The sequence below is a fragment of the Melospiza georgiana genome, chromosome 8 (assembly GCF_028018845.1).
Source record: "Melospiza georgiana isolate bMelGeo1 chromosome 8, bMelGeo1.pri, whole genome shotgun sequence".
NCBI lineage: Eukaryota > Metazoa > Chordata > Aves > Passeriformes > Passerellidae > Melospiza > Melospiza georgiana.
Window position 1 is genome coordinate 7,975,677 of NC_080437.1, and position 242,596 is coordinate 8,218,272.

General features: G+C 42.6%; 3 protein-coding genes across 8 annotated transcripts; 1 reads left to right on the plus strand and 2 right to left on the minus strand.

Annotated features, from left to right (window-relative positions):
* Positions 1-363: 363 nt before the first annotated feature.
* On the minus strand, positions 364-17,652 carry ZNF365 (zinc finger protein 365). The gene is made up of 4 exons (XM_058029658.1): positions 16,786-17,652; positions 7,195-7,375; positions 5,251-5,288; positions 364-2,791 (listed from the first exon to the last, which is right to left on the minus strand). The coding sequence occupies exons 1-4, from the start codon at positions 17,508-17,510 to the stop codon at positions 2,545-2,547; spliced, it is 1,191 nt and encodes a 396-aa protein (XP_057885641.1). The 5' UTR covers positions 17,511-17,652; the 3' UTR covers positions 364-2,544.
* Positions 16,901-65,866, plus strand: RTKN2 (rhotekin 2). Of its 4 annotated transcripts, none has more exons than XM_058029654.1 (13): positions 16,901-16,977; positions 29,982-30,088; positions 36,948-37,120; positions 38,841-38,899; positions 42,465-42,518; positions 43,414-43,531; positions 44,881-45,081; positions 49,628-49,722; positions 51,221-51,327; positions 52,344-52,475; positions 58,889-59,054; positions 60,903-61,010; positions 62,918-65,866. In XM_058029654.1, exons 3-13 carry the CDS (start codon positions 36,969-36,971, stop codon positions 63,457-63,459), a joined length of 1,734 nt encoding a protein of 577 aa, XP_057885637.1. In that variant the 5' UTR covers positions 16,901-16,977; positions 29,982-30,088; positions 36,948-36,968; the 3' UTR covers positions 63,460-65,866. The 4 variants fall into 4 exon arrangements, with proteins under 4 accessions (XP_057885637.1, XP_057885638.1, XP_057885639.1 ...); XM_058029655.1 differs by having other exon boundaries at positions 29,982-30,076; XM_058029656.1 differs by lacking the exon at positions 44,881-45,081.
* Positions 65,867-90,141: 24,275 nt separating this feature from the next.
* ARID5B (AT-rich interaction domain 5B) lies at positions 90,142-204,438 on the minus strand. Of its 3 annotated transcripts, XM_058029261.1 has the most exons (10): positions 204,374-204,438; positions 203,941-204,201; positions 190,630-190,855; positions 157,125-157,355; positions 126,467-126,579; positions 120,100-120,304; positions 117,703-117,755; positions 110,735-110,832; positions 98,295-98,493; positions 90,142-94,380 (listed from the first exon to the last, which is right to left on the minus strand). In XM_058029261.1, the coding sequence occupies exons 1-10, from the start codon at positions 204,392-204,394 to the stop codon at positions 92,230-92,232; spliced, it is 3,558 nt and encodes a 1,185-aa protein (XP_057885244.1). In that variant the 5' UTR covers positions 204,395-204,438; the 3' UTR covers positions 90,142-92,229. The 3 variants fall into 3 exon arrangements, with proteins under 3 accessions (XP_057885244.1, XP_057885245.1, XP_057885243.1); XM_058029262.1 differs by lacking the exon at positions 204,374-204,438 and having other exon boundaries at positions 117,703-117,731; positions 203,941-204,254; XM_058029260.1 differs by lacking the exon at positions 204,374-204,438 and having other exon boundaries at positions 203,941-204,254.
* Positions 204,439-242,596: the final 38,158 nt, after the last annotated feature.

Consider the following 242,596-nt stretch of genomic DNA (forward strand, 5'->3'; position numbering starts at 1 on the left):
TGAGCAGACATCATTACTGCCATTCCCTGGGAGCCCCTCTGCCCTCAATGTGCCTGACCCTTCCCTCTATTCCCCCTGCCTCTGCTTTGGGCAGGTTATCTGACCCTGTGGGTCACCTGCAGAATGATTTTAAGCAGCATTGCAGTAGGAGAGCAGCAGGTGACACCTGTGAGCTGAGCAGGCAGGATGGAGCAGCTGCCTGCAGGTTCATTGCTGGGAAGGGTCACAACCCCCCACTTCACTGCCATGCTTCATCTCAGGGATAAAGCAAAGTCCAAGCTGCTGCTGCTTGGCTTTTTCTGTGCTGCTTCAGAGGCTTTTGGAAGAAACAATGTATTTGACAAAGTTAAATGACACAGTAACTGAGAAATATATCTTTATTATTAGAATGTTTATATTCTAAAAACTTTGATCTGGGATTACAGTACATACCAATTTCTTTCTAATTAACTAAACTGGCATTTGTTTAGCAAGTAAGTGTAAATTAGGCTTTGAAAAGTTTAAAAACATGCAACTTCTCTTACTGTTTTCCTCTTCCTCTCCCAAAAGGAAAACTTACAGTCAAGATTTTGGCATGATAAATAATAAAATAAACATCTCATTTGTGAACTAGTAGTTGCACTTAACTTTGGTGACTAACAGAGTAGATAGGCATTTAAAAATAAAAATATTCTTTCAGTGTCAAGAGGCTAAAGAAATGAATTAATATATTTTACTTTATTATCTTTCTAATGTTCACCTTTGTTCAAAGAAGGTCCTTTTTTCAGGTTTGTGGAAGGATGTGGGAAGTAATAGAAAAAACTGGTTCCATTTTAGCTTGCCTATAAAAGTTGTTGTAACACACAATCTGACCCAAGTCCATGCAACACAATGAACCTTTTCACCACACACAATGCCTAGCATGAAGCCAAGTGTGGCCTTGTGACATAGTTAAATAAATATTGAAATATCATTACAACCTAAATACCTGAATTGGTTTTACACTGTGACTTTCTACTGAAACAGTGTTGAGAAACTTTTAAACATACATCTGATTGTTCCATATACACTATTTAAAATAAAAGTGAGGAATAATACTCTTTCTTCTCTCTGCTACTTTCTGGGAGCTCTGTACACTGACAAATGTATGACATCTGTAGTTACCTGATCCTAGCTGACTGATTGGTCATCTTCTGCTTTAAAAATATTGCAACTCAGGTGCTTATTGCAGCAGTAATCATAGTGATACACTGTCTTTTTATACTCAGTTCTGCTTACAGACACAGTTATAAAAAATGAAAAACATTTTTCACAAATCTTTGTACACATACTGTAAAAATCACCTTCCACATAAACAATTTACATCTGTTATGAGCATTTAAAAAATAAATCACATAGACCTGTGTCACCTATCCTTTCTCTTTCTTGAGAAAACAAATCTCATCAGTAACATCATCAGGATGTTTATATCTGTAAACATGGCATGAGGATTCATGTCACCAAAATACTATACACACAAAAAAGTCATCTTGATAAATAAATTCTCTAATAAATAAGGATCCTTTTAATTGGCACAAACCAGTGTAAACACACACATTTGTGTTCTGCAGTCATCTCCAACTGCCTTGCACTTGGGTTCTTAGTGCAAAGTCAGTGATCTCTCAGCCCTGTAAAGATTCTTCAGAGATAAAAATGTGAAGGATTTGGGTTATAAATCATGGTTATTTGGGCCTCTCATGCCTGGGACCAAGCACAGACATTGAACACAATGGCAGGCAGTACCACACTGCTTTAGCCTGTACTTGCTGCACCACAGCTGATCACCTGCTGCTGGCATTGGCACTGAAACTCCTCCTCTGGCCCAGTCTGGCCTGTGAGCATCAGGGCAGCTCCTGCTCTCCTTGCTGAGGGACACCTCAGAGGAGCCCAAACTTGGACCAAAGAGACAACATGGCTGCTGGCAGCATCAAGGAGTTTGATGTATTTAATAAAAGATGGAAATGTGCTTAGAGCCAAAAACCCAGGGTAGCAATCTAGTGCTGCAAACAGCCTTCAAGGGACTTTGAGTAGGCCTTTTGCATCTGAGTATGTCTGTTAGTCACTGATCTCACACCTACCTAAGCTGGAAGATTGAATATTTTGGTGCCGATTAAATGGATTCCTCTGAGCTTCAGGAATAACACAGATGGAAAATAATTTACCAGTTGGTTAGAGCATGCTGCCACTAAAATAATTAAACATACAGCCACAGTACTGCCCAGCAAGATAACTGCAGTCATTTAAAATAAGCTCTATAAATGACTAAATAAATAAATAAATACATGAATAAATAGAAAAACCTCCATGTAAACTGAATAAAATGTCACTTCTTTTATAGCGCCGAAAGAGGCAATGGCATAACTAAATAATATAAAACTTCCATATGTATATATTTCTATATATTATATCTGATATGTTTTGGCATGGCCAGATGGATAGGAAAAAAGTAGGATGATTAACTTCATTCAATATTTGCTGTGTTGAAGCCAAGTTCCTGCCTGTGCTGCTGTACACTGCTCACCGTTCCTATAGTGGCTTGGCCTTCTTACCCATCTTTGATTTTGCACTCACTTTCCTGGCAGAGCAGACTGGCTCACCCTTCTTTTGTGCTCTCCATATTTCTCTTGGGCAATCAACAGGTTCATAGAAGCATTTCACTGGCTGCAAGCTGGCTTTTTCATCCTTTGCTTTTTTCAACAAGATCCTTCCTTTTTGAAAGGAATGAGGCTTTGCATCAGGGATGTTGTATGAAGTGTGTTGACTTCCTCGGCTCCTGAAATTAATAATAGTGATTATTAATAATTATTATTCAGTCTTGCAGACTGACAGGTCCCCAAAATATCCCAAACCCTTACATTTTTAAAAACAAAAATAGTCTTGTTTTACAGAATGAGGCTGCATGTTAAAAACAGAGCTGTAAGATTAATTACATTCAAAAGCATTCCTTACTAAAACAACCCCTAGGTGTGTTACTGGTGCACTCTTCATGTGTGTTCCTCTGCACTTTGATTCTGATCAGCATTCTGCTAATTTTGGAGTGCTGGGACCTTACTGAGGTCTATACTTGGTGATCTGCAGCGATTTTAAAGATGCACATGTTCACATTCTGCAAAGAATGAACATCCCTTGGTCTTTGGAAGACCACACAGCACCAGTAAGAGTAGAAAGAAGGTGCAGGAACTGTAGGGACTTTGTGGAATCTCAGTGTTGCCCTGGACTGCACCCAGGCCCCAGGGAGCTGCTGCTACAAATGGCCAATAGCCCAGGAAACTCCATGCTCTGCCTTTGTGCTGACCACACATCCAGGGAAACTTCAGCTTCCCTTTTAGGCTTTGATTTGAAACAGGAGAAGAAGAAAGGGGAATACAAAAACTGGTGGGAAGAAGGGTATAAAAGCTTAAAGGCCAAAGTAAGCTGAATCCTTTGTTGTCTCTGTGTTGGCTCAAACCCAGCAAGATTTGCAGAAATTGTTGAGCTCAGGTGGAGTGACAGTTAAGTGCCCAGTGCTGCAAAGGCTGAACCATGCACTCTGAAATATTACATCAAAACTGCAGTTCCACAGTTTAGCTAAGATCATTATAGTCCCTTTTAACATAATCTTGAAATGTTTTACAGCAGATACATTAGTGTAACAGCAGAAGTATGAATGTAAGGCTCATATCTACCCAGCTCCTGTGACTGAAGCAAAGAGCAGATGTGCTGATGTACAAGCTGATCTCTTAAGGGATCCCACAGTTATTTCTGAAAACCATGTATGTGTAGCATTATTTCTTCTAGGAGTTAAATCATATTGCATGCTTGACAAAGCCAGTTGTGGGAAAAGCTGTGGTGACTCATGTGTGTACAGTGTAAACTCTCCTGCTCTTTAGGAAGATGAGAAGTGTGTCATGGAAGTCTGTATTTGTTGGGAGGAGGCAGTGAGGGCCACCTGTCATTGTAGGAACTGAGCCTTCCCCAGGTAACAGCATTACCTGCTCGGCAGCTTTGCTAAGCAGATTTCACTGGGGGAGGTTTAGGGGGTGAAATGCTGTGCAGGTCCAAGCTGGAGCTTGCAGGCACTGTGTCATCCTGGCCTGTGCAGGCCTGGGCTCTGACCACTTGCTGGGGTTTAGGAATGACCTGTGTAAATTGGAGCAGCCACTCCAGTTCACCATCAATTCTTGGGAACTGTTTTTTCCAGTCCATTACTCAGTTGTTGTTTAAAGATGCAGTATTCTGTTTTTCTCAGATGTTGTTATGGTGAAGAAGCAACATCATTTATTCCCAAAGCATACACAGGCATTATTGCAGGTGATGTTAGGCAGTCCTCTGCTGCACTGAATGAAGCTACTAAAACCAGAAGGTCAAGGTCAGTATCATCTCAGGGGCTACCTAAAGGGGCTAAACTGTACTTAAATTGAACTTTATGGTAGAGAAGATGGGTGTCTGTCCCCAGTTCACAGTCAGGGTAAGAAAGTACCCAAGATGGAGGAAGATGCATGTGAAATGCAAAGCTGCCAACTCCAGATGCAGGAAATGCTTTTTCACTGAAAGCAGCAGCTCTGCAACATAAGTGACTGTAGAGAGTCTGAACTTCTCCTCACACATATTCCTGATCTGTTGTGTTATGGACAAGGACTCGTGGTGATGCAATGGGAAAAAGTCCTGAACTTGTGTCCCCACAAGGAAAGGCTGCCCTGAAGAGGTGTGCAGTGCTGGCTGCCACTTGGCCAAGCAGCACCTGGTGCTCCAAACCACCTGCTGGGACTCATGACCAAGTCACAAAGACATGGGAGACCAACCCCAATTAGTTCTGCTGCTCCCAGGACAGCTGCTTGAGTAACCTGAGATTGTCAGTGCCCATGCTTGGTCAGGGCACTTGTTTGGTGATATGATTGTTACTGTCAGTTAGGAAATGACAACTGTCTCTCTCCTACATACAGAATGTTAAAGATATTTTCAACTTCAACTTCATTTGTGTGAGCCAAAGAGATTCAACTCCTGCAGCTTTGCAAAAGGCTATTATAGTCAGCAGGAAGGAGTAATTTGTTTAACAGAAAATTAGCATTCTTTATTTTCTTTAGAGAATATCTGATTTTAGTTTAGTTTCAGCAGAAATCTGGTTTTCCTCAATTACATGACATAAATAGAGACCATATGCAGGTCCCAACCTATAAGGTAAAATGTGAAAACAGAAATGCAAGCACGTCAACTTATTGCATTTAAGTTAAAAAAAAAAGGAGATATACATACAGGCATCTGGGTTTCTTATTTAATGAAATATCTGTAAACTGCAATGAAAACAAAACCAGGTTATTACTATTACATTTTCAAGTAATGAAAGTACAAGGATAAAATATACACAATCTTTAAAATTGTATTTCCATTCTCACATGTTGAATAGAACATTTAGGGAACAAACCAAAAAAGTCACCTCTTTTACAGATTATTACTCTTCCATCTTATGAACGTGCTTTTAAAATTCATAATGTGTGAGTTGCTAGTGGTTGGATTTTTCCCATTATTTTTATTGTAACTATAATCAAAGTAAATTGCTAAAGAAGTGTGGGCTAACAGAGATCTTTCACATTAGATTAAACAGTATGGATACAATGAGAAGTAATTATTGTGTTCAAGATAATTAATAAAGGCCAGTGGCTGAATAAGCTGTATGAAATTAACTTTCTCTCAGATCCTTTAATTTTTCAGTGATACATTTCCTTTACACAAGTGGCTAGGAAACTCCAGCTACAAGCCCTTGGCTCTGCCAGACTTGCACTAAAGGGTGGAGGTTGAGGACACAAACATTTCTCTCCCCCTGCTGCAAATCCTGAGACCAGCTAAGGACAGCATAGCTTCAATGCCAGGCCAAATTTGCATGACTTCATTTTTTCAGCAGTTTGGTTCACAGTGTGGAAACACTCTGTCTAGTCCCTCTTTTGGTGGGGGTCAGAAAAGGAGGTGTTTAATGCCAGCTCAGCTGAAATAGATTTTTTTTTTTTTTTTAGTACTAAATAGGTTCTTTGTATTGAGCTCTCATCAGAGCTGCTACACTGAGCCTTTGAATATCATTTAATGAAGTCACTGAGACAAGCAGGTCAGATTTGGCATCTGAAAATGATTATGTTCTTGTAAATGTTCCTTCTGTCCCTGGTATTGTCCACACTTTGCAGATGGATTTTTGCCCAGCCTGACTTTGCTTGTCATGTGTCTTGGTTGGTGTCTGGAGCCATCTCATGGTGTACTTTCCTGTACCCCCTGAAGGTCAGGATGGTCAATATTTGGATGGATGGCCTTAGAGGAATGCTGAAGTCACCCAGAAATCAGGGCAGGTGCCTTAAAAATCAGAGCCCTCCCCAAGGGACACTGCTGAGCCTGGCATTATGATAAACACATCCAGAGCAAGAGAGATGATTTAATATTGAGGCCCATCTTTACAGTGCCCCATAATCTTCTCACAGATACTGTCTGAGATGCCTGCACTGCATTTCAGCTCATCTTACCTAAAGCTTGTTGTCTTCCAAGTAGCTCTGGGAACATTTCCCTTCCACCACTGCATACCTGTTCAGTGCTGGGCATGATCAAATGCCTTCTTCTCACATCCCAGGGTGAGCAACTACTTAGCACAGGCAGCACGGGGTATTCAATTAAACTGAAATGTTCCTTCAAGTCCTGGGCCTAAAACTTGGCATATAAATGTGATGCATTGTAGGAAAATACTGAGTTTAGGTATTAAAAATGAGGGCTTTAAGAGAAATAATGTATTTTAAAAAGTAATGTTCTTGGATTTCTAATCCATGAGATACAGGCCTGTGGGAATCCATTCACCATTTCTGAGAGTCCCATGATAGGTAACTAGCAGAGGCAAGATGATTTGCCAGCAAGCTGATGTGTCACCTATAGGGATCTATGTCTTTCCTGAAAATCTTCAGGCATCCCAAAAAGACTGCCAAGTCACATTTAAAAAGTGTTCATGGCAAAGGCAACAGCAGCAATAGCCAAAGCTGGAAAATTTTTAAATATCTATCAAACATTTCATTACTCTCTGCTCTCCCTTTATCATCTTTGGCTGTTGCTGCTTTCACAAATGCACATCTGCCTGCAGCAGTGCTTAGCCTGAGCCACTGAGCCCACCCATAACCCAACTCTGGCTGCAGGGGGAGGCTGATGGCAAAGGGAAGGGCTGTGCTGGCTTACCACGTGCTCGCTGATGTCAGTGTGGTTGCACACCATCTGCTGGCTTTGGTAATATTCCAGCTGCCTCTCTGCCAGATCCACGCGCTGCAACAGGTTCTCGATGAAGTGCTGCAGCCTGGCTTTCCCCCGCACTTCTTTTTCTGCTGCTTCTTCCAGGAAGTGGTTGAAAGTAACAACTTCTCTGCAAGATGGAAACATTGCAAAGAGGCCACGTTTAGATAACAGCAGCTGACTGGTCTCACCAATGTCAAAAATGACTGGTGCTTCTCCAGTTTGTCATGGCATGGCTAATTACTGTCCTCCACTATTATCAAAAGATTTCAACTTTATTGTGGACTAAGTGAAGATCTGGAAGCCTGAATGCTGAATTTAGGTTTATGGGCAGTGGGTTTGGGGTGAGGTTTTTTCACTTCATTTGGTCTCTTGGAATTAGTCTTTAGTGGCCCACAGAGCAGAAATATGATTAAGCATCACATCTCAAAGTATCTGGAGACAGCTGTATCTGCTTTCTCTTTTTTACTTAACTATGAGAATATTAGCTCTGAAACGTGAAGAGAAACAGATGAACTCCCAAATTAATCTTTTCATTTCATCACAATCTAACAATGGTCACTTAATGTTGCTGCTGGGGTGGTTTCTAACTCAAAAGAACTTCTGTGGCCATTAAATTTAATTTTGACTGCATTACTACAAGAATGTCCAAGTGTGGTGTTATGACCTGGAGCCAGAGGGAGCATGGGAGATTAACAGATAATCTACAGATTATAGAGCAGGGAGCACATGTGTGGGAAGAACAAGTTTTAGGTAAGGAGTTTAGGAATGTGTCTTGTCTGGTAACCCAAGTGGAAGAAACAGAGAGCACCAGTGACTGTGAAAGCTCTCAGCTGAGCCACTGCTCATTTCTAAGTTCTCTGCATACTTACTATCAGTAATCAGGACACCACTTGGACCTCCAATATCAAAGGATTATTTGGGTGGAAGAAGTTTGGTTGTAGACTGAAGCATGTATTACAAAAGAAGACAAATCTGAACATGTAGCAGTTCCCTGTTTAATAAATGCCTGGATAAATATTTTTTACTCTGCCAGTGAAACCATGTTAATTTTTGCTTTGTACAAAAAGGGTGGGAGTTGAGGGAACTTGCCAAATGAGAAAGGGCATGATTGCTCAGTAGAAATACATTGCCTGAGGAAAAAGCATTTTAAGTAGAAACTATGAAACAGTTTGTGGCAGAAATAACCTTTCAAAGCTTAGATTGTTTATAACAAATCCAAAGTTTCTCTTCATTTTGTTGTTTTAACTCAGCATAGTTGTAGTTAATTGGTTTAATGGAGTATAGTTGTTTCAACAGTGAGCTGCTTTGTACTAAGAGTCAAGCATGAGTGGTCAGCCCTGGAAATTCACCACCTAGGATTCAGGCTGTGCCTGCCTGCTCCATACTCCAGCAGAGTTCTGTTTGCATGGCTGATCTAATGGCAGGAATCAGGTAAAAACAAGCACGTATTGTTTGGATGAAGAATGTGGATGAGTAATAGTCTATACTAACTCACCCATAAAATCTGGCTTAAGAAACAGAGAGGTAACTTGTTTGTTAAACTCAGCTAATCCATTGATTGCAAGGCTCTGAACAGTTTAGTGATTATTAGCCTGCCCAGAACAACCTGATACTAGAGAGCCACTAAGGAATGCTTAGGGAGAAGCCAACCTAAACTCATTAAAGTAGATTTTAGGGCTTTATTGTCACCACACTGCAACTTCTTTGACTTCATAACTTGTGATTAACTTCACTTCATTAGTCAGTTCATATAATTTTGGGTAACTGTAGGAGCAACTGAAGTCCTTGCTGTTTTCATCAGGGTCCTCTTTTACAGGGGACAGGGAACTCAAAAGGACAGCAGCTCAGCAGGTTGGCTCCAAATCCCTCTCCTTTTGGGTAAGGAAGAGCTGTGCACAGCCTGGCAGGCTGCTGACCATCCAGTGGGAAGGTGGGAGAGTGGGGAGCTGCCAGCCTGGGACACCATGAGGATGTCCCTCCCAGGGACAGCTTCTGAGTTTGGCTGCAGCAGGAGGCCACAAGCATGAGTAGCTGGCATTTTTTTAAAAGAGCGATAGTTTCAAGAATGCTAACATTTGTATTTATCTCAGCAAAGGTAATTAGTAAGAATTCATTAGTTGCCTGTTCTATGGCACAAATAATCACCAAGGGATTTGCCTTTCCTACAAATGTCTCATTAATATACCATAAGGAGGCCAGGGGGGACAGAGTTTTCAGGAAGATCTAGATGACTGTCAGGAGGAGAAGAGACTCATAATGTCAATAAACTCCCTGGTATTGTCCTTGCTTTCTAGACTAAAGATAGCTTGGCATCCTACATGCCATTATTTGTAAGAACTGTTATTAACAGCAATAGTAGCATACCCATAACTTCTCTCTGTTTAGCTGCCTTTGTACAGCCTATGAACCTACCTTTAATAACTTTAATCTGCAAGTTTTCCTTTAGGCTGAAATGCACTCTGTAAATTCCCTTTGGAAAGCCAGGAGCCAGAACACACCCACACACCAGGGCTCTGTCACACACCTTGCACTGATAAGCAGCACTTGTGTTAGTTCAGCTACTTTCTTTGTTTCCACTTCATTCTCATCTCTCAGAAGAACAAGATCAAGCCCTGAGGAGTGACTGCTAATAAGTCTCTCTACTTGCTCCAACACTTCTTCCTCAGAGAGCTCACTCCTTGCCCAGCTATGCCTTGGTTACCTGAAGGGAGTTCCCAGAAGAATTTTTAGCCTCCTCCCACTGTGAACAATAGGGAAATGGTTCAAAGAACTCCTGTAGCTTCCTGCAGCTGCTGTTTATCTGTCTAATTGCCCTTCTTGTCTCTTGTAGTTTGCCCAGACTTTTTCTTAACCATAATGAGGACCCTTTCCCTTCAATTTTATTTCTGGATATCTGTGATGAATTTTTTTTTTTTTTTGCTTATACTCTTTTACTTTCAATTTATTTCTCCAGACCTCTGCCAAATATTTGAGGATTATATGACAGGATTCTTGTCCTTCACTCTCTACTCTCATGCTTGTGGAAAGAATGGTGTTCACAGAGGTCTGACACTGCTCTTCATGAAGTCAGGGGGAAGCTGAAGCCATGAATATTGTGGGGCCCACGTGGTAGAGGCATAAACCAGAGCACAGCAGCATGGGCCCACTGGGCTCTGTGTCCTGACAGCACAGCCTTGTGAGCAGCATTCACCTGAAACACGAACAACTTTGGTAAAGTGGCTCACACCTGAGGTGTTGCCCTTTTCACAAGAGGTCTCTCTGCTACCCTGCACTGACTATTCCCCATCTGGAGCACTTCTGTTATATTGAGGAAAGACTACATGGAGTTATTAACTCCCCCTGAGAGCTCCTCTGCTCTCAGCATCATCCCTTTACTGCTCTGCTCCTCTGCCCAGCAGATTCCTGCCCCCTTCCCCCAGCTCTGCACCCTGGCACTTGCTTACAGGGGTGAGTAACAGCTCCTGATACTGTATGTTCTGAGTGGTGTAGATGATGCTCAATGCACCCTAGATCTCTTACACTTCTGTAATCTCATCTGTTTATAGTTTTACTACACCAACACTAAGGTATATTGTATGTAAAATGTTTACAGGGCTGTGACTGGGCAGCAGGGAGAAAACTGGATTTCTTGCTTTGTCCTGGGGGATGCTCTGTCAGATGAAACCTTTAGGAAGAGGGAATTGCTCCTGCTGCCTGGAGAGCAGGGATTGTATTGAGCTGCCAGCAGCAGGATGAGACAAGTGAGAGGGAAAGACAAGGGGGATGCAACCTGGGAGGTGTCCAAGAGGAGCAGGAGATGCCTGTACTGCCAGAGTGTCAGAAAGGAGTTCTTTGACAGCCAGAGGAGTCCAGGGGAAATTTACTGTAGTACAGCAGGCACCTCAGAGGTGTTCAGCTGAAAAAACAAGTGCAGGGAGAAGAACTCACTGTAAGTAAGGCTTGCTGCCAAAGCTTTTATTTTACTTTGACTCTGCCAGGCAGTTCACCTGTTACAGTTAACTAGACTTAAGTAGTTTGGCATTTTGCATCCCAACTGCAGCCCAGCCCAAAAAACTTCTTTATGGAGGCTGTTACCATGAAACAACTTGAGATGTGGTAAATAAAGTTATAAATCATAGGCTGACTAGGTGACATTTATTCTTGTGCCTTTACCACTGGATTATTCAGCGCTCCTTTAGGATGAGCGAGCTGCAGTTCTTGTTTACTGGAGCAGTTGGCAGCACAGGGATCCTGGGAGATGCTCAGTGTTTTTATGACTTTCAGCAGCTAAGAGTGACATACACTGACTAAATGCAGAGGGTGGGACAGCTCCAGCTCCTTAACACCTGACAAGAAGGGCTAATGAGTTCTCACATTGCAAGCAAGCCCTCCCACGGATGCACAGCACTGGCCCCAGTGTGCACAGCCACACTGACACCTGCAGCTGCTCTGGAGGTGGAGATAAGCACAAGGCTCCATGCAGGTTTTGCATCCAATATCAAATCACTTTAGACAATCACATTTAGCATGAGTCTGTCTAAAATCAATAGAAAACCAAACCATTGTTTTACCTGAAGGTGGGAAAATTCCTATCACAGTAAGTAGTAAAGTGATTTACTTCTCAAAATATTTAATATGTATATTCATTAAGTATTAATGCCACTGACCTTATCCATCACCCAACTGGTGTTTTTGCCTGAAGGCTGCTGTTATTCATTAGGTTGTGGTTTCACATTACCACACCACTAAAAGCACATTTGATTTAAGAGATTCACACCTCCTCCCTCAGAAAGTTATTGTACCCATTCAGTGGGCTGTGTTCTAGACAGAGCCCTGAATTGACTGGGTGACACTAAAGATTTTAAGCTTTATTTCACAGAGCCATTCTGTGGGACAGTCATGCTAGGCTTAAACCTGTGCAGCTGCATGGGGGGGGAGTAATCTCTTGAGTAGGAAGATGAAAGAAAACAGGAAAGAGGGAGCAGGATTACCTAAAACTGAGGGTGGAAGAACAATGTGTAATTGCAGTTGTACTCTGCCTAAAGCAAATCAAAACTGTTTTGTGGTATAATTGAAACCCCTTTTTAAGGGAAAGCCGTTTTAAAGCACAAATGGCAGTGATGTCTAAAAGCCAGATCTTAATGCCACTGTCAAGATGTTATCTGCACAGATAATTTCATTAATTGCAAACTTAAGGCGAAGCCACTGGCAAGAATAACTACTGCCCACAACAGCTATTCTGAATTAATCCTTGCATTCCAGGCTATGTCAAAGCAGAGGCATGGCCAGTCTCAAAACAAATGCATTAGACTGGTTAGAGAAATGACTGTCAGAGATATGGCAAGGTACAACATTAATGATCTTACTCTGTGATTAGGAGACAAAGTGAAGCTGTTTAAATTTACCATCAAAGGTAGATTCCAGCCAAAGACCATCCCTTCTTACCCTGTTCAAACTTACTGAAAATCAAACTCTACCAGTTTCAATTTTCTTACATTACATCCAGAAACAAGCCTCTCAGTGTCATCTAGCAGTTAAGTTCATAGCTGGTTTTTGTTTCAATGGCTTTCTTGATATCTTATTCAACCAAGTCTTATGCCCTTTGGGCATGCTTCCGTGTTATCTTTAAGATCACAGCGCTCACTGTGAGTTGCATTCTCCTTCATCAAACATGGAATAATTCCTTTCAGGGCACATTTTCTAATTAAATAATTCCTTTGTTCAGCAGCTCTGTGCTTAGAGTAATACTATTTCAGCTATGTATTAATATAGTTAGTGTTGTACCTCCTACAGTCAGCTGTCCTACCCCTCATCAGAGTTCACCTCCACGAGGGCCTCACACCAGTATCAGCACATACCTGCATGCATATTGGCACTACAGTTTTTGTAAGGGAACAAAGAAAATTTAACTAAAATGGTATCTTCACTTCATTGCTGTCTTTGTTGGACTGCTAAAAGCCTTATTTAAAACAAACAAAAAATACTCAACTGACAAGTCTAAAGAAATAACCCCACTGATCCTACAAGTGCTTCAAATAGGCAGCCCTGTTCCAGCTGATGGTCTAAACCAACATTCAGATGTTTCAGGGAAGGTGTTTTCTTTTTTCTGCTGCTAGGAGGAAAAGATTTTTAGCTACACTAGCTCAATACCAATGCTAATTTTAGGAAAAAGTTATCCATATTCACAAGATTGCTTATGGAAAAAAAAAATCCAAAGAAACTGATGAAAGCATTTATTTCTGAAGGTCAGCAAGTATCAAAGCAGTCCCTAAGGGATGCCTCTGACTTTCCACAATCTGCAGTGAGAACTGCTTCTGCAATTTCCATTATGCAGTCTTGTTTGGCTTTCTGATCATCTGGATCTCTTCCAGAAATCAAAGCCAAAGTTGAGATCCTAATTTTTGAAGGACAATGTCTTCTCAGCACACCAAGTAAGTTTTGAACTCGCAAAGGATTGAATACATAGGCAGGTCTCAGAGTTTACCAACAGCCCATGAGAAAGCCAGACAAGTGTCACTGTTGTTACCAAAGTCATGAACTTTTTCTCTACTAGAGCCCATCACCCAGTGCCTCCCTGCTGCTGGAGTAAAGCTAACTGTCCCAGGCATTTTAGAGAATCAGCTCTGAAAAGCTGCTCTAGAACTACCAGTCCTGCTCTTACAAAGTATTTTTTATACCTACCTTCCTTTTCAATTTGCTAATTATACAATGACCTTTCAATTGGAAAGACAACCAGTGCGTTTTTCTATGGCACTATGCCTTGTTATCCCCCAAGATGGGAAATGCAGGAATCATCTAAATGCGAAAAAAACCCAACACACTTCCAGTTTTTCCTAAGTGAATTCAACCTATTCTTTTACCCTGCCTACCCTCCCAGTGTCCTCAGAGTAACCTCAGAGGCAATGCTGTGGGGCTGGGCACAGACACAGGCAATAACAAATTCTGACTGCCCTCTTCCCCCTGGTACTCAGGGCTGCTGTTCTTCCATCCTAGGCACTGCCATGCATTACACATTTATCTGTAGAAGTTAACACTGCTGTGTAAGAGCTGTTCTCTCATTCCTATTGCTGCACTTGCTTTCAAGGCCTTTTGTTGAAAGTGGAAGCAAAACCCTAAAGAGCAACACTCTGTGAAGTATTCTGTGAGTACTCTGTAAAGTCTCTTGTGCAGCTGCTCTTTTGGTTCATGTTTCTAGCCAAGTAACCTTCAGCCTTCCCTGTAACATCAACTTAGGAGCTACCTCATCATTTGTTTACTAACAGCAGTGATCTGAGCTCCTGCCCCTTTCCTGATCCTGGCAATGTCCTAGTGTGAAGGGCAATGTTTTCCCACTTCTCATTCTGTGTTCAGTCTCTTCTGGCCTCAGAACACCATCCTGACAGTGCTGCTGGTAAGTAATCTGCCAAAGAGCATGTGGCCTCTTCCTTGTTCTTTTTCCTAATACAGTTAAAAATCACAACTTCAGCTTCTTCTTCCCAAAGATCAGTGTCCTTTGCCATCCTCCCAGATCATACCCATTCTTTCTACCCAGATGACTCAACTGCCCCTTTCCTCTTTTCCCACAAGATCTTTTCTTCTTCTACAGCATTGCAGAACTTTAGGTTTGTTTCACTGAATAGTTTCTTTCTCCCAAGAGTAATTTTTTTCCTTTTGGGATCTAAGTCTGATTTTTAAAAACACAATCTGCCTTTAGTTTGGGGTAAGATTCATGCCACTCAACTTGAGATATCTGAAATTCTGCACCTAGCCTAAGACAGCTGCTTACCTGAGGTCTCCTGGTAGTCTGCAGAGGGAAGAAGAACCTTCACAGAGCAATCCCTCCTGCTCTAAGATACTTTTCTAGAGGAAATAGGATGACTTACTGTGAAAGAGCCCAGGAGGGCAGTCTGGCTAGATGGGAATACCAAAACTGCTTGAAACTATGTTATCTTCATGGCTTCCCTCCAGCATATTTTCAAATCTGCCTCAGTTACACTATTCAGCTTCACCTTAAGTCTTTCAGTCTTCTCTTCCATGAGGATCACCTCATACTTTAAAATTAGAGGTTCTGTTGAATATCCCTTCAAGGCAGATCTGAGAGGCTCAAATCCCACCACCTTTATGTATCCCCTTGTTGTAGTGTATTTCATATTTCTCGAGTCCCATACTATTGTTATGACATTCTTAAAGTCCATACCTTCATGGCTGATTTTCTACCATGCAGCTCCTCATGGCTTCACAGGGGTTCCTCCTGGGCTCTCAACCCACCCCTTTTTATCCCAGTTATCTTTGCAAGCCACAGCTGCTGCCCAACTAAGGACTTCACAGCTGTGGCTCATTTAGAGCAACAGGACCCACCTATCCAATACATAGGACTCTCACTACATATAGATATTCACAAGGACTCCTACTATACTTCACTTGTTGTATTCTTGTTGTTATAACAATACATATATTCAGGCCCCCACATCCCCTCATCTGGAAAATCTCTAGCTCTGCTTCAAGATAGATGGCTACAACTGATCCTCATCTTTTCTTTCCTGTCCTTAGACTACAGGAAGGAATGATGAAAGCCCTCCAAACTTCCTACACTGAACTCCTACACCACCTTCCTTATTTCTTGTAAGATCAGTGTCATGGCAACTACCACTTCTCATCTTCCTTTTGTAAGCTGATGAATTGGCTTAGAGGCATACCCATTACCAAGGCTCTTTATTTCCATTTCTCTAAAATAAGTTGTGTTGCTCTGAAAAGCCTGAAAGGTTTCAGCAAGTGCTGAATAAACTAAGTAGTTCATGTATAAATTATATATCAGCTATCGCTACATTTTTAATGGATGCATCATGAATGTATTTTTAGATGGCTTAGGTTAGTCAGAACTCTGGCATCTGCTTCCCAATGCAATAAAAGTGATTCCTGTTCCACAGTTCTGTGTCCATCTAAAACACTGGACATGGCCTTTTCAACACTGTCTCCAGTAAAGCTTCATTGATGCACAGGAGACTGTGCACTCCACAGGCTGACCATGGTGAGCAGGCTTAAGGGAAAAGGTGCTATTAGGTATTCTTGCACACTTCATCCAGACTTACCCACCCATCCCTTCTTAAAAAGACAATGCATTAAAGGTGGCAGTGTAAATCACATTACATGCTGATGAGAGCTTCTACTTGTCCCTACCCCCATGAAACCAGAGGCGCAACACAGGCATTAGAAAGTGTAGAAGTTAGTCACTGGGGAGCCAAGCACGAAAGTAACCTGCTCAGGGAGCTGTCCCCTGCCCTGTTAGTCACTGGGGAGCCAAGCACGAAAGTAACCTGCTCAGGGAGCTGTCCCCTGCCCTGTTAGTCACTGGGGAGCCAAGCTGAAAGCCACCTGCTCAGGGAGCTGTCCACTGCCTTGCAGGGGACACGGTCACATGGCTGTAACTCCAGCAATATAGTGAGCTGAAGCGGTGAGCTCCAGGCCCTTTCACAATCAGCAAGCAACTGAGCCATTCCCTCTCTTCTCCCCCAAAGGCTGTCACTCACGCAGGAGCTGGCCAGCCCTCGCCAAGCCATCGGCACTCGCCTCCCCACTTACTCCTCTTTGCGGTGAAGCTCCTCCTCGGACTCGCTGAGCCGCTGCTTCAGGGCTGCGATCATCTCCACCGCCACATCCACCTGCCTGCTCAGGGCCCGCTCTCGCCGCTGCACCTCCTGCTTCTTCTGGGACAGCTGCACGAACGCTGCCCGCACCTCCAGCAGCTCCGCCGTCTTCTGGGACAGCTCTTTGGTAAGCTTGTCGATCCGCTTCTCGATCGTTTTGTCCACGGCCTCTACCATCCTGTTAAACTTTTCTCTGACGTGTGCCTCGAAGGAGGCTTTGGAATCAGCGGCCGAGAGGCCGGGTTTGGAAAGCTCGCTGGGAGACTCGGCCGACACATAGTTGGCCAGGAAGGAGCCGGGCCGCTCGGCCGCCAGCTCCCGCGGCTGCTCGCCCTTGCCGCTCCCGCAGGACGCGCCGCCCAAGTTCAGGTAGGGCCCCGCGGGCTCCGCGGCAACGCCGCCGGGGCTGCCCGGGCTGCCCTGCGCTGCGGGCTCCGGCGGAGACACCGGCTCCGCGTCCTTCAGCGGGGAGAACAGGCTGCTCCTGGCCAGGAGGCTGCTCTCCTGGAAGCTGTGGCTGTACTCCAGGTGCACCCGCAGCGAGGACAGGCTCCGGAACCTGGTGTGGTCGCCGCATCGCGGGCAGCGGAAGGGGAGGCTGACGCCGCCGAGCGGCTCCGGCCAGGGGTGCCCGCCTTCATCCCGGGCTGTCTGTTGCATTCCTCGCCGGAGGGAACGGCCCGCGTCCGCGCCCCACGGGAAACTTGGGAAACTTTCCCGGCGATTCCTCAGGGGTACCGCGCCATCTCCGCCCGGGGACGCGCCCACCCTGCCCGGCGCTCCGGCCGCACGGCCCCGCCGGCTGCGCTCGCTCGGCGCGGCTCCGCTCGCCTCGGCCGCCGCCCGGGCCTTGCCGGAGCGGAGCGGCGCCGGGCCTCGGCCGCCCGCAAGGTCGCCGCACTCACCCGACTTGTTGCTGGTGGCGGCAGCGGGGCGGCGTTTTCAGCAGAGCCGTAAATCAGCCCGCGGGGCGGGGCGGGCGGGGCGAGGATGCGGAGCGGCGAGCGGCGGGGACGCGGAGGGGATGCGGAGGGGCGGGGATGCCCGGCGGGGGGTGCTGCGGGCGGCCGTGGGTGGGTGTCAGCAGCCCACGGGGGCGCGATCCCGGGGCCGGAGTCGCTCCCCTCGCCGGAGCGACCTCCTCCGGACCCGCCTGCCGTGAGCACCTGGCCGGGGGCGTTCGCGGGGCTTTGCGGGGTCCTGTCAGCACAGCAAAGCAGTGAGTGAGCTGCGCGGGGTGTGCTGGGGTGATGCTGAGGGATAACGCAATCTAAAGCACCTAAGCATCAAGACAGGACTGGCACATGCAAATAAGTACAATCTGGCCTTGGCTTTTAGGGGTATTCAGGGCTTTCTGGATATTTAATAGCCACTAAGTTTTGTAGGGTTTTTCGTTTGTTCACTTAAGGGTTTTTTTAATATGACCCCAATTTAGCAATTTAGTCTCAATATTTAGGGAGGGGAAGCAGTAATTGTAGTATTCCCATTTGGAGTATGACAAATGCATGTCACAGACACATAGAATGGTTTGGGTTGACCTTCAAAGGCCTTCTACTCCAATCCTCCTGCAATAAGCAGAAATATCTTCAACTAGATCAGGTTGCTCAGAGCCCTGTCCAATGTGACCTTGAATGTTTCCAAGGATGGGGCATCCACAACATCTCTTGAAACCTGTCCCAGTGTTTCACTGCTCTAATTGCACAAAATTTCTTCCTTAGATCTAGTCTAAATCTACTCTGGGTCTAAACCCATGTGATTGATGTTAGAGAACCCTGCCAATAAGCCCTCTGAATAGGGAGATGTGCTTCTTAACAGTTTTTATGCCACAGATGTGTGTCTATTTTACAAATTTTTGGAAACATGAGCAAGGCTGATTGTAGAGTGGCAGCCTTTTTGAAGTAATAGTGAAATATTGCTCTTCCTAAACCTAGTCCTTGAGGCCATACTGGTAATATGCTGCAGATTTTTTTTTATTACTGTGGGAGTACTGCAGTAAAGTTTAATTCTGTACTATTATGTCTGTTCCTTGAGCACAATATACAGGCAGAGTCTTAAACACTGAGAAAATCTGAGCACATTGATAGATACCTTTGATGTGATTAAGACATTCCCAGTAAATTATTCACCAGATGGTACATCAAAGGAAGTTACTCAAATTGCTTTTCAGAGCTTCAGCTAATCTCTGAAGTGTGTGGGCTACCATCCAGGCTGCAGCATTTTGCATGAGTTGGTTGTCCTTTATTACCTTGCCTAAATGTGGTGATTTGCCCTTCTCTTGTCATCAAGCAGTACCAAAGCCTAGAAAGGAGGTGAGGAGGGAATAGCTTTGAACAATGTTTGCTGCCAGATTTGGGACTCCTCATTTTTTCTTTGTAGGAGGCCAACACTGACAGGATATAACCATGTTTTGGTTCCCACTTTCTTGGCTGTTGCCCTCTACTGTCTAATCTCTCTCTGTTGTGCCCATTGCCTTCCTGGCTCCTCCATGTCACAGGTACTTGGTGCTGATGCTCCAAGGTGCAGATGAATGCTCTACAAGATGGTGAGCTCAGCATGATGGGATGCTACCTGAGGCTTCATCCACATGTAGAAGAGGTGACACCCACCTGCCCTCTCCATCTGACAGTAGTAAGAAGGAACATGGTCTTAAGGAACAGAAAATGTTGATGACTTTGAAGGAGCCCATTGTTCTGCAGCCTAAGCTATATGGGTTTGGCCCATTAGATCTGAAATCAGGCAACCATTTAGCCCCAGGAATTCTTCTTTCAAGATTTCTTAGGGTTCACTTGCACTCCAAGTATTTGTTTTGCTGGATTGGGATCCAGCTCCTCATGTCTTCAGTTTTCAATTCCTGATGCTGCCATTTATGAATGCTGAATGCTGTCCAATTCAGTCATTCTCTCAGCATTTGGATAGGAGCAGACTCCCTTTAATAGACAGTAACTGTGCAGAGAATGTGCATCAGCCATTAGATGTCTGAGCTTTATCCTCTCTGATTTAAATCTGGAGTGGGTAGAATCCACCCCTATCACTTAGACAAAGCCCAAATTGACACAGCCGTGATGTAGGACTCTGTGAAATTCTGCCAACTGCTGGGGAGGCATTATCCTGTTTATTTGTATACATCACTCTCTTTCAAGATCTTTTTAAACACTTTGCAGTATAATTTCCAGAAGGATAAAAGTTATTTAAATGAAAACAGCATGTACCAACCTGTTTGGTGCTGCAAGGAAGGTTGAATATTAAAAGTATTCAGCCTTTTTTCAGGTAGTAGTCTGCAGCTGTTGTACAGGGTCCCATCTGACCTTAAAATAGGTTAAAGTTTCCTTAAAGCTGATGATTCCACTTTACTGAAGGTAGATAGAAAAAGGAATATTATCAAACTGGTTTTCTTTTTACATGTTACTGTACTTGTTTATCTTATGATGTTTTATTTTTCTTATTCTAAATGAGGAACATAGGTGAGTCAGTTTTGTTTTCACTTGCCCTTCAATGCTGACATGTTTGTGGGAGCCTTTTTTATGTGGTGTAGAACTGGATTCACTGTGATGACTTTGGCTACATTCAGCAGCCTCTGATTTCCTTGTTTGTGTACTGGTTTGCTTTGAAAAGGTGTGTCAGAAATTTTTGTCTCTCCTCTTCACGCCCACGCTCCCCACACAGATCTGCATTGCATGATCTAGCCAGTTTATAGGAGACATGAATTTGCATGGAATTACTTTTGGGGAAGTTTGCCTGAACTATATATGGTTTTATAAAAACCCACAGCTGCACATCCGTTGCCACTGCATACAGATGGGATTGGGAGTTTGGCTCAGTCCCCTCATTCTGTAAAGCTGTGCCCGAAATAGGTGTGCCTATTCAGCTCACTTAATTTGTATGCTGGGAAGGGCTGTGTTTTTCTCAGTGCTTGAGTGTGAACTACAGATGCACATAACTTGAGCAGCTGAAATTTACCTGCATTTAATACTTGCTGTCTTCCTGTTTATTGAGAGGAAGTAAGAAGTGGCTAGTAAAATCTAAGGAAAGACCTTAGAAACTTGAAAGAAGTATTTGAGTGATTCATGTGGCAGTGGTGCCTTAGATGAGGATTCATATTATCTTTACATGCAGATATATTCAGGAATCATCAAAGATACAACAATGTTCATTTTGCTGCCACTGGCACTCATACCCACACAGTAGGAAGGAGGCTTTTGGTGGTGCATTTTAGCATACTGATTGAATGGCACTGCTTGCAGGGAGAGTGAACAGGAGGGAGGAGAACATGAATGTATGTGTTGAGTTTGTGACTCTTGGTTCTGGTTAGTTGTTGCCTTCTCCTCCTTTTGAGGGGCACTCCAGTCTGAATATCAGTCTTCCATGTTTTGAAATCATACATGAAGTCAAGTCTGTGTTTTCAAAAGAGTTGCCACAGAATCAAGAGAGGCACCAAGCTGCAAGACTGCCCTTGGTCCTGCAGCAGCTTATCCTGCCTGGTTTGCAGTCAGCTTCCAGCCTTCCTTCAGGCTCTCCAAACTCATTATTATCCTGATGGGAAACCCCTGGCTGGAGCTGACTTCAGAATGTTGTTGAGCCTTCTTCTTCTCTACCCATACTGTTGCATGCTCTTATGGGAAAATAGAGACTAAAGGGTTCTCTTATGGGTTGATTTGCACCATTTAGTCCATACATGGTGAGAGTTTTCAGGTGTCAAATGGCTGTGAGCATATTTTCCCAGAGACAGGAGAAGATGGGCTGTGGGGAGGAGTGTCAGCAGGAGATATGGCTGGAACTTCAGCATTTTGAATTTTCTTCCAAAAGAGTGACTTCAGTTAGTTAGGAGGATAAAGAAAATATAACTACAACCTCTTGAGAGGAAAAGCTGGGAGGATTTACCTGCCAGCCAAGTGACTCTTTACTGTGCTTATTTTGAATGGGAAGAGGAACATACTGAGTTTCCAGTGCCTCTTCTTCAGAGGTCAGAAGTCTAAGCTCTGAGTTGTAACATTCCTGAGAATAAACTGGAACCTTTTAACAAAGCCATTTCACTCCTGCTCCTCATGTGAGCAGCCACAGTGTAGCAGCACCTCTGTCTACAGCCTTGGGGCTGTCAGGATGAGGATTCCATAGCTTTAAGATCAAAATACATTGCAGATGGTAATTTAGTGTTTAAGATATTTCTGGGGGGAGCACTTTCTAACATGGCTGATAGTAAAGCCCAAGTAATGGAAGAGAAGAATCCAGAGCTCATCCTGTTTCAGTTTTAGTTTATTTGAAAACGTTGCTTGTTCCCATGTTCTGGCCCGGTAATGCTGTCACATAATCCAAAATTGATTTGGGATCAAAAGGAAGGGACAGCACAAGCAGAGAAGTTTCCACACAACATCTGGCCATATAAACAAATCAATTGCACAAGGCTCACAGTCCTTCCGTCACTGGTCTTTCTGGAAATTAAAATATCAATATGAGTGATGATAGGTTTTTGCAAAATCATGTGTCCACTGAAGTTTCAATTAGCAGAACAATTGCCAAGTGCTGGTTGGAATGAAGCATTGGAAAGACAGAACCTCGGAAGGTATTTATGGTCCTTTCAACTCAAATTCAATTTCATTTCAAATTGCAATTCAATTTCAAATGTCCTTTAGGCATTTTCTGTATTCAGATAAGAATTTTTAAATCATGAAGAAATTACCATTACATTTCCTATGTAGTATCCATACTAATATAACTTGGAATTATTTCATTTTCTTAAGTAAAATCTCAATTCATGTCAGTTCCTATAGCCAGGGACTTCAATGCACACTCAAAGAGAATTTGCTATGTTGCTTCTGGTTCCTACTGGCATGGGCTGCTTGGTCTTTGCTGTCACATATCAACAATCTTAACATATGATTTGTAAGGACCACTACATTTGGGCCACTTACCTACATATGATAATGCAATAACTCAGAAGGAACACAAAGGAAGAGTATACTGAAAAATATCCAAACTGTGGAGCATACAGTACACAGCAGTTCTTTCAAAAGGAGGAAAACCAAAACAAGAGGAAGGGAATAAAATGTCACTTTGGGCAATAAAAGGTATTTTATTCTCTGTTTACTATTACACAGTGGTAATAAATTCAAACCAACAGGGAAACCTTAGCTTGGATTCAGAAGAATACTGACAAAACTTAGTAGAATGCTACAAACTTTTCTGTAGCTTGAGTGTAGTCATTTCTATTCCCTGAGAAAATTTGGCTCTGCAGCTTTTCACATTGATGTCATATATTAAATGATTCCATATATTAAATTCCCTTCTGCTCAGGGTACCTGCATCCCAAGTATCACACAGGGACACAGAAGACAGTTCAGACTTGTGTCTTTAATGTCATCTGAAAGTATATTGATTTTATTGGGTGCTTAGGGACAATTCTATTCCTTCACACTCTTTCCTCGTTCACTTTGGTGTTTGCATTACATGTAAAGGTCTGGGGGATCAGCTATTGCTGTCCTGGGAGAATGACTGAGGCTGGAGGCTTCTGCTGGGCAGGACTCTGAATGGGGGGTATGAATGAGGCTTTCAAAGTTACTGGAGAGGGGCTCACTTAAGCCAACAGCCTTTCTATATGATAAAGAGAAGCCACAATCTACAGGAAAGGGACAAACTTAGAAGAAAAGTACAGAGCACTCATTAGTTCCTACATGGTAGTGAGATGAAAGAGCCTGGTTTTCTCCAGTGTTTTAGCTTTGCTGGTAACATGCAGTTTTCAGATTGCAGCCAAGCAATGCTCAAACTGGGAAGGAAAAATGATATTTTTCTGCACAGGCTGCACAGCTCTTCTGGAGTCCTTTGCCTCTTCTGCAGCAGATTGCATGTGACAAGGACAGATATCTGTTAGATGGGGTGAAAATCACCTGAGCATGAAAGCAAGGCAATTGTTTGTCTCTTGTTGCAGCCCTGCTCTTCTCTAAATGGTACTCACTATGGAAGTGTTAGGCAGTGTCTTGCTGCAGAAATGGGCCTCTGTTTACATATGTTGTTTTGTGCCAAATGGTCTGTGTTAAAGCAATGTCTTGTGTAGTGCAAGCTGAGGTGAGTTTGTTCTTCGAGGGACTATTTAATTTCTGTTGTTATAATGAATGCTACCCTTTGCAGTTGCTAAATCTGCAGTGTTCAGAGCAAGGTGCTGGACTGTCTTTAATACCACTTTGAAGGCCCTGCCTGTGAGCATGCAAGAAGGTTCTGTCAAATAGTTTTATGCACAAAGGAGCTTCTTCTCAAAAGAAGGCTCTGAAGTCAATGACATGTTCTTATTCACTGGAGCTAAAAAGTGCAGTGAACTAAAGATATGTGTGCAGGTAGCAAACAAATAAACAAGCTGTGCTCTAGAAAATGTAACAGATACATATCCTTGGAAAAATTGGATAAATAAAAGGCACAGTCCTTGGGAAATACTGTGCTCCTGCCACTGCCACATGTGCAGTGAAACATAGATATATTTACAATTTGAAAGATAGGTAAGAGTCAATATGTAAAAAATTCCTGAAAACAGAGGTTTTCACATCCACATCTATCTCTCAGGCAGTAGGTCTTGAAGGCTGTGTGACCAGACACTTCTAGCTCCATCTGAGGCTGGGAGCTGAAAGAACATGTGTTCACCCAAGGAGAAAAATGTACTGGGCCATGGTGTTTTCTGTCTTTTCCTCAATTTTTTTTGCCCCCAGATGGCTGCTAACTTTATATCATTTGCAGCCAAGGATCCTCCCACAAGGAGCAGGAACAGAGCCCAAACAGATCTCATCCAAATGGGGCTTGGTTCTATCTCCAAACTGATTCATGCCTATGCTAAACTCAGGTGAGCCTTCCCAACATGCAAAATTCCCCATGCAGTTTCTCTCCAAGGCTTTAATGAAGGCTGCAGTGCTACCTGTGATTAAAGTCCCTTTGAAACATTTTATCCCAACTCAGGCCATTTGGTTAGATCAGTAAATTTAGTTTAGAAATGCTCAGAGGTGAAACCATTAGTAAGTAACAAGAGAATGATTCATTCCTTACAAAAATCTGATGCCTCAGAGGCATAGCCTGGAGAAGTTGTTTGCCATGGATGACTTTCTAGCCAGCTATTGAGATGACTGCCAATAAAGTACACTTGGTGGCATGTAATGGATTGTAGAAGAATAAGAGATGGTGCTGAAGGCAATCTCACCCCTGAGGAGTTGCAGCTGTACTAATTACCAAGGATTAGGAACAGGCCTGCCTTTAATAGGCCACAGCTGTGTCCAATTAAGGCTTACCTTTAATAGGGCACAGCTGTGTCCAATAAGGATGGGTGTTAGAGAAGGGTGGGTTAGCTGCTCCAGAGGGGAGTTGGAGAATGTGCTGGGAAGAGGAAGGGTCAGGTGGTTGTGTGAGGGGCAGTAGGGGTGAGTATTTCCCATGAGGGACAGTAGGGGTCAGGTGGTCATGCAGAAGAAAGACAAAAGGAGTCAGCGTTGTGAGGAGCTGCCCATGAGGACTCCCAGAGAAGGTATGAAGGTTTTACAGTAAGGTAACAATCCATTATGGTGCCAAAGAGGTATGAAACTTATTACCTCTAAAATTGTCTGAGAAGTTCTCCACCAACCTAGCAATGTCATGCCATAAGATATTTTGAAAGGAATGCCTAAAAAATTGTGTGACTAAGGTGGTAATGAGAAAAACCTGTTCAGATTAGTAATGTGTGTACTGCCTGTGTGAAAGCTCCCAGTGAAGTTCTGGGTGCTTCAGTGCCTGGTGGTGCCAAGTGGCTGTTTAAATCCATTCAGCAAGAGTGTGTTCTTGTCTGTGTAGCCACACATGTGTGTGAAAGAGCCTGTCCCTCACAAAAGTGTGAGAGAGATGGACTTTTGGAGAGAGACTTTAGGCAAAGGGCAGATGAGGAGCAACAGCCCACTTGCATCTTTCAAAGCTCCCTCCTGGAGCTTCCACTACAGATGGAAGTTAATACACTTCTGCTGTATGGCAGAGTAGGGGTATTATCAAAAAAATAAGACTCAGTTGTGAGTGTCCATGCTATGAACTAAACTAAGAAAAAGTGGTCTTCCTTTTAGGTAGTGGCTTGCTTTTGCTGGTGTTTTCTCTCACAAAACATAATGCCTTGTCCATGTAAGCAGGTAAGGCATTATATTATACATATCTATGTCATGCAGAGATTGTTTATGGACAGGGAAGACATTCCTGAACAGAGAAGGAATAAAAGAGAGCAGAGATTTTAACTTGTTGGTTAAAACAGACTTGGTGAACAAACACTGTTAGTAAAAAAGTATTTGGGGATTATCTTGAACAGGTGTCCCTCTGTACCAGATTTGTATAACTTCCCCTCTGGATCTGCATTTGCTTCTTAAAGAACCTGTTATAAAATGCACTTGCTGTTTGTTGGTTTTTCTTTAAACATCCTGATTGCTTTTTGATGACACTGTACAAACACACAGTTAGAATCAAGTGCTAGAAATAGCTTCCTAGAACTCAAATTGATTTTTAGATAAGAAAGTAAACATGTGCATGTGTGCAAGTCATGCATGCATCCAGGCAGAACTAGTTATTTTTATTCTTCTAGATGAAATTTTCTGTAAAAACATGAGGTGCTATTTATTGTTACCATAATTTTAATTTAAAATTCTAACAGTGACATGAAGTGTTGTCTCAGCTCATTTAACAGGCTGTGAAATGGTTAGAGGGATGATAGAAATGTCTGACAAACCAACCTCAGGTAAAATGTAGTTACTCATATTTGCTACTCAACCCCTGATTTTCCATAATGATGACTAAAAATGGGTCATTTTGTTAGGCAAAAAATATTATTAGCAAGAAGTGTTTCCATCTCACATTGAGGAGAACACATGCACAGCCCAGTTTCATTCCTTTCCCATGGTTTGACTTTGAGGGCAACTGGAGCAGGGGACTAAAAACAGCTGGGCTGGCTTCCTTCAGTGCAGCTGGGGTAAGCTTGAAGAGAGGGTGTGCTGCCCATCAGCTCAGCCACGGGGTGTTCTTTGCAGCAAACTTCTGCCCCTGGATCCTTCTACCCTATGGAATGATATCCTAGTCCCTCCTACCTGTGAATGGACAATTTCCATCCAACACCACAGTGATCCCATAAAAAAGCATCACCTGTATAAAAGATGTGGTCTGGCTCTGGGCTGACATCCCTGCTGGGGTCCCAGTATTGGCTGTGATGTGACAAGTACTTCTTGTTGCATTATGGCTCTTTTGAGGTTTCAAGGAGGCAAGTTATTCCACAGTGGTATTGCCCTCTGAGGGCCAGAGGATTTAGGGAGAAGTGGGGTAGAGGCAGAGCAACTAGGGATGCTGAGAATAGAAATGTTATCTGGCAGTTCTAAAAACTTCAATCCTTTTATTCCTATGGATATATTTTTTTAATCTAAGCCCTTGAGTGGATGAACTGTTCAATATTTATTCAGTATCTATTTCTGTAAGAAACAGGACATAATTTGCAAGCCAGATTTTCCTTAAGGACCAGAGGCTTAAAACCTCTGATAGAAATTTCCAGCTAGTAATCGTTATTATGTTGCACATATCAATAAATATATTGAAAGTAATAAGATTTTTTTCCTGTGCTGTTTTAATAAAATAATATTGACGTTAATATTTCTTGCTTTGGCTCACTCTTTCTTGGCCTGATCTGTGTGACAAATGCCCATTTATGCAGCTGGGACCAAACTCAGGACAGAAAAATGCAGAAAAACTACAGCTTTGTGGCAAGGCAGGAAAAACTAAGTAGCTGCAGATGGTTGTAGCCCCAACTGTGACTGGGAAAATTACTGAGAAAAACCAATCTTGTATGAATGAGAAACATTTCTTATGGTTAAGTGAGAGTTTGCAGGAAGTACAGATCCCTGTCCGTGCTCCTTTGAATATCCTCCCTGAGACTGAATCCAAATAGTGTGTGAAATGCAAAGTTAATTTATACTGGGCTACTGTGCCTCAGTTAGTGTGCCAGCTGTCACCTCAAGATGTGCAGTGGTAAGGGTGAGTCACTGTTTACTTCTGCTGCAGTGCAGGGGGAACTGGAGTGCAGGTGCCTGCACAGAGGGCAGCTGATGTTGCTTGGTCTCCAGAGCACATTGCTTTGTTGCTTTTCTCTCCTTAGATACCTATATTCAGGTACTTGGAAAAATCAGACCCAACTACAAACCCACTTCAGATGGAGATTGTTTCCAAGTACTGTGTTCTGCAGAGATATTCTGCGTTGTTTGGGAAAAACAGAGACCATCTGTAAATACTTGGCCTGGATCTACCTTCAGGAAAAAAAAAAGGAAGCCAGTCCCAAGAAGAGCTAACTGGAGAACTGCTCCTTTTACCTGGGTGGCTGCTATCAGAAGTGGGTTTACACCTGCTCTCACAGCAATAGGTGGAAGTCCTCTGTGTCTCAAAAGGAAGATGATTTTCTGGCATTATTTTCTCATATAGGAGTTTATCGTTAGATTTTTTATATTCTCAGTGCATGTAATCACCTTTTCAGGTTCAAAGTGGCAATCCTGTGACTTCTCACTTGCCTCTGCAAGATCAATTGAGAAAAATCCTAACAGGCCTAACCCTGGAACCAGCACACAGAGTGCCCAGTTAGATTGTCCCAGGACACAAACTGAATTCACCAGCACACTGCCTAGCAAACATTTGGATGCAGCTGTCTCAGATGGGCATTTTATACACCAAATGCTACCTGCAGTAAATGCCCAAGAAATCAAACCAGGACTCTGTAACCAACAGAGGAATCCTGGTAAAAGGCATGGTAAGGAAGTGTAGAATCTCCAGGATACCCTCCTTGTATGGAATGTCCCCATAATATGGAGCTGAAAGCACCTCTCTGGGTTTAAGCAGCAGTGTTATTTTTGTGTATAAATTTCCCTCTATAAGCAATGGAGTCAAGCAGCCAATTTTGATCACCTTTGATTTTGAAAGGAATTAAAGATGACCTCATTCTTTCAACTGCTGTAAACATAAAAAGTGGAATAGAAAAGACAGACCATGTAGATTTCTAAACTTAGGGAAAGGCTGCAAAACTTGTGCCTTGTTAGACCCTGTGTGTCCACATTGTCTTCTCAGCTGGAGAAAGGCTTCTAGTGAAGCTCTCAGCCACCTGGGAGGATCCTTGTCCAACAGGATACTTCTGATGGGCTTGAATCTGTGCCTGTGTGGGAGCCACATGTGAATTGGCTTCAAAACCAATGTCCCTGGTCTCCCAAGCAGAATGTGTGTGACTGGTGTACCTTGGTTAGTCACTCACCCACTGTCTCGGGTTTGGGAAACTTGAGGATGTAGAGGATGCTCAAACTGCAGTTTCAAGTCATGCAATGTTTAGTTTGATTGTTTTCAGGTTTGATCTCAGGAACTGTTTTCCGAATTAACATAGGGATGGATTTTATGTAACTTACTATTTCTGTTATAAAATGTATTTTGAGTGCATTTATCTCTCATGGTGATTCAAAAAGGCTACATTAATTTAATCTGAAGGCATTTCAATATAGGATTGACCTCAGAAATACTGGGAGGAGTCAGTTTCTGGCATCTGGAAAAAGGAAAAATAATTCCTTGTGTGTTCTCAAGCTTTACAGTTTCTTTTAGAAATTCTACAGGAACATGAAATGATCAACAAAATAGTTTATTGAAGCACCTTGGTATCCATGTTTAGTTGATGGCATCATACAGAGATGTGATCCTGGTGCCATTGGGAGCATTATAGCAGTTGGAGGAGAGCTGCAGAACATTAAAAAAAAAAAAAAAAACTTGAGCAGAAGATGAAGAAGCTCTCAGGATAAAATTAATCTGAGAACACCTGAAATAGCAAGTTTATTCTCAGCTGTTCTGGCTGCTCTGTCTAATTATGGCAGGAAGATAAGGGTGGTACATCCTAGCTGACTTGGGCACCTGCATGTTATGGGATGACATCTTCAACAACTGGGTCCATGACTACCTTAGAGAAGGAACCTATTTCACACTGCTCAGCTAAGAAAGAGCCTATAAAGTTTTCTCTTACCATAACTTTCACCATGATAGGGTTAAGCTTTAGCTCATTGTCAGACAGATGATTAATTTTCACCTCAACCAATCAAAACTGAGCCTGAAGTGCATTACAATAAGGTAGTTACCCATATTTTTGTTTTGTAGGATTACATGTTGCCTTTCTGCCCAGCCAAGAGATGGAGAGACTTTCAACTGACCTCTCAGTAGGCTGAAATGAAGAAATGAGTCACTGAGCTCCAGTAAGTGGTCAGGTAAACAGCCTAAATTCCAGTCTCTGCCCATTTCACCAATCTATAGTGGTCACACACCATGCAATTAAAGCCAGTGGCAATCAATGGAAACAGTTTGCTCTTCAGCTTAAAATTAAATAAGTAGTCAGTTATAAAAAGCCTTTGCAATTCTTTCCCACGTGTCCAGTACAAATCTTCATAGATTTCTATTTAGGATGAATCTGAAGAGGAATTGAATGCATTTCTACTGGCACACTCTGAATTCAAGGAGTAGGTGTAGCAAGCTGTGGGAACTAAGAAATTAAGAAAAATACTGCAGTGCTGTCAAGAGTAGGTGTAGACATTTTGTACCTGCTAAACCAAAATGATGGGCCTAACATTTAAAATAATATGCTGATCTAACACTTGAGCAGAACAGTGATTTAGATAGACAATGATCTTTTCTCTGCTATCCAGTTTCCCTAATACTAGAAGGAAGCCAAATGCTTTGCAATGCAAATCAAATGCCAAATAAAAGGATGGTGTGATTCATCTGAAAAAAATGTTTCACTTAAGAAACCCCAGAAGGCAGGATATAGATCCCCTGTTTAATTCACCCTACCTCCTTCTGACTTCTCTGCACTAGCAGCAGTGACTGTGCAGGATTTTCCTTGTTTTGTAGGTTGTGCCTTTGGGTTTCTCTGCCATTCAGTGGAGGTTTGTCTGGTGAAAAAAACATGGTTACAATGCTTCCTTTTTTTGTTGCTGTCTACTGCATTCACCCTTCAGTTAGGGAGCAAGCAGAATAGTAAGTTACTAGTTGAATCCCAAATCTCTGGATAATGCAGATGGCATAAAGCCTTCTTCATTTCAAGTTAGTTTATGTGCTGTAACAGCAGCAGAACAGCTTTGTTGGAGCTAGACATAAAGTGTGGAAAGAACATCTCACCTCATTCTAAACCTGTAGAAATGCCTTTTAAAGCCTCAGTCTCATGTTCCTTTAAAAGCTAATACTGGAAGTGTGGTGAAATGTTTAATTTTTTAATTAAGCATCTGAATGAATTAGATCTACTGAATTATGAGGCCTGATTTTATAATGAAAAAACCTAACATCTCTAGAAAGTGAATGCAATGGAGGACCAAAACAGAAACAGGTGCAAGAATGTGAGAAGCCAGACTTTGCAGAAGCATGTTCCTAATGTAGTGGAAAAGTGAACATTTGAACCAGCTGAAGAGCAGGTATGCACTGAGCTTGAGAGGATTCCACTCATGTTTCTTAGGGCTGAGTCCTACACATGTAACTGCCACTGGTTTCTTAAGGGCTCCAACTCAAGTCAGTGTCTGTAGGAGCATGTAAGGGCTGCAGGCATGGGCTCTTTATGCTACTAGCAGTCACATTTTGGGACTTTATTAAGACTCAGATTTGCTGAACAGACTGTACTGTAAAACCATGCTAATTAGCATCTAAAATTCTTGGAAAACTGCCACAGATTCCTGGGAGCTGTCTACACCACTAGCAAAATGGTTTTAGAGTTGCTGATTGCCTGAAATAATTTGGGGCATAACTTGTCCTTTTGCAGTGATTTTTATTGTTTCCATGTAGTCATCCTGGCTTTTGACAAACCCTGCAGGTGTGTTCCTGAGAGCTGTTCTCTGGGGTCTTGTGGCAGGGCTTCTGCAAAGATTGAACCAGTGGCTTTCTTCTAGAGTCTAGCCTGAACTGCTTGGGATGATGCTGGATAGGAAGTGTGTCAGTGTATCTCTTTCACAGGTTGTATCATTTTTCTGTGCTAGGGCCCTATTTGGTGAGTTGGTGAAGGGATGAGTTACAGTAATTAATTCCTTATTTGTTTATCTCTGCAGTAAGGTTATAATTTCCAGCTGCTCCCACAGTTTACATCAAACTCATCAAAGAGTTTCAGCCATTCAGTCAAGGCTCTATGGGTCACCTTGGGTCAAGCAGTGATTCAATGATAATATGGTTCAGTCAACCTGAGACTTTCACCTGTTTGGTTCAATTCCACTCCATGACATCTTACTGTTTCTAGTTTACTTCTGTAGCTTAGAAAATGACCTGTAGATTTTTGAGGCTCAAATCCCATCCCTGAGTGATTCAGGAGAGGCCAGACCCCCCTTTAAGAGACATGCCCTACTGTAAAGCAAAAGGGCACTCTGATCTGTCATCTCATGTTCTCCCCTCATTTGGTGGATTGCTTTTGCTGTATCCAAAACCCTGACCTCTGCAGCAGAGACAGGAGCCCAGGGCTTATCCTGGGTGCATGAAAGCACCAGGATTAGGTAGAGACTTCCCTTTAAACCTCCCTTAAGCTCACTCTTAGCTATATTGGCTGTCCATATGCAGCTCTAAGTATCATACCTTGATTAAGCAAAAGCCTTTTGGCTCCCTGATGGGATTTCTCCTCTGAATGAACTGGACAAAGACTTTTTGGAAAAGTCACAGTACCTAAAGATATATAACCTGGGGTAGTGTAATGAAGCAAAGCAATGCAGACTCCCCAGGCAGGTGCAAGAGAGCCCTTTATTGCAAAAACCAGGCCTTTTAAAGCAGTTAGGCCTTTATCAGTTACATTCTAATTAAGCACAACAAATGTAATCCAACCAACCACCATAAACCACAATATGAACACATAATGGTTATATAATTTGTTTTTCTACCTCTAATTCAGCTGAGTCACTTTCTCATAGTCCTTTTCTGTTCAGCTGAAGTAACAGGCCTGAGCCATGATTTTACAAGGGTAACAAGGCCCTTCCTTATTTTGTAAGGTTTTGCCTATATGCAACAGGGTAGGGCTTCCCAGTTGTGGCAGCTGCCCTGCCAATGGTATGCAGAGGATTTCACGATGGCATGAAGGTATTTAATGAATATTTGAAAGCCTCTCCTTGCCCTAAGAAACATGACCCAAGATGGAGACAGGAACTCCAGAACAGCTGCCTCTGCCATGTCTGCCTCCAGGTGAAATGAGCACTCTGGAGAGAAGCAGAGCTCCCTGTCCCCTGCCTTGCCCCAAGGAATACATAGTTTTGGTCCAGAAGTTCATGATTTTCCTCAAAGGCTAGCCCACTGTGTTTGTGCCCCAGTTGTAAATGTCAGGGGTCCAGCTGAACTGCTGAGCACCTATGTGAAATCCTGAAGAAGCAATGAGGCTTTAAAAATTTTCCCTTCCTAACTGCATTTTCTTATATTTTTAAATAAGCATATGTTAGCCTGGAGACTTCTGTCTTCTGTAGAAAGCTGTTAGCAACACTGTATATCTCACTCATTCCAGCACATTTTACTTCCCACAAATGTTGACAACCCTGTGCAAAGCAATGAGGATCTGTGCTTCTGACCATCACCTGTCAAGGAGGAATTCAGAGAGGAAAGCCAAGAAATCAGGGATGAGGAATGGATGGGAGACACTATTTGGCTCATTTATTTCATCTGCTGAAGACAAACAGAGCTGCAAAACTGGCAGCAGAAGAGAGATGTTACTCCCATTCCTCTCCAGTCAATCTAGTGAATAATTAATGCACTTTTACTCAGTATATAATAGTATACTTTTAGCAACGCGTGCTACTACTGCAGCTATTGAAGTACCATAATATTAAAGATGCATAATTAGATGAACTGCAGGAACCCAAGAACACGGTTAAAAATTCATGGCATGCTTCGGGGCAGCAGTGATTGCTGCCATGAGCCGTTCCCCGTAAGGGCACTCAGCAGAAAGAGGCGGCACCGGCCTGTTTTAGGAAAGTAAATTAACGGGGAAGAAGGAAGCCAAGACGGGCACTGTCCTGGCCTTTATTTCTGGCACTGTTGTGGCTAAACTCGAGGGGGTTAGCGCTGCCGTCAGCTGCAGCCGGCAGCCCTGCGGCTTTCCCAGCCAGCCGGGCCGGCCGCTGTGCCGCGGGGCGCTGCTGGGCCCGGGGGCGGGGCGGCCGCGGCCGTTGTGGGGCGGGAGGTTTGAACGGCGGCGCCGCCGAGGAGGCTGAGGATGATGAGGCGGCGGCAGCAGCAGCCCGGCGGGCCGGGCGCCGCGGGGCCGGTGAGTGCCGGGGCCGCCAGGGCAGGGCAGACCCGACCCGGTCCGCACTCTCGGGTGCCGCGGGGGCGGTGTGGCGGGCGGTTCCCCGTTGCGGGCGGCCCGGGGGGCGGGAGCTGCGCTGTCTCCGAGCTCGGGTCTGTGGGGGCCGCGGGCTGCCCGCGCGCCGTGAGGGCTGAGGGGGCTCTCCTGAGGGGGGATGCGGCAGAGCGGCTGCTCTGGGCCGGGCCGAGCTGGGCCCCCGCTCACCCTCCTCTCTGTAGGCTCTCGGAGCTGCTTCCTTGCACCTCTTTAATCTTCCTTGGTTTTCCGATTCATGAGGGGTTTTCTTACACCTCGAGTTGCCTTAAACCCAAATAAGTTGAGCTCGGGAGAGTCCGTGAAACTGTGGCTGTCAATTGCAGCAAATGCTCTGTTTCTAACTGCAAAATGCCCAAGCTGGTGTCTTGACTGTTTTGCCTCTGTTTTAGAAGAGTACCCACTGCCTAGCTACTTGCTTACTTTAAAAAGATATACTATACTTATGGGGTTTAGACTTGTAGCGTTTAGATGTAAACCACTGTGGCAGTAAATCAGAAGTGTACCTTGGAATAAGAATCTGAAAGCCTGTGATGAAGTTACCAATTAAATGAAGTAAAATTTCTCCCTTCAGCAGTGTCTGTATAATTTTTTTTCAGCTGTTGTTATTTTTGTTTGTTTTGTGACTTTCTAAGACTAGACATTTCTAATACTGAGTGTACTTAGGTGGGGAATACAAAGACACTTTTTAGAAGCGTTGCTGAGGTAGCTCCTGAGTGTGGGGCTGAAAACCCCACAGCTGTTGATGATCTGCTCTGGGTTGTGCTGCCGTTGGGGGAAGGATGGCCCTCACAAGGGAGCGGTGTGTCAGTAGACAGCATATGGCAACACAGTGCTGTGTCAGTCCTCCGAGTCCAGATGGTGTGCCTGTATTTTTAGACAGAATGAGGGGGAAAAAAGCTGACCAATCTCTTTTGGTAGGCACAAAGAACTTTATACATTCCCAAATCAGGCTGCTAAATCCTTCATTCAGATGAGATTTACGTAGTGTGGTTATTTAAGCTATCTTATCTATCTATCCAACAGCTATCTACTGCTAGTCCAGAATATTTTATGTGAACCTGGCTGAGATGTAGTGTGGACTGAATGCTTTGTGCAGTTCTTGAAAGCCAGTATGGGTACATGCAGATGGCCCAAATAGGAATGTTTATTTCCTCACTGTAGTTCTGTAACAGGTGATAGATGTGGAGAGGAGCCTGGGCAGTGCTGAGGCCTGCTGTCTTGGGAATTATTAGGGGGAAGTAGGATCTCATTCTTTGGAGCTTTGTAGCAGCTGATTTATTAGTTTAGGTTCAGAGAATAAGTAATTATTTCTTAGGGACAGGTGTGGGCCTTGCTTAGGTTTTCATAGCCGTGTAAAATTTGACTCAGAAGAAAAGAAGATGGATGAAAGCTATTTACTGCTCTCCTTTTTTTTTTTTTTTTTTTGTTTTCTTTTCTGGGATGAGTCCTAAGAAAAAGTGTGAATAAAGATGCAGGTGCTGAGAATGCAGAAGTGTTGTTGCCCTGCTATATCTCCTTCTGGCTGTGATTGAAACTTTAAAAAGCAAACCTGTGAGGGTTAATAATGGGATAGTCTATGGTGCCATACGGGGTCCCAGGCTTTCATATATCAGCTGTAGAGAGTACCAGCAGAACTTCAATGGAAAATGTCCCTGATGTGAGCTTTGGGATCCATTTGCCACCAAACAACCACGAACTTGTTAATTCCAGAGGTAGTAGAGGCACTCTTGTTTAGTAATGGGAAAGCATTGCTCTTCACTGGCCTGCAAAGTATTTGCAATGCAACCCTGCAATGCCATGACAGCATTCTGTCATTCACTCTGTTCTTCTCTGTCAGAAATACTCAGTTTGACCAGGGACAGCCACAACACGAGGTCGTGTATCAGCCATCAGTGGCACCTAGTGGGCCTTTGGGGGACAGCACTCTGTGGTCCTTCACCTTCCTCATTTCCTGGCCTGCTGTAGATTGACCTCTTTGAAGTCACTAGTGAGGAATAATGCAGATTTATTAATTTTCTGTGAAAGCAGGCAGGAAAAAGTTGACTTCTCAGCAGTTTTTATAAAACCTTAAAAACCTCCACTCTTTCAAAATACAGCAATGGTGAATTCCAGTGACTTGCCAGCCATGTTTAGTTTACTTCCCTGTTTCAATGAAAAGTGTGCCTGACATGATGCCTGTATAGTCCTGCAGCCACCACAGCTGTGTGATTTCTCAGTTCAGGGCCTGATGCAGTTGAGTATTGGGATCAGTCTCCTCTTTTCTTGTTCTTTTGCTGTTACCTGAGTCTCATATCAACCATAACTGAAAAAGATTTTCTTCACTTTTTTAAAGACAGTTGAAGAAGTGATGAGATTGAGTTTGTGATTTAAAATATTTCAGACATTTTCTTCCGTTTAAAATTTATTTTAGTAGAGGTCACTGTTAAAAGTGAGTTGTTAATTTATAGGCTTTGTTCAGTTAGCCCTCTCTAGGACCACATGTTATTATTCTGTGAATGACACATGGAGGCACATAAAATTTTAGTAACTTTCAGATGGTACAGTGAGTTAATCTTGGATTGGAATTTGCATGTATAATGGATATAGTAAATCTGTTTTGTCCCATGTTTTACTCGTTTGTTCCTGAAGAGAGAACCACCATTCTGCATTCAGTAACCATTGCAATTGCTGTGCATAATTAAAACTTGGAGTTCTCTCTCCCAGCTGCAGAGGATGTAAAAATTGAGAGCACTCTTAGTTAATTTTAGATTAATCCTTTGTTTTTTTTGCATCTCCAGGAATGTGACGCCCAAGAGAAGATGAACTTTGAGCTGCGCATGCGGGAGGGGATCTGCAGGCTGCTGGCCGTGAGCACGCAGAGGGAGCAGCTCCTGCACGCCGTGAAGAACCTGCTGGTGTGCAACGCTCGCATCCGGGCCTGCAGGGCACAGCTGCAGGCCCCGGGGCAGCAGTGAGTAACAGCTCCAATCCACAGCAGCAGCATCCAGCAGGCATTCCCTTACACTCTGTCTAGGAATGTGGATTGAAGCCCTTCCTTATCTCCTAAACATAAATGACTTCTGCCTTAAAGCATTACCTTATAAAATAATTCCATTATCTTCTCTTTACTTTAGAAAATTAAATACAAGTCGTATTTTCCTGGGTAGATTTTATTTTTTATATTAATTTAGTATCAAGTAACACAAATGGACATATTTTCTTGATTGTCCTTAGCATACACAAAGGTGCCTAGCCAAGTCAAAACAAAGCTATCCAAGACAGAACACAGCTATTTGTATTTTTCATGCTTCCTATGGTTATCAAGGGTCCTTTAATAATGGCCCTATCGCGGTTAATTGGTACCCTCTGCTGGCCGCTTGTGCTAACTACAGCGAAGTGATAAATGTAACAATGGGAAGAAAAGTAGCTGAAAATATTCTCACCTTATAACTCTTGAAGGAGCTAAAGTATGTGTGTTTTATTTGAATAATGTTACAAAATTTTGGTCTAAATGGAATTTATTTGGTGTGCAATGCTGAGAATCGTGGTGCAGAGACACTGTTGCTCTCAGGTTAGTAATTTATTCAAATATTATATTGCAGTTTAGTGTAGAAACTCTGTGAGTACATGCTTGGCTCCAGTTAATTGTGTCTGTAGGAGCAATTCCACTACTTTTCAGTTTCAGAAATGTTCCCTTATAGGAGAAATGTGTTGGAGGAAAGAGCAGTGTTTTCTGTCCACTATTCTGAAGCTGCTTTTGAAAACTGGCTTATGATACATGTGGTATTCTGTAATTATTGCATTTATATTGCTTTTTCTAATAAAATAAGGATTTTTGCAGTGACTCATCTTTTATTTATGTATTTAGTGATGGAATAATATCAAGTGTGTATATGTGCTGATTTACTCAACTCCTTGTCTTTGTCAGTGAGCCCAGAATGGTGGTGGCACATGTCCAGACCAGGGCAGGGACATTTGGAGATGTATCTGAACAGTTGTATTGTGTGCTTGATTTGTGACTGCCATGCATTGCTTGGATTCCTGCCTTCAGGGCTATTGAGATGTCCATGGAGGTCATTAGAGGAGATGCATGCTACAGAGTTATTTCTCCATCATTTAAATTATATCTTTGGTACTTGATAGTCCATTTTTCTTTTGGTATTTGCTTCAGACTGGAATTTGTTTAAGGTTTAATTATTGCAGAGAGAAAATTCTAGGATTTGTCATCTGTGAGTTCTGAAGATATTCTAAGTGCCTCTGGAAGTCATGATACTGCTAGCAGCTAGAAATTTTCATTTTATTAATAGAGGAGGAGGCAATTCTTTAAACAATAATAGAACCAATAAATTATAGAACCAATAAATTAAGTTGCATCCTCATTGACATGTACAGAAGGCAAAATTTGATAATATATTAGATCCTGTTGCAGCTGGAAAAGACAAGAAAGATGTGTGTGTGACTTTACTTTGGAGTAAAGTCTTCTAAGGAATTTTAAAAAATGGTGGTGTACCTTCCTCCCAGATTATGCTTAAGAAATTAATGACTCATATCTTAAACCAGAGATACCAAAATTAACTTTAAAGAAAAGCATTTGAAATGAGCTTTAATGTGAAAATCCTGACACTTCTTAGTGTTTAAAGGGTTGAGTTTTAGATATCTAAATATCTTTTTTTCTTTCTTCTTTTTTGGAGGTCTTCAGAAAGTGGGACAAAAGACCGGATGGCATGCAGAGCAAGGGTTGCTATATCAGGTAAGAGGCCAGCTAGACACTTAATTACAGAAGCTAATTAGCTGGACAGTGTCTTCTAATACAAACTATACAGAAAAGATGGTATTTTTAAAGTGTAAATGTGGTTCAGGGGCATCACTGCAAGGGGACTTGTGCTCAAGTTACACATGGGCTGTTGAAGATCCTACCCTCTATTTCCATTTTACTCACAGGGCATTGCACAGAGGGAAATACTTCTTTGCTGTTTGCCATAAACACTGAATGCATTTCAAAGCTACATCAGTGTGAGTGAGCTGAAAACTTTGTTTCTCCCCACAACAGCAGACTTTGAGGTGATAGTACAGGGGTGTCTAACAAATTGAGAGCAGAATCATAACTAGTATGCAAATGTTATTTAGGCAATGCAGATTACATTACTACAGCAAAGATGTAGTGCTATGGCTTCAATGCAGGCTAGTAACAACATTTAACATTTAACAGCCATTCCTAGTGGGCTGTTTTCTAGCCTGTTCTCAAACTTCAGCACTGTGGATTTATTGGTTTGTTTGCCTGTGACAGTAGTGGATGCTACTACATTCAGCAGTCCTGTGGCTGTTCTGCCAGCTTTGCTGACACATCTGTTTGTGCTCCCTGACCTGCTGCATTAAGATTGGAATAGTGTAGAGCAGCTCACTACTGAAGCTGTTTCAGTTAATTCTGCATATTTTGGTATATCTTTAAGCAAGTTAACTCCTAGTAGGAGAAGAGTGATGGAGCACGTGGTTCAATAATGTTTTAATGTTTTTGCCAGCACAGCTGTTTGCAGAATGTGTATCTGTCTTTCCTCCTTATGGCAGTTGGATGAAAGCATCTGTTTGCCTGTCTGTGCTGTGGTTGCACCTTTCTTCAAATTTGGAGAGCTATCTGCAGTGAAGACTTTAGGGTCATATAATACACTTCTGCTTTCTATCTTTAGAAAATCAGAATTTTTTAAGAACTCTGTTTTCAGTATGGAAAACTTGCTCAGGATATGAAAGATCTAGCTAGTTTCTTTCAATAAGACCATAGGGGGTGAAATACACCACTTTGTATTTGGTGCTGTCTGTTAATGATTCTGCACTGTTACCAACACAGTGGCTCTCAGAACTGAAGGTTGTGTCCTCAGAAGTGTGGCAGAGATCAGGGAGAAGGGGAGGAAGCACAAACTGTCTCTCTGTGCAGCCCAGCCTGGGGGTGCTGGCTGCTACCGTGCCTTGTCCCTCTTCAGATACTGGTGTCAGGAAGCCTGGCCAGGTCCAGTTTACAGCACAAAAGCCTAAATGTTGTTCTTGGCCTCTGCTGATTTATTCTTTCTATAGGTCACCTCCTGATTTTCTACCCTCAGCAATCCATCCACTGATAAATTTATTAGTGTGTCACATAGTGCATGCCAGATGATGGCTACCAAAAAAGTAGGGCAATCGTGAGCGAGTGCAGAAGTTTGGGAAGAGCTGTGCAGGACTGCTGAGGAATATGCTCCTACAGAAGGCAGCTATGTCAGATACTGTGTGGGAAGTGCATTCCTTAATCCACAGCCTTTCACACTTCTATCATTTTTACTTATCCCCCATATTTTGGAATAAATTATGTAATTTATGTTATTGTACCAATCGATTTTTTTTTTGTCAGAAGACAATACATCAAAGTTGATGAAAAAGCATGATCATAATTTAAAGTAATTTTATAAAGGGATCATTTGGTTTAAATTTGATTAATTGTAGTATTTGAATGTATCCAGTTTGCATCCAAACAGATTTACAGCTAATGGAAACTGAAATTAAGGTGTGTGAAAATTGATCTTTGTTTTTGATAAATGCCAGCTCCTTCAGTCCAAGAATGAATTGAAAACTGATTTACAAGTATCATGTTAAACTTGTTGCCGGATTGATTGTCTATACCCTGATGATTTTCTGACCAAGGTGTAAATTTTTCAGCTAGCAAGATATTGAAAGTGGCACACATAAGTAATCCTTAATCTAGTGCTCTAATTGCTAACAAGGTCTGTTGAGTGCATTAAAATTGTCATTCAGAGTTTGCTATGATTGAAGATAGAGAAAGCTTTTATTTGTAACTGTTTTCACATATGAGTGTAGATTTGAGACCTTTGTATTTTAGGAAAGAAATGTTCTGTGCTTTGTCTCTGACAAAGATGAATATATATATCTTTTAAAAGTTTAAGAGAGACTTCTGTAATGATTTTAATGAAACTATTTCTCTTTGTGTAAAACCCCCTATTTTTAGAAATGCTTGCTATGCAAATGCATCTTTAGAAGTGAAAGGCAGTTTCAGATCATGGTGATGTATTGATTTTTAGGAAGTTAGAAGTCTAAAGCAGTATGCTGGTAGTTCACTTGAAAGTTTTTCGTTTTCATGAACACTTAAAAATAGATGAATTTGAAAGTTTCAATATTGAAATAGCTTTTATAATAAGATGTCTCATAATAAAAATTAACTGAAATTTGAATTTTTCAGTTACCTTCTGAGACAGAGTAACTAAATGTGGTTTCACTTAAGTTTTGTGGGTAAACCCCTGTAGGAATAGATGACAATCTGATGCCAAAATACTGGCACCATTTTGCATCTTAGCATAATGAATGTGGATTTTTCCATCATTCTCATATGAAGACAACACTGGAGTCAGCAATGCTTCTTTATAACAATATTGAAGATTTTTGTCACAAGACAGCTGAGTTCATGCTGTTCACTGCTGCCATCATGTGTCACTTAATATATTGCATATACTTTTAAACAGCACCCTTGTACTTCAGAAATCAGGCTTGGATTGATAAAGCCCTCACAGCATTTGTCTTTTAACAGGGGACTAATAAAAAACATTGTCTTCACCTGAGTCCTCTAAGCTGGAGGAAAATGTCACTTAGTACTATGAGTTTAGTAGATAAATGGGAAAATTTAGTGAAGAAAATACTTTCCTAATATTAAAATGACAGGCATGATTTAAAATAATGGCTTTGTAATTGCCTCTCTACTGTGGTTCTGAAGTAGAAGGATATTTTTGTGTTAAAAGAAAAACTATTTCTAAACTCTTTTTGCTGACTAAGACAATTCTCACTGGGAATGTGATTACAAGTGGTATTTTCTCTATGGTTAGCAAAACAAGACTGAAGTGTTGGCAGTATAAGTATCCCAGTCTTTTCATTAAAACAGGAAGGTTTTCCTCTTGCAGTGGGATGAGTGGTTTTCAGCACCAGGCTAGCAGGATTTTGGTTTACATCTATGCATAATAATGGGCTCAGAGAATGCCTCTCAGAACTATGTTACACAGCTTCTCTGAAATGCTATTTCACGTACTTTCAAAGGAGATTTAAAATATTCTTTATTCCAGCATAATTTCTAAACAGGAATGATGCTTCAAGTTCAACTAATTATTGCATTTTCTTTTGATGTGGATAATAATCTTGGAATACTTATGCTGTTCTTTGGGTGGAAGGTCCTGTTACCACCAGAACATCAGAAAAAGCAACAACACACTTTGTGTAACTTGTTTTGATCACAGATCTGCAATATTGACTATAACTTAATCTCCCTTCCCTCTTTTTTCCCCCTTTAGATATTCGAATACCATTAATGTGGAAAGGCTCTGACCACTTCAGCAAAAAAGAAAGTATGTAAGATGTAATTAATTACTCTGATAAGCAATGCTTATGCCTGTAAATTTAAACTGGATGAGGAAGTTCATACTCATTTCAACCCCTTTTCTGACCTTTCATTAGGTCTATATTTTACTCTTTGTTGTGTAAATGATTGTAATTTGAAGTTGCTGGTTGTGGCTAGCTGAGTTAGTTCAAAGTCCTGTGGTTCTAAAGAGTCCACCTGAGGAAGAATTCCAGAGGAAGCAACAGAAGAATGTTGTATTAAATGGTTAACTGAGAAACTTCTGATTAAACACATTGTTCTATGTCTTGTCTGCACTTGAGAGAGTACATTGGAGGCTGTTTCCAATGAGAAATTTAAATGAAACTTGACTGTTGGTGTTGAGGGTATTATTGGATAGCCTTCAAGTACATGCATTTTGCTGTGTCATGGAGATTAATCCTAAATCTGTTCCAGCTGCCACCTGGCATTGATTTCACTTTGATTTTCAATAGGGTCAGAGATGCTAAGCATGGCAAAATAGCCTAATCCTATGTAGCACATTCATAAAATGATACAGACTTTGGATCAGATGTTATTTTTTGTGTAAAATCAATTTTACTACACAAAATGACATTTTTACTAATGTTTTTGAAGTTGCTAGCAGACACTATACCAGATTACTCAACTTTTTTCCCCTCCTAATAGAGGTAGGCATTTTTTCCCCTTTGTGTATATTGTTCTAGCTATACAGGTCAATTATCATAAAATCCTATGATGAAAATTTGTGGTGGGGAGAATTTGAGGGCAATTCCTCAGAGGTCTGAGTGACCATTTTGGGTAGCTTTGTTTACTGGCAGTGTCAGTTCTGTGACATGAAAGTTCTGATGGAAGTTCTGATGGAAGTTCTCTGTGACCCTCTCCAGAATCGCAGCGCTACGCCGTGTTCTGTTTGTTCAGCATGGGAGCTGAGGTTTTTGATACTGAGGTGACTCTTGTGGATGAAGCAGTCACAGATATCTGTTTTGAAAATGTAACCATATTGTGAGTATCATTTACTTCTGTTGAATGAGGTACAAATATTGCTGTTTTCTTTTGCAGGTGGATGTGATTATGAATAAGATTGGCTGAGGTCCACTAGGTTTAGCTGTGGGCAAAGGAATCAGTAGAGGCTCTGTTCATTTTAGTGGGTGGAGGATCCCCAACTCTGGAAGGCTGGTTTTGTGTACAAAATGATGCTGGTTGGAGATGTGCCAGTTGATCTGTACTTCTTTTCATTTTTGCCCTGCTGAAGCATTTTTCTTTATATAAAGAGATAAACTTACATCTCAGGGACAGCATTAAATTATTGCTAAAACCTGAAAGCATTATGACATTATAGGTGTAAATGTTACCTGTCCAGCAGGGTACAGTCTCTTTCCTCATGTAACACCTCATGTGTGTTACACCTACCTGAGTGTGTGCTTGACTCCACTCCCTGCCTTTTATATCAACAATTTAGAGTCTGTTTTCTGAGGAAGACTGACTGAAAAACTAGAACTACCAAAAACTTTAAATCAAGATCCTGAAAACTGAGTTTAAATCAAATTTTAAATTCTCTTAAATACCCATTCAAGTGAAGAGTGGGGATAAAGATTTAAATCTGCTTCTTAAAATTATGAGACTTAACCATTATAATTTTCAGTGAAGCACTGCAACAAAAGCAGAAAAGGCACCCAAACTTGCCTTGTATCCCACAAGGCATAAAAAGACTTGATAGAAAAGCTTTTGGAATGATTTCATTATGGCATGTGTGTGATGACATGATTTGGATCTTGAAGATGAGGTTAGGCTTCTGGCTTGATGACTAAGCTTGAGAGCAAGAGAATCAGTAAAACTGAAAACTGAGAAAGGTTGTGGGCCAGAGGATGCAGCAGTGGGTAGTTAAGTTGTAAAGGACAGATTTTATTAGATAGCATGTTTTCAGTAATTTGAAGGGGATGAGGTGCAGCTAGGATGTCTTTTAAACAGTCTGACTTAGGACCATAGGCAGGGATAGGTTTCCAATCATGTGATTTTTGTGTAACAGTAGAGGGCAGATTTAAGTGTGTTTGAATGTCTTGCCTGTGTATTTCCATAACGTGGGTGTTTTTTCCATTTTTAACCTAAATGTTGAATTTCCTGTTTGTAATTGTTTATGCTGCAATTATCCATCTCATGACCCCAATACCAAGTTACTACTGTGTACTCTAGTCCTTAATTCCATATTAATGTATATTTGTGCCTGAATGGTCTGGCACTGCTTCCCTTGATTAGAAATATCTTATTTGATCTATAAAGTAGCAGCAGCTTTCCTTGGCTCCACACACAGTTTGTTAACAAATGCTCTGAAATTTTCTCCTCCCCCACTTCAGTGATGAAGCAAGCCCAGATTTCCAGGTGAAGGTTGAAGTCTATAGCTGCTGTACAGAGGAGTCTTTATGTATAACAAACACTCCTAAGAAACTGGCAAAGAAACTTAAAACATCCCTCAGCAAAGCTACAGGGAAGAAACTCAAAGCTGCACTGGAAGAAGACAGCACTGAGCCCCTTTTGCCTGCTGACCCAGTCATCCAGTAAGCCACATATATTGATGTTCTGGTTTTGTAGCTTTTAAAATAGAAATAGGCCAAATATAATTGTGAATTTTTGGCAAACTGCCAAGAAACTGGTTTTTTTTTCTCAACTTGCCCAAGTGAAAAAAAATTTACATTTTAAATAGGAAATGAGAAAGTAGGTGTGAATTCCAACCATGTCGCTGAGCCCTGGGGCCTGGTTCTGATCTTGAAACACACAAGCAGCCTTTATCTGTGTGCTCCACAGGCAGCCAGCTGGTAAATCCACTGTTCTTTGCAAACTCCATAATATTTCTAGTTTGATCTCTAGGGGAAGTTGAGCTTGTACAGCCTGTGTGTGACTCTCTGTCCATCCACCTCTTCTCCTCCCCCCTTCCCTGTTTATTTCCTCCCCCATACTATTTCTGCACCCAGCCAGTGTTGCTCATAGCTGACAGTAGATATGTGTAAAAGTTCCAAGATGTGTGAAATGGCAAAAGTTGTGTATGTAGGCAGGAGAACCCACTCCTGTACCCTCTTCCCTAATTCCACTTGCCAGCTTTTCAGTGAAACTCTGCACTGCCAAAGGCTCTTTATGGTTACTTAGCAGGAGATTTCTGAATTGACTTTAGCACAGGACATTTTAAAATGACTTACTGATTTTCAGTGTTCATAGGCATAAGTGCTTTTCTCAATAATTTACCTGTTTCCTTTTAAAAATTAACTGCCTGCTAATATTTTCCAGCTACTTCAATTTCATTGGGATGTAAGCAGGCCAAATACTGAATTTGCAAATATTAATAGCATTGGTTTTTTATTGATTTATATTTTTTTAGAAATAAATTTTTTTCAAGGAATTCCTTTTTTTTTTTTTTGGCAACTGACAGTAAAGAATCAATGCTTAATTCTTGCTAGGTGTTTAGTCTTAGTCTAGTTTCATATATTTATTTGCTGGGATTTTAAAAGGAAACATTCAAGCATATTCTGTCTTTGTTGAACTGATATAACTGTAAACTGATTTTTCTGTTTGACTCAAAAATAGACATCCAAGACATCTTATCCATAGAGCAAAACAAATTTTATCACTGACTTGCCAGTGGATTGCACCTAATGACAATGCATTTTTCAATGTGCATCATGTCAGGTGGCTGTGCTTCAGCTGAGCCATGAGAACAGTTTGGATCAGATATAACCACTGCCTTCTCTGCTCCAGTCTGGATTGCCTGTCTGTTCAGGAGAAACACCAGCAGGCAATTTAAACAGCTGCCCCCTCCCCTGGGTTTTGCTTTTGGTTTCTCAATTGGATTTTCCTTCCCTCCATCTTGGAAGTTTGTTGTTTCTACTCTAGATAATCATCTCACAGTGGCTATTACTTTCTTAACACAATTAAATGAACAATGAAGTGTTAAATGATGGCCTTGCTGGGTGATTAAAATAGTTGTTTGGAAAGAAATGGGTTCTTATAGGCAGAAAATAAGTTGTCAATTTTTTTGTATGTTCCCCCAAGGATTTATATTAGTTAGACCTTGGTATGTAGCCCTTATAAAAGGGAAGAGACTGCAAGATTACAAGAGATCTTTCAAGTATTCCCAGAGAGTTTTACCAGTCCAGCAGGGGAAATTAAACTGCAACAAAAAAGTGAACTTTCTCTATTATGCGAACACCTTTTCTCTGTAGATTTCATTTGTACAAGCCTTTTTCTTTCCAATGCACACATGAGTGAAATTCTCCATTTCCCAAAAACTCTGTGATCCCTCTGTTTCAAACTTCTTGGCTTAGAAATCTCTCTGGTTAGTGAGGAAACTCTCAGACTTGGAACTTCTCAAAAAAGCTTAGTGATAAAGGGCTTGATTGGTTGCTTAATTTAGTTAATTTGGAATATACTGATATTCTCTTCTAATTATCCCTCATTTACTTTCTATACAGTCTTTTGCCTGCTTAGTTTTTCAATTCTAGCTTAATTTTTTTTCTTTTTACATTTTTTATAGAAGAATTTTTTTTTTTGCAGTTTTGCTATTAAATTGCAGTGTAACCAGGTTGTTCTTTGGATAAATCACTGGAGAGTGTCCCTCAAGTGCTGTTTACTGGCTTGCAGACCTGGCTGGGCAGGCACTGCTGCTTGTTTGATGTTTTGTCCCCCACTGGGCTGAAGGTGCAGCAGCTTCCCTGTCCTGTGTTTGATTTGGCACATCCCCAGTGAAATTTAGCTGAAGTACTCAGTCTAATCTGGTGGCCTCACTTTTATGGTTGGGTTCTTATTAGCACCTGAAGGTTATATTTGGTTTTACCCTCTATTATTTAAGATCTGATTGAATATTGAGCATATTGATTATTTGTTTTACCTCACAAGTCTTCCACTCACTCCTTCACTCACACTGAATGAGTGAACTGAGACTGGGATTTCTAACAGTGGGTTTAATATTCAGGAACAGATCCTGGAATTGAAGATGTCTGAATTAACATACATGGATGGAGTGTTACAGTTCCACCTTCCCACACCCAGGTCTGTGTGGAAACTTGGGTGCCTCTGTCTCTTGATCAGTGAACAGATTTAACAATGAGCCTTTGCCACAGGCCTGTTGTGGGGATGAGCTGCTTGGGTTTTTTTAATGAAGTTGTTACATGGAAAAATACTACAGATATGCAAAGTACTGAATGAGATGCAGCAGGCAGATTATTCTTTGTTATACAAAGAAACTGCCATTTAAGGCAGTTAGCTAATTCTCTGAAAGGCAAAGGAAAAACACAGTCAACAATCCTGATTAGCCAGTTAAATCTGAAAAATATCTGTAGATAAAACTTTCCTAAATTATATTGCAGCTGCCTGAAAGGAATGACTTGTATTTTAGAATGAAAATGTTACTGGGGAGCATATTTTAAAAGTGAAGTAGCTATTTTTTTTGGCAACGTTGTTGTGGTAATTAGTCATGCTTTAGAAAAAAAAGTAACTTTAGAATCAGCACAGCAGTTTTATCTGTGAGAAGAAACTGAACTTTTTGGTACACTTTAAATAGAATGGTAATGCATTGCTCAACTGCTTGGTCAAACATAATCAGTGGATAATCTTTTGTTAAGGAACAGTTTAGCAGGGGATATATACAAATGCTGATGGGTTTTTGTTCAGATTTCCCTCTTGAAGTGCTCCACAGCAGTGGTTTTTCACCCAGCATGTTATATTGTATTTAATTTTCTCTTTGTTCCCTGGAGACAGATATGTAACACCCCTCCCCTCCAACAAACTTCCTACTTTTCCTCCTCCTCTGTCCTTAGGGCTAGGGGGGGAGGTAGACACTCTCCTTATTTATCTGCACAGCCAAAGGTCTGAAAACTCTGTGTTCCCACTGTGCCAGTCAGAAAAATAAAATTTGAGCAATACTAAGATGGAAAAAACTATTCTTGATGAACTTAGTTCAATGGGGTCTTCTCAGCTTTTACACCACTAAGCTTTCCTATGTTCTACTGAAGTTATTTTAAGGATCTTGTGCTAGATCCTGTTGGGGAGAGTAGTGATTTGGAGGGGTTTGTTTTCTTGTGAACTTTGTTCTAACTGCCATGAGCCAGGTGGAATTCCTACTGCACTGCTGGACTATAAATCTGTTACTTGGTCCAATGAGTATTTTAGAGAAAAGGTTAAAAGTACTAAATTTATACCAGTTTATTCCAAGAACTGCATTCCACAATTGCACTGTGCTGAATTGTGAGAGTGATACTTTTTTCCCCTAGGCAAAATGCAAAACTAAGATAAAAGATTCTGAAACCTCTAAGTCCAATAAGTGAAAAGAAATCCTTTCTGCTACAAAACTGACCATAGGATTTCTGTACAGATTTCTGCCTGTGAATAATTGGATTATATAAAAAATACATATATAAACAACTGGTTTATAAAGTGTAGTCTGGATAGGCAAAGCAAAGAGCAGAGCAACATGGAGAAGCATTATAATGCCTTTTAATTTTTAACCTGTATTTTCAGATAAAGTTTGTCATCAGTTGTTCTATTAACTTTAGGAATTTTTGAACCTATTACCAAATCCAATTGCTTTAGGCCTAGGAATAAGAGCTGTAAACTCCTATTGAAAGTTACTTGGTGTCTGCCTAGAGGAGAGAGGTGCTCAGAGCATGCAGAGGGTGCAGGGGTTTGGATAGCACAGCCTGTGTGCCTGTGTTTGGCTGCTGCTGCCTCTTCAGGAAGCACAAGCCCAGCTGGAGCAGGGACCACCTGAGAGGTGTCCTGGCCTGCAGGTGCCAGAGGGGAGGCAGCAGAAAGGGTTGGAAGGAATGATGGCATTGGCCTGGAACTGGAGCTACACACAGAGGGGCAGGAGAGGAGGATCTGGGAAGGACAGGAACAGAATGTGGGACAGGGTTTACAAGGAGAGCCAGAGACACAGGAGTTGTGTGGGAAGAGGTTGGAGGTGTCCATCTGTGGTCACTGCCAGGTCCTGCCCTGCACCTTGCTGTGTCCTTGTACCCAAATGTGGTCTCTCAGCTGTGTCTAGACTCTCTTTAATGACTGCCTGAGCAGCACAAAGCAGGAATGTCCTAAACATGTCTTTTCTTTCACATTTAGTGGAGCAAAGTTCAGTTTGCTGGCATACACCACTCTGGGGCTGGAAAGTGCTGAGGACAATTTCAGGACCCACAACCTTACCATTACAGGAAATGGTAAGTACATGTGGTATCAATTTAAGGAAATAAAAAACCAGTAACATTTTGCATTAAAGTCTTGTAAACTAAAGAGCTTAAAGAGATTATTTTTCTTGATACTCAATATAGAACAACTTTAATAAAATATTTAACGGCTCTAAACCAGGCATCTGTACACAGCTGAATAAACTAAAAGTTGAGTAAAATTTCAAGTCCAGATGAAAACTTAATTCCTTTGGGAGTTTCTTCTGTCATTTGCATCTCCATCTTATGTGAGTTGGAGTTATATACAAATTATTTCCCCTTCCTCACAATCAAGGAAGGGTATCAGAATGAAGAACAGCTTGTTTCTCTGTAGTCAGAAGGAAAAAGAAAAATTGCTTCATTTTGGTGAGATTGTTTGAGGCCCAGATTTAACACAGGATGTAAGAGTGTGTGTGCTTGCAGTCTGTGCTGCCTGCTGTCCTTCAGCTTGGGGGCAGCACGAGTTGGGAGCAGCCAGCCTGGATGCTGGCACTGTGGGACTGGTTCTGCTGCAGCTGATGGTGGTGTTCTCACTTTTTGGTACTTTGTCCATTATTTTCTGCAAGGATAGCCCCTCCCAAAAGCCATCCTCCAATTGTTAACTTGAGGCATGGGACTCTCACTGTTGCTTCTGGGAATTTAAATCATTTACTGGGGTAAACTTGACCTCAGAGGGAATTTCCTTCTTTACATTTCAGTAATTCTGAATAAGTACAGATTTGAAGATTTATGGGGTATTTTTTTCTTGAAGTGTTGGATGAATAATTCTGAGTACCTTTGATATTTGTAAGCCTTTCTTTATTAGTACTTTATAACTTTCTTCTTGAAGTTCCTTTTTCTGACATTTATTTACATAATTTAGTCTGGTGAGGAAGGACATACCTGGATATTTTGGTTCATTACAAGCATTTCCAAACCTTGACCAAAGACAGTCATTGTGGAACATTGCATTACCTATTTCTAATTACAGAAGAGAAGGGCTATTGCACAGTGGAGCTGAGTGATTCCAATTCATTAGGAACTCCTTGGAACCCTAAATGCTCCTCTAGTGCTGAAGGCAAAAGTAGATACAAATTCCTTATTGAAGCCACCTGAGGCAAAGTGCTCATGTATGAAGGTAGCTGTGTGCCACAATGGGATGGTCTCAGGATCACACGAGATGAGAGCCCACTTACCTTTCAAAGAGTTTCTAGCTCTGAAATGAGCCTCATTTTATGTAAGAACAACTCTTTTTTGCAGAGCAATATTGCCATTTTTACTTGAAATTATTTTGGAATTTACTAATTTTTTCAATTAAAAAATATTTCCTGAAGACTAACAATCAGTTTTAATCTAATCCCACAGGATTAAATCTCGTTCCTTAAAATATGAAAATATGCTTATTTAGACTCAGGATCTTAATGCAAAAACAGCTGTAGAAAGCTAAACTATATGTTCAGGGCAGGTTTTCAGACCTGGGTCTTTGTCTCTTTTGCCTTTTTCTTTCCCCCAGAGGAATCCTCTTTTTGGCTGCCCCTGTATGGGAACATGTGCTGCCGTTTACTTGTGCAGCCCTCCTGCATGGCCAGGGATATGATGGCAGGATTTCTAAATCAGCAGGTAAGGAGCCCTTGCTTGTGTTTGCATCCTGGCTGTTAAAAGCTGTCACTAAGAGTCAACTGTGAGAACATTTGCTGTTACCTGAAGTGGTGTGTGGAGAACTGTTGTTCTTTACCTGTTCTGCCTAGAGCAAGGGGAAAACTCTCTCACAGCCACATTCACAAAGGTGCCTTCAGTGGCTGAGCATGGAGAAATCAATGTTTCCTTGGCATGAGTGACATAGGCTGTTAGTAAAGATCAAGTCAAACTCTTGTTTCAGAGTTGGTTTGCAGTGGTACTTGATGGCATCAGTCCTAGAGATCCCATGGCTCTCATCCTTGTACAAAGCCCTTGTTGTGCTGCCACAAGAGCTCTGTCCCAGCATGGTGAATCAGGCTGCTGAACAGAGCCACATCTAAACTCATCCCTTCAGAAATGATTCATGTGAACTCACTTCACTTCTCTATTTAGGTTTGTTGCACAACTAGGCAAATGAGAAGGTGATAGTGGAGGGCCAGAGGGTCTGGGTCATTTGTCAGGAGTGCTGAATTACAGGCTTTAAACTGGTTGTGAAACTGTTATGGTTTTATGAAAGCTGTTCAGAAAATTCATTTGAGGAAGTGGAAATTCTAGACAAATGTCTTTGCTTGACATTTGTTGAATGTACTGTGTATTTCCAAAGTGAAATACTCTTTTTATTTCTATTACTGTGCAATTGCTGTAGCTAATAAAGGTGCTTTCTTTTTTTTACACTAGACACCAGATCTAGATTTCATTCTGTGCTAACCAGCAGATTCTGTATTATTAGTGTCACATGGCAAGTCTGTGAAAACTGTAAAACACCAGAAGACATTTAAAGTACTGCTAACATTTCAGATATCAGTGATTGGAATGTTCTGTAACAGAAAGTCTTTGTTGTAGGAATGAATTTGGTGAGGCCAAGGTTTGATCACTCAGGGCTGGTCTGTGTGCACCTTGCAATATTGGTTGTGTTTTAGGTTTATGTTTGGCAATTTCTCACTACTTCTTCCCCTTAGCAAATGGTAGGAGGCCTGACAAGCTGGAGGAGGCTGTACTGTGTACTGAGAGGTGGCAAACTCCTTTGTTATTACTCACCAGAAGAAATTGAGGCTAAAGTGGAGCCAGCATTGACAGTTTCCATCAACAAGGTAAAATTGGTTGTATGGGGATTTTTTGTTTGTTTTGTTGATTAAACAAAATCAAATGGGGGGTGTGATTAAAATAAATTTTATTATTTTGGGGGATGTTCTTTTTAGTTTAAGAAATGTGCAGTCATTTGGGCCCTAACTGCTGGTATGCAGAGTGCTTTATAGGTAGAATGAGGGTGGGATGTACTTCAGTGAAATTTGCAGTCCCCCAGCAGGAGCATAACATTCCTTAGCTGTGGATGTAAATTCCTTCTATTGCATTAGACTGGTTAGCACAGAGGCAAAAAGGAGGGTGTTTTTCTATAGGAAAAGTAATAACCTTTTATATCACAGCTCTACAAGACAGCCCTTGGAAATGTATTGCTTACAATCCCCCAGCAATGCTTTGGTCGAATTTTGTCCTCAGCAAGGTGGCATTCCAACAAAAGCTTTTTTGTTGTTACGTGTTATTTGGCCACAGTCTTAATGAGAAGGAGAAATGGAAAATTTTTCAAAATATTTTAGTGCCTTAAAATAAGCTGCTTTTCTTAATGCTGGTTTTGTCCAGAGCATAATAACTTTGGAAATGCTGTTCTCTAGGATGATATTATTGCTGTTGTTCATGCTCTGATTGAAAAACCTGAGTTTGAAATGTAATTTGAAAACGTTGCTTACTATTTGGCCAAAGAAGCAGTAATTGACCTGCAGTAATATTTAAATTAGTAATGTTATGGGAAGGACCTTGCAGAATGGCAAAGTCCATTAGAGGGAACAGATGCTTTCCACAAGTGGCTGTGGGCAGGCACCAAGGGTTACTGTCCCATAAGGATGGGCAGGGGAGTTCAGTGTTTGCAGTGCCATGGCTGATGTCACAGAGGGAGCAGACCCATCTGGGAGCTGTGTTGAGCACAGGCTGCTCTGGGTTCAGGCCACAGGCTGCAGGCCCAGGCAGGGCTGGGGGCTCCAGGCAGGGCAGCTGGGGCAGCAGGAGCCTCACCCTGTTTGCCTCTCCCCAGTTCTTACCCCGCTCATTTCATGGCTGCACAAAGCCTGGGTGGTGGCAGCACGGGCTCAGCCCTGGCTGGGGACATGTGGGGGCATGGGGTGACAAAGAATGATCCTTACAGCAGCAGAATCAGCTCTGGGTGCCTTCAGGGTTCCTGCAGAGGTGACTGTGTTCTTGTTCAGAGTGACACTGCTATGGAACCCAAACATTTAAATGGGTTGGAACAATGTGACCTGTTTGTGCTAGGATGGTTTTTTTAATTGCTAAGATTTAAATTGATTCCTTAAATAAAGTTACCTGTTCTTCTAGTGTTATTTTTTCCTCCAACTGTTAATACATTTACATTAAATAAATATTTATACTGTGATATGTATTTAAGTAGGTTTACTTCTTCAGTCACTTTCAATTTCACTAAGTCAGCCTCTGCCACAAATCTGTTTTCCAGCTGTTCACAGTATCAGTTAAGAAATGGTAAACTTTAATAAATTATAGAATGACTAAATAATTCTAAAACATGACAGGAATATTTTTTAAAATTATCTAGGAATATTTTTTAAAATTATCTATCAGGTTGCCTCATGTCTTTCCTTGGGGTTCTCTGTTTTAGTCTAAATCCTGATTTTGCTTTTCCTTGTAAAGTAACCATATTGTACTAAGATATTTTGCTCCTTCAAATAACCTCTGCACCTAGAACCTAAAATCCAGCTTGATAAGCCTTTGCTGAGAGATTGCCCTTATGTTTGCAGGGTGTCCTTAAAGCTAACTTGTAAAAGGTACATGATTTATGTGTCTTACCATTTTACAAAAATATCAGGCTGCTGGAGAATGACTGTGAATCCTCCTTCAATGGAAATAAAAAAAAAAAATGCTATTGAAAACATATTTGGATCCTTTACTACTTAAACAGTTTCTGTTGAAAATAACTTAATGCCTGCAGATGTTTTCTGATTCCTTTGTTATGAAATTTCTCTTAGGGATTAAATGGAAGCAGACTAATCGTATGGGCTTGTCTGCTACATGTTGTTAAAGAAATTTCACACAGCAATTTCAAAGTGAAAGTTGAGACTGAACATCAACTCTAGACATTCTAACTAAAATCTCTTTGGGTTGCATATGTGGCATTTTCATTTGTAATGTGAAGTTGATCCTTTACATGTAATTTAAAGATACTTTCTGAGAAGTAATGAAATCATCTGGATTTATGAGAAATTCTCTGAAAAATGTTCACACCAATAGCTGTATTTGCAATTCCCTTTGAATTGAGACTTGAAGAAGCCATTAAGACCAGCAAAGTCATTACTTCAGCTTTAGATGACTTCACTGCTACTGCTGTTGAGCAAGAATGGTTCTGCAGTTCCTATTATGCAAGTGCTACTGTTATTGTTCCAGCTAAATGTGATTATAACATATTATATTGCACAACTAAGTAGGAAAAGAGAAATGATATTTTCTGTAGCAAAGAAAATTTACTGGAATCCAATTTGAAGAAATATCCTTTATAGGCCAGTTCCTGATTTTTTTTCAAGTTTTCTTTAATTTGAAATGAAAAATAAAGGCCTTGCCTACACGTGAAAGCTTATTAAATTGGTGCATGTTCCAGCAGTTCATGTTACTTGCTCAGTGTTTGGAATACATAATCTACTGTGTTTGGTTCATAGATTATAGAACTTTTTTTGTGCCATGGGTGCCTGAAGCTGTAGGGGTTCTGGGATCTTGCTTCAAATTGCTGTAGTCCCACGGTTTCCTTCCTGGCATGTTTTGCCCATGCAGTCCTGGGGCTCTCTTGTGCCCCTGCTGATGGCTGAGGAGTGAGGGTTTGCAGGCTCAGGCTCATGGGAGCACTGCTGACCAGTGCAGCAGGAGCAGAGGCACTACATCAATTACCTTGAATGACAGTCCTTGGTGGTACAGCTGTTGTGGCCAGGTCAGGTACAGGACTTTGTTGGGAAATGTGGTGATGGTTGCAGCAGTGTAACTTCAAGGGAACCATCCATATTTCTAGGGAAGCAGGGAGTTCACCCTTGGGCTGGAGCAGAGGAATATGGATGTCAGTTCTGGACCATGTGAGCTTTTAGGGAGCCAGCAGCATGAGCAATATTCACTGTTGGGGAACTCCAGCACAGGGAAATGAGATAAGCCCTGAAAATATCTGTATTCTCTGTGGTAAGGACTTTGTCCCACTGGTTGGCTTAGGAAAAGCCTTCATGGCTGTGAAAATACACTGGAAAAGCACAGGCTAGTTGAGTACCTCCCAATGTCTGGTGTCTCATATCCCAGTGCTCAGTTTAGTCTTGCAGTTGCTTGAAACAGGTTGTGGATGCAGGCAGGGGAAGCAGGTGGAACACCCAGATCCTTGTACCACACGTGCTCAAACTGAGCAGTTTGAAAGCTGCTTTATTGGCTCACTGCTGCTTCACAAAATGTTTGCTGGTCATGTATTGCTATCTCCTTTTCCATGCTTCCAGCTGCTGCATTGCTCCCAAGAACAATGGCACAGACATCCTGATATTGCTTATCCATGTCATACTGACCAGCCAGGGGCCAAGAGGATGTCACATTAGTACAAGCTCACCAAACAAGGAAGGGACAAAATATTAACTGATAGACTGAATTTGGTCTTCTGCATAAATGCGTTTGAAAGACATAATTTGAAATGTAACCATTTTCCCCTACTTGATTAAAAAAATTCATGGAAATTATTAATATTACAACAGAAAACAATGCCTGTACAGGTTATACTTGCTTCCAGTGTTGTACTGAATTTCAGTTTGTTTTATTTTTTTTGTACTAAAAACATGAAGAGAGTTTGTTATATGTGATTTGATTTGTTTAACCTTAAAATAGATACACAGACCTTGGTCTCTAGGTTATTCAATGTTTTTAAGAACTGTGATTTGTTCTGATGTCTTAAAATGGTCTTTATAACCAGTGCTTTTTAGTGTGTCAGGAATGGCTTATCGAGAAAATGTTGTACTTCAGCAGTAAAAAAGTTCTCTCTGTGTCTTCTTGTTGGCTTAAAATACAAGCTTTCCAGAGAGGTATTATCAGGCAAAGAGATTTTATTTGTGGGGAGAAATATAGAGTAAGGTTGGTATTTACAAATACCATCTATTTTTCCCTTTGAGTCTTTCCCCATCTTCAAAGAAACAATCTTTTGCATAAAGAATATAAAACTGGCTTCAGCCTCCCCAGAAGAGTCACTTGAGTTCAAGATTCAAGTGTTTTCCTGTTGCCATCCACTGATTGTTCTGCTCTTTACAATTGCTACAGCAGAGCTGGTTCAGTTTTTTTATAAGACTGGGAAAGATATTATTACAACATGGTAAATTAAAACACTTTTTGTTGTGTTTTTTTTGGGGTGGTTTTTCTGCTTGTTTTGTTTTGTTTTTAATAGCTTTTTGTTGGTTTGGGTTTTGCTTTTATGAAGTGGAACTGGGCATGTCGTGTAATTCACCCAAGGCTGACAAATTCATCAGCCCATTGCTGCAATGGCGTCTCGTACGACTGCTGAAATATTCAAGCATCAGATAAAGATTGCTGCTTGAGGATTCATCTCCTTTGAATAATACCACAGTTGTGGGATAAAACCTGCAGCAAACATCATTAAATAAACTTGTGTGTATGGTATGCTTGAAGTTCTTACCTGTCAAATGTTAATCTATTTGATTTCATTTTTTGCTGGTATCTATGGTTACCTGAGTTAATGGGATATAGAGCACTGATGGATGAATTACTTCATCTCCTATTTTTAGACAGAAGAATTTAAATGAACATATCCATCAGATATGCTACAAGCAGTTGTTGGTATTTCAAATGGTTACTTCAGTAATGCATTTAAAATCTGGGGAATGGTCTGTAGAGTAACTTTTGTTTTTCTGAGGATCGGAACTAGGCTTATCCCCATGGGATCCCGTGCGTAAACGTAATTTCTGTAGATGTATGTTTAATGTCTTTAGCAGATGTTTGACATTTGCTTGAGTTGTGTAGAAGGGAACTGGTTGTTCCATCCTCCTTGATTTTGAGGAGCCACCTTTGTGGTCAGGTTCCCTGTCCATCCAGACAGGAGATGTTTGAACACAGCCCTAGCTGTGACTGTTGGCCTCCTTCAAATCCTGGGCACTGCCCGTGCCAGGAGTGCCCCGGGGTGGCAGGGGGCAGTGCAGGCTCCTGCTGGGTGTTGGGTGTCCTCATGTCCTGCTGGGCACAGGGCTGCCCTGGCACCAGAGCTCACCACTCTGCTCTCCTGGCTGTGCCACAAATCCTCTGAGGAGCAGTGCTGTAATGGGCTGCTGCTTCTCCAGTCAGCTCAAGTTGCTCGTGCAAAGACATTCCCAGGGCTTCTCATTTGCTTCTACAAATAAAGTGATTTAGTTGTTTTAATTTGCTCATCGTGTTGTGAGGAGCAGCAATGTTGACCAGTTGCCTTCTGGAATTCTTTTAGTTGTGTTTAGCTAAACTTAAAGCTTTTAGCATTTTTCACACACACAAAAATCACTGAGTTAGGGATAAGTGGTTTGTTGTTTTTTTTTTGAATTGTAGTAATGCCATAATAAAGAAAGTAAATACTCTGAAAATACCACTGGATCTAGTCTAGAGCAATTGAACTATGTTCCTGAACAGAAGGAAAAATCTTAACAGTGCTGCTGTGTAATATGAGAGCTTTTCTAACTCTAGCTGGAGATATATATATATATATCCAAGTCTAAAAAGACTTGTGCTATACTTCTTGGATATATATATATACACACACACATTAAATTATTTCTATGAAGCTTTTTCTAATTAAGTTAAAACTAAAATGTCTATTTTAAAATGGGAAATATTTTTTTTTCTATTAGAGCAAAATCTTATTCTAGTAAAACTGTAGGGGTTACTGCTACAAATGCCCCTTTAAAGATGGCCTAGGTAAGTTTCTTTTTAATTTCCCCGCTCTATTGTATTACCCTGAATGTCCTGCTGCACTAAGATGAACATTAAAAGGATACAAGTTTCCAATGCAGTGGGTAAACAATGGCCCACAGAAGTGCAGTAGCAGGTGCAAATGGTGGCTGTAATAATGTGCTTGTCCATCTGAATCGTTTGGGGAAAAGGAGCTGCTTGCTGTTATTGTAGATTATTCACTAAACTGCTGTGGACAAGAGTGAGCACTGTGAGGTGAGCTGGTGAGGGTAGAGAGAAGGGGAACACAGAATTACAGTACATTCTGTGATTCAGACTGAACTGTAGTAATTGTGCTTTATTCCCTTATTTTTCATGCTTTATGATAAAACAATTTTATAATCAGTTCCTGACATTGGTTGTTTTTTTTTCAATTGTTATTAATCTGAAGTAGACAAAAAAGCAAATTCTGCCTTCCTTACACTGTCACTGGCCCTAAGCTGATGGCAGTGTGTAGCAGTAAGTCACCAGCACAGTTTGTTGTTCCTAGGAAACCAGGATTCGAGCTGTGGATAAGGACTCCAGCAGAAGAGCCAATAACTTCTCTGTTATCAACCCCGTGGCTGGAGAGGGTGTGACGCAACGTTTTGCTGCTGACAGTAGGGATGAACTCCATCAGTGGATGGAGGCTTTCTGGCAGCACTTTTATGATCTGAGTAAGTAAGCAGTGCTGGCAGCGTGCCCTCCGAATGGGGCATTATGTAACATCAAAGAGATCTTTGAGCAATTTGATTTGCAGTTGCCTCATAAGCCTTTGTTTGCAGCAACGAGAAGAAATATGTTCTCTGGGATAATGCTGGGTGGTGGTCGAAGTCGTTGGAAGGCAAATATTTGACTAAACCAAAGTCCATGTGTTCTTGCAGGAAATCAGAGGCAGAGTATGTCCATCAATCTCAAAAAACTTGTTCTCTCAGCAGTGTTCTTGATAATGTTCTTAAAGACTGATAAATTCTCACCATCTCTTCCTCCTTCCCACTGTAGTGGGAGGAGTCCACCTCTGCCAGTGCTGTGCTGCTTTGGTGAGATCCTGCAGTATCAAACCTGGGTGTGGAAGCCTCAGTGCCAGGTGGGGAGGATGCTGGAATCGTGTGGGGCCTTGGCTGGGATGTGGATTCAGCCAGCTCTTGGAAGCAGTCATGAGTAAACTTGGGGTCTCCTTGCTTAGCAATGTTATGGATGAATTAAATTGCAATTTGTTATAACAGGGATTGCTTGATTCTGTTGTAGTTCAAAGGTTTTGGCAGCTCTCATCACATGGGAATATGCTCACCCAGCCACACTCCATCCAGCTGGGCAAATACACACTGCTTACCTGGCTCTGGTAAAAGCTGCACCTCAGCCTTTGCAACAGGTGTTAAAGGGTTAACCTGAGCCTTTGGCAAACCTCTGCAACAGCCCTGATCTTACATGGCAGAGGGAACTCATTTATTGTGTGAAATATTATTGAAATTGTATATTGTGCTCCTTGTTTATCACCAAATCTTTATTATAAAAACTACATAGATTAATTTGCCTGTGTCTTTTTTCTCTGCTTTCTGCTTGACTCACAGATTTACTGAGAGTAGAGACTGTCAGCTTTTGTGCTGCCATTGACAAAGTACAGTTGCTTCCTGATAGGCATTTTTATCAGGTCAGAAAACAAAACCAGGTCAATTAATGAAATATCAGTCTTTAGTCAGAGACAACACCAATCAAATAATTGAACTGAGGCTGTAGAAACTCAAGAGTCATAGTTGTATTTCCAGTCATTTTTAACTTTGATTTACAATGAGAAAAAGCACTATCAATTAAAGAAACACACCAAGCAAAAACTAGGGCATCCTCTTTAAATTATCTGTAGAGTAGGGTAAAAGATCTACTTCTTATTCATTATAGATAGAATACTACCCACAGAATTTTTTGAGACATTTTCTTTAGATTCAGAAAAAAATGGGTCACTTGGCATTTAAATGCCTTTTTTCTTCCCTGGTTCTAAAATTCTCTTAAAATTAATGTGCTCAGAAAACTTGGAATGATTGGTATGAACAAAGTAATTTTACTGTGTCTTGTTTTCCTTAAGGTCAAAATCTATTAATAGAAAAAGAGATTTCCTTGTCTGCTAAGGGATAAAAGGCAAGTTATCCTCTATTAAAAACAGAATGTTCCTTTGCCATGACATTGTAACATTGCTGTATAACATCCAGCTTGCAGGATATTGGAGGTTGTTCCTGATAACTTGATGAAGCTTCCCAAACCTTAATTTTTTTTTTCTTTTTTTTTTCCCCTTGGATTTATACTGTTTGGGGATTTGAAGGCAAATTATGATCTTTAACCATCATAGTCTAACAGTAATGCTGGGATGCTTAAATTCCATCTAGGATCCTGAGCATTCCTGCTAAACAAAAGTAAATTCTCACTGTTTAGTATTACTTTGGAGATAGTTTCCTGACACAACCTAACAACTTCCATTTTTTTTCCAGGCTGATGTGTTTAAGTTCCAGTCATTGTTCTCTTTTCTCTCTCAGGCCAGTGGAAGCATTGTTGTGAGGAACTTATGAAAATTGAGATTATGTCACCACGGAAACCACCTTTGTTCTTGACAAAGGAAGCGACCTCCGTCTACCATGATATGAGTAAGTGGGATTTGCCTTTTCAAGTTGCAGAGTAACAGAAACAACATTGTCTGAATTCAGATGGCTTCTGGTGGTGGTGGTGAAACACTGAGTTTTTCAAGGACAATTCAGACAATGAAAGAGCAACATAACTGCATACCAAGGAGTTGATATTAAATCTGAATTTGTAATAGTGCAAATAATGAATACATTTTTATACCTTGAGCTAAAAAATCTGCAGTCTGCCCTGAACACACTCCAAACAGCTGTCACTAGAAATAAACACTCATGCTAGGAGTAGTATACAGCTCAGGAAATGTAAAGGTAAAATAGTCCAGCTTGCAAACCAATTGCATGAAATTAATCTGCCGTTCTTACAGCTATTTGAAGGCTCACCCAGCATAACTTACCTAATTTTTTGGTCTTTGGCAATGATGTTGAAAAATATGCTTGGAAAATCTAGCTAGAGCATATCTGGGACCTGTATTTTTGCAGAGAAAAATGGTATGCAGCAGGATTTTTTTAAATAGTTTTGTTACAGAAGTAATATTTACAGACTAGAAAAAGTAGGTCACTTTGTTTTACTGGATCCCATGCAGTATTGACTGAGAAACACTGTACAACTCTAAATGCCTGACTGCTTGCTGCTTGGGATGGAGCTGTGATGATGCTCAGAATGCCATGTGGGTCACTGAGTTACCATGCATCAGAGCACTGAACAGTCAGGTTTTATCTAAGCTGTGAATGCAGAGCAGAAATGCAGTAAATGAACCACACAGAAGCTTTACATGGTAGCATAATTCCAGGGATACACATGTACCTCAGTGAGGAGCAGAACACAAACTCCATTTCACTCTTAACACACCATTTTTTTCCTGGATTATATATAGTTTTTGTAGCACCCTGTACCCAGCACTGGTGAGGCACCTCAAATCCTGTGCTCAGCTATGGGCCCCTCACTACAAGAAAGACATTGAGGGGTTGGAGAAGGACAATGGAGCTGGGGAAGGGTCTGGAGCACACAGGAGATGAGGAGGGCCTGAGGGAGCTGGGGGTGTTCAGCCTGAAGAAGAGGAGGCTCAAGGGGAACCTTATGGCTCTCTACAAGTACCTGGAAGGTGATTGGAGCAGGAGTGATAGGACAAGAGGAAACAACCTCCAGTTGGCCCAGGGGAGGTTTAAATTGGATATTAGGAAGAATTTCTTCCCAGAAAGGGTTATCAAGCAGAGGCACGGGCTGCAGTGGTGGGGACACCATTTTGGAGGTATTTGAAAGACAGATGTGCAGATGTGGTGCTTAGGGACATGGGTTGGTGGTGGACTTGGCAGGGTTAACAGCTGGACTTGGTGACCTTGAAAGGCCTTTTCCAACCCACACTGTGCTGTGACTCTATTGAAAATCAGGTATTGCTGCTGTTTGAGGCTGGTACTACTGCAGTATACATGGAAAACTCAGTAAGAAGAATAAGAAATTGAGCAAGGCAGTCCTGAGGCACATAGAGAAAAATGATATATGTAAAGATGTCCCATTTTCTACAGGCTGGCAGCACAGGACTATTTAGTCAGACGTTCATGGGCCTCCTGTGAAACAAAATTTTCCAAGCACTGTACAACAAAATGTATTTAATAACTAATACATACAGGTTTCCCTGTAGTACTTTATTTTTTCTTTTACTTGGAAAGAAACATCAGTGCCTACCCTGCTGCCTCAATGCCAGCTGTCACAAAAATAATTCCTTCCTGTCACCTCAGTTCTCTCTTTGATAGCATATGTAACATTTTCCATTTCATCCATTAATACTCTTAGTTCAGACTTAGTGAGACAGTTAATACAGGTTTGTCTTCTGAGTAGTAATAAGAAAATAGATAGAAGTAAAATCATTGGTGGTGTTTTAATCTGGGTTAATTGCTGTCCCTTAAAATTACAGGCATTGATTCTCCAGTGAAACCTGAGGGCTTAGCTGATATCATACATAGGAAAATTGAAGAGAGTGATGGTGAGTTCCTTCTTGGCCAGCAGAAAGAGCCTGCATCTGCCCTGTGGGCGTCACTCTTTGATGGATCTCATGAGATGACTGTTCACAAAAACACACATCCGGACCCCAAAAGAGATACTACCAGTCCAAATGACAGCAGAGGAAAGAAAAGAAGAGCTCCACCTCCACCCTCTGATAAGTCACCCTACAGGGCAGAAGCCCAGGTGAACACAGAGCAGCTGGGCAAGGAAAACTGGGGGAAGCCTGACCACACACCTGCCTTTGAGTCAGTGTTAGCTACGAAGATGCAGCAGCTGCAAACCCCCATTGCTCCCCCTTGCAAAATTGGCCTTTGTGGGAAAAGTGGTTTAGCTGGCCTGGGGAATCCTGTTTCTCTGCTGAGCAAGACCAAGTCTGAAACCAAACCAGTCCCAACCCCTAGACATAAAGGCATCACAGAAATACTAGACCCCAGGTCCTGGCTGCATCCATAGGCATCGTATTTAGCTTAGAGGAGTCTTTGGAATTTAAAGTTTCTCAGCCTTCTCCTAATACCCTTCATTAAAAGTAGATTTTAGCATTTAGCTCAAGTGTTTCCTGTGAGCCAGGGCATTACTGCTAGCTGCAGTCTCAGCTGTATTCATTAGTGCTCTATCTGAATAATTGCACTAGAATGGGGGGGTGTTTCTCTGTCTGGAGTAACGGTGCTATTTCTGAAAACAATAGTTCAGTACTTTCCTCTTGAAAAACCACAGTGTTCAGGGTAAGCTCAGCTGTCCCCACAGCAGGGATGTTCCCAGTGCCTTCTACCAGTCCCTCAGCTTAGCCCATCCACAGCTCCTCAGACTACTCAAGTGGGAATTCACACATATTCAGCACAGATCTTGCAAAGCTGATTTTCTTGGGCTCCATGCTTGCTGCATCCTCTCCATGCCTTGCTGTTTAGGAAACACTGCCTATATGGTAATCGAGTATGAAAAGCTTTTGTGCTGTTCTGAATGGCTCTGTAACTCCATACAAATTTCTGAGGCAGTTCCCTCAATTTAGTGTGGGATTTCCCAAGTTCCTGCTGGTTCATGTGCAATTGGAATGGACCAGAATTATCTGTCTATGAGCAAGGATATGATCCATCACTGCTGGTTTATTTTGGGCTAAGACAAGCATTCAAAAGCAGTTGCTTGGGTATGTGCTCATCTTAGGGTTGTTTTTCCTGACAAATGTGGGTCTGTACCACAGCTCTCCTTTGTGGAGCCTCTCAGCTGTTCCTGCTGGGGAGCTGGTTTGTGAACAGGCAGTGACACTGGTAACAGGGCTTTGCACCACTTGTTCCTTCTGCAATAGCACAGAATAAGCACTTCAGGTGAAGATCCCGAACTCTGAGATTCTTTCATCAGACTGTTCACTTCTGTTTCACTTCTATAAGTATGGGTTGTTAGGGTTCCTGTGGCACCTCAAAAGCATCTACTGTATAAGAAAGAGCTGTGTTCTCTTGGATCCACAGCTTGAATACCCAGCCATTTCCTTGGTTGGTGCATTTGTCTCAGATGCTGGAACTTATCCAAGGGCAAAGGTCTGCTTGCAGTTCTCCCTCTGCAGACTTGGTGCTCAGACCTGTGTTGAGAGGGTCATATCAGTGACTGTATACATACAGTTCAATATTTATCATTTTTTTCCCCCAAAATGTGGATGGCTCTGGGAGCTTTACCATTTCTCCACGAGATACTGTGGGCATGGTTGTTTTATTTTATTTCATTTTTTGTCTTCAGCTACGCTCTTGGCTCCACAGTTGTAAAGGTATCTGCTGAATTCCCTCAGTAGTTCATTTGGGATGGGGTTGAGAGGCAGGTTTCATTTACAATTCCTTTTGCAGGATTAGAGCCCTTTGTTCTAGAATGTCCTTGTTCATTCTTCATTTAATCACGTTCCATTTTCCCTCTGAAACAACCATAATCATTCTTACAATAAATCATGCTGTTACTTAAGTGGATGGTTTGTGAATGGCTTATAAATAGGAACAGAAAAAACTGAAGAAAAACTACATGATTATGTAAATCAGACAGTCAAGTAAGTGGACTGTGCAACTCTGAACAAGAAATGGGAAAAATTGGGAGGGGGGAACGAATATTTTCCAAAATGCAGCTGCAGTTTATTTAGCTTAAAATCTAGCCTTAAATGGTTCTGTGCTCAGAAAGAAAAAAACGCATTTTCTTGGAAACCCCCTTTAATTTTGTAGCTATATTTTTAAAAAATCTCATAAATATATAAGGATAGAAGGCACCATAATGAGGATTTATTTTTACATTCAACAGACCATTGAATTTCAACAAGCTGTTTCTCTATTAAATTCAGTGGCTTTGTTTTGAACTGAACATAGGTGTTTTAACAAGGCATTTAATATTAATTTGAAGTCTTCAAGTGATGAGAATTCACTCATACCTCCTGTTGCAACACTTAATTACCCCAGGTACATTCTTCACTTGATTTTCTATTTGCATTTCTAGCTCCACCTTAAGTTATTTTGGTCTTTTTATGCATTTGATTGCTTATATTGATCTCTGTAGTATCAGCTTTTCTAATTGCCTGTGTGTAGTTATAAATCATGATTATGTCCCTTTTAACCTTTTCTCTGATGAGACTGAATTCCTTAACTTTCCTATGGCACCGGATGTTACCCAAGACTAATTAATCTTCACATTCCCTGGATTTCTCATGTACAGAAGTATTTGTAAGGGTGACATCTGCATTAGATGCCACATGTCAATAGTGATCCATCAGGACTGTACAGAGCCATAATGTGATCCTCTTGCTCTGATGAATATCTCCCTCTCTCTTCTCAAGAATTGCATCATCTTTTCTTTTTCTTTTTCTTTTTTTTTTTTTTTTTTTTTTTTTTTTTTTTTTTTTTTTTTTTTTTTTTTTTTTTTTTTTTTTTTGTGGAAGCGTTGCCTTGGATGCTGACTGTTATGGACCAATTCCTCTTCAGAGTCTTTCTCAAGAATGTGGTACATCATCCTCTTATTATCTTACCTTATATTTTCTTGGAAATACAGATAGTATTTTACCAGCATTAATATACTGCTCATGAAGTGATCCAGATTGCTCTGTGTCAGTGACCCGTCCTCATTCTTTACTACTCCAGCAGTCTGCATGTCCTTTGCAAATCTATTGCAAGTGATTTTTACAGTTTATTCCAGATCATTGATTTTTAAAATTGAATGCAAGGTAAGGTTTGTAGAGAGAGGTGATAAGTTTTTATTACATCAGTGACGTGGGAAGGGGGTGGGGAAAGCAAACAGGCAGGCCATTGAATTTCTGTCCTTTTTATTCCAGAGCTTTTAAAACTTTCAGTAAGATGGCAAACAGCTAAATTTCTTGCTGAATCCCTATTAATAGTGTATCTTGACATTATTATTGTGATATTTTAAAGAAAATTACATGTTCATCTTTTTTTCAAAAAGTTACTCAGGGTTCTTGTGGGTAACACCTCAGTGCAGGTGTCTTTGCAAGCCAAGCTTAACATATCTAAGAGTAAAATGCAACCTGTTGCTCAAGACCTATTCTCCATGAAGCTGTGTTGATGTTTTATATCTATCCTTAAATTAGACTCATGTGGGCCAGTTCATGATATTGCAGTGACCACCACTAAGCAAACAAGGGCATTCATTATTCTGTCCATCTGCTTCAGAACTACATAATCCCTGTTATGAAGAAAGAGTTGATTCAGGTTTTAGTGTTTATTGTTACTTTGCCTTCTTTCCCCTGCCCTGTTCTGTGTTGCCATTAGTGCCTTTGCATCTTCTGTGAAGCAAGTTGGTTTAACCAATAAAACCTGCAGGCTCCCAGGAAACACAGGAGAATGTAATGTTCCACCATCTTAGCAGCTGCATTCACTGAGGATGCTTTAATTGCATGGCTCACAATATCAGGGATCAGAACCCAGAAGTCATTTGGCTGATTCCTGCTGGCATGAGGCTTGGAGGACCTGTGGCTGCTCCCAGCCCTTGTGTCCCATTCCCCTGGTTCACATTTGTGTAGGCAAGCTGGAATGCTGTCACCTGGCTGGGAAGTGCATTGAGAAACACTTCTGCCAGGGTGAATGGCTCCAACAATCCAGTGTAGCACAGGGAGGACGCTGGTGGCACCTGCTGAACCACACGTGGAATTTCAGACTTCTCTGAGGAACGTGTCAGGCCTGCTCTGGAAGCTGTACCTGCTTGTTCTCTGCTGGGATTAATTAATGCTGCTTAAAGGAGAATTGAGTGATTGGATGCAGTCTTGAAGTGGGGGAGACAGAAGTCAGCCTGAACTATTCTTTTAGGAAGTACAACTTGAAATTAATTGCTAGTTCAAACTTGAATATAAATTTCACAGAACATGAACTTCTGAAATATTGACTGAACAAAGCCTTAACTTATTAACTTTTTATATTTACCTGATGTCTTCAGCTGTTCACTTGGTGTTGGAATGGTAGACGGTACTTTCTGGGTTACATTTTTACTAGAACTGTGGGGTTTTTTCCCGTGGTAATAATACTCATAGTTATTTTATGGTGGCTTGTACGTATTTGAAAATACTGTCATAGTATTCAGAGTTGATTTCTAATTAATGCAAACTGCCTTAATAGAAAAATGGAAATTTGGACACTAATGTATTGTGAAATGTTAGAACAGAAATCTTCTTATTTTGCTGCTAGCATATTGTATTTCTGTTAAAATATGCAAGTAAAATTAAAAACATTTCTAGAATAAAAGGTTTTTGGTGTAATTTCTTTCAATCTGGAACTACATTAAGCTTTACTCCAGTGTATAAGCCACGGGTGATGGCTGCTGTAAAATGAGAGTTCAGGAGTGGCTCCTTTTCCCTTGGGCCTGCCATCAATGTACCCCTGTGGGCTCATACTGACAACAGCAAACAGTGTCAGCCTCAGGTTTCTGCCCTGCATGAAGGGAGGAAAAGCCAAACTGGCTTTAATCAGTTAAATCAGTGCTCCCTGCCATTCACTGAGTCCAACAGACACCACCCTGAGTGAGCAGGTGAAGTCAGAAATGTTATGAGATGCACTCTTTTCCACAAATGTGCCAAAACAAAATACCCTGGTTTAGCTTTCATCTTACATCTCTCACAGTCACGGAGGAAAAGATGCCATGGCACAGATTTACATCTTGCTCTCTGCCTTGTAAGGTGGCTTCATAAATAAGCCACTGACATCCATTGATTAATTAATTAATCCATCCATTAATTGTTTTCCTTTCCCAGGCACCCTTGTGCTGAAGGGGAGCTCTTACCCACCTCACCAGCTAGAGCTCAGTGTGACACTGCTAATTTAGAGCTAACTGAGCTGCTCAAGTAAAGTGTTCTTTTGACCCAGTTATAAAATTACTGTAATAAATGCAAAAGGAATTGCTAGACATTTTAATTTTGGAATAAGAGTCCATGAAAAAAACCAAGTGGGATTGACAATTGCAAGGCAGGACAGTGCAGCTGAGTGATTTAATGAAAATTGTGCTGCAGCTAAAGCTGCTGCAGTTTGCTTTAAGCAATCATGGGAATATGGTATGATGCTCTCTTCATATAACCATTAGCAAATGGTTAAACTGCAATTGTTCCATATATGTTTTATATACTCACAAAAACCCCAGTTTGTGAGACATCAAAATAAATGGCTTTTTATGAGGAAAGAACAATCTTTCATGATTTTTATATCAAGATAGCTTTCTAAATGTTTTTTATGTACATCCCAAAGGGAGAAAATTTATACTAACTAGTGAAGTGTCTTTTATTCTGTTACAGTATTTCTTCACATTTCTATAAACTTCTTGCAAAACAGCTACAAAAAGACATTATTTATAATGTACCTTGTTTCACCTGAAGGGTTTTTTGCAGCTCTTGGCCGGTGTTTGGTAGTGATACAGGAATGCTTGCAGAAGAGTCATTTCATCCACAGCCTCTTCCCAGCCCTTAGTAATTACAGGCTTTTTAATATGCAGACGTGGGAAGCCTTTTAGTCTGTCAAAGTTTCACTTTATGTCTCTGTCTGGACATGAATTCAGAGTGGCAGTTGAAAGTAAAAAATTGTATTCTTTAATTTACTTAAATTTTGGCATCACTGCTGTCTTGTAGCACTTGCAGCTTGATGATATGCCACAAGAGTTTTCTTTCCAAGCTTTAAAATTTGTGTATTTTCTTTTGCTAAGAAGGAAAGGGTCAGCAAGTGTTCATCACATTCCTTTTTCCATCACTGACTATAAAAGTGGTTCCAAATACAAATATCATTGATTAAGTTTTATCACCCTAAAGGAAAATGGTCCCACTCTTTTCCATCTTTGTTTGGATTATATTTTCCATTTTCTAATTAGTGTCTATTTCAAAATCCCACATGTATTTTGATGATATCTTTCTTGAGCTGGGTGCCCAGAGCTGAACACGCACTACTTGCTCAGGGGCACTCTTGATTTACAAGAACAGAATATGTTCATTAATATTGCCTCCATTTTAGCTACTCATTGTGCATTAGCAAGAACCAAATCAAAATATTTCCATCACTCTGTGGCCAGAATGGTGTGTGCCTAAATAAAGATGTAACTTAGGCAAGGGAAGATCTCAGTGCTGTTCTAGTGAGCTTAACATCTCACCAATTTCTCAATAGCAGGAAAAATTGTTATAACTGTGTGGCTGGCACGAGTGAGCTGCTTTGTCCTCACAGCATTTTTTTTCAGATGGCAGCAGCTGCTTTACTTTCTTTGGTTTTGAGTGGTCATTACTCCTCAATCCAATGTCTGTACAAAAGGCTTGAGAGCTTTTGAAATAAACTGAGAGCAATTTAAGTGACCTTCCCTTGACGTGGATGGATCAGCTGGAGTGTCAGCTGCCAAAGCACTGAGCTGACAGATTCTTAGCCTGTATATTTGGCTGGTAAGAAAACAGAGAGCCTGTGGCAGCTTTGCCTTTCTTCTGAATCCAGACCTAGGGACTGGATGTAGAGGATGAGAATGCTCCTCATGGCTGTAGCTTTATCACACAGCATGGGACACCTGACGTGGGGCAGACCAGCTCTTCAAGCATGGAAAAAACTTTGCTCAGAATCAGTAAGAGTCTTAAATTTTACTAACTAAATGGAAAGCCTTTTATTAAGGACAGATCCTAATAATGGTATTCAACACATGGCTTCAGGTCAAACTGGATTTAATATACCGTGCCTTTTATATATCAGGATTTTTCTATTATTTTAATAAGAGTTCATTTGTGTGTCTAATAATACATCACATTTTACTCATGACCTCATTAGGAAGATTCTTAAACATTTGCTTGATCATTATCCTAAAGAAGGATAAAGGTCTGCTGTCTTGGGAACACCTCAGGTTTAACCCAGCTCGTGCAATGGCCACTTCAGCCTGCAGCCTGATGTACACTTTTCTGTTCATTCATTTAAAATATTGTATAATTCCTTGGCAAGTAAAGTTAGTGATTTCTAAGCATTAATATGTAACCTGCTATTTACATTTTTTGTAATTATAAACCAGAACACATGAGTCTTCAGCTACTCCACGGCTTACTAGAATGATTAATACAAGCTTCAGCAACAACTTGTTTACTTGCTTCTTTCTACATTTCCTTTGGCAGGGCAACTTCTGTCAACCATATCTGCAAAATAAAAAAAAAAAACACCAAAAAACAAAACAGGAAAAAAAAAACAGAAAAGGGAAAAGGAAAAGATAGAGCCAATTATTTAGTTAGGCTCTATCTGTTCCATGTTGAAGCATTAAAGAGAGCCAAGGGACTGCTGCAAAAACAATTATTAGAATCAGGGTATATATAAGTGTATAAATTCAATTTGGGCTCTCACTGATTTTAAACACGAGTCAAGGGAGGGGCCACAGTTCCTCTGCCCCTCACTTTTAAAGATGATCCATTGTGACAGAAGTTTCCATCACACTTTTTGAGGCATTAGGCCTTAGGGGTGTTTGGTTTGGCAAATAGTGCCATGTTCATGACTGACTTCAATACCACCATCCTCACAGACCCTCTGAACTTGGGGCACAAACTTGGGGAAAAGAATTCTATTTCTTCCCATTGCTAGAGAGATGATGCTAGCAAACTCTCAGCAACTTTTAATGTAAGCAGTTTGGAAAAGCTGACTGTGTTACTACTTGGATGTGACCAAAAAAAGCCCAATCAGGATGTTTTCTGAGAAGCCACCTGGGCAACTTTTTCAGCTTTTTATAGTGACATAATATTCAGAGAAAATATTGTTTAGTCCTTGTTCTTCATTTTTGAAGCCCTTTGCTATAGAGAATTTTGAATCTTTAAGCTCTCCTTCCCTTTCCAGGGTCACTGTAGGAATTAGTCTTATCTGGCAGAAACATATTTCATCTCAGCTGACTTGCAAAGCACACAAGGCCACAGCAGCTGAGAGAAGGAAGCATGGCTTGGGACTGGCCAGTGTGCTGCAGGCTGTGACTTGTCCATGGAGCAGAGGTTGGGACTGTCTCACGTGAGACACTGGTCCTCCTCATGCTGATAAAGGAGCAGCAGTCACAAAGGAGCTGGAGAGACCAGAAACCCCTTTCCAGTCCATGCCTTCAGTGCCTTCATCATGCTTTATCAGCAATCCCACAGTGCTCTAGTCCCAACAAAGTAACTCAAACTGTCCTGATGCCCTCTGGGACATTTGTCAGGAGTGAATGGCATTTCCAGCATCAAGGTGCACCAAGACAATTTTGCCCAGCCAGGTCCAGAGCTGAGATCCCCACATGCCTTGTTCTGCTTTTTACCCACTCCAGTACAATTTCCCATTGGGAGAAGGTTCTAAAGTGCTTTATAATCATTAAACTTCACAGTACCCTTTGGGTTAATTATTTGTATGGCAGGAGAAGTCATCCACAGAGGTTACACATATGAGATATCTGTGTCAGCCTTTATAGACCTGATTGTGCTCAGGTTTTTGGGCACATTTAGCAGCATCCTGATCCTACAATCAAATTATGTGTAGAAGTTGTGGTTTTGATAAACTAAACATAAAAGAACAAACAAGCAAATGAGCTTTTCTACAGCCTCCTCCTCCTCTGAGTGCAGTGTTTCAAGGTCCTCATGGAGCTCTCCCTGGAGCAGGGCTGCAGCTCACCAAGCCTCAGTCCCTCCTGGCACTCTCATTCATGCATTCTGTCAAACAACATTTTCTTTGATTTTTTATCAAGATCTTCTTGACTGAGATCTTCAAAGCAATTAATTCAGTGCTCCATGATTGCAGCTGCTGAATAATTGTTTGTTAGAGCATTTTCTTTCCCAGGCAAGAGATGTAAAGTAGTTGCTCCCCTCAATAAACAAGTTGTCAAATGTGATTAGTTAATGGACCTGTAATCATGCGATAGCATAAAGGTAAGGATATGGTAAGTGTGATGTGAAAATGCAGATTTAAATTAAAGCTATAGGGGAACATTTTCCCATAGGAACTCTTCCTATCAATGCTGAAATAGACAATTTACTATTCACAATGATTAACTGCAGATCATTAATTAAAGAAAACAAGAGATTAGTCGTCAAGCACTTCAAATTAAAGATGCATTGCTTGTTTGAGTTACTTTTAGGTCTGGCCAGGAGAGCAGGTCAGTGCCCAGGACCCCATGGCTGAGCCAGCCTTCCCACATAAACTGGCATGAAGAAGTAAAAGCCTGTTAAAATTAAGGTCAAAAATGTACCAGCCAGTATTGAGCTCTCAGAGCCTGAAATGTGATCCTAGGCTCCTATTGACCAGCCCTGTCATTTGCCACAGTGTTTCTGGTCAGACACATTAGGAGGCAGAAATGGAGAACCCAGGCTTGTGGGGAAGAGGGAATGTCATTTTTTGGCAAGTGAATGCTAAATTCCAACTTAAATGCAGTTACAGAGAGAATGTATTATAGCTAAAAAAAATCTAATTAGCTCATTTTTATCTCTAAATAATAAATCCATCCTTCTGCCTGCCCTTTAGAAGAAATCTGAGACAACCCTGCAGTGGAATCTGTGGAAAGCAGAAGCCCTGTGCAAAAGAATCTTGCAAGGCTGGGGGTTTTTCCTTCCACCCTCCCTTGGGAACTGTACATTCAATGGTATCATTTCCTAAAAGAGTTTTCCTTGACAGAAAAAGCAAATACTTTTATTTTTGTTTTTGTTAAGAGCTGTATCTATTACAGAAATTTAATTCTCCATTTGGGAATTATAAGCAGTAATACAATAATAATAGTTGTTGGTTACCACACGCTTATTTTAGACTATTCCAGGCAGCTGCCTTCTGCTTTTTGTGCAATCTCTTAGCATTAGGCTCCAATATAAAATAAATTACTCTGAACTGCCTGCCAAATTTGACTATTCTTTTAAAATCAAGTAGCTGTTACTTACATTATGTAATAGCAACAGGGATAATTTAATTACCAAGTCACGTATGAAAAACAAGACTTCAGCCTGCAACCTTCAGGAAATGAACCACCTAACTGCAATTAAAAAGATGATCAGGGTATATGATTCTGGGACAACGGACCTGTGAAGGCCACTGCAGCAGTGATGTGCTGCACAGTCAGGGGATGTGGGGTCACTGCTGCTTGTAGCCCAAATCTGCTGGGATTCTGTTTGCTTTTGGGAGGCAAAGCTTTCATAAGTGTTGACATCTCCTGTGATGTGTCCCAGGATGAGCTCCCTGCACGCTGCCAGTGGCACATGGACCCCAAGGCAGGAATTCAAGGGGGGCTGACACTCTACTGGCCCCTGGAGCTTGCCCCAGGGCTGGCTCTGGTCCCTGTGACCCCTCACAGCCTTGCCCCACCATTTGGGGTGCCCCTTTGCCATAAAAGCTTCTACAGGACTCCAGCTCCACGCTCCTTCCTCAGTGATTCTTACAAGCTGAGCATTTGCCCAGGACTACAGGCTACCACATCTGTGCTAGTGGGTTTATAAATAAAATCCCTTCAGGTTCATCTCCTTTGTGGGTTACTTCAGTTACTCCCACTCCTCTTCCCCCTGGATGGCTCCCAGTGTCACAGTGGGTTCCTCTTATTCTGCCTCCCTTCCACACCTCTCCATCTCCTGCTGTAACAACTAAGGACAACGGTTTCTTAAGAGAGTGTTTCAGGTACTGGACCTTCTAGAAGTGATCAAAGGTAGCTGGAGGATCAATCATGCACACAAAACCATGGTTGGACTGCTCAGCTGAGGATGGCATAGATGGCAAATGTCACAAAGCTCATGACAGTGTCCCCCAAGGCAGTGAGACATGGGTTAGGAGCAGGTTACTCCAGATAGCTGCACTGCTGCCAAAGAGCATCCAAGCTTTCTTGGAAGGCTACACACTGGATCAAGTGGATGCATCCCTTCTTTGGCTACACATTGCTCGAGAGACATCCTCTTGCTTGTTAGTATGCAGCTGGTGTGGTTCACTAGCTCTGCCAAGCAGAGCTTTTTAATTCTCCCTCGCTGGAGAGAGGAACTTCAGAATAAGAGAATTATTAATGGAGGGAGGAATAAAAAAAGCAAACAAAATTTAAAAAGGGATAATAAAAACCCTCAATGAAAGTGAAACGATGAAGATTTATGAGAATTCTATGAATTCCTCAGAGCCGTTCAAAGCAGGATTGCATAAGCCGCAGCACACCTCACTCGGCACATCCCTTAACGAGAACGGCCGTGTTTACGCTCTCACTGACACCGCCCCCGTGCCCGGGGCTGCGGGCGAGGCCCGTTCACACCCGCTCGGAGCAAACAGAAAGCCGGGAAGCCTGGCCGGGGTAACTCGGGACCAGCCGGAGGGTTTGGGGTGCCAGAGGTGGGGCCTGCCTGCAGCACAGCTCCGAGGGAGCGGGCAGGGCAGCAGCACCCAGCACAGGGACAGCCAGGGAGTGGGGACATTCTGTCACGTGTACCAGGGTACTACAGTGAAATCTGGGTTTTTGCAGCTCCAGGAGCACAGCAATTGGATAAATCCAAGTTTTCCAGGGAAGGTTGACCAGCTCACATTCAGCAGTGTGATGTTCAGGACTATAGTCATATAGCCCTGGCAAATATTTCCATTCCCTTCCATCTCTCAGGGAAATCAATTAAATATCTCTTATCAGGTTTTCCACTGTGGCTAGGGACAGGGGGGGTCTTCCTATGCTCCTGCAGGAGTGAGCACAAGCCAAACTGCACTGAGGGTGTCTCCAAGCTGCCTGAAATTGGACATCATTGAAAGACCTTAGCAGATCTTCTCTGGAGAGAATTCAACAGAGAAGTGCCTGAACCAGCTGTGAGACATTTGCAATGAATTGTCTCCATACTAAACACTGGATGTGAATAATATCCCTGCACACCCCATAAAGGAGTCCCTTCATTGCCAAACTCCCTTTAACACAAGGGGGTTAAACACCAAGTTAACCTGATGGCAAAACCAGGAGAATCCAGGTCACTGCAAAGCAGAGCTTTTACATGATCACCTTTGTGGGCAGCAAAGCTCCCGTTTGCCCAGGATGCATCACAGAAGCTCTGCTGTGTGATGTGTTGCAGAATAACTGCCAGAAGAGTTGGTTATAATCGGATGAGATGGGCAGAGATGGAATGTGAACATGGAATGTCTTAGCTTGCAGACAGAAATCACACCTGAGCTCCTCCAAAGTGCTGAGGTGTGCAGCACAGTCAGGGCAACTTCCCAGAGGTTGCAAACCTTTCTGAACAGGTTCAGGAGGCAGATCAAAGGAGTACAGGTCAGTATGATCTCAAAGAGAGTGTTTAAGAGCATAATTCAGAGGCTGGGGAGAGGAGGAGTGGAGAAACAGATTGCATTCATACTCTTTCCAGGTAATAATCATACCATTAACTTGAAATGTTGAAGCATTTATGCTGTCTATTGTGTGCACACATGTATATATAAGTTTTAACACTGCCAGCCACCTATTAAGGCACACACAGTGGGAGCCCAGACAGCAGGGCTTGTAAAATGTGACACCCAACTTCTGCATCTGCCCATTGCTTCTAAGCTGGCTGAATCTAAGTGACATGTTCCTTCTTTCTTCTCTTCCTCCTTTCTTAATTAGATAAGGAAAATAAATCAAAATGATACAAGCACAACTTTTCCATTTCTTATATCACCCTCTCTCTCAGTTCTACCAATGCCAAAGCAGCCATGAGGATGGCAGTGTTGATGGAGCAATACCCAAGGGCTGAGGGCCATTGGTGCCTATTTGCTGGCTGCACCTTCTGTGCTGGTCAAGTGAGGCAGTGCCCACATCTGCACAGGGCTGTCCTGTCCAGCCCTGCACCATCTGGCACAGGGTGATAACCACCAGCCTGGACAAAGCAGTGCAGCCACCATGGCATCACGTACTACATTGCAATGTTCCAGCAAACACAGCTTGCTTTCAGCAGGCCTAATTAACACAGGCAGAGTTTTGGGGGGTTTTTTTGGGTTTTTTTGTTTTTTTCGGTTTTTTTTTTAAGAAGTTGGTTTTGGAAAAAATAATGAAAACTAATAACATATCCAAACTCTGCTCCCTCAGAGAGAGAGTGACACTGAAGAGTGGTGATGGCAGCAGAGTGTAGAGCCCCCATCCAGCCCACCAGATATAGAGGGGGCCACTGGATTTCTAGTCCAGGTAACCTTGTTGCTTTGTTTGAAGTTTCCAGCATGCAGCTGTAATTTCTTTGTGCCTGATCCATAGGGAGATGTAGCCTTATTCTAACAGCATACAGCTCTTTTGGCCTTTTCTGTCCACAGCCTTATAAGGGCTCCTCTGAAAGGCCAAATTTGGACTGAGTAGGGAACTGCTGTCCCCTATCATGTGGATTTCAGTTCTTTGATCCACATAATTCTTCTGAAGGGAGGAGGGCCAATAATCAATAGGTGCTATAGACAAGCTATTTAACAGGACTTTCTCCAAAGCTGGATAAATCAAGTTTGACCTCCTTTTGGCTCCATCAGTCCTGTAGCAAAGTAGCTTAACACTGGCTTTAAATGAAGGACAGATTCTTCTTCTGAGCAGAGCTATTGTGTGCTGCTGAAGAGAGAAGGGGATAAACAAACATGCACTCCAACTGCAGCCAGAGAAAAATACAACTGGTGGCTCCACTCTTGGAGTTGTCCCTCCACCTTCATTAGCAGCTAAAAGCAGGATCTGCAGGGGAAGATGGAGAGATGGTTGGGATAATGGCTGCTTTCTCAGAGTCCTGCCATGACCTGGGCAGCTGGTGGCATGAGCCATGGTGGATGGGGACTGGTGGGGTCACTCTACTGCTGCACAGGACAGCAGTACCCTAAGGACTGAAACCTGAATGCCTTACATGTCACACTCTTGGTTATTAGGAGCAAAACCCCCTTCTCACTGATGAGCACCTTAATGAATTGGCACACACATTCTCATTCTTGCTCTGGAGGCCAGCTCCTTTGCTGCAGTTCAGACTCTTCTTGTGCACCATTTGTATGTGTTTTGTACTAATTTGGAGAAGAGACCATGTGCAACTGCCTTGTAGGAGATCTGGTTTGGTCAGCACACCTGGGCACCATGAGACACTCCCTGTCTCATTGCTTTCAGTGTTTTCACCTGCTCTTCACAGCTGTAGCCCATTAGGGATGAGGCTTGGCTGCAGCCCCACTCCCAATCACCACAAACTCTGTACCTGTAATTCCCCTTTTACTTTTTCCTTTTAAATAAATGCTATGTCTGCTGTTTCTCTACAGGACCTTTGCAGGAGAAATAGTAAACATGGTACAAGTATCTCTTTTGTAGGTTCCACTAACTCTGGAATCCATCTGTGATGACTTTGATTCACTCTCTAAACTTATGTATCATTAAAATCTGTATACTTATATTTATAGAATATTGGCAGTATCAATTGCAACATATAAGAATAAGCCAAAGGCCAAACACCAGGATAGCAACAAAATCAACAGCTATACAATTCCATTAATAGCTATAGAATTTTAACAACATCAATAATTAGACAGCTATATAACTCCAAGTTATAAACCTTTTACAATTGTTGATAAAATAACAGTGAGATTAGTATAGAATCGATAAAATGCAAGCACAACCCTTTGTCTGCATAAAATGTAAATACATTTGCAAAACTAGATCTAGTGTGGATAATGTGCAAAGACAACCAACCAGTAATAAAAACAAGAACAAATTCCAAGAGAGAACATTGGCTAAGCTACAAACAAAGCCCAGGACAATGGGAAACACCACGAAAAGCGGAGCTCAACTCCCCTGCTTGGTTGAGGGGCTCTGCCATTTCCAGAGCTGGGCTCCCTCCTGCCGTTTCCACTTCCCCAAACCACAGTGACTATCCACACACAGGCTGTGGACTCACTCCACCCAGGCACTGTGCTCTGAACTTCCCCTCTGGGAAAGCTGCAGGTAGCAGCACCTGCACTCAAAGGCAGCAGGGTCCTCTGAGCCATGGTAAGGGCTGGATTGGCTGGATGACTGCAGCTGAATATTGCTCTTTTCCATGGTGCTCCTGCTCAGGGAACAGTTCCTCCCTGCTGTGCACCAGGGGTGTTCCAATGTCCCCTGCACACACTGTACTCTGAAGTTGTGACTACCTGGGTCTTTCAAATATCCCAGTTTACAACAGAATTCAATGTAGCTACCCAGTGTAGAGTACAGCTTGGTTTAGTCAATCAATTTCAGCTCAATATTCTTTCTGTCCATATCTTCCTCTGATGCCATACAGGCCACCAGGCAAACTGGGAGGGGGGCTTGTCCACTGTCCATTGAGACAGGTGATTGTTGGAGAGCCTTTCAAGATATAGAAATTCTGGGAATTTGTATTCCACAGTATCACCTTGTTGATATTCTTGCAAGGGGAAGAACAAGAAGCTCTCCACTTTGAATAGCTGGAGGTGTGCTACATCTCCCAGCTTGTCCTCTGCATGTTGGCAGCTCTGTCCAGGCCCCATAGTCTTTCCCTACATCTTTCCAAACACTAAAAGCAGTACTTGCATCAGTCTTAAAATCTTTGCCCATGGTAAAACACTATGAAGGGCACAGTAAGTAGTCTTAATGCCTTTTCTTTTCCATAAAGCTTTCCATGCAGATAAAACACTCTGTTTATCACTTGATAAGTCCCCGTTATGTCCCCAGTGGCTCACCTGTACCCCAGGTGTCAAAACCAGTCTGGTCCAGACCAGGCAGCATCTCCCCACTGCTCTCAATGCTACCTGGGCTCTGTCCCCAGCTGTACCTCACTCTACAGCCCAGTCCCAAGTCACTTTGAGGTCACCGTGTGGCACAGCATATGTTGTAGCTGAGATGACCATGACACACAGAGCATCACCATACAATTTCAGAAAGCTTCAACCCATACACAGTAACACCTTACCACTTCAGAAGGCTTCAGGTGTCTGCTCACACAGAGTAACATCATTCCACTTCAGAAGGCTGCAAACATCTGCACTTCTTTTTCTTCAGCCCAGCCTTTCCTTACCCTCATGGTTAATGCACTGCACCTGTGTGCCCTCTGCTCCCTTTGGTGATTGGTCAGTGCCCCTGGGCACTCCCTGGCTCATTGCCTTCAATGCTGTTCACCTGCTGCTCACAGCTGTGGCCCATGGGGGATCAGGCTCAGCTGCAGCCCATTCCCAATTACCACAAACTGAGTTGTTAATATACAATGGCTCCTATAGGTATGCAAAGCCCAAATGTACAGAGAAGCTTCTACAAAATCACCCAGCCCTCACACTGCAGCAGCCCCCTAACCCTGGCTATGAATGGGCAATGGCAGCAGGCCCATCCCTGACCAAGCACCAGAATGGGATTCCAGCTTCAAGCTGGAAGAGGTGCTCAGTTTGCAGCAATGCAGCAGGGTGGAGACCGCTCATGTGTTACTCCACATGCTGGTATTCAATCCTAGGGCATGGCAAGAGCAGGAGCTGGGTGGGCTCTGTTGGCAGCTGCCCTACACAGTAACCACCTCTACCCAATCCTCCTCACCTGCCAAAACTGTACTGAAAGATCAGGGAAAATAGAGCCAAAATCTTAATTTCTGAATAGTATTGCCACAAGAAACCATCAGCAGCTCCTCATGGGAAACCACTCTGTTGCAAAACTGGCAGTGGTCCTGTTTAAGCCCACTGCTCTCATGCCAAATGCTGAGTTCTCAGTACTTCAGGGCATGCACACATGATCTCTCTCTCCCTTTCTCTGCATATAGGTATTTTATATAAATCAATATTTTCCAGTCCTTAACAACCATTTTTCTCCATCAGCAATTCAGCTCCCATCTAGCCAAAGTGGCTCAAATGGCAGGGGTGGCTGAGGGGGACCCCGACAGGAGCCGAGCCCAGCAGTGGCAGGAGAGAGCAAACACATTGGGCACGGCCATTCTGCAAGCCTGATCACCTGCAGAGGAGCTGTGCTGCAGGGCTGGTGTGTTTCTGTGGGTACCTGTGAATGCAATTTGCTCATCAATTACTTACACATACATTTGGAAACTAAGAGCAACCAAATACCCTGATAAACAATCCCAGCCACCAGGGACAGAGGAGCAGCAGGCTCAGAGGTAATTATATATTTACATTACATATTTATATCATGAAAGTATAGATAGATTATCTGTGTAAATATATTAACCTACAGAGAAAAAATATTTATACAAATATAGAAATTATTTTATTAATTTATTTATACTTTTGTCTGTATATCTACCTATATAAACGTAGATTTAGCACTTCATTATATATCTTTCTAATGATAGCTTTTCTATTGCCCACAGGCATTCTGAAGTCCTGCAGGTGGCTGGAGGGGCGAGGCAGGCAGAACCCCCATCCCAGGGAGAGCTGAAGCCCCAGGGGAAGCACCACTGGAGGGTGATGCAGAATAAACCCTCCATGAGGAGCCACCCCCAGCCCCACTGCAGCCACCTGCACCCACTGCTGCCTTTGTCTGCCATGCTCAAACCCTGGTTGTGGGATCTCAGCACCTCAGGATGGAGGTGCAGAGTGGCCAAGAACACCCTTGGGGGACTCGGGAGTCCTGGAATGTTCCAGAAGTGTCTGGTGGCTGGACTTTGATCCTACACAGGAGACGACACCTGTATGAGGATGGGAGGATTTCACTGGGTGAATGGTGAAGGGATAAGTTAATTAGAGTGCAAAACACAGGGTTTAGGATTTCTGTACAGGAGGGTCTAAAGAAGTAAGATGGAGGAATTGGGGCATGTCCTGTCCTTCTTCTTCTTCTTCTTGGCCTCCATCTTCTGTGGTGATGGTGGCACTTTGGGATTGGTTATTACTAAAAGTGCACTGGTTAATAAGAGTAGAAGGTATTGGGGAAAAATGATAAATATTGTACACGTAACTTTGGGTATAAAGATAAGTGACCGCCCCAGGGGTTGCAGAGTGTGCTCATGGCTGGCTTGCTGTGCAGACCTCTGTTGGGCTGAAAGAAAATCTTTTAGATAAACAATTAATAAACACCGAGACCAAAACAAGATCAGAAGTCTCTCCTCGTCCTTTGAAGCGCGGGCTGTCCAAGGCCACCCTGGGCCTTTCCAGGCCACCTAAACAGCCGAGAAACCGAGCAAGTGGCATCCCTGAGCTATCTCCGGTCATAAATCAGCCAGGAGAAACAGAAAATCTACACCTGGTACCTGTCAAACAGAGAGAAAAAAAATCTCTTCCCTAAAAATTCATTATCTCACTGTTTTGGATAAGCACTGAGAAAAACATCCATTTTATGTCCTCCAAGGAAGTTCTGCAGGTGAAACATTAGCCTAGCTATTTGCAGAAGGCAGAAATGCAACCCTCTGCTTTCCATTAATTTTTGGAGAGGATGGGGAGGGGAAGCAGGGATGACAGCAGAGACTAGGTGGCAGTTGGGCTGGAGCCATTTCTCCTGCATCATGAGAAATCAGAAGCATCACAGATTATTTTAGTCCCTCTTTTGTAGGTCACCTTTAATAGAAATGTTAATAAAGCTGTTATCTGTATATCTGAAATATTATATGGTAGCTCAGTAATTCACTGTCTTTATCAGCCTTCTTTAATGTATAATTTAATGCTTGTATAGCTATTTTGTTTGGGTATGACTCTCAGAATTACGACTAAAAAAAAAATCTGTGTGCTAGTTAACTACTTTTTATGGAAAGCATTTCTTTCATGTTATTTTAAAACCACGGAACCGGGGGAAGTATTTTATGGACCACGGAATCTCACAGAGTAGTTAATTTCTGTCTGAGCTGGTTTCTTTGCTATTTTAAAGGATGCCATCAAGATCATTGCTATTTCTCTTGGTTGGGAGCCAACTGACTCTTCTGCAGTTGCGACACATCCTCGTGCTGTATTAAAGATGGGGAAAATAGCAAACATGGGAGTTGGATGCTGCTGTGTGGAAGGCAGGAAGAAGGCTCTGCCACCTCAGGGCAGCCACTGCTTGAAATCAGGCACCAAGCATGCTGCACCTGATGGGTAAAAATTATTTCAGCCTGGGAATATGGGGGGAAAAAGGTGATGATAACCCATGTGCCCGCTGTCACTATTCCCTATCCCAGTGTCCAGCTGGGCACGGGGGCCAGGCAAGCTGGCATGGCCCTGTGAAAGGCACTTCCTTCCTGCAGGCAGCAAATGGGACTTGGCCATGTGCATGCCATGGGCTCAGTGGGGCATATGAGCCTTCAGTGTGTGTGCCTTTGCTTGGTGCAGGAACTCTAAAAGCAGTAATTGGGTGGTTAGCTGAGCCCTAGGCGAGCTCGGGCGATGCACTAAATATTCTGCCTTTTGTTTCATAATGAATTATTCTGTGTATCTAGAGCAAAGGGAGTTTTCTTTTTTGGTCTTTTCTCTACAGTTCGTTCCTAGCCTACTTGTGGGGGTGTGTTGAAATCTTTGCTTTTTGCTTATGAGGTCAAGTACTTTAATCAGGAGCAAAAAAAATCGCGTGCTTTAATCCTAAATTCTCTGAGTTGCTGCCAAATATAATTAGAAACAAATGGCTTTATTCTTCATTTGAGAGCTCCACAGACACTGGCAGGGGGCAGAGGGAGAGAGCTTGGTTTGCCTGGCTCTTTGGTTTTTTGGGGAGCTTGCAGACAAAACCACTGCCAAAAAACATGAGAGAGCCCTGCAGAGGATGGAGGGTTTGGGCAGAGGGGCAGGAGGCAGTGCCAGGGGAGGATGAGGCCCCTGTGTGTGCCTCCTGTGCCAGCAGCTTGGTAATTCCTCCCATTGGTACTGGACACTGGAGGGGCTGGAGCAGGGTACCAGCCCAGGGGAGCCACACGACCATCACCTGTTCATGGAACCACATGAACCTGATCATGTCAAGGTCCCAGCCACCCCAATGGGACCTGAGTGGGGAGTGGACACCCACATGCAGAGCACTCCAGGGGTTTGGCACTCCCTGGGCTTCCCTCTCCAGGCTAGCAGTGGCTGAACCCCAACTGGGTGCACACGTAGTGTTTATGTTATAGGGACTGAATTCTGCCCCGAGCAACACCAGCCAGCACCTCTCACTGCAGATATCCACTGCTCCCCTGCTTGCACACACCTGGGTTGCCTGCAAATTCAACTTACCTCTATTTAGGTGTATCCGTGAACCATCCACAGAACGACAGAGGTGCAGCAGTTTCATCCTCATGGTGAGGGTCTCCACTGTGTCCATAGTGTATCCTTTAATACTTGGGACATATGCTGGGAGTGCAGCATGGCTGCCCCTCATCTTTGCCTCCTGCTCCCCATCCCAGCACTTCCACAGCTTTGCCTGGTCATGGCACCTGCCTCATGGAAGGGACATGGCATTGCCCAATGGCACTGTAGCTACCACACCTCTGTGTGATGGCCCTGAAATAAAATGGCACTGCTGATCACCCCTCTGGTGTCTCCCATCATGAGGGGGCATTTGAGTTTGCCCAAGTCCCTGGAGGTTGTGAGACACCTATTTCAATTATCAATTCTGCCATCAAAATGGCTAAAAAGCAGCTCTCACTGACTTGTGCAAGATGGGAAGTTTTGCCGCTTGCCTAGCATACCCCCATGGCACAGCAGTGCCTCACAGCATCCCCTCATGGAATGAAAGCCCCTCACAGCATCCCTCACAGCAGGGCAGCCCCTCACGGCATGGCAGCTGCTCACGGATCACCTCACAGAATGGCAGCCGCTCATGAATCACCTCACAAAATGGCAGCCCCTCACAGCAACCCCCTCATGGCCTGGCAACCCCTCACGGCATGGAAGCTGCTCATGGATCACCTCACAGAATGGCAGCCCCTCACAGCAACCCCCTCAAAACATGGCAGCCTCTCACAACATGGCAGTCGCTCATGAATCACCTCACAAAATGGCATCCCCTCACAGCAACCCCCTCATGGCATGGCAACCCCTCATGGCACGGCAGCCGCTCATGGATCACCTCACAGAATGGCAGCCCCTCACAGCAACCCCCTCAAGGCATGGCAGCCTCCCACAGGATCACCTCATGACACTTGCAGTTCCTCAAAGCATGGCAGCCCCTCACAGCAACCCCCTGAAATGAAAACATGGCAGCCTCTTACGGCATGGCTCATGGATCACCTCATGGAATGGCACCCTCACAGCAGTCCCTCATGGCATGGCAGCCCCTCACAGGCTCACCTCATGACACTTGCAGTTCCTCACAGCATGGCAGCCCCTCACAGCATCCCCTCATGGCATGGCAGCCCCTCATGGGTTCCCTCACGGTAAGCCCTCACGGCAGCCCCCTCACAGCATGGCAGCCCCTCATGGCAGCCCCTCACAACATGGCAGCCCCTCAGAGCAGCCCCTCACAGCATGGCAGCCCCTCACAGCATCCCCTCACAGCATGGCAGCCCCTCATGGCAGCCCCTCACAACATGGCAGCCCCTCATGGCAGCCCCTCACAGCATGGCAGCCCCTCACAGGCTCACCTCATGGCATGGCAGCCCCTCATGGGTTCCCTCACGGCATGGCAGCCTCTCAGGTGATGGCGTCTCACTGCACGGCCTCACATGCCCTGGGGCATGGCCTGTGCAGAGGAGGGGATAGGGGTGCCTTTTTTTTTTCCCCTTTCTTGACTAAATTGTAGAGCAAACTGAGCAACACTTGCAAGTTCAGTGGGTTTCCCCCCTCTTTCTTCCAATAATAGAGAAGCCCCTCATGGGCCCGGCATCCTCAGCCCCCTCCTTTCCCAGCAGAGCAGCCCCCACACCCAAGGCGATTCGTTAATTGCTTTGATGCTCATCACCAAAACCAAGCAGCTGTTGAGCCGCTCTGTCCCCAGGAGCAGCACCAGGAGGAGGAGGAGGAGGAGGAGGAGGAGGGAGCTACCAGGATTTTTGTGCCCATGTGCACACCCAAGGACAGGGCACACTGCTGGCCCCGCAGGCACCCCTCACCCTTGTGAGCACGGGAGGTCTTCACAGCTGCCACCATTCACAACTTGTGGGTCTCCTGAATGTGGCCCCTTTACCCAAATCACTGCCCTTTCAGCAGCCACGAAAATCTTCATGAATTTGTTTAACCCACGTTTGAGCATATTTGTCCACAGTCTGCTGGCTCTCCTGGAGAGTCCTGTCCCTGCTGCCCCAGCCACCAGGACAGGGCACCTCTGGCCTGTGACCCGGGGGGCTCGTTCCAAAGGTGAGCACTAGATGGAGCATCTGACATCACGAATACTCTTTTTTTAATCCCGTACAGGACAAACTGAAAGGCTAAATGAAAGCACAGATTAAGCTGTATCCCTGCCTGCTGGCTGGACACGCATTCCCTGCACAGGGGGCAGCAGGGGATGCTGCCTGGCCACAGCCACGGCTTTCTCCGGCAGGAATGCAAACCCTCAGCAGCCACGGCTCCAGGCAGACTGGGGATACTTTGGGGGCCACTCCTTGTGCTTTCCTCAAGACCATCCAATCCTCCCATGTTTCTCTTCAGTGGTAGAGGCGATACACACCCATAGCACTTCAGTTGTGAGTGTGCCCAAATTTGGGAAGGCAAACATACAGGCTCTATTGTTTTTGCTTTGGGAAGAGCAAAAGGTGTATGATATTCCTGGAAAGCCTGTGGGTGAACGCTGAATTTCCAAGAGCAATTAGGGTGCCAGTGAGGATTAGCAGTGATGTCTGTGTGTGATCAGCTCCTCCCAGTAGCTGAAACTTTGCAGAAAATGTTCCTGAAATATTCTGGAGCAGACACTGCTGGTGAGGCAGAGACAGAGGAAGAGCCCCATTCCCAACAGGTTGGCATGACCATGTGATTATCACCAGCCCCAAAAAGCTGCCAGGCAATGCAGCTGCTGCTGAGCCAATTTCCCTGTGATCCATCCAGGGCAGGGGAATCCTACCCCAGGACCTCCACTAGCTTTCAGCTCTCTGTGCCCTCTGTTCCTTACCTGCTGGGGTGCAAGGCTTGGGAAAGTTCTGTGAGGTCCTCAAGGGGCGTGTGCCATGGCCCAGGAATCAGGAAACCAGGTTCAATGACATCCTTTTTTCTGACAGGAGCTCGGCACAGGGTACTGCCATGTAATTGTGGAAAAGCAAGGCAGCAAAGCAGAGGCCCAAGAGGCATCAGCTAGGGGAAGTAAACTGCAGCCAGCAACACCAGACTGTGCATCTCCACTTTTCTTCAGACCCTCAAAACTGTTAATTCCCTGCTGCTGGCAGCTGAATTGAAAAACTGCTGTGACAAGGTGACAAACTCTTTGTCTGCAGCAAGCCAGGGGTACAGCATCCCTTGTCCTCTCTCAGATCACTGGACATTTCACTCTCAAACACAGAAGCACTTTGGAGTCCCTAATAGGGGGACAAATTCTTCCTGGGTGGAGCTGTGCTCCTGCAGACCCCACCAGCCACTGGTGGGGTGCACTGTGTCCTGCAGAGGTGCCTCTGTTTCCCTGCAAATGCTTTGGGTGCTGTCAACACAGACTACTTTGCTCTGCTGCTTGCCCAGGTGTGGGTGCTCTGACCCCCAAGTGACCCCCAGCAAACTCACTGGGAAGTGCCCAGTCCAGCCAAGGGAGGATGCTGTGTCTCAGTGCCACTCACAGGCCAGGCTGGTCTGGCTATGAAAAGCTCCAGGGTGCTGCTCCTGGGGTCTTCTTCCCAGCCACACTCTGAGGAGGGGGTAAGGCAGCCCAACAGGCACCCCCCAGCACTGGAAAAACAGGCAGTGCTAGTTTACTTTAATCCACAAACTAGGAAGGGCTATAAAAAAGTAAGGAAGCAAGCATGGTGCTGGAAACCAAGTTGCCTCGGCCATGTCTGCATCTCCTGCAAGGGCCAGCATCCATATGTCCACATTTCCTCCACCTCTTTCACCAGTTGGCTGCATTTTCAACATAAAAAGAAAAAAATGCCTCAACTTGGCAAAGATAGAAGTGGATTAGGGGAAAAGGTTTGCTAGAAGGCCCTGTCTTCTCCCATGGCTTCACGTACAGCGCTGATATCAGCACCAAGCCTGAACTCAAAAGTGTTTGGACAACACTGACAGGCACAGGGTGTGACTCCTGGGGTGCCCTGCACAGGGCTAGGAGCTGGACTCGAGGATCCTGAGAAGATCCTGATGGGTCCCTTCCAACTCAGCATATTCTATGATTCTATGATTCAGCAGTGCTGCATCCTTTACACATGCCCAGTGGCTGGCTCTGCTCAAGCTGGTATTTCCCAGCACACAGAGGAGGAAATGGTTGGTTTTGAGACTGCAGAGTGTATTTGGAAGCTGGTGAAACTGGTCTGTGCTCACCTGGCCACACACCCTGCACAGGGAGAATGCATGAAGCAATTCCAGCCTCCAGGATCAGCCATGGCCTCAGCTCCTGGACTGCCCAGGGATGGGAGAGGGAAACCTCCCTGCTCCATGGCTCCAGAACCATGGAGCTAAGCAACCATGTGGAATTAGCAGGTGGCTACTGGGCATTCCCGTCCTGCTGCTGAGCTGTGCTGGACAAGGGCAGTACCCAGGCCTGACCTACACACAGCAAAGGATCTTCCCACCTATGGAGACCAGGAGTGTAACAGCACTGGCTGCTCTCAAAGGGGCCCTAGGTTTTATGGGGGGCTTTTCAGACCCACCAATGAACACAGTAAAAATTAACTTTGCTTGACGGTTGTTCAGCATCATCAGCAAAATTAGTAATTAACATCTGACTCCCAAGACTCCAGAACCTTACCCATGTTTGAGCTGGGAAGAAGATGGGGCAATTTTCAGATCCCAGCTCAAGCCTGCAGAATTGGTAGAAAAATGTTCTACTCTGAGATGCAAATGGAGCAAAATTGCTGCTGGAGCCAATGGCTAAGCATGGAAGTTATCCTCTCAAAAGCTATTCCTACAGTCAGCATGATCATAGCCACACATTAAAGCAAGTACACTGCAAAAATAGTGGAGCACTGACTGAAGATCTTGTCTCTCCCTCCTTGAGGAAATTGCAAACTTCCATTTCTTTAATCTAATCATTTGCAGGAGGAGATACTTTCTCTAGAAAAGCCAATATAAGAGGGCTGAAAGGTCGGATGGGATAATATGTAATCCAATGTGATAAGGGCTGTTTACAGAATTATTAATCAAACACAAAAGGGAACAGATAGTAACATTTTTTATTAAATATTACAGTGGATCAAAAAGTACAAAATATCTTTTGCCTGCTATGTGATTGGGAAACTATTGGCACATAATACAGTATCAAAAGCATTAATAAGTACAATTTGGAAAACATACAAAAATTGAGTGTTTATAGTTGGCTCAGCTTTATTTCTGGTAGTGTTTAAACTAATGCAAAGGTTACTCAATAACCTTTTAAATGGGAAACTATATAATATTACTGGGCCATTTTTATATATACAAATCATCACCTTACAGAGCATATAGGCTACATAACTTGAATCACAAAAAGTATACAATATTTACAACAAAAGAAAGTTAAAAAAGTATAAACAGCTAGTAGATTATGCTGCCATTATTAGAACATAATTAAACTGCGGGACTGGGGGGAGAGGGGAGGAAGAGGAAGAGAACGAGCGAAATATCAACCACATGTACAGCAAACAGCACTCATGGCAGCATTGCCAATGCCACCCGCCTCACACCAGTGCAGGAAGTCCCACTGCTCATCAAAATCAGCACGATGGCAAAACTGGCCCAGCTGTGCCCTCACTGACCACCACAAAGGAAGCGAGCAGGCGGCGGGCGCGAGGGACCCCATGCTGGTCTCTGGAGGTGGCAGCCCCACGTCTCCCCAAGTGGGGCAGAGCTGATGGCAGAGGCAGCACAGCACTTGTGCCCTGCTTGAGCTCCAGCTGCTCTCAAGCCAGTTCCTCTGCTGCTAGGACAAGCTACTTCCCAGGCTTGAACCCACTGGGCAAGCTCTTCACATCAGGCTAGCTCACAGCCACAAAAGACCTGCCACAAACTGGTGCCCTGCTCCCACCCCGCCTGGCCAGGGGCACAGTCATACTGGGAATCAGGCCCTACTTCCCATGTGCTTCACGAAGCCTGGCTCAGAGTGTGGCCAGAAGCTACACACGAGCCGTTTGCTGCCGGGCCTCTTCCTTTGGATCTCACAACCTTTAGCATCCCTAATGCATCCTGGACATAGTGCGTTTGAATTGCAACATTTCTTGGAACTGGCTCCTAGTAAATAGATTTATGACTCTATTGCCAATTAGATTCTGCAGTTTCCTTTACAAACCTACCAATAACAATGGTCTGATTGCACAAAGAAAGGCTTGTGCAATTTCATTCAATAATAAGGCCCCTTGAACTCAAACAATGCAAACAAAGCCCCATTTAAGACATTGAGGGGAAAAAAAGACTTTTCAGCCAATGAAGAATTCAATAGTCTGTTGAAAGATTTCTAAGATTTCTGTTAAAAGAGTTCTTAAACAAATAATGCTCCGCTTCTGCTGGGGGTTTATGCCACCATTTCTTTCCCTTAGCCCTGACGTTTTGGCCAGTATGAGCTTCCCCAGCCAGCAGTGGCCAGTCTCCTCAAGGGACAAGCGAGGAGCCTTCCTCCCCACTCCCTGTCCCCCAGCCCTGTGCTGCCTCAGCATGGCTCCAAAAAGCCTACCAGCAAACTCCAACAGGACATGACCAAAAGGGACGTTGGACACTTCGCGTAAACAAATGCACAGCTCCAGAACACACAACTTAACCAAAACAAGGAGAAGCATTTGCTTTGCCAAACACACAACAAGCTTCTGTTCGCGTTTGCTGTAGGTTTTCATATTCTCTACCCCCTTTTCCCCCGCCCTCCTCGCCCCCCATCCCCAAACCCCTGACTCTTACGTGATTCAGATCTAGTGCAACTTTACTAGAGATGTCCTCCACACTGCGACCTCTGCCTGGATGAGCCTGCGGTTCTGTTTCCTGTATGACTTGTGGAGCAGCAGGATACCCTGCACTGGCACATCAATGTTCCAAGTTCTACTAGTCTGTTTATCAATCAATTAAATATAGTTTTACCACAGGAATATAAAGTATTTAATTGAAGAAGCTGGATTTGTAACAGTAGACGAGTATATTATTCTGGTTTCCACCTTTGGATATTAAGTATGATACATTATATATTGTATTTGGCTTCATATCACGGGAAAATTTAATGACATGCCTAGCATGCAAAGTGTTTCTTAGTAGTTTGTTTTATCTTTTCATATCAAGTACACTGTCTTTGAACAGTAACTGAGATGGTTTGAATCACAACCAATTTTCACACTGTATAAAGCCTCCAAGTGACACTTTGCTTTATCAATGTCTGTGCTCAGCTACATAGTGGTGATGTCCTGCAAAGTGAGTATACATCCACAGGGAAGGTCTTTCATCAGGAAAATCCAGCCTCTCCATGCCATGCCTGGGCTTTCCCCCTGCAAAAGGATGTGCAGGGAGAGGCCGAGATCCCCGTGGGAGCGTGGAAGGACCATCCCAACCACTGCACAGAACCCCCTTACACACTGTGAGGCACAGAAACAACCTGTAAACCTCTGATTCAGATCCACACTGGCTCCTCTCACAACTTCTGAAATTCTCAACATTCACACAAACCACAGATCTGTTTTCTGCACTCCTTTGTCATTCAGCAGCTTGAGCCAGTGAGATTCTGTTTTCTAGACCGTTTCTCTGGTAGGCAGGAGGGTTTCACAGCCTAGGTAAGATTAAGTACAACGCTCAACAAATTCACAGACCACGATACAGGAAAGCAAAGCTCGGAGGGAAGGGAGAAGCAGCCTAGGAGCCATCGAAACAACAGGAGGAGGGTGAGAGGTGCTCAGCACCTCACAGGGGTGGGCCGTGGGGAAAGGAACCTTGTTCGCATCCTTGCACCATAACATCACCTACAGTATGTTTATAACCATTAAGATTAATCTGAACCAGTTGCTTCAGTTTGTAAACAGTAAACGTTACAACAAAAACGAAACAAAAACGCTGCTGCAAAGTATAAAGAAACTGGAAAAATTACAAACACGTAATAAAAAAAAAAATTAGGACAGCCACAGCCTTTAAAAAAGTTGCAGATAAAATGATACTGTTTAATTTAAAAAAAAATAAGAACCCAAAACAGAAAAACAAACACAAAGAGCACAGAATATACTGGACAAACGAAACTATATAAATTATTGTGACCAAATGTGACACTGGTAGTTTATGAAGTGGATATGTACAGTCAAATTAAACAGTGTTTACCATTCTGTTCTAATAGTGTTAAAATGAAAAAATCTATTGCCGTTTTACTATACATTGCATTGATTGAATCTTTAAAAGTCAGGAAAAGTTACCCAAAAAAGCACATCCACTGATTGTACAGATTCTCGGCCCACTTCTCCTTTCCAGGTTCATCTGAAGTCCTTGACTCATTTGCAACAATGCACAGCCTCTGGTCCTTGGCTCAGTGAAAGGCAAACACAGCCCTCACTGGGGCTTCAGTGAGCTCAGGACTGGGCCTGCGTTTCCACGGCTCCCTTTGAACATCTGCTCTTACCATGTTCAAGTCCTTTCAGAAAACACATACGCAAAATCCAAAAAAAATTCTTTTTTTTCTGTGTTTTTGTTTCTCTCTCTTTTTTTTTATGTGGCTTGTTTTTTTTTTGTTTTGTTGGCTTTTTTTTTTTTTTGGCTTGGTTTTCTTTTTTGCAAGGGCAGGGATAAGGGATGAGGGGCTGATGTGGGAGCCAGAATTAAAGAAGCAGTCCTGTCTCCATCCAACTCCAAGATGCTCCTCTAGGCGGGATACGACTGCATCCTGGTTGACAAAAATACAGATTGCTAAATCTGCAAGACATCGTCACAGGGGGAGGAATGTGGCTAACTGAACTTTCTCCTCAGACCTTTCTTTGTGAGCGAGGGAGGTTTACAGTTTTGTGCTGGGATGTACAGAGGATAGCTGGGAAGGTGGGAATGCAGCTTGAGGGTTTATAGCAGCTAAAGGATAAATGCTGTTATGCAAAAGGTCACCGTAGGAACTTCCTACAGGTGTTGCTGCAGCTAAGTGTCTGTACAGTTGCTGGGAGTTTGCAGGGGACGTGAGGAATTGTCTCTGCACCATGAAGGAGTGAAGAGCCAAAGGCTGCATTAGTGGGGATAGCACGGTCTGATTTTTCAAGTACTGCAGGGGATGAGAATACCCGGGTGGGAGGCGACTGTTCAGCCCCGTACACAGGCTTCCCGGATACAAGCCTGGGAAGATGGGGGCTGACAGGGGAAATTTGTGGCTTTCCAGCATGCTGCCAGAATGGAGGCCATGCACTGACTTGCTACCTTCCCCCTCTTGGTCGGGAACCTTGTCTTTCGCCGGGGTCTCCTTTGGTAAGTGAATAGGAGAGACAGCTCGGATTTTTTTTTCAGAAATAACTTTGTCCAAATCCTCCAGGCTCCTTTTCAGAGGCCGGGCAGCCCCCACGTTTTGAGGGCTCGTTCTGCGGTTGATGATAGGATGCACCATCCCCTCCATCTTCCTCAGGTTCTCCAGCCTCTGGGCCTGCTGCTTCCCAGACCTGTGGAGCAACTCGCTGTGTTTTTTTGGGGCTGTCAATGCCATAGGGGACACACGGCAAGCTTTGGGGTTACAGTCTAGGCTCACCGCCTGGCTGCCTCCAGCCTGGAACGGGGAGATCCCTTTGCATTCTTGCTGGGCTGTGGATGAGTGAGGGAGACTGGAGCCTGGAACCTTTGCAGTCTGTTTGTGTATGCTCTTTGGAAGACTCAAATCTGTTGGCTGATCATCTGAAGAGGCCTCCACTGTTGTCTTTTTTTCTTGCTGATGCAAAGACGGCCGATAATTTAAATTTAGTTTTTCTTGGTGTTTGTGTTGAGTAAAAGTAGAAATATTTTCAGACTCTCTGAACATGTCCCGGGGGAGGTACTTTGATGTCTGTTCATTATTAAGGTGGTGTTCTGTGTGCCTATAAAGGCTGTGCAGATGAGGTGATGAATAGAAATCTGCCAAGAAAGTGGGCACATGGGAGTGCTGCAGTGCCCTTTTTTCACTCATTTTATCTTTGCAGTCCTGGATATCCAACTTCGGTAGGTATGACTCGGCAAGAGAACTGAGGTGATGTTTTGAAAAATCACAGCGCTGAGGATCCGGTTTACTTAGCATGTCATGTTTAAAAACATTATTAATTGACTTCCTTTCTTCCTTGGTTTTAAAACTCTGTACATGTTGTATGACTGAGGGCCTATTAATTGCTACAGGATCAGAATTAGGGGCATGGGGACCTTGCGATACACCTGAGGACAGTTCATCTCTGCTGCTGAGTTTCTTTTTGCTGATCAAAGGTGGAGGAGAACCATAAGGATAGTTACACGAGAGCGTGGCCCCGCTGACCTGTGACAGCAGCTTCTTCTTTGCCAGGGGTGACATGATGCCTGGATTACCTTTAGAGTACAGCAATGGTGTGTAACTGAAAGTGGAGTCATCGTTCATGGACCCGGGCAGCTCCTTTTCCTTAAACATGTCGAAGTTCTGCACCACCAGGACTTTGGGTGTTTGCTTTAGTGCATTGTGGATATCTTCATTTCCCAGCTGGTCCACTTTCACCGTGCAGTTTGCGATGTAATCGGCCATCCCTGGCAGTTTCTCATCTTCCATGTCACTCTGAGTGGGCAGATGGACTGGGAAAGCTGTGAAGGGCATTTCTGGAGGTTCACTTTCCAGGCTGTCAGTAAAAGCTTTGTGTAGTTTTTGTTCAGGCTTTGTGTCTTCCAGGGCATCTGGTGAGGGGTGTAATCGTTTTGTGACAGTGGCATCCAGCACAGCGTCGTCTTCTGCAGGCACAGAAACACTCGAGAAAGAGGACGAGTGCTGAACCTCCTCCTTGGCTTTCTCACTGTTGGTGCTGTTTTCTGTCATGTCTGTCTTCTCCAGAGGCAGTGTCCGAGCTGTCTCTGGTAAAAGAGATGGAGGGCCTTGCATAGGTTGTTTCACCTCTCCCACTGCAGGATGTTCAGGGAAATTCTTCTGGTCTGCTGATTCTTGATCCTTCTCTTGTTCTGATGAAACCTAATGAAATGATTCAACAGACAATAGTAAGAATGCAGTATGTTCTGGCAGCCTGTTTGTAAGGTTATACACAGTACGCTGCTGGCTACTTTTAGAGAAGGACTTGCCAACCACCACCTTGCTGGCATGTGAAGGCTCTAACATCAGGTACTGGACTCTAAGAAACAGAAGTATCTCCAGGAAATATTAAAAAATACACCATCCCCGTCAGAGTTACAATAAAGCATTTCCAAACAGCAGATGGCTGTAACCTGATGAGAGGCACTGGTGGCTTGATCAGATAGCTAAATGCTGAGGTTATATACTCTTTTAAAATTAATTAGGCAAATGCAGAAGAGCAGATTTCATGACACAAACAATAAGGCTATAAAAATTTCTCCTACCAGCCAACTTCACCCAAGAAAACCACACTATTCCTACGCTTTTCCTTCCCTAAAGTCTCTCCCTCATAGCTATCTTAAAATTCAGTGATCACACAGGAGATCATTCACACCCAGTTCTGCATTAAAGTGTGAAAATGATAGAAATGGCATACTAGAAATCCCTATTGTAGGCAGCAAATCACTGCCACAGCTTAACTAGGACACACATTTTTTTATTAACGGATTAAAATGAAGTTGTCAACATTCAGTAAGTGTGTGTGTGCCTGCTATTACAAACATGGCTTTTATACGTTCTCGTCAATGGGACCGTGGCTCGTTCTGCTCCCCCATTAATACAGCGTGTGTGCACAATTCCCACTATTCATCCCATTATGTAGCCGCCTGAACTGTGACCCACAGAGGTCACCAGAGCATCCCATCTGCGATCCAGCTGACTGACAGCCCTTTTCAAAACTGCTGTCACTCTCCTCTGACATGTCATGGTAGAAGACAGTCATAAAACAGCAGCATTGTGCGACTCCTTTATTATTATTGTTTTCTTTCTTCCTTCATTGTAAAGATAAGACGCACTGAGAGAGTTATCATCTAAATGCTGCTTTATGGTCTGTCGCAGGAGCAGGGAACTGGAGACGGTCCTAACGAATCTAACCCTCTCAGAGATTTATTTCTTCACAGCTGCTTTTAAATATTCCTGTCTGTTTGGTTGGCCTATTAGTTACAGTGTCTGTTAGTCATCCTAACTTCTTCTTTTTAAACTCAGAGCTGACTTTTGCAGCCAAATACCATCATTAGGTCCTTTACAAAGTAACATCGCTAGTCTCTTGAGCTTATAAAATTACAGGCAAATACCAGACAGATGAGCGAAGCAAGGAGGAGAAAAAAAAAAAGAGAATCATACTTAATAACTGTACATTCTGCTCTTTGTTTCTGTTAAGCAATACTTTGATTGAAGTTTCAGCTATTGTGAGGAAATGTGCAGTCTAAGGCTAATAGCATTTTGTCTGGTGTCTTGTTACACTGACAATGTCATTGTGATGGCAGGAAAACAGTGAAGAGCACAAAGGCAAATGCAATCCTAATAAATTAAAGTTATATTCTCTCCCTGCATACTTCTAATGGTGCATGAGTTGAACATGCAATTGAGACCACCACACATCTGTAACTGGATTATGCTTTTCCAGCTCACAGTTTCCAGGCCACATGCAGAAATGGCTTAAGTGGTGGCTTGGTTGGGGACATTTATGTGGTGGCTATAGGGCTCTCCCTCAGAGCAATACCCCATCACTGCTGTGCCTGGATGAGGGCCCACGAGTGGGGCTCCACTGCCAAGGCATGGCTGCAGTGCAAGAGACAAGCAACCTTCTGCCTGGCCCCAGCACACCTGGATTTTGCTCCACCCAAAGGAGCTGAACATCTCCAGCCTGCTACCCCCGTTAAGAGCCACATCCTGGGCATGGAGCCCTCCATATGGCAAAGCACAGATGAGTTCTGGAGCCCTACACCCATCCAGGGGTGAAACATCCACCCTGCAGCCCCTTCACCGCTCGGGCTCAGTGTGATCACTGACCTGTATGGTGACTAACATGAAGGTCAAGATACTTAATAGCCTGCCTTGATCAAATAGGGGCAGGACATGTCTTCCACCCCAGTCAGGGAGGAGACATTAATTCTGCTACAAAAGATGCCATTTTACAATAGGGAACTGCCATAATTGTACATTTTTATTGTCTCGTCTAAGCTCCCTACATTTCCGATAAGCGCAGCTTAGGAACTCTTCCTGCAATCCATACAAAAATAACTTCAGTTTAAACAGCAGGAAGTTTGAGATAGGGAACAACAAAAGCAAGGAAATTCAAAGTGAAGGCTGTTGCTCTGTTGCTGACTTGTTATGCTGGGCATAGCAGCAGTGGTACTGATAGTGTGTATGTAATGTGTCTTCCTGATCCAAGACCCTCAGTAAATAATCGGGGATGAAGGAATGACAAGGGAAGGGAGCAGAAGCTTTCACTTCACTTCTCCTTGCTTTGGGCAACTTGTCTTGCAAACCTCCAGTGACTGAAGCACGCTTGTGCACACTCTTCTCTTGATGTGTTTTTTTTTTTTTTAATTTTACCCAAACAGGGCTCTCCCTACTTTAAAATTACAATGTAAGAAAAAAGAAAAAGTCTTTCTGGGGATTGCTCTTAAATTACATATTAATGGTACTGTTATTTAAAACACAAATTCTTCTTTGGATGAGAGATCAAATTGTCCTTGTAAACTTAACGAGGTAGTGGGACATGAAACCCCAAATTGTCTGTTCTCAAAACTGGGTACATGGAATCTCAGAGGCATCTGCATTTACAGGACCTGCATTGTTTTTTTAAAACAATGAAGAGGAGGATTGTTGATAGCTGACTCAATACAATTTCCAAACAAGTTTAGAACCAGGACTTCTGTACCTGCCAGACGCAGTGAAGTCAAAGGAGCAGCCATAGTCTGCCGGGCACGTCATGTGTTTCGACATTCTTTAAATACTTACTTTCACTGCAACGCCTTGAAGGCTGCTGTGATCTGGCAGACTGAGACAGGAAAAGCAACATGTTTTGCAGGGGTTGTGTGTGAGGAGCTTCACCACCTCCTTCACATGCAGTACGAGAGGGGCACAGGAGAGAGTGGGCAGATGTGCAAAGGAAGGTGCTCAAATAACACTGGAGCAAAAACCCCATTGATTTTGCATCACTTAAACACTTGAAATTTACTCTTATTTGTAGACAAATACGAGTTCTACCATCAATCTTACCCTGTGCTGTGAACACAAACGCTCTTCTACAGGGCTGTCCTATGCCTGCAAGTAACGTGGCTGTGTGTGGAAACTGGGGCCTGCCCATGTGAAGCAGAGTGCCACCACAGGAACCTATTATGTCTGAACAGGAACCTCAGCTGAAAGCCATCTACTGCTCGGGAGAGGGAAGTCGATCTCAGGGCTTGGAAGGTGGTTCCCTCAAAATGTGACCTTTCAGTTCAAAAAGAAACTTGGTATAATATAATAAAAATCCTAGGGAGCAGTATGTTTTCTCACAGTCATGTATACATCTGTGAGCACAGAAGGGCTGATCCAGAGGTTACCATTATAAAAATCAGCTGTGTCCAACAGTTACCACAGTATTATCAACAATATTAGAGGTTCCCGCACCCTATACTTAGATTAGGAAATAACTGTGGTAGTTGTGTGGTTTCCCTTTGGCAGCTGCTGATCTGTTAATGGTGACCACTGTATAATACAATGAGCAGAACTGGTACTAGTCAGATCCAGAGCTTGGTCCTCTGCCATCCCCACTGTGCAATATGGAGCAAATTGGCTGCCATTCGCAGCCCAGCAAAATCCCAGCACAGATAGTATCACAACAGCTGAATTTCCATTGCTGAGCAAACTAAAAGGCCAACTGGTTGGAATTCTCCTGTTTAAATTATATATTTTATCACTGGATTTCATGTGATTAAAGCTGTGCATTTTTAATTGAAAAACTGAAAAGCAGGGAAGCAACAGACCTCAGATGCATCTTGGGGTTTCTGTGAATTATCTTTTTCCTTCTTGTTCTTTTGGTTTTCATTTTTGATGCGTTTTGTTGCAGACACTTTTGTTTTTGCTTCACTCTCCTGGGAACTGTTATCCTGTTTTCGAGGTTTCACTGGAGGCAGTGGCTTATCTTCCTCTCCTTTAATAAATCTTTCATATGGCAGGATTAATCTAGGGGATTAAGGAACAAATAATTGATCAGGTTTTGCTGTTCTAGCAAAGAAAAAATGTATCTACTGTGAGCAGTTTACTTAATAAATCCATTTTCTTCCGTGCCATGAAAGCAACAGTTTAAACTCTACATCTATAAATCCAAGTATAAGAAATCAATTTATTTGGCAAGATTATAACGTGGAATAAATTCAGTGGAGTTAAAGAGTTGGTGTGGATTAGTTGTCAGCAACTTCACAGTGGTTTGCGTGGCTACACCAATTTGTACCAGATGAGAATATCAGCCATTATGTTTTAGACTGATTAAAAAAAAAAAAATTCCACCATTTATTTTTATTTTCCCTCCCCGACTTTAACAGCATGCAGCAAGCCCTAGGAAAACACCTACAAAGCCACAGCCAACTGGGTAACAGCTACACAATTTCCAGGCTGCTGGTTCCCCTGACTGCAAGGGCGAGTGCCAGGAACGTGGCAGGGGCCAGGAGAGCTGGGCACAGCACCCACCCAGCCTCGTCCATGCAAGGCACCCATGCAGTGACAGTCACCAGAGCCCTTCTTTAGGAAGAAGGGGAGAAGAGAAGAGTTAAATATGAAGGAATTTTACACTGTGGAGCTGTCTGCCACAAAGTGCACGAAATTGCTTTAAAAACACAAGGAAGAAACACAAACAAAAAATATCCTCCCCTGAAAGCATCAAACACACTGAGTTTTAATCTCTCTGTTTTTCCTTTGCAATTCTTGATCTGAAAGGAAAAATAACTGATATAATTAAAAGGGATGGATTGCATTACAATCTCAGTTTCAACTTCAGTGATTAAAGTTTTTATAATGCATTTTAGTATGATTAATGACTCACTGTGGGATTAATATAAGACTCAGACTTTAAAAATATGAACATTAATACAGCAAACATAATCTGTTAGAAAAAAAAGACAAGTTGACTCTGTGAAGAAAATGTATTTTGCTTATAAACAACATAGATCTACTCAAATACCAGGAATCCTTAATTATCTTTAATCTAAGACTCCAAGGCAGAAACCTCTTTGGTTCAGATATTCGTTTGTTATCCTAGAATCAGTTTCTAAGCATGCAATTTTGATTTACATACTTAGATGTTCAAACACAGTTTGGGCTTAAGAGAGCAGAATTAGATTGCTCGTGATCATAATATTTTACATTTTAATAAAATACAACATAAATTATGTTAAAATATAAACCTAATTTATGCTATATTAGAAACAAAATTCATTAACTGAGCATGCTCTGACATGGTATGTGCAAAGAGGCGTGAATAATACTTTCTAGCCCTGAATTTGGCAGGGCTCCAGTAATGAAGCTAAGCAGAGCCCACAGGGAATATTCATCTTCAGATCCCATTACAAACTGAGTTTAAACATGTTACAGCTGCTAAAACTGGAAACTGCTCCCTCTATGCAAACTTAGCAAAATAATACGTAGTTGCCAAATACCTGCTTCCCACTGTAATATTACAGGTAATGTTTATATAAAAAAAAGCATAACTAAGCAGCAGAAGAAAAAAATAATCCCGTTCATACTTGAGGCTGCTACATTTCATTTGCAAAGCACAAATATTGGTGAAAACACCGAATTCCTCCCCATGCTGCACAAAGCACTTGGACTTCACTTACAGGCAAGGTTGGGTTTCACACAGGGCAGTGCTGAGGCTCCTCTGCCATGTGTTAAGTATTTAAAATCGCTTTTAATAAAAACACATTTTATTACAGTAATTGTTAGCACTGCGAGGGGAGTGTTTGACTTTGTTTTGTTTCCATGGGAACGCATCGCCCATTAAAAATCTACATATTCCGTCCGTAAAGGTTTCAGCCGCTGTCCGGTGCCTCATGGGGGACAGAGATGCTCCCAGCCCCAGGAATGAGCCTTTCCCTGGAAGATGCTGAGGGATTAACCCAGTGGCTATGGCCGGGCCAGGAGCAAGGCCCGGGCCAACATGATTAATCACTGCTCGCGTGCTCTCCGCTGAGCCTTGTAGGGTAACGCGGGACCCAAACTCCTCCTCCTGCTCCTGCCTCTGCACCTCACCAGAACTCATTAGCTTGGGTGCTAATTAGTAACCGTGGCTTAAATTTCCTTTTCTGATCTTAAGGGTTCATGTGGGAGTACAAGGTTTTCATTTTAGTTATTTTTCACTGAGCTCAGCAGTTGGCAGGCCGACAGCAGTAAAAATACATTTCACATAGCCGGTCAGTGGCCTGGAGCCAGTGGCAGGAAATCTGGAATTAAATGTTTCGTGTATCGGGGAGGCGGCATGACTAAGGTAAAACTGAGTCAAAACACAAGGATGGCTTGTTCTAGGATTTTCCCCTCCTCGTTTCAAAGGAGTGCCGGCCGAGGTGGCTCTGGGGGGCGGCTGGCGAGGAGCCGGGCAGGAACGCGGGCTGCGAGACCCCAGGGAGCAGCACCGAGCCCAGCAACAGCAGCAATTGCCTCTTCACGTAGAGATTTCCGTCGGTTGCAATTTTCACTGAATGTTTTTTCAGTTATCCTGTCATGGTACAACACAATTACCCACAGGATATGATCTTATCATTTGATTATTAGAAGTTTTTATAGCACAGGAGTAATAAAGCTAATACAGCTCTCTCAACATGTAAGCAGCCGGCTCACATGCCATGAAAGCAGCCGGCTTAGCCAATTTAAGGTCAATATTGCCCAACACCGGAAGAATGCGATCTGCTGTTAGCCAAATAGTTTAGCAGAATGTGACATGTCTGAAACCAGCACAAGATATTTTTTTTCTTGGTCAAATATTTGCAGTGCAGGTAAGATTTAATCAATCTTTGCGCAAGGAGAGGTAAAGACAACGTCCAAAAAACTGGATCCAAATACCTCAAATGTATCGCGTGTTGGAAACAACAATTATGTTTTCAGTCGCTTTGAACTGTGGCTGTACTTCCCGACAGGGGGGGAAGTATAAAAGTATTCATAAAAAAGGAAAAGAGGGGGAATATTTTGTGGTCTAAAGAATATTTACTTGTAAAGCCTGAGAGAAGACCAAATAAAAGGGTCTTTATCATGATCAAGATTCCAATATTAACATTAATAAAATGTATTATTTATAAGTCAATTAACATAAATAGAATATGTAAGCACCAGTGTATTAAAAAAATCTTTCCACAGGCAGCAGATTTTTAGCAGCATGAGGTTTTTTTTTTTTTTCCTGGAATAATACAAGAATAACATTTTCCAGCCAAGAGCAGAAACAGTAGGGGAGTCTTTGCTATCACAGGGCTTCTTATTAAATTCAGTCACTGTGAAAAGCCAGTCTTTTTCCTTTTTTTTTCTTTTTCTTTTTTTTTTAAATAAAGGCAACTTAAAATCAATACAAGTTAGATTAACAAATCAGTACTATACTAATCCTGATTTATTACAATCGGCAATATTAAGTTTAATCACGTATAAACTGCTATTAAAAAAAGATTTTCCTTTAGTAAGTCCTGAATTAAATAATGGTGCAGTGTACCGAGTTTTTAGATCTGCATCATCTGATATTATGAAAAATTCAATGTACTTCTCTGCAGCAGATGTCAGAGGTCAGCAAATCTATTACAGTAATGTAAGTAAGCTGGCTTTCTGCCAACCTTTTTTTAAAAAACACTGAAGCAGATAATTTTATATTTACAAATTCTAAAATCCTCCAGGGACTAAATCTCTTTCCCAACAAAAAGCAGAAACTTCACATTAGAGAAATGTATTTCACAGTATATCAAACATGTCTTCATCATTAGCATTCCATAAAAGGGAAAAAAAAAAAGCCCTTAATCTTTATTAGTCAACATTTTTTTCCCAGCTACAGAACTAACAGTACAAGTTCTCATCTGAGCCAGTAACCACTACATGTATTGATTATGCAGAATGAATGACTTTTTTGGCCTGACTCTGCTTCACAGGACACATGAGAGCACATCTATTTATAGGCATGATAAAAAAAAATAGTTACAATAATGCAAAGGATCTGACCAGCCCAGAAAGAGGAAGGAAATTAAACGTTAAGGCTGCCAGTTTCCTCTTTAATTCTCCCTACTGTGTATGGATATGACAGGGCTCTGGGCTGGGGAGGAACCATATGCCCAGGACACACAGGGTGATAGAGGGAAGGAGGCAACTCAGCACAACCCCTACAAAATTTTTTTTTGTATCGCTGTTTCAGCGTTTATTTTTGTTTTCTTTCTGGCAGAATAAAATATTTCAGCATGTCTCCCATTGAGATCATTGTACTTTCTCCAGGGATCCAAGCCCAACACAAAATAGGATGCATTGGAGCCTCTCAGCCACAAGAATAATTTTGGAAGGCCTTAAATACCAAAGTCCATTCCTTGGGAGATGTTGCCCCATTCGCATCCTTGGCCAGGTTAAGGAGGCTAATTGCAACAGAAATGAAAAATGATTTAAATTTGCTCCACCAAATGAATACAGCAACCAGTTAACCCGTGGAACTCACTGCCAATGGATATCTTGGGGCCAAGGGATTAGTGAGATTATGCAAGGATTAGATGCTAATGTAAATCATGAGAACATTAAGCTGTTAGAGCTTCAAAAATGCTGAAAAGGGACAGGCAATAGGTCTCTTTAGTGGTAGGAATTTGGATAACTCTTTTCTCCTGAGCACATAAGGCTATGGCGGCTCCAACTCCTTCCTCTGCAGGCACTACCAGAGCTGGGGGCCAAGACAACCAGTTTGTTGAGTCCAAGAGGGCACCCATCTGCTCCAGGATGTCCTCACAGCAGCTGGGCAGAGCTGCCCACAGCCCCTGCAGCCACAGGGTCTGAGTGCAGGGCTGGGACAGCCCCTGTGGTGAAAATGGGCCCCTATCAGTAACCTCAGTGAGAGAAACCTGATTCTTTTCCCTTAGAAAGTCAGTGGCAAAACATTCAGCAATTTTAAGGGACCAGCAGGAATGTCTGAGCTCTGATCCCAAGAGAAGTCTTGTCTTTTTTACGCTGTTGCTTTTCAAAAGAATAATCTTCGAGCACTGGTCCAGTGCAGGCAAGGGAAACAACGTTGAAGGGAACCCTTCAGTGACAATCAGTTGGTGGGGATAACCAGGAGCAGGAGGCAGCTCTCCTGGGCACCAGTGACACATTCCCAGCAAAGAGGGGAGAGGAATAACCCAAACTTTAAGGTCCCAGCTTGTTTTCCAAAATGGGAATATAAAATACATTCAGGAAATGAAGCAGTGTGTTCCTGAAGTCTGCTTTCCCTGGACTGCATTGTACAATGCAGGGGTTATGAAAGCAAGCCTCACGTGCTTTTGTGCAGAACACAATAGCAATGGCTTTATTTGCATTTGTCTGAAGTACAAAACTGGCATGTATTATATCAGCAAAGACAAAATATGCTGGAGTTCAATTTTCTTTCCAAAGAACTTTCCTTCCTTAAAGAAATGGCTCTTTCATCCTTTCAACAACAACTTTCCTCACAGCCCACTGGGAGTGCTGGTGGGTAATGAGAATGGCTTACTGCTGAAAGGTGGGAACAGCGCTGCTCTAAGAGAATTCAAAGACACTTCGTTTTAAGTAAACTGGAAATTAGTGACATTACAAACACAGCTGTTGATTTAACTGCACAGCCCAGCGAGGCAAGCTCAGGCACTCCTGATCCTAGGGCTCAGCAGGGGAGATGAACAACTCCAGTCTTCTGCCTTTGGCACAGATTTACAGCGTGGAAAAGAGTCAAAGGAAGGGTGGTGGACACAGAGCAGCTTTCCAAGATCACTGTACCAAAACCACTACAAGACTCTGTTTTGGCCATAGTCACCATTTCTGCATCTAAAGGCAGACATACATTTTGTTTGGTAGGTCCATGGAGTCCCTGCAATGCTTGGTCCCTAGGCTCAGAACAAGCTTACAGATGCCATTTTGCATTGTCTGTGGGGTTCAGGTCTCCTGGCAGGACTCCAAAATCCTGCTGACCCTCCCTGGGAGCTCTGAATTACATCTGTATTGCAGAAAGCTGAACAAACCATGGGCATTCTCTTTCATGTTAAGAGAATCCTAAAGTACAAGGTGGAGATTCCCAGCACTGCTGGGCAGTCTGAGGGACAAGATCCTGGTGCTTACTCACCAGTGCTGCTCCTGCAAAAGAGAATGGCACACACCTCTCACTGTGCAGCACTCTCCTGGGGCTACTCAGCTCCCAGCAGGGAAAAGAGGCTTGTCAAGGAATGAGATTGCCATGGGTGACACTGACTCCAAGCTGGACTGCTGGCACCCCCAGGCTCTGGGCACCCAGTCAGTGCCAAGGCACACGTGCATGGCGGGCACGCCTGGCAAGGGCCTCTCTGCTTGGGTGACAATACCCCCAGCAGCACTGGGCAGCACTCAGCATGCCCCAGTTCTGCTGGGACAAACTCCTGGATGAAAGGAAGGATGTAGGTGGGAAAACAATTCCCCACCAGGAGAGAGATCCTCTGCTTGCAGGCACTTAAAGGCACTGCCCAACTGTCCAGCACTCTGCACTCAAGGACTCCTGCTGACTCTAGCAATGGCCACTAAAAGTTGCTGAGGCTGAAACCCCAGAAATTTTGAAAAAAAGTGCATGTTCTCAGATGTTTTAAAAGGACAGCTAGGGATCTGTTTTAATGGTAAACAATTACATTCCTCTGTCATCTGATACTTTTTAAATTTTGGGGAGGGGGGAAGCTTTCTGAATTTTCAATAGTTCCTTTGTTAAAGCATCTGTTACTCACATAATTGAAAAGATGTTTGTTCAGTGGTATGCTTGAGAGTACAGTTATTTAATCTTAATGATAAAGCCCTGAGGGCAGAAAATCATAAGTAGAAACCTCTTGTTATTTATCAAAAAGAAAAAAAAAAAAAACCCAAACCAAAAACCTGGGAAAATAAAGAGAGAACTGAGACACCTCATCTATCTTCAGGCTTAAATTTGTGCTTGATGGAAAACTATGGAGACAATTTGCAACTTGTGAAGTTTTCTGGGAGTCTGGGACCAGCTGAAGTGTGAGGGGGGCAGGGAAGTGGGGTGAAGACAAAAATAAAACAAGGAGAGAAAACTGTTGCTTGGCAAGTTTTTTTTGAGTCAAACAAAGAGCTAGTTGTAGTTTACAGCATGACATAACATTTGATTAATTTTTGCCTGGGGATGTTTTCACACTTAACAGTGTAAATCAAAACCTTCTATTAATTACAATGTGTATAAAAAGATAACCATAAGCAATTTCATGCAGATGCTACACTAGCCCCCTACTTTTTGTTCCCTCTAACGACTGGCTGTTATTTCCTGCAAAATTCCACTGAAATGCTTACACGTTATGAAAATTATCCAAACCCTTTAGAAAACCAAACAGCATTTGCATGGAGCACAGGGCTCTCCTGCATATTGAATTACTGCACAATATCCTCCGGGTAGACAGACTTTATGGCTGTTAAAGGGAAACTGTGTAAGGGACCTATTTTGACCTGCCTTGTGTTTGTGATCATATATAATTTTTATGTGATAGATTTAGAAAGAAAAATGGCAGAATAGGCTCTGAACTGTACAAGACACTGTATCTCCTGAAGTTAGCCCCCTGGCAGATGTGCAAGTACCCAGGGGCCACACTCATAGTCAGAATAAAACCCTCTGCAGGTCATTGTCCAAAGTGTGGGCACAGCCACCTGCCACCCCATTGTGAAGAAACACAACCCATCTCACTTGTCTCCTCCTCAAGTTCCAGGTGGCTGTATCTCTGCAGAATACTTTCCCACTCAGCTGCCTTAATTTAGTAAGAGCACAAGGTCTAATAAATCCCTCTCCAGCTGTGTCTGCCCAGGACAGACTGGTTTTTGAAATGCTAGTAACTTGTGAGGGCCAGCACAGGAGACATGCTGCTGAAGAGCAGGACTTGGGCCATGGGGCTCTCTAGGTCCATCTTTGCTGGAGATCCCAAGGGAGCCCAGCCTCCTGCAGCACCCAAAGAGGCCAGGAAGCCACAGGTCTGTGGTACCCTGCAGCTGCCTGCCATGATGCTTCCCAACACGTCTGTCCACCAGAGAAGCCAAGGAGAGCCACTGCATACCCTGCACAGCACAAACCCCTCATGTGTGTTTGTGTTTGTGCACAGCCTGTGCATGAGACTTGCTCTGGAGGAAACCAAGATGAATCACAGCCAGACTTGGAGACAGAAAAAGGCCCCAACAGGTAATTACAAATATTTCTGTTTTGTTCAATGTATTTTATTGGGAACTTTTTATACCTTGCCAACAAGCAGGCTGGGTTTTTTGGTTTGGTTCTTTTTTGGGGGGGAAGGGGGGAGCAGTGGTGTAGTGTTTACAAAAAAATCCCCGACAACAACGTCATCAGCACTGCAGAAAACAGCCTACTGCTCACACCAGAAAGTCAAAGCTGCCGATCATGTGTTTTGTGTAAAAGCGAAAAGAAACCTCAAACCCTGCATGTGAAAACCACATCTGCATTATTAGGGCAAGACAGCATGGGGCAGAGTGCTTCGCAGAAAAGGAGCCGTTTCTGAGGGTTTCTCGATAAGCGAGACAGAGATGCAGGGTACTGACAAGGGCTCTGAGAGGTTCAAGGGAACGCTGCAGGCTGAATCAGCTACACCAACCACACACCTCTGCCTCTCTGTGATGGTGAAAGATCATTAGAGGAACATTAATGAAGACAGTAACGACCAAAACAACAACACCTTATAAGCTCTGCACGGTCCAAGTCGTGCACAGAGCAACAGTCCCATGATGGGAAAACATTAATGCTTTTTATATTGGTAATCATCTGTAACATGAGCAATTAAGTACAGTACTAATGGACTATAGCCAAGAGCCTGGTACTAATATTAAAAACTGACAGAGATGAATAGGTTTGGAAGGAAAACTAGGCTGACAAAGACATTTTTATGAAGTGCTTGGGCCTATTTGGAATAACCCAATCAGAGGCAGGTCTAGACCAGCCATGCCTACAGTGACAATAAGGTATTCATTGGCATTATATGATGCCTGCTATGCTTTAAATAAAAACACTCATTGCTTCTACTCAGAAACCTGCACTTTCATTATTATACCCATTAATAAAACAGAAGTTGTCTAACGAATATATAATATAACACTTACTGAAACACTGGCAGCCTTGCCTTATTTTAAAATGAAAACAGTTACTGGAAACAGGAACTGTATTAATGATAAATGAATCAGCTGAAAATGCACACAAAACCTTTCTTTCCCTTTTACCAGGGAAACAAAGAAAACACCGCCCCAACTGAAGCACTCTACCTCCCTATAGCACACCAGCAGCTACCACCACAAACCCTGCTCCAAACAGCAGGGTGCAGAGCAACACATTGCCCAAAACCTTAAAATCTGGCTTTGTTCCAGCTTTTGCCATCCACTGTACCATGAATCTGCAGCCACATGGTAGCTTTGCAGAGGTTAGAAACACCTTTACAGAAAGCAGTATTTCTTCATTGGATTTGGTAGAGAGAGAGACAATTTTGCCCTCTCCAGTGCTCGTATTTTGTGTTTGGGTTTTGTTGGTTGGTTGGTTGTTGTTAATGGGGTTTTTTTTCCCCTCTCCCTCTTTTCAGCCTTTGAAATTGTGTGTGAAACTCCACCTTGCAAAGGAGAACAGGAGAGGGCAGGAAGAAGGGATGGCAATGCCTGAATTGGGACATATGTACCATGGCACTCCTCAGCATCCCAAGGATGTCACTGAAAGGTGGCTGCCACCTGAACAGTCTTGATATGCTAAAGCTGATGCACACAGCCAGTAACTCCTCCTGGGAGAGAGCTGGTTAACACAACATGGATGCCCTTGAGATCCAGTTGTAGAGATGAATGGCAAGGTTAAGTCAAACAGCAGCAGGGCCAGTGAAGTCTGGGAACTGCCTGTTCTGCCTCCAGTAAGCAAGGAAGGGCCAATGGGATTCAAAAAGGAAAAATCAGGAGATTTACTCAGCATTTGCTTTCCAGATAATTCAATTTCCAGTTTACCTGTACAGTTTCAAGTTTGAAAATGTATGTGTGTCCTGAATCATGAGCGTGTGTATTCCTGCACTACAGTTCTAGTTTTGGATTAAATGTCATCTGAGCACTTTGCCTATAAATGAGCATTGCATTTACAGGTGCTGTAGTTAGAATTACCAGCTGAAACAAACCATGACAATTTCATTTACTTTTTTTCAAGTCTGAGGCTTCATACAGCTTTCCTGTAGTGAAAGGAAAAAGAGCATCTAACACTAGAAAAGTAGAGACTGGATGAGTTACTGAGGTTTTTTGTATACGTGTTTTGGTTTTTCAGAAGGGATTTAGTGAAGAACATTTTAGGTAAGCTCAGGGCTAACCTGAAAGTCCTGAAAGATTTTTTGCTCCAAATGCCATCTTTTGATAGCCTGCCAGGGATGTGGAAAATTAGGTGCTGCCTCATATCAGACTTTATACAGAACTACATGATAGACTGGCATCCATGAACTCAGATTTGAGTTCTTCAGTGTATTAAGACCAATCTAACCATAAACTAGAAGACACTTTCCTCAGACCAGATCAAGTCAAGCAGAACTGCTTTTGGGTAGCCTGGAAAGGCTTTTCAATTTGGAAGGCATCAGGACTGTTCAGGTTTTCCAGACAGCACAATGGGTTTTGTGGCACTTCAGAACATACCCAAGTAACTGCTGAGTCAGTCACACACAAATCTCTGTGCATGGGAGTGCAATGCAAAGCTTTTACACATAAAAAACACCCAAACCACTAGCAATGAACATAGTCAGGAAAGCAGAAGAGAGAGAAAGGGGTTCATGGAGCATTTGTGAATGGCTCATTTAGTTTTCCCCAACTACAAGAGATGTGCTCTCTCAGTGACTCCAGGGCTTCAGCAAGGCTCCCTCTGCAACCCAAACCCACAGAGACCTAATGCTCATGTGTGCCTGGGTCTCCTCTGTCAAATAACATCCCTCACAGAACATCTGGCAAGGGAAAAGCCACACTGCCAGTTGGAAACCCATCAGCTGGCTTGGGTGCAAGAGGAAGCTGAGACTCTCAAGACTATAATGATGGGGGTGGAAGAGCTGAATATCCACAATCTGATGAGTCAATAAAACAATCTATAACATTTGTCTGCAACATGAAGGCAGGGAAAAACCCCATCTGACGTGCACAGCAACTCACTCACTTCACTCTGCTGCTTGGCTCAAACTCCAGAAAGCTTCTAACATTTTATAATGGCAATCATTACATGCAACTCCTCTGTGCACCCAAGGCCTTCTGCTGGAGATGTCCCCTGTAAATGAGCATGATCAAACGCCCCACCCTCCATGAGGATGGCAGTATGTCTCTTTGAGAGGCTGACACATCTGGCACTAAGATAAGGAGAGAAAGTGCCCACTGAACACAGCTCTGCTGTGCCACCTTCTGCACGGGCAAGTACAATCTCTTCCTGAGTCCAGCAAATGACTTGTTTATGCCCAGGAACAAGAGACTGAATTTTACTTATCTGAGCCGAAAATTGCTGAGTTTTATTCACATTTGCTTGTCTAAGAGAAAAAAAAAAAAAACCCTACAAGAAAAAAAGAAGAAAAAAAAAGATAAAAGAAAATAAAAAGCCCCAAGAGTTGTTTCTAAAAACCAAATCAAAACAACATTCCAGCTCCAGTATTTTATTCAATGTGTTCTGGCTTCACAAGCCCTGGAAGTTATTATCTACATGGGAAGAATAAGAATTCAACAGTTCAGACCAGCAACAATGGCTGCAGAGAAAGAGTGCTTGGCAGCAGCTCGCAGGCAGGGAGGAGGGAAGGAATGCCATGAAGAAGAGGAATGCAACGCTCGGCATGACCTACAACACTAACAGCACCCTGCACTATGGGCCACCCCATTATTTTGATCAAAACCACAATCTGCTTAATTGTTATTCCTAAAAAATGATAGAAGACAAGTGTTTTCATCAATTAGCTGCTGTTTCTTATTTTTCCTCGAGTATGTTTTTCTCAATTTTTCAGCTTCTTTAACTGAAAAGCTGTTGCAAAAATTAAGATCTATACCAAAGAAAAATCAGATGCTTTTTTTATTTCCTTAGTCATTGGAGACAGACACTCTGGTTTAAATCACAATGGATTATCTGACTAAACTCTTGGGGAGCTATTTACTAAATCTTAAGACGACTCTCTCTCCTTTTCTCTAATTCCTTATAAAATGCTTTGAAGGCTTTCCAAATTAATTTTTTCATTATTAAACAAGCATTTCAGATTTGTTATCTTACCTTTCATAATGTCTGCGAGTACATGTAGCAGCACTTGTGCTTCCAGGGTTACCACCTAATTCATCATAAATATGTTTCCATTGTCGACGGGCTGTTATCTGTAAAAATGGCAATGGAAAATTTAATCTTGCATCTTTACAGATTCTACAGCATTTGACTTCACAACAACAAATGCACATATGACACTTTCAGAACAGCATGTACTACGAGCACTATAAAAGCCCCTACAGAATATATAGAGTACACAGAGCTTTGGGTGTATTTTTTTGTTTTTGTAAGTTAACACTATGTCTATTTTCTTTCTCTCTAAAATGGAGTGATCTAACTGATTCATTATCAAGTCACAAGCAATATAGACTCACAAAAGAATCTCAATCAATACAGGGTCATTAACTATCAGAAGTTATGCAGACAAATCCCACAGTGAATTATGAAAATGAAGCTCAAACCATATTCAGCACAAATAATGATTACATAGTTATTTTAACTGAATTAGAGAAAATAAATCTGCTGCAAAACCCAAATCCACCACAGAATTCTGTAAATCCACAAAAATATAGTCCGTAACTATATGTTACAAGCTGTTTATTTTTATCCATTTATATCTGTAAAATATACAGATCAAATAGTACTGAAATCTTAACGTACTCCAATGTTAATATTTGAGCTGTGTACTTTATTGGACCGTGCTGATGAAAATAAACATCTTGTAACATATTGAATTGCATACCATGGTTCTGGGTTTTTTTTCGTACAGAAATTAGGATTACACAGAATAACAGATGGAAGACCTGGCAAAAGGATTGTTTCTGAATACCACTTCATTATTTTATATATTCTGCTATATTTAAAACAGGAAGAGAAACAGGAATAGGACAAGCACAACAGATCACCCTTGTTTGCCTGCAGCTCATAAAGAAAGCCAGTAGAAAACTGGTGGGGGCAATTTGGGGAGAATTTTGTCATTTGCTGTGGAATGCCATGGATTTTAATATATTCAGCCCTGGAGGCTTCTTTGGAGTTACCCACAGAGCAGTCAATGGCATTTACTGAGGAGCTAAAAGCAGCAATCAGAAGAGAACAAATATTACAACTTGCAATCTGAGGCCTGTAATTTTAATCTAAACAAGAAGAGATAGCTAGCATCATTAAATATTACAGGGTAAGAGATATTTCTGTTTCGCTCAATAGAAAGGGAAAATCCTTCCTTTGCAGAAATTATTCACTAAAGCCAAAAGCATGGTTGGAGTCTTATCACTTGATAACGTTACAATTTCTTCAAATTTAATGTTTGCAGAGTTCTCCAAAAAACAGCAGTAGCTTTAATTCACTATTAGCACTTAAGCACAGTTTACACCTATAGATACTTTGGGGAGAAAAAAAAAAAAAAAAAGGTGTTTCATCTTGAACCTTACATAAAGCTAAATGAACTGACTTCATTCACTAATTTTATTTCCTGTCTTTCATAATAAACCCAAAGACTACCAGCACAAGGATTCAAGCAATTCAAGGATAAATTCCACACAAGTAAGTTGTTTCAATACAAATCAAACACTTATCTGATTATAAGGTTCATACTAAGTCTGTTTTGTTTCAGTTCTGTCCCTTCCCCAGGCTACCAACCCTTATTATTATTACTACTAAAGTGCTTGAAAAACCAGAGTCCTATTGAGCCATAAAGAACATCACATCCTGAGAATATGAATGGATGCTCCTTATGCCACCCAAAAAGTCAAATGAGAGTTGGACCAGGTATCCTGCTGTGGAGGAATGCCTGGATGGGAAGCTACCTCTGGTCCTGCCTCTCACACTCCACCATTCCTCAGGACAGACAGGAGAGAGGTGTGGCCAGCCAGCCCTTGCCTTCTTGGAGCTCCCAAAAATTCACAGATCCCTTGAGGACTCCTGCAAGCAAACCTCTGACAGGATCACAGATGGGGGAAGGAAGGTGCACAAAGCTGCTCTGGGGTCTGTGCTCTGGCCCTCTGACAAGCACAACCTCACTGGGCTTGCAAGGCTGTCCAGGACCTGAAACTTTGGCTAAAAACAGTGATGCTGAGCAGAAACTTAAAATGAAACCAAGGATTAGTTAGCAGGAGGACTACTGTAAGTCCCCCTTATAATCATCTTGATGTGACTGAGAAGCACAGTTTCCATTTTCAAAAGGAGAGCTTCAGAGCCTTAGTCTCATTTATCATGAGCTGACTCAAGAGCTGATACTCAAGCTGGAACACTAGTAAACATAACTAGGGGGAAAAGTGAATCCCTTTGAAGTCCATGGATCATTTTTTGTGTCTCTTTCTTCTAAGCTACTTAGAATAATAGTATTTTCACAAACATTTGCCCAGTTCTATCCAATTCTACATCTGCAATGGACCAGAGCTCCTTGGCAATTAACTGAGTTGTGCCCTCCCACAGAGGGAGTTTAAATTTGACATTCCCTGAAACAATTGTTATTCTAACAAAGCCTGGGGTTGAGTTTTGCCCTGCTCTGGAAAGTTTATTTTTTATGCTTAATAAACTTCAAAGGACTAAAGGAACTGATTAATTACATCCTTAAACAATCTGAACAAAATGCTTCACTGAGGAAAGTGAACTCTTGTCATGCAGGACTGCTCAAGCTGGATGTTCCTACTGACCATGTGCAAACTGAGGGCCTTTCTCATACAAGTTCTTGCCAGCACCTTTGAAAACCTCTGTGAAATCTTCTCCCACCAAGAGAAATCCGAGTTAAGCAAAGAGACTGGCCCGTCTAGGGATGTAAGAGCAGATCTGATCTGGTTCCTTATAAGTACAGTATTATGCAGTGAGTGGTAGTAAAAAAAAACCCCAAAAACAACCACATATAAAGGCAATGATCTTATCTATTAAAGCAGAAGGCTGTTTACAAACATGCTTTTAATGGTGTCTTCTGCTTTGAGAAATCTTAAGGTCTTCTGCACTGCAATCCTACCTCCCAGCTCCCTTCCTTGTGAAAGGCTTCTTGCTTATTTCCTGCTGCAAACATAACGGGGGATTTTCTGGTCATGGTACATGATGTTCACAGCTCTCTTCAGAGCTCTGGGAATTAGTTCTGTATGAAACAAACCCAGTTAGCTTTGCATTCCACTGATACGCCAGTTTCATCGGGCCTGCCCAGACACAGGACTGATGTATGCGTCAATCACTAATTTTTAAAAATTAAAGCACTTCATTGTTGCTTCCAGGAGGCAGCAGCTAAATGGGATCCCACTGACCTTTGGCTGCTACATACTGAAGGTTAAGCTCCACCTAATTTTCTTTTTATCCTTTATCTTTCTAAGACATCTCCAGGTAGAGTCCATTCAGCAGCACAGCCTTCTGCAAACATGCCAAGGCACTTCTTTTATGTTGGCTCAAAAGGAAAAAATGCTACTTCATAATTTGCCAAGGACAACTCTTTAGGAAAGTCCTGGAAGTTTCCCATCTATGAACTTCTGCACCTTTTACTCACTTGACTTAGGGTGACTGAGAAAATTCCAGGCAATGTCTGTTAAATGCCACTGCAGCTGAGCCCCCTACAACATGGCATTGTCTCATATTTCATCCAGTGATTTGGGGACATTTTAAATCATTCATACTGTGAAGGTCTGCTATAGAGAGTGCTTTCCAATGCACTCTCCTATTATTAGTAACAAAGATGCTCATCTCACATATCTTTGTTTAGGAGAAATATGATTCCACCAACTACAAAGAGACAGCTTCATCTGTTAAAGTCTTAAACCAGTTTGTATGGATTGCTGTTTTTATTAAGCCTTGTTCAACAACAACTACAAGGGAGTGTGGTATTACACAGTTATAGATGACAACTAACTAAGAATTAGTAATAAAATGGAGGAGAAATGACACTCTTAAGGATTTGAAATGGAGAGCACTTAAATATGACACACGATCATGACTTGACACTATTAGATATCCTGTAGGTATATCCCATATACAAAGGTAATGCTCTCTGTCAAGCCTCCCTGGATCCATTCCCCCAGGGGGAAAGTCAGATGGCTAAGAAAGTTCTCTGCATCTCAAATCCAATTCCTGCCTGTTCTCAGTCACTTTTAGATCCTTAACTGACAGGACAGGACTCAAAAATATCACAAAAATCTTCTGTGAATCTGTGCAGAAGCCGAAAAACACCACAAATGATCCATGCTTGTTTCTCAATAATGTTTTTTAGACTGCATCAAAACACGTATATATGAACAAAGTGAACAAGGCAGTGGATAAAATTAAAAATGGGTAGACTATAACTGTTCTGCCAAATAAAAGGATGTAAAGTTTGCAACTGCTTTAACTGGGAAGGTTTCTACGCTGCTTAAAAAACTGTCATCTGACTACTTTAAGTTTCCACATGTCATTTTAAGCAATCTTTTATCTATTTCCTGCTCATAAAATGGCTGTCACATGTTGAAGTCAAATATCTACTTATAAATATAATTTTCTTCACAATACTTCCAAGAGAAAATACCTATTTCTATCTCAATGCTCAAACCAGAAACCTGTGAAATTTTAAAACCAATTAAACATGATGAAGCCCTTGTAATGGTTTGCTCAAGTCAGATGGAAGGGGCCATAGAGATAAATGCATATTAAACAGGGCAGGTTTGACAAAGCCATTGCACTCCACAACTTCTCCTCATCAATAGATGGTGGCACTGTGTATGAGAGTGCTGGATTCTGCTCAACATTGAACTAAAGCAATCACTTGAAATTTCTGCATCTAAGTAGACCTGCCTAAGATCCTAGAACTGATAACTGAGGTCCATGTCACCCCTACCATCCAGTGACTTGTGAAAAATGAAACAAATAAAACACAAAAGCTTCTCAGCAGGGTTTGCCATTATAAACTATATACAAACTAATGCAGTTGGCAAACTCAATGCATATCAACTGCCCATAAAATAATAAATCCCAGAGTGTGCACAGGTCAAAGTATTGCAACAGCTATCAATATGATACTCAGGGAATTTAAATCAAAGGCAGATCCATATCGAGGATGAGACTGTTAACAGAAGAGAATGAGGTCAGGAAACCTCATGCTCCATATACAACTTCAATTGCATCACAACAGTCCTCCCAACTTCGGCTTGCCTGCAAAGAGCACAGATGCCACTCACATCATAGAAACAGGACAGGCCCATCGTTTTAGACACAGTCACTCTCCAAAGAAAGCTGGGCTCATGGCAATGTCAGAGGGTGTGAGCTGTGCTTGCCTTGCCATTTACTGAACAGGGAGCAATTGCTTAGTTTACTCTCTATGAAGAATAAGCACTGCTGGTACAGTTTCATTCAAGGTGACAAATGCCCCTAAACAACAGAGAAGATCTGTCACTGAGAAAAGGACAGGAGCTTTGAGAGAAGTGTGGACTGAAGCTACTCTGGCTGACATCCTCATGTATGTGATCCTTCCTCTCTGATCCTGTCACCTTTCTCAAATCTGGCTCTGTGGCCTTGTGGTCACAAATTCACAATCCTGTTCTTGCTCTCCCTCAGGTATAGAGGCTCACCTGCCCCAGCTCGTCTAAATCCATCCCTCTCCCTCTGGCACTAAAACTCAGGCCTCTCCACCAAGCCACCACTTTGGCTTCCCTGCTTCTGTACTCAGTCCCCTCAAGCAAACCTGAAACATTGCTGTCAAAATTGCTTGCCTCCCTGAGCACTCTTGAACATGTCACTCTCCCTTCAATCTCCCTCCTGGCCTTCCCTGGTGCTCTGGATCAAGTTCAAGATTTCAGCCCTCATTTTCGTTGCACTTTACAACTGGAGCAATTACTGCTCATAATTGCTGTAACGATCTATCTATGGTAGCTATTCATTCATACATACCCATGAGCATGCCTACACACACCCCTGTACATAAGCATGGTATGTGCTGATTAATGAAAGATAGAGCAACAGTAAAAGCCAAATCAAGCACATATTTTTTTAAAGAATGTTAGATTTCACGTTTTACAAAATCCCAGGCACACCCATGCTAACCAGCCCAGGCTGCTGATGTACAGAGCAATGTGCTTTATTGCAAGGAAGGAAAACAGTGAGTTCTGCATTTTGGTTCAAATGACTTTCAGTTTCTTGATAGTGCATTTCTTCTTGTCATTTCTCTGCAGAACAGATATGTCCCAGATTACTTCATAAACAAAGCAAAAATAATTTCTTTCATCTAACTGTGGCAGGAACTGAACAACTTAATCTGATCATTGTGTGCGAAGAAAATATTTCCAGTGACGACATCTTCCTATGTCAATTGTTTTTTTATTACAGATGTCATCTCGATGTGCCATATTAATGCGGCTCTTTCTTCTCATTTCAAGATTTTAATCTGAGTTTGTTGCTCTAATATTTTATTGGTTCAAAATACATGCTGTAAGATCCGTGGCCATCAAATTTTCCTGTGAGCTAAAAATAAACTGCTCTCGTCAGATATGGTTAGCTGATAAAAAGTGTCAGAGACTTTTCTGAATTACTTTGATAACTTCCTGTTTATGTGATACTGACCCTTGTCTAATAAAGATCTTTTACACTTGGAATAAGAGAAGATTCTGCAGCATACTATTCCTTAATGGACAATGCTGATTACTTTTGAAAGCCTTTAATACATTTCCCATATTAGACATGAACAGATGTCAGGGATGTTGCCAAGTGAAATTTCTTTTATGCAATCTTGGCTTGTTGTACAATAATAGCCCTTTCTCAACATGGGAAAAAATTACAGACCTAACTAATTTCCTTGACAGAGAAGAGTTACATATGTTTTCCACTTGGAGTTTTTACGACAAGTTTACAATTTTGCCAGATCTGGAACTAATTGGGACCATTTCCAAAAATGGCCCAATAAACCCACAATGAGTACAGCTAGTCTAAAATGCAGCAAATGATTGTTTGCTTTCACATTTTTTTTTCTAACAGGGAAAAGTTAGATTGCACAATTATTTCATTTAAGTTACTTAAACACTTACTGTTTCATATCCTCCCAGTTTTTGAGCAGCTTGAAACATAGTCCAAAGGTTAACTGTTAGAGGGACAATAAGTATTTAGATAAGCATTGCATTAGCCAACATATTTCAAAGAAATGTAAATTAAACAGTTTTAAAAAAAAGAAAAATAGAGAAAAAAAAGCTCACAGTCCCTGAAAAAGCTCCTGCGAAACATTTTCCAAAGAGGTATTTACATAATCTGAAGAGTAAATATTAGCCCATACTATATATATTTTTAATTACATATAAGAGAACACACTTAGAAATTCCTTAACAGGACTGGAAAAATACACTGAGAAAAAGGTAATGGGCTCATTTGACTTTGCTGATAAGAAACACGGTATAATGACCATAGCATGTTTCCATAACTTTGATAATAAAAATTACTCACTGGGAAGAATGTTACTTTTAATTATTTGTTTAATACCGGTTTCATTAGCAAGCAAGCAAGCCCCACACACTGGCTCACAGAGCAGGCCTATTGATTAGACAATATCCAATATTTACTGCAGCTCAGATAATGGGCTCCATAATCAATGAACAATAAGCTGCGTTCTAGCGGGCCTGCGTGAATGAACCCAGATGGAGCCCGAATGAGCATTACTGGAATAATTGTGCTGTGGCTGGTTGTGCCTTGCCTGTGCCTGTGGGGTCAGGGCACAGAGGCAACTCAATTCAAAAGATGTCTTGGGAGAGAGTTGTTATTTCCTGCAGAACTACTCTCCTCTCACGTGCTTTTCATCCTGGCCCCCCGTCCCATGGGGTCACTGCTTGCTGGTGTCTATTTTATTTAATTTAATTTTAATTTAAATTTTTATTTTAGCTAATTTAATTGTTAGAAGAAAAATCCATGTCAGTCCTATGAAAGGTGTGTGCACAATTCCACCAACAGTGATTCCCCACAGACACACTACAAATACTTGAGGTCAGCAGTAACGCTGCAGACCACGGAGAATGGGATCTCCTTCTCCATGGGGGGATGCTCTGCTGTACTGTACGTTCTGCCTCTTCCCAACAACCTATTTATATTGGCAATGTTTGCACAAGCCTTGCTGGACAAATACAGAGCCCCATCCTGCAAACATTTCTGCTCTTCTTGGCATACTTTTGGTATTTAAGTACTTGCCGGATCAGGCCCCTCCTCATAATGAATGTCAGGCAAGTTTCAATGTATTTCAGCTAAATGTTAGCAGCAGGCCCTACCCCCAGTGGGCAACTTTAGAAATAATACTTTAGCTTGTCTTTTGAGCCCACCCTATCTCCATGTTTGATGGAATGCAGAATAATATGGGGGGGTGGGGGAGAAATAAAAAATTTCTTCAACACAAAATGTTCTGAAAGCCTCATTGAACCTTGTACAGCTTCAAAGCTATCAAGAGCTTTGCTTAGGCCTTGATTTAATCTGAATCAATGCATAATGCAACGAAGCTGTTCATAGTACATTAATTTTACTCCCATTTCAAGCAGCCAGTTTTCAGACAAACACTGTAATCATTCTGAGTTATATAAGTTTATAATGGCTGCTGGAGGCCTGTTGCAATCAGTGCCAATTGCTATTAGGTATGTAAATTGTTATGTAAAACATACAGGTTTGACATTCTTCATCAAAATAACACATGGTTTTAATCTAGGAGATAAATTAGAGTAAATAATATTTCAATCCATGGCGTTTTCCCTTTAAGGAAATAAAGCATCATTCAATCTATAGATAAGGAGGAGAAATTCCCCCATTTACAGCTTTTGTTGGAAACTGTGAAAGATCTACATTGTGCTGCAATATTTATGCAAAATTCAGTTTCAACTGTATCTTCTCCACATACAATTAATTTACAGATTGTGGCACTACAAACTGTACATGCCAAAGCAATTCTCAAGACTGTATTCTGTATTAAACAGATACAGTCTGGTTTTATTCTCCAAAGTCAGTAATTTATTAACTAGAAACACATTTTGGGGCTTAAAAATATGATCCCTTTTGTGCCTTCCTTGACCACCTTTAAATGTCTTCCTTTAATATTTGTCCTTTCATAAAGAACATCTGGGCACAATAAAGATACGTCATATTATTAACTCAGAAGAAAGGCATTACAGACGCTGCAGATTTACAAAACAGAAAACTAGAGAGTTTTCAACATGCCTATTTCTAGTCATAATCAGCGGATTTAAACCTATAAATATCCGGCAGCAACTACCCCAGAAGGAAGAGATGCAAATCTAGGCATAAGACAGAGAAATGCCTGGACTGGAAAATGTGTAGAGATAAACATGGTCCCTCCCCATCCATAAGGCTTTAAAATAGGCTTTGTGTGCAATTGCTTTCTCCAGAGAAGCCAAACCATTCTAAAATGTCAACAAAAAAGTGAGAAAAAGGATACTTACTCTGCTTAAAACCTAAATAGGGTATTCGTTCAATTGGTGTTTTCCTTTCTTTCATATATTTATAAAGAGCCACAAGGAAAGCCTGCTCATCAGCTCTGCATTCTTCACCTATGGCAATCTTTGATTTATCCTCACTTGAGCCTTTCTTACAGTTGCTGTTGTTACTCTTGGGTTTGGGCAAAGCTGACTTAGCCTCACATTTTACCTGGGAAAAGAAAAGATGTCATATCAGATCTGGGTAATCTTTAATTTTCACTTAAGGAACAAATACCCTCTCCTAGCAGAATGGATTGTTTAAAAAAATGAAGGCCAAACCATGCGACTGTATTTGAGGGGAAACAAAGGAAGCTATTTATAGAGCTAAAATGTCTTGTTCTGAATCTTAGTCACAACATTTTTAAACAGCCACATCTTTAAATCATTATAACTCACTGGTAATGCTCTCCAGATCTGCATTTTTATGACTATACATTGCTATGTCACAGCTTCTATCTCTCACATACACTTGCCATTAGCAAGTCTAATAATAACCCTTGTTCCAGGATTGACACTGAGCATTGTCAACTCCTGTAGACAACCCTTGGAGCTGAGGGTGCTCAGCCCCTTCCAGGAATGCTCAGCAGCCAGCTCTGAAATGACACATTCTTCTCTCCTTTGGCCCACCAAAATAGATGCAAACCATGGCAAGCTTTATCCAGGCAGAGCCCTCAGCACAGAGTGGAGGTTCTGCTGTAGCATGGACTCAAGTCAAGTCTATTTGAGCATCCTAAGCATTTAGCAGAGGGGAGAGGCTGGTAGCTGGACACTTTCCTGGTAGACACTGGCATCCCCAATGCCCGTGAGTCCCAGAGCTCCAGGTGTCCCACTGGACTGCCCAGCAGATGTGTGCCAGTCAGGAAATCAATAAATTGGAACCACTTCACCTCTCCTCAGTATTCATACATGAGGAAAAATACCCAGTGAGACTGGTTTAATTCTGCACTCCCTCTTGAAGATAATCCTCTCACTGAATGAAGCAAATTGCAAATCAAGTGTTCACTTAAGAACCTGATGTTTAAAAGCTGTACATCACCAAGACATTGGGACCATGGGATCAATAAATTTCCAATGAAATACTGGAAGTTCTCTGATACAAGGTAGTGGAGATGGTTACATGTATTTCGGATTTGCACTGTCCCATCAATGCTTCTGAGTGCTGTCAGGAGCCTTCCAGTAATTCCAGTAGTTCCAGCCCATCCAAGACAGGTCCTTTTGTGCTCCCAGAGGGAGCAGGGAGGCTCTATGAGCCATCACTTGGTATTTTAGGAGGATACCAGAGGAGAGTGGGGCATCCTGCTGTGCAGGAAGGCAGGAGCTCTTGCTCAAGCAACCCATGGACCCTCCTTCAGAACTGTCACTTCTAAATCAGCTGCTTTCTGGATATTGTTGACAATTTGGAAGCAACTGCTATGAAGAGCATTATGTAAGTGCTTGTAAACAAATATCACTGGAAAGACCACAACCACAATATGCTTATATTATCTTAATAAAAGATACTCTGGCATTTCAGGCTCAGGGAAAGCAAAATCTTTAAACTGCTCCAGGTATTAACTTTGCAGAGAGTACTGAGTTCAGGTGATCTGCTCCAGAGTTTTCCACAGATGCTGGACAAAGCAATGGTAGCTCCTAAGCAGAGTGGACAAGTGGTCACAATTTTCCATGGCAACTGATGTTGCTGAAAAACCTCCAATATTGCCTACTGCAGGGTACAGGCTCACTCCTCCCAGGCAATGCAGCAGGGACTGGGAAATGGGCTTCCTGTGGGGTTTTTCTTGATCACTTGCTGCTGAAGTATGTCCAGTGTACTGCTTCATACTCTCCAATTGCACAGTTCAAAGAGATGCTGTCTTCCTACAGCACAAGACACCGTCCTTTGTGTTTTAGATTAATAGATATGCTTGTTGATTAAACTTTTGTGAAGATCATTGGTTTCATCCAAAGCTCAGAGGAGCTGAACTGGTTTTTTTCCTATTAAATGAACTTTGGATTTCCTCATCCACTTTTCAGGTCAGCACTGTAATTCCTTGACTTTTTGTACTTTGGCATCTCACAAAAATTATTTAGCAGCTTCCAAAGTTTAGATTACACTGTCATACGTTTCAGTGCTTCACCAAAGACTGGGTTAACACTTCAAAAAGGAATGCATGACTTCAGTAATTCTAGGACTTTTAATTGGAGCTGCAAATTTGGAACAAATTCACTGGACCTGGGAACAATATTTCAGTTTTCTCACCCACTTGCTTGGATTGTTTTCCAAAGCAGACAATTCAGAACTATGTTTACAAAGACAACCTGGGCATGAACTCTAAGTGAAATCAAAGCTCACAGCTGTGCAAGCAAACTAATGGCAAGGGATACTACCCTGAAGGAGACAAAGGCAAAGTAATGTTAAGAAAGCTACCAGGAGTGGGAAAAACCCGTGGTACACACAACCTTCCTCTCTGTGTCTACAGAGAAGCAAGGTCAAAGCCCCTGTGGAAATCAGAGGTGTCAAAATGCAATGGGCTGACTCCAATCAGAATTAGGCTCAACAAAGCTTTGGTGAAGGCTACAATGATTCATCTGGTCAGCAATTGAGGTCCAAACCTCACTTCTGGAACCTCCCCACCATCTGACAGGCAATATGGATGAATGCCATGACCAATGATTAATGAGAACAAAAAGGGCCAAATGCCATTCTGGGCAACACCAGTGTAAATCCAGCATAAACATATCAAAATCAGTGAGAATGATACCAGATTTGCTCCAAGCACCACAAACTGCCCTTCTCTTTCAAAACACAAACCCAGTGCCACAGCTGGGTTAAGCTGGATAAGAGGGAGGTGCACTGAGATGGGGTCTGGAACATCTGACCATCTCCTGCTGTGCGTTCCATCAGAGGTGGATGATCCATGACCAAATGGTCAGTGAACACTCACAGGTACAACTGTGTGTTTGTCTTCTCCTGCCAGAGGTCACACACAACACAGACCACAGCAGATCTGCACTTTACAGTTTCTATCAGATAATGGTCGAGGCACTCGGAATAAATCTCCAGGTCTGAGAGCATGCCAGGCCACCTGTTGCCACAGGAAAAGCATATCCTGGCAACTTTTAAACTCATTTCCCAGATCCTGTCGTACAAATGAAGTGAGAGGTTTACTTCAGCAATTGCACTAGGAGTTGTAATTAATAGATCCATTTGGGGACAATTTCCATGTTTAACAAGTTAATCCCTTCAGTTCCTCAAAATGGTCAGATCAGCCATTTTTAAGAAGCATTAGAACACACTTTGAATTGGGAACATTCTCTGGGAGCATGAAGCTGGTACAATGAGGGTCATCTGCTGGAGCCCCCAAGTTCCAAAAGCCTGTCCAGTACTGATGACACATCAAGTATGAAAGCCTCCAGAGTCCTAGGAGTGTTTCAAGGGAAGATCTTGATATATCCCTCTCCAGGAGAGCTGATCCTGCTGGAGTAGATGGCCTTGTATTCCTTTCCCAGCCGTGGAGGGAACTCCCCTGGCATCTTCCCCAGGAGGCAGTGACCACCAAAGAGATACAGAGAGCAAAAGCAAGAAGTGGCACACAAAAGAGTCACCCTTCCCTGGCAGCACCTGCAGCTCCAGGACCACACTACCTGTGACCCATCACTCTATTTCTAACAAGTCACCTACACTGGAATTGACCCAGAAATGCTCCTACCCAACCAGCCACTTTTCCTTGTCAGGTTAACTGTGAAACCCTCACAACAATCTGCTGATAGCTCAAGACAAACATGCCTGATGAGAAGTTGGTTTTAAGAATTAAGCTTTCTAGTCACTGGCAGTAGAGAACATGAAATTCAGCAAGCCATGACAACTGTGCAGCTTGCATTGGTCTTGACAGGCTCAAAACCACAGCCTTTGGAATGCCCTTTCTGCCATTTCCCAACCCAAACCATTCAGCCACTGCAACTCCATCAGAGCCATCGCCCCACCAGTGAGAAATGAGGCTGCTGCAGACACTGAGTGACAGGATCTGACAATGCAAGCTGCACAACTTGTGGTCAGAAGGGATTTTATCTGCAACAAGAATATGGCCAGGACTACTAAATGCTTCAGCATCTGACTGAAGTGGATTAATCCCATTTACATGAGCAGTGTTCAATCCTGCTCTCCACAGACCCATTGTCAGCATTAGTCAGATATGGAGCACTCACAGAGGATAATCAATAGTGAACTCCAACATGGAGCTGCAGATAACCACATCCTAACAGTTTCCAGCAATGAGAAGATGGTAGGTGGATCTCTATTTCTCCCCTTCTTCAAATACCCTTTTCCTTTGTCCCCAGTAAGGTAGAGGCAGGGTCTGCACAAAGTGCAGTACATCTGCTGTGGAGGGTTTGATTCACTGTCCCCCTCTCAGGGAAGTGTATCCACAGCCCTGAGACACAGATTGATGTGAAGAGCCACACTGAAGTCAGTGTGACTACGTGCAAGGACATTATATCATGAGCATGTCTATTATTTATAATGAAATTAAGCTGGCCAAGATAATTAATGCTATTAATATCTGCACAATGATGAGCACAGTATGACTAGATAAATAGGTGGAATTACTTCTTATCTGAAATATCCTCCCATCTGACTAGTAGTGAACCCAAAGATAAACAGAGAGGATAAACAATTTGGTATGAAGTGTTATTGTTGTTTTTAATTACCTAATACCTATATATCAGGTGCTGAAGAGGCAGAGCTACTTGTGCTACAATCTGGGGTGCTTTGACAATATGGTCCATGCCACAGTGCACTGTGGATATTTTGACATGAAAAATGGCTTGGGGGGAGGGGGAATTGAGGCAAATTGAGACATTTTCACACAATGGATTTTGCGTATTCTTTCACAGAGAAAACATTCAGACAAACTCTATAGTATCTGGCAGGACCCTGCAACTCAACACACCAGGCTCCATCACCTCTTACCATGGCTGTCTAATACGATAGTACAGACTCCAGCTGAGCACAAGAGGGCCCAAAAAGAAGAGAAACAATGACTTAAGGGCAGAGTTTCATCATGAACTTCAGCCTCCTTTATCGTCATCAACAGAAGGCACAATTTTAACTGAACTCCTAGAGAGGAGGAGGAGGAGGTGGAATTTAATTTGCCTTCCTGTGAGAAACTGAGAGCAGAACACTCCTACTTGACCTCTTTAACCTCCTAATCTCCCAGGACATTCACTGTGTACAACAATACCAACGCAAATGGATCTGTAGATCCACTGTATTTCCTAAAGAGATGGTCACAACAATGCAAGTGTTTTTCAGATACACATCCATCTAATTTATTGAAACAACAGATTTGGGAGGAGTTGGTGTAAAAAGTCACTTATACTTTTAAGCTAAACAGCTAAAGAATATATGTAAATCTCTTTAGCTGTTTAGCTTAAAAGTATAAGCGACAAAGTTCTGTCTCAGATAAAAATCAACTATTGCTTTAAGTAATTTTCCATCTTTGCACCTTAGAGTTTCTAATTAAATCATCTTGAAAGGAGCCATTTGTGCTGCTCTTTTTTTTAAGAGAAAACTAAATTCCTGTCTAAAACCACTCAGACAACATACAAAATAGGATGCAATTTATACTACAGAAACTCCATTTTAAAATATTTTAAGGAAAGAACACAAACCCACAAATATCTTAGAGATTAAGTCTATAAACACTAATCAGTGATCCCATTTTTACTTGCAGTATGGGCTAAGCACTGCAGCACTGTAAATGCATGCACTATTCAGCAAACCATGGAACATGCAGCTCAGCAGTAAGTATTAAAGAAACAGTCCAGATTTTTTTTTAAGCTTTCATATTGAGTTCCTGCCTTTATCTTTTATTTTTTTTTCCAATTAAAAAATGTTGAGATCTTAACATCAGGGTAATGCCTTTTGTGTTTGCTTCTTAGAAACCATTACTGAGGCAGCTCTTGTTTCACAGTCTGTTTATCTTCAAACTTATATTTAGAAGTACATTGTAACAGGGTGAGCTGCTCCCAGGTTTATTTTTAATTCCTAGATACTGTCACACACTATGTTTGTGTGTCACAGAATGTGAAAACTAACACTAGATGCCAAGAAAGCTTAAGCACTACCAGTTACCAACAAGCTGATAGCATTAGGTTGTTAGGTGATTATAATTGCTGGTAACTTTGAACACAGGCATGATTTAAAGTGAAAAATAAAACTATTGAAAAAAATTAAGTTTACCTCCTCACGAAAATAAGTTACACTCTAAATGTGAAACCACATGCTGGGAAACAAAGGCAGGGTTGTACCTAAAACAGAGGAGAGTGCCGAAAAGAGTATTATTAAGTGATTTACCTTGGCAACAGCTTTGCTTTCAGAATTATTGTTGGAATCCTTAATGCCATTTAATGAATCTCTTCTCTGTGGGCATGGCTTCTTTTTGCGCGGTCTGCCTTTAAGATTTGGCGCTGAAAATTAATGGAGAACACTTTGAGCACATTGTCATACACACTGGATTCTTAACAGCCAAAAGCATAGTAAATAATTCCACTACAATCACTCTCAGAAATGTACACATCTGTCTACAGTAAATGCTTATTATGAGATTCCCGTCCTCTGTGGTTACATCTTGACACACTATACATTTCTATAGAATATCCCCCCAGGCTAATCTATTCTACTTTCACATAACTAATTAATATTAAGTCAAACACTGGTCTCCCAAGGAATCAGAGAAAAAGCACAAATATTTTTCTCTGGTACAAAAAAGAACAAAATTTAATATTAACAGGCAATTTTAATGACCCTGCTGCCTTTACTTCTAATCTTCAAGCAAGAGTACTAACTGCTATTTCCAACTTTGGGAAACATCTGGCACTGGAAATGCTCTGAAATATTGAAATTCCTTACAGCTCCAAGAAATGTTTATATATCCTGTCAGTCTTGTCAAAGTTTTTCTAAAAAAGTTTAAGAAAAAAATAAAAAAATTACCCCTGAGTCTTGAAAGGGATCAAAAAAACCCCTTAACAACTAGTTCTGGAAGTTGACAAGTACTGAAATAAGTGATTGATTGTTTCATAAGGGTTACATACCACACATACAAATTAATGTGAATCACTTTCAGTTTTGTCCAATTCTTAAGATAAAACACCTCTGAAATAACACAGTGACTAAATCCTAGCTGTGCTGAGCCACACGAGGAATGGGATATGGATCATCATAAAAAATATCACACTCATCTTTCAATAGTGCTATTACAACATAAATTATGATCATATATAGAAATAATAGATGAAGCAGATGTTTGCTCATTATTACATGTCCCCTCTGCTTTCAGATTTAAAAATCAGCCTTGGACTACTATGGCAACATTTAAAATGATAAACAATCATTAACTAATGACTGTACCGAAGAAGATAATTTCCTTCAAACCTTTAATTTTTAGGTAACCATTGTTTTCCTTACTTAAAGGGATGATTAGAACAATGTCAGAAATCTAAACATCACAAACCTCTTGAGTGTCTTCTAATTGTTTCTAATCTTTCATTTGTTACACAGTAAGCCAGTGGTTTCAGGACATTTTACATTTTAATTAGTTTGCAAACACAATAAAGGGTGCTAATTTGATTTTATAGTTTGAGTAGCACTTTCTTATTTGGTCTGTTCAGAGAAAAAGAAAACCTTTGGGTTTAAAATAAAAAGATCCTTTTTCTTCCCCCAACACTGGTGTAAGGTAAAAAAAATAAATCTATATGTGTATGAGTATATATATATGCGTGTGCATATGGGAGTAAGTCCATATTTGTATCTATCTAAAAATACATATATCTCCCTACAGAAATATCTCCATTTATCCCCAGTGAAGCACATTCTGCTTATTGAAAAATACTGCAGAAAGCAATTCTGAAATTGTCATCTGAGGCTAACATGCAAAATCAAACAAAGAGAGAAAGAAATGATTACCCATTCCAGCCGACAAACATCTGCCTGATTTATATCAGTACTCATGAATGCTACAGCATGTGACTGCACACCACGCCGCTGGAGTCCCGACGTGGTGTGGATGTCAGTGTGACACAAACCGAGCACCGGGTGTTTGCTCGGTGCTTACACATCCCCTCCCCCAGCCGCTCCATTACTCATCCAGACAGAGATGAGCGGCTCGGCGGGAGCGTGGGATGAGCTCCGAGGGCTCCAGCGCCGGCTGCCAGCTCTGGCCACGCCGCCCGGCCTTATTTATAAACCCCGCTCCAGCTTTGATGTCCTCCTGAAGCCTACAGGGAGTTTTCTGGCACACGACCTGGATGGGACGGACAGATCCTTAGCCACGGGCTGCCTCAGCACTCGCTGAGTTCTTTAAAAAGGTACTGAAGGGAACAGAAATGTTCTCTCAATTTACTACACTTTGGCATACGTATTAAAAGATTAACCTCTGAATGAAAGGATCCCCAGGCCTGGCCCAACCAAGGGCCAAAGAGGGATGTGGCTGAGCTACCATCAAACATATTTGCATGTGAGCTATTTGTCTTTTCTTTTGTTCCTTCATTCTGTTCTTACTTTTTAACAAATAAAGAAACTAGTTCAAGGCTCAATGTTTTTCAAACAAACTTGCTATCCTGAGTTTTGGCACTGTACTTTGCATCACACTATAAAGCACTGCTAATGTTTTGCTAAAAGCTTTAAAAGCAAGAGGGCATTTGTTCCTAAATTCCAGGTATATTGAGCTTGCATATAAACACTGTTTGAATTGGAGCTTTCCACAGCAGAACTGGCACAAACCCACTATGAAATGGGGTATTTGCATTCTCCCTGTGGCTCAGGAGCTGCAGCAGGGAAGGTTTGTCTGCAGCGCACACAAGGACCATCCCACATGCCCCACGGTATGGTTTTAAATCACCTAGAGCCACTTCACATCTGACACACAATTAACAAGAAAGCAGCAACAGGAATTATTATCAGAAGAGAAGGTCCTGGCATCTAATATCTACTCTGTAAAAGAAAACATTTGACATAGTCCCAAATCACACTTGAAACAAAGCCATTAATATTTGCTCCCTAAACCATTATAAATAAACACATTATTTGAAGATTATTGCATTTCAGTGACATTCATTTTGTTCGTGTGAGCGAGGAAATATGACTAGGACAGAAGAAATAATTTACAAGTCACATTCATGTTTCAATTTTGTCATCTTTTGTTTAATTTTTGACATATTCATGAGCATGCTGCAAGTGTCTTGAATTTGGTATTCATAATTATTTTAGAGCTATTTTATACATTTTGTGGCTTAGTCACATTCAGTTTTCCTGATGATGTTGGATGTTCAGTATGTACTGGACAGCTAAGTGAGTATCCTATGGGTTTTCTTCTGTTTTCTAGATGAGAAGGACTTCTGGCACGACTACCTAAGAATATCCAAAATGATTCACTTTCTTCATGTGTTTGTGCATATGGCTTTCAAATTCATTTTCTGAAAGCATTTGTGGCAGTGAGGCCTGATAATTTACACATTCCCAGAAGGCGAGAGCATAAGCAAAGAAAATTGAAGTAAAAAAAATGAATAAATAAGTACAGAAAAAAGTTTGCATTATTTGCTACCTCTTTGGTGTGAGTGCTTGTAACAGGAGTATGAGAGAGACAACACAGTACCAGTAAAAATAACTTTCTTTCCTGTGTAATTGACAAAGTGATTGCCTTTTGCCAATGTGTAAATTATCAGGCCCACTGCCACTGCCTAGAAGAACTCCCAGATCTGGTTTTACCCCAAGAAAGGCAAGTTCTATGCAGGGGAAAGATAAATACCCAAAAGTGAAGCTGCCAAAATCAACCATGGCCATTAACACTGTTTACAATGGAAAAACATGGGCTGCCACAACAAGACAGCACATTCACCTGCCACCTTTTTTTCCTATGCATCCAGGATGGGGAAGTAATTACAGGGCTTGCCATCTCCCTGTTATCAGGTCAGTCTCACCTGAGCTACATCCACACTGATAATGACATGAATAAGTCAAGAAATAATGACTGTTGTTTTGGGGTACCTGAATTTAGCAGGTCACTTACTGTAAAATGACCTCTTTTTTAGAGTTTGATTATCACTGGAGGTCCAGGGAGTTCAACTCTCCCAATAACACTGTTCTCTACATTCATGTATTTTGGCTGATGCAGAAGATTTGTTGTTATAGGGAGGGTGTTAAAAAAAATAGTGGCCTTCACAGAGCTGAGGTCAAGCTATGTTGGCACTTTGTCAAAATCAGTGGTGTAGCCAAGAGTTTTTAATGAGCCTGGAATGCATTACCTCATTTTTCATACCTGGATCACTTACTCATGTTGAGCCCAAAATAACCTTGGACCTTGCTGGCTGCTCAGCAAACCATGTAAGTAAACAAGTACTGTACTCATGCCTAAAACATGTATCTTTTAATTGCTTGCTCCACATTTCTTACTCTAGAGCACATCTAAGCAACTGTAATGCCTGTGATCAAAGTTCTTGCCTTTCCAGGCCTCTCTGACCTGGGTAACTATTTCCTGATACAACTTTTGATTCTGGCCTGCTGATACTCCAGGTTCTCAGATACACTTCAAAAGTAGGAGAAAAAAAGAAAAAAAAAAAAAAGGAAAAGAAGGCCATTGCCATATTTTGCTAATAGACTTACAACTTACACTGCCAACCAGATTCTTCTGGCTGCCTGCTGTTTTCTGTGGCTATGTTTTGTGAAAAGATGAAGGAAGAACAACAGCATATTTGCCAACTGCAAAAATCACTTAAAAAAAAAAACCAACTGAGCTTCTAAAAATCTCCACGGCCATTGACAAGGAAGGGCCAGCAGAAGATCTGGGTCTACATTTAGGGTGGGCTCACAGAGTCAGGTGAGCTCTAAATGCAGAGCTGGGAGTGTACCAGAGGGAAGTAATCACAAACCAAGATTTAGGTGGAGCAGTGGAAGTTGCAAGAAGTGAATGAACAGGGATGAACAGTGGTGCTGGATTCAGAAGAGACACAAGGCAGTGGCAGCACAGCTGCCAAATGCATCCAACAGCCATTCTTCCCTGAAGGACACCTTGCACAGTGCCCCCTCACAGAATCCTCCAGCACTGTGCCAGTCCTTCACAAGTCTTCTGCACAAAAGCTGTGCTACCAGAATCCTTGGCTCTAAGCTGCAAAACCATCAGTACATACAGAACAGATTAGGAGATCTCCCTTCTGAGGCAGGTGGAAATGGCAGCATGTGTCAGATCCCAGAGCTATTCATGATCCAGGTGCCAAATAGAAGCTGGAGGTGGCATATGGAGGTGCCTGGCCATCAAAGTCAAGGTGAGAAGAATGGCCCCAGATCTCCACAAAATCCATGAACTGACCATGCCTGTTAGCAGGTGGCAAACAGCTGGTTGCTGAGGACATCCCTAATGCAGCCTGGCAAAAGTCAGCTCTTGGCTGAAAAACATGGTTACAGGTTGCACCTTTTAAAACGTAATGAATAGAAAGTTAACAGGTTTAATGGCTTTAACACTTACCCCTCTAGGGGGCTTCAGGCATTCTGCAATATCTGGAAGTTTAGAAAAGCATATTGCTGTATTTAAGCATGGTCTCAAAAACTGTTCAAAGCTTAGTTAATCTTGCATATTTTGTGGAGTCCCAGCTGCTTCCTTGATTTCTCTGTCACCATCATCTCCTTATTTTATCTCCATCCCCTCATTCCCTTTTCTGCATTTGACTTCAGGCCTTCACATTTAATTTATTTTCCTTTCACCCCTGAAAGTTTATTTAAAAGCTTTTGCCTCCAGGAAACATGGCCCAAAAATGAGGGCTTGGGGCATTTATTGCCCAGGCATGCTGAGCTGATGAAGAGAAGCAGCAAGCTGTAAGTAACCTAATATTGCATCGAAAGGGTAGAAATTAAAGTGCCTGGAAGAGAAAGCAAAGTATCAGTCTACACTAAAAAACCCCCAGACCTGTGTTTAGGAAACATCACTATCAATTCCATTTGGGGAAGGTCTCAACAGCATCCTAAGCACACCTATGGAAGTCACTGGTGAGCACCTACCAACAACTCAAGCCCTCACCAAGCTGTGGAGGTCACACAGCCTCTCTGTGCACACACAGACACCCCTCATGCTTGCTCAAGCTGACATGAAACAACCCAAATATCAAAATTATTTTTACTAGGCTTTTTCCAAATGAAAACACTTGTTTATTCCTTTCTTTACAACTGAACATGCCAGGCCTGACCTGGAAACTCTAGAGAACAGCAGTGAACAACCTTACAGGAAACATTCAGGATTCATGCTGCATTCTAACCCACATGGAGAAAGAGTGGACTTGTGTAGCCATTTCTGAAAGTTTTGTTTTGGAAATGAGATATCCCTTGCTACATGTGGGGAAAATCAATTTGCTACCTCTCTAAAGAAAACATTCCCCATTTGGAAATAAGTGAAACAGACACTTTCTTGTGTGGATTAATGTGGAGACATATGACTTGCTGCAGACTGTTGTTTTGACCCCCCTCCTGACCAGACAATCTCTGAAGGAAGCAAAATGCTAGTATTTTTCATGAATTACGGTTCAGACTAGCATTCCTTTAAACTGAAAATTTAGAGGCAGTGCAAACATCAGGTTGGTGAATTTTGCCAAAAAATGAATGGTTCTTTTTTCCATAGAAGATGGAGATAAAGTTCAGGATGAGGCTTGGAGTCTCTTTTTCTTTATTTCAGCATGGTTGGATATTAAGACTTTTCCTTGATCTGGACTTCTATATGTCCCGCTGAATAATGTGGATTTTAAAAAATGGAAAAAAAGTTGTGTTTTTTTTTTTTTTTCCTGGACAAAATCTATATATGTGCTGGAAATTATGAAGTGCAGTAAATTGAAATGGAAAGCTGAAGACTTCAGAGAAAAATCTATGCTTGACAAATACATGACATTGAAGTAGACCTTAGAGGAAATTAAAATAATAGTAACAAAAAAATTCGGTGTAGGCCTATTACTGGCTACAGATGACAGGACTATTACTAATGATTCAAAAAGAGGCAGAGGTGTTTGGTAAATATTTGTTCCATACTTGCAAAGAAGCCAGATGATATGCTTGCAAAAGAATATAATTAAAGCCAGTCAATTGACTTGGTTTTACAGAAACCAGATCTTAAAACAACAGAAAAGAAAAACAAACAAAGTACCTTATTTTACACTTTGAAACTATAAGCTTGGTTAGAGAAACTAGCTGCACACTTGGAACTTACCTGCATTCAGTAAGACAGCTGATTTAATATTAGATAATACTTTGATTAAAAACCAGCACTACATAATTTTATTCAAGCGTATATTGAATGGATTAAGAACTGGCTAAATGTAGGCATCAGTGGGGAATTTCTACCAAATGAAAAGATTTCTGGTGGGATTCCACAGGGGCTGCTCCTAACCTTGTAAGTGTTACAAATTTTAATCAGTGAAATAAATATAAAGCCTGTGACAGTTACATTCACACTGACATGAGGACTGGCACAGTCCTAAGACTGACTCATACAAATGAGTAATCAGAAGGAAAACAGACCAGGAAAACACAATGCTCCTCAATACAGCTCCAGCATGAAACCTGCAAACAGGGATTACAGGTCCTATTGATCAAGCCAAGGGTGACTGTTCATAGGCCACTCCCCACTGGAAATTCAACATACACTGATAGGAAGATGCTGTGGCCAACGGAATAAGTGCCTTCAGGGAGGTTGGAAAAACTCAAACTGTGGTGGGTTTGAGCAAAAATGACAGAGCAGTCACTTTACCAGGTAACAGGAGCTCCTCAAAGGTGAGAAAAAGTTGGCACACAGGAGTGAGGAGGCATAACCAGGCATGCCCAGGCACTGCAGTCCCCATACCTGATCCAGTGCCAGAATATGGAGGCATGTGTATAACCGGCTTTCTCAAGGCTTTTGGGAAAAGCCTGCGCCAGACACAAGCTGGTGTGCACAGTGCAGGAAGAAAGAGATGAATTTGAGGGTCTGGAGGGTTGAGGTGTCAGACTGGGGCTGGGTGTCCCTGTGTCAGGCTGCTGCCAGGAGAGCCTGGCCGCTGCGGGCGGCTGCAGCAGCCCGGCTGGCTGCACCACCAGGCGTCCAGCTGTCTGGCTCTGCTCCTTGCTCAAACAGCTGTTTCCCTTCTCCTTTAGAAAAAAGGTGGTGAACTGGATGAAAGAGTTTGCCAGCAATTTTGGCTGATGAGCCACTACTTGGGGTTCATACCAGATTAGATGACTCAGTGGTTCTTCTGGTGAGAAATTGCATGAATATAGGATCAAACACAGTGAAGTACTGAGCAATGCAGGACAAGGAACATGAAGAGCTGCAGACTTGATTCAGCAAAGTTCATGCCTAACTCGTAAAGACCTGGAGCACGCAAGGACATCTGATGACCTAACTGGGGCTAGCCACAACTTTGAGCCTGTGTTCAGCACAGAACACAACCAAGCCAGCATGGCGCTCTCTTTCACTAATGGAAATGAAACATTCAAGCCCTGAACAAAGAAATCTTCCTATCTCATCACAAAACACCCTGTGCTTGGGCAGCATCACAGGATCACACATAGGTTCACAAAATCTCCCTTTCCCTCAGAAATCCTCAGTCAATCTCCAGCCCCAAGGCCCTCCATCCCCAAAGGTCACCTCCCGGGAGGCTGTGCCCAGCAGACAGGGGCTTCAGTTTCTGTTGGAGGGTCAGAGCAACACTCAGGAAGTGTAGGCCTGACTTCACAAAACAATAATAATAATTAAAAAAAAAAATTTAAAAAAGGCAAGCAAAGAAAGGAAAGTGAGCAAGCAAATGAGCAGGTTCTAACAGATTATGTAATAGCCAAGACAAAGGCAATGCAAACATGGCAGCGAGAAGTGAAAACGTGCAGCAAAGCCACGTAAGTCAGCCTGTCTGATCGAAACTCATCAGAACACTCAGGGCAGACCTTCCATTAGAGGGCTGGAGAAAATAGAAGGCAAATCTTAGGGCAGTTTTCCTCACAACGTTTCTTTTTCTCTCCAGTAAAAGGCAGCGTTTGTGTAATTGCTGTCTAGCAGAGTCAGCAGTACCCAATGGAGACATGACCTACATACCTCAGAAATACAACAGGAACGTAACCAGTCGTATCCACGCAGAGAGATGGATGAGATGGGCTAATTGACTGATGGACATTGTGCACGAATATAAGCAGGCAGAAATTCATGCCAGAAGGATAAAATGGACAGTTTCCAAGACCTTGCTTTTGGGAATAACAACGCCAGGTAGGAAACAATGATCATCAAGTTGTGCACAATGTGAAAGTGACAAATATATTATTTAAATAATCTCTTGCATTTCTGATTTGTAACTGATTATATAAGATTCTTTTTTGTGTGTAAGAATATTATAATTTCCTTTCCTTTTTTTTTTTCCTTTGCACTTGATCACTGTACTGCAAAGTAATCAAAATTTGTTAGGCATAATCAACCTGCATGAAGATATTAGTAAAGTGACAAGCAGAAACTACAGAGTAAGCTCTCCCCTTTGATGCCTACATTCAGCTGCCACCACAACAACTACACAAGGCATTAGGTGGAGGCAGGAGCAGCAGCCACAGCCTAAGCCCTGTGCTCATTCACATCTCTGGGTCATCACCAACTTCACTTGCAGCACTTGGCTTGCCAGTCACCCCTACCACAGTGCACAGAGTCAGCAAAGGGTTCAGAGGCAATTCCACTTCTGCAGAGAGCTCGGGATCAAAGCCTTGGCACCCTGGGAGATCTGGGTGACATGGGGTGTTACTGCTGAGATGCAGAGGGGATGCTGCCCAGCACTGCTGAGCACAGGAAGGAATCTGCACTTTTTCACCCACAAAACACAGAAGTGGAGCTCTGGCAATTTTGTCAGGTTGTGTATAGGCAGCTAGGGAATCTGTACAAGTCTCAAAACACCCCAAAAATGGTTTTAAAGTCCTGATTGTAAGATCACGTGCCCAGTTTAAATGAGTGCAAACCCCATAGACTTGGTGTAATCATCCCAAACATCAACACAAACAAAACTGAACCCATCTCTTCATTTTGGCCTCAGCAAATCTCTAGCACTCAGAAAAATCCAAATAAAACTGAGCTGTATTCATAAATTTATCGGAGCAGGGCAGGGTTTAAACTAAATATGCAGTCAGTTGTGCAATATTCTTCCGCAGTCAATACTGGTTCTTAGGAAATTATCCGAGTGAATTAAGTGGAAGACTATTAAACAATTTACACACTTCCTTGTGTTTCAGATATCTAATTATAGCTGTGTTTGTCTCTCCCCGCAGAACTGTTGTATACCACATGGTATGCATATTTCAGCATCCAGCATTATTAACTCATGACCGACTGTCAGTTGATCATTATCTAACACATGGGGTCTGCAAAAAAAGCCTTATTTGGGCAAGAGCAGGCTGCGGACCCGCTCCCGCTGCATTTCCCCCACAAGAACTTCACTTGGATTATTATCTGCTGTCAATGGAAACTCCGAGGTTACTGATGTGAAATCTGCAGACAGGAAAATAAATCCTCACCGAGTTTAAACAGTTGATATAAAAACCATCTCCAGCTCGGCTGGTTTAAAGAAAACTCTCAGTTGCCCTCTAGCGTCCCCCTGCTGCCACGCCAGGCAGCCTGCCCGCCACAGCCAAGGTCACACAATTCAACCTGATCTCACGACGGCAGATTTACTATTTGCCTAATATTTTGCACAAAAGGGCGAGAGGGGGATGCTTTTTCCCCCCTGGAAATTTCAGGGCTCCGGCCCAGGAAGCCCAGAGCTTGCATAATGTTTACAGCTGTAACTGAGGCGCATGACACACGGGTTTTATGAGTGAGAATCTCTGAAATCGCTCTGTGTGCTGCACTCCATAAAGTTCATTCATAACTAAAAATAGACTCATGTACAAACTGATTTAGCATTATACTGAAGCTAAGGAACATAGGGAGTCTGCAGAATTCCCTAATATGGAAGAGAAGCTGAGTTTTCAAAAGCAGCAGTTTATTTGTTTCTGAAAATGGACAACATATGTCAAAGATTTAATATAAAGAACCAGGTGTATATATAGCCTAGATCTTCATATGTGCCAATTTTCATGCTATATAAAGACTTTATACAGCCTGAAACTATAGATTTAATAATAGATTACTAAATTAAGTCTGCACAATCACTTCATAAAATAAATAATTTCCATTTAAAATACAGCTGAGGGGTTTGGACAATTTCCTGCATAATAGAGGCCCATCCCTGAAATGTAAATAACACCGGTATTAAAACAAGTCAATCAGGCACATCACGAAAAAAAAGGTACATGAAAACAAATGCATTTTCCAGTCTATTCTAAGTAAGGATGCCAAACCTCTATTTTATTTGAATGCTGCTTTGATACATTACTACTGGCTTTTTTTTTTTTTTCCCCAAATGTCCTCTTCTTCCTTAGAGGAATCCAGGGCTGACTAAGTCTTAACATTTTGAAAACAGCAAACCATCAGGGTTTTGCAACAAGAATTATTCACTGCCTTCCTGTGTACTGTCAGCATTCTTAAAATACTGTTACTATAAAATTAAACAGTGTGCTCTTCAGAAACACATGACGTTGCTTGCTCTGTTTTTTTAACTGTAATTGTGCAATTTTAAAATTCTCTTCTTTCTCAATGCCTTCTCCCCAAACAAATACCTTTGATAGTTATAAGGTTACAAAAACAGTTTAGACTTTTTTTTTTTTTTTAACTTACAGGCCACCTGTGATATTATTGACTGATTAGACAGTAAAAATGACAAACATGACTTTATTTGGTATATATCCTAAGTTAATTATAAGGCCTTCTCTCCTTAATTTGACAAGACTGAAATACCACAAGAAGTACATATGGCAATTCAGAAAATATAATCAGGGAAAAGGCGAAATGAACATTTCAGAAGACAAATGATTAGATTTGCATAAGCAGATATTTGTAAGGCTCCGCCTTTCTCTACTGCCTGAACAGCACTTTCCGTTTCTCTTGCTCTCACTTTCACAGCATAGCTCACAAGCACAGTAATTTCACTTTCCACCCCAAACTGTTGCCCCAATTGGTTAGAGGAGGTTTTTTCCAACAGCAGCCAGCGATGCTGTGGGACACTGAAGAGGTGACACTGTGCAAGGAGGTGGCAGGACCTGTGCAGGAACCCTGACCCACTGGTTCCAGCCATTTGTGCTGCTGCAGCACCCCCATTTTTCAGAGGAAGGTTGTGTCCAGACAGGTCTCTTGCTCTCTGAAATATCTTGGATTTAAGTTTTTCCTAGAAGCTTCCCCATCAGCCATGACCTGAAGCTACTTTGTTTAGGAAATCTGACAAAGTGACATGGGTGGCCAAACCTACATATCTGATTTTAAACAGATAAAAATAGCACTAAGACAAATCATCACCTCTTCTGGATTTCCAAGTACACTATTAAGTAAGACTTGGACTTCAGCTAAGGTGAATATGAAGATTCATTGTCCCAGGAGATAAATATTGACTGAGGAAAAGCAAAGGTCAAATTGGTCAATATTTATTCAAGAAACTCTAAATCTTGATGCAGTGTAACATACACTTAGAATGTCTTCATCAGCTGTCTCTGGAGATCTTTACATTACAATTAAATACTACAGAAGCATCTTCTCCCCTCCAAAATTCAAATGTAAAAAAACTTCAGAAACTCAAACATACCAACTGTAAATAGGAAGCTTCCTGTGCCAATGGCCTCAGCAAAAGGACGTGTTGATTTGCAAATGCTATCTGCCCAGTCTGCATGCCAAAACTCAGCAGCCCTGAACTCTGAAGATGTGAACAACAAAAACTTTCTGACTCATCCCACGGCAATATTTCAGACTACCACAAACAGAATTTTTTCTTTGGTGAGGACTAATGCAATCCTTTCTTCCTCTGTCTCAAGCATCTGTAAATTAGGACTGAAATTTTATCTCTGGTTTCTAGTTCACATAAAGATTTACCTTGGACAATGCTAAACAAGAGTTTTGGATGGGATATAGTCCTATTATTCACTATGGCAAGTATATTACTCCTATTATTTATCTAAGGTTTCAAGCTTACTGCCTGCCTTCTGAAGGTTTTCTACACATTATTTTTGTCTGAAGCCACAGAGCTATGGACTCTTTTCCACACAACAGCACTGTTGAAAGCAGAAATTCCAGGAAATTTGTAGAAGTTGATTTTTCTGAAGATGCATTATGAAGGAAGACACTTGCATCCTCTGGATTTTCAATGAAGTTATTCCCAGAATTCCCCTTAGCACCTTCACACAGCCACTCAGTCATTGGGAAGGTTTTAACACTCCTACTCCTATGTTCATTCAAACAGTCCAGCACAGCTGCTGAACTCCTATTTCTAACCTTTTGTCTTCACTAAACAGTCAAACGTAGCGGATTTGTTGCAATCACCATGGAGATCCGTTGGTTTCAAATCAGGCACAAACTGTTTGTTTCCTTTGCTATTTTTATTGTGTTTTGAGCCTATTATGCTCATCCCACCCTGCCCTTTCCTTATCTCACTGGCAAGTAAGAAAAACTGGCTTCACTGGGAAGTCAAATCCTAGACACAGCCACTCCTGAGCTCCATGGAGGACGGCGATGGTCTCCCCTTCTCAACTGCCTTTCCTCGCTGTTGCCAACCAGTGAGTCTGCACAAGGTCACACCACACTGATGAGACAACACAGAAGGGCCAAATGAAGTAAATGTCTGCTAACTGGAAGAAAAATGTGAGCTTTGCTTTGTGCAGCTTCATAGTTAGGCTACTAGGCTTGGAAGAATAAATACACCCACTGCAGGGCTTGGTCTCACATGTGCAGTGACATGAATGAACCACCAAGGGCTGGCAAGGGAGGAACAGCCCTGGTGTGGGCAAAGGGAAGCAGGGTGGGATGGGACCACGTGGCAGGGGGTGCAAAGGTGAGGAACTGAAGAACAGGAGGACTGAAGCAATAGGTACTAGGGAGATGTGCACTTCTGGACTGTTTGGATTACATACAGAAAGCAGCTAAATCCAGCACTCCCAAGGCAGGTGAAAGTGTCACCAAGGGACACCTGGGCTATTGCAGCCAGACTCTGTGGAGCACCCTCTCACCACGGAAAGGCTCACTGAAAGCACGAAGGAGTTGTTAATTGAGTCCCAAGTGAAGTCTCTAACAGAAATTCCTTTGGAGGCGCAAAGAAAGACACAAGGACCGATAGTGCTGAATGTAGGTTTCCCACAGCCCAAGTCAATGGGCTCCCTGTGCCAAAAAATGCAGCAGGCTGGGATCTGACAGTCCCAAAGCTGTGTAAGCCAAATGCAAGCCTTTCCCACAGCTCTGTGACAGGTACACTGCTGCCTTTAAAACAGCATCAAGTCTCCACTAAACATTTCTCTGCTTCTGGAATCATATGCGATCCATAATATGGAACTTAAGTTAAAATTCAAAGGCCAATTAAAAAAATAAAATCAATGAAATGCTTTTATGAAAGAGAAGATTGATCTGCAGCTTATAACTTCCAGTAATGTAATATTTTAGAACTTTAATAAATAATGCTTTTATCTTGATTGCAAAATAATACCCTGCCATGAAAACACAGAGCAGAGGTAGGAAACTGTTCAACAAGAATTAAAATGTCACACTTTGCACAGAATGGTGCATTACAATTATTGGTGAAACACATTTTTCAAACTTGTTAACACAAAATTAACAATTACATACATCACTTAATTCTATAAGTGTATATCTCTTGAAGTACCCATTAGCCAACCATGCCTAGTTCAGCTTTAATATACATGCAGGCTTTGCAGCACAGAGGGGATGTAACTATGCAAGCGCTGGCACAGTAAACCCTGAAATGGCAAGTGCTATTAAATTGAGATGCAATCACACTGAAAGGGAAACATTAACAAACAGCAGACAATTGAGAAGAAAATACAGGGCGCTTGTGTTCTAATACATGTGCCTCTAAACCTTATATAACTATTCATTGTCTAGTTCATCTGGCCAGGGGCCCCGTTTGCTCTGTGCTATTCTATACTAATTTTATAATAATAAACTGTTATACAAGCTTTATGCAGTCATGCATATGAAGAGGTTATGGAAGACATTACATTTGATTATGTTTCTAGCAAAGACACCATCTTGAAATTAAACATAGCCTGGTAGAAGTTTAAAATTAAAAAAAAAACCCTAGCCAAAACAAACAAAAAACCCCCCAAACAACAACAATGAAAAAGAAAGGAGAAATTAAAGGAAAAGGAAACAAATGTATGCAAACACATAATTTTAAAACCCCAAATAAACAAAAAAATCCTTTTTAATAGGTTCCTTTCCTGCCCTATCACCTCCACATTATGCATGACAGATGAATACCACTCATTCTTGCATTGTATTATATCCCATAATACAATGCAAGAATCTGCATGTTTCTGGACTATGCTCACTGGAAGACAATCAGTGATTTTTGGAAATGCATGGGTTTTTTAAAATACACTTTATTTTTGCAAAAACAAAGCAAAATGGTTTACAAAGCCAAAAGGAATGCATGAAATAGCTGGGGTTTAAAAACCACGTTATTTTTTGCTTTAGCATGAACCAACATGAACCACTGAGATGCCTTAGTTAAGATTTAGCTGTACCACAAAACATTCGTAGGACAGCAGTTGGAAAACTTGGGGATGAGAGACACAGGACACAAAAACATACACACTACAAATGAGATCCAATCCAGAAAAGTAATTTCATATTCCACATTTGTCTGTGGAATTGTCTGAGAATTTTCTGCTCAACATTACTTCCAGGTTTATCACAGCGGTTCAAAACTGGCTATATTTAGTCGCTGACCAGCGCCAGAAAGCACTACCAGACTATAGGATCATGGCATATTTTAAGTTTGATATCTCATCAACTATCAAGGCCAGAAATAAAATGCCTGTTATAATCAGGAAGAGTGAAAGCCTCAGAGCTCCAAGATACATGAGCTTTTCAGCTCAGTCATGAGATATCCTAACTCAAAAATCACATTCTGATTATCATTGTGCGTCTGATACTTCCTGACCACCCTCTACATATTTTGATTGCAACATTTTAACATCTAATCTAAAAAAATCCCATTAAAGCTAGTGAAGCAATGTTTTATGTGGGGCCCCTGAGGCACTTCCACATGCAAATACCACCACCACATACCAAAAGCAGAGTTGGCACTCAAGTGGCACTGAAGCCGATGGGTATAAGAGCAAACCCCAAAAAGCTTTAATGCCAGATTCTGATCTAAATCACAGCACTGTCAATTCAAAGGAATTGACTCCTGTGGATTTACATGAGTGGAACGGAGATCCTAATCTTGTTCTTAACCTTTACCTTTGAAGTAGAGATGATCATAAATCAGGTTTTCCTATCCAACAGGAAAATGTCAGAATTTCATAACTTTCCTCAAATCAGGCAGGCAGTCAAAAATGTTCTGAGCAACACTAACAGGCTTTTTAATTTTAACGTGTCTAATGAAAAGAAAACAACTGGAAATACTTATACAGATTAAAACTCTCATCTCAAATGGTTTTGACAAGACAGTGCATTCTGCTGAATGTGGGCTCAAAGCCCTGTGCTTGAACAGTGAGCACTGAGGTCCCTGAGCTGCAATGGTACAACCACTGTGCAACAGCACCAAAACTCATCCAGAGAAAGCGATGGGTACAGGACATGGCCACGCTAGCACCAGCTGTGACAGCGTTGGCCCTGAGAATATGTCAACCCATGATAAAAAACAATCTTCCAATCCTAGACCAAGCACTTAATTTCAACCTTTCTGATGAAAAAAAGAGAAAAACAGAAAAAAAGGGCAAAAAAAAAGACCAAAATCTAAACAGACATATAGCAGCTGTGGGCTGTTACTGTGGAAAAGATTTCAATTTCATTTAAATGGCATCTTCAAGGGCTAAAAAAGGCATGAAGGACTAGACTCAGTAGAAGCAGACAACTTTGTGTGAGGTAAAAGTTATGCAAGAATTAAAATGCAGCAACAAGTGGCAACCAGGGGCAATGAAGGGGTGGAGCCAACCAAGGGGCTTGCCTGGAGCTCAGACCCATGGCCAAATGTTCCTACCAAAGGAAGCAGGAACCTCATGCATTCTCTAGCTGCAGGAATGCAAGACAAGGTGGCAAAACTCTCTTCAGCCACTAAGGAGTGTTTGTTGACTTCCTGTAACCTATTTAACCATTGCTATCTCGCTTTGGTTGAAGCTTCTGAAACTGCAGAAGTCCATCCAACTGCAGCCTCCTGCTCCTGCTCTGGCTGCATGACCCACCTACCTCATCTCTGCCTTTGACTGATGTGCCAATTGGAGCTCGTGTTTGCTACTTTGGGACTGTCTGATTTTCAGGGCTCTGCAGCTTAGACCCAGCCAGGACAGCCCTGATGCCTTCTCCAGCTCACCTGAAATGGGAGCTGATGTTACTGCTCATTCATCTTGGCTGCCTTTGCTCTCCCGAATATTTCTGATGGTTGCTAGGCAACTATTGTTGAATACATGCATGAGGCATTAATTGTATGAGCACTTTAAAAGAGGAAAATTCTTTAAAACTGAGGACATTGCCATACCAAAAATAGGATATTTCTTTTATGAAGGGCAACACTCGTGGCTGGGAATGTTGAAGGTTTCAGTATGTCAGAGGCCAGATGAGTCACTCAGATTACTCACATGCAGCGCAGCACAAAAGCAGCATCTCAGCAGACCTGGCTTTATTATAAAGTATTATTTTAAATTAAGTGCTTCAGATCTATTTTATCTTCTGACTGCTGTCATTGGGATATCACAGTCCACATTTTCATGAAATTAATTGTGTTGGGTCCAGCTGCTGTTACAGTGTCGGAAGGTAGGGAGTGTATCAATTCAGTACCTTCTAAACCAAACATGGCACCAGCAAATACTCCTCTTTGCTACACTTCAAAGAGATGCTGCAGTCTCACTGCTGATCCTAAGTGCTCTGTGCTTCTTACCCATAAATGTGGATTTCATTTTATAGGGTCTTTTTTTCCAAAATACATTCCAATGTCATGATCAAGCTCTAAAGACAGTAAACACAGACTTCCATAAATTGACTTAAACTTCTAAACTAAGCAACTGCGAGGATTTGCAGCTAGGTAATTTTTAGGGGGGGTTGTTTTATAAAAAAACCATCTCTACCATAACTAAACATTCACAATGTACACATATTCATCTTAATTACAGGCTGCCTTTCGAAACAACCAGCACCAAAAATCCCCTGAAGAACCATCTTTTTTGGCAAATGAGTACAACGATTATGGTTCATTGCAAAATCGGGATGCTATAAAAGAATGAGGGCAACTATACTGCTAATTTTAAACACGGTATTCTGAGCTAAGAGCTGCTCAAGACCCTGGGAACAACCTTTTCCATTTTGCAAAATTGTGCTCTACCTCTGTGAAAGCTCGTAATGGGACATAGGCTTAGCTCATCACAGTTCAGCCGAGCTTTGTAAGACTTGAAGGTGAAGGGACTTGTTTAATCAGGGAAGTGAGAAGTAGAATCATCAACACCTACTTAAAGTAAACATGCCACCCCACAGCAAACAGCTGTTTTACACTGGAAGCTCAACTTCCACTACAGTTGCAAATCCAGAGGGAAACACAGGAGGGTGATGACAGAGCTGGAAGATCGCACCACGCCTCTCTGTTGAAGCAGCAGCAGTGTCTGTGAATGTCACTTATGCGAGCGGGATGATCACCATTAGCGTTTTCACATATTCTCTTACCCCTTCTCTGACCTGAAACTGCTAATTTCAAATAAATTCATTCTCTTCTACTATCCATTTGTTTCTAACACCTTCTTTTTAATTAACATCTTTTTAAAGCTATTGTGAAGTTAAGGTGACCAGAGGTGGTTGTGAAAGACCCATCGGGGAAGACTCATGAGGTAGATACTCAGATGAGCTTGCAGTGTGTTGCCACACATTTAAATGACACGCTACTGAGTTACGTTTTCCATTCTTCACCTGAGGAGACAGCCCTTTGCAGAAGTTACTAAAAGTGACCTAAAATGGACCTAAAATTCTCCCTGAGCTGATCTTCTGAAAAGAGAACAGGCCAGGGATTGATCAGGCCCCAGAAACCAGAGCAGAGGAGCACACTGCCTGATCGGTGCTCTGAGGCACTCAGCTGCTCATGGTGGATGGAGCCAGGGAAGGAGAACAAAGATGATGTAGGCTATTAACAGCCCCCTGAGTGGATCACTGAAGAGACTGATGTTTAGCTCTTAACACACCACATTTCCTCCATAACCCTGCTCCTCATTCTCCTGTCCACAGAACAGACACAAAGCTCTGCCTTGTTTAATTAAGAGCACAAGCAAATTTTTTGAAGGTTTGTTTTATTGTATAATGGACACAAGATCCAGCACAGTGTAGCCTTTACAGGTCTGGATGCTATAAACTACATTTATTAATAAAGTTACAGTTTTTGAGGCCAGAAGGAATTAGGAGGATACTAGCACCTTGTTTACCTTCTGCAGATACTGCCTATACAGCTGAATGACTACTGGATGAAGAGTACTGGACTACAGTATCTCTTCTTTGAGTAAGGATCCTGTCTTTTACAAAGCAGTCTTGATTTAAAGGATTCAAGTAAAAAAGAATCTATGCTACTCCTAGCTAAGTTGTTACCATGGTTAATTACCCCTCGCTGCTACGTAATTGTGCCTTCGTTTCATCATTAATTTATCTGCTTCCACTTTGAAGCATGGGGTCTTGCTATGTCTGCCAAATTACAGAGACCTCTACTGCCACAGGTCTCTCATGAAGTACTGACAGAATGATTGGGCCCCTTCTTAGTCTTCTCCTCTGTGCACTAACTGGAGCAACATTCTTTAGTCTTTCACTTAGAGGCAAGTCTTCTGTCCCACGAACTGCTTTTTGGGCCCTTCCTTAACCCTGTCCAGTATTTGAATATGCAAAGGAATCAGAATCAGGTACAAAGGTAAAAGTAGGGACAAACATTTCTTCCAAAACACTTCCTGCACTTCCATGTTCCTCTACAAGCCCATAGTTCAGAATAATACATTTCAGTATTAGTAGTGCAGTTATTCCATGAAATTGTACCACTCTTTTTGCAGCAAGCTATCATCATTTGACTGACTAACCAAAAATGTTAGCTCTTAGGGGGTTGATAATGATTTCCTCTAGCATTAGAGGCAGGAGCAGTAACACCTCTCTATTTTTTCTCTCTATTCCCTGCTTATTAATCCAAGAAGCAGATCTGCTCTCTTATTCCAGTCAATTGGTTATCTATCATTACCCCAAATAATTTATGCCATTAAGACCAACACAACAGCCCTGAAGCATATGGAAATGCTGCCAGATCACTAGAAGACCAAGATACACCTGTATCTAATACCAAGGAATAAACTTCAGCTGAAATGTAAACTATCAGCACTTAACTCACCTTTGGCCCATCATGGACAATATATCAACTAAAAAAAATATCACTAAAAAGTCATAATTGCCAATGATAAACCTACACAAAAAATCCACACTACTTCTTTTATTAAAATTTGCCTTCACTTTCAGGACATATATAAAAACAAGGTCCTAGGAAGAAGCTACCAGCATCCACTGGCTATGGACACATGCAAAAAGCGGTTGCTGAGGTCTCTTAAGCTATTTGTGTAAATGATAAACTAATTGCCTGTGATCCGTTTGATCAGGTTTACAAAGATGCTGACAGATAATGAGAACTTAAACAGCACTATTGTCAATAGAGAGAAAAAGCCCTACTCTGGATCCCCCTCAATGCCCTCCCTTGATTTCAGAGAGAGAAAACTATAGCAAGAATTTTAATGACCTATTTTGCCTCTTTTGCAATTTGATTTAAAAGCAAATTCACAAAATCCCAGCCACGTGGAATTTACATTCTGCAGAAGTCTCACCCACCAGCAATTACAACTGCAGTGTTTAAAATTTTAAAAGAAAACAAACCTGAACAAAACATTATTTTTCAATTAATTTTCTTACTCTGATTTCTCTCCACATTGCATCATCTCCCAATTACTATGATTTTGCTGAGTGTGCCAGTTTCTTAAATACACAGCTATAAAATGTATGGACTAATTGTTGAGCAGAACTGAAGAGCTATTAAAACTGCAATAGTACAGCACTTCCAATGGTAGTCTATTATTTCTACATGATTGGTTTTGTACAGTCCAACTCATGCAGTGAAACTCTTAGATAAATTAACTCCTTCGTTTTGACATAAACATCAAAGGGAGAATTAAAGGAGAACGAACATTATTTTCTGCTGCTATTTTAGACCTACTGTTCATAACATCCACGAACGTTCCTGGAAAGTTACAAATTATTTAAATTGAGAAAGCCATTTGCTGTTTTATCAAGTCTGTAATACACAAAATTTGGCTCCAAAATGATCTCATTTTCCCATTTCATGTTTCCCTGTCATCTACATGGTAGAGCATGTTTACAGAACTTTATAACTATAATATACAATTCAGTCATTTCTAAACAGCCCTGTAAGAGTAAGTCTGAAATGTACACATTTTAAAGATTACTTAGTGAACACCAAACCCCTTCCCAGCTGTTTTAAATTTTGAATTTCCCAATAAATGAATAACATACTAAAAAAGCAAACAAGATCTGACATTATTTAGTCTAAGTTTCTAAAATGGCATAACATCTGTGGCTAAAAACAATTCTGAATAACTATATTTAACTAGAGCAGTATTCTATTATTCATAGCTCATTTTCCTTACAGACTAAGGGATTTAATGTGGTGTTCAAGCATTTCAAACATTTCTTTTAATTGTTTAGTCCTTCCAAAAGCCAAACTGCTGCAAAAAGGGGGGAAATGTTCACTCATATCTTTTATATATATTCATGTGACCAACCCATGATCTCAGTTAAGTGCCACAACTGTTCATTAACACACATCACAGCCCCCCAGTCAGCACTGCGAGCTTTGAAACCATGCCAGAAGCAGGGGCTCAACAAATGGCACTTTGACCTTTTCACTACTAACTTCAATCTTTATTAAAATCTCTCAGACGTCAGCTCTGTCTCTCTCTTTGACCATCTTTTATGGGCTCCTGAAATACCTAATATTCATTCATTAAAGGGAAAAGTTTGTTACATTCTTACATAATGATAGATTCCCCTTTCACATGCAATCGGCTTGTGAAATGCCTTTGATTGAAAAAGAGAACGAAACACCCCCTCCCCCTGCCAAACAACTCTAAATTCAGAATGCTCACTCACTTCCAGGGAAATCAAGCATGCTGCCTAATATTAAAAAATCTCATGGCATCCAGGGCAAGTTTAGCTCCGTTTTATGTTCCCCTCATTAAATTTCACTTTAGCAACACACAAAATCCTCACCCCGCTCTTTGCTTGCTTTTCCAGTTTCATGTTTGCATCTTTACTTCCTCAGTCCAAGCATTTCAAGGGGGACAGAAACTGAATTTTTTTGTCCAGCAGTTTCAGTTCCTTACAATAGAGTCACCAAAACCAGCAATCCCATGGAGGAAAATGCAACTAGAGACAAATAGAGGCTTTGATCATTTTTATGGTGCTCAAGCATAGATTTGGGGGAGGACAGAGAGAGAAATAATGATTTTTTCTTTTCCTTTTATTTGCCTACCAGTAATTAAATAATTACACATTAAGAACAACAACAACAACAAAAAAAAGAACCACAGAGAGAGTTCTCATGAGTCATTTATGTGTTTTCATTCTTTGTGTAAACTTTCTGGCACACCCTATATGCTTCATTTCTTGCTTTAAATAAGTAAGTACTGGAAAATATGCATAGTATTTGGAACCAAGGGGAATGACACATTAATTCGAAGTTTACTTTGCTTAAGTTTGCGTTTTCCAAATTTGAAATGCAACTTCAAGGAAACCTAAAACTCACCTTCAACCTCTGATTTCTCTCCCCCTTCACCCACGGATTATGCAGAAGGTATAAGCTATTCATTTAAGCAGCACAGTGAAGTATCATCATTAGGTGGCTTAGTTGCCTGGGATACTCCTATCAGCCTGACCAGTAGGGAACCTGGGAAGCGAGAGCTCCAAAGGGGGGAAAAGTAAACAAAGTAATGAGTAACAGTTACAGCTCCTTAAAATGTGTACATTAACCTCGCTATTGGGAAACTATTTGCTTTTTAGAGGCAGCACCCTCTGATTGAAATACTGATAAATATTTTGGAAATTCCATCTGAAGTCAAAATGAAATTACCCGAGTGTACTCTCAGAGAACAAAGCTTTTTAGTATACCTTCAAATGAACTCAGGTAAGTTTACAAATGGTCTATACCTAAAAGACCATTAGCTAAAATTGCATTTGTTTTTATTGAAAGACAGCCTCAAGTGCTGACATGTAATATATGACATGGGATACATAATAATACTGTTAAACCAGTTCTGACATAATATTTCCCTAGGCATAATAACCACAAATGACTGCTTTAGTTAAGAACTAGCCAGAAAGAAAATAGATCCACGTAAAAGTAGCTTTAACCGTAAATACCTCAACAATATTTTATGTCACTTTGTAAAAAAGTTAAAGGACTCCCATAATAATTAACAACAAAAACTTCATGTTCTTTACTATTGTATAGTGGTTGTGAAAGGTTATTTCATAGTCCCACAGCTGCCAATGCTGTAAATTATGCAGGCACCAAGAAGCATTAAGGAGAAATAATAGCAATTTAAACTAAGGCTGACGTAATTCATGATAAACAGTCATTGGAAAATATTACAATGTTGTCTTTTTTGAGTGGGTTTAATCAGAAGAATGTGACCATATTCTGACACAAACCACTCCACTTTTCCATTGTACGGGAACGGGGGCCCTTCCCTGGCCATAAAGGTTTCCCTTGCTCACTGCCACTGCTGAGCCTCAACAGCTCAGGGACGCTGCTCACAGGGTGCCAGTGGGCCCAGAGCTCTGAGACACAGCTCCAGGGTCTGGGCAGGCCTGGTGGCCCAGGAGAGGCACAGAAACCAGGGGAACAGTCAAACAAGGGTGTGCTAATGAAGGCATATGAGGCAAAAGAGATGGCTCCAGACTATGATGGACATGGCTCACAACCACAACGAACACAGCCCATCTCACTTTTTGCTATGATCACAAAACATGATTTTGACAGCTGAATTGTAAAACCAGCCATCAAGGGGAAATCTTATAAAGAAGGAATTAGTAATGTACATCTACAATCATTTATTGAATGGACACTAATAAAGAGGATGCTTGTGTAGGAGATGACAAAACACACGCTATGGGTTACATTTATCAGGCACAGAAGAACAGCTCACTTGCAAACCCTCATTTGCTGGAACTACACATTAATTCTCTGCTGAACTCTTGTCTGGTAAAACGTGTAAACCCCAGAATACCATCACATAGTCACTAAGCTAAAAGATACACTGAAGTTCTGGGACACCGAGGGAATGGGCAGAAGCAGCTTTTCAAGCAGTACCTGCCCTTCCAGTCAGCATCTGCCACCTTCCCGAGGGCAGCAGGAACATACAACCCAAATAAAATCAGTGTTCTCCATCAAGGAATTTTGATTCTGTAGTGAAAACAAATCTATCTTACTATTTATCCTGGTTACAACTACGGTTGCTAGTGAAAATGCACTAAAAAACCAGAAAGGGGTGGAAGCTAACAGCATTTGCTTCCATTGAAGCTCTTGCAGACAGGAAGGTATTTTATCTTACTTTACTACATATTACTTGTGTTCACTTAACAGCTTGCTGTTAACATTGGGTGAGATTCTGTCTTTGGTTAACTGGTGAAAATCTTGAGTAACAGCCTCAGAAGTGCATAGAGTTATGCTGGATTTACGCCACTAAGGAAGGCAGAATGTGACCCCTTATCAGCGCCTTCTTGCTTTGAGTATACAAATATTTTATGCATTTCAATGAGTGACAGAATGCAAAACTTGCAAATATTTATTTTTAGCTGTATGGGGAAAAAGCAATTAGAGCTAAAAATGTTAAGAATGAAGAAATCACTTAACAGAAGCAATTATGTTGGGCACATAAACAGCTCTGCCTTCAGACATTTTATTCAAATGCAGCAGAGCACACTAGAAAATATCAATTGTTTAAAAAAACCCCTCCAAATATTTTTTCACAACTGAAAAATCAATCATTATAAACAACATCTGGGGATCATTAATATCTTGCTCTACAGTTGAATTAACAAAATAAGAAAGAAATCTGACCAGAATGCAGAACATTTCCAGATTCACTTTCTCAACCTAAAAGCTTGTGTTTGCAGAGGTGGGGTGGGAGGGAAGAGGAAATGTACATTTATCTATATTGTATATAGCACTATTATTCATTAATCACTACTTCCCCTCCAGCTATGTCCTGTTTTTGTTTTGAGAGATCTAAAATTTGAAATATTTAGCTAAGCCACCCTGCCCAAGACCTTGGAAAAAATTTGCATATTTTTCAGACTGTTGGAGATGCCACCGTAAAGCTCCATCTAAGGAGCTCCCAGTATCCATGTTAATAAAAAGTCTCCATACTCCTCCTATTGCTGTTCTAAATGTTTTAAACATTCCAGTCTTTGCAGAGGACCACTAACACCAATCCCACTCTAATATCACTTCTGTATAAAAACAAAGAAGCCCAAAGCATCTATATAGAAATTTCAGGTTTTTCTGAATTTCACTGCTATAAATTATCCTGCAGGTAGCCAAAACAGACAACAGCAATAATGCTGATACTTTATATCAGCTGAAAAACTTTAAAAAAACACCCAGTCAGCTCAAATACAATTTTTGTACTGGAGCTAGTTTAAAAAGAAAAGCCAACTTTGACTCACACAAATAAAATAAGTCACCAACAGGAAAACTGTATTTCATTTAGACTGAAAACATTCTTCCGTCCTTTTTTTTTGTTTGTTTTAAAGACTCATTCCCTGCCAAGGTTTTATTTTGTTATGTTTTTCCCCCAAACAACTGATTTTATCTGCGAGTCACAAACTTCTGTAAACTAAGATGTACACTGAGAGCAAAGACCAAATTTCAGCTATACCAAGAGCAATGGTACCACTCCATACCCTGCAGTGACCAGCTTCCATGCCATGCCACAGAATTTTTCTGGCATATAACCCATCCCTAAAAAGTCCTTTCTTCTTCACAATGCTGCTCTTCCATGGCTTCCCTGGCCAGTGACAGGGAGGGTAAGTCTTTCTGAAATTGTTGGCTCAGAAACTCCAGCAGCTGGGAGCACTGGTAAGTCACCCCTCATTCCCAACCACTCCCTGCCAGGGCTGGAAGTGAGACAAACTGCATTCTCCATTGTTTTACAGGGAGAGATGAGCTGCTGAAGGTTCTGAGGTTTGCATTTTAATGCAGATAACTTTTCCCCTAGCAAGCAATATATTGTTAAGTTTGGTTTGGGGGATGGGGAGAGATAAGAGGGACCTGCAATTCCCTTTTGCACATGGATTTTTTTCAATGAACAGTTTCCCTCTGCATTGCTCGTGTTATGGCCAAATGAAGATGGTTAATTTTTCAGAGAAAAAACCTGTATTTATACCACAGTAGGTTGTATCTCTCTCACGTTTTGGTATTAAATGTTTCATTCAAAAATTGGGTTTTACATGCAAACCCAAAACGTTCTTTTGGGCTTGAACATGTGTTTTGAGTACTCCAGGGACCAAACATATTGTTAATTGGCATATTGGACCCAGCATGCTGTAAAAATAATCCAGAATGATTTAAAATTTACCAAACAGGTTTTGAAAATTGAGAAGAAATAAGGTTTTCTCTCACACTCCTGTTTATAGAAAAGGCAAGCCCATCCTCACACAATGAAAAACATCCTTTGGATTCATCTTTAGCAGACAGGATTTATAACATTTATCTAGCAAAGTACCACGAAAAATCGTTCTGTGTGAGATTTTCACCTGGTGAAGCTGATGGAGCTGAAACTCACAATCACCCAGACCACAGCTGGATCACAGAAAGATCCCGGCTCATTGATGAGCCCTGGAAGCCACTCCATGCCATGCAGCTGGCACAAGCCTGGCAACTGAAGTCACTATTTTGGACAAGAAAACACAGAGGACATGTGCTGCTCTAGCAACAAGTGCACACTGATTTATGCCCAGTGACCTTCAGATACACCTGAACACTCACAGGCAGCTTTGCCTCCAGCTAGATCCCTTTGGTCTGTAATGAAAATTATTAGAAACCTAATTTTTTCATTCCTTCTCTCCTGCAGCACATATGACCACACAGCAGATGCCAGTAAATGATATGCATTTATGAAAGTTATTCAGTAACAGTAACCCCAGAGGCTGATAAATGAAAAAGATTTTGAAAAATGTCTTGAGTTGAAGAGAAATGAATGTTCCTTTTCATTGCTCATGTTCATGTTCATTTCATTATCTACCTGGACTGCTTCACACTGGTGAGGACCTCTAATTGCTCTTATTTCAGGAGAGGGATATGTGTGCAGTTGGACTGCAGTCATAGCCAGGAACGTGGGCTATCAAGATATCCAAGCATGGTTTATGTCTTCTGCCTTCTGAACAGAAGCAAGCCCTTGAGCCTATTTGCATTCTGGAGGGGAACCCTCCAAGGCAGTTGGATTAACTAATCAGTGGTTATATCAACAAGAATGGGAGCAGGAAGCTTCCCACTCACAGCAGCCTTCCCTCTGTAAATGCAGAGCAAGTCCTTCTGTGGCAGGCTGCAGAGAAAGACGTGCAAATGTTTGAGCCTTCCAGCTGCTGAGCCCTTTCCTCAGCAGCCTGCTCCTCCAGCAGCCTCCTAGGTGGGATGCTGTGGCACAGGGAACCAATCAGAGGAGAATTACAAGAGGACCATGCAAGAAAACAGATCCTGAATATTCCTGTCCAGAGCACTTGGGTGCATGCCATGCAGCAGTGGGCACAGAGGGCAGAGTGGTGTTGGGAGCACCTGTGGCTGGAGCTGGAGGGGAAGTTTAGCACAGCCTGAGCTCACAGAGGCTCTATGGAAACACAGAACATGCACCCAGGACTGCCCAAAGCCTTGCTGCTTCCCTCCCAGCCATACCTGGGGGAGCTCACAGATAGCAGCTACAAACATCTGCTTTAAAAAGTCCTACACCAAAACAATATTTATTGTCAACAAAACTTAATTCTTCTTCCTCATTTCCAACTTTATTTATTTTTGTTAAACCCTACAAAAGAGGGAAAAATAGGCAAGGAGTATGAGAACAAGTCAGAGCTCAACAAATTTTTTTTTTTTTGTTATAAACTTATAATGAAAGTAGAGAGAATATTTTCAGGAAAAAAATTTTGGCCTATTAAAACTGCCTAACAAGGACAATAGCTTACATGCTGGGGGTTCTTTGTAAAGTGTTTCTCTGTCTCATTTGTGACATGCTGTATCTGTTGCAGTACTCCAACATACAGAGAATGTGTAAAAATGGCCTCAAAAGCAATGCTTCTGAAGAAGACTTGGCATCCACACTGGAAACCAGTGCCCCAGTGCTTCCCCCATAAAGACATCAGGAGAATGTATTTCCCAAATTTTGTATTTGCTTTAGAGCTGGGAGAATTTAAGGTAAAAATGGTGAAATACACACTCCTATCTTGTTCCTTCTGCACACTTATTTCATTTGCAAGGTAAGAGAGGGACAAACCCTTCAAATGACATGTGTCTGGGTCTCCTTACAGACACCTTTTCAGAATTTTAGCCACCATTTTTGTCATCTGCTATCCCCTTAGATTTGACTGATAAATACCAGTGCCTTAGAGTAATCTATTTATCTACTGTACCACCCTGCCTGTGTTTAGCCTTAGCAGTCATCACCTTCCCCATGTGACATCAATCTACATGGTATCAATGTAAACTGTTTGTATAATGAAGCGTTGTACATTTTATTGTCCTGCCAGCAAAGAAAAGGATAAACTTGTACTTTGCCTGCAGTCTTCAACAAAGGTAGCATAATTGACACCATTCATTTCGCAATGCAGATATGAAACCACACACTGGCCAGTTTTTCCTTCTTTAAACAGCAGGGCTTGCAAGTTTTACATAATTATTTTCATAATAAATACTTTTAAACAGTGTTTTTTGGGGGATTTTTTTGTGACTCTTTTTTTTTAAATAGGAATTTTTAAAAAATCTGCTTCTTGAGCCAAACTAAATTTTAAATACACATTATTAATTTCTATGGCTAAGATTTCTGTGGCTCTGGTTGATAATGAGATAATTGCCTTGCAAAGGTCAAGAGAATGGCATAGTTTGCTTTTAGAGGCTGAACAAAGCACTTGCTATGGTTCACTAAGCGTAGTTTCTGCATCATTCCACATCTCTTTGATTCATCTATTACTAATATTCCATGATACACTTGCATTATGGATCCAACTATTTCAACAAACCTGTAATCAAGGAATGACCCTGAATAAAATACTCCACAGAAAGCAGATGGTAGGCTCATCAAACGCCTTCAAGCCTAAAATAACCTTTCTCACATAAAAAGGAGAGTCAATTACAACTGAACTTTATATTCTGAGCTTGAGCTCAGAGTAAATAAAAACCAACACGATACTATTGTGTCATTGGACCAAACTTCCAGGGCATTTAATTCATTTTTTTCACCACCCCCATCCCCTAAGAGCAACCAACACTTTTATTCATAGTTCATTCAAAACCTGCAATGTTTTGTGTGAGTGTGAGCAGACTTGACAGTTTGGGCCAGATTCTGAAAAATCTTGACAGCACAAAACTAAAACTACTCCCAGCAGTCATGTGCTCCAGTGACAACACCACGTGAGGAGGGATCTCCTCTGCCTTTTGGGAATGGAGGGGCAGAGCAGCACTACCTTACAAAATGCCCCAATGCCACCAGATGAGTCAGGGTTTCTCTGTTGTCACAACAATGCCTGAGCTGGGCACCAAGCTCAAAGCCAGTGTGTTCCAGTTCAGAAAAACAGGCAGATGACTCTGCCATCAGAAATATTCCCTCTCACTCTCATTATTAAATGTTTAAGGGCATCAGCAGACTTTTTTTCTCTAAGAGACTACAGGAGCTTCCTTGCAGAGATGTGGGGGTCTTGCAAGCAAAGGTGTACTCAGCACCATGCAGCCTTTGCAAGCATTAGCCACAGAACTCATCCATCTGGTGATATGGGGCATAAAACTTAATTCTGTACAGGGCTAAAGAAACTACACTGGACCCATGACTGGGTGTCTACACAACATGCATTCTGCTACATATTCAAAGCACACCTGCTGTCTTGGGATGATCTGACACCAAAAAAAACCCTGTGTGAAATCACCTGGTTGCTATCAGGTGTCAAATCTTGCAGTCCTTTCCCCCAGTTGTAAGAAGCTGCATACTCCTTTAGAGCTGCAGAGTATTCTCTATCCCTCTTGAATTAAGAGGTCACCTCCCAGAAGTATCTCTGCACTCATAAAATCAAGCTCCTAGCAGTGGCAAAGCCCATGTTGAACCAGCCCACATTCCAAGATGACCAGGAACACACCAGCTACAGCTGACACTCTTACAGTGCCTGGGGAGCACGGCTGATGAGTGCTCTGCAACAGCAATGGGGTGTGCCAGGACTCCCTCCTATTCTGCATCTTTTAGCATACTGCACCAACAATGACTTCAAAAAACTAACACACACTGTAATTCTTCTGGAAGACAGGCTACAGGTGAATGGTTAAGGTAGATGAACTTCAAACCCAGGCAAGGTATTGTTTCACTCAGACCCAGTCACTGTGCTACACTCCACCCATGTAACATGATCTTTGTGAACTCAAGTTGCAATACTGAGATCACCAGTGGCCAAAAGCCTTCAGTCTTAGAGAATAAAGAGCATATTTGGTACTGATCATTTCAATCATAAATAGCATTCATGGTTCACTTCAAAGGAATCACATCTTCCCTTTGGAAATGAGTGGATAATTAAAAGAAGAAAAATGTCTCGTGAGAAAAAGAAAACAGCTGTAATGGGACTTACCAAACTCGTCACATATACTTTCATTTTCTATTAGGGTGGGATGATCAAATGTATCCCGACAATAGAAGATTTGGGGGTTCTTGCTTGTCACTGCAATGCCTCCAAGGGCTAACACGAACTGGTCTGTCAGTATGGACGAGGGCTTGTCCTGGATGCGCTTTAGCATGGACCGGTAGCGACAGTACTGTGGGTAGCTGAGAATTAAAAGGTTTGAATCTTCATCATCCTCACCTGGAAGAACAGAAAAAAATACTCTTAGTATATCAGAAAAATACAAAACAAGAACTGTGACTCAAGTATTTCAGAACAATTTATTTTTCTGAAGTAAGTTAGTCTTTTCTCAAGACACAATTTTTATGGCACAGTGGGTCTGGAAAGAAAGGTTAAAAACCAGTAATTTAAAAAAAGTTTATTAAAATAGGTTATTTTCTGCCTTTCTGTTCAGTTTTCCCATACTTGCTTACAAGGACTACCTGGATGAGCAATAAAACACTGCTCTGCTGAAGTTGGCCAAGGGCCTTAATCAAAGCGCTCCCCATACTTTGCCAATTTGGCTGCTTCAATAGAAATATAATCTGTAATTTATACTCAGCTCCCCATACAGCTTTTCTATACTCATGTTTACATCAGTTAACATCTTTTAAAAACAATAATATACAAGGTTCAGAGCATACAGCTATTACCTCTCCTTTCCAGTCCCTGATACTGGCAACTACCAAAGGGCCTCTGGGCCAGGGAGGTGGGGTGACCCAACCTGGTCATTGCTGCTAAACCCCAAGAGGTGGAAGCAACTTTCTGCACATTAACTGCAAATGCAGCAGGACTCAATAAAACTCCTACAGAGCACAACAAGCAAATGAATTTTTGAACAGCTTGTGCTGCTGGGCTCAAAATATAAAGCAATCTAGACCTCAGAGCTTTCCATTCCTCTATGGTTTAGATGATATCACATATGAAGGTGGCAGATTTTGAAATAACATAATCAAGTGTCATCATATAACCAGAAGGAAACCTAAGAGGAAAAAAAAAACTCAACTAGGGATACAAACATGAGAAATTACTCATTTGCAGGTATGTACTCAACATCACTTTTTATGCTCATTTATCTCCTCGGGTACCTAACTGAACATGACTTTCCAGGCATGCCATGAAGACAAAGCAACAGCATTCACTTTACGTTTTCTGTTCTACTCTGATTACTGAATAACTCGGCTATTTCTTCTGCCAGAGACAAAAGGTCTACTATTTAATCCCATTACCAATACTGAAATCATTCTTACTCCTAAAGTAAAAATCACTTCAGACATTGAAAGAAAAGTCAGATCAGTTCTCCCCAACTAAATATGATGGCACAACTCATCTAGATTCAAGTGAGGCAATGAAAATGTTGACACATAAAAGGCTAAATTTTAAGAAGTCTCTGGAAGCAGATATATCACCTAGAATGTCATCACTGCAGAGGAATGCAATGCTGTAAAAAAAAAACAACTCAACACGACAGACAGACTTGCAAAGCACTGTCTTTACTAGCACAGCTCCTGAAAGCCATCACTTTTAAAAACTCAACTCTCACCAGTATCCTGACATAGGTGAGGAGATAAAACTGTTTGTGTTAAAAATAAAAAAAAAGGAAAAAATTGAAGTAAGGGTAATACATTTTGGTAAACAGCACTGGCATTTTCTAAGAAAATAAAACTGATGGCCCTAAAACCTCTTTTGGCCAATAAGGATGTGGTCATGCTTTTCTTTGTTTCAACAAGTATCCCATAAGCCTACACAACAGCACGATTGAGCCAATTGCTCCTGGGAATAAGGCTCTCTCTTCTTTATTAGGAAACTCTAAAAATCAGATCAGGAAAAGTGTTCTAGGAATTAAGAAGCACATGATCCGTCCTTTAACTCCTTCGAGAGTTGCACGTACGCCTGCCTGACGGTTATTACTACTTGATACCTTTGTGCAGATAGCGCCGAGCTGAATCTGTCGATCTGACAGCACTTTTCTTATGCCAGGATGTGGTCAGCTTTTTAAACAGGGTGTATATAAATGTATGTCCCACGTGCCTTTGTAGTAAACCATTAGTTTCTAGACAAATGTGCTGCAAGTCCCTGTGCAGAATTACACAAACTTTGTACCCCTGACAACTGACGACTTAACTCAAACCCCCTGGCATAAATTAAAACCAAGTAATTTTTACAGGATCACTTTCATACACGCTTGTGCAATTCCAATGAGTACTTTGTGATGCATTTGTTCCCTTTCCTTTTTTACTCCAGGTTCAATAGATACATCAAAGAATGAACAAAGGCTGAATAAACTGAAAATTTGCTTAGTGAAAGACAAACACACTGTTCCTGGAACAAAGATTTTTTCCTCAACCACGCCCACATGAGAAAAGAGAAATCAAAGCAGACCAATCCCTAATAAAATGCAAGCCCAAAGACGAACTATTATTTGCTTTTATCAAAATCTCACACGTGCCGTTTAATGGTGGACTTAGTGAATTTTGCAAGTATTTTTCAGAAATATGATCAGAAGAGTTTACTCCTAGGAGAAGAGAAGCTCAAAACGTGGATCATATTCCATTAAAATTAAGAAAAACAACATGACTTCTATAAACATACAACTGAGATATTAGGAAACCAAGATGCTGTATTTTCTGAGTTTCATTTTAGATTCCACAGACAGAACATGGTAAAAGATAATATCTACAGTATTCTGCTTGTGAGGCTCAACTGAAATTACTCTAATCCTATGCTTATATCATAATTGCGTGGTTTAATAACATCCTCCAACATCAACTTTTCATTTATTTTTATATTTCAGGGCTGAAAACAGAGAAACTGTAATTAGGAAGCAAAGTTCCACCCCTGCCTTCCAAGCACTGCCTATATCTGCAGAGATATAATCCAACAGTTCCCTTTGTCAGGGGTAAAGAGAGCTGGGATTTGGCACAGCCCGGCATTTATGTTGGATTACATGTTCTTCAAGTTGTCTTTGTAAGTAAGAGATGCATGAAATGCCAAACACAATGAATCTATGCAAGAACTGACTTTTCAAATCAGCACAACCATTTTTAATATGTAAGGCAAGACAATTAAAAGCCCCAAAAGAAAAAAAAAAAATAAAGCCTGTTAAAAGGACGAATTCCTAACAAATCCATCTAGAGCCAGAACTATTTACAGAGAGAGCAGAGAAAAAACCCCTGTAACACGCTTTTTGTTTGCTTGTTTCAGAAACATCAGCCTATAATGTTATTGCTAACTGCCATAATCTACCCTCAACATCAGTAAGCATTATTTCTCTTTAAAAAGACCTTCACCAGGATTTTATAGAGCTTGATGGAAAAACTATGCATGTTCCTTCCTGTACCTAATTACCTCAACTGAAAAAGCTGCCAAGTATTTTGCCCTTTAGTTCTTTTAATCGTATTAGTGCAAATGCATTTGGATGCCAACAGAAACAAACATTTTAAGATTTTTGCTCAAAAGATTCCAAATATGTATGAGGCTGGTGCTATGAAAGCACACTCCACTTCTTCCCAGAAAGCACAGAGTTATTCTTGCAGAAGAAATATGAATTTGTGCCTCTTGTAAGACTAAATGTCTAGTTTCGACCCAATTTAAGTAAAATAATGTCAATATGAACTGCTCTCACAATGATTTATGCTACCTTCTGTTACTTTATTACATTAGACATTCCTTTCTCTAAGCTTTATACTTTTTGCCGTCCTCCTAGCAACCACATAAAGGCTGAGTACCAACTTTACACGCCTGGCACCCTTCCAGGCTCGACTGTTATTGATAATTATATTGAAGTCTCAATTTAATTGCTACTCTGTTGTGACACAGAATATTTTTTGTAATTAGGCTTTTCCCATTTTCTGTCCATTCATTTTTTGCATTACTGAAAATTACTTTTTCGGCCCAATCCCCCCCTCCCCTCTGTGAAAACACAAGCAGAACAATGATACAGATAAGGGTCTGTACATCTGTTACTATCATTAACAACTCAGTAATGTGAAGGGAAGGAAAAAAAAAGGGGAAAAAAAAGCTGAATATAATTTCTCAGAAGGTAAGTTTTTTTTTCAGTTTAAGTGCTCTTTTTCTTCTTACAGTTACTCAATGATTTCCTGTTCTAATTACAAGACATTATACAGAAAGCAATTTTTAAAAAGGAAATGTACCAGCACAGGAGGCTAAACAGAAACACTTGCTTGGTATGGTTTGAAATTGCAAACTTTTACGTCTCTTATCAATTTTCTGCTCTACCTTTGTACAAAATATTATACCACACATCTACCATTTCTTCAGAGGCAGTTAACACAAATATATACATCAAAGGGCAAACAACACTTGCAGTTAAACTGCAGGCAAAGGAAAAAAAAAGAAAAAAAAAATCAATTTTTTCCTTTTCCATGTAGCTGGTAAGCTGGAGGCAAGCCAAGCCTCAGAGTGGAAAATATTAAAAAGTTAAAAAAAAAAGGCAGCAGGCTTGATTAAAGAGCAAAAGAAGAGATATTCAGTTCTAGATCTAAATGAATAACCCACAAACTATTTCATAAAAACATACTGTGACGTAAATTACACATCAGTATTGCACTGTTGTGGTTATTTTGAGAAATGGCTTGTACTGTAAGTCAGCTGGTAAAACCCCACCCTTAATGATTTTGTAATTCTCCATACAGCAATCAACTGGAGCAGTCATGAAATTGCCAAGAAGGAAAACAGACAGAGCTGCAGAGAGTTTGTAATAAAAAGATAATGTACTTTTAACATAACAGAAGTAGAAGATTGGTTTTATTAACTAAAAAAACTACTTAAAAGGTCCCAGGCTTGCCATTTGTTTTGATAAATGTTGACACAGATCTTCGTAAGATAAGCAATGGAAGTACCAGGGGAAGCAGATAAAATGGGACAGTGCTTTGGTGTGTGGGTAGCAAATTGAGCAAGGGAGCTATGTGGAATATGGAGAGAAAATGAAGGAAGTTGCAGGGTTCTGTCCATCAGGCTCCTCTCCCACGCGGTGCCCTCGCTGCTCTGCCTTCCTTCATAACCCTCTGTTACTAAGGGGGTCTCCCAGAGGATTGACATACCACAATTAGCTTATCATTGCTTCTATGCAAGGCTTTGACCATTACCATCAATATGCAGGGCATACAGAGGTAATGGAGGATGCACCTGGGTGTCTGAGGGACTGGTGAGGTGCTGAATGAACATGGCTCTGACCCCTGTGATGGAAGGTCTCCTGACTATTGCAGGGCAGTGTATTCATTCACCTCCCAACACCCTGCAGCTGTTAACACCTAGTTCTCCTCTTGTTCTACTTCTCTGGCAATGACTGCAGTATAGGCATGAGAACACAAGTGTAGATGAAGCAAAGATGTGTAGCTCACCCTTCAAAACCAGTATCCGCAGGTCAGACAGGCTCTACATATATCAGAGCTGCCTGTTCTAATAAAAACCCAAAGAAAGAGTGCACAGTTTCCAGCAGATGGAAATCAACTTACCACATAACTACCTAAAAAACCTAAATCTCTCAGAAGGTCCATAAGCAACAGAAACAGCAGAACGATGAAGGAATAACTACAAAGAGGAATAAGAAACTGGGTCTTTATGACCTCAGAATCTTTAAGAGGAGTGATGCAATGAGAACACCTTTCCATATCACAGTCCAGCTCTAACCTGCCAAACACCTCCAAACTTCCAAGATAACTGCAAGTGGCCAAGCAGCAATGACAGTCATCACCTGCACCTCTGGGGATTCCTGTGAGGGCAAGGACAGCTCTCCCAGAAAAATAACCTTAATGGGAGGACCATGCCTGGCTCCTGCCTGACCACCTCTCACACGGAATCCTTTGCACAGACACAAGGCTAGGAACCACAGTAGGAATCTGCTGTGGACTAGGAGCAACAGCTGAGGAGTTCAGGTAGCTCATCATGGTCACAAGGCATGCTCTAGCACAGCAATCCACCCTCTCTCCAGTGGTTAGGAAAGATTTCTCAAACACAGCTCTTCCAATCCACTCTGCCTTTTCATTCCCATGGTCTTTATTCGCACTAGTAGAGACGCTCAGTGTGCCTCAGCTGGCTAATTAATCACAAGACCCAAAAATATTAATCTAAGAATGGTATTTCTCTCACAGATAAATGCAAATACAGTAATGATTTAGCCACATGAGATGGGACAGGAAATCTGTGGTTTTGGTTTTAAATAAATTTGGGTAAATTATTGACACAACAGGGATACCTCTTTGTCGGCAGGACTCATGCTACTCATCCCTGCTTTGAGAACCCCCCTCTATTTGAATGCTAATGCAATCAAGAACAAAGGCAATGTGTTGCAGGATACGAACACAGTGATTACATTTATGTTTACCAGATAATGATGGTGTTAACAAGTTGCCTGTAATTCTGACATGGACGTTTGCCTGCCTGATTCTGCTTTTAAATTGATCAAAAGGCAAAAGTCATTTCTGCCAATAGTGAGAATAAAATGTACAGCCTTTCTGCATGTGTCAGATATTTCTCCCCTTTTAAGGAGAAGACAGAGCTATTTCTCAGAATTTCATGCCACTTCCCCAGCCCTCTGTTTTCTGTCACAGTGCCAGCAGAGCATCAGCCTTTCAAAGAATTCCTAAGCTTAGTTTAACATTTGAAAGAAAGAGAATACTTACAAATCTACTGGAGATTGAAACTACTGTTCAACTGAACAGCAATAGTCATTAAAAAAAAAAAGAAAAAAAGACAGTATCATCTAATACTTATTTAAAGCACATGGTTGAAAAATATTTTTCACTTGGCTATTTGGATCAGAGTTGTTCTACTTAACGGGGACAAACCCAAGTATGTTGATCAATGACTGACAGTATGTCCATATAATCAAATAGTCTATAATATTTATCTCACTAAATCACTCGAAATTCAAATCCTAAATCAAATTTTTGAAGAAGACAAAAGAAATTTAATATGAAAAAGTTTCCAACCAGGTATTCCACATCCTTTTCAGATCCTAATCCTATATTCAGCTCCTCATAACTGCAGCTCCAACCTTGCACTCCCAGAATCCTCCTGCACATTAGGAAGTGCCTCATAAACCTTATGAGGTGTTTCTAGACTCAAAAGAAGAGTGACTGACACTCGTCATTTCCAGCTTTTATATAACCCTTCCATCCACAGGCCTCAAACTGCTTTATGGAGATGAGTAAAAATTATTATCCCCATTACACAGAGAGAGAAACTGAGACAGAGAGAGCTTAAAGGATTTATTCTACAGCATCAAGCAATTTAGAGTGCAAGGGAAAGAGCAAAGAGGCCAGGCAGAAATTCTTGTTGGGAAATTTCTGGGTAAGTGGGAGATCCCTAAATTTCCTCAAAAGGGAAGTGACTGTCTCTGGTCACCCCAGCCAGCCTGCCTGCCTCCACCAGAGATGGGGGGCATGGATCAGGTGGCTCTGTGCTGAGGCTTTTCTCTTACCACAACCATCTTCCCTGTCCCACACAATTCCAGTCACTCCTTCATTCTATTCAGCTGCTGCCCAGCTGGGATTATCTCCCCCTTCAGGAAGGGTCTGTGGAGCAGCAGCTCACCCTCCTGCCCAAGGCAGGTGACTGCTGTGACAACAGCTGGAGGAACCCCAAAAAAGCAAGCTGCCACTGCAGATGTGGCTGTGAAATCGCCTCCCTGCCTCCCAAAATTTCCCTCTCCTTACTCCTCAGGACACAAGCATGGGCCAGCCCATGCCCAAACAGCCATGGACGGCTACAGAAAACCACTGATATAAAAGGTTTCTAAACTGCCCTGTTAGCTTTCTAAAGCAGATGGAGATGGGGGGAAGGGGGAGATTGATTGTACAAGGGAGCACATGCTGCCTGTCCTCTTGAATGTTCTGGGTCATGCGGACCATTCAGGTTGAATGTGCATCAGCTTTAAAACAAGTATTTATCCTGGTTGTCGTGGTTACTGATAAGCAGCTTCAATTCTGCTGATAACAAAAAGAAGAAAGAATTAAAAAGGGGAGGGGAGCTGAAAACATAATTTGGTAATATGATGAAGCCAACAAGAGGAATTAAATCACATTAAACAAGCCAATTGTACTGTAAATGGCTCTACCTCTGTATTTGCTTTTAAAGCATCTAAGGCTCTAACATGGCAGCTGCTTCAGTTTTAACAAACAAACAGTAAAAATCCCTTTTAATAACGAAAGAAAATAATGATATACTTTGCTTTAGCTGAATTCAAACATAATTTAATTTTTCCTGAGGTGAGATTTGCACAGGGAACAATCAGATAATAAGCGTTATCATTCTCACAGACAAAACTGAACCAGCACTTTGCAATTCAAAGTGCTATTTAATGCACTGTTTTCAGCAATCTCTGAACACCATCCAACATACCACTGAACTACACTCCAGTACTTGCACATAAAGCCTGATCCTGCAAATACTTGAGCATGGGGGTTGTGCTATGAACACAAGTACTACAGCTGAGGGTGAAGTCACACATTCCTTACAGCACCTTTGTGAGGGGGGGCCACATCCTCACATCCACTAACTTTCCCTACAACACCTTCTCATGCTCTGTATTATTATTACTACTATTTCTATGATCATGTGTCTTGGTCCCCCTTTCTGATGAGAAAATACTGGAGAATGAAAAACCCTACTCTGGTGGAGAAACACGCAACTAATGCCCCTGGCAAGAGAGGGGCACACATTTTTACAGCAGTGATAATTAACCATTGGAACAATGAGCTCAAAGGTGTAACAGACTCCCCAACCCAGTGCTCAGGACTGAACCTCAAGATATTCCGTGGACTGACAAATTTTATTCTCATGTCTCTGTGTTATCTGTCTCCTGTGCTGAAGAGGCCCATGACAAATTCATACTTGTGTGGCATGAAAAACTGAAAAGAAGTGGATGGAGAGTTAAACTGAGTTACTGGGTTTAATATCAGACTAACCAGGTCTTCTGTCATCTCCTCTCTCTTTCACCTCTGCACACCATTCAAACATAAATGACAGACAAAGAAACGCAAGCCCTACTTATAAGGGACTGATTCATCACCTCTTCCTTGCGGCAGAATCAACCGCCTTCATTTTCCACTGCACCCAGAAGTATGAGTCAAAAGCCTTATTTTGGTGTCTCACACGGGGCTCTTTCATTATCATTCTGAAAATTCGGAGGAACTGCGCCCTCCTCGAAATAGCAGCGGCAGAAGCCGCCGGTCCCAGAGCTGCCACACGAGGGGTGGAAGGTGGAAACGGTCCAGTGATTGAAACATTCAAGCCCTGCTTTTGACGTTTATGCCCTCTTTGAAACCCTTAATGAAGTAACAACCCCGTTAATTCTGGCAGGGTATTTAATACACATAAAAACTGCATTATCTACTATTTACAATTTACTACACACGAGCAGTATCTGGCTCTGTATAAAAATAACAAGCTCACTGTAACCCTCCCCTCCCTAACCATACTGCTGATTTCTTTGACACATGGAGAAGTGAGAATAATTACATTTTACTGAGTGCGTCTCATTACACTGATTTAAGTAAGATTTCCAAAGCTGTAAAAATATGCTTTTCAATTTCATTTGTTTCTAGCATTTCACTATGAAGACAGTTCGTAAAGCCTTCAAAAATCATCATCAATATAGACAAAAATTGTACCCTGCTCATGTGGACATTTGACAGAGGGATAATAGGGTCTAGAAACACCACAGTCAGATGTTGCTTTTCTGTTTAATGTTTCCTTCTGTGCCAAACATAATATAACAGACAAGTGTTAGAGAGACATGCAGGGGGGAGTCTGAATAGAGAGCTTTAAAAGAGGCCCTTAATAGAGAAGCTGTATGCTTAGTCTTCAACAATATTCAATAGCAATTTATTTGCAGCCATTTTCTCATGTAACCTTTCACACGGGAGCAGATAAGATAGAGCACAACACAATTTGTCAACTGCCAGATATGAACAAAAGAAACCATTTTTAATAAGCTTCAGAGGCCCCTTGTATTTGTTTTGCAACATGTTAATAACTTTTTTGGAAGCCAATCAAAGACAAGAAGAGAAAAAGAAGTCAAGCTGGGAAACAAAAACCACAGTTTAAGAATTTTACAGATAAACTCGTGTTATCATCTGCAGTGTAATAATGCTTAAACCCAGGAGTGGCACAAAATTGGAATTAGAAACACGATGCCATTTCTTTTTTCACAAAAGAGCAATTACAAAAATGCTAGTGTCATATATACTTTTCCAAGAATTTGCAGTCCTCTATCTCATCCCAATGGAGCATATACCTGCTCCCCAAAAGAACCTTACTCAGGGTTCCTCTCCTTTGCAGTGAAGAGATCACACTCAACATGAAGACTATGAGGAAAGGCCAGACAGGAATTGCCAAACTCCAGGCCACTGACCCAACTGCCCTGTACCACGCTTCCCCAGCTGCTTGGAAACCCTCATCTCCTAACTGAACTTGGGCTGCACCAAACAGCCCCCAAACTGCTGCTCATGCAGCCTTCTAACGCAGCATTAAAAGCTGTTACAGGCACATGAGTAAGTCTGTGGTTGCTCATAAGACTGTGGTTGCTCATTTAATCCTATTCTGCATCACAACAAAGTAGACTGGAGCTGAAAAGAAGGAATAGGAAAAAGGTCTAAAAGAAAAGGAAGCTAACTTACACCCTTGTCTAGGATACAAGGGCCAAAACTGAGTGATATCCAGTATAAGACAAACAAAGCAACTGTGCTGAATTTTAGCAATGCCAGGGCCTTCCTGTGTGACCAAGGTCGTATCATTATTTATTCCTGGGGCAAAGACTCATTTTGATGGAAAAAGAATTAGTTGCAGGCATGTGAGAGCTTGTGGGACAATTGCTCCTGACTCCTTTCCCTTCCTGCAGGCACAAGAGGAGAGGCAGAGAACCTCCTCAAAATGGCATCTACCGATACCTGTGCAAAAATGTTTCTGCAGGAATGAGGTTAAACACTGGGTTCAAATGCTCATATGAGCCCTCAGTCACATTCTTAAGGTAAAGGTCTCCTGGTACTGAAGAAAAATCAGAACGCACCAAAATCCCAGCAACATACGCTGAAAAAGCTGATGAAGTGTTAAGCAATTTCATTAACATTATTAAAATAGACAAAGTTCCCTTGCAAAATTTCACACAGGCTTTAACGTCTCCTTGCAAATTACTCATGGCCTGAGAGACGCGTGAGGAGCAAATGGAGAGAAATAAAGCTTCTCTCCAGGTAATTTGGACCGAGTCCTAGTCTCACTGGTAGAAAGACCAGGCATGTGGGCTTCAGTGAGAACAGGGCTGGGTTCTTTGAACTAGATTATTATGGCATCTCTAAGAGAGGTACAAAAGTATACGGTGAGAGAAGATGCAGCAGAGAACAAAAGATGACAACCCTCCTTGTTATGATGATGAAAAGACTCCCAGACTTCAGCAGACACACACCTGCAGAGTTTAGGACCCTATACCCAAAATTAGATTTTGCCTTCTAAGGACTTTGGAAAGGAGTCTGTTATCCAGTGAAGAGAAAGAATGTAAGTATTTGCTCTTCAAGAAAGAGGAATGGCTTTTTGAATAAGAAAGGGCTCCCTGTGATGGGAACATTCCAACCCAGCCCCATGCTCCTCCTGAGAACCAATACAGGATTTCTCTTCCTCTTCTGCAGGACCAGGAAAACATTCCTGGAAAAGAGGAGAAGCCGTGCTACCTGAATTGTCAGAAAAGGCCTCAGGTGGAGGCAGGGTGAGAAAGGATTTCAGGACAAGTTATGCCTATGAGCTGAGGAGAACAAGCAAGTATCCTCCCACTCTTTTCTCTAGGCAAACTCTCTTTCCAAGTTTTCAGTGTGAGCATTGAGTCTCCAGTGAACCTGCCTAGGAAGGGCTCGGCACAGCCCTGCCTATCTTCCAGAAACACCAGAGCTTGGGCTGTCGTCCCACACCCAACAGAAAGGAAGGATCCCAAGTAAGAAACAATCCTAACACACTATCTGCTAGTCTGGAACCTGCTCTAATAATAGATAGCACTGCCTATTTCAAAGCACTTAATGAACACTAATTAGTCCTCAGGGCATTCCTATGAGGCAGGTAGACAGATAAGTATTATTTCCCCTGTTTTACATATGAAATAACCTCATCAGAGATGTTCTGACTTGCTTAAGGCCACCAATGAGTCACTGAGCTCAGCACAGAGCAGGTCCTGGCTCCCAGACCTGTGCTCAGACCTCTCAGCCATACTTCTTTCATAAGTGCAAATCTTCATTTCAAACGTGGAGGCAGAAAGATCAAGGAGGGGTAATAACACTAAGAAAGAATTTTCTCTGGGAAAGGAGCTTCCAGAAGAACAACAAAACAGAGTTATGTATCTACCGAATGCTAGATACCAAATCTAGAACAAGGAAAGAGATGAAAAACACATTGATACAAAATTGTGTAAGTTTTTATTATATAATCTATTCAAGCAGTCAGAGCTATTTATTGTGGTTCATAACCACCACTAACAGCAATTTATTACCTTTACATTCCTAATTTCTCGAATGGTCAAAGCCCACAGTCCTGGCGGCACACAGATGCTCAGCACATACAGGTAAGTTACGCGCCCACACCCACAAAGTTACACTGAGATGTTGCTCCACACTGGAAACCTTTGTGACTTCAGACATCCAGGGTAGGCAGGAACATTATCAATGGAACACAACAATCACAAAACAAGGTTTTGTGTCTCTTTGGGAAAGAGCAGCAATGGTTCAGCCACCATTTGCAAACAGCCAGAGCTCACATGACACCAGATACTACATGGCATTACATTCTTCCATCACCAGGCTGCTGCATCACCCACTATTTAACTGCCCTCGACCAGCACAGACAGAGCTGGGCAGACAAAGCCCTAAAATTTTAACACTCCACATCCAGCTAACGTTTTCCACATTCCTGAATGTGCCCTTCAATGACTCCTTCCCTTTCAGCCCACAGCCCCACAATTAAGTGAAGCAGGGTCCTTGAAAGAGGGAATGCAGTGCAGCAGTCCCTCAGAACATTCACCAATTGTTTGTGCTAAAAATAATAATTTTGCTTCTATGAGATTACAGGACCAATCCCCAGGCTAGGCAAAACATTACTTCTTTTTCAGAAGAGAAAAAAAATTATTTATACAGTGCATTACAAATCTCAAATGGTGATGTTTAAACACAAGTTTGATGAACTATATGCAGCATAATACAGCTGCTTTGCATTTTGATTCCTTTATTTATAGACCACAGCAAATTAATAACTCAAAAATGTTGTTCCAGGCAAAGTAATGGACACACAATAAAACTATTCATTTCCTCAAAGGTCACTCCAGGAGAAACATACATTGTTTCGAAGCCTACCAACAATGCTATTGTTCCAAAGAAAAGTGAAAATATATAATGAGCAGTTAGTACATATATCTGCAGTGGAGACCCTGGGCTAATTTAAAGTGCAATCTTAAGGCAATCAATCATACTCTAAAATTACTTCATTTTCCAAACTGTTTACACTTTTTAAGTTACAAATCCACTTTCTGCTATTTCAACTCACGATTTACAGCTACAGATTTAGCCTGCCTTGGCTTGCTGCCAAACTCTAGTCATGAGGGAGCTAATGATCTGAACAGATCAGTGTTTTATAATGGAGAAAAGCGCATGTAAATTTCCAGCATGTCTGCAAGTAATCAAGGCATGCTGACTATAAATGAGGCGGCCTCACATTTATTTTAGGAGAAATATTTTAAAGCCCCACTTTTTATCCAGGCCAACAACAAAAAAGAAAAAAAAAAAAAAGAAAAAAAAAAAGAAAAAGAAAAAAAACCCAATCCTTTAAAAAGGTACTCCAAGATTATTCCAAATGATTCTAAATGAAACTGCTAGGCAAACAATATGTTAAAGAATAGTACAATAGCTAATTTCCTTTAGTGTTTCTATCTCTAACCAGATCATATCCTTATCATGGCAAGCTGGAACATTAAACTCTCTAGTTCATGGAATCAAAACACAAGAGTGCTTCATATTACATTATAGAAAAATGAGCCATTCCCTACAAACAAGGTCAGATTTCTGGAATGCCAAAGGTCTACATTTAAACAGAGACGGGAGGAGGGGAGGTTTTGCCCGCTCCACTTGCTAAAAAACAGTGGGAAACTAGACTAGCAATTCAAATTTGCTTTAACAGTTAAAATGGTAGAGGGAGAGTAAGAAGTCTTTTCAGAATTGATACTTAAATTAAGTATGATCTTTATTGTTTCATTACAGCGGCATAGCCAAATAATGACTTTGTGTTACTGTACAAATAATGCCGGATCCTCATTTTCTAGCGGAAATAATTACTCTATTCTATCATTTTCTGCTTATCATCAACCTACACCCCCTTCCTGTGCAGGCAATGGGTTGTGGTATGTTTGGGGCTAGACTAAAAAAGTTTCAGATTTTCTCCTGTTTATAAAGGCCATACCAAGGAGGCACATTTTGACTCAAAAGTGGCTGTAAGAATGGAGCTATAAATATTCCTGTGTTGTACTTCATGAAATTCAATCCATCATGATGGATATTTCTGTTGTAACATTATTACATGCCTAAATTCAATTGTATAATTGGATAGGGCTAGAAACAATAAGCTGGCATTGCTTTGTTTCAGCATACTACAGATTTAAAATACCTGTAATCATAAATCAACATAATTATTTGAAGTTCTGTCACGAAGCAGAACAGGAAAAGAAAAACTAAAATAAACTAGCTGCTAAAGAATTTCATTTTACCTTCTCGAGACTGAAATTTTTTACCGGCTTTGAGTCTTACCACCACTACAACTGGGAAAGTCTTTTCTCCTTTCCAGTTGCCTTGAAAGGCACCTCCTCCACAAAGATTTTGCTTTCTTACAGCTTTCCAACACAACTGGCAGAGCTCCACTGAGGAACCCCGCAATGCCACAGCAGGAAGGATGTGCCTGCAATGCAGCCAGTGGGACCAGGGTAACAGGGAGCCAGGCTGAGAGAGACAAAGCAACCTGAGCTCTCCACAGGCAGCCAAATGCCTGGTGGGACAGGGGCCATCACCAGGGCAGTCTGTCCTGCTAGAAGCTCTAGTGGGAGACAGCTGAAGTCCCTCCTTGCAGTGGAAGCAAAGCAAACTGAGCATTTCTTGTCCCACTGTGTTAGGTATTTTGCTACTTATGCACCCAAAATAATTTACTAATTCCTCCCCAACCTCTCAGTACTTCTTACCACTGTCAGAATCAAAACTAACCAACCCTTTCTTCTCTTTTTCTACCCCTAGCACACACAAGCAAGAGTTGGGGAGCAGCTTGGATGGACGGACCTGGATGTGAAGAGAGTTTGTTGCTGGTTGGTTCATTTTTAATTATTGCTAAGCAACTGCCATTGAGAGCTGGGCCTCAGGAGATCACTGCCCAGCTAAGGCAGAAGACCAAGCAGATGTGAGCACCATGTAGGAAAACACCAGGAGATGCTTTGGGATGGACTGCATTGTGTTACTGGGAGAGGAAAAGCACTGATGGTGGCTGAAGAGTTTCTTCCCTCTCCCCACCTTCAGTTATGTGACCATTTTCCAAATCTCATCTCCACCTACCTTCCAGCCATGCAGAGCTTCATGCTTACTGGAGGCACTGGGCTACAGCATGACTGAAGTCAATATTAAAACAAGGATTCCTCCTACAGCTTCCCTGCAAAAAACATTGTTGGGAGACCTCCGTCCCTGTGAATGCAATCTCCTTGTTCTGTTTTTCTTGCTGCTATTACAGTTTTTTAAGAACTCTTTTTCTTCCTCCTTTCTCTTTTCATCTTTGTAGGTCTCAAGCTATGTATTTCATTACTTCTGATACTTATGTGAAGAATGTTAAGCCTTTCAAAAATACACTCTATTGGCCAAGTGCTTTATGGGTACTGGAGCTCAGCAGCATATACAGTTGCATGTGCACACACAAAGAGGTATGTGCAGTTTCATATATGAGAGATGACCATGTAGCCATCACCACTGTCTGTGTAATCACCTTCTGTTTGTGTGTACATACAGAATAAATTACACAATTACTGTAACATGAATAAAAAACTTGCTTTCTCAAATTCTCCACTTTTACAGTGCATCATCATTGCACACTGCATCATCAAATTGGAGAAGTAGCCAAAAACAGGTAAGACCTAGATTTCCACAGTCAAAGAATACAGGGGGAAAAAATCCTTCTCTTTCAGTATATCTGAAAGAAGCAAAAAAATGGTGAACAAAAACATCTGGGGGGAAAAGGCAACTCCAGCTCAGCAAAAATTTCTAAGATAAAAAAAAATAACATAAATAAAGAAGAGGAGATATAAATAGGTGATGTGAACAATTCTTGAGAACAAAAAAGCATTTGATATCCTCTAAGTTGGTGTCACAGGGTGGTTATTAACTGGCATAAACATGCACTTTCAGTCCCACTGAGTCACCCAGAAAAGCTGGCTCTCAAATAATGAGGCTGATGGAGCCTGACATCCAGTTCTACTTTTCTTTACTCCAACTTGGAACTGTTGCACAATTACGATACAGTACGTCAGGATCTGATAAACAGAACTGAAAAAGGGAAAGAAAACAATTTTTTCCCCTACAAGTCAGGTTCAGTGCTTTTGCCTATTAAAGTAACCAAATATGTTTCTCTCTGAAATCAAAGCCAAAAGGCAGCATGCCAGACACAGTTAACAGATAAATCAATGTTCCTGAAGGGCGGGCTTTTTTGTTTTGGGGGGTTTCTGCCTGACAACAATCTTGTGGTGAGCAAACAGAACACCCACCACACATCTTGTCAATCTACTCACATGAAACAGGGAAGGAAATGCAAATACTTTTGAAGATCTAGGCACTGTTTGGAAAAACTTCATGTTCTAACCTCCCTGTCAAAGGTCATGGTTCTCATAACCATGGAGTCTGCAGCTATTGTAAAGCCCACCTCATATAACGTGTAATTGCAGCTAATTTATCACTAAGGTCACTGCACATACTATCTGGGAGTTTGTAAACAAGAATGAATCACAGATTTCATTTCTGTGTCCCTTTCAAACTGGAAGACCTAACAGTTTCCTGCTCCAACATACAAAATAGTATTGCTTCTATAAACCTACTCAGGTCACCTTGCCAGCAGTTTCCATTTAATTAAACTGACAGCAAAACAGGGCCTTTGCTAATGTGATCCAGACCAGTTTGCCTTCAATGTAAATTCTCAGGCATGAAATTACATCTGAAACAGATACAATAATCCGTCTATATCTTAGTCATGAGTTTAATCTATGCTAAAATAACATTTTCTTTGTCCCTATTGAAGTCTGTTTTGGAATTCTGTGATCTTTTCTTCTTTTCACAGTTGAAGTTCAGAGAATCATTCAACTCCCATTCACCTTACAGTCAATTCTGAATTTTCTTCTTGCCTGTAATTTACACATTCATTGTTGGTTTCTAGGTCATGGGTAGCAAAATGATCTCACATATGAGAAACCAGATTCAGGACCTACTTCAAACTTTCACTTTCTGGAAATGAAATAGACTGGTAGCACTATAAAAGTAGTTCACAGCCACTTAAAGCAGCCTGAGTTGCCTTAAGCTAACAGCCCGCCCTTTCACACAGATCCTTGATCAACTGGCTGTAAAGCTGAAAACTGATGAGATTTATAGGTACCTCCAATAAAATGGAGGTGGGGTTGTTTGTTTGTTTAATGACCCATAACATTTCACTCTCATCTAATCATTCTCATCAGTACTCAACTGCTGCAGTAATTCCTACAATATCCAGGAAGAACAGAATATGCAAAGGAACAGTTACTGCACAGTAGCCACAGTGCTCATGATGAGCAACTGAACAAACTGCAGGGAGCATTTCTACCAGATGCAAGTGAGATGGGAATTTCTGAGAGATGCCAAGCATTTTGTTCCTGGCCCATGAGCTGCCTCCTCCTGCACCAGCATGAGGACAAGCCTGAGGATGCTAAACACCCCTGGCAATTCAAGCCTACAATATAAGAAGGTTTGAAAACAGGAAGGGATGGTATTCAGAAAGCAAAATCTGGAAAAGTCACAATTAGTAGGGAAAGGGCAAATAACCAATCTTTCTCACTAAAGCCAGAGTGTGCCACAGCAAAGTCTTCAGTGTGATTATCTCTGGCAGTCAAACAATGACTGAAATAATGCTCTCCCAAACTCCCAACCTTACAGTCTAGTCTAGCAACAGCACTGGAGAAGCTGCTCTTTTTGCTGCTCTGTGGATTCCTGACACTGGAAGAGCACATCACCTGAGCTCTGCTGCACTGGGTCCCCAAGCTCAGTGGGAATTACACAGCACTTAGCCAGCAACACAGAATGATAAACCAGGACATTAATTCTGAGACACTGTGGCAGGAAGGCCTGAACTTCAGAGTGCCTAGCACTGACGGTCACCTCAACATTTTGATCCTGGAAAGAAAAAAAATCAACTCTATTACATGCAACTGCAGTTCTGATACCAGCTATCTAGGTAAACTAATTGAAAAGAAAAGCTTTGAAGCAGAATCTGAAGACAGATTCTGGCTGAAGATTTAGCACCAAACAAAACCTGAGGGTCCACTCTGGTATAAATTCAGTCTCCATGTTCAGGTTGTCACACACAAGAGGGTTTCCTGCCTTTGGAGTCAGTAATCACTGGCATGGACCTGGAGTCACTTCACCAGGTGAAAGGGAATGCTCCTCCAAGGAGCCTTGTTTCCTATTCTGATTTGGGTAACCTGGCTGGTGAACTGGAAATGGACACAGTGGGAAATTCTTGCAGAGATCTGGGGCAAAGATCTCAAGGAGGCACACACAGAATTGTCCCACATGCAATGCATACAGACATGCTCTGAGGGAAATGGAGCACAATGGACACTGGATTCCCATTTTTTCTATGACTGCCATCCCATTCTGTCATGTGTTAATAACTTTCAGTGATGAAAGCAAAGGGCCCTGCCAGCCCCACTGAGCTCAGGGCGCTCCTTGCACCACCTGTAACAAGAGCTTGTTGCCCAAGAGCTTGTGCTGCAGCTAGAGGTGCTACAACCATAAGAAAAATAAGTGATAAAACCACTGTAACAACTAGAAAAAAACTGAACCACAGTTCATTTTCCAAGTTTCTACCCACCCAAACAAACATTTGCAAAACTTTTGTTACTTGCCCAACTAAGAACATCTGCTGCTCAAGACATGTTACTTGATTAAGTAGGAAATCTGCCAGCAAGGTATCAATAATGCTTTCAGTATATTTTTACAGCCTGGACAATATAATTTCCAAGTGCTGTTGGCCCAATCTTCCTCTTCATACAAGAACTTTAGTTGCATTGTTCTCCTAAAAAGTAGAAAATTAAGTGCTTTCTTAAGAAAACCAGGCATGCACTAAGCAGTCTGATATTCTTGGGAAAAAAAAGAGAAAATTTAATTTTGCACCAGAAGACAATGGTCAGACATTAGTATGATCAGAAATCATTACAAGTCCATCTGGTAACTGCTTTTCTGTTTCACTGTTCATGAAAGTCTCTGTTTTAGAAAATTTAACAAGAGTTCTCAGAGTAAATGTACATAAAACTTTTCTTATTGGTAGACTAACTTGATCTACAAGGTGATGAGGGAAAAAGGGCCTGATAGAGGACAGCAGTCTCTCCTCATCTCTAGTTATTAAGAATTAGCTCTCTCTGCTTCCCTAAGCCACCAGAAATGGCAAAGAGGTACTGCTTTGTGCAAACAGCGTACATAACTGGCCAGAGATGAGGGAATCACTTTTCAGGTTTACTTACATGGATTTGCTGATATATCTGATCACAGTCTCTCAAATAGGCAGAGAAACTACTAATAGTTTCTTCTCAGAGGGTGAAAAATGCTCCTATTCCATTTGTGCAAATATGCTGGGCTCACATTATCAAACACATGAATTCCTGTCCACACACTCTCCATCTCCCCTGCAGACCCTGCCATCAAAACAGCAGGGAAAAAATTGGCCTCATTTCCTGTATATTTCATATAGGCCTAAACATTCTTAAGTATGTTGTCAGGGAATATATTTTAAGGCTGCTATGCTCACATCTGATCTCCTACTCCATGCTTTTAAGATATTAAATAGGCTTTACCCAATAAATCAAATGTTTTGTGCCTTAGAATCACATGGTATCTGAAGTCACCAAAGCCTAAATCCTGCACCATTCTCATTCACTATATGCAAGTCAGGGGACCCAGGTCAGGAAAAAAAGTCAAACATAAGCACAAAGCCTCCCTGCAGAGAAGGCTAACAAAAATCCCAGGGGCAAGGCAGAGAAGCTGCCCTTACTGCTGTCTCCAACCATCCTCACCCCTGCTCCTATCCAGCTCTGCACCACCTCTTTCCCACTCCATCACGAGAGCATCAAAGCTGGAAGTCATGGTGGAGTACAGCCTCATGTTCTCAGTGTCCCAGGCTGCTCTGAAACCCACAGAAACAAGCACTGACCTCCCAAAACCCAAGTGGGATGATTATCCTAGAGGCTCCTTCCTGTTGAGGGCTCTAATAGCTGGGCAGGAAAAACAAAACAACTTACTCTCCAAGTTTTTCACAAAGGCAGACAGGGCCTGATTTCCCTGCCTCTCACACTGCTGCAGGGTGTTTCTGAACACCACAGCAGCAAGCCTAAGCCGGTGCTGTGGCATGGAAGAGTTACCACAAGAAAGAGAAATGCTCTCCCTACCTGAGCTGGAAGGCTCCTCCACAGGAAGAGCAGCACAGGCAGCTGAGGGGGCTGAGCACCTCCCAAGGGACAAGCCCACTGCCTTCATCCAAACTGACCAGTCCACCAAAACACCAGGAGCCTCCCACACACCAAACTGCAGCATCTAAGCTCTGGTGTTTTACAATAGCACAAAGGCAACATGTAAAATACACTCAAGAAACACTGTGGGAAATGCGCCAGCATTTTAAGGAACGTTCCCTTTGGACATGAAGCCTTTTTTAGCCAAACCACTATGATTTTGTTTGAGTGACTCATACGAATGGATTCTGGATTAAGGTTTAAAAATGGGACATTTTCTCTTCTGCTCCTAGGTCTACCTCAAGACATGTGAATGAAAAAATAGCAGTAAGAATATTAGGCTGGACTTACATTCACCAACAGATACTAAATAGGGATCTACTAAATTTGTAGAGCTAGCTGAAGTTACAAATGCATAATTCTGAAAATGCAATTCCTTCTTAAGTCAGGCTGGGCAAGGATCATAAAAGTATAAAAAGATACATTGTCCCTAAAGACTGTAAGAAGCTAATCATTAGCCTGCTGTTTATAGTGGTTATCTTTTTATTACATTATTATGATTTTTTTTAATAGATCATTTTTCCTTGCAGGGACCTGGATCCTTATTTCTACCACAAAGGTAACAAAAAACCACCCACTGTCTCCAGGCAAAGACAAAGACACTTGCCAGATTAAAAACAAACTGACGAAGGGTACATAAATTTGTGTTTGACTACTGCTGGGCATCTGGAAAGGCACACATTTTCTTTGGAAAATTTTTCTTCCAGTTTTTCATACAAATGACAGTAAAATATGTACCCAGTAGCAAACTGAGAGAACTAAATTTAAAATGCACTTTCAGACCACTCGCACTTTTTTCTTTTTAACTTCTCTTTTCCAAGGCGAGAGGGGAGGAGGGAGCTTGTACCAATGTTTTGAAGTACTGTAAGTTCTTTTGCCTTTTAACAGAAATATGTAAACAAGGTGTATGACTGTAGGGTAATGTTCTAGTCACAAAGCATTCAAGAGCCAGAGTGAAGCTATTTAAAGAATGGAGTATTCAATTCCTGAGGCCAGATGCTAGTATAAATATGAAACTATGTTCACACTGCAGATTAAATTATTTTTAGTTTCTGCGTTTTAACTGCCAAAATTATTTGGGTTAGTTTATTTATTTTTTTTTACTGTACCACAGAACTTACAGGGCCACATTTTTATGTATCTGAACAGAGGATTAAAAACACAAGTGTAAAAGGACTTTTTAATCTATTTTCTCTGTGCAAGAAGACTGGAAGTGTATAGTGACAAACACTGTCACAAGTAAGGGTCATTCAGGCAGTAAGAAAACTAAAAATAAAGATGGAGCTGAAGCATTTGAGATTCTTGGAATAGATTTTTATAGTAACTTCTCATTTAATTTTTCATCCCACAAAGCTTTTAATTTGGAAATACTCAGTGTGAAAGAAAAGTGGAGACTGTGGTTTCACAATAATTAAAGGAAAAAGCATGCATTAGGATTGCATTACACCCTGTCAACTGGGTTTGCCACAAGAGCTCACACAGATATTGCAAACAATATCAAGTTAAAGTCACTAGTAATTAACAAAAACAAATAATCAATAATCCCATGACCATGCCATAGCAAAAACATGGTTGAATTCAAGAGAGAAAGACAATGAAATAAACAGGCAGTGAACAAAGCAAAGTGAGGCTCAGTGACTTACTGGGTGAGGACCTGTCACTGATACACCAAAGCCTACAGATCTACAAGGCTGCCAAGGACACCCCTCTTGCTGATGACCACTCCACTGCTGTCATTTTTTTGATCCTGTAATTTTCCTCTCTTTGTTTCATCAGCTGACAAGGACTGAAGGTCCAGGATATATCTCAGGGATGTGATTCATCTACTGATAGAAGGCAACTCTACCAAGACCCAAAAAGTAAAACAGGAACCACGTGGAAGGACATAAATGAACACACAGATCCTTCCCACTGTGAATACCACAAAGGCTCCCCTGGCAGGCCTGGATGTACAGCCAGGAGAGGGATGAGCAGAAAGACTGCAACTTGGGCAGTCAAGAGACTTCCAACACCAAGGAATGTGGAATTACTGAGCAGATTGCTCTGCACCACACTGAACATGTGCATTTTGCCAATGACTTATGGAAGGATGAGGTACCATGGCACAGCTGGCTGGGAGGGGAAGGGGTCCTACAGCACAGGGCTGTAACCCACCTAATACTGGGATGTGTGAATGACACAAGTACCTGCAGAGACTGTCACTGCCCCAAGTCAGCAAGGCAGTGGACACCAGCTCAGTTACAAACAGGTGACATGGGACATGCTGAAAGCTGAACTGGCTCTTGAATATCCCATCAGGTTCAGCCCCAGTTCCTAATTAACTGCCCTTATCGGGTATGGATCTGGTATCACAACAATCAAGTCTCCTTTTGGAGGACAGGCTGATGATGCCAGCCTCCCCTGGGTATTTACAACAGGCTTTCAAAATGCACTAGCCTGCACTTTAAAGAAACTGGGGGGGGGATGAAAACGTCTGGGCTTTGGTTGTTCCATTTCTCAGTAATAAAAAGTGAGAAAAATGAAGCAGCTGTGTTCCTGTGTTCAGGAACACAGCAGCAACTTTGTCATCCTCTACCTATATTCACCAGCTGTGATCACAGGAGCAGAATGGGATGTGGGGGAACTTGGAGGAGAATGAGAGTGAATGTTTCCCACCTCTTTCTTAAATGAGATATTCGTTATAGGATCCTTGAATTGTGTGGGGATCTGTTCCACTCATGACACACATGCCTAACTCCCCCTGGCACCAATGGGAACGACGAACGTGTTGTGAGAGGAGAATTGCCCCCTAAAACTGCAGGAGTGTGAACAAGGTTGTAAATATATCTCAAGGTTCTGGTAACATTAGAAACCAGCCTAGCGAATTTCTCATGGTTTATTATGATATCACCAAATCCCCTCCATGTATTTATAGCCTTGTAATTCACAATTATTCTGGGTCCATAAATGTTTTTGGCATCTGAATGTAGAACTGATACTATTATTTCACATATTATGGTACTGTCCGTGAATGCTAAATTTATTCCAGCACAGACTCCTGCAGTTCATTCATCAGATATTTTATGCTACTGTTCTTTTAATGATTCATTTATCCCTAGTAATATTTGTATTCTGAAGTGTGGCGTCTCCAGCCGACAGCACAATTCAGCTCTGCTGAATTATCTTTTTCTTTCACAGCATAACAAAGTAGAGCACAGCCAAATTGAAGATGGCCTTTAGTACACTGTCAGAACAATACTGCTTACCAAGCATATCCAGACACATTTCTCAAACCACATGTAATGCTCTGGCTGCCAACATGCTCATAAAGTCATTAACCGGCATCTTAAAATGAGGGTGTGATACATATATTTAAATGTTTAGGAAAATCAAATGTGGGCTCTCCTAGAAGCTTATTTTGAATTTCAGCTTCTACATATATCAACTATGCAGACATAAAAATTCACCTTGATTTTTCACAAGCTGCTAAAAACATACACATTACCTATCACTAACAAAAGCCTCTTTATGCCATTAACTATTTGCCCTTCACAATGTTACAGAGCAAAACAGACCCAAGCTGAAGGTTTACAGTGCTGAGGATTCACTTTTACAAGCAAATTATTATTAAGGAGGAACTTACTTTACATGTACAGATTTTACTAAATGAAGTAAATGAAGGTTATGCCACAAGGTTCTCTAATGCAAAACCTGCCGAGTAAGTTACAACTGATGCTGTTTTAATTTTTAAATATATGCTTTCCTTGTCACCCACTCCCACAAACCGCACTCCAATTTATAGACACACCAGGTTTAACCATTCCCTTCCCAAACACCCTCATCTATCAATGCTCTCATCACACAAGGATAACCAAGCCAGCAAAGACAAGCAGGACCCAAATTAACCAAAAGGGATGAAGCAGTCACAATTGATACTGAGATTCTTAAAACTCAGTCAACAAGGCAAAGCTTCCAGAACCACAGTCTTCTCCTGTGTACCCCCAGAGCCCCTCTTGGTGCTCACAGAGGTGATACACCGTGCTGGAGGAGATCCCCAGAACCACAATCTTCTCCTGTGTACCCACAGAGCCCCTCTTGGTGCTCACAGAGGTGACACACAGTGCTGGAGGAGATCCCTGGGCTGGGAAAGCACATTTGCTACTGCCCACTCAGCTGCTGTAGCAAAGTCCCTTCCCACAATCTTGTCCAACAACTTCCCTTTCTTTCTAGTGTTCCCACCTCCCACTTTCCCTTGCTTGCCCAAGCAAAGGTCCACCTTGCCAAGCTGAGGAGCCACCACTTGCTGTTGCTGATGTATCCATAAATGCTGACATGGCCATTCACTGACAGCTTTTACTCCTGCGTGCCTCTGTCCTATCAAACAATTTCTCAAAAAGGAGAAAAAAGGAATAAAAAGCAAATCTCCACCTTCAAGTTCAGATGCACAAAGGATGCTCTCTCTGACAACCTCTCATGACACAAGACAGATCATCTATAAGAAGAGGAATATTGCATCTCAGAGAGAAAGCACTGGCCTTTCTACAACAACACAACCAGAAGCAGACCAGGATACTTAGGAAAACAGATAACAAGAAACCACACACATCATACTGTGCCTGTAAACAAAGGGCCAGGTGCCTTTCTGGACACGGGAGCAAGAAAGAGCAACTCAAGAAGGCATGGAAGGGAGGTGGTAGGTAAATCTGTTCTGGCTTTTCTCCTTCTCCCTACATGGAAATGATACCTGCCCATGGTATCAAGAGCACCCACAGAAGAGCCTGAGCTTCTCAGCACAGCCATACAGGGCACAGGCCAGCATGATCCATGGGCTGCTATGGAGACAGCTCTGACTTGATTAACAGAGCACCTGGAGTCCAAGATGGTGCAGGACTCTAACCCTGGGCTCCAGCAGCACAGAATGACAGCACAGGAAAGCAGCCAGGCAGGAAAAAAGAGGATGTCCTTGGGGCCCACCCAGCTATACCACAACATTACATAGGTGTTGGGTTTACAGATCTTAGCACTCAGCGAATTTTTGGCTGGCTGTGTGGAAAGGATATAATGCAGGAAAAAGGCATCAGTGATCTATGAGGGATCACCACAGCTAACCATGGCACACAGAGACCACTGATCACCTCCCTCCATGGGGCTGGGCAAGGGAAGTGCAGCAACACAAAACAAGAGATGTCCCAAACTGGGCCCCCGTGGGACCCAGACACAATATGGGCAGGAATGGAAGGTAGAGGGAAGGCTGGGAGTAAAACAGCACCCTCCAAACCAATGATTAAAAAAAAAAAACCCAACCAAAAAAAGCATATACTGAGATAAGGTCAGATTCAGAGCACAGCAGCACTGCACCAGGACACACACGTTTCCAGTTACTGGAACAAAAACCCATGGTCAGTAAGAATTAAATGCAAGATCCAACAGTGACTAGAAGGGAAAAAATCCTGGAGAGCAGACACATGTGGGTTATTACACAGCCTGGCAAGGTCAATCCCGGTGCTAAAAGCAGACAAAAATAAAAAAAGTCATCAAACATTTTTAAAGGGACACTGTCCCACACTGGCTTCTTTGACACTGTCTGTGAATGGTCCTTTTTTTTTATCTACTTATTTTGTAATTATGTAGGCTATCCTGTTCCAGCCAGAAGCTGCAACAAAACTCTTACTGATGATGCAAACTACTGCAACTTTGACTTTAAGAGAACATGGGGCAGTTCTGTATCCTCACAGGCCAGAGAGTAAAATTTAACTCTTCCTCCTCTTGGTTTCAGCAGTGATTCTTTCTCTGATATTTCTGAATAGACCAGAACTGCAATTGCAAATGGCCAAGCTCTACATGAATGGCAAGTGCCCTATCATACCAATACATAGTTGAAAATGCTGACACAGTGACAGTGGCTATCAGCACAATTCTGATAATCACGTTAGCTCATTCCTGCTGCAGCCAGGTGAACAGCCACTGTGAGTTAGGGGCTACCAAGAGGGAAGTTAACCTGGGATTCTGTTTACATTTCTTGGCATACCCTCTAAATTTCAAAGAACAAAATACTGCATCCTCAGTTTCCAGGGCTGATGTGTTGTCATTATATTGCAAAGGTTCCATACTGCTGTCTCCTTATTGCAAGAGTTTCATAGCTCCTTTGTGTTTCTCATAGTCAGCTCCTCTAAGCACTGACTCTTTTCTTCTCACAGCAGCCAACTGACTCCAGTTCCCCTTTTAATGAACCAGCCCACTCTTTTATATCACTCTTCTTCTCATTGGCTACAGCTGTGGCCTTTTAAAGTCAGGCTCGTTCCTAATCTCTAATAATTAGCTCAGCTGCAACTCCTTAGGGGTAAGATTACTTTCTATACTACCTTTATTTTCTTATATCCTGTACCCCTACAGTGATGCTCTCACCCCTTTTTTATAAAAGCTGAAAGGCAGGTCAAAGCTTGATAAGAAATCCAAAACTCTTAGATAAAGCATGCTTGAAGTTTGAGGTGTGCAGTGTTAAAACTCCTTTCAAGAATCACAAATAGATGAGGCTCAACACAACCCAGTGGTGAGTGAAAGGCTTCCAAAGTCAGTGCATATTAAAATGTTTCCAACCTCACCCTCATCTGCTTCCTTTGCAATGAAGTAGGCTCTCCACAGGGTAAGGAAGAAAATAGCAACACTTAAAACATCCCAGCACTATTCAGGCAAACAAGTGGCTGAAAGAAGGACAGACAACCTTGGAAGGACCCCAACAACCTCCTTCCAGGGAGGTGGAGGAAGGTGCAGAGGAGAGCAGCAGTGGCTCAGGAGAGAGGGGCAACTGAGTAGGGGGAGCCCCAAAATGCTACTGAAGATAGGGTCTTCTCCAGGACTGAAATATTGGAAGTACACTGGACTTAATGACTGCATCACCTTTCAGCACTTAAGAGGCAGCCAACAACTGAAGCCAACAAGTATTTGTTAAACTAACTGGTTGACCAGTAATAAAACAAATATTTATCTCTGTCTGTCTGCTCAGCACCTCAGGTTATCTCTGATCCCAAACATGTTAACACCAAAGGTAAGCAGTAATTAAACCAAAAGAAGGTGTTGAACCAAATGAAGCCTTCCTGCTTCACACCCTCTCTGAACAGTCACCCCAACAGAGCTTCCTGCTCCACAGCCTGGTGCTCTTGTCCTGCTGCAGCAGTGCTGGCATGTGCTATAAGATGCACAAACATAGAAGAAAAGCCAGGCCACAGCCTCTTTTTTCCCCAAGGGAGTCGTCCTCCTCTATTCAGGCTCCATGGAGCACAACAGACGAGTCAGGTAATAGCCTCATCTATGGCAAAGGACTGTATCAATTGGGCTGGGTAAAATGAGTTGGAGAGGTCACTCTGACCCACAAGACAAAAAACAACCTACGGTGCACAAGGGTAGAGAGGGGAAAATGGGATAATGGGACACTTAGAGGAACTTTATCAAGATCAGAATGGCATTCAACTAGGGCAATGAGGACAGGAAGGCACAAGAAGAGGCAAAGAGCGCAGACAGAGAAGAGTGGGAGGGGAAGAGAGGCATGATTTAGGCACAAAGTATGCAGAGTGGCTGTACTCTAAATAGCTAATGATTACTTGGTCAGAAAATTATTGCATCAAGTTAAGCCAGGTGAGCCTGAACTGAGCAGCACGCGACACACAATGAAAAAGGAGAGTCAGCGTCAGACCAGAAGTCACCACAAGTGTCTGAACACGCTACAGCTGCAGATTATCAGTTCTGATAATGGCACAGTTTGACTACATTATAACTTGATAATCCTCATCTGGTGAAGTCACACCTGCTGGAAGGCCACTGGCAAGAGAAATTGGAAGGGCAGTGCAACAGCCCAGTGTGCACTGGGGCTGGGAACTGTGTGGTTGGCACCTTCCAGAGAGATAGCTCATCCCTGCTCTGCCTATCCTTCCCAACTCGCTGCAGTGTGCTGGGGACTGGCCAATTTGAGTGGCAACACAGGGTCCAGCAAGGAACTGCGATCTTCCAAGTGAAGATAGGCAAATTATGAGACTGGTAAAGATGAGAAAGTGAGAGGGTGACCCAGTCCTGCAGCACCCAGCTCTGCCAGCAAGCTTCTCTGGGGAGTTCAAAGGAGCCACTGCTGGAAAACTACAGATGAGAAAAGTATGACTGCTAGAATATACACTCAGCTAGGAGCAGTAGTTGATCCCCCTGGGTTTCACAGGGAGCAAAGATCCAGATTTTATACCCTCAAATGCATGACTGTGGGGAATGAAAGACAGGACAGAACCGATTGTTAAATTTTCTTTGGGTTTCCCCTTGCTGGACCTGAACAAACAAGAAGTAAGTGCAGCAAAACCCCTTCAGTTCACCAGAACTTGCCCATCCCATTACTAACACTGCAGTGCAGGAGCCTGCACCGCCCATTTTGGCATACACCCACAGAGGATGGATAAAAAGAGTGGCAATGCCAGCTTGGGGACCAAACCCAGAGCTGTGCCATGACAGAGCCAGAGGGCTGCAGACTGCCTGCCTGTGGCACAGCTCCCACCTCCCTGGCCCAGCACAGGCACAGTGGCCATTTGTTCCATGGCTAAACCCAGGCAGCTCTGCAGCTCAGCCTAACCCAAACCAGCAGAGCTGGCGAGCACTAAATTCAGTCATTTTCCCCTCAGTCTCTTCTCTCAATTTCAGCTCTGACTCCTCTATCTTTTATTTCTTTTTCTAAAGACACATTTAGAGATGAAACCATTCATAACTGCCTATCCACAGACAGTTTGTGGCAGCATAATTGACAATGAGTCTGCTGCAAAAATGAAAATGCTGTTTTAATAACCTTGGCCTAAAATACATTCTGTTGTATGCCTCAAAGGGTTTCAATAAAAAGTCAACCTGTAGAGACATATTTTCTTGGCTTAAACAACAATCCAAAGCATATAAATGTAGTCCAACTATAATGACATATTTATAGGCCAATAAAGCTTACACTGCAGCTTTCATACTTCACTTAAAGGAAGTCTGTAAGAAGCAATGTTATATAAAATAATTTGAATTTTTTTTTGAACTATAGCCCAAGGAATACAAATATGCAACTTTGCCATATTTAACCGATAGTGTTTACATTGCTTAGTTGTTAAACATTTCGTAAAATGAAATAATTCCTCATTTGGTGACTTCCCACTGGTTTACCAAATATGGGTATACAAGTCCATTTATTACAAAGAAAAATTCCCTAAATAATTCTAAAGACAAAAATAAATAACTAGCGGCCTCAGCAGTGAATGATTTTATCAGACCAATTCTTCTGGAAAAACAGGTTCTTATGTTCATTATGAATAATACATTCCTGAGCAACTCTATTTTTATATGCTGCATTGTTGTTGCTCTTTATTTTTCCTCAACATTTGAAAGAAATATTCAGAAAGCTATAAATAGTCTTAAGACATAAACTGCTAGCATTCAGTATTGACATATTTGTAGAAAGGGACAGACTGTATAACATAAATATCTCAACAGGCAGAAAGAAATAATTCTTAAAAATCATTTTTCAAGCTGAAATCTTGAAGCTCACACAAAAAATGCTATTGCACGATCTTTTATTTAATACAGTCCTAAGGAAAAGTTCTGCATAATTCACTAGTGATAAAAACAACAGTATTTTACAGGAAAAAAACCCAACCCAACAGTTTCTGCAGAAAAGAACAGCAAAGAGAAAAGAAAGAGGGGGAAAAGAAAAGAGAAAAGAGGGGGAAGAGAACAAAAGAGAAGAAAGAGAGAACAAAAAAAGGAGACAGATCTACCTTGTTTGAATTAGGGTTGACTTTCAGTTATAGGTTCATGGCTTCTACAGGTTGTGGATTAACCAGGTGTTGCCTTAGTTTTGGCTAAGCAAGTGCCACTGAACACATGGCACAGGGTGCACACTGCTCACACGAGGCCTCACTTTGCTTGGTTGTTGTCTGAAGCTGCCCTCCTCCCAGCAGCAGCGTGTTTAATTAAGTATGTTTGCACAGTGACACTTCTCTGGGTCTGTATCAGCCATGTTTTCATTTCATCCGGGTTATTTCACTCCCCACCACTCCTGGATAATGTGTGAAAACTGGTTTTGTTTCTTCTGTAAAGCTTTTTTGAGCTCTTTGCTAGGGATATAATTTCCTATTACATTTTAGAGCTTGATTCAAAAACATCTAGTAGGAAAAGCTACAGAATCTACTCGCTTTTATGGAATTTTTCTGTAATGGAAACATGCCATTTCATAGGAAAAAAAGGGGTCCAGGAGATCATGTTGTTTATCTGGGCCTTTTCAACACCTGGTTCAGCAACTTCCTCACCTACAGCCAGGGTTAAACACCAGCACCAAGTGAGGGACCTTTGTGTGACAGTGCACTGTGCTCCTCTTACAGCTCTATTTTAAGAGGAAAGACTACCCCATCCCATTGTGCTGGGGACCTGCTGCAGAAGTGATTGCTAATAAATCTTTTGATCACCACAGCAGAGCGCTGCTCTGTTGGCACTGAGGACTGGAAAAGGTCTGTGGGCACACGTCCCAACAGGCAGTAAAGCTGCCCTCTGACACCAGAGAAGAGACAACATCAGCAGCTCAAACACCTCAGACACCCCACATCATGCCTCTGCCTCCAGCTGGGGACATGACAACTCCCACAGCAATGTCAACCCTGACCAACCACTCAGAACAAGAGAGTAAATCCTCTTTGTCTCACCACAGATGAAACAAACACCCGAGCTCATGGATTGCCTACAGGACACCAACTAGGGCTGCTCCACCAGTTTCAAAGATCACCAACTCTTCTGAGTTTTTGTGTCAGATCCAAGAAGCAAAATAGGATTAAATTCTTGGCTCTTTCAAATGGTAAAAAAGTAATCTCAATACTAGATTTAAGAACTTAATTGATTCCCTTAATAGGCCGGATCAATTGTCTATATCAATGTATCTAGTCAGCTACAGGTCTTTGTGAACCTTTGGTTTCACTCCTGTCAACCAGTCATTATGAAGATAAAGGCAGTCATAACCAAACATTAGCCAAAATTCCCTTTTCTACAGAAAAAAAAAAACAAAAAACCCAATGCAACAATAAAGCCAGAGCCAGCAACTGAAAATGAGCAACATCAGAATGTGGGGTTATCAAAATTATACCATATAGTTTGCATTCCGTGAGCGTTTTCAGTATAACCCCTACTTTGAAAGGCTTAACATGCAACTATAAGCCTTGGGCTTAAAGATAATTTTCTCTGGCTCCTAGGGTAGATAATAGCAATTTCAAAACTTACCACAAGGAGTTTTTTGTTTGTTGAAAACAAAAACAAGAAAACATTAGCACACAAAAGTTCTGTCTGAAAAACATTAAGATTCTTCTGACACAACAAACAAATGCAAATAAATGTACTGCATAAAGATACCAGGGCAATAGCAGAGAAAATTACTGCATGTAATTATGAACTAGAAGAAACCACAGAGAAAAGCAAAGAGAGAAAGAATTGCATGGCTTAATTTTTCCCTGGACATGCAATGAAAAACAAGATCAACTTCCAATTGTACTTGAATCTTCCAACCTACACAGCTAATGGTAACATGTGAAATTGACACAATCATTTCACCATTTGATAAGATCAGAAAAATGAGATGCAGAAGATAAATCTTCCAAGATAGATCTTCAGCTTCATGTAACTTGGCTTCCATGCCAACCTAGTCATGACACTATAAAACAGAACTTGGCCCTGCACTCCTGTTCACATAGATACAAAAGCATGTCCTCAAATGCATCAGGCCTAGCTCTTACTTTCTTACCTTTTCACACATTATGGCCTAAACTTGATGCTTTTCAAACATGGAACATTTATTAAAAATTTGGCAGAAGAGAGAAATGTCCCTGGTATGCACTTCTAAGTGCCATCTCTGACAGCTGTTACACATCCAAGGCCCTAATCCCACAAACAGGCACGTTTACCAAGAGAAGACTGATCTCCCTTGGACCTGGGAAGCCACCACAGGCATTACAGGTGTGAGTGCCTGTGCAACAAAGCAGTCCCACAGCTGCAAGCCTGCCTGCAACCACCCAAAGCAGCAGAGCTACCAACTCCCTTTCTGAAAACAGACAGGGGAAGAAAGCACAGGGCTGTGTATGGAGACAGTGGGGGGCTCACAGAGCCCTGCAGCAACATAAAGCTGAGAAGGAAACACCATGGAAGGGACACATCCCTCCTGAATGTGACACAGAGCCAGCCATACAGAGTCAGGGCAAGCAGCAGGAGCACCTATGAGCTCCTGGAAGATGGGACATGAGAAGGGAAAGGCCTCTGCTCATCCCTGCCTTTCACAGGAGGCCTAGGAAGACATCAGCCTGCTCTCCCCACAGTGTTCAGCTCTGACCTGATCCCCCAGCCTGCAGAGCCCCAGGGAGAGCCTGGGACAATTATTTGTAGGCACATCTGCAGGGTTTGAGCTGCAGTGCTCGGGGCCATACAGACAGGTATCACAGTGTTACCCCACACCAGTCTGCAAGGAGCTGGAGATGAGCTCACTACCACCACTCATCCCACACAGGTATCTCATGGCCACACCTCTGCCCCAGGCTCAGACATACCTTGGGAATCTGCAGTGGCATGGCAGGATCAGGCTCATCTGTTTTCAAAAGATACTCTCCCACAGGCCCCTTCCCACAAGAGAAAGTAAGGGATACTCACCAAGGTCAGCCTTTTCCTTCAGAATATCTTTGAAGTTCAAGCCACTGTTCAGTGTGGATTGTCTGTATCTTGTCAAGGCCTCTTTCTGCCCATTTTTCCCCACATCCATGGGCTGGACCGGCTCAGCCCGGAAACCACACTTCCACTTGGAGAAATCCGACTGTGCCCATTTTGCCAAGTCCTCGAGCTTCACAGTCACTTTTTCTGAAACAGCAATAACTTCATCCTGCGAGAAGTGATCAGATGAGAATACAACATGTCACTCTGGGCTCCCTGATGACTGAGAAACCAGTAATATCATCCTGCACTGACTCCTGCAAAAGCCTGTCTTGCTGCAGGCTGAGTAATTTTTCTGTATCACAGAATAGCTAGTGCTTAATTTATTCCTCTTGCCACCTAAGTGGAAATATTAGTTGTTTACTTGAAGCAAATATACAGCATCTAAAGACAATTTCTAGAACCAGGGCAATGATCCTAAAAGGCATTTGAAATGCAGGTTGCCAAATCACATTCTGTATAACCCAAAGCCTTGAGGGAAAGATGCTTTTTAGGTGCAATTAGCTGCAAATGTAAAAATTCATGGCTGGATGACTAATGGTTATAGTTAGTCCTGAAATAAATGGACTAAGTAAATCTCAGATTCTTGGAACTCTGACTCACCAGAAAATTCCTATGTTTATGGTACATTTTCCCTTGGCTTATACACAAATATTGAATTTAACTTTTGTCCTTAAAATTAAATAAAACTGTGATGTAATCCCAAAAGAAATACTACATAAATGTGCTTCCCACCAAAAGAAACTTGCACATTCTCATGTTTCTTAAAACCTTTTTCAAGATCAGAACTGTAATTTTTTTCCCCCCTTCTAAAACATACATTCTAAGAAGAGCACTTAAACTTAGTTTAGCCTCCAGAACATACACTTAAATTAAACAGTCCTAATTGCTGGATTTTAACCTTCCAGGAAACAATCAACTCCTCTCAGTCATGATGAATAAGCAGAATATTTTACAGCTGACTCCACTGAGCAAGGTATCAAGAAAGCCTCAAAAAATAAACAAACAAACATACATATCCAGCAAGATACACTCCAGAGTTTTTTTGTTAAAACAGCAGAAATAATTTATGTTGTAACAAGAGCTGGCTGTACACCACACCTTGCCCACGACACATTTCTAACACTAAATAAGGTTTCAGGTTCTTGAAATAAATAAACCAGAATCCAATTTTTCTCTCAAATAAACATAAGTATTTGCAAAGGGGAGAGAAATTCTTTGAGTTATTAAACAAAGGGAAAAGCACGATTGATTCTCTCTGTGTGTTTTTTTTTGTCCACTGAACACATTCCTCAGGAAATAAAATGGAAATGCTCAATGGAAAAAAAAAAGAAAACAGCTTTATTGTGACAAGTCGCATACAATACAAAACCTGAAGTAATTCTAGTAAAAAACCAGATCTGATATTCCTCTCTTCCTTATATAATACAAAACTGTTTTATAAGCAGGCACCTTCATTACATTTAGTGCAATAACAAATATTTGGTCAGAAGTGAACAGCATGTTTATATGCTAAGCAAGCTTGTAATAAAATCTTTTCCTTTATCACTGCACAGCATAAGAGCCTCCACCAAACAACAAACAATAACAGTGATGCTTTAAATCTCTGTTTATGACAAACGTCAATACTTTGTAAACAAGCACTGGGTACTACAAAGTACAATTTCAATGGATGGTTTCACCCAATTTCATTACACCATCCACTTGAAATAAAAAAGCTGTAGTTGCTATGCATTTTATAGCTATTACATGGTGATTATTAAATGTCAGGATGGAAAAAAATAATACATATATATAAATATCAGGCTGCCTGCAGACAGTCTCAGCAATTTCTGGATGAAGTCCTCTCTTAGGGTGTCGAATACCATCACCAGCTACTACACAATTTCTCATATTCCATACCAGAGAAATCTACTTAGCAGCAGTTAAAAAAAAAACCTGAAAAACCAACAAAAACCTGACTTGGAGATCAGACATGCTTCTGGTTAAAATATTATTTTCCAAATTGCTCTCATGATCAAATGATTATGATTTCAATTACTAGTTTCTTCATATCCTTTCCAAGAACTGGTATGACTAATTTTGGCTGGCATACAAAGTAAGCCGAGCAGACAATTTATTAACCAAAAGAAAAGTACAATCACTATTACATCATCAATGAATAAACTTGTTTTTGAGAATGCAACCTTCGCACACACGCACATGATGCGTACACGAGAGGAAAAAGAAACTGAATTAAAAAAAAAAACAAGACAAACAAACAACAACAAAGCAAAACAAAATAAACCAAAAAATACCACAAAAATCCCCTCCAAAAGCCCTAATGTACCAAGGGTGAAACGATACTGGTGCACTCTGTCAGGCTGTCGTGGAGGGGGAACTGTAGAGGCAGGAGCAGGGGACCTTTTGGGGAGCTGGGGAAAGCACAGCCCAGCCATGAGTTTCCTGTGGCAGCAGCACATCCAGCCACGGGAATCTGAGGTGTTCAGCATCCCCACACGGATGTGAGGGGCCAGAAAAACAACGACACAGCAAAAATGCCACTCTCTGCCACCCCTCAGCCCTCTGCAAAGTGACACCAAGCATCCAAATGCAGCCACAGCGTGCAAAGGGGTGCCCAGGATGGCACCAGGGAGCAACCCAGCACAAATACAGAACACAGAAGGAGTCCACGCTGTCCCTGTGCTGTGACAAGGGCTCTGGGCTAAACCTCCCTCCACAGCTGCTGGCCCCTTGTCAGGGCCACCCGGCCACCTCCACACCAGCCTTGTCCCCAAGAACAGCTGGTCACCCTGCAGCAGCTATGTCCCAAATCCCTGTCCCCAAGGCACAAGGCTGGCCCCTAAATCTCTGTCCCCAAAGGCACCAGGCTGGCCCCAAATCCCTGTCCCCAAGGGCACCAGGCTGGCCCCCAAATCTCTGTCCCCAAAGGCACCAGGCTGGACCCAAATCCCTGTCCCCAAGGGCACCAGGCTGGCCCCAAATCCTTGTCCCCAAGGGCACCAGGCTGGCCCCCAAATCTCTGTCCCCAAGGCACGAGGCTGGCCCTAAATCCCTGTCCCCAAGGGCACCAGGCTGGCCCCAAATCCTTGTCCCCAAGGCACCAGGCTGGCCCCAAATCCTTGTCCCCAAGGCACCAGGCTGGCCCTAAATCCTTGTCCCCAAGGCACCAGGCTGGCCCTAAATCCCTGTCCTCCCTGGGTACTGCCAGGGATCCCCACAGCGGCACCAGGGAAACGCGGCCTAGTTCACTTTTAGGCGGGAAATGGAAAAATGACCTGAACCGCCTCAGAGCCTGCCTTGGGCCGCCCTGCCCGTCACACAGCAGGACTGGACAGACCTGCTCCTTCCCTCAGCACTCACTTGTGACCCAGTTCACACAGAATTGTCCACATTCTTCCCAACTCCTCAAGTGCTCCTCAAACGCTGCGGATCAGCCCGCAGGCCTCGTCTGCCAACGCAGATCTCACCCGTGTGGGACTGCATCTCCAGGGGTGCTCCTACCCCAGCGCCTCACCGTGCAAACCCTGAGCCAGCATGGCAGGGGGCTCCAGTCTCTACTTGGTCACCCAGCCAGGCATGGCAGGGGCTCCAGTCTCTGCTTTTGGGGCAGCCCGAGCCACAGGCAGCTCCAGCAGGGTTGTCTTGCCCACATCTTGGGAGTCTGCTGACACCAGAGGTCACCTGCCCTTGCACCACAGCACCCAGAGGTCACCCAACTATCTAACCAGCTCTGCAATTTCAATGTGCCTTGCCACGCTTTCGTACATTCTTCAGCAACCTTTCCAAGCACTCAATCCCAAACTGCTGCGGTGTTTGGGGGGTTTTTTAGAGCAGCAGGTGACAAAGGGGTCCTTCTCCTTTTTGGTTAAGCCCCGTGTCGCAACAAAAGTTGCTCTGGGACCTGCAGAGCTCTGCCAGCCACAGGAGCTCCTATATCCCTGTGGTATCAACCACTATCTGCTGCCACAGCCCTTCCAGAGAAAGCCCTTCAACAAGATGACAAAGGAATACAGATGTTGAAAAAATAAAAACCAGGTACACAGTGACACATGACTAACAAACCTTTAGAAGATTAAAGAAATCTGCTGTATAACCTTCATGTCATTCATAATTATATCTCTGTGTAAACATGAAAAACCACCCACATAGCAAACAGTGCATATATATCTCTATCTATACAAAATCAACTCATCATGTATTAGCTATGCTCTGAAGTGATATGTTTATGAGGTCTCCATTGCCACAGTTAAGTCTTTAATTACCATTTTTTCCTGCTACAGCAAGAAGAGAAAACAACCAGCAGAGATTTCAACTCTGCTCAGGAATAAGATTTTATCCAGTGGACCTGACCAACTGGTCAATGGCCCAATGGACCAATGGTTTCAGCCATAATGTTGTCTAAATCTCTAAATAAGCACTGACTATAGAAAGAGGCACTTTTTTAGCTGCTTCTATAAAAATGGTTATTGAGTCAGCCTGTAATTTTAGCATGTCTTGTAAGACTTCTGAGCACAGTACAATTCTTTCACCTATCAAGTAGAAAATGGGGAGATGGTTAAGAAAGATGGTCACACAAACCCTTCTCATCCATCTCTTAATTTTTTAAGAGCATACTGGATTTGCATTTCCAGAGAAGTCATCCAGGGAGAAGAGGACAGCATCTTCTCGAGAGCCATTATGCTTAAATATTATGTCACTGTTGTCTAAGCAACCATCACAGCCTCGTGAAAGCACAGAATGCTATATTGCCTGACTCAGCAGATGGCTGAAATGCTTATATTCAGGGAAACAGGTCAGGTAGTTATAATAGCTTAAAGCAGATAATTATTTTTTAGAAGAAATATTAACTCTTACAAGGCAGGGAGTCACAGGGCAGCACAGGGAGGTCATACATCTTGATTGCACACCCACATACGGTACATCACAACTCCTTACTCTTTGCCAATAACTAGAAAAGATTTATATTTTAGAGACATTGAGGCAGCCTTAAAGGAATTACAGCAACTGAGATATCTCAAAATTTTGACATGCTGAGACTGTTTTCACTCCAGTACTTCCAGAGGTCATTTAAGGAATTCTGGAGAGCATGAGTGAGTCAAACACCTGCTTGGCAGTCTCCTAACATCAAATATGTGGCCTAGAGAGAAACAGGAGATGTACTGTAAAAACTCTTGCTGATAATTACAGGAGACACTGCATGTCATTTATCTGATCAGTATGATTTGCATTAGAAAACATCTTCAAGCCTTTTCTGTGAAATCTTTAGCACAGTAGATAGCTGGGGATGCGTATTTTACAACCCAGTACATTGCTGATGAAAACACATTCATCCACAGGAGCAAAAAATACAGTGTGACTCTGACAGACTGCATTCACCAGGGATAACAGAACTGTTATTTCATTTGGGCATAAAGCCCTTATCCTGGGCTGGGTTTACACCCCACATATATTTTAGGGATTTGCAATTGAAGTGAAAAGGACCTTCCCGTACCGTGTGTATGTAACATGGCAGTTCTTGACTCAGGAATCCAGTTCCCTGCTCTAGACCCCTTTGAGGAGCAGGAGCCCATGCTGCAGACATGCAGAAGGGGAGGAGGGAGCTCACTGCCAATAAGCACCTCTCCCACAGGAAGGCTTTTACCTGGATGTTTGAGGGCAGTACCATCAGCTTTGTTTGACAGCACAGTTAAAACAAAAGGTCTCCTGATCACAGTCTTTAGTCCAGAGCTCTTCTCTGCCATCCAGACACTATCAGGGCACTGGGACAGCAGAAGAAACCAGGTCATCTCAGTTCAGCCCTAACCCACCCACCCACCCAAAGTCACTCAGGAACCTGAACCCAGGTCTCCAGAAGCATCTCCTAAAAGCAGCACTCCTTTCAGGGACCATACTCAGCTCTAAAGGGGGAAAGAGCATTTGTACAGGGCTGATTTACTCTCAGAGACTTCCCCTAGAGTAAAATGGTCCTGTCTCCTTACTGCCAGTGGTGGGCTGGGAATATGCACAAAAGTTTTTAAGACTGCAGGACCACAAACTAGCTAAAAAACTGGCTGTGTGGTGGAAAAGGCCTGGTTCTGGGGTGTGCCCTGCTCAGCCTCCCTTACAGGGCACACGAAGGACTCTCCTGCTGTAAGCATGCTGCAGACCTGGGCACAGCTCTGCCAGGTGGGAATTGCTCCTCCAGTTCCACAAGTGGGATCACTGAATGACAGGGAAGCCTCACAAGAGGCTGCAGAGCTTGGCACAGGCAGGAGCAGCTTTCTTTCCCCTGACCCTGCTCAGAGTGCCTCATTTGGGGCCATCTCCTCATGCACCCCCTAGCCCAGGGCAGACAGAGGTGTCCCAAAGGATTTGTGGAGCACAACTGACTGCTGGGGTCTGGACCTGTTCCCTGGAGGCACCTACATACAGGGACCTACAGAGACCACTGCTTTCCACCCATGAACCTATGGGGAGAGCCTTGAGAAGGGAAACATGCATAGATCAGGAATTTACCTGGCCCACTAGAGAATTTTAAAGAGGCCAAGACAGAACCTTTCATCTGTTAATCCTTTTCTAATTACTTTAAAGGGCTATAATGATCTTGTTAAACTCAGGTGACAGGTATTTCCCCAGCCTAAACACAGCTGCACAGAGCTGTCTGAAACTCACACTGATGTGTTCATCTCTTCTTCCAGGGTCCAAAACCAAGAGAAAAGACCAAATTAAAAGGACATGGCTGAAGCATGTGAAGTCCTATGGTTTTTGCTTTCCCTTGTATTAGCAAGCAGCATTTTCCACATGACTCAGTAATTCCAAAGCCAGACACGCAAAATGACCTGGGGCAGAACACCACCATGTCTCTGCAGGATGCTTTTTGGGGTCCTGGAAGTGGGGTGGAGATGGGGTGCACAGAGGGATGGCTGTGAGCAGTTAGACATGATATTTCTGCTGTGAGCCTCTGTCTTTGTGACTGGGGTGTTTTTTTCTCCCTCCTCCCACTCCCAGCCAGAGGTTCAAATTGAATTTATATCTGTCATTGCAGATAGAAGTTCTGACCAAATAGAAAATAGGCTTCAGTCAAAATGTTTTGCCGTCAGATAGCTCACAGATCTCAGAGAGCTGTTTTAGTTTAGGCAAGTTGACAAGCAATTCATTCCTAATTTTGCCTACTACAGTTACAGTATGAGAAGCTTTCCTCATAGATTACATAATTATATTTTTTCTTAACAAGGAGTACATGGCATTAGCAGGTTTAAATTATGCAAGCTTATTCTTTTGTCTTTTGTTATATTGTGTTCTATTGTGCTGGTAAAACAATATGTGCTTTAATTAGCAAATATCTGTAAATAATTTACTTGCTTTTCATACAGCAGAACAATGGAGCCAATTTTCACATACATCCACTGAGCATGTCTAGGGGGTTTCTTGCCAGAACCTTCCATTGTTCAGTATCTGTATCAATCTGCCCATCATTAGCAGCTAAGGTTCAACAACCCAGTAAGACATTAAAGTTTTGGCCCCCAGGAGTAGCCCCAAGCCCCCCAAATCCGAGGCTACGCTTTGCAAGGAAAGATTAAAATATCCAGAAAATGAAAACAAACTCTTTTATTATCTATAACCCTGGCACCTTCGCACAGAAACATGGACGCCTGCCAAGCATTAAGGTCATTGGATTAATGCCATAAAATGCCGATGTTCATCTGACCTTCTGACTGCATTTTAGTTACAAATAAAAAGCTCAACTTGATACAACACCATGAATCACGCCAGTGTCTAGGCTGTGCAGGGTTAACGCTGGGTGTGAACCCACACTGCACACGCACAAACAAACACACGCACACAAAGAAAAAAAGCTCTTAAATCAAGAGTGGATGACTGTTCAGAGACTTAAGGCATTGTTATTTTGAATGCGAATGAAAGGGCCAGAACAAGCATTGCAAGAATATTTCAATTATGTATTTCCCAGAACTACATCTCTGAGCAACTAATGCAAATATTGCTCCCACAGCAGTAGAACTTCTTCCCGAATAAAAGCATATGAGAGCTTGAATCAGAACATACTTTCTATATCATTCGCATATTGTTTGAATATTATTAAAAATGCAAAATCTATGTATGCGTTACTCTCCTGAGCAATACAGTAATTATGATTAAGGGACAAGCAGCACAAAAAGAGCCAATTTATCTTACTTGCGCTTAGGAATACTATTGTGTAACTAAGCAACTAAAGACAAAATATAGTCTAATTAATTCACTCCTATGCTTATTTAAAAGACACAATTAGAACATTTTTATTTTCCAGCCTGCACAGTATCTCAACATGCTTGAGGGTGTACCATGTGAGGCCTATTATTCTCCAAAGACAAGAGTTTAATGTTTAGTGCCACTGATCAGACTGGGAACAGCAACTCTGGAAAGCAGTGGGTGTATTTTACAGTCTGAATGCACAGGGAAGGGGAGGGAAAGAAGAAAGGAAATAAAATAAAAAGTTGGGTTTGTTTTTTTTATTTTTAAAGGAATCTGCCTTAAATGACTAGATATTCCAGATTGCTGGCTAATGGCTAGCAACATGTGGCTTCTCTGAGTAATATCATTGCCCTGTCCTTCCTTTGCCAGCATATGCTACTGGTGGCAAGAGAGATAAAAATATACAGAGTGGATATGCAATTACCAAACCCACGATATTTTATGACAAATGCCATTTCTCTAACACTGCTATTACAGTGTGCCTGATTTCCAAAGCTGAATTAATTTGAGCAAGTGTACAGTGGAGATTGATGCTATTAGCATGATTTTAAAGCACCCTTTAATAATCATAATCTGCATGTTTGAAACGTGTTGCCATTACCAGTGTTGACAGATACGAGCGTAAGGCACACACCGTGGAGGCTAAAACGAGGCTATTCTCATTTCAAATAAGAGCGTACAGATTCCTACGTCTGTAAAAAAAACCAAAATCCATTACTGTAAAAAGGGAGTAGCACATTTTTCTAGGGGGGTGGCAATAAAGCAGTGCTCTTACAAGACACCATGCCTGGGCCAGCCTATGCTACCTTTAGGCACTGGGGTAGGACCCCCACAAGTCAAGAGTCCCAACAAAATGAACCAGGCTTTCGAGGGATGCTGTCAGCATCTATCCCAAATTGAACAGAGAACAAAACCACTGATTCCCTTAACTTTCTGGAAGAATCTCTTCTGCAATTATAAATGACACACATTTATGGAGTGACTTCTTTTTTTTTCCTTTACCCCAATTAGTCTGAAAATGCAAAATACTTCTAGGGAAATAATTACAGGAAACTAGCTCTCTCCTCTCCTCTCCTCTCTATGAGCAACGCTTACTCATGTAAATTACTTGCATGAGTAAGGATTATTTGCAAGGCGAAAAGCATTGCATCAGATCCCCAGTTTGGGAGAAGAGATGAAATCAACATGAGTTCGTAGTAAACTTTGCTGCTATGAATGAACCAAAGGCAGATCCCCACTGACAGTCCAGCCTCAATGGAAGCAGCATTCACCACGATGCAGAGCAATGCAGGGAATGTCATACCATGCAAAATGAATTAGCTGCTTGTTTAGGGGTTTTTAGGAATTGTATGCATCACATCAAATACCATCCCTGGACTTAATGATATCAACTTTGAAGTGCATTTTTAAGCCTAGTCTAACCAGTGCCAACACCTTTAAGAACATGAAAGCACAAGGCACTAACAAGCATTTTGCTCTACAACTGCTTTTGCAAAGGTCAGTCATTCCACAACCCCACACCACCCCTTGGAGCACAGAACAGTAAATGAGCTGGAGGAAGGTTTGCCAAGACCTTGTGAGCTGGAGGGTGAGCCCACCTCGTTCCCCCTGAATGCCACAGGACCAGGCACGAGGGGCCTGGGCAGGCACTTTCTGACAGCACACAGCTTCTCACGCTTGGGTGCCAGCAAAGCTGGGGCCTGCTTTCCACATGCACCCCATCAAACTGTTTCAAACACAATGGGGTGCCCTTAAAGGTGCTCCCTGTGGATCTTCATAGGCCTCCAGGCAGTCGTGTTCTGACCCCTGTGTGAGGCACCTGCCGTCAAGGAGATCTTCCCTGCCCACGCGGAAGGTGACACGGGACCCCACCAGACCAGAATCAACGAGAAAATCAAGGCAAGGTGGTGACTTCCTCCACCAAAAGACCCTGTTTTGGTAATGGCTCTGTAGGAATGGAGGAGAATCACTTCTTCCCTGCTGGGGGGAAAAGAGACACTGGCTCTCTGGCCAGTGTTGCACCTGCTGCAGTGTCTGGGCTTGATAGTGAGGTGGGAAGCAGCGTGCCCAGGCTACCCAGTTTTGGAAGCAGCAACAAAGTTTTCAGTGAAGCAGCACAAAACTCTTCTAGTTCACCTAGCAGTGGCATCCCAGGCCCTGCTGCTCTTAAAAAAGTGTCTCTACCCCTGGTCTGAGCATAATGCCTGAGCTGGTCCCAGGACATGCTCTTCACGCATGTCTCCTTGGGATGCAATAACCATCAGGGTCAGAAGCACCCGTACCTGCTGCATGTGAGCAGCCCCATCCCACATTCACCATCCACTGAGAGTCCCTGGGAAACAATCTCTGTCAGCTCCTGGCATCAAAAGGGAGTTTCTCCACTGTGGTGATGGGGATGCTGAGCCTTAGGTGGAAAGAAGGGTACCGAAGCGGAAGCACACCTGGGCTTGAACCTTCCCTGGATCTGGGCAGTGCATGGAAACATCCGGTTTCAGCAGCCCTCAAGAGTTATATTTAAATCTGGATGATGAATTCAGCTAGCTATAAAAAGACTTATATTTACACTTATTGCTGATTAGCTCAAACATTTGGCAATCAGATAAAATACGCCATCAGAAATTTGTGAGTAACAGAAGCATTACATCCCTCCTTGCAGCCACTAGCTGAATATTGTCACAGTGTCAGTGCTGCTATTACTGAAAACAGGCAGCCAGCTGCTTCTATTAATCACGCCGCTAGCGCAGGTAGCTGCTGGAGACCGTGCCTAAATCTCTGGTGGGCTCAATCACAAGCCTGCAATTCAGCCACTTGCTCCCCTCCCCAACAATTCCAGTGACAGCCCCGTCACCCTTTGCCTCGGACACCACAGGTTCGCAATACACGCTTAACCACGGGCTCACTCCATCCCTACTCCCTGAATGCACAATGAGGTATTTTATCCCATCAGCAATCCCACACCACAAATAAGGTCCCCTCTGATGGCTATAAGCTGCATATGACTCGAGAGCCACATCTCCTCCTGCAGAAGGGGCCCAGGCCAGAGCTAGGAAGCCCCATGACCCCAGAGGCGGCCCTGCTGTCCCTCTGGGGACCAAGACGAGTGTCATTTACCAAAGGGACTGGGACCTTGGGGTGCCATGGGGAAACAGCTGCCCCTGTCCCCCAATGACAGCAGTTACCCCAGCCAGCCAGCACCCAGCTTTTTGTCTCTCTGCTGCCTGCACATCCCCAAGCACTGCTCGGATTATTCCAAACTATTAAAAGTCGATCATAAAAAATCATTCCTATGTCTATAAACAAGTTAATGGAGTAAGTGAAAACAAAGTACATTTCTTAATGGGAGTGTTATGTTGCCCTCTCTAGGCCCTGGCTCTCAGTGCCGGTTTCTGTAGGCTCCCTGCCAGAGAAGTATCACTCAGAGCTGTTGCTGTTGCTGCTACTCTGCTAATGAATGACTAACTTAGGCCAGAGGGGAAATGACATCACCGGGGTGTAAAACACAACTGCATTAGGAAACTTTTTACCTGCTTTACATTTGTCATAATTATTCTACACAATACGGCCGGCATTTGCATAATTTCAAGGCGTGCCATTATCTTAATTGAAAATTGTTTTCATATGGTTGAATAATGCGGAATGACATCAGTTAAGCCGCAATGAAATGCACAAGTATAATCACACGGCTAATTACTAGCGGTGTTTGCATGTAAAAATAAATAAAATCGTGCGTATTATTAGGAAGGTACATGCAGCTGAGAACTCTCGTACCGGAGCAGTGTTTTACTCGTAATGGTAGGATTAATTTTCTCTGATGTTCCTACCACAGTAACATGAGCTGATCATTAAGGCGTATTAAAATGATTTGTGTCCCTTTCCCCACCCCCCTCCCTTCCAAATATCTTTCATTTTACACACACATGAGACACGCAGAGGCACAGTTTTAAATAGTCACCACGGGCAATTTCAGAGCATCCATTGCTCACTGTCATCTCCCTGATTCTTAGGAAAAGGCTCCCTTATCTCAGCGGCACGCACAGAAAATTAAAGTGAAGAGGTGGCAGCGAGCGAAGGTGGCTCCGAGACGCGTTTCGGCTGCGTACGCGTGTGTGCGGGTACACGGCTACGCCGGCACCTAGAGCCACGCGTGCCTCCGAAACAGCTCCTGCGGACAGCCCCCCCCGCCCTTGGACCCAACCCCCGGCATCTCCAACAGAAGTTCCCCCAAAACATCTCGTCCCCCTCCCGCCTGGTCTCCAGCCCCTCTCGGGGACCCTCGCCATCCCCGCAGCCCCCTGCCTGGGTACCTCACCCGTCCCCCGCCCCAGACTGAAGCAATGAATTTGAAAAGCAGATAACGGGAGGGCTCGGGGCTGGGGCGGGGCGGTGCGGGGCTGCGCGGCCCCATCCCGGGCTGCGCGGCCGCCGGCGGAGGGTGCCGGCGCGCAGCGCGTTTGCGCCGGGAGCGCGGCGGCTCCGAAATACGCCCAGGCATATCTGCAAGTTATTTGAATGTATTATTCCCGTACCTGTCATTTATCACTTTATTCAACACGTCCCTGCCAGCAAGAGAGCGTTTGATCTCCCTCTGCCTCCATTTCGTAATTTCCGCCCTCTTAAACATATCGAATACTTAAAAAAAGCCCCGAACAATATCGAAATCCCCCCAACGTGTTTTTTTTTCCCCCCGCTTTTCCGTGTGTTTTGCTTTCGGGTTTTTTTTGTTTTGTTGGCTTTTTTGTTGTTGTTAAGCAGAAGGATAGGGCGAGCCCCGCACACACTCCGCTGCCCGCCGGGCCGGGGCCGCCCCGCACCCCGACCCCCTCCCTCCTTCCCCCCTCCCGCACAAGTTCCCGGTCAGCGCGCACCGGTGCGCCCCGACGGCGCGGCCCCTCCGCGCTGCCCCGCCACGCACGGCGGGGAGGGGGACGCGGGTGGGGGGAGCCAGGAGAGGGGGGAGCCGAGCCCGGGCATGCAGGTGGGGACGGGCGCGGGGGAAGGGGGGGCCGGCGCCGCGTTTACCACCTCGCCATGGTCACTGGTCCTGCCCTGGGGGGTGTCCTCGGGGAGAAAATAAAGTTTGGCGCTGGAGAGAAGTTGCCGGCTGGTGCGCTCCTCCCAGAGCAGCTGCAGCTCCGCGATGCAGGCGGGCTCCTCCGCGCGGCACCGCACGAAGAAGAAGTCGCCGAGGGAGAGGACCCGCGCCCGGCCGCCGCCGCGGCGCTGGAAGCGGAACGCCCTGTAGAAGACGTAGGGGCCGTGCGAGCCGCACGGGGCGCCGACCCACTGCGGGGAACAACAACACGGCAGCGGCATCAGCGCCGGCTCCGCGCCGCGCCGCGCCGCGCAGGGGCAGGAGGAGGAAGAGGGCGGCGGGAGGGGAGCGCGGGAGGGAGGGAGGGGGCTCCGCGGCGGCGGGGGGCGCGGGGCGGGGCGGGGGCGCGGGGCGGCGCGGTACCTGCAGTGCGCTGCGCTCCATCGCGGCTCCGGCGCGATTGAACTCAACATTCTCCCAAACTTGTTGGCGTGAATGGAGCCCGGCAGGTCCTGGCAGGGCGAAGCCGGCCCCGCCGCCCGCCGCCCCCCGCCGCCGCCTCCCGCCCCGCCGCGCGCGGCGACGCCCCCCCCTGCCGCCCGCCCCCCGCTCCGCCGCCCCGCCGCCGCCCCGCCGCGTCCCGCCGCCGGCGCCACCCGACGCCGGCCGGGCTCCCGACGCCCGCCCGGGCCGGGCAAAAATGCCGCGGGGCGGCTGCGGGCCTCGGGGGGGTGGCGCGGAGGCGGCGGGGCGGCGGCGGGGCCCCTGTCCGCGCTCGGCGATTTTTGGGGGGCCGAAAGGGCGGGCGGGCGCGCTGCGGATCTGACAGGACCTGCCCGTATATGTCTAATATAAAGACCATTTCCTGCGGCGCGAGGGGCGCTGCTCGTCCGCGCGCGCCCGGCGGGACCGCCCGCTCCCACCGCCCGATCCCGCTCCCACCCCCGGCAGCCGCGGAGCGCACGGCGGGGGCTGCGCCCCCCCTGCCGCCCCCCCCGGCGGCCGCGGAGGGCGGGCGGCGCGTCCCTAATTTATTTATCGCTGTTCCCCGGGAAGGGATGGAAAGTGGGTTATCGATTATATAAACACATCAATATTCATGGCGCTGCGTGGAGGGACGCGGCTCGGCCGGAACATTCAGCGCAGGGGGAGGGGGAGCGGAGCGCGGCGGCGGCGATGGGCGCGCTCTCTCCGCGGACACGGGCGCGCAGCGGCACGTGCCGGCGCTGCCGCCGCGGGCCCGGGGCGATGGCTGGGCGGGCGCGGAGGGGCGCGGGGCGGCGGACAGGTGGCTGCGCCCCCCGCCCAGAGGGGCGGCCCCTCACCTGCGCCCCGCCCGCCCCCTGCGGCGGGGAGAGAGAGCCGCCGGCTCCGCGCGTCCCGCGCACCCTCCGCTATCCCGAGGCGGGCGGCTCGGGGCGCCGCCGGGAGCCTCAGCCGCGGGGAGCCTCGGCCGGCACCGCGGGCTTCGCACTTGGTCCCGCAGCGGCGCAAGGGCCGCCCCGCAGCGCCGGGCACGGAAAGTTCCCATCGGGGCTCCGGGAGCTGCATCCCCGCAGGTAGATGCTGCTGCGGCTAGCGGGCTGCGCGGTCCCCCGCGCCCGCGGAGCCCCCATCCGCCCACCCCTGGACAAGGACGGGCGGGTCATTTTGGGGGAGCTCTGTCCTTCTCGCCCTTTTTCCCGGGGCTCCATCACCGCCCGCCAGTGCAGCCAGCCCCGGCTCCGCGGGGCAGGGGGGATGGAGCACTACAAAGCGGCTCCGCGGGGAGCATGTCCCTCCGCGCTTTCCTCAGCAGCGGCACTTTCTTCCCAATTTTTGGCTCATTCCTCTCCCAAGCCCTCTCCGCAGGCCCTGATTCCAGGGGGAGGGGGGCAAAGGCGGGCGCAGGCTCGGAGCCGCCCCGGCGGGGCGCCGTGAAACGGAAACAAATAAATAATTAAATAAGCAAATAAACAAACGAACAAATAAATAAATAAATGAATGAGATCGTTAATAATGACGCCAGCGGTGACGTCAGCGCCGCGTGCATCACGACACAGCGCGCGCCGCGGGGGGCAGCAACAAGTGCGGGCGGCGCCGCGGGCAGGGCGCCCCCTAGCGGGGACCGCTGCTGCGGTGCGGGCGGCGGGGCAGGACAGACGGACAGCGGGGCCGGACAGCGGGGCACGGCCCGTGCTCAAATCCCGCTGGGACCGAGGGGCCCTCCCCGCTGCAAGCCGTGGTGTTCGGTGGCGGGAACCCCTACGCGAGGTGCAAGGCTTGCTTGGCCCCGGGTAGCGGGAACGGAGAAGGCGCGGGAATTTGGGCAGGGTTCGCACCGGTGCCATGAAGATGAGGGATTCATCTTGACAACCTCAATACCCAAGCCTGGCTAGGATGCTTGGTGCTTCTGCAGGGGCAGGCTGATTTTCTGCTGGTTCCTCTGGAGGAATTACCAAATCCTTACAGTTTGTAAGAAGTTTCACCTTTCCCGCCCTGTATCCTTTTGAGATGCCCCAAGTGCCTGTCCGGGCTGTGGCCTCACGGCTCGTACAGCGGTGAGAACGCTGTGAGCACCGGGGGCAGGCTGGGATGCTGCTGAGGACAGCAGGAAGCCAGTGGGTACCGCTGCTTGGGCTTCCACCCAGCACCAGCACAGCTTGGATGGGCAAACCCAGGAGAACAGCTCAGGAGAGCGGCAAATAGAAGCCCTTTTGGCCAATAAAGTCCTGTCACTTTGTGCTTGGGAGCTCAGTCCCCTGGAGGATGTTTGTGAGGGGCTAGACAGGTATGAGAGGTGATGCAAGTGAGACCCACACCTCGACACATCCCTGCAAAACAGGGAGTGCTGCTCCATTTCACCCCCAGTGAATTCCTGGCCAGAATTACACACACTTCTTCTGCAATTCACCTTTGTTTTCACTGACCTTGGCATGTTTAATCAGGGTTATATTCTCACACAGATAAAACAGCCCTCAAACAATTGCTACAATATTTTGGGCACAAACAGGTTTGTATTTTTTTCTTTGTTTTCTTTATCTCAGGCAGGTAGGGCTGCTCCTTTCCCACCATATGTAATCAAGTAGCAAAGAGAACTTCCCATCTCCATTTGTGCCCAAATGCCTCTGCTTCTACCCCAGCAGCTGGGACCCAGGCACTGTTGGCAGCCTCTGTGCCAGCCCTGAACTCCTCCCCACTGCATGAACCATCACTCACAGCTCTGATAGTTGCCGGGTCCCATCCTTCCCACCAGCCACAGACTTCCTCCAAGCATCCCTCCAAATCATGGTGTTATATCCTCTATGAAAAAGGCAGTGAGGCTGAACAACCAGGTGAGAGCATGCTTTGGTCCTCTGAGCAGAGGGATGATTATCCATCCCTACAGGATGATGGGAGGCAGGGGTTATGCAGGATGGCCCAAGTCACTGCTCCATGTACTGAGCTCCTGCAGGACCCTACCTAACCTTCACCTGTAGAGGAGCTCATTGTCCATGGGGCAGGAAAAAGGGCCCAGCATGAACAAAAGGAGGGTTCACCTTCCATCCCCATGGCTCCAGCCCCCAGCCCTTGGTGTCACTTCATCCGGTGCTGCTGGCTCGTAGGACCCTCAGCATCCTGTTTAGGTTGCTAATGTTGGTAGCATTTGGAATGGGATAGCAACAGAGGCTGTGGCAGTGCAGAAGTGTACATATTCCCAGCAGTGAGGCCATGCATACTCATCATTGCTCTGACATCAGTTTTATAGGAGCCTTCCCCCTCCCCCCCAGAAAACTCTTTATACTTCAAAATAATAAATAAAAAAAATACAGAGCCTGTTTATAGCAGAAATTGAAATTCCACATATTATAAAAAGTTGGATTTTGTCCTGCAGGCACTGAATAAGTTTTTTCATATGAATATTTTGTAACTTTCTCTGGCCAAAAGAAATGTGCAAAATGTTGTAATTTTTCTGTGCCTTCTTTTGGACATTCCAAGCTTTTGCTTAAGCTTCTCATAAAAGGCTATTTTCAGTGAAGAGGGGACAAAAAAAAAAAAAAGCAGTCTACAGTATACTGAGTCAATAAAGTAATGTAAAACCATAAAACATAGCAACGATAATAACAGAAGATCAGTAGATTACAAAGGAAATAAGATGGGATCAAAGAGAGTGGTAGCTGGAAATGACTGCATAGAAGCCAAAATAAGGCTGCTCCTAATAAACAGCCAAAGTTGAACCAAAAGGCATTTGAAGCGTTAATTTATTAAATAACCTTATTTTCATGCCTTACAATTAAAAATAGTTGTGGTCAGGCATGTTGGGAGACAGGAAGCAATTGGAGTCTTGAAGCCCGGCTTTGTGCTTGGAAGGGAACACAGCCTGATCCACGCTGGGATGGGCTGTGCCTGCCCGGGGGGGCAGCCAGCAGTGCTGGGGGCTCCAGGCCACTTACTGATTCTCTGCTCACAGCTTCTCCCTCCCAGGCCTTTGAGACACGGGGGAGTTTTATGAGGAGTGTTCAGGGTGTGAGATGGAGTCACAGTGGGAGCAGGGACTGTTGAGGGTGATGCCAGCCCCTGCTCCCACTCGGCACACGGGATGGGGTGCAAAGCCCTGTGAAATTGCCATGAGGCCCCATGTTCAGTTCAGCAGGTTTTGGTATCAGTCTCTCACTTTGGAGCCCTTTAGATCAGATGTATGAATCACCAGCTCAAAGCATTACTAATGCCAGGAGTCAGAGCATTTATCTTCCCTTCAAAAGATCCACCAGCCCCAATAAGTGACCAAACCGAGCAGAAATCCTACGTGAGATCAGCTTACAAACCCCAGTCTTCAATTCATATGTGCATTTGGAATTATTTTTATTTACCTTGCATTTCTTTTTGTTGCCCTGGCATTGTGTGTTTTTAATTCCCTCATAGCACTGCTAGCAGCTTGCCTGGAATGAGCACCCCACTGCCCCAGGGCTCCCAGACCAGGCTGCTTAAAGAAAATAATCATCACTGAGTATCAAGCTATTCAACAATAAAATAGTGACTGGTGGCACGTGCAGAAAGGAGAAGGGTGCCCAGATGGCTGCAGAGTATTCTGAGACCCATAACAAGGGGTGCAGCCATGGGACAGGAAGAACCAGCAGCTGACTAGCCCCCAAAATAGTTGCCTTACTCTCACAGTAACTGAGCTCCAGCGGCTGCTAACTGCTGCCTGCAAAGCTGGTTTCATCTAGTGGCACAGAGTGATGGGTCAGCTAAAACAGAGCCCACACCATTTCTGCCTGATTGGTTGCTAACCAAATACACTTTTCAGATGCTGTTAATTGAGTCTGATGAATTTTGCTCCAGTGGGACCTATTACGGGCAAAAATACAAGTGACATCAGAGCCATAACTCATAAAAATCAAGTCCCTGAATTACATCTGAGAGCAATATGAAAATGCAAGTGGGATTTCAAATGGTATCAAATAACTTTCTGTCATACCTTATTAATACCATAGAACTAATAGAAACAGCTATATTATCATCCTAATGTCATTATACATATATAATACACATGCGCGCATACACACAAACACTCTGTGTAATTATAACAACATTATTTTGTTCACGCGGCCTGAAAAATGTGATTAGATGGTGGCTCTGAAATGGCAATATTCAATCAGGCACGACTCGGATATTGGCTCAGAGCACAGTCTTCTACTTATGTAAAATTATGTCTTGTTACGTGTGGTGGTAGCGTGGATGGCTGTGGGAGAAGGAGGGAGCCGAGGCCACGGAGATCATTTCATCTCACGTTACAAGGGCTGAATTGTCATTTCAAAGCTGGAATGCTGACACTGTTCAGCAAGCAATCCCTGGCTATCCTTTTCTGTGTGGATCTCTCAGAAAACATGCTAATTTATCTGCTAAAGATAGCTGCCTTCTCACCAAATCCTGAAAAAAATTTCTCTACTGGAAATGTTCCTAAATGTGACCAAATGATTTCTTTTATAATCATAAAGCTTGGAAGAGCATGTTGCCTGGTAGGACTTTAGACTTCACTTTCCAAACAACACACAGGAAATGCACACCAGCCATTTCACATCCAGCTCCTGTCAAATAATTTACCTCAACTGTTTTTAGTGAAAATATACCCATGTGCATATATATATATATATATATCTCCCTGCATGATAGGGATAGCTGGGGCTGGAAATATCACCAGAATGCCAGGCCATATTTACCCAAGTCAGTGGTCAAAGCAAGTTGCTATTCTCAGTGTGCCAGATTTAAATCGGTTTAAGTAAACAAGCTGACCTCTTTCCAATTTGCAGGTCTGAGCTGTTGTGGCTTTTTTCTTTTTCCTTAGAAAATTCTTTTTTAAAGAAATTTGGTGGGCCCCAGAGGACAGTAAGCAGTTGTCTCAGAGGGAGCAGTCAGTGCTGCTGGGGAGCAAGTCAGGGCAAAGTGGGCTTTGCACCAGCCAAACTCAGATTTTGCTTTGTTCTGCCCTGCCATCATATGAAAGCAGGATTTCACCTCCTTACTGACTTTGACTGCCTTCCTAATGCCTAAGTGCTTATGACAACCCTTGCTCATCTGTTTTGGCATGAGTTTTTCTGTTTTCCCCAGTTTGGTTTGAGCAAGGACATTTGATCTCCCAGTTATTGAGATCTTTCCTGCCAGCTCTAGAATGAGATGCACTTCCTGAGGTCCCCTTACTACCTGCAGGGCTAAAGTGTCCACCACCACAACTTGCTCTTTCCTTTGCATGTAGATTTTTTCCTGGTAAGCACTAGCAGTCTTTTCTGCAGTTATTCCCACATCTTCATCCTTTACCTGAGTTACAAATGTCACAACAATGACGAGTCAATCATCAGGTACAGTTTAGCAACATTTAACCTTTGGCTAAGCTATCTTTGAGCCATCCTACCTAAGCAAGGCAGCTCAGCAGACAACCTACTGCAGACTGCCCCACACTTGGCTCCCTTTCTGGTTTTGCCTGAAAACAGCTTTTGGCATCTGGTGCCAAGTGGCAGTGGAGGGGAAAACAAATCAGAATAGCTCCTGGTACCTCAACTCTATGCCCTGAAGTGTCCTTGTCTCAGTGTCCCAGGTCACTGTGGTCCCTTGCACGGGGGGATGGACATTTCTGCACCTCCTCCTGAGGCACCATTGTCAATAACTACAGGTTATAAACACAAGATGTGTGTGGTAAACACTGGAGAGGATGCAGAAATCATTCCTCCTCCTCTCCATCCAGGTACACACGTCAAAGTAAAACACTAGAAGGGAAATGGAATTAATCTCCAAGTCCAGCTTTGCCAAACACAAGGGGTTATCCAGCTGCTGTTTCCAGGGAGCAGGAATTGTGGCCATACCAGAGTCCTCTCCTCCTTTGCAGCTCCTCCTTTTCTTATCCAAGAGAGTGCTGGACACATTTCTGAAGTACAAGAATCTCTGAGGTCTAACCACCATGGATTCAGGCCCCTGGGGATAACAGTGTTGGTAGTTTTTTTTTAAATCCTCTTGAGAAACAGATGCTTTGGCTCATCTTCATTATACCTAGCCTGATTTATTTTAATTGCTCTGGGTATCCGGAATACTACGATTGCATAATCTCATGCACATGCCTTTAAAAGGAAGCCTTGGCTGCAAAGCCAGGAAGGCAATGTTAAATACGGAAAAGGTACTATGCAAAGTCTCATTTATTTTGAAAATCACTGGAAAGAGTTCTACTGAAAATTCACAGCAAAACATATGCCACATTTGAATAATGACTTTGAGAGGTGCATTACCTAGCTTAGCAATAAAAAGGGATCTAAAAGTTGCAGTCCTTCAAAAAGATCTCACTCCTAAGCCCTGAATTTTGGTGAAACCAGAGGACAGCGTGGTCCTTGGAGACAGCCACAGGGAGGCCAGAGCTGGCTCCTGGGCACTGTGCCTGGAGTCAGCATTTCCACCCCTACCAAAACTACTAGAAAACAGCAACCCAAGGGAAAAGCCATTCTGAGCACAATCAGTGGCAAGCACAGGCTCAGGACAGCAAGAAAGGAGGAGGCCTGATGAGATCTGCCCTTCCCAAGTTTAGGAATCCAGAGCTTCATCTCAATAAAACTAAGCAGGAATAACAGGACTGCAGAGAAATACCTGAAGATCATCCACTTATCTTATCTGATGCAGTGCATAAGATGCCAAATATTATCTGCTTGGGAAGAAAAAGTCTGCAGAAGCCTTATTCCAGTTAGGAAAAAGTAGTATTTCAGGTACTTTAAACCTGGACTTAGAATAGGTCTTTATTCTGAAGTTGTGTCCATACCCTGTCTGTTATTAAGATGCTGCTTTCCTGGAAAGAGATCCATATCCTACAAAAAACTTATTCTTTATCTGTAATTTTTAAAGTTATCTCATCGAGCAAATTAATATCTGCCTTAAATACTGTTCCTGAAGAAGCCAATATGATTACTCTGTGAAAGAATGTGACAAAGAACTAAAAAAACCTCTAAACCCTGCCCTTATGTGTGGCTTATTGACATGCTTTCCTGTCTTCTAAGGAAAGGAAAAGCCCTGAGTTTTATAGGCTACCTACACTGCATTACTTATTTAAAAACATGAAACTGAGATTTTGCAGGAAACAGTCAATTTGTCCTCACCAGTCTTAGCATCCACAGAGAAATGTACATGTGTGCTCTGTGCCCCTGGGAATACCCCACATGTCCTTCACAGGCGAGGGAGGAAACCATAATCATATCTGCTGATTCTGAAGGAGAAATGTGAGAGGTTTACACTTGGCATTATCTGAGATGGTACCAGATTTGTGTAGATTTGGCAGTACCCATTTGCCATCCCAGACTCCAGAAATGCAGTCAGTGCTACCAGACCTGGCTGGCAGGTGCTCTGAGGGGCTGTGAGCAGGCAGCAGCTCTCCAGTTTACAGGATACACCTTTAAACACCCACCAATTTACTTTGGGTTTACAGAATTTAATGAGATTCACATTTGGGAGAAGGAGCCTACAGAGACTATCAGGAATATTAATGTTAACACAGGAGTTTATTAGTGCCTGCATGTTGAGAAGTGAGTAAGGAAACCCTCTGGGGTTTGTTGCACTATCAGCAATTATCGTGTGAGATTTCTGTTCCTGGTTTTCCTGCTGAGAAGGCTTGGGAAAAAAGACTTCAAGACTGGTCTTTGGGCACTGTTTGAGTTTTTAGTCATGTGGATGTTTCCCCCATTGCCTTCTGCAAACCTCCATTTCTCAAACAAGAGCCAAGGGCTTTCCCTGTCCATCCCTCTCTGGAGATTTGCCATTTTTAGCTCAACAAACCCACGTGCCTTATGCTTGCAAAATTCCTACGTGCATCTGCCAATTCAGAGAATAAAAGTAACCCTCCAGGAGTGGTTCTGCACATCTGTTTCGTTCATGTCAAACCAAGCTACAGCCTTTGCTTCACTCCCTTCTCATGCTCCTGTCTCCACTGCCAGGGAGATATCCCCAGCATTGGACTCATGGTGGAAGCAATGTGGTGCTGTTGCTTATTCAGATGCCAAGAAGTCATCAGCAATTGGTTTCATAAGGAACAAACCATCAAGACGTGAGTGCAGACTCTGGAAATCTGTCCTTGACATGCCAGAAACCCTTCCTGTCCCTTCTGCTCTTTCTCTTTTAAAGAGGTAATGGCTATAAAACTTCGTGCCTTTTATCTAAGTTAGGATCTGGTGCCATGATCAGCCTTTCTCAATGGTTTACTTTCTTTTCAAGCTCTTATACACTAAAGAAGGGGAAGAAGTATAAAGGAAAGGAAGAAGCCAATGCTCTGGCTGGCTGATTGCAGTGAACATCAGCACAATCCAGGGATGCTGCCCGAGTAGACAGCGGTGCCACAGAATTCAGTGGGCTGGTGACAGGAACGCTCAGCAAGGGGGGTAGGAACTCTGTTCCTCCTGGAAGCTTCATTAAGGCTCCTCTTCCAGGAGGTACAGATGAAGATGAACCAGACTTTGCTGATTTTGTCATGAACGTGCCCACATCAGATTCCTGAGGAGCTGCAGCATGGGTGGGAAATGTCAGCCATATTTACATTTGGAAACAAAACACAGAACAGGCGCTTGCTCTGAGAGCTGCCCAGACTGGGATGAGGCCCTGAGGGCTCCAGCTGCAGGCTGGGCAGGCATGCCCTCTGCCACCTTGCTGATGGCAGAGCCAAAAGCTCCAGCTCATTTTGCCTAGGTGGCACAAGCCAGGCACTTCTGGTCCCTTGCTCAGAGGGTCACCAAACCCCACCAAAGCACCCTTGGCCCAACAGTGCCTTCGCTGATGGATGTGGTACCCCACTGGCATCTCCCAGCACAGACGTACCAAGAAACCTTCCCAGCTACAGAAAATTCCTTAAATGGGTCTTGGTTAAACTCCAGCTGCTCGATGGCCTTTGAGAAGTGCAGCAATGCTGCTGGAGGAGATCTTGGTTGTTACATTTAATTAAAGATTCTGCTGAAAGTTCTGCTTAAAATCACAATGCTTGCTGCTTAGAAAAGCGTTGGTGATTCCCCCAGAGGCCTGGCCAGCATTCCTGCTCCTATTGTACAACATTATTGATTAATCAAAACTAATGCTCACAGCTGTTGCCTGATGGATAATGTCTTTGGTGTTTGCCTGCATATAATTATTTACTACTTTATTGATGTTATTTATTTCTTCATTAAGTATTGTTGGCTGTTTAATTACGTGAAACACAACTGCAAGTGTTGCTACTAAAAGCCATGGAAAAGGCTGCCCAGAGCTGAAATCTTTCAACCATAAACTCCAAAAATAAATCTAAATATAAAAATGTTGTAGCCAGCCTTTTGAGTGAAGGCCATCAAACTGCAAACATGTTACATGTCATCTGGAGGCTGATGCCAGAGCACTACGTTCAGATATATTTGCAAGGCTGATTTAAGTGCGCATGGCAAAGGACTTTGCAGACATGTAAATAAGTTTTATTACCTCTCCAAAACACATATGAGAGGTCCTTATTTTATTCTTGGTAGCTGAATGTTTGAAATAAATCAAAGTGAAACTCTGATTTCCCAAAACTTACATTCAGGAGCGCTTAATGAAGCTCCTTTCAACAACCATTGCTGGCTGAGATCCGAGGAGTTCCCAAGCTGGCTGCTGGCCCTATTCAGTGCCCCAGTGACAAACTGGGAGTCTCTCCAGGCTCCTTCCTCTGCCCTCCATCTCTCTGCAAGAGACAAGGACTCAAGAGCCCCTGCCCCATCTCTGCCTCAGCACCCTGCTGCCCTCAGCCCCTCAAAAGCACCAGGCAGAGCTACTGCAGCAGGTCTGTGCCTGTCCTCACTGAATTAGGGAGCTAACATCTAATCCTTGGATCAACATGGGATGAGAAGGGATGTGCTGAGGTTTACTTAGCTCATGATATAAGACAAATTTTAACAGAACCACTTTTCTTTGCAACACTAAGTCATGGAGGCTTGGGGGCAAAATCAACATCTTAAATTGTATCTGGAAACCAACAAGCACTAAGGAGAAACTCGGTTTAAGAGATGTTGTGGCTCTCAGCAATCTCTAGGTACTTATAATTAAAAAAACCCAGCCAGGTACATGACTACAAATACAGTATTAGAGAACTTGGAAGGCTCTTCTCAGCCTGCAAAATAACCAGAGGACGACAAGCTCTGCTTCAGCTCGCAAATCATTAACGCACCTATAACAGATCAGAAAGAGCCTCTGTATCTCCTTACTCGTAAAATAAAAATTCCTTCTCTGACATTCTCTCCAAAGCCCTCATCAGGCCCTTTCCCCAGGGCAGGAGAACAAATTGCTCTGGAAGTCCTCTCCTGGACATCAGTGCATTTGTTATTCGGGAGCTACTGGCCTGAATGTCTCTATGCAGCTCCCTGCAGATCTCCCGCTACGTCTGAGGCAGTGCATTACCATCAGGGAGGACTTAGCCCCTGCTTCATGAAAAGTACATAAGACAACCAGCTGCCAAACCTCTAACTTGCCTGTCCTAGGGCACAGCCTCTGCTTTTCCTATGGCAGCCCTGAGGGGGACCAGCCTAATGCCTGGCGCCGTCAGGTCACCTGTGTGTTCCGACATGTCTCAAGCCAGAGCACGAGCAGAAGTTGGTAACAGGGCCCAAGTTCTGCCCATGATCTCAATAGATGCTCATCTCTTGTTTTAACTAAAACATGTCAATTTAGTTAAAAACTCTCAGAGAAAACCTGAGAGAAATAATAAGCAGAGAGGAAGAATAAAAAAAAAACCCCAAACAATGATGGGTCTAGGGAATTTGGTCTCCATTTCCCTCCTTGTTTCCTCCCCAACCTGCACATTTTCACGCATTTCCTCTCTCCCAGGCCAGTTCTTCCTCCTGTTTTTTAAAATGTCACAATCTTTCCTGTATCCCTTGTGCCCACGTTGTGAGGGTACCGTTGGGCACCTTTCCAGCAGGGATGCACAGAGCAATGGGGAGCACAGCTAGCATTTTCAAAGGAAGCTAAGGAAATCTTTATGGAGAGCTTGGTGAGAATTTGGCACTTGGCATCCTTTTGCTCCTTTGAAAGTCCCACCCTACAGGAACAATCTAAACAAATGTATGCCCCAATGCTGATAAATCCCTTTGGAGAGGTATCAAAGAAAATCTTGCTGGGTTTGGAGACCTTTGAAGAAAGGGAAATATCCTGCCAACCTGACGCTGAGATCTATCTTGTTCCACCATGTGGTCCAAATCATCAGAGTCCTCCATAGCTCCCCTTCCTCCTTGGGGTGTGGAGAGTAGCACTGCCTTGCTGAAGAAAGGGATTTGCAGGCCAAGAGGACAGCATAATTTGAGAAAAATTCAAATGAAAAATTACTTAACAATGGAACTTGTTACTGTGTCTAAAAATATCTCAGTGACTCAGATTACTGAAAACAGCAAAGCTAAGGAGCAAACCCCGTAGCCTCTTCTCAGCAGTCAGCTGGCTTCATTCACTAGCTTGGCATCTCTTTCCCCTTATGTTTTTAATATCATGAGTAGGGTTTTTTTAAAGTCGACAATAAGTTAATGTTTAATGGTTTGCCGAGTACAGTTCTGGGTGTTTACATGTTCTGCAACCAGCCAAATTTGTAGAGCAAATTAAAAGTCTGTAAGACCAGGATAGGTGAATTACAGGTATCTGTTGCTCAGAAGCTATTGCCTCATTGTGTCCTGCATGCCCCCCAAAATAAACGGTTTCAATTATATTTTCACTTTCCCCAGCAATATTAGCACCTCTCGGCACTGCCAGCCAGGGCCATAGCTCCTCAGCCTGTCTGTTACAGCTCTGTGCACATGCACTTCCTGGGAATGTGCAACCTTGCGTGACACCATGGTCCCAGGCTTTGCAGGGTAACCTATTAAACCCTCTGGCACTGCACCAGGTGCTCTGGAGAAGCATGGGAGAAGGAAAGGTGGGGATTATGGTGTTGCCAATGCTTTTTTATACTAATGAGATGGATGGGTGTGACCCTTTCTTCCACTGACCAAAATATAAATAGTGAGAGTTTTCCACTCCCTGATGCTGAGTGAGCCATTCCCCGCTCCTTGCTGCAGTGACACCAAGGGGAGAGCAGGGCAGCTCAGAGATGCCCCCTGCCCCAGACATGTACCCTAAATCTGGATATTACCCACTCCACACGATGCAGTGGGTTCCTTCTCCACATTGCCAAGGTGTCCCTGGCGATATGAACAGAGGTGGCTGATGTCCCTGTGCTATGGCTGAATCCACCAGGAAAGGGCAAAGTGAGTCCCCTCATCCCACCTCGTGCAGGGCAGACAGCAGCCATGGCAAGCTGGCAGAGCTGGACCTAAGGAAACAAAATTAGATTTTTAGAAAAGGGCAATGTGTCTTGTATTGTCAATGTTAAAATTCCCACTGCTAGGACTGGGAACAGGATTGGGCCCAGGCTGCTTCCCCGTTCTTTCCCAGGCTCATGAAGATTTAAAATTCTAGATTTTAAATGGTAGTTTATTTCTGGCTGACCTGTTTGGCTTGAACTGTTACATGTTTTCAGCTTATTTTTATGCTCCTGTGCTAGTACACAAACCTAAGCAAGAACAAGAACAACACTGTTCAGCCTCCACTGGCTGCACAGGCTGAAGTCCCTCAAAACCATGGCAATCTCCCTGTCCAGCTCCTCTTGGACCATGTGAATTCCTCAAGGGGAGTGAAGGGGTGAAGGCCAGGGCTCATGGGCACATCCCTCCTCAGCAATGCCCTCTGCAGATCTGATACCTCACAAACCCCTGTGGGGTGACAGGGATGAACCGTGAATGGTGTGGGGCATGTTGGCCAAAGAAACCCCTCATGCACAGGTTTGGATCAGCTCATGTCACTGGATGTCAGTGGCAAACTCTGTGACATTCCTCTGTGTTAATTTTTTCCCTTTCCCTGCTATTTGAAGGAGATTTTATCTTCCCTTCCCACACCCCTCCCATCACCCCATGCCTGTTTCACTAAAACCTGCCTTTCGGGTCAGCGTGCTGGTAAGAGATTAATTTTACACTGCAAGGAACACCAAGCAGAGTATTTCAGCTTTGACATATGAGATGTCTGTTACCATACTGCAGTTTTTCTAAATTAAATATTAGGAAAAATTAAACCCAATTGTGGTCTGTGTTCCTATGGAAAATATTTCTCTTCCAAACAGTTCCTCCATGCTAAATGACTTAACTAACTGAAAACACAATAAATATGCAGCAAGTTAAAAATCTATATTATTCAGGTTTTAAGGCTTATGACTAAAAGTGGTTTAATGTTTCATGCCTAATAATAGATTACTCCTATCACATTTCTAACCTTTATTTCTACCAGCTTTGAAGTCCAGCCATATAAAGGCTGTTTGTAGAACCACACGAAAGTTAAAGCAAATATTACTCAGAGTGATTCATATGAACAAGAATTTGCAATGAAGGCAGAGGGTTTTTTGTGTCTGTATCAAAGGAAATGAAATGTTTGCAATATTTTCAGTTGATAAATGCATTAAAACATTTTAGTTGTGTAGTATGAACATTGCTGACATAAACAGACTTTGACCTGAAACAGATTGTATTAAGCTCTGTGGGAGAAGCAGCATTAAAAGAAATAAAAATAAAATTAAATAAAAAATAGACATTCCTAGATTTCAGAATCTGCCACAAGGTCACCGCAGTCCTTAATTAGCTGAATACATTAAGAGAAGGCTGGAACACAGATTCTGTAAAGAGAGCAAATGTATGTTTAATCCTCTGTTCTTTGCTTACAGATTACCCTTTCAGAACGAGTAACCTTATTTTCTTTTTAAATATCTATTTACCTTTTTGAGCTTTGCATAGCAAAGCAGGGTTTCTTTTTTTTATTTCCTTCCCACTGTTGCAAAAGAAATTAATTTGTTGCTAGTTGCTATGCATTGGCAGGATTTCTGCATAAAGAATGTAAGCCATCTATCTTTGTATTCAAGATATAGTTAATCTGGCAGTTAAAATACTTTGGAAACATTTTGATGACTTATCTGGAAAAGTAGCTTTGCATTTTCAAAGAAAACTCAGAACTGTATTGCAAGAGGAAGATAAAAGATATATGAAGTGTTTGTTCCAAGCGATACTGTTCATTTAAAGATCAGAATGTAACCCCACCCAAGCAATTATTGTGGAAAAACAAGACAAAAATCCTTATACAGCTTTCTGACACGGTCTTTATTTGGGAAACAAAATAACTATATTACAGTTATAGCCTAATGGATTGCAAGCTGTTTTATTAGAGTCAGCTGAATCCTGTTTAGCATAAAAAAGAACTCTGTTTGCTATCAAGAACACATTTACATTAATATGACTTTGACAAAGTAAAATAAAATCGCATTAAGATGATGTAAGTAGATAAGACAATGAAATCTCTGTGAGATAGTTTTGGCACACCAATTAGAGTCAAGTCCCTACAGGAAAGAAACATATTTTTATACCAAGTATCCATGTGTTTTTAAGTCGTAGAGTGGCCAAAATTAATCCCATGCTTAAAATACTTCCAGCCAGGGAAAAGAGAAAGTTTATTATTATTATTTTTATTTTTCCCTTGAAAGGTAAAATTTCTGATAAACGACATTTTTATTTGCAATAATACAAACAAGTTTTGTTCTCTGCACTAGCCTGTAATCATCCTGATTATTGCAAGGGACTTTCCAATATAGAGCAGCTGAAAACAAGGTTTTGGATTACATGGTAATTTAGGAATGCATGAAAAGCCAAGCAGTCACCATAATAGAGCACTGCACAAACTTCATGGCTTTTACAGCAAAACATAACATATGTTTTGTGATTCATTTGAATGATTTTTCAAGTTTTTTGGTCAAAAAATATGTCGAGCTCTACTATTGGTCCTATATTTAGGGAATCTTACTCTTGAAAAACGACAACGACACCACCCCCCCACTTTGATGTTTCTCCTTTTAGTTTGGTCATTAAAGCTCGGCAGTGATGGATGGTGATAATGCTGTGGGGTTTATGAGTAATCAGGCCTTGGCAGCCACAATATTTCTTTTGTAGTGAAACTTTAATATTCCTTTGGCCGTGCATAAACTTTTTCTGCTTTTGGAATTATGCTGCATAAGCTACCCACTAGGCATTACAAAACAGATAATTGCCCAAAAGCTGGTGTTTTATTTAACACCTGACAGGGTGAAGCTTCCCCCCAGGACAAGAGCTGGGCTGTAGCTGCCCTTCTGTGGTCAGGGCAGGGCTATATTCACAGGGGGAGCCCCTGCAACCGGGGAGGAATTTTTTGGCTGTGTCCCAGGCAGGGCACCCCAGACAACCCTGCTCTCCTCCTCCCCTTTCACATATTTTTAGTGAACTTGCTGCAGCAAACACCAGGTGTCTCCACTTAGCTGGGCTACAGCTTAAAAAGGGGGCCTGCCACAAAAAAAAAAAAAAAAAAAAAAAAAAATTAGGGCTGTTCTTTCCATGGCTTCTATTGTGCTTGTTGCAATGCTGCATGCGAGGATGAGGACGTACAGACACGACATATTCATATTTTATTTTGTCACTCAAGACACCTCTGTCAGGCAAGGCAGGACTTTCCAGAGTTTGAAATAATCCAAATTCAATCACTTTAAAGCTGCTACAATATGCAAGTCCTGGCAGCCGTTTTAAATTAATGGAACATCAGATGTGCTCTGATCCTCTCAATTTCCTTAGGCAAGGGAAATTCTGCTGCGGTGGTAGCGGGAGGGGAAATATAGGGCTATCAGTAAAATAAATGTCAGCTTTTGTCTGCTGATAGAAAAATGCATACAGCAAAAAAAGATACAGTATTTATTGCTCTGTAATTAAAATCTATTTCTATATGTGGTAAGGTTTATCTTAGTGGTTTGGACAAGTGAACTCTGTGCAGTCTGATCCACAGGAATGGACATTAAATAAAGCCAAAATACAAAATTGTTTTTTATTTGGCACTTTACAAATCCAGCTCAGTATTTTGCCTGCATGTAGATATTTATTTATTGTGCCTGCTCATGTTTTTATTAATAAAAACATTAAAATTTCCATCTTGGAAGGACAGATTGGATTTTTGTGAGAACTGGGGGAAGGGCTGGGGGGGATAAAGGAGGGGGAGAGGAAGAGAGAGAAAATCTGAAAAAACTCGATAGCAAGATGCCAGCCTATGGTTTGGAGTTTACTTAGAAAGTGTAAACATTCATGGGGTTTGTCAAAAGGTTTGCAGACTTGAGAACCTTTTGATCAAACCTGGGCTGTGTTTTGAGGATACTTGCCCTGAAATGTGGTTTTCAATATGCAATTCAGTAGCTTTTGCTTTTGAAATACAAACAAGCCCAAAAATTCAAATTAAGGCTCTGAACCCTGCATAAAAGCGCAGGCTTTTATGGTGCATGGTTTCTGCTGATCTGTAGGGCTAATCAGTCAGGGCTATGTCCTGGCTACAAGGGCCCACATTTCATAAAGTCTTTTTCCTGAAACAAAAATACAATACAAGCTGTCAGAGTTAAATTGAGGACAAGGTATTTCTTTAATTCAGATTTTTCAGTTATTTAATTTATATGAGGAGAACCTGGCTTCTTCCATGCTAAGTGGGACTCACATTGCCAGACAGTATGCTTAAAAGTTATTTTTAAAAATGCTGGGGTTTGAAGGCTCTTAAATCCTTTGATGTAAATGAAAATAAAATCATAGTCTGGAACCTAACAGAGACTTTTAATCTTGATCTTAAAAGCATGAATCATACTACAGCATAGAGTAAAACTATTTTCTGTCCTCTGCACTCACCTTCTCTACATGTACTGATATTTGATATTTATAGGTGGCAATTAGAGGTACTCTCAGGTAGTCCCAGTGCCTCCTGCCAACCTCTGTATGCAGTTCCTGCCTTGCAGTCTATGGCTGAGATTTCTACAGCCTTGCTGCTTTTCTCATTTCAATATGACATTTCAAGGAAGTCTGATTAAAACAAAGCAAAGTAGAAGCAAAATGTCTCAAATTCCAGGTGAGTAATGTTGTGGCAACAAAATGTACACCAATTACTGTCTCAGAGTAGGAAAACTAGTGGCAAGGCAGAGATGTTGCAATAAAATTACAGAAAAACTCTGAGAGCCACTGTGGAAAACCCAGCCACTGTTTTCTGGCAGATGTGGGGCAGAGCCCCAGTCCAGCCCCAGCCCATCTCCAAAAGCTGCTCTGCTGGGTCTCAGAAGTGCAGCCAGCACACAGATGCCAGGTTTCAAATACTGGATGAAGAAAGGCCAGCTGAAATATGGGTTTTAATCAGATTTTCATGTTGTAAAATTTCAGCTTGATGCTAAATGGAGAGCATCCCATCCCAGATCTGCCAGCAGAGGCTTTCCCTCTGCCTGCCTAGAGCACAGGTTAGCGTCTGCCAGGTTGCTCCCTCAGGATGGACACTAAGCAGGGAGAGCAGGCACTGAACCCCAGGGTGTCCTCCAGTGCTCCCACACAAATGCAGCAGTGAACTTGGCTGAGCATGCTCTCCTCAGCCCAAAGGGCTCCCTGAGATCTCCTGCCAAGCCCAGTGCCTGGCATCTGCAAGGGTGCAGCAGCAGGGCTGTGGCAGCCACAAACCTCAGTCCTTCATCCCAGGGGTCATCCCAAGGGAGAGCTGTGGGAGGTGGGACACAGCCTGGCCGTGCCCCTGCTGGCAAGGGGTACCATGGCCTTGAGGGGTGCCATGGATGTTACCACATCAGGCTTCTATTCTCCAAGATCCTGCCATGGTTTTTGTCCCAGAAAAGGCGGGGATCAGCAAGAAATGAATTCCAGATTTATTTACTTTCTACAGTCTTGTCCTGGTGAGTCTGAAGGCAATGTAAGATGCTTCCCACAGTTATACCCACCATCAAATCATGACAGCAGAAACAACCAAGATGGAAGTTCATCCTACCTTTATGAACCAGGCATTGAATCCCCATGTCTGAATCTTTCTGCATTTGAAATTCTCCATTGCCTTCATTGTGTTTTAAGGCAAAGAATTTGAAGATTTGTCCCTAAATAAAAAGTACCAAATTAATATAACAGCATGGTGGAGTTTCCATTTAACTGCACGCAACAGTCAAGATATTCAGACTTATGGCTCCCACTGCAATTGTAATTCAGTTTCCTTGCTCATACATAATGCTTTTATCTACTCTGAATGAGGTTATTTTTAGTTCCTTAACAAGCCTATATAATTCAGCTGTCACAGCTTCCATAAGAACAATACCTTGGAATTTCCTGCCTTTAATTTGGACTAACTCCTGTCTATAAGCATCACATTAGCAATGTTTCCAACTTGTGTGGTGACTATGAAATTCACACTACGTATATATTTATAATGTTTGACTACCATTGGGAGAGGTAACATCTCAAAGTAATGTTAGGATATCATCTGGATAAATGCAACAGCCCCAGCTGGGCTGACTCCTCTCTGTTCCAGCCTTTGCAGCTGGGCTGTTGGCTGTGAAGAGAATCCTCCTGCCCATGCAGGAGGAGGCACCAGATATGAACCTGCCTCAAGTCCTTCCCTACCTTTTCTGCCCTGAGGACTTCTCCTGTTGTCTAACCAGAGGAAGATGATGGTCCTCAGGACAGAGATGCTTCTGTCACCCACAACAGGACCCCAGAAGTGCTGCAGAAGGGCACTGGGGGAGCTCACCCAGCCACCCCATCGCTCCGAGCTGTGCCCAGCCCACGAGGGGAGATTGCTACGGCCGCCTCCATTCCGTGACAAAACCAGGCAGGACGTTCAGCAGCTGAGCAGCACTGAGGCTTCCCAATTAGCCATCCTGGTGTGTGCTGACAGATGGCTGGTTCTATTTTTGCCTCCCTTACTCCAGGCCCATTCATTCAGTGCACTCCTTTTGATTACACAGACCCATGTGCTGAAAACCTCATCCCCTTTCTCCTGAGCATGTCAGCTGGTCTGACAGGAGATGTTATCTTTCTCTAAACCACCACTCTTGATCTTCATTTGTTTTGTGTCGCAGAAGAACAAGTCCAGTTTGACTGTGCTCATACTTGGCAGTTTCTGTGAGCTTCAGACCAACAGCTGTTCACAGAAGTGCAAATTTTATCTCTCCCATGCCCCAGGGCCACCCCTCCTACAGACCAGCAAAGCCAAGCTGGTGAGGAAGGGCACCAGGAGGCAACAAAAGGCAAGAAAGATTCTGCCCAAGATCTAATAAACATCCTTGTCTAGGTTTTCTCCCTCAAAAGCAGAGATCCCCAGAGTTCAATATTCAGCAAGGCCAAAACATGCATAGGCAGAGCAACCCAAGAGTGACAGGTTATTATATCCCTTCTCAACTGGCTCCACATTTTCTTCTCATCCCAAAAGTTTTCTAAAACTTTGCCTGTATTTTCAAACGAAGAATGTCCTAATTTATGGAATAAAGAGAACCAGGGTTCAAAAACAAGATCAACATAAGGCTGGGGGAGGTTATCTCCAGCATAGTTCTGGGGGACCAAGCTGTGCTCTGTGGGAAAGAGTGGTGGGAGCCCAGCTGAGGGACTCAGGGCTACCTGAGCAGAGCCAGCACCACACACAGCCACTTCTGGAAGGATCTCAGCTGGAACCCTAAGTTGTTATGCTGCTTAGGAGAACAGCTCTCACACATGTATCTCCTACTCACTTGTGATCAATGGTTTCATGGAAAAACAGCATCAATAATGAGTAAAGTAGCAAAAGATGTGCTCTACCTTTCCAGCCCTGGCCATTAACAAAGACTATCAGATGGTCCAAAATTACTTCACCTTAGTCATGTTGATTTTTACCAGCTGGGAATCTGGCTCAGGTTTCCTCTGGCTCCTCAGGGAAATAAACCATATAGTATCATGGCTGAGCTGACAACACAGGTAGACCACAATTTCCACAAAATGTGGCTGGAGAGAGGATAAGGCTGTTTACATTGACCAGATGGCACAAGCACAGTTTAGCAAGTGAGGAAAAATCATCCAGCCACAGAGGGCTGCTGCTGGCTTGGCTGGGGCTCTGGCACCAACTCCCTGCACGAACCCCAGCTTTCTAGAGAGTCTGTGAGAAGATGCAGTCCAAGGTGGAGCAGGCAGTGCCAGTGACACAGTGGATGCATATGTTCCCAGGAATACTGAGGGGCAGCCTGGCACTCTGGCAGGGGCTGGAAGCTACACAGCACATGCACATGCAGCCACAGCTATCATTAGAGTTTTGCTGCTTTGGCACATCTTCCTAATTTACTTAATTTCTATTTATGCCATTCTGTTCTGTTTTGAGCCTTTATCAGATGCTGGCATGTTTTGTGCAGAGCCAAACTTTGAAAGAAGCAATTTTTAAGAGGAGGATAAAATTGTCAGAGCACTGGGAAGGGCCATTCCCTAGAGAGGGGTGACCGCTGTAACTGCAATAAGGCAACTAGACCAGTCCCTAGGAGTAGGCCAGTGCTGTCCTGCCTGGAAATGCAGATTTCTGAGGATTTGTGGAATGTACTTAGAGAGTCTGTGAAACTTAACGGGGGAAAAACCAACCTTGCTGACAGCAGTTTTCCACACCTGAGTCTAAACCTGCACTGGAAAATGGAGGGAAAGGTCTGCAAAGCAAGAGAGGTCAAAACCTGCAGCATAAGCATGTTGCAGCTCTGTTTCTGAGGCAGCCAGTAATTGTGTCCAATTTATGAGTACTTCTGAAATAAACCACTTCATTACTGCAGTCATTCTGCAAAGCACAGGCAGGGGTGGGGGGGAACACTCTCTTTTCCTTGCCTCCACCTGTGACCCAGTGATGTGCTTGGAGGGTGCACAGAGGGAGCTCCTGAGAAGCAGCTTCCAGGGAAGAGTTACACACAGCACTGTGCCTGAGCAGTGCTGGTCAGCAGTGGTGGTTAAACTCTGAGAGCTCCAGTACAAGTAGCAGATGAGAAGAACACAGCTGTTGATGTTGACATGTTGCTGGCCTTATGGAAAGATGATAAACAGCTGGAAATGCACACAATGCACTGGGGAATAGGGATCTAGAGAAGAATTTCAGGCTCACTGGAACATCACAAATGAAAGGGTAATCAACTGAGGATGCTGAATTCTTCCTTTACAAAGAATTTGTAGATCCTTTCACTGCTTCTTACTACAATGGGTAACAGTCCCCTGGCTTTTGGAATATACTCATGGCAGGGCTGCAGGCTTCCAGGCTGACACTGTTTCTCTTAGTGAATGATGCAGAATAGATCTACAGATCTTCCTTCTTGGAGGAGCTTGCTTTCTTTCCTCCTCAAACAATTACATGGTGAGTGAGTGCTCTGCCCAGCAGCCCCAGGCTTCAGACCACACTGCTCCCTACACATTTCCAAGGCCAGGTGGGCACTGAGAGCTGTGGGATATCACTTCAAGTAATTTCCCAGTGGGACCAGCTACTGAAGGACTGAAAGCCCTTCTAGAGCTACCTTAAAACTGGAGAGCTTGTTTCTGTATTTCCATGGCACCGGTGTTGTACTCTGCCATCAGCTTTAATTGTTGCTGCTCTGAAGAAAGCCTTTGTTCAGTACAATTGCCTACTCCACAGTGACATCATCCAAGTCTGTGTAAAAAAAGCACAGCCTGGAGTAGTCAGCCATGTGATGATGTATAAATAGCACTGACAGAACAATATTATAAACTCTATTGGTACAGCTGAGATAAAGCTCGCAAGTTGCTGATTCATCTAAGATACTGGCTTGAGGGATGGCATGAGGTTCAGCTACAATAAATGTTCTCAGCTAAAGGCATATTACTTCACCATGAATCAGCTGTTCAGATCTTTCATTCCTTTCAGAAAAGCACCTGTCTCTTCCTGCCTTGGTCCTCCATTACTGAATACATGAATTATAGGGCCTGATTTTATTTCTGCTTCCTTTATGCTGAAATATGCCACAATCAGAGAGTTCTCTAAGGTTTTATATACACACAGGAAAAGTAAAGCATTCCTAAAACTGCTTGCTGAGTGCTTGTATTTCAATAAACCTGGAAATACTGAACCATACTTCCAACATACCCTGAGTAGGTAATGACTAAGTCCTGTTATGGCTTTCAATTAGATCCATGAAAGGTCACCTACATGTCCATGCACAAAGTGGTTTTAAAATGGACAAAGTGAAACCTCACACCTTCATGCTGGATCTCCATGGACCATGGGTGACAGAAATGAGCTCTACCAAATGTGATTACTTTGCAGTTTGGCACCCATGATTGCACTTACTGGTAACTTACTGAATTTCTGTTTGCCAGAAACTCAAGTCCATCCTGTGTTCCTCCACAGTACAATCCTACACTGTGATAATCACCCACATGAGCACCAACTACACAGACATCCTGCCCCATTGGAGCAGCTTGCTCAGTACAGGCAGAACACTTCATCTGCTGCCTGAGTCTCACTTGCATCAGAGCTGCTCATTCAGGACCATTAGAATGAGCAAGGCTTATACAATTACAGAACTTTATATTAATTTTTAAAACTTGCAGATGTTGCAATCTGTACATATGGGAATAGTGCCAAATGTTATGATGACAGAAAAGAGTTTTATTGGCCAGGGTTTAAAAGTAAGGAAGCAGGAAAAGAAAAACTCACCCTACCACTATCAAGGCACTGCATGTATCTGGTTTTGCACACAGCTTCTGGTTAGCAGCTTTGCCTTTCTGATAGTGAGTTAATCAGCTAATGTTTTTATGAGCACAAAACCAATAAAATGGTGTGGGGGAAAATGACAATAAAAATCCCTTATTTGCTTTAGATGTGCTTTTATATCCACTAAATCCTTCTTGCTCTGTCCAGAGAAGACATTTCTGCATTGAGTTTCAAACAGCAATGCCAGCATATGATCCTACATATCTGCTGCTTACGTCAACATCCTTTTCCAGGGTGTGCATCCTTTGGGATGCTGCTGTGCAGCGGCTCAGAGAATGTGCAGCTCTTGGGTTATTTTGGCTGAGGCTGCTGGAGGATCAACAGGCTGAGGTGCTTTGCAGAGAGCACTGAAGTGACGCTCAGTGATCTGCATAAGCAACATATGTTTTATATAATCAACATCCCCTTTGCATTCCAATTGCATGTCAGTACTGGTAGAGCCCACTGATGCAAAAGATCAGCTCCAGCTTTGAAGCTTGGGACAATAACAAAATAACCTGCTATTTGTTTATGTTAGTAATAAAATCTACCATCAACTACTATTTGATTGTGGCCTCAACAAGAAGCCTGGCCAAAGGAAACCTCCTCAGTGAGCAGGAGATGAAGGAAGTGGATGGGTTGACTGTGGATTTTCTAAATCTAGTCCAAGAAGTTGATGGTTATGCTTTAAGTTTTCAATTATTTTAGACCCCAGCTTTCCAAAAGACTGCTTGGAGGACTAAGAGAGATTGTAGCATTCACTTTGTTCCTGGATACAGGCTTTGAGAGATGGTGCAGAGCCAAACACAATTACAGTTTTTCTGAATCCAGCAGAAGCAGCCAAGGAGCAAGGGCACTTGCAGTGCCTCAGCACAGTGGTCTCTCCCAGTTGCTGGCTTCCCCAGGCATCCCTCCCTGCCTCTCCTGTGTCCCTGCCTCTCCTCCTTCTGCCACATGGTCAGCTGTGTGGGTTATCCTGTGCCTTGGGGCTGGGAGGATGTGTGCCCTTGTACTGTAGGAAGCCATCTGGGGGACTGCAGCTGCATGTGCATAATCACCAGACAGTTCTGAACTGACATTTGTGCCACTGCAACTATAGGCATGGTATGTGGGAAGAGATCAAAGGTACATTTTGCACACAATCAGTTTTTATGCATTAAGGTTACATTTCTGAGGTAGAAAAAAGCTGGTTTATAGAGCACACCTAAGCAGGCAATTCCAGCTCCTGGCATCTCTTCCCCAGTATCTCCACCACTGGTGAGCATGGGAAGGTAGTGTTGCCTCACCCAGCCACAGATTTTTCCACAGATCATTCCAGTAACACCATAGACTCAGGTGTAAGGCTTCCAAAATAGCAGCCCAATTCATTCCCATGCCCAGTTCAATGGAACCTTTCTGATTATTTTCACAGCATTCTGCAAGGGCTGTTTCTTTTCCTGCTGCATGAAACAGAAAAGCTCCTCAGGTGTTCCTGAAATGCCTTGTGAAGTCAATGTGACCTATTCCCTATCATCAAGAGAATGATACTGGAACGAAAGAAAGTGCTTTTTTTTTCCCTCCAGGTTTCTTAATATTCAGTCCTCATATGGCATAAGGGAGTAAACTCTCAATTACACGAAGGCAAATACCAAGAAATCTGTCAAAGCCAATAGAGTTATTCTGGACACCTGAATAATTTCTCCCTTGGTATGATTCAGTCTCCAAAATCCACTCTGAATATCCTTAATAACTGTTTGCTATTCACCTACATTTTTAGTTCTCTTATAATTCTAACGTTTTTCCATGTTTCACAAATAGCCGGAGTCAGTTTTTTTCAGATGATGCTGTTTCCCCAACTTGGCTTCCCTATGAATAACCTCCATCATCACTATGCTACTTTTGCTTGAATGTTTCATTTTTAACAATAAACATCTATCCCAGATGCCTTATTTTCAGCTTCATTAAACGTTTTACTAGTTCATCCTGAGTCATGTCAATATTTACCTTGGACAGGGCTCCGTATCCTTTCGTTTCTAAGACCAGAATTCTCCAGACAAGCTTATTGTTCCTGGCTTGACTTCCACAAGTCACAGCTTAAAACTTTTTTTGATGTATTAAACAAGATGCAAATTCACCCAGCCATTCTCTTTGCTGTGTGCTGCCAGCTATGCCTATTCCAAACATCTCTGAGCTGATTCACTTCAACTTCTGTGTACACACAGGCCCCAAACCTGCACTCAGTCACTGTAAGGTAATTTCAAAGCCATTTAAAAGCAGCAATTAGCAGTAGAGAAAGCAGCAATCAGACATCAACCTTTTGGGCACAGAACCACAACAGACCATTTCCAGTGGCCTTCTGCATTGTAGAAAAAGGTGTCAGGAAACAGAAGGGGTTGCCAGGCCCTGCAGGGCTGTGTTGGCCTTCACTGTACAAACCTGGATGTTCTCCTGGGAGATGGGACTGAACTTCCTCACTCCAGCTCTCTGTCCTGCTCCTGAGGAGCAGGGCTGACTTGTTCTGAGCCATGCAAGGGACACCTGAGGCATCCCAGCATGGTCAACCCCAAGCAACCCTGAGCTGCTGCCCACAGCCATCCACAGCCAGGCTGCTCCTCACTGCTGTCAGAGCTCCTCATGCTCTGAGGAGAACTTCAGGGAAGTTCTTTATTTACAAGACCACAAGGAGCAAATTTGATAAGTAGAATTTTCTTGATAATTTTCTGGATCTTTACACTGAGTTTACTTCAGGTCCTCTTTCAAAGCAGTAGCATAAAAAAGGTAGTTTGGGGTTCAATAAATTTCTATTTTAGATCCACATTCTGTCCTGGAATATAACATTTTGAATTTTATATTGGATATAAAAAAGTAAAGGTGTCAAGCTGGGAAAGTGCTTTGGAAATAACAAAGGACTTTATGTGGTCATTTTTGAGGTCATTTTTTTATGTTGTTCCTGACTGTATTTAAAATACCTCCTTTCAGTTTGAAATGTCTTTGTCACTCACTGAAATCAGCAGTGCAGACTGGCAGGGCAGCTGGGCATGCACCACAAAGGGATATACATGGAAAAAAGCACTCAGAGTTTTGGACACCTCCAAAGTGAATATTATACCTGTGCCATCAACCCACATTTGTCAAGAGGTGTCAACATGGCCTAGAGAAGCAGTGAGCCACATTCTTGTGAGAGGGGAGGCAATTTCACATCTTACCAACCTCCCTGAGCTAGGTACTCCTAGAAGCAGGTCGAGGAGATGGCTTTAGATGTTACTCCAGGTGTGCAACAGTTTTCATCAGAAATCCAGGATATGAGCTAGGTTCACAGTGCAACCATGTCAGTGACAGCAGATACATGGGGCTAGTTTAGAAATCCCTTGCCTGGGTGCTTTGGCAATAGCAGCACAAGTAAATAATTGCTGCAGCCAGCCCACATGCTGCTGCCAACATCCCAGAAAGAGCATGTCCACACAGGAAAATGAAGGTAATATTTCTGAACACCCCTGAGCCCACTCCAGCTCACACACTGCTCCCCCTGTGCTGTGACCCAAAGGGCTGTACTGCTGACAGGACAGCTGAGGGTTTATTTGGTTTGGAAAGAATTTGGTCAGCTCTAAAGAAGAGGTGATCATTTTCCTCTTTTGGTCTAAGCTAAAATCAGAGAGATGAGCTTGAAACAGGGCTATTCAAATTCCCTTCTCTGACCTATGTCCCCTGCACATTCACTCCAGTGAGAAAAAAGCAGCTTGAAGGACCACTGTCTCTCACAAACACATGGAGCTAAAAGATAAAAGGGAATGATTGAATACTAGATTAAATGCAAGTTTCATGTTAATGATCACTTACAGAGACCTAATAAATGTTTCTGTGCAAGGTATTGTCAGAGGTTTTGCTCTGCCATTTTTTGTTTTGCACCTGTATTTAGGAGCTTTTTCCCCTTAGAGGATAATGTTCAGGTTTTAAAATTTATTTTAATCTCTCACTACATTCATCTGTCACTCTTTGAAAGAGCTTCTTTTTTTAATAAAGTGTCTTTTTTTCTTTTTCATGTGCTGCTATATCAGAATGGAGTATTTAGGATAAGGCCTTTCCACAGCAGTGCTGCACAGGATGAGATGACATGTAGGAAGGCAGCTTTTTTATAGCATATGATCTCTTTTGACCCAAACAACTAATCAGAGTTTTAGAGGTTTTGTATTTACCCTGGCTGGGGATTGACAAAGGGTCTTCACTGCAAATCTCTCTGCTTCATTTCCAGAGCAAAGAAACCACAAGGGACAGAGGTTTTCCTGATAGACCCCCTGCAAAAGCTCTCAGTATGGGAGTTTATTTGGGTTTTTTGTTGGTTTGTGTTTTTTCACTCTATTGGGACTAGGGTGCTACTTAAAAAAAAAAAAAAAAAAAAGAGAATTGCTCCCTTCAGAGCAAAGGTGTTTGACAGGCTGTGCTGGGCACCATCAGGTGTCTTCTCCCAGCTCTCCATCCCACCTTCCAGCCAGAGGATACCCCAGGCAGCAAGTATCCAGCTCCACCTCCCTGTTGGGTGTGGCTGTGAGAATCCCCCTGCGAGGTGCAGCCCCAGCCTCCCACCTCTGCCTGAAATATGGACATGCTGAGTGTGCTCTTCCTCGTGACCCAACTGAAATGACCTCAGGTTACTGTGCCTGATCAACCAAGCAGTGTGTTTGCTCCCTCTGCTTCACTCTTTGCCTCTATACCTTCACTTATGTTATCCTATTATCCTCCATTGTTTTATTTGTTTACATCAAAATACCAGTAACTTTTTCTTGCTGCTAAATATGAGCATTTTGGTTTCTAACACACTTGAGCTTTCCACATAGTATTTCACACAGGGCCCATGATTTCAGTGCTGACTGCAAGACAAAGCCATGCTATCCCACCTGTTTGAGTTCTGTTTTCTCCACAGCTCTGGGAATTTCCATTTCACTCATCTTCACTCTCCCCAGCCATCCTGCATTTGGCCATATGATTGCTTTCCTCCTAGAACAGAGGGGACAGTCACTCAGCCTGCAGGTCATACCTAGATTATCTTTAATCACTGTGCAGCTTTGCTGACTGCAATCTCATCTCTTCTTTCAGAATGAGGGAAAAACCCTCAATGAAAAGACAGGCAGTCTTTTCATAGATACTTCTGAATTGGTCACAGAAAAAAAGGTTAAGGGCTCAATTCTTATTACCAGTCTCTCCAGTGGAAACACAGGGTGACTCCAGCAAAATCAGTGGGACTGCAATGGTGTAGCCAAGATCCAGAGCAAGACAGAGGTCTGGAAACAGGCTACTCTGAGCATTTCTTTTTATTAGACATCTCATCTCCTGCTCTATGAGTTATTTTGAAGGTTTACTGTATTCAAGCAGGAGTTCAGATTATGAACTTTGATCGCTTATGGTTTATTCAATATTTTTAATAAAGTTTGAAAAGGTTCCCTTCCATCAAAGAATGTCCCCTTTGATAAATCAATTGAATTTGATTTTTTCTTCATGGAGAATACAAACCAGTGTACTCCTTTGCCAGTTGTTTACAGGCAGCTTCATAGCACACAATAGAACAATTATTTTCTAAGTAAAAGAGCTGTGATCAGAAATGTTAATAAACTACTCAATACTGCAGAATCCTTTGCTTCCTTAAAAAAAAAAAAAGCCACACAATAAAGACATATCAAGCCATTTTTAATATAATCTGCATACTTTCCAAATAACATAGTCAGTGAAACAGAGTTGTCTTAAATGGCCTTCTTCACATTTACAGCTGTAACAGCTGCAGTAGCAGCTCTGTCAGGCTTGATTTTATTCAGTGTGCAGGATCAACATAAAATCTAGGCTGAAAATTAAAGGAAGTAAATGTCCCCCTGACAATCAAGAGAATGATTTTGGACCAAGAGTATTTCTGACCACAAGTCACTTTCAAAAGCAACTTTGTCATTTGTGCCTGGCCTTATCCCAGTAAGAACTATCATGATTTATTACATTTTCTATAGAAACAGGAGACCATTTATTAGCCCCAAGGTATTGTATTGAGCTTCAATTATGTAATAGACATTATTCCACTGAATATCCAAAGCTTTGTAGAAAGTTTTAGTTCTGGAAAGAAATGTACAAGGTTCTCAAATGATTTCGAGGAAGATCAAACTCCCCCTTTTTTTGCTAGTTGAAAGAGGAAAGGTTCCTTCTTGATAGAAATCATGAATAATTTGAATAGATTTTTTTCTAAAGGAAAAGACCTCTTTTTTCTTTGAAAGCCATTGATGGCTTGGGATTCAAGTAAAAAAGAATAAAAGAAGAAATAATAGTTTCTTGCTAGGATAGAACGCGATAGGTATGCTGCCAAATTAGTGAGATTTTAATTTAATTATAACTGAGGAGTGCATATGTGATTTGCCTGCTTGTGAGTGAGGAATGGGGGTCTCCCACACGTGGCAGAGGAGGGGCAGGTCCCCAGCCCTGCTAAGGCCCCCTTGGGGCTGGGTTTGCAGCTGGCGCATGACGCCCCCAGCCTGACTTTCTGTTGAGTGCTCTTCATGATTCAACAACACACACAGACCACTGATACCTCATCCAATCCCAGCCATCTGCATCTCCCAGGTTAACTGCCACTGAAGAACTGGTTAACTAGTTACCTGGCTGCCATAAAATAACTATTACTGGACTGCCATAAAATAACTAATAGTCAGTTATCTAGCATCACCCTCCTTCTATCATCCCTTAGAGTTTGTTTAAAAAAACCCATAGATTTTAAAAAGCACTGACACCTAAATAAAAATTGATCAGCTCCAAGCAATTTCACCCTTCACAAGCCATTTTACATGATGGAAGGCTTCAGCTCCCAGCTCTCAGAGGCTTCTCCAGCTCTCAATCATGTGTGAATTTTCCTCTGCTCTCTGTCAACAGCAAAATGCAACAGATCCTGTAACCACCAGGTGAAAGTCAGTCCAGCTGTTGCTTCTGATTTTTCTTCTTTTTAAACTAATAACAAATACCCTGCCCCACACAATGCAAATACAACACATACATGCAACAGCTGTTCTGCTTCAGAGCAGCAAAGCCAGTTACTCCAAGGTATTCTCAGGAAATAGAAAAGCAATATTCCTGAGGCTGACAGATTTCTGAAATGATCTTTAATGTATGCTCGGTTTAACTGGTATTTTAGTAAAATGACTCTTTATGCCAGCTGAGAAGAAAGTAGAAAGTAAATCAACAAGCCTTTTTTCAGATAGACTTCAGTATCTCAAAAATTCCAGTGGGAATGTGCTGCCAAGGTTGCCCCCCCTGCTCATTACAAACCCACTGCTATCACTGGGTGAGACTACAGCTGTTGCATAGGTGTGCTTGCATCTATGTTTTGCTCTCTGTGAGAGCAAGGAAAGAAGGTGATGGACAATGCATTTTAACCATAAACATGCCATCCCATGGTTATTTTTGCAGTACAAATGGGCTATGTAGTGTTGAGCTGCATTTGCATGTCATTCACCAATTCCACTCAGAGAAGCAGTTAAGCACCCTTATTTTTCACAGTAAGACAAAAGAAGCTGGATTCCTAGTTTATCTTAAAAAACGTGAACTGAAGTAAAATTGCATGTGCAAGCAGCACATTTATTGCATCAAGGGAAATAAGGCATCAAGCCAGAACCTGATCTTGTTTGCCACTATGTAAACGATGAGTAAGTCTGCTAGGGTCAGCAGAGCAGCAGAGTCACATGAGTCACAGCACAGTGCTCTTTGGAAAGATTGCTCCATGGCTAAATATACCACTACAGTCGCTTCAAGAAAAGCTCTGCGTCAACTTCGAATAAATGCTGGCAGTGACACCGAGCTCTGGGCACTCACAGAGCCAAAAGAATGAACAGGAATTAACAAGTGGCCTCAAAAAACATATTTAAGGGAATAGAAGTTTTGTCTGCACAAGAGCTGAAGGATCTGACCTTTGGTAGAGAAAATCATCATTAGTCACCTAATTTTTCTGCCACACACATTTAGCCATTCCTCCAGTGGGTCTGGGGGGACAAAAAAAAGGTAGAAAAGACCACTAAACTCAACAGACCAATTTCATGCAAGTTACCATTCAGCTCTGTGAAAACATGGAGATTGTTTCACTATATTTGTTACCAGGCTTGTCCCAGCAAATGATGACTTGTTCCTCCCAGGGAAATGCAATAATGAATCTATTGTTATCAGTGAGTATGGGTAGCCACACCGACAGAAGCCAACCCAACACCACGTCCCTGTAATTAAGCAAAACAGTAATTCCAATGAATACTTTTATATCTCCATCTGATACACTCAGTGCTGAATCTGGAAAAATAAGAGCTCAATAAACCATAAAAGAAATGCCCTTTGATCTTTTCTTTTTTCAGTGGGGCCATAATTTAGTGCTATTACAACAGTAGTTTCAAGTAACCACAATTGCTTATCAACTGAATGTTTCAAATGCATTCTGTATCAACAAAGTCCTGAATTAGAAGAGATTTCATAATTCCTTATGAATTGCTCTCCTACCCAGTCTTTCCACTGGAAGCCTGATTAAATGAGTATTATTTCTTCTTAAGTGGTTTTACAGGTCGTTTATCTTAGATTTATGAGTATCAACCTACTTTAGAAGGTATTAGACAGCTTTAACGTTTGACACGTATTCTCTAAATCATTTACAGTGCTCTCCATTTGCACTAGACGATTGGTAATCTTCTCAATATTAGGTTTTATTGACAATGCACCATACAGAGTCCTTATTATATGGTAATGATTTAAGATAGGTGCAGGATTGGGAACTAATAAATCCAAAAGCTCATTTTTGATTGTTGACACAGAGCTGAGGAATAATGTGCATCTGTCTAAATCACTCTGTTTCTCAATACCATCACACACACACACGTGTTTAACCTGCTCAGAACGCAATGCAGGGATGTGCAAACAGATCCCAATTCTTGCTTTGAGCCCGATGGATTCATGCTTAAAACTCTGTTTTTACTCGGAGAAGACCCCCAGCAGAAGTGAGGCTCCCCGTGGTGTGGCAGCCACCTTTCAGCATGTGGGGGCAGTGGGGCTCATCCCGGCTGTCCTGGCTCCTGCCCAGCTCCTCACTGGCTGCTGCTGCCCCAGCACAGCCCCAGCACACCTGAGCCACACCATGGTAAATATGGTGAGATCAAGCCTAGTGAGATCAAGCAGCATTTTGTCTGAGTAGGGATTTAGTAAAACTGAGATCACAGGCTTAAAAATCATGCTCATAATTTATATTTGGGAGACAGTACTGAAAGCTGACATATATGACAAAGACATACCTTCATGTAGCCCTACATAATAATAATTTCACAGAAATATTGGCATTGATAGTAACAGAATTCACTTGAATAATTGATCCCCCTACTTCAATAGAAGATCAGCCTCCATATCTATATTACTCACAGAAAATTAGAGTGGAAGATAAAAAAAATTAAAGTGAGAGGCTTTGGTAGCAAATGAACATATTTCCACTGAGTTGTACAGAATTAAAGTCTCATCTGCAACCCTGTCATCCAAAGGTATGCCTTTGAAATGCAGTCAGGAGATCTGTATCAGTCCTGCTTTTGTAGTATGTCACTGAAAATGGTTTCTGGGGCATCGGAACTGCATGATCCAGCAATTTGTTAAGTTGAAATGTGACATTTCAAAAGGAGGCTGGAACGGTCTCAGAGCAAAACCAACACAAAAATCTGCATCCCTCTCTTATCCAGACAGATGCCAGGTAAGAAAACTCTAATGAAAAACTGGGGTTAGTGACAAAACTGCCCTGTGGCAGTTGCATACAGAAACTACCAACAGCAGCGAAGCACAGCAAAGGGGTGTCTTCCTCTCACCTTGTTCTTTCAGAAAACACCCCAAAATCCTCACTCAGGCTGGAGGCCTCTCAGGCTCACTCTTCTGTTTACAAATGAGTCAGTAACAGAGGAAGTGCTGCTATTAAACACTGAGCCCCCCAAGCTCTAATCAATGTAAAATACCTCGTTTGAAGCAAAGCATTGCTGTTACCTTGTCTTACTTTGGCGAGAACAGGCACAGATTTACTGGAAAAATCAGGAGAAAAGAAAAATAAACCAAAACCAATATCCCCCCAAATCAGGGCTCCCTAGGGCCATACACACACTTCTGCCATCATCATAAGGGAGCATGTGCAGCCTCCCCACCTACCCATTAGCAGGCAATTTTCTAACACTCTGTCAAACAGCAGAATTATCACAAGTTTCATTTTCCTTACCAGTGGAGCTAACTGCATTCTGAAATGTGCTATCTACATATTTTTAAGCTTGTTTCATTCACTCTGTTCCTAAATCAGCAAAATTTAGCAATCTTCAACATCTCCCTGCCATGAGTGAAATTTCTTTTACTACTGGAAAGGAGGGAGAAGGTCAAGAAGGCTTGGGAAAATTTGTTAGCATGATCTGTAATATGAATTTGGCAGTAAAGAAATTGAGAACATTTCTTTGGAAAACAATCAAAGGGCAAAGTTTCCTCTCAGAGCTGCGTGGTAATTCACGACTTACATGCTCCAAGGAAACTTGCTGCTCTGATGATTAGAATAGCAAACTATTTGCTGTCTGTCTGACAGACCAAAAATGGTCATTTTTCCTCCATTTGTCAGTATCTTTCTGTCCAGGCAGGGCAACTTTGTGTGTCCCTTGACACACAGATGAACACTGAATGATGCATCTCTGCTCAGGAGGATTAATCCAAGTTACATATGGCACAAAAAGAAGTGACAAACAGTAACAGGGCATAAATGCTGGCTGAGTCTTGTAGAGACTGACAGATGCTTTCTCTTACCTGGGTCTCTGCTGCTCCTGCTGTATATGCAAAGTCAGTGTCTTCTTCCTGGTTATCCACTCTCAGGACATACAAGCCACCAATACAGCTGAGGATCTTGAAAGCCACTGAGCTGAGGAAATTTGAGCCATTGGTTTCCACTGCAGCTGGGGCTCACCAACAACACAAAAATGACAGTGAGAACTTATTGCCATTGAATAGTATTGTGGGCAGGAGCACAGCTGAGGTCAAAAAAGGGCTGGACAAACTCCTTCCATTTCAACCCATGGGTGCATACTCTGGCTCCACAAGTTTCTAAAGCACCAGTCCATGGCAGGGGTATGCCCTTAGGATGCCCTGTTCCTATGCTCTTTGCTAGGCATCTCCCACAGCCAACTCCAAAGGTAGCAGCTTGGGATACTTGGATCCTGCTCTACCCAGATAAGACATTTTATATGCTACAATCAATACAATCATAAAAATAGACAAGAAAATTGTCTTGGCTGAAATTTAAAACATGTAAGATTCAAATGTCAAGGAAATGTTGTATGAAAGATCTTCAGAAATGGCTGGAAAGAGAGAAATGAAAACTTTGAGATATTCATGTAGACCAACCTCAGTGAAGGGAGGCAAAATCCTGCTGCCACCTTTGCAGTCACCAGAGGAACAGGATCACCTTGAAAGTGCTGAAAACAACCTCCAGAGGCTCCCACCATGAATGACCATGCACATCAGCATCCTGAAGTGATACAGCTCCACCAGCCTTTTTCCAGTAACACAGAAGTACCATGCTTATTTAGGAGAACAACTTTTTTGGACCATTCTTCCTCACAGCCTCCTGATGTCAAGGCCACAGGTCTCCCCACTTGTGCCCTCTACCCTATCTGGTGGGGTGCTTGTAACAACTCACCTTTTCCTTTTCTGTTCTTTGAGACAGCTGCAGAAACATTCAAAAACGCATTAAAAATAAACACAACTCCATCAGGCCTAGTGAATGAAGAATTGTGCATGAACAAACCTCCTGTTTAGTGCACCCTCTGTTGAGTCAAGGACAGCACAAGCTTTAGAGTAGCACTATTGCATTTAAAGCAGTTCACTGTGTAAAATGTCAGGTTGTTTCTACTCTGGAAATATTTTACATTCCGTTCTTTCTGCAGCATTACTAATCCCATGTCCTCTTTAAGGCTCTGCATCTGAATGGGACTCGCAATTACATGAGTCACTGCAACTATCCTTTGAAATTTTTTTTTTGGGTACATGTGATCTGAATCCACAACTGCTGGAGCCCAAAGCTTGCTCTGCACACTGAAAGTGCCACAACAAAATGGACTGAAATGCTCATTCCAAACGTTCAGTTCGGAGCTGCTCGTGGAAAGCAGTTCAGAGTTTTGTCACTGCTGTCACTTCCTTGTGAAGGATGGTGGAGAAGCAGAGGGCATTTCACCTTGAACACAGCCCTCTCTGGACTGCCAGCTGACAGAACTTGGTGGTTCTCTCTTCTACACCCTTCTGGGTCAGCCCAGGACCAAACCTGTAGTCCAGAGGCTTTTCAGGTAAGTACAACACGCCCCTCTGGATGAACATGTGTGAGTGGTCAGCTGGATCATGTGCTGAAGAGCCTGACTGAAACAGGCCAGTGCTGACTTTGCCCGTGTTCTGTGGTCAGGTTAGCAGTGTAGGTTATTGAAGAAAATGTCTTATTCTCACTTATGAAAAACTGAATTTGAAGCCTACGCACAGTGGCTTTTCTAGGAAAACAATTTTTCTAGGAATGCCAGTTGCAATTTTAGGAAAGAAACAGTGTGGCAATTTTCAAATTCAAATCAAAATTCGGTGCAAAAGAAGAGAAGAAAAGCTTGAGAAGAAAAGGTCATGATAAAATACTATAAAACAGGTAAAAAACTGTCTTCTCTTTTTGTCTCCTCTCCCATCACTTTCAAGCCAGTTTCTTACTAGAAAAGCTGCTTTCCATCTAAACTTCCATCACACTGACAGTGTAATGAAGAAAAGCACTGCCTGAAAATAGAGCTTTTCTTTCACAGAGGATAATTACTAGTTGTGCACTGTCTCATTACAAAATGCTAGTACAGACCAAGATTTTGCCATGAAGATGCTAAAAAGCATCAATATTATACCTTATATAGGAGAAACTATACTGTTTCATCTGTCCTCTGCCCCTGGAAAACCACCACTTCTCTGGCAGACAAGGTAGAACACATCTCTTCATTTCTACAAGATCTATCTGCTTTAAATTGAGAGCTCTGTAGGGTGGGAACCTGTTAAGAACTATGCTATGTATGTGCATTGTAAAGAACTTTGTTAGATCAACAGTGTGGCAAAAAACCCCAAAAAACCTCAAAGATAGTAATACCAAAGCCTCAAGTGTAGGTCCAAGGAATGACAGCATAATTATTTTTAGAGATGACTACAGCAGTAACTCAACATGACATGAGAGACTGGAGAAACAGCAAGCTTGATTTAAACCAATGGGAAAGCCAGGAATACAGAATGGAGACTGTTCCTAATGCACCATATTGCATCTGAACATTTTGTTCTTACCCATCTATCCAAGGCATGATGTTTTGCATTTCATATTAACATTCTGAAGACATTAAAGAATTCTTCAATTCGATGTTCATATGCTGTGTCAGAACTCACACTCTGACTGCTTAGAGAGATGCTATGTCTACCTTTTACTCATCTTCCCTCCCTCAGGCTCCTAACCATCCTCCTTCCCACTCCCAAAAAATCCCAGGGTCTGCTATTCTTTATTGGGAGCATTATTTAGTTGAGCAGAAAGTTGGTTACGAAAACAGTTTGTGGGATTTGGACTTCACTCTGGATTTCTGCACTACCTCAGCTGTTATGCATATGTACTAAGATTGACTGCTAACAAATCATCACAGTAATACTTGAGGTTCATATACTATTTTTCATCTTCAAAGCACTTTAAAATTTCCCAGAGGTTCGACAAAATCTGGGAGAGGGAGAAAGAGCTATGGGCATTAGTCTTTGTTTAGCATTGGTCTTAATATAAACCATAGTTAGTCCCTTTCTGTTTAGCACTACAGCAGGAATGTTGCAGCCCTCAGATTTAGGTCTGAAGTGCTAAACAATGCTAAATTGCCAATAACACATTTTCACTAAAAAGTATTTTAAATACTCTTTGTCATATGGACATCTCTCTTCAAAAGTTCTGTTCTCACCTTTGAGTTCAAAACTAGGGAATGGTGACATTAGCATAATGTCTTGGGAGATGGATTTATATATCAAAATAAAGGACATTCTGATTTCAGAAAGTTTCGTTAACAAAAAAATCATATTTCATAGGAATAAAACAACAAAGAACATAACCAGGAATCAAAATTTTTTTTGAAGACCAAACTAATAATGCTTCAATAATTCCTTCATTGTTCAAAGCAGAACAGTCAGCTTTTAACAGCTGAATGGAAGCTCTCACTAGTTTTCTGGCCAGCACTGGAAACAGCAATCAAGAGAACTTGGAAGTGAATCATTACAGGCCTTACTTCTCCTTATCACGTACCAGGGGAAGAATTTTTCTCAGTGCATGAGACCAAGCAAAATGCTCTGTGCCTTCAAGCAGTGAACCACTGGTTTGCAGGAGCTCTGTGCCCACACTGGGCACGCTCTCTGCAGAGCACACCCAGGCTCCTGGTGCCCAGGCACAGCTCCTGGGTGTTGTCTGCAGCTGTGGGACCACGTCCTGCTGGGCACATGGCAATGACCCTTCCAGCTGCACGCTCAGCCCTGTGCCCACTACCCTTGAAAGTCAGGCAGCATCTTTTAGGAGAACTGTTACAAGCTGTTTTCTTCTTTGGA

Coding starts and splice junctions, on each gene's coding strand:
- ZNF365 (XM_058029658.1), bottom strand. CDS start 17,510: ATGCAACAGACAGCCCGGGATGAAGGCGGGCACCCCTGGCCGGAGCCG. Junction 5,289..7,194: donor CTGACATCAGCGAGCACGTG/GTAAGCCAGCAC, acceptor TTTTCATTGCAG/TTTACAGATATTTCATTAAA. Junction 2,792..5,250: donor AATAAGAAACCCAGATGCCT/GTATGTATATCT, acceptor TATTAATTTCAG/GAGCCGAGGAAGTCAACACA.
- RTKN2 (XM_058029654.1), top strand. CDS start 36,969: ATGAACTTTGAGCTGCGCATGCGGGAGGGGATCTGCAGGCTGCTGGCC. Junction 37,121..38,840: donor CTGCAGGCCCCGGGGCAGCA/GTGAGTAACAGC, acceptor TCTTTTTTGGAG/GTCTTCAGAAAGTGGGACAA. Junction 45,082..49,627: donor CCTGCTGACCCAGTCATCCA/GTAAGCCACATA, acceptor TTTCACATTTAG/TGGAGCAAAGTTCAGTTTGC.
- ARID5B (XM_058029260.1), bottom strand. CDS start 204,231: ATGCCGCTGCCGTGTTGTTGTTCCCCGCAGTGGGTCGGCGCCCCGTGC. Junction 157,356..190,629: donor GAAGGAAAAGGCTGACCTTG/GTGAGTATCCCT, acceptor CTGTTCTTCCAG/GTGAGGATGATGAAGATTCA. Junction 110,833..117,702: donor AACTGGGAGGATATGAAACA/GTAAGTGTTTAA, acceptor CCATTTTTACAG/ATAACAGCCCGTCGACAATG.